Source organism: Bos taurus, chromosome 5, assembly GCF_002263795.3.
Source record: "Bos taurus isolate L1 Dominette 01449 registration number 42190680 breed Hereford chromosome 5, ARS-UCD2.0, whole genome shotgun sequence".
NCBI lineage: Eukaryota > Metazoa > Chordata > Mammalia > Artiodactyla > Bovidae > Bos > Bos taurus.
In genome coordinates, this window is record NC_037332.1 from 88757412 (window position 1) to 89009597 (window position 252186).

General features: G+C 38.1%; 4 protein-coding genes and 1 non-coding gene across 9 annotated transcripts; 2 read left to right on the plus strand and 3 right to left on the minus strand.

Annotated features, from left to right (window-relative positions):
• Window positions 1–20212: 20212 nt before the first annotated feature.
• On the plus strand, window positions 20213–133271 carry SLCO1A2 (solute carrier organic anion transporter family member 1A2). 4 transcript variants are annotated; one of them, XM_024991375.2, is made up of 15 exons: window positions 20213–20412; window positions 80669–80790; window positions 85298–85439; window positions 87437–87569; window positions 95275–95381; window positions 99589–99735; window positions 104215–104313; window positions 105387–105602; window positions 107514–107678; window positions 110087–110282; window positions 114001–114163; window positions 116468–116640; window positions 124520–124584; window positions 125131–125248; window positions 130421–133271. In XM_024991375.2, the coding sequence occupies exons 2-15, from the start codon at window positions 80731–80733 to the stop codon at window positions 130635–130637; spliced, it is 2001 nt and encodes a 666-aa protein (XP_024847143.1). In that variant the 5' UTR covers window positions 20213–20412; window positions 80669–80730; the 3' UTR covers window positions 130638–133271.
• IAPP (islet amyloid polypeptide) lies at window positions 38903–44451 on the minus strand. Its single transcript, NM_001195038.1, is given in 2 exon segments — window positions 38903–39234; window positions 44366–44451. Coding segments are annotated over 2 exon segments (276 nt in total). The 3' UTR covers window positions 38903–39044.
• Window positions 133272–143561: 10290 nt separating the features above from the next.
• On the minus strand, window positions 143562–215753 carry SLCO1B3 (solute carrier organic anion transporter family member 1B3). Of its 2 annotated transcripts, XM_005206931.5 has the most exons (15): window positions 215687–215753; window positions 212805–212953; window positions 184305–184446; window positions 174553–174685; window positions 170107–170228; window positions 168866–169012; window positions 168574–168672; window positions 165417–165662; window positions 161034–161198; window positions 159195–159390; window positions 155154–155319; window positions 152581–152765; window positions 149400–149464; window positions 145568–145685; window positions 143562–144531 (listed from the first exon to the last, which is right to left on the minus strand). In XM_005206931.5, exons 2-15 carry the CDS (start codon window positions 212892–212894, stop codon window positions 144336–144338), a joined length of 2070 nt encoding a protein of 689 aa, XP_005206988.1. In that variant the 5' UTR covers window positions 212895–212953; window positions 215687–215753; the 3' UTR covers window positions 143562–144335.
• On the minus strand, window positions 162783–163808 carry LOC101905711 (heme-binding protein 1). Its single transcript, XM_010805440.4, has one exon. The coding sequence runs from the start codon at window positions 163777–163779 to the stop codon at window positions 163204–163206; it is 576 nt and encodes a 191-aa protein (XP_010803742.1). The 5' UTR covers window positions 163780–163808; the 3' UTR covers window positions 162783–163203.
• Window positions 196863–196965, plus strand: LOC112446909 (U6 spliceosomal RNA). Its single transcript, XR_003034985.1, has one exon. It is a non-coding gene; the product is annotated as a U6 spliceosomal RNA (small nuclear RNA).
• Window positions 215754–252186: the final 36433 nt, after the last annotated feature.

The following is a 252186-nucleotide window of genomic DNA, read 5'->3' on the forward strand; positions in this document are numbered from 1 at the left end:
ACATTGTTATACTATTTACTATTACCTTTGCTGTCTCATATAATACTTCCCTTGGGGGTTGAATTAAATTATAATATTAAGAAGGAACTATTTCTCTAAACAGCTAACTCCCAAACTGGCAATTATCAATCCTCCTTTAACTCATTAAACTCTGGAAATAAACAACGTATATAAAGAGGAAAACCTAATGTGTGTGGTTACAGATATTTACTGGTATCTCTTCTAATTATTGTGCTTTGATTTAATCAAATTGTAGGCAGTTCAGTGATTCTAAGTCCTATTACTAGCTTAGACAACCAAACAAAGCATTTCAAGAAGGAGGAAATTGTACTTTAAACCCTTATAGATCTAATCTAGCTATAGATATAGTCTCTAGTCATTGTTGATTGATGTAGGCAGAAATGCTCTCTGTGTGTGGAATGGGTTAAATTAAGATATAGATAACTTTGGAACATGGATTCCTCAGAGAAAGCAGGAATATGTAGAGGTTGGGGAAGAGGTAACTGCTGAGAAAACTGGTTTAGAAATTAGGGAAGCTTAATGCCAAGGGGTAGGAGAGGAGCGGAGAAGACAGTCAGCTCCTTTTTAACTCTCTTTGGGAAGCTTAGGAGTAAATGGCACACCAATTTGGTGGCTGTTTGGAGGAGAGAAAGAAATACCAGTTTGTTGCTAAATAATACGTGTGCTTAAAGGTAGAAAAGAATAGAGGGCTGTGGAGTAGACAAGGACAGCTTCATAGAGTAGGTAGGATTTATACTGAACCTTAAAGAAACCACTAGAATTTGAACAGGTTGAAAGGGACAATCTGGCAACCTAAGTGGGAAATATCTGAAGTACAAAAAGTTTCAGGGCAGCAGTGAGCATGGGAAATGAAAGAGATGATAAAAAAGGAAAAAAAGTAGCTGGGGAGGTCAAGATTCATCTGAAAATCTGAAGGAAATAAAACACTCTTTATCTTACTACTTTATTAAATTTTCATAAAGGTCATTTCTAACTTTTAAAGCATAGTAAGTGAAAACCTTTATATTTGGGGGCTCCAAAATCACTGCAGATGGTGACTGCAGCCATGAAATTAAAGGACACTTGCTCCCTGGAAGAAAATTTATGACCAACCTAGACAGAATATTAAAAAGCAAAAAAAAAAAAAAAAAAGAATATTAAAAAGCAGAGACATTGCTTTGCCAACAAAGGTCCATCTAGTCAAAGCTATGGTTTTTCCAGTAGTCATGTATGGATGTGAGAGCTGGACTGTGAAGAAAGCTGAGTGCCGAAGAATTGATGCTTTTGAACTGTGGTGTTGGAGAAGACTCTTGAGAGTCCCTTGGACTGCAAAGAGATCCAACCAGTCAATCCTAAAGGAAATCAGTCCTGAATATTCATTGGAAGGACTGATGCTGAAGCTGAAACTCCAATGCTTTGGCCAACTGATGCGAAGAACTGGCTCATTGGAAAAAAACTCTGATGCTGGGAAAGATTGAAGGCAGGAGGAGAAGGGGATGACAGAGGATGAGATGGTTAGATGGCATCACCAACTCTATGGACATGAGTTTGAGTAAATTCCGGGATTTGGTGATGGACAGGGAGGCCTGTCGTGCTGCAGTCCATGGGTCACAAAGAGTTGGACATGACTGAGCAACTGGACTGAATTGAACTGAAGTGAAAACGTAGCTACCCATTCTTCACCACACTAATTAAAAAAAAAAAGTCTAAAATAAGGGATTCCCTGGTGGTTCAAAGGATAAGGAATCTGCCTACAGTGCAGGAGACCTGGGTTCAATCCCTGGGTGGGGAATACTCCCTAGAGAAGGGAATGGCTACCCACTCCAGTATTCTTGCCTGGAGAATTCCATGGACAGAGGAGCCTGGTGGGCTGCAGTCTATGGGGTCACAAAGAGTCAGACATGACTGGGCTTTAGATTAATTTATTGAGCTGACTGAATGTTGGGAAAGAACAAGGAAATTTCATGCTATAGGTAATGATGAGCAGCTTTTGAATCAGAGGACCTGAGATCAAATATGGATCTAGCATTTCCTTAGTTACGGGATCTTAAGTGAGTTACTTTCGAATCTGAGCCTTAGTTTACTTGTTGGCAAAGTGGACATAAGATCTACTTTGTAGAGTTGTTTTAAAGTATAGTTGAGATAACTTATTAAACTTTCTAGCACTGTAGGTACCACAGTAGGATCACTGATTAAGTTCTCTGCTCTTGGGAGGTTGAACAGTCTATATCGCTGATCAAAAAGTTTTCTTGACATTCTTAACTTCATTGAGTTTAAATACTTTTAACTCTCAAATGTCTTTCTATCATATTATTACTCTGAATCGTCAAAACTGAAATCTCTAAAAGCTCTTGGATATCTTCTTGAGGTTCCCCCAGTGTCCTCAAGTCCAGGGTGAGTCTAAACCAGATTCATCTTTCTTTCAGAATCTCTTGTTTTTGTTTTATTGAACAAGCTGAACTTTCAAGAGAACATGCAAAGGAAAAAGTCTTCCCACCACTTTTCCTGTGAACATATTTTCTCATCCTTCAGATTAAATCTTTGTCTGGCCTCAGAGCTTTTCTGATCATTCTTGAGTGTCCAAAGTCCAGTGCTGCTTATTATCAAAACTCTAGCACGTGTGTGCTCAGTCGTGTCGGACTGTTTGGGACCCTATGGGCTGTAGCTTGCTGGGTTCCTCTGTCCATGGGCTTTTCCAGGGAAGAATACTGGAGTGAGCTGCCATTTTCTCCTCCAGGGGATCTTCCCAACCCAGGGATGGGACCTGTATCTCTTGTGTCTCCTGCATTGCAGGCGGATTCTTTACCGCTGAGCCATAGGGGCAGCCCCATCAAAACTCCAGACTCTCATCCAATTAAAGCTTCACCTAGCTGCAGGCAGTCAAAGTGGGTTTATTTTTGATTTCTTGACCCAGCTCTTCTCCCACGTAGTGGGTGGTGTTTAAGCTGCTTTAAAATTGGAAGGTTGGCAAAGAGAAGGGTAGGAAAGACCTTATCTCACTGGAACAGCTATGAATCAGTGGTGTGCTGGGGTCATTGTCCTGTGAGAGCTGCTTGTTAAAAATTCAGGAATTGTGTAAACTGATTGTTAACATAACCGTTGTTAAATACTAAATTATATAAATGTATAATTAAATGAACTATGTGAAAAGAAAGGTAATGAATACTCAAAGCTCATTATTTCCTAATTATCAATATTTTATCATTATCTACTCTTGAGGTTATTTCTATCTATTTTATCCATATGGTGAAGATATCATATAACGTTGTACTCCTGCACACTTTTTCCCAATGACTCGTTCAGTGATATCATGTTGATTTACACCCTGTAAAATGGCAAATGATGCAAAGCAGGCATTGTTTTATTGTATTGCTTGAACTTAAGAAAGTGGTGGAAAAAATATTAATAATGCATTAAGTGAAAATTTTATTAATATTGTTTCTGAGTGATCATTTGTGGCACATTGTGAATAGCACAAAGATAGGAAGAAATATTATTCCAGTGTTCAAAAACTACTATGCAATTTAGCAAAGACATTACTGATGTCATAGATAAACAAGTGAAACTTTGACTTTTTTTTTTGGCTGTGAATCTTGTTCCCTGACCAGGAGTAGAACATCGCCCTCTGCGGTGGACGTGCTATAGAGCCTTAACCATCGGACGGCTAAACACCAAAATAACATTAAAAAAAAATCCAATTAAAAAAATAAAAACATATAAAAATTCTTCCGATTGCCAAAGATGGGCACACTCAACTTCCCTAGCTTGCCTCTCTGTAGGGCAGAAAGGGAAAAGGTAAGGCATGGTTGTCGATAGCTAACTACAGCCCAACATTGAAACTGAGGTCAGGCTCTTTACTAAAAGCCTTTCTCTTTTGATTTCCAACTCTCTGTGATTGGTTTATAAAATTTCCAAGCTCTTCTCAGGCTGTATGATGGAGCTCGTGGTTCAGTTTCAATTTCAATCCTTATCGCTAGAAAACACTCTTAAATTATAAGCACACAAGGCAATTCCAGAGTCAAATATAAATTCCCTCTTATTATCCATATCTTTTTTTCTACTATAGAAAATTGGGAATTCTCTTTAGTCTTTTAAACTTTTTGAGTCATGATTGAAACTTCTAAAAGATGTCTTTCAGAATGTGAAATGGTATTATAACACAATTTGCATATATTTTGCATATACTCTAAATAACAAATATTATTAGGATTCAACCTTATAGCTTTCATGCTGTTTTTAAATAAAATGTTTCTACTTAAGTTCCATATAATTTATTTAATTTCTATGCTTTTCACATATAAAATTACTGGACAGCACTTGAAGGAATTATTACTTAATTATTTTCCATTTTAGCATGCAATGCAACATTTTAACATCAGCTACATTGAAGATAAGAGAAATGCTGATTGTTTTCTCAAAAATAATGACATACATTCCATAGCCAATTATTATATTAAGGGACTAGAAACAAACAATGCTTTGTATTTATACTTGTTTATTGAAATCACTAGTATTCCTCATAAAATAAATGAAGGTATAAAGAAAGTAAAGTATATTTTCCCCTCCAAATGAGAGAAACATATTAAATTATGCTCTCAGGTGAATGACTAATTTACTTCAGTAAATATTAAATACTGAAATTAGAAATAAGGTTGTATCTCTTAATTTTATGTTTTGAAAAGAAAAACAAACCTTTGTTATTTAAATAATACTCCAAATACTGCATTATCCATTCATTAAATGAAGGCAGATTTATATGAAGTTTCAGTACATTTCTCTAGTCTTGAACTTATTTTAAGGTTTTTATGAAACTTTAGAATTTTAGCTGTCGAAATGATCTTTAATAAAATTCATATGTTGTAACCACATTGATTCACATTGAATGTTCTTACCCAAGGCATCAAGCTAAAAGTAAAAAAGAAATTCTCATGTCTAGACTTGGGAGAAGAAAGTTAGCCAATTTTTGCTTTGGTTCAGACCTGGTCTCTTTTGTGGATGACAGTTGAAAGAACAGCTGGGTAAAGCATTTTTATGGGACTTCCCTGGTAGTCCAGTGGTTGAGACTTCACCTTCCAATGCAGGGGATGCAGGTTCCATTCTGGTTGAGGAGCTAAGATCCTACATGCCTTGGAGCCAAAAGACCAAAACATAAAAACAACAGAAACAATATTGTAATGGATTTAACAAAGACTTTAAAAATGACCCACATTAAAAAACAAAAAACAAAAAACCACTTTGTTTTTAGTATAACACCAAAAAATGTTCTCATTGTATCTTGAAAGGTACTCACGGAGGGAAAAGCTTTTCATCAGGAAGATGTGGACGTGTGCTCAATCGCGTCCAACTCTTTGGGACCCCGTGGACGGTAGCCTGCTGGGTTCCTCTATCCATGGGCTTTTCCAGGCATTAATACTGGAGCGGGTTGCCATTTCCTCCTCTAGGGAATCTTCCCAAACCAGGTATTGCACCTGTGTCCCCCGAACTGCAGGCGAGTTCTTTACTGCTGAGCCATCTGGGAAACTCTGGACTCTGGATATAAGATTAGGGGTAGAGAAGCCATTTTGTAACCATGAGATCAAAAGTATGAAGATAAAGATATATTTGCTAATGATATGTAAGGAACAGATGGAAATAGCTTTCACTAAAAGCTTTACTGAGCCACTTTTTAAACTCTGGCTTGCATACTTTCAGCTCTCTTGTTTCTTGAGACAAACAAATCTTTATATGTTTAAGTCACTGTTGGTTTTTCATGCTTATTGCTGAATATAATCCTAAACCTAGCTCTCTGTTATTTAAGTATGTTAGAAGAGAAACACTTGATTCACTCCTGTTACATCCTATCTTGTGGGTTTTTTTTTTTTTTTTTTTGCCACAAGGCATGTGGGATCTTGGTTCCCTAACCAAGGATTAAACTCACACAACCACTGCATTGGAAATGCAGAGTCTCACATCTGCAAAATCAAATAAGTGACTTTTAGTTCAAAGAAGTTCACTGATTTATTGTGACATTTCTCACTGTGATTTATCTCCAAAATTTTGCTGTAGGCATGATGTAATTTATAATTTGGGGGCCTTGCTGACAGCCTGATTTCCATATGCCATTCCTGACCACACTGGTAATCACTCCTGCAAATCCAGTTTAAATAAATCTTTTTGATAAATTTACTTTGTGAGAGGGCGTGACGTATTTTATCAGACATAGATTATGATTTGCTATCCTATTCACACTGAGGCTGGTTAAGAGTGAACAGGAAGTAGGCCACTGAACAGATTAACTTATAATTAATACCTGTATGAGTGCTAAGTTGCTTCAGTTGTGTCGGACTTTGTGCAATCCTATGGTCTGTAGCCTGCCAGATTTCTCTGTCCATGGGATTCTACAGGCAAGAATACTGGAGTGGGTTGCCATGCCCTTCCAGGGAATCTTCCCAACCCAGGGATCAAAACTGAGTCTCCTCTGATTCCTTCATTGCTGGCAGATTCTTTACCACTGAGCCACCTATACAGAAAGCCTAAAACCTGTATATCAATTTCTAGATGTTTATCTGCTTATCTCTATGCCTAGATCTGATTCGGGTAGCTATATAAATATAACTGGTTTCCAAGTGGTGGCTTTGTATTCTTCCCATTATCATGGATTCGATTTAATGATATAATGTGGTCAATTTCTGAATCTGAATATATTTCTTCAGTTTCAGAAGTTTGTATTAATCAAAATTACCCAAATTTACTCTAAAAAACATGTTTACTTTTATAATGAAAAATATAATAAAATGAATTAAGAGAAGTACATTTAGGTTCAGTTCAGTTCAGTCCAGTCACTCAGTCACGTCCGACTCTTTGCCACCCCATTAACTGCAGCACACCAGGCCTCCCTGTCTGTTACCAACTCCCAGAGTTCACTCAGACTCACGTCCATTAAGTCGGTGATGCCATCCAGCCATCTTATTCTCTGTCGTCCCCTTCTCTGTCGTCCACTTCTCCTCCTGCCCCCAATCCCTCCCAGCATCAGGGTCTTTCCCAGTGAGTCAACTCTGCATGAGGTGGCCAAAGTATTGGAGTTTCAGCTTCAGCATCAGTCCTTTCAATGAACACCCAGGACTGATCTCCTTTAGAATGGACTGCTTAGATCTCCTTGCAGTCCAAGGGAGACTCTCAAGAGTCTTCTCCAACACCACAGTTCAAAAGCATCAATTCTTCGGTGCTCAGCTTTCTTCACAGTCCAACTCTCACATCCATACATGACCACAGGAAAAACCATAGCCTTGACTAGACAGACCTTTGTTGGCAAAGTAGTGTTTCTGCTTTTGAATATACTATCTAGGTTGGTCATAACTTTCCTTCCAAGGAATAAACATCTTTTAATTTCATGGCTGCAGTCACCATCTGCAGTGATTTTGGAGCCCAGAAAAATAAAGTCTGACACTTTTTCCCCATCTATTTCCCATGAAGTGATGGGACTGGATGCCATGATCTTAGTTTTCTGAATGTTGAGCTTTAAGCCAACTTTTTCACTCTTCTCTTTCACTTTCATCAAGAGGCTTTTTAGTTCCTCTTCACTTTCTGCCATATGGGTGATGTCATCTGCATATCTGAGGTTATTGATATTTCTCCTGGCAATCTTGATTCCAGCTTGTGCTTCTTCCAGTCCAGCGTTTCTCATGATGTACTCTGCATATAAGTTAAATAAGCAGGGTGACAATATACAGCCTTGACGTACTCCTTTTCCTATTTGGAACCAGTCTGTTGTTCCATGTCCAGTTCTGACTGTTGCTTCCTGACCTGCATACAGATTTCTCAAGAGGCAGGTCAGGTGGTCTGGTATTCCGATCTCTTTCAGAATTTTCCAGTTTGTTGTGATCCACACAGTCAAAGGCTTTGGCATAGTTAATAAAGCAGAAATAGATGTTTTTCTGGAACTCTCTTGCTTTTTCCATGATCCAGCGGATGTTGGCAATTTGATCTCTGTTTCCTCTGTCTTTTTTAGGTTATGCAAATGCAAATCAGTATGGCCATTCTAATGTCATTTGAAAGTTTTTGTTACATTTATTCATTCAACAAATATTTACTGAACACCTCCTTCATGTTAGACAGTATTCCAGTCACTTGGATACATCGGTGAATAAAACAGACAAAAATATCTGCCCTACCTGGATCGGGAAGATCCCCTGGAATAGGAAATGGCGACCCACTCCAGTATTCTTGCCTGAAAAATTCCATGGACAGAAGAGCCTGGTGGCCTGTAGTTCATGCAGTTGCAAGAATTGGCCATGACTGAGCATATGCATGCACGCGCGTGTGTGCACGCACACACACACACAAACAAATTAACTTGGATCATATGGTATGCAATAAAATTGCTGGATCATAGCAATAAGTGAAAACCTTGAGTCCTCTCAAATTACATACAGCCTGAAGCTCTTCATAAAGTTTAGAACAATTAAACACCTACATGGGTACATGCAGGCACACACTCTTCAGAATTATACATACATGCAAAATTGTATAAAAATGAAAGCACGAGAATGATACAAGATTCACAAGGAAAACAAAGACTCAAGTGGGTGGTTACCTTGGGTTGGATAAAACAGGAAATAGGTTGGTGGGGGAAAACCACATGGTTAGATGTACTTTATTCTAGATCTTATGAATAAGCAAAAACAAGACCAGGAGCTGACTGTGGCTCAGACCATGAACTCCTTATTGCCAAATTCAGACTTAAATTGAAGAAAGTAGGGAAAACCACTAGACCATTCAGGTATGACCTAAATCAAATCCCTTATGATTATACAGTGGAAGTGAGAAATAGATTTAAGGGCCTAGATCTGATAGATAGAGTGCTTGATGAACTATGGAATGAGGTTCATGACATTGTACAGGAGACAGGGATCAAGATCATCCCCATGGAAAAGAAATGCAAAAAAGCAAAATGGCTGTCTGGGGAGGCCTTACAAATAGCTGTGAAAAGAACAGAAGGGAAAAGCAAAGGAGAAAAGGAAAGATATGAACATCTGAATGTAGAGTTCCAAAGAATAGCAAGAAGAGATAAGAAAGCCTTCTTCAGCGATCAATGCAAAGAAATAGAGGAAAACAACAGAATGGGAAAGACTAGGGATCTCTTCAAGAAAATCAGAGATACCAAAGGAACATTTCATGCAAAGATGAGCTCGATAAAGGACAGAAATGGTATGGACCTAACAGAAGCAGAAGATATTAAGAAGAGGTGGCAAAAATACACAGAAGAACTGTACGAAAAAGATCTTCACGACCCAGATAATCACGATGGTGTGATCACTGACCTAGAGCCAGACATCCTGGAATGTAAAGTCAAGTGGCCCTTAGGAAGCATCACTATGAATAAAGCTAATGGAGGTTATGGAATTCCAGTTGAGCTATTTCAAATCCTGAAAGATGATGCTGTGAAAGTGCTGCACTCAATATGCCAGCAAATTTGGAAAACTCAGCAGTGTCCACAGGACTGGAAAAGGTCAGTTTTCATTCCAATCCCAAAGAAAGGCAATGTCAAAGAATAGCTCAAACTACCGCACAGTTGCACTCATCTCACACACTAGTAAAGTAATGCTCAAAATTCTCCAAGCCAGGCTTCAGCAATATGTGAACCGTGAAGTTCCTGATGTTCAAGCTGGTTTTAGAAAAGGCAGAGGAACCAGAGATCAAATTGCCAACATCCGCTGGATCATGGAAAAAGCAAGAGAGTTCCAGAAAAACATCTATTTCTGCTTTATCGACTATGTCAAAGCCATTGACTGTGTGGATCACAATAAACTGTGGAAAATTCTTCAAGACATGGGAATATCAGAACACCTGATCTGCCTCTTGAGAAATCTGTATGCAGGTCAGGAAGCAACAGTCAGAATTGGACATGGAATAACAGACTGGTTCCCAGTAGGAAAAGGAGTATGTCAAGGCTGTATATTGTCACCCTGTTTATTTAACTTATATGCAGAGCACATCATGAGAAACGCTGGACTGGAAGAAACACAAGCTGGAATCAAGATTGCCGGGAGAAATATCAATAACCTCAGATATGCAGATGACATCACCCATATGGCAGAAAGTGAAGAGGAACTAAAAAGCCTCTTGATGAAAGTGAAAGTGGAGAGTGAAAAAGTTGGCTTAAAGCTCAACATTCAGAAAACTAAGATCATGGCATCTGGTCCCACCACTTCATGGGAAATAGATGGGGAAACAGTGGAAACAGTGTCAGACTTTATTTTTCTGGGCTCCAAAATCACTGCAGATGGTGACTGCAGCCATGAAATTAAAAGATGTTTATTCCTTGGAAGGAAAGTTATGACCAACCTAGATAGCATATTCAAAAGCAGAGACATTACTTTGCCAACAAAGATTCGTCTAGTCAAGGCTATGGTTTTTCCTGTGGTCATGTATGGATGTGAGAGTTGGACTGTGAAGAAGGCTGAGTGCCAAAGAATTGATGCTTTTCAACTGTGATGTTGGAGAAGACTCTTGAGAGTCCCTTGGACTGCAAGGAGTTCCAACCAGTCCATTCTGAAGGAGATCAGCCCTGGGATTTCTTTGGAAGGAATGATGCTAAAGCTGAAACTCCAGTACTTTGGCCATCTGATTCAAAGAGTTGACTCATTGGAAAAGACTCTGATGCTGGGAGGGATTGGGGGCAGGAGGAGAAAGGGACGACAGAGGATGAGATGGCTGGATGGCATCACTGACTCGATGGACGTGAGTCTGAGTGAACTCCGGGAGTTGGTGATGGACAGGGAGGCCTGGCGTGCTGTGATTCATGGGGTCGCAAAGAGTCGGACACGACTGAGCGATTGATCTGATCTGATCTGATGAATAAGAACATACCACGTGTGGACAATGATGAGAACAAATTGTGAAACAATGAGTGTGATTAATCTAATTCTCTGTTTCTTTTTTTTTTTTATTTATAAATTTAAATCATATGTCATAGACACATCTATGATAATTATTTTTTTATTTTTGATAATTAAGAAATAGCCCAGTGAGTCAGCTTATCTCTGCTGAATGACTGAAATGTTTAAAAACCTGTAAGCTTCATTCACAATTCTGTGTGAATCTACCTTGTCATAAGATTTTTATTTTTATCTGTCTTAAGTTTAGGCTGCAGAGATAATTCTCTGTTTCTGAGGTCCCTAAAATGAAATTTTTTTCCCACATGAAGAAAAAGAAACCCTTTCCCCTAATAGGGTAGTTTTCCACATTAAAAAAAAAATAGAGCACAGAAAACAATTGTGAGGGACCATGTCTTACTCATCATAGCTCACAGTGAGGAAAGAATTTGTGCAATGGCATGAGGAGAACACTTACAGTGTTTGATATTTAAAGAGACATAAGATGCATGTACAGATTCTGAGGGAAGCTTCTGTACCATACAGCTCAAAGACACAACTGTGATCTCAGAATTATTGGCAAAGCCAAGGATGCCAGCCACACATGGATATGATCTCCCATGGCCTTGGCCTGCAATGACTTAGACCTGGGCTTGGGTTCCCACTCAGAGATTGAGGCTGGGTCCTGGAGGTGAGAGCACCAGATCCTAACCTCTAGACCAGTAGTCAGTGACAAGGGCCCTGGCCCTTCGACTTTGCAGAAAAGAATTTCCACAAGGAAGGGAAGTAGTGAAGCAAGTAATTTATTAAGAGGAAACTATAATGGCACCCCACTCAAGTACTCTTGCCTGGAAAATCCCATAGGTGGAGGAGCCTGGTAGGCTGCAGTCCATGGGGTCGCAAAGAGTCTGACACAACTGAGTGACTTCACTTTCACTTTTCACTTTCATACATTGGAGAAGTAAATGGCAACCCACTCCAGTGTTCTTGCCTGGAGAATCCCAGGGACGGTGGAGCCTGTGGGCTGCCATCTCTGGGGTCACACAGAGTCGGACACGACTGAAGTGACTTAGCAGTAGCATGGGTATCTATTAACTATGGGTAAATAGACACATGAGCAGGCTCAGAGAGAGAGAGCCCCTGAATCACATGAGTCACTCTCATGGCAGTTTAAGTCACTTCGTCAGTTTGGTTCGTCACTCATGTGTGTCTGACTCTTTTAGAACCCCATGCACTGCAGCATGCCAGACTTCCCTGTCCATCACCAACTCCCAGAGCTTGCTCAAACTCAAGTTCATTGAGTCGGTGATGGCATCCAACCACGTAATCCTCTGTCGTCCCCTTCTACCTCCTGCCTTCAATCTTCCCCAGCATCAGGGTCTTTTCCAATGAGTCAGTTCTTCACATCAGGTGGCCAAAGTATTGGAGTTTCAGCTTCAGCATCAGTCCTTCCAATGAATACTCAGGACTGATTTCCTTTAGGATGGACTGGTTGGATCTCTTTGCAGTCCAAAGGACTCTTGAGAGTCTTCTCCAACACCACAGTTCAAAAGCATCAATTCTTCGGTGCTCAGCTTTCTTTATAGTCCAACTCTCACATCCATACATGACTACTGGAAAAACCACAGCTTTGACTAGATGGACCTTTGTTGGCAAAGTAATGTCTCTGCTTTTTAATTTGCATCTAGGTTGGTCATAGCTTTTCTTCCAAGGAGCAAGAGTCTAAATTTCAAGGCTGCAGTTGCCATCTTCAGTGATTTTGGAGCCCAAGAAAATAAAGTCTGTTACTGTTTCCATTGTTTCTCCATCTATTTGCCATGGAGTGATGGAACAAGATGCCATGATCTTAGCTTTCTGAGTGTTGAGTTAACTTTTTCATTCTCCTCTTTCACTTTCATCAAGAGGCTCTTTAATTTCTCTTCACTTTCTGCCAAAAGAGTGGTGTCACCTGCATATCTGAGGTTATTGATATTTCTCCTGGCAATCTTTATTCCAGCTTGTGCTTCATCCAGCCTGGCATTTCACATGATGTATTCTGCATATAAGTTAAATAAGCAGGGTAGCAATATACAGGCTTGACATATTCCTTTTCTAGTTTGGAACCAGTCTGTTGTTCCATGTCCAGTTCTAACTGTTGCTTTTTGACCTGCGTACAGATTTCTCAGGAGGCAGGTAAGGTCTTTTGGTATTCCTGTCTCTTGAAGAATTTTCCACAGTTTATTGTGATCCACACAGTCAAAGACTTTGGCGTAATCAATTAAACAGAAGTAGATGTTTTTCTGGAACTCTCTTGCTTTTTCTATGATCCAATGGATGTTTGTAATTTGATCTCTGGTTCTTCTGCCTTTTCTAAAACCAGCTTGAACATCGGGAAGTTCATAGTTCACATACTGTTGACGCCTGGCTTAGAGAATTTTGAGGATTACTTTGCTAGTGTGTGCAATGAGTGCAATCATGTGGTAGTTTGAGCATTCTTTGGCGTTGCCTTTCTTTGGGATTGGAATGAAAACTGACCTTTTCCAGTCCTGTGGCCACTGCTGAGTTTTCCAAATTTGCTGGCATATTGAGTGCAGCACTTTCACAGCATCATCTTTTAGGATTTGAAATAGCTCAACTGGAATTCCATCACCTCCACTAGCTTTGTTTGTAGTGATGCTTCCTAAAACTCACTTGACTTCTCTTTCCAGGATGTCTGGCTCGAGGTGAGTGATCATACCATCATGATTATCTATATCATGAAGATCTTTTTTGTATAGTTCTTTGTATTCTTGCCACCTCTTCTTACTATCTTCTGCTTTTGTTAGGTCCATACCATTTCTGTCCTTTATTGTGCCCCAAACCTCTGAATTTAAGCTCAAGTATTATCTCCTCAAGGGCTTTCCCAGATAAAACCACCAAATATATACCACGCTGTTTGCTTCTCTTCATGACATTTATTTTTAAAGGGCTTCCCAGGTAGCTCTGTGGTAAGGAATCTGCCTCCCAATGCAGGAGATGCAGGAGATGGGGGTTAGATCCCTGGGTGGGAAAGATCCCCTGGAGGAGGGAATGGAAACCCACTCCAGTATTGTTGCCTGGGAAATCCCATGGAGAGGAGTCAGGTGGGTTACAATCCATGGGGCTGCAGAGAGTCAGACGTGATTGAGCATTCATGCACAATGACATTTATGCCTTCTAGAAATTATCTGGTTAAATTATTTCATAAAACCTCTGGATGATCCTGCCAGAAGATGGAGAAATAGGAGATGGGCTAAGGGTTTGGAGAAGGGGATGGTTCAGGCAGGGGAGAGAGGTGTCTTGGGATACTGGTAAATAATGGCAATGGGATTATGTTTTCATAGGATAAAAGTTAAAATGTAAAAACTCATATGTTTTCAGAAGTATGGTTCTCCAAGGCTTTGAACACTCTAAGAGTGTATACATATTGCATCGTAAGAAGGAAACAGAATATACAAATCTCTGCAAAATTATTGTAATGCTCTTTCCCACCTGTTTACTGACTTAATGTCAGCTCTTGAAAGTTAGTGCAGTGTGTGATTCTGAAGCTGAGGTGCTGGAACTCAGCAGCCAGAACTCAGCTTTAAATCCCTCCTCTTCAGTTTCCCAGCCATCTGATCTTGATGACATTAAAGCTTGCCTATGTGTCCCAGCGACCTGATGAATTTGTTGAGAGAACTAAATGAGTTAACACACTTCTGTTCTGGGAATGGCTCATAGCAGAGAAGAAATAGTCGATAAATATTAACTATCATTATCAGACATTAGGAAACAACCCTGCCACTTGGGGCTTCTTAAGAGAAAGGAAAGGCTGGAATTTCCATTTACACTCTGGAAATGGAGGTGACCAGAAGGATCAGAGCACTTCCTGCTCCACCCCCTCTCACTTTCAAAGCAGTTCTCAGATTTTTGTCCATAGAGCTGCAGGTGGGCAGATATTTTTAGGTTCGTCTTTCCTCAAACTACTTAAATAGGTTGGAAACAGTGACAGAAATATCACCTTCTGAGGTTGAGGAGCAGTACAAGAAATATCTGAGAATTACTAAATGGAATTTGGGTAGAAAAAAATGTTGCAATTGATTTGGTTGTTGAGTATTCACACACACACATATACACATCTACCTTTTAAAATGTATTTATTAAATAGGTCTAGTGAAGGGCAAAGAGTCCCTCTTATAGAACTCAAGATCTCTCAACATTCAGATATTTGATCCTTTTGGAGGTACTTAACCGATCTGTGGATTTCTTTTATCATCTGCTCTTTGTGCTCCCAAAAAGCAAATGGGAAATGCAAGGTTGTAGGTGGGGGAAAAAGTTGGGTTTAGAGGTAAAACAAAACAAAAAGCAGGAGAATAAAATCTTGGGGGAAGGCAAGAGTAAGGAGAGCTGGACTGCTATTTTCGAAATGGTAAGTCATTAGGTTTTTGAAGGAAGTAAGGCCAGTTATCAGGCTTTGAAAGAAAGTAAAGCCATGCTCCCATATTCAGGGTCAGGTTGTCTGACTCAGTGGTAAGAGCTTACCTCTGCCTTCTTCCTGAGCCTTTAGTAGAGGATACAGCCTGAGGCGGTCACCGCACAGGATTTTCTTAAATTCCCCTCAACAGTTTGAGAGATGAGTTTTCACCCCAAATCTCACTAAAGCTGTTTGTTTCTGTTCAGTGTCTCTGATTTCCAGAAAGGAGGCGGAGAAGCTAATGATTTGTGTAGGAAGGTTTGCTGAACCTGTGTTGATTTATAACCTCCTGACCTGAGGAGATGGAGTCCTGGCTCACCAGGCTCTGACCACAGCACCCCTGAAATCTCGCTCCTTCTGGGTCAGCCTCAGGGTGATCACTGACCCACCGAAGCTTCTCTTCAGACGTCCAAGAGACCGGACACACTGCTATAACAGGGCTGAGGGAAGTACAAAGTTTTAACACAATGGGAGAAAACGGGACGACAGGACAAGATGGTTCTCTTCAATATTTAAAGAGCTGCTGAAAGAGAGACTAGAGTCGTTTTGCGGCTTTAAAGAGCACAATCAGAGCTGACAGGAGTTACCGATCAACTCAAAATGGTTCAGAGTCGGGGGGAGGGGGAATTGAATGAAGGTGGTTCAAGGTATAAACTTCCAGTTATAAGATAAGTAAGTCCTAGGGATGTAAGGTTAAACATGACTCATCTGATTAACACTGGATGTTATATGAAAGTTGTTGAGAGTAAATCCTAAGTGTTCTCATTACAAGGAATAATTTTTTTCTTTGTCTCAAGAAAAAGTCTCACAGTGAACTGCTTGTTTTTTTTCAAACGGTTTTGGATTGTGAACTCACCTTCAGCGGAGTTTTTCTAAAAATTGCATTTATTATATTTTTTGGCTGCGTTGGGTCTTAGTTGTAGCATGCGGGATCCTCCTTTTGGCACAGGGGCTCCCCGCGGTATGTGGGATCTTAGTTGCCCAACCAGGGATCGAATCCACATCCTTTGCATTGGAAGGTAGATTCTTAACCATAAGACAACCAGAGAAGTCCCAAGAGTCCTTCTTAATCTTACTATGTTGACTTGCTTATTTTCATCCTTCCTTTAACCAGAATTAACAAAGTAGAAATTTAAACTACTTTGCTTATTATTATATCCTTAGTACCTAGAATAGCATTTGGCATAGAATGTGTGCTAAGTTGCTTCAGTTTTGTCTGACTCTTTGCAACACCACGGATGGTAGCCCTCCTGGCTCCTCTGTCCATGGGATTTTCCAGGCAAAATACTGGAGTGGGTTGCTATGCCCTCCTCTAGGGGAGCTTCCTGACCCAGGAATTGAACCCTCGTCTCCTGCATTGCAGGCAGATTCTTTACCGCTGAGCCTCCAGGGAAGCCCTTGGCATAGAATAGGCACTCAACAAGTGTTTGTTGAAAGAAAGAACTATAATCTCAGCAATTCTTTCTGATTAGTGCTATAATTATCCCATAGCATAGATAAAAAACTGAGGCTAATGAACTTGCTCAAGATCACAACTCATCAGTGCTGGAGCTGGGTCCAGCTGGCACTTTTAAGCATCACAATACATTTGTATTATGTTTCCCTGTTTTAACATATCAGTCCAAACTATGCTTCAAACTTCATCTCAAATTCCATTTGGATAAGACCACCTTAGCACCTGACACTGTCCCTAATATTTCGCTCATCCAATTCTGCAAGCAAGTTGTGTGTGTGCTCAGTTGCTCAGTTGTGTCCGATTCTTATGACCTCATGGACTGTAGCCCTCCAGGCTCCTCTGTCCATAGGATTCTCTATGCAAGAATACTGGAGTGGATTGCCATTTCTTTCTCCGGGGGATCTTACGAACTCAGGGATTGAACTCGCCCCTTGCATCTCCTGAGTTGGCAGGTGGATTCTTTACCACTGAGCCACCTGGGAAGCCCAGGTAGAAAGTTATCATGAGAATAATTGGTAAATGGTGGTTTTCTCACCTCAGTCAACTGTTCAAAAATAGTGGTGGCACCCAGTAGAAATGAATGTTCCTGCTTAAAACAACTCTGTTCTTCAAGTTTATTTCTGTTTGTGATATTATCTTTTCTTACATTTTCCAGTCACACAAGAAATTGAATTCATGCTTAGCATATTAGCGTCTTACTTTACTGAATGAGTAAATGAAAGCAAAGTTGCTCGGTTAAGTCTGACTCTTTGTGACCGCATGGACAGTGCATGGAATTGTCCAGGGCAGAATACTGGAGTGGGTAGCCTTTCCCTTCTCCGGGGGATCTTCCCAACCCAGGGATCAAACCCAGGCCTCCCGCATTGAAGGTGGATCCTTTACCAGCTGAGCCACAAGGAAGCCCAAGAATACTGGAGTGGGTAGCCTATCCCTTCTCCAGGGGAACTTCCCAACCCAGGAATCAAACTGGGGTCTCCTGCATTGCAGGCAGATTCTTTACCAACTGAGCTATCAGGGAAGTCCTACTGAATGAGTAAATCAGTAAGTGATTTACAAAAGACTTCTTAAAGCACAAAAGAAAAAACTCAGAAAAGAGGTTCAGCAAGTTAAGTAATGTGAACATTTTAACTGAGTTTTCCTATAGTCTCTGAACACGATGTCATAGTCAGAGCTCTGGCCAGGTAAGGGTTAACTGTTCAGACAAAACAAAACAAAACAAAACAGAAAGGAGGAGCCTCTGGTTCCAGTTGACTAATCTTTTCTCTCACCTGTTTCATGCAGCCTTCAGAGCTAAAGAAATTTTACCAAAGGATTATTACTTAGGTAAACAGAGATTCTTTTATTTCCAGCTCTGATTCTCTGGAGAGCAAGAAGCTCCAGCTTACATGTATTCAGATGTTAATTCATATTGGTTACTCAGTATATAATTGTAAACAGTCTGACTATCTTACAGTATAGAGGCAGCAATGAATGAAGGTGATGGTGAATGCTAAGGTAAAGGAAATTCATTTATTTGGGCTGTTGTGGGTTGCAGTTTATCACTTCTGGTTGCAAAAAATAAAAGGTAGACTTAACGCTGAGAAATGTAAGACTCCTTGGGTTTTCTAATTTGTCTTTAATTTCCTGATAGTGACACCAATTCTATTTAACTCAGGATCCTGTAATAGTAGCACTACTGCTCGTTCACAGACAAGTCTGGAAATACAGATGTTGATTTTCAATCATGAAATATATTGATTTTTTTCAAATACATAGTTACCAGTGGTTTAGAATATTTGAAGTGAGTCTAAATGATCCAGATAATATTTCCTCCCTGCTTTTTTCTATCGTCTGAAAAGCCCCCTTTTGTTTATCCAGTTCCTCCAAGTTCATCCTTCAAGTTTTGATCAAGCCATATGTTTTCCACATACCTGTCTCCCTCCCCTGAAATCCTACAGCGTTAGTGGTCTATACTATACTGTACTACACAGATGTACACACACACACTTTGTTGGAATTTTCTTTCAAAATTCAAAAATGAGAAAGTTAGTTTTTTAAAGCCAAATACCATAAAAAAAGTATAAAAAGACAAAGTCAACTTGGTGAATATCTTTTTACATGTAAAAATATATAGAACAAATATAATTGCATGAATTTATATACATGTGTTCCCCTACTTTTATTCACAGGAATAGGATCATAATTAGATACATGACTTGACTTACTACTGTATTCATTTAAACTGTGTACTCCGGGTATTCCTCTAGGTCAGCACATGTGTCTCAGTCATTCTTGGCCTATTTTTTTTTCTTTGAAATATGTCTGTTTCTATAGAACAGATTTCCAAAACTGAAATTACAGAACAATGTGTGCTGTAATTCACAACTCTCCTGTTTCTATACCCCATTATGTTGAATATTATAATTCTTTAAAATTTTGTTAACTTATTATATGAAAAAGTGAGAGTATTGTGTTGTTTTGAATTGTGTTTCCTTGTCTATTAGTGAGACAGCATCTTTTATAAACTGCTTTTAATACATTTTTCATTTGCATTTCTTCTTTTATGAACCTCAGTCCATACCCATGCTTGTTTTTTTTAATCAATCTGTAGAAGCTCTTTTTTTCACATTAGCGATATAACCTTCTGCTTCTTATATATATTTTAAGCATTTCTTCCATCTCTGTTTTTCTAACATTATTTATGGTAATTTTTTTTTGCCTTTGTTTACTTTGTATTATGATGAATTCAACTTTGAGAACTTTTCCTGTTATGGTTTCTTAAAGTTTCTTTGGTCTTTTTGAAGAAATTTTTTCCAATCGTAGCACTTTTCTACTTAAAAAAAAAAAAAATATATATATATATATATATGTTTTTACATTGAAGTCTTTCATCCTTTGCTCTTTTTATTTTAAACATGGTATCTAGACAGGGCTAGCAGCCTATGGGCTGCCGTCTATGGGGTCGCACAGAGTCGGACACGACTGAAGCGACTTAGGAGCAGCAGCAGCAGCAGTCTATTTTCTTTTCAGATAGAGATTCAATTATGATATCACTATCATTCATTAAATAAGCTCTATTTTTTCCTGATGAACTATTATTAATATATTTATCATATACACATTTTCTGTTTTACTGGATGTTGTGATGGACTCCGTTTTGCACCAGTGACCTGTGTGCTTGTTTTTTGGCTCAGAACGTGCTGTTCTAATCAGACTAATGTTATCAAAGGTTTTAGTATCTCCATGGCAGTTTCCTACCATCCTTTTTGATTTCAGGGCAGGGTGGGGGCAGTCTTTCTCTCAAACTCAAGCCCAGTGAGCATGCATGACTTTAAGAAGTTCGCTGTGAGTGGTTTATCCGTCCTCTGCAATTTGGATGACACAGGGACTGGTGTCCAACTCCTGCTGTAGAAGTTTAAAAGGTTGTGGGAGGATCCACCTACCAGGAGATGGAAAGAAGAGAGGGCTACGTTCAGAAAGGAGCGACGTCCCAGTCAATTGTGGGTCAACCAGAGCTAGTTTGGGGCTGTCTTACATCTGGACTGGATTATATGGAGCAATGCTGAGATCCCAGTAGAAAGAGGCTAAACGTGTATGCTGCTCCTTGAAATCTGAAGGAGAAATTGTGCCTGATCAATTAGCGGAAGTGCATTTACCCTGCCAGGACACTGCAGGTGAGAGACGGTGAATGAGGGGTGGGATCGCCCAAGACCTCTGAAAGTGGCCACCAGAGAGCCATCAATTTCAAATCAATCCTGGCCAAAGGAGGCAAGGATGACATTTCCTACTTCATTAACCAACCCGCCGCCCTGCCCCGCCCCCCCCCCGCACGACCCTCCCCCACCACGCCCCCCGCCCCAGCCCACACCAACTCCTACAAGTTTCAAGTTTCAACTCTGCAGGAGACAAAGGCAGGCTTGTTCTACTGGGGAGGAAGAGAGGGGTGCGTGGGGATGGGGAGAGGCCGGAAGAAGCTGATAGAAAACAGAAGCAACCTGTTTATGATGATATCAGGAATGAGTATAGAATTTTAAATCTTCAAAATAGCCATTTACTTCTCATAAGTCAATAAATAAACAGAATTACATGTCGTGTATTTGAAATGAGGATAGAAAGTAGAAAATGTCTTGCTCATGCCAAGTTGCTTCAGTTGCGTCAGACTCTTTGCAACCCCAGAGAACCCTCCTCTGTCCATGGGGTCCAGGTAAGAATACTGAAGTGGGTTGCCATTTCCTTCTCCAGAGGGTCTTCTGGACCCAGGGATCAAACCCGCATCTCTTGTCTCCTAGATACTTAGAGGCAGGATGTGGACAAGATAAAAATCAAGGTTGACAACTTCACTTTTCAGTTACTTTGTTAGCAATAGAGGCAGCTGAAACATGTCAGGCTCTCAGACTGGCACTTTACATCAATCATCTCCTTTTTTGTTATATGCCAGGTAGAAGTCTAATCTTTTTAGGATCCAGCAAGAGATTTGCATATCTCCTATTTAGTCGATCTAGGAAGCCTAACAAGACTTATCAAAATGTTTTCTTGGCAGTTTCTGACTCTTCAGAGAAATTCAGGTCACTTGGATTTCAGTGTTAGAATTAATTCAAATGCTGAAGCAGCTGCTTCGGTATTCCAAATATACGATGTAAATGACAGTGTAGGACAGGTATGAAAAAACGTAGACTGAATTCTGCATTGGCTTGGTTCACCAGCATTTTTGTTTCACAAATTAGAAACTTTCTGATAGCAACAATCTGTCATTTCGTCTACTTTTATGAGAATATAATATAATGATTTTAGTTAGATGGTATAATTTTTATTTGTATTCTAAAATGGGAAAAGTGAAAGTTGCTCAGTCATGTCCAACTCTTTGCGACTCCATCCATGGAGTCCTCCAAGCCAGAATACTGGAGTGGGTAGCCTTTCCCTTCTCCAGGGGATCTTCCCAACTCAGGGATCAAACCCAGGTCTCCCACATTGCAGGCAGATTGGTTACTAACTGAGCTATCAGGGAAGCCCAACAGCATATGAAATACAACAATTTGTGAAAAGTCCATACAAGGCACTTCATTGTGAAAAAGCTCTGGTTTCTCTTTCTATCCACTTTCTTCCTTTTGTCTCTGTGTTTACCAGCGAGTTTACGTCATTTGTGGTTTCTAAGCTCCTGTTCTTTATGCTGTAAATCTTGTTAAAACCCATGCTAGATGAGGCTAGTTGGTTGAACTACCGATGTGAATTCAGATATTCATTCAGATTAAATTCAGAAATGTCAGAAACATACACAAGTAGTGAACCTGTCTTTGAATCTACTATTTTATCTTTTGTTTATTTATGTGGCAGAATAAGTTGTTTATACGTGAAAGGAAGAGGGCAGAGGGTAAACTCCGTTTGAAGTTCCCATTTTCTGATCAGAGTCCCTACCAGAAAATGGTAGGCGGCTACGGTTAAATTGGACCGTAGCCTAGTAATGTCTCAATGTATCTGGAAATTATGGTCACATTTGTGGACAATTTTAAAGGTAAATTAAGTTTTAAATATATAGTCCTAGGAAAGGCTAGAAAGAAAAGTGTATAGGTGACACTAAGACATAAGCTTTTCTGGGGCAAATTTCTGGATAAAAACATATAATAAAAAGTAACTAATGATTATAACTATTTTCAGACAGGTAAATATTACATCCTATTGCCTTCCTGTATTACAGATGGGAAGACAATTTGCCTCAGATTACTGGTCATAGCCCAAGCCCATTCCTGGTGGTAAAGCAGTGCATTATCCATTTTAGGTGATTTAGCTCCTAAAAAACTCAAAAGTAACAAAAGAACAACATGTACTAGAGACACATAAGATTTAAAAGATTTTAAACAGCCTTGGCACATCCTGTCTTAAGACAGCCACATTTAAGCATATGTTGTGGTTCAGTCGCTAAATTGTGTCCAACTCTTTGGTGACCCCATGGAATGTAGCCCACCAGGCTCCTCTGTGCATCAGATTGTTCTATTATGGTGTTTACAATGATTAAGTACAGAAGGGTCTTTTCTATATTTGAATACACTCTAGAAAATTAATCCTACACTTGCAGATTTTCCCAGTTGTAGCTATTAGACGCTCCTAAAGCCTTGACGTGGGTTTATTTCTTTCTTCTTTTTACTCAGAAGTCTTAGAATCAAAATGGGGCACATGTGGCAGTAGTGAAGTTGTATAGTTTTTTTTTTTTTTAATATCTCATGCTTTGGTTAATGCCATATCCTAGAATTTAATGAATAATAATTACAGGTAATATTTGTTAAATGTGGCTGAGACAGGTGTAATTATATTCTGAGCCTTTTTCATGAATCATCTATCTTCATATCTCTGCCAAGAAGACACACACATACACACATATATATACACAGGCATGTATATGTATTTTCATATATAAATGAGGCAATTGAGGCTAAAAGAAGTTAAGAAACATATATAATGTTTTGAAAAGGAACTAGGATTTTAACAAAGGTCAATCAGCCTGATTTTAAAAACCTTACCCTTCCCATTATACCGGTAGTCTTACCATAGTCATTTTCAGCATCTTGTTGATATTTTACTCTTCCAAAGCACAACTGGGAATTTTTAAAATGCTTAATTGTACTTTTAATATTATAACATTTGAACACATTTAGACAGTCTGTCCTGGTACAGACAGTTATTAATCCTAAACTTAAATTCAAATAAAGCTCCAGAAACTTTCAAGTAAAACTCCAGTTGTCCTGGTACTCAAAGGGTTTGGTTCTGTTTCATAGCCTCTTTTATTTTCCAGTGTCCTTTCTGCAGGAGGGATTCTGGAAGCAGACAGTTCCTAAGGATGCAATCCTGTCTGAGGAAGTCTGAAGAAGGTTCAGAGAAACAAATGATTTCCATTGTCTTGTCCTTTTCTCTTGTCCTGCTAGCCTTTTCTACCTTGTTGGCCCAGGTTAACATTTAGGATTTTCATAACCAGAGTACAACTGGTACTTTCAATATTGTTCAGGAATAGCTGTTTGCAGGGAAATGGTTGCAAATGTATGTAGGCCCCAAAGCCCGAATACAGATATTTTAATTGGTAATCAAGGCTCCTTTATGCCTTTTTCCTCCTTGCTCCTTCTTTTTCTTTTCCTTATAGCTCTCCTCCTTTCTTCCCTAATCATTTTTTTGTGTCTGCAGGAGCGCATTCCATTTTTCTAGGCCTTTGCTCTCAGCTCCTGTTATGTGACTTCAACTAGGGTATTAGTAATACTGATAAAGATTTCCCTGTCAAGAGGGATTTGTCTTTTAATAAGAGACTCTTGAACTAAAAAGTTTTTAAAATGCAAAAGAATGAATTTCAAGTTGCAGGAAGTTTGGGAGATTAATTTGGGACATGAGTTCTTGAAACCTGCTTGTTATTCAGATAATTCCTATTTCAAAAGTGGAGGTATGTGTTCAGTAAAGAAACTGAATTATCACAAGCCAGAACCTACTTTTTTTTGGCTTCTCTGGTGGCTCAGATGGTAAAGAATCTGCCAGGAGACCCAGGTTTGATCCCTGGGTGGGAAGATCCCCTGGAAATGGGAATGGCAACCCACTCCAGTATTCTTGCTTGGAGAATTCCATGGACAGAGAAGCCTAGTGGGCTACAGTCACAGAGTCGGACACGATTGAGAGATTAACACGCACACGCACACACACATACACACACAGAATCTACTATTATCACAGTTATAATTGGGACCACAGCTTCCTAGCCTTCATGTAAGCTGACACTATTCCATCTGCCCCGTATTCACACATTTATACGATAATCAGGGCATTATACCCTTGAAGATGAAGAAGAGATTTTTTTTTTAATGTAAAAATCTCCAAATTTTAATTAAGACAGTTACAGGAATTCCCTGGTGGTCCAGTTGTTAGGACTCCATGCTTTCTCTGCAGAGGACCTGGGTTAAAAACGATTGGGGAAATACGATCCCACAAGCCTCTAAGCACGGCCAAAAAATAAAGATACTGCTTTAAAAAAAAGGGTCATGATAGCTTTTTAAATTGAAGTGTGATTGATTTACAATATTGCATTGGTTTTAGGTGTATGGAAAATATATATTTTGGTAGTTTTTTTAGATAATTTTCCATTATAGGTCATTATAAGATGCTGAATACAGTTCCCTGTACTATACAGTAAATTTTTGTTGCTTAAGAAAGATTTTTAAAAAATTTGTCTACAATGTTTTTGATAAAATTAATTTTCCTTCTTGTAATGCCTATCCATGATTTCAATTTTAAAAGTATTGAATTCATCAATATATGACTTGTTAGGTAGGAGGTAACATTGCCAGTTGCTGAAATTCTATTCCTTTAGACATTTCAGAATTTGCTCTCACTCTTTTAATCTACTTACAAGTCAGGTAATCTCTGCCAGATGTGCTGTTTCTGCATTGTCTTGAGATTTCCTTTATAGGATTTGTGTGACACTTCTTACTGAGCATAACTGTTGTTCTAAATAACAAGGAATGTTCCCACAGGGAAGAAAGAGGGGGTGTTTTCAGAACCTGCATCTTGTGTAGTCCTGTCAAAGTTTTTGTAATTCTAGATGCGATAGTGTGGGACAAATGCCTTTGCATCATTGGTTATTGGAGCAGGAAAGGTATCCTGTGATACAAATCCTGTTTAGGATTTGGACAGATTATTGTCATTATCCTAGTTCTCTTTTTGTTTCTTTAAACATTTTCCCACACTGTTTTGTGCTCACTTTTGTTACCCACCTTCATGCTCCCCCCATTTCTCTCTCTTTTTCAATCCTCTGGTCTGGTTTGTTATTAATAACCAAAGTACCCATGTAATATTATATCATTTGTTGTTTGTGTAGAGTTATCATGGCCAGAATAGTTACCACTGACTGAACACGAGAGACATGCCCCACACTTCGTGTATTTCTTTCCTAATCTTTAATATAACCCTACAATTATTATTCCTATTTTACAAAGAGACTATAAGATGTCATCCTCTATCAGCTTCATCATTGTGTCATATCAGAACTTTACATTGAAGTTCACTCATTCATTTTCTTGTGCTTTATTCATGGAATATATTGATTCAGCCAAAATTGATTGAGTGCCTGTTATGTGCAAAGTTGGGATTCAAAGATTGTGGGGATTACCAAGGTAACTCACACATCCTTGTCCTATATTACAGGCTAGATGAGAAAATAATGCCTATGCATACATAACCAAAAATACAGGGTAAATCTGTAAACTTCTTCAAGATATTCCCTAAACTCTAGCCACTAAAAGAGTATCAAATACCAATGCAAGCTTAATAGACATGTGTTGAGTGAATGTTTCAATCAACTGATATCGGAAGAGTAATACAGATAAAAGTCTATGTAACTTAAGAAGAGAGTTTCCTTGGAGATTGTGGCATTTGAGTAAAATCTGGGTGTAAACTCCAACAGGGTGAAGGGAGGGTATTGCAAGGTGAGCAAACTGTATGGGCCTAGGTGTGGAGGTGAGGGGTGTGAAATGTAGTCTGAAGTTCCATGGGAAGGACCTTCATGGACTGGCTACTGGAAGTGGGCTTATTCACTTGGTAGAATTTTCATTGAGCCATAAAAGAAAATTTTCTTAAAAGTATACAGAACAAAGAAATGAAAGTCTCAATAGAAAAGGCAATATGTTAGGAGGTTGGGATTTACATATACACACTGCTGCTGCTGCTGCTGCTAAGTCGCTTCAGTTGTGTCCGACTCTGTGCGACTCCATAGACGGCAGCCCACTAGGGTCCTCTGTCCCTGGGATTCTCCAGGCAAGAATAGTGGAGTGGGTTGCCATTTCCTTCTTCAATGCATGAAAGTGAAAAGTGAAAGTGAAGTCGCTCAGTCGTGCCCAACTCTTAGTGACCCCATGGATTGCAGCCTACTAGGCTCCTCCATCGATGGGATTTTCCAGGCAGGAGTACTAGAGTGGGGTGCTATTGCCTTCTCCAACATATACACACTACTACATGTAAAACTGGTAACCAACAAGAACCTACTGTATAGCACAAGGAGCTATACTCAATATTTTGTAAAAAAAAACAATCTGAAAAAGAATATATATATATACATATATTTATGTATAACTGAATCACTTTGCTCTATACCTGAAATTAACATGACATTGTACACCAACTATTATTGTTTTAATTGCTCATTCATGTCTGATTCTTTTGCAACCCCATGGACTATGGCCTGCCAGGCTCTTCTGTCCATGGAATTCTCCAGGCAAGAATACTGGAGTGGGTTGCCATTTCCTTTTCCAAGGGATCTTCCTGACCCAGGGATTGAACCTGTTTCCAGCACTGGCAGGTGGATTCTTTACCACTGAGCCACGAGGGAAGCCCACAACTCTACTTTGATATAAAAAAGATCAGTATGAGAATCTCAAGTGGATTTGGGAAGGGGAATAAAGATAAGCCTCTAGCAATCTTTCAGCATTGCAAAATTTTGATAAGTGTACTAGATTTTTCAGACTTTCAGTTGAAACTTTATAAAACAAAATAAAGCAAGAAAAAATGTGATACTGGGTAAAGATTGTTATCTTCAACAGCAAACAAGTTCTTTATATCCTGAACACAGTTTTTGCCCCATTATTCTTTTGCCTGACTTGTTTGTCCAGTTCTAAGACAAACTGATTTGGCAGGGTTCTACATAAAATAAGCTACAGTAGAAGTAAGAAAAAAAAGATTTCTGTTTGGACATAATATGGCAAAATTGCCTGGGCTTCGGAGTCTGATAAACCTCAGTCCCAGTCTTAGAATGACCGTTATTAACTGTGTGATCTTGGACAAATCAGCTCATTTTTCTTTTATAGCTGCTATCCTTTATTTTGACAGATGTGGCTTGTTATGAGAAGGCAAAGAAATCCTTGTCATTCTTATCTATTCTTATTCTTATCTATTCAGAATGAAATTTTTATATCAGCCTGTTTTTTATTCCTTGGTTTATATCAGTTATTAGTGTAACAATACCTGCTTGATGGAGTTTTATGAGGATTAACAATAGAATATATATAAAGTGCATGTAGATGGTACTTAGAAAACAGCGACTTATTTTTCCTCCTAATTCTGTCCTGATTTCTCATTTTCCTCAAAGTGCTGTGAAAGGAAGATGAGAGATTTTTACAAATCCCTGTGATTGAGGAAAGTGTTATAGCATAGTGACTAAGAGTACACTTTTGGTACACACTATCACCCCCTAAAATTAGAAAGTAAATTCCATGAGGACAGAGGATTTTGTCAGTCTAATTTACTGAGGCATCCCCAAAACTTTATAGAGTATCTGGTACATAAGAGGTACTAAGCAAACATATGGAATGATGAAGAATTGGGTTAATATCTTGGCTCCACCGTTGACTTGGTTTGTATTTGGTATAAACTGAGGCAGAATAAGGTGAAATGATTTACCCAAGGTCAGAAAGCCTCAGTTTCTTCATCTGTAAGACAGTGATAATAATAGTATTTTTATTGAACTATCATCAGCATATAACATTAAATTGGTTTCAGGTTTTCACAGTGTAATGATTTGATTTGTGTATATATTGATAAAGATGACCACCATCAGTCTAGTTGACATCCATCACCAAACATGGTTACACATTATTTTCTTGTGATGAGAACTTTTAAAGTCTACCCTCTTATCAACTTTCAAATGTGCAATATATTATTATTCAGTCACTGTGCAGTTCATTACATCATTGCAGCTTATTTTATAATTGGAACTAACTTCATTTTACAGGGTTTTATGAGGAGTAAATGCATATGAATTTGAATGAGTTTAAAACAGCATCTGGCACATAGTGAGACTACCATAAATGAAGCTCTAAATGGGAAGGCACTGGGGCTCAGAAATTAATAGGTACCATTGGAATACTGCCAAGTACAAGCTGAGATAGAAAAATAGAAAGGGGAATTCAAAGGTAGGGTAGAATCTCTATTATTAAAAGAATATATTAACTTCTCCCTCAAACACCTTCCTGAGCTCTGCAGTGGGCAGATACCACCCTCTTCCAAAGTGTGATACAACACCATGTGCTGTGGCAAGGTGACCCTGTGGGAAACATATCACAGGGAAAAAGAGGGACCTTCCTCTACAAGGGGAAAGGGGGAACCAGCATTTATTGTAAGGCAAATTTGCAGCCAAAGTCTTAGCTATTCTCATCACTGACATAATCTCATTTCTTCCTCACTGCCAATCTCTTTGGTGGCTCAGACGGTAAAGAATCCGCCTGCAATGTGGGAGACCTGGGTTCGATCCCTGGGTTGGGAAGATCCCCTTGAGAGAGGCATGGCAACCCACTCCAGTATTCTTGCCTGGAGAATCCCCACGAACAGAGGAGCCTGGTGGGCTAACAGTCCATGGGGTCACAAAGAGTTGGACATGACAGAGAGACTAAAGTAGCAGCAGCAATCTGTGAGTTACTATTCTGTTCATGTCACACAAGAGGAGACAGAAGTCCAGAGTAACTTGATCGTAGTCACCCAAGTCGATGTGACTCCAGGCTACATATACATTTAGGATACACCCTTACTGGCTGTCACTTGGTTTCCCCAAGCCACTTTGCTGTAGAACAAACACAAATCTCTCATCTTCCAAAGCATGGCAACTAACAGCAAAATGGGGTTTCCCTCCTCTGAGAAAGAGAAAGATTTTCTACCCCATCCCAGAAGAAATACAGTATCTTTCCTAAGACATAAAAGGCTTTGGATCAATAATGATACATCAAAACTCAAATCTCTGGTTCATACGGTTTTTTTTTTTTTTTTCGACTTCATAAGCATTTCTACACTGTCATTATGAAGAAATGAAAATGAAAGTGTTAGTCGCTCAGTCGTATCTGATTCTTTGAGATCACACGGACTATAGCCTGCCAGGTTCCTCTGTCCATAGAATTCTCCAGGCAAGAATACTGGAGTGGGTAGCCATTCTCTTCTCCAGGGACTCTTCCCAACAAAGGGATCGAACCTGGGTCTCCTGCATTGCAGGCAGATTCTTTACCATCTGAGCCATTAGGGAAGCCACATGAAGAAATAGCAGATTTAAAATGATCAGGAGTGCTATTGACACCTCTTATACAATAAAGAAGAGGTGAAGAACTTGACTGCAATTTTTGAAGAAGCTACCATTGTTAACTTCATCCCAGCAAAGTTGTATCTCAAACCATTAGAAGATGCCCAGAAGTAGAACAGACCTTGAACGCACAATGAAATTTTCCACTGAATCTTGTTACTCAGTGATTTCTTTAGCAGAAAAAAGTCACTGTATAATAAAGGATTTCTCCCTAAGTATAAAAAGAAAACTATTAATATTAGTTGCTATGTGAATAACTGTCACAGCATAATTTAATTTTCTAAGAAATTATTGAGAGTTTTCCTAATTCCAGATAATATAGAGTGTGACAATCTTTGTAACTTTAAGAATATTAATTGCAAGCCAAATGATAAAGCTATTTTAACTCATTCACAGGTTGTTTCACAGAAAAGCATTTGGTTGTCAATATGTAAACTCTAAGCTTCTGTTTGGCTTCTAAATTGATAAATATACTTATCATGACTGCTTAATCCATTTCTTTCTTGTTTGACCAGAACTTTTAAGTTTAATTATTAAGGCATGTTTGAGTATAACAAATGAATTTCAGGTGTGTTCTGTGTATTTCTCCTGTTGAAAATTTTGCAGAACTATGACTCACTGTGTTTTTTGATATCTTATTGTGCTCTATTAATAGATATTTCAAAGCAGAAACTTTCTCAAAAAGTATAGATTAAAGAACAGCATGTAGATGACTGACCAATGTATATCACTATGTCTTCACAAAAAAAGATCAAAAATTAATTTTCAAAGTTTTGTCAATAGGCAAAGATTGGAATTTTGTTTATAAAATTTGCTCATGAATTAAACTTGCATTGTAAATCAATCAAGGGGAAGGAATGTATGCTAGCATACATTATTTTTCCAATGCAAGAGCACTGTTCTACCAATAAAGTGAGAAACATGACCATTTGCTCCTATCTCATTCCCCCAGAAAACCCTTTATTTATGGAATTTAATTAATCCTACTTATTATGAAAATTTAGAATATTTTTTTTTATAATTATGCTATAGAATTTAAATATTGTATAGTTGTATGGTACAGTATTTAGTTTATTTGGAGATGGTATTCATTTCATAAATGGTTTCATATTTCAAATCAAGAAAACCTGTTAATGAAGATACATTTCACAGCAATTTATCAATTACTTTTAGTTACATGGTAAGACACCACTGGGATATAATGTGTTCTATCATCTTTATGATATGTTTAGAAAGCACAGTTGCTTGATTTGTTGTCAACCAAAAGATGTTGGTGGTAAATCAAGTTATTTTCAGAAGATGGGCTGTTTAGCTGTATGCCAGCACAATATCAAGAACAGAATATGGGAAGTGCTCAAGTAGTCCAAATTTTCCAGATTATGTAGATAGGCTTAACTTCTTGATTGTGAAGTAATTTGAGGAATGGAAAATGACTAAGTTGCAGTCTCTTGTCCTTAGGAACCTAGCAGTATTGAAGAGTACTGTGTCATTCACACAAATAATACAGCAATAATATACAATATTGTATATTGTATACAATAATATACAATACACAATTGTATATACAATATACAGTTGTATACAATATACAAGTATATATTGTATACAATAATATACAATATAATATATAATACAGTGTTTTATGAAAATAAAATATTAATAATATAATACTCTAATATCAAACTTCTTTTTAATATTCACAGTGTGAGGAGAGCTCAGTGAGTGGGGAAATCATATTCAGTAGGGCAATGATGAAAGAGTCTTGACCTTGTTATTGAAGGACTTCAAAAGGTTGCACCACGGGTTAGTTGTTCAATTTGGAGGGAATGGAGGAATGAGCCAGAGCCTGGGAAATAAGAGGAAATGTGATGATATCGGTTAAAGAGAAACAACTAAAGCAACCAGAGAATTTGGTTCAGCGTAGGAATAGGAAATGAAATGATGTGGGGAGAAGCTGGAAAAGAGGATAGGGGTTATTTTGTGAAAGGACTTAAATGTCAGGCAAAAGGACTTGATGTATTTTTGTAGATAATAACAAGGCTTTGAAAAATTTTGTATAGAAAGACTGATTCAGTAAGAAATGTGCATTTGGAACTTGTTCTGTATCAATGTATAGAATAACAGTAAATATTGGAGGTTGGAGAACTATTTTAGCAGCCTGTTGCAGGAGTCCTGGCTTGCAGTAAAGAGGACTGGAGCTATATTACTGGCACTGGGAGAAGAAAGGAGGAACATATCTTAGTAACCGGAAAGTACTTTAGAGTACCTGTGTCTTGATGACTAATTTGAATGTGCGGGACAAGGACTTAGAGCAGTTGGTGATAATTTTAAGATTCAAGGCTGAATTATAGTGGAAGAATGGTTCTGCTACTATTAGACATCGTGGAGTCAGGAGAGAAGTATTAACAGGGTAGTTAGGTATCATGAAGGTTACCTAACTGATTGATTTTGGTTATTGTGTGTGTGTGTTTTGGTAGGCTGTAGATAATGCCACAGAAGTTTATTTCTTGATCGCACTCCATGTCCAAGACAGATGAGAGGGAATCTTTTTCTCCATGAAGCCATTCAGAGTCCCAGCTAGAGGGACACCTCATCAGGAACTGCAGTAGCAAAGGAAAGAGAAAGACTTAAAATTTTCCCATAGATTTTTAAACATATTGTCAGCCTAGATGTGAAACACATCATTTCTGCTAATATTTCGTTGGCCAGAATGAGCCTCATGGCACCACCTGAATATGAGGGAGCTGAGAACTACACGCCCTTGTATGCTCAGGAAGAAGCGGATGTTGGTGAACACTAACAGTATCTATTACACATTCAGTGAGTGTAAAGAAGATGGATTTTTCCATCACTGTGGGTTATGTGTGTGTAAAAGGGAGGATAATGGGTAGAAAAAGAAAACTTTCTCCTGCTTTATATGAAAAGCTCTCCCTGCACTCAGCCAAAGGAGGTTTAGACTCACGGGCATTTCTACTCTTAACACGACTGAGCGACTGAACTGAACTGAGCTGATTCTTTCATTTCAGCATAATATTACCAGGTAATAATATTCAAGATTGACTGGTTTGACCAAACTAATTCCTTTGTCCTAAAGTAAATAAACCTTGAATATTCATTGGAAGGACTGCTGTTAAAGCTAAAGCTCCAATACTTTGGCTACCTGATGCAAAGAACTGACTCATTGGAAAAGAAAGACCCCGATGCTGGGAAATATTGAGGGTAGGAGGAGAAGTGGGTGGGGCAGAGGATGAGATGGTTAGATAGAGTCACTGATTCAATGGACATAATTTCAGCAAACTTCAGGAGATAGTAGAGGACAGAGGAGCCTAGTGTGCTATAGTCCATGGGGTCTCTAAGAGTTGGACATGACTTAGTGACTGAACAGCAATGATATTCAGGCTTCAGAGGAGTAAGAGGCTTATTGCAGAATGTTCTCTCACAATGCTCAAGAGAATTTCTGGAAGTTTTAGAAAATAAATTCTTTGTTCTGGGTCACTATTGCAATAGGAAACATAGGATCATTTGTATTTCTAAATCTTCAATAAAATTTAATTTGTAGCATGTACATAAAAGTATTTGGAAGGCTACTCAATAGCACCTGTGATTTCATGTACCACAGGCACAAGAAGAGTTGGAATAAGCTTAGTCACAAATATTTACTGTTGATATCACCAGTTACATCAATAAAGAAAAACTAATTTTTTTCACAGGGTAATTATGAGAGGCCAGGGTAAGTATTTGTTACGTTCCGTGGCATAAAGCATTCCCAACCTTTATATATTTAGATTTCTATTGGTCTATGAATGCCAAGGAAGGAAAGAATGCTGAATGTGTTCAAATGTTTCACTCTGTTAATAAATATAATGAGTAAACTTTACAATAACATCAACTATTTATATTTATTGTATCAATGTAATAAACTCTTTCCTTCTCAAAAGTCTCCTGGTTGGAGTAAGTGACATAGTAACCCTAACTCTATCCTATTCCTCAGCACCAGAAGTCGTTAGGTTACTATATGTTAATTCTTCTTGTCTTATACCTGGGAATTGTGCACTGCTATATACAATGTCCTTGATTACTATATGAGCTCATTAAAATTTAATTAACTCTTGAAAGATAGATTGAAAGTGAAAGTGAATGTGAAGTCGTATCTGACTCTTTGCGACCCCATGGTCTGTAGCCCACCAGACTTGATTGGGGAGTTGATATAGATGTGACATGCAATGCTGTTATTTAAGGTAGACTATTATGGGACAATTTTTAACTGAGTAAGTTTAAGAGATTAATTTAATTGTACCTTGCATATGTGCTGAGTTGCTTCAGTGGTGTCCAGCTCTTTGAGACCCTATGGACCATAGCCTGCCAAGCTCCTCTGTCCATGGGATTCTCAAAATGTTGAGCTTACATCCACTTTGAAAGGGGGCTAATAGTTGAATATCACAAATAGAATTCAATCACTCATTTATTTCAGAATGTAATTCATGACATAAAATCATTATAACTAACATCTGTTTTCTCTATACCCTCCTCTCTGAGAAAAAACCAACCAACAAAACAACAATAACAAACTCTAAAGATGATAATCTAAGGTAAATTTTATGAGGAGCAATTTTAATGTAGCAATTAACTCAGTGAGCTGGATTGGCGCTGATTGAAATGCTTCTTTTTTTTTTAGTTTTTAAAAATAAAAGCTGAGCCCTGAGCAATGCATAATGCAGCATAATAGCCATTGATATGAGTTAATGATACTTCCAAAATTATGGAACTCACAGTCAGGGAGAATCAGATACCCTGTAGGAATTTGACTTAGAGCAAAATATTTCATTTCATTTCTAGTACTGCAGGTTCCTTCAAAAAAAGGGTGTGGGGGGGGAAACATCACACACGTGGAACCTCTGCCAGAAAAGTCCAATTAATTAAACAAAGACAATAAGTTGCTATATAGTACATAATTTCCAGAAATCTATAGTCTTTTAAATAAAGACAGAATTAATAGGAACACATATTGATTTTGCAGTATTCTGTATAAAAATGTGACTAAGATTTGCTGAAAGCCACTTAAACAGAATAAAGGGCATATACATTTAATACAAGCTCACTGATAATAGTTCAATGAAACTAAGCCATGCCAGTGGGGCAACCCAAGATGGGCGGGTCATGGTGGAGAGATCTGACAGAATGTGGTCCACTGGATAAGGGAATGGCAAACCACTTCAGTATTTTTGCCTTGAGAACCCCATGAACAGTATGAAAAGGCAGAATGATAGGATACTGAAAGAGAAACTCCCCAGGTCAGTAGGTGCCCAATATGCTACTGGAGATCAGTGGACAAATAACTCCAGAAAGAATGAAGGGATGGAGCCAAAGCAAAAACAATACCCAGCTGTGGATGTGACTGGTGATAGAAGCAAATTCCAGTGCTGTAAAGAGCAATATTGCATAGGAACCTGGAATGTCAGGTCCATGAATCAAGGCAAATTGGAAGTGGTCAAATGAGATGGCAAGAGTGAATGTCGACATTCTAGGAATCAGTGAACTGAAATGGACTGGAATGGGTGAATTTAACTCAGATGACCATTATATCTACTACTGTGGGTAGGAATCCCTCAGAAGAAATGGAGTAGCCATCATGGTCAACAAAAGAGTCCAAAATGCAGTACTTGGATGCAGTCTCAAAAACAACAGAATGATCTCTGTTCGTTTCCAAGGCAAACCATTCAATATCACAGTAATCCAAGTCTATGCCCCAACCAGTAATGCTGAAGAAGCTGAAGTTGAACAGTTCTATGAAGACCTATAAGACCTTTTAGAACTAACACCCAAAAAATATGTCCTTTTCATTATAGGGGACTGGAATGCAAAAGTAGGAAGTCAAGAAACACCTGGAGTAACAGGCAAATTTGGCCTTGGAATACGGAATGAAGCAGGGCAGAGTAATAGAGTTTTGCCAAGAAAATGCACTGGTCATAACAAACACCCTCTTCCAACAACACAAGAGAAGACTCTATACATGGACATCACCAGATGGTCAACACCGAAATCAGATTGATTATATTCTTTGCAGCCAAAGATGGAGAAGCTCTATACAGTCAGCAAAAACAAGACCAGGAGCTGACTGTGGCTCAGTCCATGAACTCCTTATTGCCAAATTCAGACTTAAATTGAAGGAAGTAGGGAAAACCACTAGACCATTCAGGTATGACCTACATCAAATCCCTTATGATTATACAGTGGAAGTGAGAAATAGATTTAAGGGACTAGATCTGATACATAGAGTGCCTGATGAGCTATGGATTGAGGTTCATGACATTGTACAGGAGACAGGGATCAAGACCATCCCCATGGAAAAGAAATGCAAAAAAGCAAAATGGCTGTCTGGGGAGGCCTTACAAATAGCTGTGAAAAGATGAGAAGCAAAAAGCAAAGGAGAAAAGGAAAGATATAAACATCTGAATGCAGAGTTCCAAAGAATAGCAAGAAGAGATAAGAAAGCCTTCTTCAGCGATCAATGCAAAGAAATAGAGGAAAACAACAGAATGGGAAAGACTAGAGATCTCTTCAAGAAAATCAGAGATACCAAAGGAACATTTCATGCAAAGATGAGCTCGATAAAGGACAGAAATGGTATGGATCCAACAGAAGCAGAAGATATTAAGAAGAGATGGCATATTACACAGAAGAACTGCACAAGAAAGATCTTCACGACCCACATAATCACGATGGTGTGATCACTGACCTAGAGCCAGACATCCTGGAATGTGAAGTCAAGTGGGCCTTAGAAAGCATCACTACGAACAAAGCTAGTGGAGGTGATGGAATTCCAGTTGAGCTGTTCCAGGTCCTGAAAGATGATGCTGTGAAAGTGCTGCACTCAATATGCCAGCAAATTTGGAAAACTCAGCAGTGGCCACAGGACTGGAAAAGGTCAGTTTTCATTCCAATCTCAAAGAAAGGCAATGCCAAAGAATGCTCAAACTACTGCACAATTGCACTCATCTCACACGCTAGTAAGGTAATGCTTAAAATTCTCCAAGCCAGGCTTCAGCAATATGTGAATCGTGAACTTTCTGATGTTCAAGCTGGTTTTAGAAAAGGCAGAGGAACCAGAGATCAAATTGCCAACATCCGCTGGATCATGGAAAAAGCAGGAGAGTTCCAGAAAAACATCTATTTCTGCTTTATTGACTATGTCAAAACCTTTGACTGTGGGATCACAATAAACTGGAAAATTCTTCAAGAGATGGGAATACCAGACCACCTGATCTGCCTCTTGAGAAATTTGTATTCAGGTCAGGAAGCAACAGTTAGAACTGGACATGGAACAACAGACTGGTTCCAAATAGGAAAAGGAGTTCGTCAAGGCTGTATATTGTCACCCTGTTTATTTAATTTATATGCAGAGTACATCATGAGAAACGCTGGTGGAAGAAACACAAGCTGGAATCAAGATTGCCGGGAGAAATATCAATAACCTCAGATATGCAGATGACACCACCCTTATGGCAGAAAGTGAAGAGGAACTTAAAAGCCTCTTGATGAAAGTAAAAGTGGAGAGTGAAAAAGTTGGCTTAAAGCTCAACATTCAGAAAATGAAGATCATGGCATCCGGTCCCATCACCTCATGGGAAATAGATGGGGAAACAGTGTCAGACTTTATTTTTCTGGGCTCCAAAATCACTGCAGATGGTGACTGCAGCCATGAAATTAAAAGACGCTTACTCCTTGGAAGGAAAGTTATGACCAACCTAGTTAGCATATTCAAAAGCAGAGACTTTACTTTGCCAACAAAGGTTCGTTTAGTCAAGGCTATCGTTTTTCCAGTGGTCATGTATGGATGTGAGAGTTGGACTGTGAAGAAGGCTGAGTGCTGAAGAATTGATGCTTTTGAGCTATGGTGTTGGAGAAGACTCTTGAGAGTCCCTTGGAGTGCAAGGAGATCCAACCAGTCCATTCTAAAGGAGATCAGCCCTGGGATTTCTTTGGAAGCAATGATGCTAAAGCTGAAATTCCAATACTTTGGCCATCTCATGTGAAGAGTTGACTAATTGGAAAAGAATCTGATGCTGGGAGGGATTGGGGGCAAGAGGAGAAGGGGACGACAGAGGATGAGATGGCTGTATGGCATCACTGACTCGATGGACGTGAGTCTGAGTGAACTCTGGGAGTTGGTGATGGGCAGGGAGGCCTGGCGTGCTGCGATTCATGGGGTCGCAAAGATTTGGACACGACTGAGTGACTGATCTGATCTGATAATAGCAGACAATAAAACTCTTAGGGACATTGTTTTTTTTATTTGTCTTATTTATTTATTTTTAAACTTTTAATTTTGTTTTGGGGTATAGCCGATTAACAGTGTTGTGACAGTTTCAGGGGAACAGCGAAGGGACTCAGCCACACATATATATGTATCCGTTTTCCTCCAAACTCCCCTCCCATCCAGGCTACCACATAATACTGAGCAGAGCTCCATGTGCTATACAGTAGGTCCTGTTAGTTATCCATTTTAAATATAGCAGTGTGTACAGAGACATTTTTTAATTTTGAAATAACCTCTTAGTAGCAGCAAGTACAACAAAAAAACAGAATTAAACAAGAGTATTTTGACTGAGTCAGGAGAAGGCTTTAATTTATTTTGTAAGTAAACTCTTCATACCAGCAAATGCAATAAAAAAGAGAGTTAAAAAAAAATATTTTGACTGAGTCAGCAGCAGGCTTTTATTTTTTTAAATAGCATTTTATGTCATTTCAGAAATCTAATGCAAAAAAGGATTGCTTAACAAGGATACTTACAATTGCTAGTTTTCTAGTGTTTATAATCATAACTTTATTTTTAGTGTCTAATAATTTATCGAGTTTATCAAATTTCAATGATCAAGTATCAAGTTTATCAATTTATCAAGTTTCCAACAACCATTTTATCAAACGCAGGTAGGTCATAAAGTTACAGGCAAAAGAAACAACTTTTAAAAAGTATTTTAAAAATAAACACTACGGCAAGAACATTTCATTTTTAAAGACAGTGCCTTTTTATTATGGGATCTTAATCAATTAGTATTAATTTAAGCAATTCTTAAATGGCATTTTATATGCGTTAGCAACAAACATGGGATGCAGAGATTCATATATTCATTCTAGTAACGGAAGAGGTACTGTTAAATAACAAAGGAAATCACTGGAGTAGTTATATAATACATTAAAGCAATAAGAGCTGTAGAGGAGCACTGACCTCTAAATGGGCAAGTAACTCAATGGTTCTCTCTTTAAAATCTCAACTTTTTTCCTCTTGCCATATGTATTGGATCCCATCTTCGTAGGTGAGAAAATGGCGCCAAGTTTGTTGCTGGATGGAGCTAAAAAATTTGCCAGGCATTGAGTCTCACAAGTGGCAGTGCCGCATTTCCGCTTTTCCATCTGATGACTGGTGACAGTGAGCAAATTTGAACGGTTAGAAACTTAGAGTCAGGATTGGATACAACTATCTCTGTGACATCACATATCTCATGTTGATGAAAATGAAAGGAAACATCCTCACGTCAGTAACTCAGTGTTTTGGTTTGCAAAATACTTGGATGATTTGATCGAGTTTCTGGACACCTTGAAGATGCAGCTTAGAAATCATATAGCAAACCCTCTGTTATAGTTAATGTTGAATTTCCCAGTGTAATTTTTTTCTTTGGCAATTCAGAATATATTCCAGATAATTATAATAAAAGTTTTTTTTTTGTCTTATATTCTTTTAAATATTGATTAATCTATTTCCCTCATAGCTCAGTTGGTAAAGAATCTGCCTGCAACACAGGAGACCTGGGTTTGATCCCTGGGTTGGGAAGATCCCCTGGAGATGGAAAGGGCAATCCACTCCAGTACTCTTGCCTGGAGAATCCCATGGAGAGAGGAGTCTGGCAGGCTACAGTCCATGGGGTCTCAAGAGTTGGATAAGACTTAGTGACTAAACCACCACCACCAATCTATGTCCCAAATTTTTCAAAAAGGTCTTGAATTGCAAATTATGTATGTAATCTGGAATATGTGAATTTAAATATATATATATATATATTCATTTCTCATACCTTTCAAACAAGAATTAAGCAGTGTTAGTTAATTTTTGTTAAGTTTCTTGATTTCACTGAATTGACAGTGTTGACAAATGTCAGGTATTATTTCAAGGGAATAAAATTTACCACCTATTCAGGTACTCTAACTACTGTAGTGTAGAAATTCTATTACTATTAGCATAAATACATGAAGATTACTATGTCCCTGCTATGTACTACGTTCCTATATTCTCAACAATTTTAATGATAGGTTAAATGTTAAAACCAAAAGGCTTTTTGTGTCAATGGTATTAATATTCATCATGTTCCTTCAGCCACCTGGAAAAATTGCATGATAATATTATGGATAAGTCATAAATGATAACTGTAAATAATTCATTCGAATCAACTTCTTAGTATTTAGAGAATTTATTTATATCAATCCTATATTTTTGTACCATCTTTTGTTTTAGTGTACTGGAAATAGACACAATGATTGCTTTTTTGCTGATTATTAGGAGTTATAGGGAAATTTCAGCTCCTGTAAAAACCAAAATCTTGGTTAAACTTGATTAAGTGTAAAGTGGGAGGGAGATACTGGCAGGAGGCTAAAAACTCAATATCCAGAAGCCAGTGTATATACATAATTTGAAGCAATATGCAATGGCTTTTACCTCAATGTGTTTATTTTGTATGGGAAGTACTTCATTATCTGCATCTTGGTATAGAGATAGCCTAAGAGTAAATATTTTAAAAACTCATGTGAAACTTTATGGTTTATACTCTCAGATATTCTCCACAGAAAATTTTTCTTACAGAATTACATGAACTGAGTATCTATTGAGCATGAGTGTATGCCGACAAACCAATTACTCAGGCAAGGAAACACACCTAGAAGTTTAATTTGTGTATGTTAGTTGTTCAGTCGTGTCCGACTCTGCAACCCCATGGGTTGTAGCCCACGAGGCTTCTCTGTCCATGGAGTCTCCAGGCAAGCATACTGGAGTGTGTTGCCATTCCCTTCGCCACGGGATATTCCTGACCCAGGGATTGAACCCAGGTCTCTTACATTGCAAGAAGATTCTTTATCGACTGAGCCACGAGGGAAGCCCACAGAAGCCTAATTACCTGGCTTATATATCGGTCTTATTCATATCATCTGTTTAACTCTTTCTTTTTCATATGTGGTAAGCATGGCCAATGTGCATTTTCAAAGAATGGTTTAATGCTCTTATAAAGATTGAACCAGCAATTCACACTGAACATTCAATTCTAAAAGGTGATAGACTTTTCCTGAAAAACAGTAGTAATCAGAATTTGACCCAAACATTTCAAACTAATAAATTTAAAGTAATAAAAGAAACGTGGGTCAAATTGAGAAGGTTGAAAGGGATTTCTTTTCCAGGATATATTTGGTGAATGCCTTGAACAGAATGTGAAATACTCTTTGTGCTTACTGATAATTGGTGAATGTTTGATAATTGGTCTCAAGGTTTGTAATAGGATTTTAAACTATCCTAACTAAAATATTCTCTAATTTGAGTTAGCTAGGAGGGTCATGATTCTACTTTAAAGAAATACAAAGAACTTTTATGTTTTTTGGTTTCATTCTTGTGAAACTGCTTTCCCAAACAGGAATTTTTATGTAAATCTGATAGGATATACCCTAAATTATCATTAAGATGGAGAAAGTTGACTGAGTTGGTTAGTGAAAGGCCTGGCACCCCAACTTTTATGTATTTTCCCTCATTGACTACCAGGCAGACATGACCTACCAGCCTACCCACCTGCTAATAACAAACACTAGTTTAAAGCAATGACCATTCACACACATGGAAATTCTTGGCTTTAAGAGAACTTATTATAGGATATTGAATATAGTTGCCTGTGCTATCCAGTAGGACTTTGTTGTTCATCTATTTCATATATGGTAGTGTGTATCGGCTAATCTCAAACCAGTTTATCCCTCACTCACAATAGAAGATTGTTTTCTATGTCTGAATCTGTTTCTGTTTCATAAATAAGTTTAATATCCTATAACAAACGATAATGGAAAAGGACACAAAAAAGAAAAGAATATATATAGAGAATACATATATACCTATATATGTATATATATAACGGAATCACTTTGCTATACATGAAAAACTAGCACAATTTGTAAATCAACTATACTTCAATAAGAAGAGAATGTAGACAGTGATAATTATAGGCCAGATTGTAACTCTTAAATTGTCTCTCTTTAAAAACATGTCAGTTTCAGGGGCTTTTGAAACAGTTTTTAAATGGGTCTCTTATCCCAGCTCTTAATAGTTGTCTGTGGAGGTGTGTGAGTTCAGTGACTCTAGCTTGAAACTCATGTAATTATACTTTTGGTTGCTCTCTTACTATCTGCCAGGCAGATACCACTGAACCTTATTTACTTCTGAGTCTTAAAAAGTTGGTGGGCAAGTGTGGGATCCTTCTGCCTCACTCATGAGTGTCAAGTAACATAACCATGTTTTGGTACAGTCTGTAAAGTCTGTTACTTCTTAATCCCGTCCCATGCAGGTATAAAAGTTGAAAAAGATCTCAGATGAGATGACTGATTTTTGTGAAAAGACAATATTGAAGAATAAATCTTCATCAGCTTTATTTTTTAAAGGTGTTCAAAGTTTGAGATATTTTCTACATAGGCTTTCTCAGCTTTTTATGAGCTTTATAGAATATTATATGGTTGAATGGCTCAGGATGTTAAATTCTTCCTCTCTCTTCAAAAAACTGACCAAATATACTGATTCCAGGAAATTCAATTTCCTGAAAAGTAATTGATGAATGTTTTATAAATATTTCTAGTAATTCAAAAAGGTTGTGAGACCAGCATGAAAATATAATTGTTAATAAATAACATTATGTGTTATTCTATTTCTCAGTGAAATTCACCTCATAATTAATGAATTTCCTTAAAAACATACTGGGTAAAAATAGTTAGCAGATGAATATATCTAATGAAAGAAAAGATCAAGATATAGACAGAAATACTACATAATATCACTAATTTTTCTGTCATTGTTCAAATGTTCTGCTAGTTTACCAGAAACTTCATGGCAGGTTTAAAGTTGTTTTTATCCAGGAGAAAACCAATTGAACATTACAGTCAGTTCTGAGAAGAATGTCCTGTAAACTAGGTAAGCTTTGAAATGAAAGGAAAAGAAAAATCTATGTGTACTATCTATTACATGTACGTGATTTAGCAACCTTTATGTATCACACCCAGAAGGGAAATAGACAAAATGCTGATAATTCTATGAGAAGAGTTCTAATATGACTTAAAGCAAAGATTTTTCATGAGTAAACTTATTCTCCTTGGTCTTCAAGAGAGTTTAAATTCAGTTTTTTTTTTTTAATTCAGTTTTATAAAACCATATGGAGTCAAAACCAATTTAGACACAAGCAAATCTTCATATTATTTATGACATATGCATGAATTTGGACTTAAGACTTTTTAAATATAGCATTTTAAAATAAATTTATTTTTTACTGGAGGATAATGGCTTTACAGAATTTTGCTGTTTTCTGTCAAACCTCAACATGAATCAGCCTAGAGGGGTGGGATGGGGAGGGAGATGGGAGGGAGTTTCAAAAAGGAGGGGATATATGTATACCTATGGACTTAAGAGTCTTTTAATAAATGGATAATAACATTTTTAAAGGCTTTCCACTTGGAAGTTGTAAATACTGCAAACATTTTCATCCTTCACAGTTTTTAAAATTCCTTAAAATTACCATTCAAATAAAATGACACCTTTCAAAATAAGCTTTTAAAAAAAAATCCTGATGTACATGCTACTTATTGAAAACATTTTCAAGAAATATTATTTTATATTTACAGAATATTGGAAATATATTTACAGAAATATTGGAAATAGTCTCATGAAGAATAGTATTTTAATTATAATTCTGTTTCATTAACAGAGCAGTTAGCAATATAGAAAGATCCCCTATGGACTAATGTCTTTTTAACTGGGTCTTCTAAATTTAACTTCTTACCAGATTTAATTTGCCACTTGATTATTTCCTACTTAGATTTCCAGAAAGAGATGTGAAAGTTCAGGATATTGCCAGAGTTGAGAAAAATGTCTATATAAGCACCCAGCAAAATTCCACCTCATATAAAATATATACTTTGAGTTTCTCCTAGTTTGCTTGAGAATTGGATTAGTATAGTAGAAGTTACTACCTTTTGGGTTTTCTTGCTTCATGTTCTGGTTCTGCTCCTTTAAGTTCCAATAGCATATTTCTTGACAAAGCTGAAACTGTCCATTCCTGTCTGTCAGAAATTTCATCAGAGAGATTTATCAGACTGACTTTATTCTTTAAAGAACAAAGAATTTAAGAAACAGTGGAAAATCTTAATGTACTATTCTTAAATATGACTTAGAAATCTAATGGCACAAGGGCCGTTAATTACATAGCAGTATTTGATTATAATTTTTTCATACTTTCAAAAGAAACTAGGATTTTCAAGTTACTAACCTTTCAGTGGGTTTACCACCACCTTCCAGATGGTTTAACGCAACACAGAGCACAATGAGAACCACCGGCAGCTTCAAAATACCCATTGCTTCTCAAATTTTCTGAAAAGAATAATTCAGCTCTAAAATAAAGAAATCTATTGTAGCTTTGTTTAATGACATATTAAACTAGAGCCTACTTTAAAAAATCTTTTAAAAACATAATTTCCAAGGATCATAATTTTATTGATATGGTTCAGACTGCTCATGCAATTTTCAAATATTTTCAAAATTTTCCTTTACCCAGTTTCCTTCTAAAAACAATCTAGAAAATTGATATCATTATACATTATCTCTTTAGTCTTCCTTTGAAATAAGCCATACATTTAATCCCAAATTTGTTCTAATGCTAAATAAATAATAGTATGCTAGACACAGAAAATTCCTTACCTTTTAATGTCTCAGTGTCAGCAATATCAGAAAATGCCTTTGTTAGGAAGGAAGCTTCATGAAAAACCCCAAGCTTGCATCCACTGGAGCATTTACCCCCCAACCTGCTAGCCAGTAGTCCAGCTCATATATACCCTTCACACCTTTTCCAGCTCTGACATGAGACAGTTCAGAGAGACTCTGTCATTAATTTCCATTCTTACAGAGAGAAAGAGCCTTATAGATAGGAATAGCAGGTGGGTCATTATTATACTAACACATTAGTGAATGTTAACCTAGCAGATACAAAGCATCTTGGTGGAGTTAATGGTAAGTCACACACAGCAGAAGTTTGAATTTGCCATCTTTGTAAAATACCAGAGTGAATTTTCAAGGATTAAAGAGAAGTTTCTAGTAGTGTGTGTGGCATGTTCAGTCGTGTCCGACTCTTTGCAACCCCGTGGACTGTAGCCCAACAGGCTTCTCTTCCATGCAATTTTCCAGGCAAGAATACTGGAATGGGTTGCCATTTCCTTCTCCAGGGGATCTTCCAGACCTAGGGATTGAACCCCCATCTCTTTCTGTCTTCCACATTGGCAAGCAGATACTTTGCCACTGTGCTGCTTGGGAAGCCCAAAATCATTGTGTACACTTTGTAAAATACATTAGTTATCTTCTTACAGGAAATCATTAGTCTTCTAAATCATGTGATTTTTACATTCCCTTTCAGAATTAAAAAAAAAAAAACCCTGAAATTTCAGATTCATTGGTAACTAGAACAAAGATTGGAAAACGGTTTCTCTCCTCCTAAGATCTTCATGCTGCTGCTGCTAAGTTGTGTCAGTCATGTCCGACTCTGTGTGACCCCATAGACAGCAGCCCACCAGGCTCCCCCGTCCCTGGGATTCTCCAGGCAAGAACACTGGAGTGAGTTGCCGTTTCCTTCTCCAATACATGAAAATGAAAAGTGAAAGTAAAGTCGCTCAGTCATGTCCGACTCTTCGCGACCCCATGGACTGTAGCCCACCAGGCTTCTCCTTCCATGGGATTTTCCAGGCAAGAGTGCTGGAGTGGGGTGCCATTGCCTTCTCCGAAGATCTTCATAAACACCCTCAAACTATATTACTCAGTTTTAAAGAAATATATGAAATCCGAGAACTTAAAGTTTATTTGGAGAACTTCCGTCTTTCCTAGATTATACAGACATGCCAATTTTCACTGACAGTCAGAATTTTAGTTGTTATATATGTTCTTAAGTTGTCATAACTTAGAATATTAACTTAAATATGTCTTAGAAATACAGAAAACAGGAACAATTTGGAGAAAATAAAAAATAAATCTTTTAAAGTAATTATTTCTATGTAATAATGAAAAAAGTGAGTGAAAAAACTGCTTGACTAGAGTTGTGAAGTTATCTGTCTCTATTTAAATGCTGACAAATGAATTTGTATATTGGAAATGATTGCTTTTATGCTTCAAACCCTCCTGCTTCATTATAAATGGCTTTCAATTTTCTTCTGTTTTTTTTCTATATACCTTGCCTTTATACCTCAATATACTATTGAATATTCATGGAATTAAGCCCTTGGGGTTATTTGAATTCAAGTAGATGCTTCAATGTCCCTGGCTTCATTTTTTGCAAATAAACATATTTGTTGATATTTTTAATCACCTCTGTTTACCAATTCCTTACTAGAACCTTTGGGAGATTCTCAGATGGAACAGTGGTAGAGTCTACATGCCAATGCAGGAGACTCAGGAGACATGGGTTTGATCCCTGTGTCAGGAAGATCCACTGGAGCAGAACATGGTAACCCACCCTAGTATTCGTGGAAAATTCCATGGACATGGACTGTGGGCTGCAATCGGTGGGGTCACAAAGAGTTGGATGCAACTGAGCACGCATGTATGCACATACAATGATTTAGAAATAATACAGAGGCCCAGGGGTGTCAAATAATATGTCTAATGTCTCACATTTAGTTTGTGTTGAATCCTGGACCAGATCTTTGCTTTTTCTAATTCACATTGTAGTGTTCATTTAAACCAAAATGCTTGTTTTTAACCTACATAGTTATTTGTTTTCCTAATTTTTTTCCCCCTCTGAGATGATAAATGTGCCAAACATACACTCAAAAATTGATTCTCTCTCCCCCTGGGAAATTAATGTTATAAGGAAAATGTTCTACCTAAGAAAGGAACAGGAGCCTAATAAGGACTACCAGGCACAGTTATTTAACTGATATGAGAGACCCACTTCATCTGCTCACCTCTAAGGTGGATATCATTTGCCCTGATTGATAAGTGATGAGACTGAGATTCAGAGAATATAAATTACTTAAGGTTGCACAACTACTCAAGGGCAAAATGAAATTCAAATTCCCATCTGTCTGTCCCATGATATTTATTGCTTTATGAAAAAAGCATCTCTATCCCTATAGACTGAATTACCAATTGCTTCTTGTAAATTTTTTGTTTATTGTAACTCTGAATGATTTTATTATTGCTAGACATTTCTTTATGTTGGTTTTGTGTACTTTTGGGGTAAGGTCAACATTGACACCAATTTCAAACAGTTTCAGGTCTTACAGGTTTCCTGTACCAAGGAAATTCATGATAGTTGTGGTGTTTTAGCAGAGAAGGCAATGGCACCCCACTCCAGTTCTCTTGCCTGGAAAATCCCAAGGACGGAGGAGCCTGGTGGGCTGCAGTCCATGCGGTCGCTAGAGTCGGACACGACTGAGCGACTTCACTTTCACACACTGGAGAAGGAAATGGCAACCCACTCCAGTGTTCTTGCCTGGAGAATCCCAGGGACAGGGGAGCCTGGTGGGCTGCCGTCTATGGGGTCACACTGAGTCAGACACAACTGAAGCGACTTAGCAGCAGCAGTGGTGTTTTAGATCATTTTTCTGAGGCAACTTCTTTACCAAATCATAAGGACAAACACCACCATCACTCATCTTTATAATCCCTCTGACCTTGCTAGTCAAAATATGAATAAGGTACTGGCAGCTTTGACATCACCCAAGAGCTTGTCAGAAACACCGAATCTCAGGCCAGATCCCAGATCTACTCAATCAGAACATGAGTTGAAAAACAGATCTCTTCTGTGGCTATCTGCAAGCTTTTGAGGAAAACTGTCCTTCTGTACATTCCACTCATTCATTGATTCAGTCAGGATTGATCAAGGGCCTGTTCTGTGAAAGGGAATCTTCTAGCAAAGTGAAGGTCCTGGTCTCATGTAGCTTAGAGCCTGGGGAGGAAACAAAGACAAGCAAGTGAATAAGTATATATGCAATTACAAATGATAAGTACTGTGGAGAGAATGGATATGGTGGTGAGAGAAAAATGGCAGCATTTAAGTTGAATCCTAAACCATGAGACAGAACCAAGAAGACAGTGTGGGGAGAAAGAGAAGCAGCATGTGCAAATCCAACGGAAGGATGAGCAAGGGGTGGAAAGATGATGCTGAAGACATAGTAGGAGCTTGAAGATGCAGGGCTCAGAGGCTGAGTTTAAGACTTGGATTTATTCAGAGAGCAATCTGAAGCTATTGAAGGGGTCCAAGCAGGGTTGTGACTTGCTTTGTTCTTCATCTTTAAAACACCAGCCTGACTGCTGTGTATGGAATGGCTCAGATGGTGGCAAGAGTGAAAACAGAACATCTGTGGGGAGACTAGGTGGTATTCCGGATGAGAGATGATGAAGTCTTAGTCTTAAGAAGAGTTAGAGAAATAAACAAATACAAGTCACATTCGCAGTCATGCATGATGTGGAAAGGATCAGGTATGGGGAACAAATGAGGGATAATTGAGCACAAAGATGAATGCCAGGTGAGGATAATATGAATGCATGGGCTTTGTATAACATTTTTAAAAAGTAAAAGATTTTTAAAATGTCTTTAAAAATAATTTCTATTTTGACCAAATTTGTGTGTGCTCACAATTTAAAAAACTTTGACAATCATATATTTTTAATTTTCAAGATGTCTTACTTACTGATTATCTTTCTGATTATAAAAAATTTAAAAGGAATCCAACACTGAAAGATACAAATTAGTGATAAATAAAATAAAAGATACAAAATTGTTCTTATATACAATATTTGCTTATGAAAATAGAACAAAAGTTTCTGTGTTAGAGTACTAGGTTATGACTTACTTTTATCTAAACATTTTTTATGTTGCTATATAGTTTTAAAACTATCTTGTTAACAGATTGCCACACAGAGTGTAAAGATGGTTGTTATTTAGTCGCTCAGTCATGTCCAACTCTTTGCAACCCCATGAATAATAGCGTGGCAGGTTCCTCTGTCCGTGGAATTTCCCAGACAAGAACACTGAAGTAGATTGCCATTTTCTTCTCCAGGAGATCTTTCTGACCCACATATCGAACCCACATCTCCTACATTGCAGGCAGACTCTGTACCACTTCAGCCACCAAACAGTCTCAAATGATACTTATGTTATCCTGCTTGTTGACTAAAAAAGATGCACAACGTGAGAGTTATGAGTTGAGTTATATTTGAGGGCAAAATGAGGACTGCAACCCCGGAAAACAGCACCTCAAATACCTCTGAGAAACTTCTCCAAAGATGTAGTGGGGGAAGGTCAATATATATGACTTTGGTGAAAGGGGAGTTAAACAGAATCACAACGAGGAGCTGATGTCACCGTGAAGGGATTTAGTGCTTTTCTAGTTATAAGGAGATGCAAGGATTAGTCTTGCTCCTTGGAAGAAAAGCAATGACAAACCTAGACAGAGTATTAAAAAGCAGAGACATTACTTTGCCTACAAAGGTTCATATATTCAAAGCTATGGTTTTTTCCAGTAGTCATGTATAAATGTGAGAGCTGGACAGTAAAAAAGGCTGAGCACTGACGAACTGATGCCCTTGAACTGTGGTGCTGGAGAAGACCCTTGAGAGTTCCTTGGACAGCAAGGGGATCAAACCAGTCAATCCTAAGGGAAATTAAACTTGAATATTCATTTGAAGGACTGATACAAAAGCTGAAGCTCCAATACTTTGGCCACCTGATGCAAAGAGCTGACTCACTGGAAAAGACCTTGATATTGGGAAATATTGAGGGCAGGAGGAGAAGCGGGCAGTGGAGGATGAGATGTTGGATGGCATCACCAGCTCAATGGACATGAGACTGAGCAAGCTGTGGGAAATGGTGAAGGACGGGGAAGCCTGGCATGCTGCAGTCCATGGGGTGGCAGAGTTGGACATGGCTGAGCAACTAAACAACAACAAAGGATTCAGTACAGTTCAGTTCAGTCGCTCAGTCATGTTGGACTCTTTGAGACCCCATGGATTGCAGCACGCAAGGTCTCCCTGTCCATCACCAACTCCCAGAGTTTACTCAAACTCATGTCCATTGAGTCTGTGATGCCATCCAACCATCTCATCCTCTGTTGTCCCCTTCTCCTCCTGCCTTCAATCTTTCCCAACTTCAGGGTCTTTTCAAATGAGTCAGCTTTTCACATCAGGTGGCCAAAATATTGAAATTTCAGCTTCAACATCAGTCCTTCCAGTGAACACTCAGGACTGATCTCCTTTAGGATGGACTGGTTGGATCTCCTTGCAGTCCAAGGGACTCTCAGAAGTCTTCTCCAGCACCACAGTTCAAAAGCATCAATTCTTTGGTGCTCAGCTTTCTTTATAGTCAAAATCTCAGGTCCATACATGACTACTGGAAAAACCATAGCCTTGACTAGATGGACCTTTGTTGGCAAAGTAACATCTCTGCTTTTTAATATGCTATCTAGGTTGGTCATAACTTTCCTTCCAAGGAGTAAGCATCTTTTAATTTCATGGTGTAGTCACCATCTGCAATGATTTTGGAGCCTGAAAAAAATAAAGTCTGCCACTGTTTCCACTGTTCCCCCATCTATTTGCCATGAAGTGATGGAACCGGATGCCATGATCTTAGTTTTCTGAATGTTGAACTTTAAGCCAACTTTTTCACTCTCCTTGTTCACTTTCATCAAGTGGCTCTTTAGTTCTTCACTTTCTGCCATAAGGGTGGTGTCATCTGCATATCTGAGGTTATTGATATTTCTCCTGACAATGTTGATTCCAGCTTGTGCTTCATCCAGCCCAGCATTTTGCATGATGTACTGTCCATATAAGTTAAATAAGCAGGGTGATGATATACAGCCTTGATGTACTCCTTTCCCTATTTGGCCCCAGACTGTTGTTCCATGTCCAGTTCTAACTGCTGCTTCCTGACCTGCATATAGGTTTCTCAAGAGACAAGTCAGGTGGTCTGTTATTGCCATCTCTTTCAGAATTTTCCACAGTTTATTGTGATCCACACAGTCAAAGGCTTTGGCATAGTCAATAAAGCAGAAGTAGATATTTTCCTGGAACTCTCTTGCTTTTTTGGTGATCCAACGGATGTTGGCCATTTGATCTCTGGTTCCTCTGCCTTCTCTAAAACCAGCTTGAACATCTGGAAGTTCACTGTTCATGTACTGTTGAAGTCTGGCTTGGAGAATTTTGAGCATTACTTTACTAGCATGTGAGATGAGTGCAATTGTGTGGTAGTCTGAGCATTTTTTGGCATTGCCTTTCTTAGGGATTGGAATGAAAACTGACCTTTTCCAGTCCTGTGGCCACTGCTGAGTTTTCCAAATTTGCTGGCATAATGAGTGCAGTACTTTCACAGCATCATCTTTAGGATTTGGAATGGCTCAACTGGAATTCCATCACCTCTACTAGCTTTGTTCGTAGTGATGCTTCCTAAGGCCCACTTGGAAGCCCATGCTTCCTAAGGCCCATTCACATTCCAGGATGTTTGGCTCTAGGTGAGTGATCACACCATCATGGTTATCTGAGTCATGAAGATCTTTTTTGTATAGATTTTCTGTGTATTCTTGCCACCTCTTCTTTATATCTTCTGCTTCTGTTAAGTCCATATCACTTCTGTCCTTTATTGTGCTCTTCTTTGCATGAAATGTTCCCTTGGTATCTCTAATTTTCTTGAAGAGATCTCTAGTCTTTCCCATTCTATTGTTTTCCTCTATTTCTTTGCAATGATCACTGAGGAAGGCTTTCTTATCTCTCCTTGCTATTTTTTGGAACTCTGCATTCAAATAGGTATATCTTTTCTTTTATCCTTAGCCTTTTGCTTCTCTTCTTTTCACAGCTATTTGTAAGTCATCCTCAGACAACCATTTTGCTTTTCTGCATTTCTTTTTCTTGGGAATGGTCTTGACCCCTGCCTCCTGTATGGTGTCATGAACCCCTGTCCATAGTTCTTCAGGCACTCTATCAGATCTAATTCCTTTAATCTATTTGTCACTTCCACTCTATAATTGTAAAGGCTTTAATTTAGGTCATACCTGAATGGTCTAGTGGTTTTCCCTATTTTCTTCAGTTTAAGTCTGAATTTGGCAATAATGTGTTCATGATCTGATACATAGTCAGCTCCCAGTCTTGTTTTTGCTGACTGTATAGAGCTTCTCCATCTTTGGCTGCAAAGAATAAAATCAATCTGATTTTGGCACAAAGAATAAAATCGATCTGATTTTGGTATTGACCACCTGGTGATGTCCATGTGTAGAGTCTTCTCTTGTTCTGTTGGATGTTCTGATCTGGTGATGTCCATGTGTAGAAGTCTTCTCTTGTTCTGTTGGAAGAGGGTGTTTGCTATCACCAGTGCATTCTCTTGGCAAAACTCTATTAGCCTTTGCCCTGCTTCATTCTATACTCCAAGGCCAAATTTGCCTGTTACTCCAAGTGTTTCTTAACTTCCTACTTTTGTATTCCAGTTCCCTATAATGAAAAGGACATCTTTTTTGGGGGGGTGTTAGTTCTAGAAGGTCTTGTAAGGTCTTCATAGAACCATTCAACTTCAGCTTCTTCAGCGTTACTGGTTGGGGCATAGACTTGGACTACTGTGATATTGAATGATTTGCCTTGGAGACGAACAGAGATCATTGTGTCATTTTTGAGACTGCATCCAAGTACTGCATTTTGGACTCTTTTGTTGACCATGATGGCTACTCCATTTCTTCTGAGGGATTCCTACCCACAGTAGTAGATATAATGGTCATCTGAGTTAAATTCACCCATTCTAGTCCATTTTAGTTTGCTGATTCCTAAAATGTTGACGTTCACTCTTGCCATCTCCTGTTTGACCATTGCCAATTTCCATTGATTCATGGACCTAACATTCCAGGTTCCTATGCAATATTGCTCTTTACAACATTGGACTTTGCTTCTGTCATCAGTTACATCCAAAACTGGATGCTGTTTTTCTTTGGTTCTGTCTCTTTATTCTTTCTGGAGTTATTTGTCCACTGATCTCCAGTAGCATATTGGGCACCTACTGACCTGGGGAGTTTATCTTTCAGTGTCCTATCTTTTTGCCTTTTCATACATTCATGGGGTTCTCAAGACAAGATTACTGAAGTGGTTTGCCATTCCCTTCTCCAACAAAGGATAGGGATTATGAAATCAGTTCCTGACGATATCTCATTATCTAAAGACCTGTTTCACCTATTTCTCTGGAGCACAGAGCCCCTCATTCTTCACCCTGGACTCCTTTCAGGGCATGTCAAAGGTCAACAATGACAGTAGCACAGATTGAATCTCTGCAGAGGCAGATGGCAAATGCTCTTGGCAAGCGGCTGTTAGTAGTTGACACACTCGACTATGAAGACATAAGTGAGTTATTCTCTAGGCAAAAATGTACAAATTAGCAAGTTGGGTGATTTTCTGACACACATACCCTTTTACCGCTTTGTACTGCAGAATCATTTTGCTGGAGAGGAATCATTCTTTCTTGACATCCTTTTTGAAGTCCCTAAGTGAAAAATGACTTTTCCAACATTCTCTTTGTATTTCCCACCAGGGCTTGCATCAGAGAGGCTGGAGCTGGAGGCAGGTACCAGCCAGGGCATGTCCTAGGTTCAATGGCAGTCACTGTCCCATTGCAGGAGGGGCCGGTTCCCTGAGGGACTGATGCTGAATTTTTTAGCTGGCTCTGGGTCTCTGCCTAGGTCAGAGGCAGGATCAGGGCCCAAGGAATTTGAGCCACACTTCTGTCCCGGCTGTAGGCAGAGCTGGTCCTGAGCTGGCTCTGCTTCTTCCCTGGGGTGTGCAGATGCGTCTGCAATGGTGATCCTTGCCTTGTGGGGAGGAGGGTTGGAGCAGAAGGGGCTGGCGCTGGAGCTCAGTGCAGGCTGCAGTGCACACTGGGGTAGTTCTGGCAGGCTGGCTAAAACCCCTGGCAGCTTTCAATCTGCTGCCTCTGTGCTGGGACTCAGAGCAAGTGTGTTTGTGCATGCACTCTTCAAGAATGGAGTTTTGGTTTTCGATAGCCCTCCCTGTACTGCATGTTGCAGTCCATGGGGTTGCAAAGAGTTGGACACGACTTGGTGGCTGAACAACAACAACAACAACACCCCATTGGTTTTCAAACCATCAAAATACTGGTCTTCCCAGTGTCAGTCCCAAGGACTGGGGTTCCTAACATGTAGCTTAAGCCCCCTGCTCCCTGTAATGTCCCTCCCTTCTTCTGGGTCCTCCACTAAGGGTGCAGGCCTGGATCAACTCTTCTCTTTCCCTCCTGCCAAACTCCACATGGTTTATTCTTTACAGCCTTGGCTGTAGAAGCGTGGTTCTGAAGGTAGTTCTCAGCAAGAGTATGTTTTATATTCTCTCCTTTAATTCTGTTTTTTAAAACGTTTTCTCAGTAAAGGAATTTCTTTTATTATTTTGTGGTCAAGCAATGTTTTCTGTGCTACTTATATTTTAGACTTTATTAAATTTTTTTGTGATCTAATACATGATTAGTTTTAATAGAACTTCCGTAAGCACATAGAAAGAGTCATATTTTCAGTTCAGGTATAAAATTCAATATATATCCATACCATCTCCTTTATTGAAAACATTATTTCAGTCTTCTAAATCCTTTCTTAAGCTTTTCATCTTGATCTACCTTGGACTGGGGAGAGACATGAATTCTTATTACTTGAATGCCCTCTACCTGTTTATCTTTGCACCTCCTGCATTTTCTGTTTTATGAAATTGCCTTACTTCCACTGGGTGCATAAAAATGTGTAACACTTGTGTTTTCACTTTAAATTGTTCTCCTTAGTACCTTTAAAGTACCATTCAATGTCTTGTATACTGCACTTAACTCTGAATTTTATCTTGTCAGATACTATGATCATGACTTTTGCTTTTTTTTTTTCTCTCTTTTCTTTTTTTCCATATGTTTAGGAATATCATTGCTCATTCTTTAATTTTACTCTTTGTATTTAGCGTGTCTTTTATACACAGTCTATATTGAGATTTGTTTCATGAATTACCTGGAAAAATATCTTTGCTTTAATAAGCAAGTTAAGCCTATGTATTTCTTGATGTAATAGATATGTTTGGGCTTGGTTCTGTCATATTAATAATGAAATATATTCTTCAGTGCCTAATTTATCAGACATTGTTCCAAGCATTATATATATATTATCTTGTTTAATCCTTACACATATGCCCTCCCTGCCCTGCCCCCCCCCCCCAACCCTCGGCCTCTTTTAGACTAGAGAGGGATTTAGTGATAGAACTGGGATTCAGATTTAGTCTAGTTCCTGAATCTTGTCTTGTATAAAGGAGGTTGTCTAGATACTGTGCTTGAAATTTAGATTGCATGTTCAAATTCACATTTTTGAGAAAATAGAGGCCATTTCCCTCTATCAGAGTCTTAAAAAACACTTGATTCTCAATATGTTAAGATCCATTGATCTATATCAGTAACATTTCAGGACTGTCATTGATCTATATCAGTAACATTTCAGGACTGTCATGCTATCCCATTACTCTATGCCTGTCCAAACCAAGCACTGAGTACACCCCAGTTATAGTCCTTTATATGGATTCCCTTACTGTAGCCTCATGGCAGAGAGGATTCATCATAAAGGGAAGAGAGACAGACTGATAGCTCCAGGAGAGGTCAGGGTTAGGTTAAGATAACATGTAAAAAAATGCCTGGCACTTCCTAACTACATATTCAATGAATGTTTATCAACTTTTCATCAGGAAAGGAGAGTGTGGTGAGACAGGAGAGAGAAAAGGTAATTGTTGGTATCATGTCCCCGAAGAACTGGGAGGCCATGAGGTCATGAGCATAATGGAGAGGTGAGTCCATGGGGAAGAGGGAAGTAGCCACTAGAAATGCGTGTCTTTTAGAAACTGTTTTGAGTCAAGCATCGTGTTCCAACGTGTTTGTCCAATACGTAACTTCATCTTCAGACAGCCCTGTGAAGTAGAGAACGATAGCTTTCACAGATGAGCATTTGAATCTTTAGAGAGAGTGAATAGCTTTTTCAGGTTCACCTTAGAAAGTGGCAAGGGGAAGAGTCTAGCCTCCACTCATCACACAGCAAAGCTGCCACACCTGGGACAGTTATACAGCCGTAAAGGAGTTCATTTGTATAGCTAAGACTGGAATTTGAGAGGAGGGAAATTTGAGTCTCTGTTTTCACTGTCACATTGTTACCAAACGGAGCTTCGGCTGTTTTCAGCTAGGAAGCCAATATTCAAGAGATGAGTGTTGGTCGAAAAAGGAAGTTCAGTTGTGTCTGACTCTTTATGACCCTTGGACTGCAGCACGCCAGCCTTTCCTGTCCTTAACTATCTCCTGGAGCTTGCTCAAACTCATGTCCATTGAGTCAGTGATGCCATCCAGCCATTTTGTCCTCTGTCGTCCCCATCCCCTCCTGCCTCTAATCTTTCCCAGATTCAGGGTCTTTTTCAATGAGTCAGTTCTTCGCATCAGGTGGCCAAAGTATTGGAGCTTCAGCTTCGTCAGCAGTCCTTCCAATGAATATTCAGGACTAATCTCCTTTATGACTGACTGGTTGGATCTCCTTGCAGTCCGTGGGACTCTCAAGAGTCTTCTTCAACACCACAGCTCAAAAGCATGAATTCTTCGGGGCTCAGGATTCTTTATGGTTCAACTCTCATATCCATACATGACTACTGGAAAAACCATAACTTTGACTATATGGACATTTGTCAGTAAAGTAATGTCTCTGCTTTTAAATATGTTTTCTAGGTTTGTCATAGTTTTTCTTCCAAGGAGCAAGCGTCTTTAATTTCATGGCTGGAGTCACTATCTGCAGTGATTTTGGAGCCCCCCCCCCCCGCCCCCAAAACAAAGTCTGTTACTGTTTCCCTATCTATTTGTCATGAAAACGAAAGGTTATTTTACTCAGGAGGCTAGCAACCTGGGGAGAAGGCAAACTTGTGTCCCAGTGCTCATGCTCAATCGTGTCTGACTTTTTGTGACCCGTGGACTGTAGCCTGCCAGGCTCCTCCGTCCATGGGATTCTCCAGGCAAGAATACTGGAGTGAGTTACCATTTCCTTCTCCAGGGAATATTCTTGACCCAGGGAGATAACCCGTGTCTCCTGCATTGCAGGCAGATGCAGTGGCTCTTTACTGCTGAGCGCAGAACCAACTTCAAAGATTCTGCTTGGCCATGAAATTTTTTAAGGGAAAAAAGATTAGATAGTCTTAGTTAATCATTGAAGTAGAAGGTCAGATTCTTCACTATCTCCCACTGTGTGCAGGTTTGTTGACTTGGACTCTTTCTTCAGATGCTATCTTGTTCATGCAGTCAGCTCACAGGGTTACTGAAGGGGAAGCTGGAGAAAAGTTTTAGTCATTCGTGATTTATTCTTCATTCCTACTTCTTCAATCTAAGAAAAAATTCAACAGGTTAGACAAGGCATTGTGTGATCAAAAGACTTGAGAGGAGTGCTTGGGTGGGAGTTTGGTGAAGCATGGAGGCACCCACTGTAAAAGTTAAGTTAAAATATAACTTTACTAAAGCCACAAGATAACGGGCCTTCTGAGAAGAGGTGCTTACAAATGACAGAATGATCCAGTGGGAATGACCATTAGCCTGGCTTACCCCTCTCTACTGACTTTTCAGCACTGTCCCTTTGATTCCTAGAGAGACGTCACATAGTCCTGCAGCCCCTGGGTCCTGCACCCTGCCCTCCTTCAGGTCTGACAGCATGGAAGCTGGGACCGATGCAAACCTCTGGGAAGGAGCCAGGTTGTTTAGAGATTTTCAAGTATGAGCTAAATGGAAAGGGAGCACAAAAAGAACATTATAGATTCATCAGAGCAATCATGTGTTATTTCCTACCAAAGCCACCCAGCTTTGATTTTATTTTTGTTGTTACTTTATTCTTTCCTGAGAAACAATCGGCAAGTACAGAAAGAGGCTGTGGAACCATCCAGATTGTAGAAGCTTTAAGACTAACCTTGTTTCCCTCTGTACAATATTACTGTTCATTTTGGTTCAAGAGATTATTAGCTCTTTGGAGCCTTAGTTACATTTTTTGTTTTATATTTAGGAACACTTTACAAATAATATTACTTTATGTTGCTTGTATTTGAGTTTTATTACAATTCAATCTAATGCTAAGTAACTTCCAAACTAAGTAGATATGTGATAAAAATTAACTGGTTTTAAATAGTCATTTTTGTTGTTGTTCTGGTTGTGAATGCTGCGGCTGGATATAATTACAGTTGTTTAGTTGCTAAGTTGTGGCCCACTCTTTGCTACATCATGGACTGTATGCCAGGCTCCCCTGACCTTCACTAATCTCCCAGAGTTTACTCAAATTCATGTCCATTGAGTTTGTGATGCTATCTAACCATAATTATAGAGATGAGTTTTAAGTGATAATGTGCATAATCATAAGAACTCTGATTTGGATATGATTCTTTAAGTAAATCTTATAATAACCTAACAGGAACACCCTGTGATTAAGTTGTAGTACTGCTCAGAGAAGTAGCATGTGATTAAAGTTGAAATCTAGCTATTTTATATTCACTCCTAAAAAGTTTAATACTGTATGCCAAAAATTCCTTTAAAGATTAGCTGTTTCCCTTTAAGTGTAAATTAATTGGTTGACAAAATCGCCAAGCTCACTGAGATAGTTTTGCCCACATCTACCCATACTCCTCTCATTTCCACTCCCATGGAAACAACCAATGAACCAACCAAACATGTAGAGAAACAGAGAAAGAGCATTTCTATTTTAATGTGTTTCAGCATAAATGGATTGAAGATATTTGTTGCACTATGCTTTTGGCTTTGGGTAGAAGAGCCAACATCTATGTATTCTGAAAGTATATGTTCAGACTCAGAGACCCACCACAACAGAGTGTTAAAGTGTAAACAACAGATGAGGAGACAAAAAGGAGTGTGTACCTGTGGGCAGCCATGAAGGACTCCTTGACAGTGAGTGATGGTTTTGGACACATACACAGCCATAATAACATCCTTAAGAGGAAGACTCAAAATGTTCAATTTAGAGATTGACTCGATCAGATGACCTAATTGCAATCAGATGAAGGGAGAGAAAAAGCATAATGATCCAGTAATTGGGGAAATAGAATAGGCTTAGCTGGGGTTCTACTGACACTATTGCAATGGAGTCACCAGACTAAAGCCCTTCAGGACTTAGAATTTTATCTAATTGCTAACATCCACCCCCTCTTAATTTTTCCTTTCTCTGCATTTCCAGAGATAAATTAACTTTTGGGGATGTAAGTCTGAACTCAATTGCTTGGTGAAGTACAATTCAATCTTTGTAATAAAACAGCAAACCTTCCTCTTAAAGACTGTCTTGAAATACAAAGGAAGGAAAGACCAGGAGGGGTGGCTGGTACTAACTAGGGGTTTGAGTCACTGAAGCCCTGAGGAGTTTTAGCTCCACATGCAATGGAGGAGGTTTGTTGTTGTTTGGTCACTAAGTCATCTCCAACTCTTATTGACCCCATGGACCCAGGTTGCCCTGTCCATGGGATTTCCCAGGCAAGAATACTGGAGAGGGTTGCCATTTCCTTCTCCAGGGTATCTTCCCAGCTCAGAGATTGAATCCTTATCTCCTGCATTGGCAGGTGGATTCTTTACCACTGAGCCACTGGGAAGCCCAAGGAGGAGGTTATGCTACAGGAAATAATCAGCCAGTCACAGAATGACAAATACTGAGTGATTCCACTTATATGAAGTACCTGAAATAATTGAACTTATGGAAACAGAGCCAAATGGTAGTTTTCTGGGGCTGGGAGCAGGGGGAAATGGAGAGCTACTGTTCAACAGGTATAAAGTTCCAGTTACACAAGATGAATAAGTTCTAAAGATCTGCTGTATAACATTGCACTTATGTTAACAATATTGTATTGCATCCATAGACATTTAAGACGGTAAATCTCGTGTTAAGTGTTCTTACAACAATAAAAACAACAACAACAAAAAATATGGAAATAAAATAAAACTAAGATGTGGACAGCTAAAACCAAGACAAAACCAAACCAAACCAGCAAGAGCTTAAGAGGCTGGTGGCAATTTGGAGGCCTGACATTTTCCATAACAATATGGGGATCTGAAGGCATCTCGAATCCTTCTCAATCTATTCTACAGATTTGTCCCAAGATTTTGTTGAGGTCATAAACTTTCTTTGAAATCCAGGAGGAAATGGCCTAAGGCCAATTTCAAATCAGTATAAACTAAGCCTCAAAGACCCAGGGGCTTCCATGCTGTTTGTTGGATTTTAGTTGTTTGGGGACATAATAGCCTGGTGTTGGTACATTTCATATACTCCCTTGATCCATGGTTCCTTTGAGGCTTTTTTTTCTTGCGTGTGTACTCAGTCATGTCCTACTCTTTGCAACCCCATGGACTTTAGCTTGCCAGGCTCCTCTGTCCATGGGATTTCCCATCAAGAATACTGGAATGGGTTGCCATGCCTTCCTCTGGGGATCTTCCTGACTCAGGAATCAAACCTGGGTTTCCTGAATTGAAGGCAGATTCTTTACAGTCTGAGCCACCTCTATCAAAATATGTATCTGCCTGGGAGGAGCATATTAAATTCAAAATTAAAAGGTGGTAATATATCAATATGAATTTATTAACTCAGTTAGTTTCATAGCAACTGGAAAAGAGTAGAACCAGGGCATAAAACACTGTGGACAATGAGTCAGGTGAAGTACTATAATTTATACCTCTGTGAGGCCAAGTGTAGGGTACACTGTGGGCTTGTGGGGTGGTTAAGGGGAAGATGTACTCCTTGTGTCTTCTGTCAGGCTTTCTATAATGCTAAATGGCTCTCTCATGCTAGACGTTCTGAAAGACAGCACATAGAATTGTTTAACCCCTAACATTAATGCTGCTTGCAAACAGTCACTCAATAAATTAGATTTATCTCTTTTTTGTTGAAGATATATAAATTCAGTTACGGAAGCATCAGTTTTCACTGTTTAGCGGTACTTTTTATCAAACTTGCCATCATCAAAAGAAAAAAAGTCTGGCCCATATCATCCTTTTGGTTTTTTCAGTCAATTCTCACACCTTATCTGTATCTTTTTAAAAATTTTACTTATTTTTAATTGAAGGATAATTACTTTACAGAATTTTGTTGTTTTATGTCAAACCTCAACATGTATCAGCGTATACAAATATCTGTATCTTGACTTTGTGTAGACAGAGTTAGTGGCCTTGTAGTGGATGTGATTTAAAAGATAGTGCAATATTTTGTGCTGTTCTATCTATCCCACATTCCTGCCAATGGAAACTTATTCCTTGCATGAGATAACTGAAGTGAAAATTTTTTCCTGTGTTTTACAAACATGCATTTCTTTTTATCTGGGAAAGAGGAAAAGGATAAGCTACTTCCTAATCAGAATGGTGTCTTAGGTGAGTAGGTGTTATATTGGAAAGTAGTAAAATGAAGCAGTCAAGGATCATATCTAAAGAGTTAGGGGAAAGGGAGTCTAGGGGAAAGGCCTGAAAAATATGTTTTCATATTTTTATGAAGTTTAGCCTGACTTTGATTGATTAAAGAGAAAAAAAATGAAAAGGGCAGTTTACTCTCTGGAGATGATGGGTATGGGTCGTGTGGGTGCACATGTGTGTGTGGGTTTTTCACAGGTGCTTTAGCTTATTGGAGGCATGTGGTGCTACTATAAGCTTTGTCAACTGTATCTATTGACCAATATTTCACTATGCGTAAGGCAATCTGATAGTGGCTGATATAAAATTAGCCAATCTACATGTATTTACTGAACCTCTTTTACACACAAAAAGACATTTTTAACAGAGATTTTTCAAGATTTTATCATGAAGGAGTGAAGGAAATTGTAACCTCTTGAGAATGATATTTTGGGATTAGTTTACTTAAAATCCCATCAGGGGACTTCCCTGGCATTCCAGTGGCTAAGACTCGCCACTTCCAATGCAGGGGGTGCACATTTGATCCATGGTCAGGGAGCTAAGACCTCACATTCAGTGCTTCATGGTCAAAAAATAAAAAAAAAAAAATTTTTTTTTAAATGCCATTGTGTAGGCAACCATTTATTCTGGCTCAGTTGAAACTAAACAGTTAACAAGCCACCAACAGATGTTTAATTAACTCTCTCCATATTGGTAGGGCCAGTGATACTTTAAACAAAAAGCATGTTAGTAAATTACACCTATTAGCTGTTCTGCTAACCAAGAACCTATTACCCTTGTATGATGAATTGGAAGACAGGCACATTTCCACAAACTCAGAATTATGGCTTGGTGAGTAATGAAAGTAAATGTTATCTAGTTACAAAAGCCAGTGATTGATAAATCATAATTAATGACCTTTTATGAAAACTTGGGAAAATGAAGTCTTTGTGCTACAACCTACATTGCATTTCTTTCTGTAAGTTGTATTAATCAAAGCCCTTGGTGTAACACAGCTAATTTGCAAGCAACTCAGATGATGAGATAAACTCAAAAGGATTTCATCTATCTTAAATAATAATATCACTAAGGGAGTTGCTTAGAAAGTTGCTTGGCTAACTTTAAATAATACTTTGATCACTGGAGATACTGATGTTCATTTTATGCAGTCCCAAGTAAGGATCAAATTGGCAAGTATCCACTAACTTAAGATGCAGGGAGCTAGTTTGAATATTTCAGAAGTAATTAAAAATTTTTTTTTACTCTGCTGTCTCTAGCATTAAACAGTGGTTTTTGTGCCTGATACAGTTATATCATTTGGGGTGCAGACTAGATTTTTTATCAGCTCTGCTTTCTCCTTTATACACAATAGCATTAGCTACAACTAGGTTACATGAAGGAATTCTTTGTGGTTCTGTTACTCAAAACTAAATAGATAAATAAAATGCACATAGCCGCAGGCTACAGGGCCACTTATTTCTTCTGTTTGGTTCGAAACCAGTCACTCCTTTGGGTTAATATAGAGAAAATGGGGGTTGTTTCCTCTAGGTGTTCACCTTAGGATACAACTGCCTGCAACCAGGTGGAAAATAAGGGGTGTGTGTGTGTGTGTGTGTTGGGGTTTAAAAGGACAGGGTCCGGGAGATGAAAGCACAGGAGAGAGAACTGCTTTGGGAATTAGCAGATGATGGCTCACTCCTGCAAATACCTAAGATGTTACCTTGAGCTAATCTCAGAGTTTTTGGTTTCAGTTTCCCCATCTGAAAAAATATATAATTATTTAATTCATCCCTGTCTTCCTATACAAAGAAAACATCAGAAATAGCAAGGAAATAGCAGAGAAGAATGGTAGACAAGGACCAGAAGAGAAACAATCATCAGACATTTAGTCCTACACCTTAGCAATTTCCCACCTTCTATTTTTGCCTGAGTGCCTGTGATGAAAATGCAGAGGTTCTTGAAAGAGCCCTGCTACTTTTGTGCTGATCTTGTTCTTTTAATCTCCTGTCTAGAATGCCTTCACCCCTCATTTCATCTACCTAAACTCTATCTTTTAAGTTCAACTTAAGAATCACCTAATTCATGAAACCTTTCTTCCTTAATAATAGTAACTAACATTTTTGAGTACTTTCTGTGTTCCGGGCATGATGTTAAGATCTCCACATATATTAATTCACATGATTCTCACAAGAAACCTTGGAGGCAAGTTGTCCTATTGAGTGGATTTTACTGAAGAGAAAACTGAGGTTAGATAATTTTTCCAAGGAAACTTAGGGAGAAAGTTATGTATCGGCATCAAAATCAAGATGATCTGGCTCCATGACCCCTTATTCCTTAGCCTAGGCATTGGCATTACATGACTTTGAATGATAGTTTCTGCTGTAGATATTTTATCAGGTGATAGGTTTCATATAAATAGAAATCATACCTTCTAAAGCTACCTGTCCTACAAGCACCTGTGACACTATTCTGTATGTTTTAGTATATATAATGTGTGTCACTGAGGGCTTCCTGGTCACTCCGTGATAAAGAATCCACCTGCCAATGCAAGAAATGCAACTTCAATCCCTGGGTCAGGAAGATCCCCTGGGGAAGGAAATGGCAATCCACTCCAGTATTCTTGCCCAGGAAATTCCATGGACAGAGGAGCCTGGAGGGCTACAGTCCATAGGGTTGTAAAGGGTCAGACATGACAGCAATTAGACAACAACAAATGTGCTTATTGAACAAATCTGTTCAGGAAGAATGGGGAGAGATATGTGATCAAATAAAAGAAGAATTATTTTCCCCTTATTAAATAAAATGGTAGTGTACCATTGAAACCACATGAGACAAGATGGTGAATTGGACTAGGATGGTGGCAAAAAGAGGAAAAAATAATTGAATCAAAGGTTACTTAGGAGGGAGAATAAAAATGTTAAATGAACAATATGGCTCCAAATACTTAATGATTTCCTCCCTTCCTGGGTGGCAGATCTCTAAATTAAGGTATGTGCCTGGTAAAACCGACGACAGGACTTAGCGACTGAACAACAAAAATGACAACTGATATTTTTATCTACCTCATTTGTCCTGGTATGAGTTTCATGAAGGTGAAATAATAGGCAGAGACAGCTGCCTAAACAGAAAAGATAAGGGATAGCCCATTCCTTAACCTTTATTATGTTTTCTATTTTTAGCTTTGTCAAAGGGAGAAGCAGATGGCCCCAAGATTCAGATGTATGTAGAAAATGTGGGCAGGTAGAGATTAGTCTGGGAGGAGGAGCCAAGATGGTGGGTAGGTGGATGTGGAGTGCCGCTTGCTCCACGAATGCGTTAAGAATACATCTACAGATGCAATAGAACGCCAGCTGAATACTAGCAGGAGTCCTTGACCACCGGAAAGGATTATGCGGATCCACGAATACTGGGTAGGATGAAAGAAAGAAGGGAGAAGGAAGAGGAAAGCGAGCAGGAATGGACCTCCACCCAGGGGTTGGGGAGCTGAAGCAGGGGAGAGACTCTGCATCTGGGGAAAGCGGTTGGAACAGAAGGGAAGCATTTGAGACTGTCGGAGGAGGGTGAAACAGCTCATCTGTGACAGTCTGAATAGAGTGAGAACCACATAGACAATCTGTGCTGTGGCTCTATGTAACCTGGACAGGCAGGGCACACAGATGCTGGGAGCTGGAGCTGTTGTGCCGTAAAGCCAAAATCATTAACTGTGCATACTGTAACCAAGGTATTGTTCTTATGGAATTGTTCATTGTATAAAGAACAGTTTTAAATGTTGCAAACTAATGAGTTGCACCATTTAAAAAATTTCTTTCTCCCCTCCATCTCTTTGTTGGGGAATACAAAAAAATGTATAATACAGGTGACATTATAATGCTTGCTTAATCAAAGAAGAGAGACTAAACAAGGGTAAAAAATTTAACAGTACAGTATTTGGCATCATTTCCTTGTCTTGATTCTGTTTGTGTCCTAAGATACAAAAGAAGTCAGTGGTTTTTAACAGTTTACAAGTAGAATGTGATTGTAAAATGTACAGTTCAGTTGTCTTTGAATTATGAACTTTCTTCAGATATAATAAACCATGGCTTTTAGGCTGCTCAACATTACAAAAATTAGGAGAGTGTTCCCAAGGTGAGGACTGCTGTTGATTGCAGGGAGATGGTGTGAGGAAATGGAAGGGAGGTGAGCCATAAATCCAAAATAGGGAATGCCTTTAGGGGACAATCAGGTGGCCATGGAAGCAGGGTGCTACTGCTGAGCCACATATGGGGGGGGTCACCACTGTAACCTCTCTTTGCCCACATGCCAGTACCGACAGCTGGGCAACAGGACTAGCCAGAGTTGCCCTTTGAATATCTTTTGTCAGAGGCTAGAAAAGACTCCTGTGCTGTGCTGTCCTGTGCTTAGTCACTCAGTCGTGTCTGCCTCTTTGCAACTCCATGGATGGTAGCCCACCAGGCTCCCCTTTCCATGGGGATTCTCTGGGCAAGAATGCTGGAGTGGGTTGCCATGCCCTTCTCCAGGGGATCTTCCCAACCCAGGGTTCAAACTTGGGTCTCCTGCATTGCAGGTGGAGTCTTTACTGTCTGAGCCACCAGGGAAGCCCACAAAAGACTCTTAATAGTGCCATATCTCTTGTGCCCATGGCTGTTGACTTTCCTGCTCACGTGGTGTCTCTGGGGTCTCTGCCTCCATGCAGCCGTGCCCTCTCCTCACCGAGGCAGACCCAAGTCCTCCAGGGCAGCCTTAGGAGCAGACTCCTGTGGATGACCCACAAACAGAAGAGGGGGTAAAACCACAATTGACCTCCAGGGACAGAACAACTAAGGAAGAGTATCAAAAACCTTTCCAGCAGCTGCACAAGCTGCAGATTAAATCCACATGATCAACTAGGTAGACTCTGGAATATATAAAAAGACAATGAGTGCTTCCATAAAAGAAAACTCTCTAGCTCTGGCAGCTGTGGACATTGGAGGCAAACATACAAGGGAGTAGGACCAGATTAGAGTCTGAGCTGTCCTCAAAACAGGGCCAAAGCCCAGCCCTCCACAGTACTGGAGGACCTCCTAGGGTCACTAAGTCCATACGCTCTGCTTGCCACATGACAGGCCAATGAATCTGAGAGATGAGGTGTTGAGTCAAGGAATATGACTTTATTTGGAGAGCTGGCTGACCAAAAGATGGCAGACCAGTGTCTCAAAGTAACCATCTTGTTGGGATCTGGATGCCAGGTTCTTTCATAGAGTGAGAGAAAAAAAATAAGGAACTAAAGTCAAAAGGCAGAGTGGAGAGGAAAAGGCAGTGAGGAAGTAAAGTAAAAAGGGTCTTCAGTCTTGCAAAACATCTCTGGGAAGGGCCAGCCTTTGGAAGGGGTGTGTTAATCTTTTTTGTAGCCGTTCACAGGTAGGCAAGGTCAGATTATCTTTTTATGATCTGAACAAAGCCACTTTAGTGTAACAGGCAGAGGGGCAAGGTCCTTGGAGGCAGGCCATTGTGTATAATTATAATAACAACAACAATGAAAAACAAGTCTGAAAAGAACATCAAAGAAACAGTTTCCAACATGGGGTCAGACTTGGTTCTTCTCCAGAACACTAGGAAGACAGAGACAGGCTGTGGCGCACAGCACAGACAAAGAAATCCTAGGAAAACATTTATTATTACTTTTATGTTTTGATTGGCTTTGTTGTTGGCTCTGGGTTTTTTTTTTTTTTTCTCTTCCTTTTTCTCTGTTGTTGAAGTTGTTGTTATTATTATTTCTATTTAGGCTTTTGGAATTTCTTATCCCAGTTTTTCTTTCTTTTTTTGACTGCACCAGGTCTTGGTTGCAGCATGTGAGATCTAGTTTCTCATATGTGTGTATCTCAGTTTGTGTGTTAGTCACTCGGTCATGTCTGACTCTTTGCGATTCCATGGACTATAGCCCCTTAGGCTCCTCTGTCCATGGAATTCTCCAGGCAAGAATACTGGAGTGGGTAGACAGTCCCTTCTCCAGGGGATCTTCACAACCTAGGGATTGAACCTGGGTCTCCTGCATTGCAGGCAGATTCTTTACAATCTGAGCCACCAAGGGAAGCCCTGATCAGGGATCAAATTCTGGCTGTCTGCATTGGAAGTACAGAGTCTCAGGCCCTAGACCACCAGGGAAATCCCATAGGCTTTTGGTATTTTTTTAATCATATTTTTTATTTCTTTCATATATTTCTACTTGTATGCTTTTTTTTTTTTTTTTGCTGTTCTTTGCTTTGTTTTTGGTTGTTATTGTTTTTCTTATATATACATCCTTTTAATATGTTTCTATTTTAACCTTGCTTTTCTATTTTTTTCAGCATTTTTGACTGCTTGCTTTGTTTTCTTTGCTTTATTCCTCTATTAGACTCTAGCTTTGGTTTTATTTTCTGTTTTAGTTTTGTTTTTAACTGGTTGATTTCATTTTTGTCTTCTTTTGTTCATTGGGTCACTTTCTTTTACTTTGGTTTGTTTGCTGTGCTTTGGTTTCTTTCGTAAGTGTATGGGTGCATTTGTTTGCATATGGGTACAAATGTTCCTTTGTTTTTGTTTTTCTGTTTGTCTAATTGTGCTTTTACCATTTGTCTGGGTTTGTTTTTTTGTTTTTGATTTTTTAAAATTTAGTTTTAATTGGATGACAATCACTTTATAATATTTTGTTTGTTCTGCCATACAACAATGTGAATCAGCAATAAGAATACACATATTCTCTCTCTTGAACTGTTTCTTCTTTTTTTTTCTGATATTGAGCTGCATGCTATACTACCCAAAACAGTCTACAGATTAAGTGCAATCCTTATCAAATTACCAATGGCATTTTTCACAGAACTAGAAGAAAAACTTTTATAATTTGTATGGAAATAAAAAAGATCCAAAATTTGAGAAAGAAAAATGGAGCTGGAGGAATCAACCTTCCTAATTTCAAACTATACAAAGCTACAGTAATTAAGACAGAATTGTATTGGCACAAAAACAGAAATATAGGTCAATGGAACACGACAGAAAGCTTAAAGATAAACCCACACACCTATGGGCGCCTTATCTTTGACAAAGGAGGCAAAATTATACAATGGAGAAAAGACAGCCTCTTCAATCAGTGGTACTGAGAGAACTGGACAGCTACATGTAAAAAAATGAAATTAGAACACTAATTCTGGTGGGCTGTTAACTCACCACACCTTTAATCCATTCACTAAATAAGTGGCCACAATTTGGGAAACTCTAGTGTTGAGGAGGACAACCAGTTAAATATCCTATCTTTCTTCAAAGAAATTATAATGTTACAAATATCCACATATTTATAATGCAAGGGCAGTGATACAATGAAAGGCAACAAATATGAAGGAAGATGAAAACAGGATGGGGAGACTTCAAAGAGTGATCTTGAGGAACAAGTGAAGTTAGATAGCAGAGAAAGCAGCAACATGTTCTAGTGAGATGGACCATCATGCAGGAAGATACAATAGTAGATGAGTCTGAAAGAATGTCTAGCAGGTATGTGTAGCTGGAGCACAGCATGAATAGAGAAGTGAGTATGGGTGTGATAACTTTTCAGAACCTCTGACATTATGGGTGTATATATGTCTCTACACATTGATATTGGCATGGCCATTTGGCATGTTTTGATCAGTGAAATGCACTCAGAATGATATTTCTGAATGAATTGGTTGTTGCTAATTGCAATAGGTAAGGTACTACAAAAAAAGAGGTACTCAGAGAGTGGGTTGTTTGCAAGCAGAATTGGTAGAGATTATGGAGAGCCCCTGGTGGCTCAGATAGTAAAGAGTCTACTTGCATTGCAGGAGACCTGGGTTTGATCCCTGGGTCAGGAAGATCCCCTGAAGAAGGCAATGGCAACCTACTCCAATATTCTTACCTGGAGAATTCCATGGACAGAGGAGTCTGGTGGGCTACATTCCTTGGGGTCGCATACATTTGGATATGACCTGAGCAGCTAACACTTTCACTTTCATGGAGAGCCCAGAAACTTGTGATTGCAAAATAAAATTGTTTCTCATCACATTGATGATATCTTGGTGATTAAGATGTATGTGCGTGAATGCATACTAAGTCACTTCAGTTGTGTCTGACTCTTTGCAACCTCATAGACTGTAGTTGGCCAAGCTCCTCTGTCCATGGAATTTGCCAGGCAAGAACAGTGGAGTGGATTGCCATGCCCTCCTCCAGGGGATCTTCCCAACCCAGGGATCAAACCCATCTCCTGTGTCTCCTGTACTGCAGGCAGATTCTTTACCACTGAGCCTTCAGAGAAGCCCAATTAAGGCATATCCTCAGGATAAAAATCATATCCCAGAACTATTCTCTAGGTACAGCTGCAGAGCAGAGGTATGGTCTATATAAAGACTTCTGAGAGGGTGAAAACCATGCCTACTAGTTTCTTTCATTTAGACAAAATGACTGGTCAGCAGATGTATTAGCATGAAGATAAGTATCTGTTGTTTCAGGCCATTAAGATATTGTGGTTGGTTGTTAGGCAGAATTCTCAAAGCAAAATTGCCCCTGAGTTTGGATACATTTTCACATTAAGCCATTTCTCTCACCACACAAAGTGGAGGATCAAGTGTACTGCCTGAAGGTCTGCTAACCAGGAGGATTGCCTGTCGTCTCTGGGTTTCGGGCCGCTCCCCAGAGGGGCGCTAGTTCAGCAGTGATTCGTTTTCAGTTTACCTCCATGTAGTGAAATCACCCATCTGTAAATCAAACTCAGTCTTCCCCTGCCTTGTCTGTCAGCTGATTTTAAGGAACTTTGCTGATATTATAGGTACAACTTGATGGGGAGATGCAGATGCAACACTGGTGGATGACGTGGAGTCTGATCTACTTGCTCTTGCCCTCTGAACCTGCTTGTGTCTGATGCTGAAGGTATCACTTTGTTCTTAGAACAAAGGTCTTTGTTCAAATGAGGCTCAGCACCTACCTCCTTTTCTGCCTCAGTGAATCCGACAGAAGCCAGCTCATCATGGGCAGCTCTGGCCACATGGTCACTTGATGTGCCCTGGGCAGTCACTGCATCATTTCCAGCACCTGGTAGCTGCAGTCTTGATTTAGAAATCCAGGGGGTTTCTTTTATGATTCTTATACTGAGGTTTGTCATATTCTTCACACTGTCTTTTCCCCTTCTCATGCTCTCTGTAAATGTCTACTCTTTCCTATATGAGTGCTCAGTTGCTCAGACATGTCCTCTCCTTCAGTCAATGGTTTCCAACTTGAAAAGCAGCTCCAGTAGGGTAACTAAATAAGGTATTGTAACATTTTATTAGAGATGGCATCTCTCAGCCTCTGATTATCTACCCTTGTTTTCATTTGTTTATGTAGGTTGAGTTATGTCCTTGTTGGTCATCTACCTATCTTGCACCTAGGGTTGTCATGTTCTATTAACCATTCCTATAACTTTCTGTAGTTCAGATACCGCTGGTTACCACCCCAGCCTTGATGCTCATTGCAAAATTGTACCTGTTTTGCTTCTGATCTTTAAATGCCACCAGCTGACTTCTGTTATTTTGTGATTTTTATCCTCTTTTCCTCTCTGCTCTCAGAGAACTCTGTTCTTTCTCCCTTTTCCTTTTCTTTTCAGCTGCACTTTGCAGCTTGTGGGATCTTAGATCCCTGACCAAGGATCAAGCCTGAGCCCCTGCTGTCGAGTCCTAACCATTGGACCTCCAGGGAATTCTGAGAGCCCTATTCTTTAATAGCATCCTTTAATGTATTCCCAAAAGCAAACCTAGGAATATATCAAATAGTTCACCTCAGAAACTTAAATTTAATGAAAGACTGGGAATATATGAGAGTATATGAGAGACAGAGAGGATGTTTATATGGACATAAAGAAGTGAAGACAGTTACACATAATGCTAACATTACTGCAAAAAGAAAAGGAGCAAAGCGAGTCAAATTTGGAAAAACACCAATTTCAGTTTTCAACATCTGCCAAGAAGTGTAAGAGTTTAAGAAAAGATTTCCAAACTTTTTTGAAACATACACGTTCTCTGAAAGGAAAAGTCGAAAATCTGGAAGGTAATCTAGTCTCTACTGCAAATACTCATTCAGAAAATACTGAACGTAGGCTTCAACTAAACCTACATTCAAGCATGTCTGAACACCTAAAATTTAACAATGAGGGGAAAACCCACAATATAATAAATTTGAGGGATCCATGAGCAGGGGATCATTATTCTTCCCCCAATAGATATTTTCTGTCCATTCCGAGATGTGTAATATTGATGATATGGAAGAGATGTAATCCAACCATCATTGTCAAAACATGTTGTGATATGGTTAATACACAACAACTTTTCATGTGTAGTAAGATGAGTCAGACCTTAAGTAAGAGCTCCAGCTCTAATAATTACAAGAGTATTTATGGTGGACTGAGAAGGTATTCAGGCAATGAAACTGGGTATATGGTTGAAGGAAACTCAAACCTTAAGAAATATCAGGGACCCGAATCTTCAAACAAGGATTCTAAAAGTAATAAATGTAGAAATACCTTTTATCAATTGTCAGGTTTTTCTCTAGATAAGAGTACTTGTACTGGAGAGAGGGTTTGTAGTGAATATGGTAAGGTTTCTAATCAGTCTTCAGAACTTATTCAATAGCAGACTGTTCAGAATCTACAGAAAGAATACAAATGTAAGATATGTGGAAAAGTCTTTAGTAAGTCATCCAATCTAAGTAGACATAGGAAAATTCATACAGGAAGGAAACCTTTCAAATGTACAGAATGTAGCAAAGCCTTTAACCGTTGCTCACATCTTACTCAACATGAGTGAATTCATACTGGAGAGAAACCTTATAAATGTACAGAATGTGGCAAAGCCTTTATTGGTTACTTCCATCTAACCTATCATCAGTGAATTCATACAGGAGAGAGATGTTATAAATGTACAGAATGTAACAAAGCCTTTATCTCTTACTCATATTGAACCGAACATCAGCAAATTCATACTGGAGAGAAGCCTTATAAATGTAAAGAATGTAACAAAGCCTTTATCTATTGCTCAGTTCTTATTCAACATCAGCGAATTCATTCTGGAGAGAGACCTTATCATTGTACAGAGTGTGGCCAAAGCTTTATTTGTCATTCAAAGTTAATTGTACATCAGAGAGTCCATACTGGGGAGAAACCATACAAATGTAAAGAATGTGGCAAAGCCTTTATTTCCAGTTCGGCCCTTACTCATCATCACTGAATTCATACCGGGGATAGACGTTATAAATGTACAGAATGTGGCAAGGCCTTTATTAAGGGTTCTAGTCTTAATGGCACCCCACTCCAGTACCCTTCCCTGGAAAATCCCATGGGCAGAGGAGCCTGGTAGGCTGCAGTCCATGGGGTCGTGAAGAGTCGGACACGACTGAGCGACTTCACTTTCACTTTCCACGTTCATGCATTGGAGAAGGAAATGGCAACCCACTCCAGTGTTCTTGTCTGGACAGTCCCAGGGACGGGGGAGCCTGGTGGGCTGCCGTCTATGGGGTCGCACAGAGTCGGACACGACTAAAGCGGCTTAGCAGCAGCAGCAGCAATGTTAGCACTAGCCTGCAGAGGGCAGCCATCCTTGAGGTTCTCAACAATGCCACCAATGAATTCCATATTGCTGGGGTTTACAGAGTGTCCTTTGGACTCTCCTATGAGATACAGATGACTGGTGGGGGTTTTTGGCCTTATGTGATATGTACACTCTAGCCTGCTCACTTTGATCTTTTTGATCCCTTCTCCCATCATCTACTTCACTTGGTGTGCGCTACCGGTTTTCTAAGTTTCCAAGAGACAGTCTAGAGGAGTGCTTGCCTAACCTTTGACAAATATTAAACCTTGAAGAAACTTTATATGTAAGGGGTATGTCATAAAAAGAAGAGAAAAACAGTTATAGATTGTTTTGAAATGTTGGCTATGGGGATTTTTTTAAACAAGGCAAAAGAACTCATCGTCTTGCCAAATGCTAATTATAAATGTATCAGAAAATTTTCAGAAACAATGTATTTGAAAGCCTTTTGCTTAGTCTGAGAAAATTTCACACTCTTTGGTTGAATTATTCAAACCCTGACCTTACCTTCCGTTACAGTTATTTTCACTTCCAACCTTAGATCAACAACCTACATATTTGGCTGTTCTCTGGCCTAATCCCCTCAAAAACCTACTTTTTATCTGGTATCTTCCACTAGAAAATGCATTTCAATATTTTTTTCTTTAACCAGTAATGTTTTATTTATCTAACTCTCTAACTTTTCAATTAGTCAACTTTTGACCTGTATCATATTATTCATAACACAACATTCCCTGGGGTTTTAATCTGTCACTTCCTTCATTCTTTCTTTCTTCTGTATATTCAAAATAACCTCGTGGTCCATGATTTCAATTCTATACTTACTTGTCTCTTAGATTCGTTTCCTCTCTCAACCCATTGCTGAACCAAAACCAAAACCAAAACCAAAACCAATTCAAAATTCCGAGTGAACACATCGGTCTACGTATCTCCCTCTTTTTTTTTGTCTTTCAAATTGAATATTTCTGGCATAAAAATCACGATGCTGTTGATGATCTGTATATTTCATATGATCCAATCTGACTCAGCCTAGCAAGCAGTGCTATTTACCAATCTTTTTACTCACTTCCATTTGACTTCCTGTTTTAATATCCATGATGACTGTTTTGACTTTTTTCATTCTATTGAGGTCTTCTACCACATCCCCGATGCTCTGCCTTTCTGGTGAGAATGTAGGAGTCATTCTACACATATTCTTTCAACTTCCTCTTACCTCAGAATTTCCTCAGGTTTTAACAACTTTGCTTTCTCTAAGGCACCCTACACATCCTTCCTCATGCCAAGAATATCTACATGAACATATAAAAACTGTACAAATGTGTACTGATCTCAGTAGTAAGTGAGCAAGGGTTAAACAGTACAGCTAGTACTTGCTGTCTCTGGGCAGGGTGTTTAATTGTAGGAGGGAAAATTATAACAGATTCCATGATTCTGCTGCATAGAAAGAGAATGTCTTGGATCCAGTCTAAAATTAGTGTTCTAGCAAAAAGCAAGTAAGAAAATGTAAAAACTTACAAAACAAATGAAAAAATACAAAAACAAACAAAACAACACCACATTGTAAATCAACAACAACCAAAAACAAGTACAGTGTAGATTTCCCATTGCTTGAACACAGAGGCAATTAGCCAGAGGACAAGGGGTGCTCAGGCTTGAGCCAATCACAAGGCAACTGCAGGTAGAGACACTTGTCATCCATGGATAATAATTGAAAATGTGCCAAGTACTTTCTAAAAAACTTTATTTATTATTATTATTATTTATAATTTATGGCTGTGCTGGGTCTTCATTGCTAAACATGAGCTTTCTCTAGTTGCAGCGAATGGGGTCTCCTCTCTGCGGTGCGCGGGCTTCTCATTGCAGCCGCTTCTGTTGTCATGGAGCATGGGTTCTAGGTGCATGTGTTTCAGAGTTGTGGCACATGGGCCCAGGTGCTCTGAGGCATGTGGAATCTTCCTGAACCAGGGATCGAACCTGTATCTGTTGTATTGGCAAGCAGACTCTCAATCACTAGATCACCAGGGAAGTCCTGGCAAGTATATTATGAAGCTTAATTTTACTTTAAATTAATAAACTAAGAAGTAGCATGGTTTTTTTGGATAAAATTTCCAGGTTCTCTTGCATCTGATTTCCAGTTAGGCTGTCGATGGGAGGTACTGGTGTGAGACTGGAGTTGTAGAGGGGAAAAGACACTTCTCCTGCTCCCTGCTCCGTGTGTTAAGTGGTGACTCTGGCAGCATCTGTCTGTCCCTGGCAACATCTGTCTGTCCCTGGCAGCTCAGCCTTTTTCGCTTTCTGATATAGTCTCAGGAGTGAGAGAGACTTGCCATTAACGTCAGTCTCTAGGTTGCCTACTGTCGTCCAAGTTTGGCTTTTTAACTCTTCTGATGCTTATATAACTAATTTCCCATAATTAAATCCTCTATTAAACTACCTGTCATGGGTCCTATTCTTTTGTCTGAACCTTGACTGATAAAAAGATAGAGATTATCTTCATTGTACGGGTGGATTAAGCGACTTGTACAAAATCACACAGCTAGCTTAAAAACAGGCTTTCAAACCAGTTGTGCCTCATTTCAAAGCCCAAGTAAAATGACTATGCTGTATGCAAAGGATATTCAGAATGAATTTTCAAAGAAACAGTTTTCATGCATCGCTTATTTTTATTACTTGGCTCAAATTGTCTGCATGATAGCACTAAGCAACTATTATTAACGTTTAACTGTCTATCTCTCCCTTTAGCTTGTGATACTGCTTGAGAGTAAGCACTTATTGTATTCAACTTTGTACTCTGAGCACCAACTACTGTGCTTGGAATGTAGTAGAGCCTTAATAAATATTTGTGGAATGAATGAATAATAATCACTACTGTTTACAGAGTGATTATTCATTCTAGTAAGTCTGCTAGGGGTCTTACATAAATTTTATAACTCAATCTTCAAAACAATCTTGCAAGGTAGGCATAAATATTCTAGCATCATAGATAAGAGAAAATAAACTCAGAGTTTAAGCAATTCACAACTAAACTAGAATTAAAGTCTGATTATATATGGCTGCTTCCATTAATATGAAGAAACAAATGTATAAATAATTGGGTTGGAAAAAAATCTAAACATATTATTGGATTTACAGTTTTTAGAGGAGCTTCATAAACAGATAAAGTCTTATCTTTATGAGAAAAAGGAGGAGTTTGGTGTTTTCTTGCCATAATTAAATAAAAGAACAGTTTTTGTATCTAAAACTGTCTATAAAGGCAAAAGAAAGAGAAATTGGGGTAAAAATATGAAAAATGAAACAGTTTAAGTTGCTGATTTGAAAAAACATTGGCTACTCCCATAATTATCTAATCATTCTCTAGGGTTACTTGGCATGAGAAGTAACACTGATGATATTCACAACCAGCTCTCCTAAAGACTTAAAAGACAGATTTTAGCTTTACTTTTCCAGGTCTTGGTTTATTATCCAATGTGTGTGCATGCTAAGTCACTTCAGTTGTGTCTGACTCTTTGCAACCCCATGGACTGTAGCCTGCCAGGCTCTTCTGTCCTTGGGATTCTCCAGGCAAGAATACTGGAGTGGGTTGCCATGCCCTCCTCCAGGGGATCTTCCCAACCCAGGGATTTAATCTGCATCTCCGGTGTCTCCTGCTTTGGCATGTGGTTTCTTTACCACTAGCACCACCTGGGAAGCCCGTATTATCTAACACTAGACAGGAAAGTAACTGGGTATCCAAAGTAACTGGGGTAGGTGTGTCTATTGCTGGACTACTGATGATGGTTTGTACTTATATTTCTGAGTGTTCCATTCTTTGCTTTGCATAGTAAAATCATATGTGCAAGTCTATGGCCTGATTAAGTTTTTCCCTTAGTGTTAGTAGAGTGATGCATTCCTGATACCTCCTCTGAGTTTGCACTTAAAATTATGCCTCTATTTGTAAGGCTGATTTGCAGAATCCATTGTCTTTTTCTTTGATTTCTGATGAAAAGGAACTAATAGAAGCAAGATAATTTGGTAGGCATCATACAAAGAGCTGTTGTTGACTCTCCTTGTGCTTGTTTGGCGTGTACTTGCCTGGCTTGGTATTCGCTGATATGATTTCAGCTGGATACCACCAAGAGGCTGCTCTCTTTTTGCAGAGCAAGGAGCCATTTGAAGATTCTGGAAATAAACAAGTTTCGTAAGATTTTTGCTGGCGTGACCCTGTCTTTTTTCCCAGGGAAAGGATGTTCTCCTAAATCTTCTTCATGTATGTACTATTAGTTTTGCCATGATAAAGTAAAGCCTTTATTATGTTAGTTCAATAGTGTAGAATAATATAAAATTAAATGTATGCATTTTCCCAGGTGGTTTGTAACAATAGAAGGTATTGTGTATTTATCATTGGGAAAAGAACACAATAAGACCATTTACTTGTTTTATAAAACACTGTATTCTTTTGTGGCTGAGATGCATCATTATGAGCTGGATACCAAGGGGTGTCAAAAACCCCAGAGTGTTGCTGTTTCATGGGTATAGACTTTCAATCACATAAGATGAAAAATTTCTAGAAATCCACTAACCAAAAACATGATAATTGTTCTGGAGTGAACAATTCTGTAATGTGATTTTACCACAATTAGAAAGAAAACAAAAAGAAGACACAAAAAGCAGAGTTGTGACCAGTAGACATGGAAAAAATTCAACTACGTTCATGCTGCAGAATTACCTGCTTCCATTTGAATGCTCAGAAGGAGTTAGAGAAATAAACTGATTCTCTACTTAATAAAACTGCAGCAAGGCATTTCCATCAGCAGTGATGATTGATGAGGATTGGGTCAGTGATGCTGCAGTCCTAGGAGCAGAAATCACCATGTAAACAGAGCTGTGATGACAAAAGGGAACTCTTCATAAGGCTGGCCCTAGTCTGGTCTTGAGGATATGAAGGAAAAAACATGTGTAGTCTCTGATTTAGGGCCAAAGTGCTCAGCAGTGACGGTGACATTAATTAATTTTGTTAAGTTAGAAGAATAGAATGTATTTATTTATTTATTTCCACTAAAATTTTTCCAAAGTGTCTGAAAAGCTAAAATGTTTTCACTTTTGTATAAGTTGGCAAATTTGGAAAAGTTTAGTGCTAATTGAGGGCTTCTCTGGTGGCTAAGATGGTAAAGAATCTGCCTGGCAATGCAGGAGACATGGGTTTGATCCTTGGGTTGGGAAGATCCCCTGAAGAAGGGAACAGCTACCCACTCCAGTATTCTTGCCTGGAGAATTCCACGGACAGAGGAGCCTGGTGGGCTATAGTCCATGAGATCTCAGAGAGTCGGACACGACTGAGGGTTAACACTAGTGCTAATTGAATCACGTTTAATTCTTTCCAAATCCTTAGCTTTAAACACTGCATTTTGTCCCAGTTAAGACAATTGTTTAAAAACTTCTTTCAAGGCTGGAAACACATTTTGCAACAAATCCTTGAGGCATGCTGATAAAACCTGCACAGTATCACAGTACATATAAGGAAACACAGAATTCCCCAGGGTAGTGATTTTCTCTTACCAACTCCAACTTCTATGCCTCTGTAGCAATATGGGGAAAATGGGCATTTAGAATAGTCATGATTTTAGCCACCAAGATGCATGAGTACAACTTTGATGCCAAGAGGAATAAGTTCTCTCCCTCTTATTGTTTGTTTGGGTGGTTATATTGAACTCTCATACATTGAAATATAAGCAAGCAAGAATGGGGAAAAAAGGGAAAAAAGCATAGGATAGAGGGATTTAAAATGTATGAGAAGGAAAAAATGAGGAAAAAATGAGGTAAGAAGTTTATGATAAAACCAGATAAAGACTGTGTATGCTCAGTCGCTCACTCTGACTCTTTGCAACCCCTTGGACTGTAGCCCGCCAGTCTCCTCTGTCCATGGGATTCTCCAGGCAAGGATACTGGAGTGACTGGGTTGCCATTTCCTTCTCCGGGGAATCTTCCCAGTCCAGGATAGAACCTGAGTCTCTTGCATCTCCTGCATTGCATCCCCATAGATGAAGACCAAAGAAGAGGAGTTCCCAGTCTTCTGATAAATCATCCCTGTCTATGGGTTTATCTAAAACTAATGTCATGTACTTGCACTGTACTTAAGGTGATTTGGAATTTTTTGGGAGGGATTTTAGTGTGAGTTCATTTGTATTGTCATTCAGAATTGCTAAGGGTGATCTCTAAGAGTTTTCACTTATGACCTTTGAATTTGTTCACCACTTACATACCAAACCATTTGTATTTGATCACACACTGTCCAGTTCTATTCCAATATGTTTTATTGAAGAGTTTTACCTTTCCCGATAAATATATAAGTTCCTTGGGATCTGCGTTCAAGTACCTTCCACAGAACCTTATTCTTCTCTAGTGATATATATTTATTGTCTTTAGGGCAACTTATCTGTCCTGTTTACAGCTGGAATCCTATGCTTAGCACAATGACTGGCATAGAGTAGACTTTTGATACATATTTGTTGTGTTCATAAAAGAAGGACTAAAAAGAATTAAATTCATATATAATTTTTCAGTGGCTATTGCCTTAATGTGTGTAGGGAATTAGATTCAGGTTTTTAAAAATAAGGGCCAGTCTGGATATTGTTAAATGGATATGTTTCAGAGGATTTTAATCAATTAATCCTGGGGATACTGTTATGATAGCATCTGACAACTTGAAGTAAATTTACTAGAATAAATATTGTCAGAGTGAAATAGTTTGGTTTTGGTAGAAAATATTGCCCTGGTTTCAAGAAAGGAAATAGGCAAAATCTTTGACAACACATTAGTAGAATTTAAGAGACATGGCCATCTTTTTATTTTACATATAAAAGCGTGTATCTATATATTACATATATATACTTAGACACGCATATATCTGTATTTATTATATATGTATAAATATAGATCGCCACCTTTGTTTGGTCTTCTCCTAGACCTCACTTCTTAACTGGCAGCTGTAGGATTCCTTTCCAGATCAAAGAATTATTTGTTGTTTTTACTTAGGCTATTTCCATGATTAAAATTCCATGTCTCCCCAGGTTTCTGTGAATCAGCAGTGCCCCAGAAAGCATTTCCCTTCTTGAGACTTTAGGGAAATCTTGGAATCCAAAGAACTTGAAGAGGGAGCCTGGCCAAATGAGATTTCTGAGCCTTTGTAGGCTTGCTAAACCAGATACTTAGCACAAACACAAATCAAAGTCCATGTGTTCCTAAAAGCAGCATTTTCATGTAAGTCCAGGAAGCTCATTTTGGTTTTATTTATTTTGGCTGAAGAAGTGAAAAGTTTTGTTTTAACCACGTGGTTATTATTTTGCAAGGAGACCATAACAAATTATTCTAACCTTTAATCTCACTAAAGAGTAACTAAAGTGATTTGATGTAACTTTTTCAATGGAAAACTAACAGCTAAATCTTCTCTAACGTCATTACTTTCTGGATCTGAATCAGAAGCTTCCTAGGTATTTTTGTTACACAATGGATTCTTGATTCTGTTATTCAGATTCAGTGTTTTCTTCAGAAGAATGACCCTTTATGACTTTGTCAGTAATTTAATAGATTTTTGTCTTCTTAAAAGACTAGAATTAAGAAATATCAAGATTTAGAACATAAATATCTTGGACTATTCAGAAGAACAACATGGGAGAAACTGAGGAAAGAATCGAAACTCATAGAATAAGATGTCTTTCCAAGTTGAAGGTATGGACTTGCTTTGTGTGGATATATGTATATGTACTGTATTTTCTTTTTAAACCTAGATCTTGTAAAGTTGTTTATATCTTCATGCAGTGATCTGATAATAACATCATACTACCTGATATATTGATAATTTCTTGCTTTAATGAAATTGGTTTGTAACTGAGAGTGTGTCTAAATAGGATTATTGATTCTAGGAAATTTAATCAGAATAGCTTTAAAGGATTTAAATGGGAGACAGGATCTTAAACATTTTCAAGCACACATAATACAGTACCATTTACTTTCCTGGATCAAAGGCCTATTTAAAGTTCACCCTTCTGGTGAGAGGAGTATGGAGATCTCTCCTGGAAAATGGTACATTGGACAGAAAAGCTTTGTTAATCTGTATTCAGTGATGACTTCACAATGACCCACTAAAACAAATGTTTGCTTCAAGCTTTGGCAGCATACCAGTCATCCTCTGTAAGAAAAATGCCCATTTTGCTAGCTTTGGGTATTCTTAACTACTTCAGAGAAATTCTTTTTGCATAGCCATAAAACCATTTTGCTTTCAAGCAAAATTTGAATTTATTTTAAACCAGAAGATCTGGATACTTGTCCTGATTCTACAGCTACTGCCTACAAGTGGTTATCAAACTATTACACTGCCACCAATTTTCTTCCTATCGAAAGTTTGTTTTCTCTTTATATGTGTGTAGGAAAAATCTACACATGTACAGAAAAGTTGAGAATCATGATGTAGAGTTAGAAAACTACTTTTGCCTGAAATGCTACATTAATTATGTATTAAAAAAATCCCTTTAAATTATTCCTTAATTCTGATGTCCATCTCCTAAAACCGAGGGTTTAAAAATAAAGACTGAGGACCAGGCTTCCTAGATTTGTGCTGAGTTCAACTGCTGGTTTGCTATGTGCCCTTGGATAGGTTGCTTAACCTCTTTGTGGTCCAGTTTTCTCCTCTGAAAGAGATAATGATAATTTACTGTTATCTCATAGAATTTTTTTTCTTTTTACATGCTCCAAACAATGACTGGAATATTGTAAACAGTCAATAAATACTAGTTATTATTAATAGCATTTGTGGATAAAAGTAAAAAATTATATATTAACAATTGGCTTTTAATTTTTTGTAATGTTGGAGTTTGGCAGGATTAGATATTATCTGAATATGACAGCCAAATATTGTAAGCACAAGTTTATCAGGTAAAAGACAGTTGCTTAATAAATCATCTGGGTTTCTCTGATTCTCTGACCTTAGAAATATGCTCATTAAGCAAGCATTTTTAGAAAGTAATAAAGGACTCTCTTCAACAAGTTTGCTTCAAAGGCTGGGGCATTATTAAAAAGCTGATAGGACTAGCTTTATAAATATCAAGGTTATTTTGTACTAGACACGAGTAGGAATAGCCACTAGTTAGACAGCCTACCTAGATGTTTCAGGAAAAGAAAAGTGGGATCATGATTTATCTAGTTTCCTTTCTTAAAATGTTAAATAAAAGAAATTATTCTTTCAAACATGATTTGTACTGTGCTTGGTTGGCTTTGCTTGTTTTTAAATACAAAATCTGAATTATAAAATCATGTGAAAGTTATTTACAGTGTACTCTGCAAAGATTTACAGGAAGATGCCAGACATGGTTTTTATAAATAGGATTTAATATAAAAGGATAAATAGCTAGAGATATAACTATGCTCTCTAGTCAGTCATATGACAATATTCATTTTGACTTATATTGAGCTTGATATTTAAATTTCCCAAGTCTTTCCCACATATATTTATATTCAGATTTCCCCAAATTAATTTGTGCAGGTAACTTTTGGCTTAGATGTAGTTAATCCTATTGAATTTCATCTATAGACAGCTTACTTTCAGATCTGACTACTTTTTCAAGATGTTTTTGAATACCGATTCTGTCATTTATTCAATAAATTGCACTGAGCAACTATTGTTTGTGAGACTGAAGATTTAAAGGTAAATAATATATGGCTCCTCTCATTGAGATGCTCGCAGGATAGTGAAGTAGGAGGTTATAGGCATCCAAACACATAAATAAAGTGTACTGTGGGAAATTCCCTGAAAGTTGAGTGGTTAGGACTCTGGCTTCCATTGCAGGGGCTAAGATCCCATGTGCCATGTGGCATGGCCAATAAAAAAATAATGTCCCTTAAAAAAAATAAAGTGCACTGTGCTGAGGGCTGTAATACAGGCAGGAACACAGCAAAGTGGGAAGATAAGGAGGATACCTGGGAAGTAGAAAGACAAGGAAGACTCCACAATAGAAATAATGGTATAGTGAATTTTAAATATTGAGCATACATTTATCAGATGCACAAAGTGAATAAAACACTACAAGTGGAGGACCACCTGTAAAAGTCACTGAGGTTTAAAGTAGCATGGTGAATTAAAAGAACTATAAATAGAATATTATGCTTGGGGACAAGGGGCAGGAGAAGATAATGAGATATAGATGAGGCTTTGTTTGTCATGTAAAAAGTAAGGGTTTTTGTTAATGGGAAGCCACTGAAAAGCTTCAGGAAGTGGAATCACATACTAATTATGAATTTTATTCATTAATTTGATGAATAGTTATCATGCGCCAAGTTAGTGGTGGTGGCAGGTAGAAGGGAGATTGGAAGTGAGAGAGTAGAAGAGACAAAAAAAATGATTGCAATTGTCTAAGCTGTTCCGAACTGTATCCATTTGAGAGATTTCAGCATCTGGGTGGTAGTTAAAGCTGTAGGAATATGAGATTTACTAGAAAGAAGATATCAGGCGAAAACTAGAGGGTATGAGACAAATGCCTGAGGAAGTTGGCCAGAGAAAAGATGACTGCATACAGAGTCTAGCAGGTAGGCAGAGACATAAATATGCATTGGGAGAGGAAATTTCAGGAAGAAAAGAGAGATTGATGATGCTAAATGACTCTGAGACATCAAGTTAGCTGAGGACCAAGAAGTATCTATTGGATGTGGCAATCAGGAAGTTGTTAATGACCTTTTACAGAGTGGCTTCAGTCGGGGCTAGACTGTAGTAGACTGAACGGTGAGTGGAAGGTTAGTGTAGGCAATGAATCTAGACTGTTCTTCCAAACAGCTTGATAGTAGCTGGAGCAACCACCAGGGCAGAAGGAAGATTTTTAGGACAGAAATATCTTGCATATATTTATAAGTTAGTAGACAGGGAGGTAGTAAAGAGCATGAGGTTGAAATTAGAGGAGGGGGTTAGTAATTGATGAATTAGGACTTCAGTAATGGAAAGAATGGGTTCCAGAACATGGATGGAGAAATTCTCTGATATAGGGGGAGTGATCCATCCTTTTAAAAGAGGGAGGAAACTTAGAGGGGCAGGGAGAGGTAAATTTGAAGGTGAAGATGTTGAGATCATTTTCTGATCAAGAGGAGCACATGGCTGAGTTGGAGCCCTCTCTTGAAGGGAGTGTATAAATTATGGGGTTGGTTCAAGATTGAGAAATTGGAGGGGTAAGGATTTCAGTGTATGAGTGTACTAGCTGGAGAGTGAATTGAATGGTCTTTCAGGATGGAAATGTCATCAGGAAATATTTTTAAGGAGGTCAAGGAAAAAGCCCATGGTATTAGATTGGAGACCACCATTCAGGTTGATATAAATCTATTTATCCATAATTTGTTGATTTTGAAGCAGTAATTAATCTACCTAACTTATGATTACCCAGTATACAATGCTCCTTTTTCAAATGCCTTTCTAAGATCTAAATCTTTTTCCTTCTGATTTAATAAAACTATCAAAATGTTAGCCTTTCCTATTTTAACCATTCTCGTTCCTGCTGATCACAATGATTCTATCTGTTAATTTGTCCTTGATTTTTGTTATGGATTGTGTCAGCCTGACAGCTGTCTAAAGTTATACCAATACATAGGAAACATGATTCAATATGTGGAATATTGTATTCATATTTGTTTATCTTAAAAAGTATCTGTTGAGTTTAGAAATATTTCTGTTATTGTTTATAATTAAAATATTATTTTAAATAAATTAACTGGCAGTAAATAGCAAAATAATGCTGTATACATTGCATATAGCTTTGCATAAAAGAGAACTTAAGCAAATTTGCTACAGATATGATGCCTTTGTGTAATGCTACATTCTTTTTTAAAAATTAACATGCATGTATTCTTTTATTCTATGATAGCTTTATAGTGCTGAAAATCTATTTAAATCATTTGCTATGTCTTATTTAGAATGATAACTTGTTTCTATGTATGTATAAGACATTTCCATAAAATAATGAGGCTACCAATGACCTACAAAATTAAATATCACTAATCAATTAGTTCAACTTTGAATTTTTAAGGTGAGAACATAGCATAGAAAACAAGAAGAGTTCACTTTAAAAGGTTCTTCCAAACATAAGAGTTACTTGAACTGGAAACAATCAGTATTTTGGTAGAAGATATTTCATCAACAAGTGGCAAATATACAATTTAAAAATAAGTTTTTCATGTTTTCTTGTACTTTTTTCCTTCCTAGATGTTTCTGTTGGCAATAACATGTGCATTTGTATCCAAAACACTATCTGGATCTTATATGAATTCCATGATCACACAAATAGAAAGACAATTCAACATCCCAACATCTCTAGTTGGATTTATTAATGGAAGTTTTGAGATTGGTAATGAATTGTTTTTGCATTGCTTCTTTGTATGTATTATCTATCTAGTCTGAATTCTACTTTCCTTATTTTCTGCTTTATGTCATTCACTCTGACTGAATACTTTTTCTAAAATGGCTTAAATAACCTGGCTCACTTTGGAATATGTTTAGAAAGAATTCATTTGAATATTATTCCCAAATAACACTTAAACATTACCATATATCCAATCACAGGACTTTTTATTCTAATGGTTAGATTTTAAAAAATCTAATAGTCTTTTGGTCAGCTAGCATGAGCAGCAGAGTGTTTAGAGTACTAATATTTAATCTATCATTTAATGACTTTTAGGGCTTTATCTTCATGTTTAGAAGATATCAAGGGGAAAAAGGGAACTCATTTTTTTTAAAGCAAATATTTTTCTTCTCCTGTTGTTTCTGAGAGGTTGACAATTCTCTTTTCTAATTGCAGATGGAAGAAGAAACTGTTTTTATGTCTCACTGACTTTATTTTAGAAACAGCCTGTAGGGAAGAATAAAGTCTATTCTTGGGCTCTGATATTTGTGGCTGATTGGGAAGATGTGAGGACAGAGAGAAAGAATGAGGAAGAGAAAGATTTCTCCTGTGAACAAATTGGCATGAAAATACCAATGCTACTCATTTTGTTTTATAGTGGATTTTACTTCCTTTAAGAGGAAAGTTGCCTTTAATACTTTTAATCAGTATCTGACAGAAAAATTAGGATCAGAGAAGGCAAAACTGAAACCAGTGATGCTTGATCTTGTCTCCTAGTCTTCCGTCCTCTCAGACCTCATGTAGCGCCACACGTGTGACAGATCCTGGCCATGGAGCCAGAAGTCACTCCTTCCATAGGTCCTGTGTAAACCCAGCTCACGGTCTAATGAAGGGCATAGATGCAAAATAATTTAATTGAATGCAGTAAGTTTGGTGACACAGGTATATGACAATTCCTATAGGAACATAGAGAAGAGACACAACCTCCCTTAAGGAAGGTAGGCTCTTGAAGGAAAAGTTTTCCAGATGAAGAAACAAGGTTGATAAGTTTGAAGAGAATTCGCTTAGAAGAAGCAGCATAAGGATGAAACAGTATGGTAGCTCATGTGTGGAGCAATGTTAAGGCCGATATTATCAACTGGCCAAGCTTCAGGTGGGAATTACTAGATTATAAGTCTGGAGAAACGGGCAGGAGTGAGAAATAAGCTACTGGAGAGCTTTGTATGCTCACTACAAAACTTATCTTTTATCCTCTAGGTAACAGAGAATCACTAAGAGATTGGCCGGGGTTGTTAATATTTCTGTGTCAAGGACCTCTTTGGCAATCTGATGCCAAATGTTCTCAGAATAACATTTTAATTGCATAAATTAAAAATTATAAGAGTGCAAAGGAAGCCAATTATATTGAAATAAAATATATTATCAAAATATTATCAAAATTATCAAAGTTGTAAATTATCCTTTGTACTTTTTACCAGCACATTAGATAACAATATCTACTCTAGTTTTGAAGTAATCACTGGTGTCAATAATATTTTGAGGCATCTGTATCAACTGTAATGTCATATGCAAGTACCTGTAACTTCTGTTGGTGATAATTGGTGACAAAATTGTACATGCTGCCAATACTACTGTAGTTTGTGTCTGCTTTCATTGTCAAAGGAAATACTAATATTTAGTTAAGTTAGTGAAAATAAAGATGTAATTTTATTTTTCTCACTCAAGTTCATGGAACACCTGATTTCTATTCATGGACTATTTCAGGGTTTATAGATTGCAGGTCAAGAACTTCTGTTGAAACACATTGTGAAACAGAGCCCTCCTTCATGGCAGGAGTTGTGTTTTAATCACTTATTACTTCATGCACCTCTAGCACCAATTCCGGTATTTGATATATTTATTATACAATGAATGCTAGATAGTTAATGATTGGGTGAGGCTGTTAATTCAGGCTTTGTTCATAATTATTGAAATATTCATTTCTCACGTCAATTTTTTTCTAGGAAATCTTTTGTTGATTATATTCGTGAGCTATTTTGGAACAAAACTGCATAGACCAATAATGATTGGTGTTGGATGTGTGGTTATGGGCCTAGGGTGTTTCTTACAATCGCTACCTCACTTCCTCATGGGCCGGTAAGTATTGCAGGTTCCGATAATTTTTTAGGTGCAATTTTCAGCTGCAGGAAATAAGCTTGGATTTCCTTTCTAGGAATAATGCTTCCTAAAGGCACAGAGAACTGTCATAAGAACTGCAAAAAGAACTGTAGGTGCAGATTCTGTCCTTCATGCCTCTTCTATGCTCTTGGCTGTCTGATTTCCATTTAACATGTCAATTTATGAAACAGAGATTTGGGACAGTGCTTTTGTGGATTTGAGTCTAATGAAGATTCTTTTTTTAGTTTTAATTTTTTAAAATTATCAAACTATGATAACACATTTATAGGAGACTTGGAAAATACAGAATGAGGTTACAATATATTACAATTATTTTTTAAGTAGATAAATTGAGATTTTTGTTGGAGTTTCAATATCAAACTCTCAAAAATTAATAGAATGAATATACAGAAAAGTAGAAGGATATAGTAGACCTGAAAAGCCCTGTGAACCAATTCAACATAATTAAATTTATACAGTTTTCACACAATAGTAGGATACAAATTTTATTCAAATTTCCATAGACTGTAAACTGAGAGACACTGGAACATAGCCAGGGACATAAAACAAGGTGCAAAAATTTCATGGCCTAAAATCATACAGAGTCTGTTCTCTTATTGTGAAATTACGTTAGAAATTGATGAAATTTCTTAGGACCTGGAAAAATTTGGGATTACTCCTTTCTAGGGACAATTTTTTTCCCAGTTATTTCTGTTTAATTATAAGGTATTCTGTACAATTATAGTTTTTGTTTAATTGTAGGTCACCAAGAGATAGACTAGTCTTCAGGTTGATTTTTATTTTAACTTTTACCAAATTAATGAGTACAAAGTTGCAAAAAGTAAAATTATTTTGAAAAAGTGTTGTCCTCCACCCTTTCAACATTGCTCATGTTATTGCTCCTCAGAAGTGGCCACTCCCAACTCGTTTTGGTCTTCTGCTCTTTGCTTCCATATTTCTAAGTAAATGTTTATCCTTTTAGTTTTTGATACTTTAGTGTTATATAGTAAACATATTGCCTTCCTACTGTAAAGTCATAGTTACTATTCCATGTGTGACTATGTAAATCTTTTTATATTTCAGCTGAACCATGCTATTTTTCCTTTTTTATATCACTTTTAATTTTTCCTAGATTAAATCATTGCCTCGTTTTATGTATATTAAAAATATTCATTGGTTTACTTTTGGCTGCCTCAGGTCTGAGTTGCAGTGTGTGGGTTCAGTAGTTGTGGCCCACAGGCTTAGCTGCCTTGCTGCATGTGGGATCTTCCCTGACCAGGGACTGAATCTGTATCCCCTGCATTAGAAGGTGGACTCTTCACCACTGGACCAACAGGGAAATCCCCCTCATTTTATATTTGATTCATTTTCATTTCCCACTAATCATCACCAAATTCTCTATCAGTAGGGCAATGTCTTCTGAATATACTCGTACACATCAGACGGTTTCATTTTTGTCTTTGAGCTGCTTCCCCTGTCACCACTGATTCCATCTGCAGTCTGAACTAGGAACTCTCCCTGCCTGCTGCATGGCTGCTTCCTTGAAATTTTTACTCACTGTTCTCCATGGGAACTTATTTTGCTTCTTTCTTCTATTCAGTTACTTACTTCCTGGGTATCGTATCTTCCACTTTCCTTTTCATTCTTACTCTTTTTTGTGGAAAACATTATCTAATAGGTTTCTCAGAAAGTGTGTAAGGGATGTAACAATTTTAAGACCTTGGACACCTGAAAATATTCCTATTCTCCTTCCATACCTGGTTGACCGTTTACCTGGTATAAAATCCTGGTTTGAGGTTTTCACTCTAGGGATGTTGAAAACATCATTTTCAATGTTTTTCTCTAGAATCCTGCAGCATTTTAAACCCTGTGTCCAGTTTCTTCTCTCTGGAGCTACTGGGATTTTCCTTTAAACTCCAAAGTTTGAATTCATGATAATTACCTTGGTATACGTGTTTTTCCTTTATTGTTCTAGGTGCCTTCAATCTGGACATTTATAAAAATTATTTGTATTGTTTCTTGGATAATATCCCTCCCCCCATTTTCATTTCCCTACAGCATGTATGTGTGCTTGGTCATGTCTGACTCTGCGACCCCACGGTCTGCTGCCCACAGGCTCCTCTGTCCATGGGATTTTCCAGGCAAAAACACAAGAGTGGATCCCTATTTCCTTCTCCAGGGGATCTTCCTGACCCAGGGGTCCAACCCGGGTCTCCTGCACTGCAGGCAGATTCTTTACCAACTGAGGAATGGCAACCAACTCCAGTATTCTTGCTATATGACTGAGCACACATGCTCTGTCTGGAACTTTCACTCCTCCACTTCTCTTTATAAAACTTCCATTCATTCCTGAATATTGTTACACTCTGAGTTAACCTATAGTTTTCTCATCTTTTTGCTCCAATTTTCTATCTCTTTGTCTTCTTGTTACTTTCAGGGGAGATTTCTTTATCTTCCAAACCTTTGAATGCATTTCTAACTTTTGCTGCTGCTAAGTCGCTTCAGTTGTGTCTGATTCTGTGCTACCCCAAAGACGGCATCCCACCAGGCTCCGCCATCCCTGGGCTTCTCCAGTCAAGAACACTGCTATCATATTTTAAATTTCAAGGTATTGTTGGTTGTTCTTTGAAGGTATCTTTTTAAGAAACATCTTGCTCTTATTTTAAGAACGCAGTGTTTTTTTTCCATCTACATTTTCTTCATTTGTCTTCTTGTCTCTGTCTCCTTCAAGTGTACAGTTTTTTATTTCTCTCTGTTCTTATGTTATAGGTCTTCATACATCTGGTGGTCCTTGGTTAGCTATTCATACTTAAGAAACAGGGATAACAACAACAAACTAACAGGAAGTTCTGTGTCCATTTGTACGACCTGGTCGTGTTCTTCACAGCACAGGGACTAGATGGTTCAGAGCTGGCTCAGAACTGCCCATAACCTGTCAGTTAATGTAGGCAGGGGTTCTCCAATCTGCTCTCTAGACATGGTGCAACTTGGCTACCAGCCAGGTGGGAGTGGGAGTCTCACTCTTCAGTACATAGATTCTTCTTTTACTTAATATCCCTAGTTTTTAGTGTGGCCTCTTATATGACTTAGGGACTAAATGACAACAACAAGCTATCCTCAAAGTGCCTGTTCTGACTGTCGGCAGTCAAAAGCCATTTTTGTTGGGCTGGTGGACAATGCCTATAAAGGTTTAACTAATCTTTATACACATTTGAAATCAGTCCTCTGATTTTTGGGATCATATCCACTCCCACCTTTATCTAGTATCCTCTCTGAAATTTCCAAGGATGTGTGGCTCATGTTTGGTTGCTCCCCTGCAGGCACTTCCTCAGGCCTGTGTTTCTTATATTTTCTAGTTCAGTGGCCACCCACTTATTGATTTTCCCATTTTCCAAATCTTCTCTTCTTGTCAAAATTTCAAATTCCCTTTCTTCTTGTCAATCTTCCATTCTCTTTACCTTTGTGACATTATATTTCCTTTACCATTTTATAACCCATCAGCTGTCATTTTGCTGAAGTTTTCGGGATGAACGGACTTAGAATGAATTATTTTGATGAGTTTTGTGGATCAGACAAATGAAAATGATATGACATCTCCTCAGGTATTTCTGAAGGGATCAGGAGTTTTCAGGCAAAAAGTTTTTACTATCCTTTTATTTTCTATCCTATCCAAGACAACATCAAGTAATATTCAGCTATTATTTATATTTCTTTCTACCCTCTGCTAAAGGTGCTAGTCTTTTGTCTGAAGCTGGCATGTGTCATGGGATCATGGGTGAGGAGACAGAAGCGTTTGTCCACAGTTCACAGCCGAGCTCTGTGGCCATGACTGGACAATTGTTCTAAGGGGAAGGTATATTGACCCTTTTTATTATGTTCAATAGCAGAGAAACTAGAATTATCAGTGACTTCCTAGTATAACATTCTTTAGCTCATATGGAACTCAGAAGGGTAAGTTTATTTATTTATTTATTTTGGCTTTCTCTTATCTAGTAGAAATATAGAAACTAGTCCAGCATAATTTCTAACAAAGAGAGATTTAGCTGGAGATATTTTCTTCCATTATCGCAGCTTATAACTCACTTTCAGAGAAAGGGCATGGGGATCTTGACGTATATACACTATGATATTTAAAATAGATAACTATAAGAACTTGCTGTATAGCAAGGGAAATCTACTCAATGCTCCATAAGGACTGAAAAGGGAAAAGAATCTAGAAAAGAGTGGATATATGTATCAGTCTCAGTTCAGTCGCTCAGTCATGTCCGACTCTCTGCGATCCCATGAACTGCAGCATGCCAGGCCTCCCTGTCCATCACCAACTCCCAGAGTCCATCCAAACACATGTCCATTGAGTTGGTGATGCCATCCAACCATCTCATCCTCTGTCGTCCCCTTCTCCTCCTGCCCTCAATCTTTCCCAGCATCAGAGTCTCTTCAAATGAGTCAGCTCTTTGCATCAGGTGGCCAAAGTATTGGAGTTTCAGCTTCAACATCAGTCCTTCTAATGAACACCCAGGACTGATCTTTAGGATGGACTGGTTGGATCTCTTTGCAGTCCAAGAGACTCTCAGGTGTCTTCTCCAACACCAGAGTTCAAAAGCATCAATTCTTCGGCGCTCAGCTTTCTGTATAGTCCAACTCTCACATCCATAGATGACCACTGGAAAAACCATAGTCTTGAGGAGATGGACCTTTGTTGACAAAGTAATGTCTCTGCTTTTTAATATGCTGTGTAGGTTGGTCATACCTTTCCTTCTAAGGAGTAAACGTCTTCTAATTTCATGGCTGCAATCACCATCTGCAGTGATTTTGGAGCCCAGAAAAATAAAGTTAGCCACTGTTTCCACTGTTTCTCCATCTATTTGCCATGAAGTGATGGGACCAGATGCCATGATCTTTGTTTTCTGAATGTTGAACTTTAAGCCAACTTTTTCACTCTCCTCTTTCACTTTCTTCAAGAGGCTTTTTAGTTCCTCTTCACTTTATGCCATAAGGGTGGTGTCGTCTGCATATCTGAGGTTATTGATATTTCTCCCAGAAATGTTGATTCCAGCTTGTGCTTCCTCCAGCCCAGCATTTCACATGATGTACTCTGCATATAAGTTAAATTAACAGCATGACGATATACAGCCTTGACGTACTCCTTTCTCTATTTGGAACCAGTCTGTTGTACCATGTCCAGTTCTAACTGTTGCTTCCTGACCTGCATACAGGTTTCTCAAGAGGCAGGTTAGGGAGTCTGGTATTCCCATCTCTTTCAGAATTTTCCACAGTTTATTGTGATCCACACAGTCAAAGGCTTTGGCATAGTCAATAAAGCAGAAATAGATGTTTTTCTGGAACTCTCTTGCTTTTTCCATGATCCAGCGGATGTTGGCAATTCAATCTCTGGTTCCTCTGCCTTTTCTAAAACCAGCTTGAACATCAGGAAGTTCACGGTTCACATATTGCTGAAGCCTGCCTTGGAGAATTTTGAGCATTACTTTACTAGCATGTGAGATGAGTGCAATTGTGTGGTAGTTTGAGCATTCTTTGGCATTGCCTTTCTTTGGGATTGGAATGAAAACTGACCTTTTCCAGTCATGTGACCACTGCTGAGTTTTCCAAATTTGCTGGCATATTGAGTGCAGCACTTTCACAGCATCATCTTTAAGAATTTGATAGCTCGACTGGAATTCCATCACCTCCATTAGCTTTGTTCATAGTGACGCTTCCTAAGTCCCACTTGACTTCATATTCCAGAATGTCTGGCTTTAGGTGAGTGATCACACCATCATGATTATCTCCGTCGTGAAGATCTTTTTGTATAGTTCTTCTGTGTTTTCTTGCCACAGAAGTTTTCTTTTCTTCTTAATATCTTCTGCTTCTGTTAGGTCCATACCATTTCTGTCCTTTATTGAGCCCATCTTTGCATGAAATGTTCCCTTGGTATCTCTAATTTTCTTGAAGAGATCTCTAGTCTTTCCCATTGTGTTGTTTCCTCTATTTCTTTGCGTTGATCACTGAGGAAAACTTTCTTATCTCTCCTTGCTATTCTTTGGAACTCTGCATTCAGATGCTTATATCTTTCCTTTTCTCCTTTGCTTTTTACTTCCCTTCTTTTCACAGCTATTTGTAAGGCCTCCACAGACAGTCATTATGCTTTTTTGCATTTCTTTTTCCTGGGGATGGTCTTGATCCCTGTCTCCGGTACAATATCACGAACCTCCGTCCATCAGGCACTCTGTCTGTCAGATCTAGGCCCTTAAATCTATTTCTCATTTCCACTGAATAATCATAAGGGATTTGATTTAGGTCATACCTGAATGGTCTAGTGGTTTTCTCCACTTTCTTCAATTTAAGTCTGAATTTGGCAATAAAGAGTTCATGATCTGAACCATAGTTGGCTCCTGGTCTTACTTTTGCTGGTGGTATAGAGCTTCTCCATGTTTGGCTACAAAGAATATAATCAATCTGATTTTAGTGTCGACCCTCTAGTGATGTCCATGTGTAGAGTCTTCTCTTGTATTGTTGGAAGAGGGTGTTTGCTATGACCAGTGCGTTCTCTTGGCAGAACTCTCTCAGCCTTTGCCCTGCTTCATTTTATACTCCAAGGCCAAATTTCCTGTTACTCCAGGTGTTTCTTGACTTCCTACTTTTGTATTCAGTCCCCTATAATGAAAAGGATATCTTTTTTGGGTGTTAGTTCTAGAAGGTCTTGTAGGTCTTCATAGAACTGTTCAACTTCAGCTTCTTCATTGTTACTGGTCGGGGCATAGACTTGGATTACTGTGATATTGAATGGTTTGCCTTGGAAACGAACAGAGATCATTCTGTCATTTTTGAGATTGCATCCAAGTACTGCATTTCGGACTCTTTTGTTGACCATGATGGCCACTCCATTTCTTCTAAGGGATTCTTGCACACAGTAGCAGATGTATGTATATGTACAACTGATTCACTTTGCTGTACAACAGAAACTAACGTAACATTATGAATCAACTATACTCCAACAAAAATTAATTAAAAAATAATTTAATTTTTGGAAAGGGCCTAATGTTCTTGTGATAATTTGCCTATGGTATATAAGATATACATTCATAATTATTAACCATTTTGTTCTTATGAGAAGAGAAAACATCATTATACTGCACTGTCACAGTGTTTGAATATTCAAAGGTCTCTCATTATGATGGGCAAATGTTTTGTTTGTCTTGGAGATTGGTGAATGCATGAAAAGATTATTGTCTGAATTCTCATAAAGTGGGAATATGTATCTTATGAGCCAACCTTAGAGAAAATAAAGTGGGAGACTTGTTGCATTATGTTGTTCCTCTCACCCCACAATCCTTTATTTTCCTAATTATACTTTGTAGAGTCTATTATTTTTCTTAGTTTTTGTTCCTTATCCCACAGTAATATTTCCAGGAAATGACCACCTAAAAATCACAAAAGGTTGATGTTAGGTAATCTAAAGTGTAGATATGCAGATAATCAAAAGCTAACTGTGAGTGAATCGCACATTTACATGAGTGGCAAGTTCTTTTTGACATCAATCCAGGATGATTGGGTGGCAAAGATAAAAGGATATCTCATTTCCTGGGTTTGGATGTTGTATCTTAAATGAAGCATGAACATCTTCACAATGCTCACGTTGTCCTCATCGACTCCATAACACAAGCGTGTTTTTGTGTTCATACAGATATGAATATGAATCTACAGTTTCAGTTTCCGGCAATTTGTCCTCAAACAGTTTCTTGTGTATGGAAAATGGAACCCAGATTTTCAAACCAACGAAAGACCCATCAGGTTATAAATTTCATTACTTTAGTTAATTTGTAACTGAACACTTTCTATGGAGGGGCTTTGAATGAGTTATTGGGTTTGGTTAAGTAAGGTAAATGAACAAAAAGATATTCCAACCCCCACCCCGCCTCCAGGATTTTTGAGAGGATCACAGAGAATAGGAATGGAAAACAGAGAATGTTAGTCCTCTTATATTTGCATATACTTACTAAGACTGCCTTGTCTAGTCTTTAAAATGGTTATTTAAAAAAAGTCAGGGACTTCTCTGGTAATCTAGTGGCTAAGACTGCATTCCCAATGCAGGGGGCCTGATGAGGGAGCTAGATCCAATATGCCACAACTAAGAGTTCACATGCCGCAACTAAAAAGATCCCACCTGCCCTAGCTAAGAACTGTTGCAGCCAAATAAATAAACAGATATAAAAAAAAAATAAGTCAAATACATCCTCCCAAGGCCACTGTAGAGTTAATTCCATTGTGGAAAGCATTTTAGAAGGATGGGTTTTACTGACAATTTGGTCTATACAATTATCTAAATAGGAAACAGAGGTAGAAAGAAAATTCTTAAGAGTTGTGTTGTATTATTGGCCACCTGATGCAAAGAACTGACTCACTGGAAAGGACCCTGATGCTGGGAAAGATTGAAGGAAGAAGGAGAAGAGGATGATAGAGGATGAGATGGTTGGATGGCATCACTGACTCAATGGACATGAGTTTGAGCAAACTCCAGGAGATAGTGAAGGGAAAGGAAAGCCTTGTGTGCTGCAGTCTATGGGGTCACAAAGAGTCAGACATGACTGAGTGACTGAATAGCAAACAACTGATATTCTATAGCAAAGAGGTGACCCTACTGACTTGCCTCAGACCAGAACTTCTTTTCCTGTGATGGGGACATTTTCATGCTGGATTCATATTAGTGAAAGTTATGGTGGTCCCCTAGGTTGGAAATGTCACTACCAGCATGGAATAAGAGGGAAGCAAAATAGTTTATTTTTCTTTAAATTTTCATTGATGTATAGTTGATTTAAAATGTTGTGTTCGTTTCAGGTGTACAGCAGAGTGAATGTTATACATATATCCATTCTTTTTTAGATTCTTTTCTCATATAGGCCATTATTAAGTATTGAGTAGAGTTTCCTGTGCTATTGTATAGTGGGTCCTTATTCTAAATAGTTCAAAGGAGTTTAAGAATAGCTGTCTGAGAAACTCTGAGCTAAAGGAACCCCCTGGGGAAACAAAGGGAAACAGTGACATCAGTAGTAGCCTGTGTTCTCCTTGAGCTGGTTTTTACCAAAGAATGATTCAGGTCCTATTTCCTATTTCCTATTTTTCTTAATGTGCTTTGTAGTAGATAAATATGGTTGCCTTCCCAATATGGTGTGCCTCCAGGAGAGTGTGTCGATTCCTTGATTCCTTGGTATATTCATTTTTGCCTTAGAGAAAACCTAGAATTTGCTTAATATCTATAGACATAAATCTTTATGCTCATCAAAGATAAAATATGAATACCAAGAAATGGTGATTATGATTTTCTGGACTGGACATGACTGACAGATAGCCTCACAAGAAATTTCAAGACCCAGCTGTGTTCAGGACCCTCACTTCTGCAGGTGGCACAGTTTACTACTCGTTGGGAAAATGCAAATCAAAAACCACAATGAGATACCATCTTACACCTGCCAGAATAGCTGTCCTCAAAAAGATGACAAGTAACAAATGTTGGCGATGATATGGAGAAAAGGGAACTCTTGTAGGCCCCCATGGGAATGTAAATTTGTATAGCCACTGTGAAAAACAGTATGGAAGCCCCCAAAAGATTAAAAATAGAGCTAACATATTGCTGTTCAGTTGCTATGTCATGTTTGACTCTTTGTGACCCCATGGACTACAGCCTGCCAGGCTCTTCTGTCAATGGGATTTCCCAGGCAAGAATACTGGGAAAAAAAATGGGTAGCCATTTCCTTCAGTTCAGTTCAGTTCAATTGCTCAGTCATGTCCGACTCTTTGCGACCCCATGAATCACAGCATGCCAAGCCTCCCTGTCCATCACCAACTCCTGGAGTTCACTCAAACTCACATACATTGAGTCAGTGATGCCATCCAGCCATCTCATTCTCTGTCATCCCCTTCTCCTCCTGCCCCCAATCCCTCCCAGCATCAGGGTCTTTTCCAATGAGTCAACTCTTCACCAAAGTACTGGAGTTTCAGCTTTAGCATCTGTCCTTCCAGTGAACACCCAGGACTGATCTCCTTTAGGATGGACTGGTTGGACCTCCTTGCAGTCCAAGGGACTCTCAAGAGTCTTCTCCAACACCACAGTTCAAAAGCATCAATTCTTCAGCGCTCAGCTTTATTCACAGTCCAACTCTCACATCCATACATGACCACTGGAAGAACCATACCTTTGACTAGTGGGCCTTTGTTGGCAAAGTAATGTCTCTGCTTTTTAATATTTCCTTAGGATTCAGCAATTCTACTCCTGTATGTATATTATATATATATATATAAACAAAAATGTTAATTCATAGAGATACATGCATCTCAATGTTCACAGTTGCATTATTTACAATAGCCAAGATATGGAAGCAAGCTAAGTATCCATCAACAGATGAATGAATAAAGAAGATGTGGTATATACACAATGGAATATGTTAGCCACGAAGAAGAATGAAATTTTGCCATTTACAACAACATGGAGGGTATTAAGCTTGGCGAAATAAGTCAGAAAAAGAGAAACACTGTATGTTTTGATCTATATGTGAAATCTAAAAAATGAAACAAATGAATGAATATATCAAATCCAAAACAGACTCATAAGTACAGAGAACAAACTAGTGATTACCAGTGGGGAGAAGGATAGGAGAGGGGAGAACAGGAGAAGGGAATTAAGAGATACAAACTACTAGGTAAAATAAATTAGACAAAAGGATATATTGTACAACACAGGGAATATAGCCAATATTTTATAATAGCCTTATATAGAGTATAATTTATAAAGATATTGAATTACTATGTTGTACACCTGAAACTGATATAGTATTGTAAGTCACTGTACTTCAATTTTAGAAAAAGTTATTTGGTGGTCAAGTACATAGTGGACTCTATATTACTACCCAGTTAAATATTTTTAGTTTCTAGAAAATAATTATAACTGCAGAGAACTTAAACTCTTGAATCTTATAAATATAGTAACAATTCTAGAAAGAGATATTTGTGTTTTTTCCTCTCCCCAAAGTTAGTATATAAATTGGGTAGCAGTTATAGCAGTTAACTAAGTTTAGTAGTTGCTAGTAAATTAAGTCTCTGGAGGGGAAAAAAAGCTATGATTTTTAGTGTTGGTAAATTTCTGTGGTGTAAATACTCTCACGAAACTACTGCTAAATACTGAATCGGGAAGACATGTGTATACTCATCTCTCCTAACCCAGTAGGAACTGGCTCCAGGATACCACTTATTGTTGGCCATACCTAACTATTAGAAAATGCAAAAAAGATGGCCTGATGAGTCTTTGTTGGCATAGTAAAATTTTTTCACTTTATGCAATATTGCTTTGAATTAAATATTTTTTTTTTATAACTTTTTCTTTTATATTGGATTCAGAGAGATCTCCTGGAGAAGGAAATGGCAACCCGCTCCAGTATTCTTGCCTAGGAAATTCCATGGACAGAGGAGCCTGGTGGGCTACAGTCCATGGGGTCTCAGAGGATGGAACACAACATAGCAACTAAATAGCAACAACGAAAGAGTTGATTAATCGGCTTCCCTGGGGTGGCTCAGTGCTAAAGAATCTGCCTGAAATGCAAGAGACCTGGGTTTGATCCCTGGGTTGGGATGATCCCCTGGAGAAGGAAATGGCAACCCACTCCAGTATTCATGCCTGGAGAATTCCATGGACAGAGAAGCCTGGCTGGCTACAGTCCCTGGGGTCACAAAGAATCAGACATGATGTAGCAATGAAATGACAACAACAAAATAGCTGATTAACAATGTTGAGATACTTTCAGGTGGACAGCAAAGGGACTCAGCCATACATATACATGTGTTCATTTCCCCCAACCTCCCCTCCCATCCAGACTCTGGCATAGTAAATTGTTGACAAGTGCTGAGGTCACATAAGAACTGTGACATGCTTACCAAAAACTCAGAGTTAAATATTGCTAATATTTCACTACTCAAACACTAATGCAATGTTTTTTTTCTTCTAATGCAGAATGTGTGAAAGAAGTTAAATCATTAATGTGGGTGTATGTACTAGTTGGAAATATTATACGTGGAATTGGTGAAACTCCCATCATGCCTTTGGGTATTTCCTACATAGAAGATTTTGCCAAATTTGAAAACTCTCCTTTGTATATTGGTGAGTTGGAGAATCTACCTTAGCTTCTTTTCAGTAATTTCCTTGAGCATGGATATGAGTTATTTATTTAGATACTTAGGCATTTCCAGAATGTTGAACAGAGGGCTTTGGCGCAATTGGCCATCAATTAAAGTTTGTTGAACAGAGCAATTATAGGCTATCTCCAAGTAAGCCACTTCGCTAAAATTGCTTTTTACTATTGAAAATACTGATAATCTAGTTCCCCTGGAGTTCTATTTGCCTTCTCCGGTTTCTTGGCACCAATATATACCCAATCTATGAAGAAATTTAGCAGTGTTTTCTCTAAAATGTCATTTATTCAAAATCTTTCTATTTTCATTACTTCTATTTTTGTTCAGGTCTTTGTTAGCTTTGATATTGGTCATTTGATCTGTAGTATTTAAAATCAATTTCTTATAAAAATTTTTGCAGTATAATTTTTCTCAAATATATTAAATGTCCTCTCTCATGTTGATGAAGCATGCTGACTATTAAATATGAGCCCTCCACTTATTCCTAGCTCTGCCCTCAATTTATCTATTTAGTTTCCTATATAGTTTCTCTTTATCACAATCTCTCTATGATATCACAACCTCTCTACAACATTTTCTATAAATATCTGTCTTCAGACCTTTGGTTATGTTTCCTGAAATTTCCTTTCCTAAAATCTATCAGTACCTCCCACAATAGGCAACTTAACATCCACCTTTGTATGTTGCCTTACAATCTCCTAAAAAGTCTTAATTTATTGTACATAATTTGTTCATATTCCTTAGTTATTCCATCTGTTGTTAATTGTAAAATCATAACTTTGAATACTGGGACATTTTGCTGTTAATGTTGAAATAGCTTTTTAAAACCAGAAAAATCAAAGAGGGTGAGAGAAGGTAGGAACAGAGCTACACACAATGAGGAGTTAAAATATTTAGGAACCATTATTTGAAGCAACTTTGGGAGATTTTTTGATGACATTGATTTTGCAATAATCTTTTTCAGTGTCTTTCTATTCAACGCTTTCAAATCCCTCTACATACTTATATTGAAAGAATACAAAATGCTCACCTGCAATAAATTAACGAATGCCTTATTAAAATATGTATTTCTTTCTTCAACAAATATTAGAGTATATAATACATAGAAAGAACTGATAATCTCTAGATGTATTAAGATGAGTAAGACATTGTCCATATAAAATTTAGTATATAAATAACTACATGTGCTCAGTTGCTAAGTTGTGTCTAACTCTTTGTGACCGTCTGGACTGTAGCCTACTGGTCTCCTCTGTCCAAAAGATTTTCCAGGCAAGAATACTGGAGTGGGTTGCCATGCCCTCCTCAAGGGAATCTTCCTGACCCAGGGATTGAACCCTCATCTGCAGTTAGATTCTTTATCACTGAGCCACCTGGGAAACCAAATAACTACATAATTATAAATAAATAAAATTTGATAAATATGTATATAATTAAATTTCAAGAGTTACATTAAACTTAGGGGAAAGTGAAATAAATATGGCCAGGTATAATTTAACTAGCTATATACCAAGAAAAAATTTCCGTGTATGTCTCTAGAGTTTAGGAGAGAATACAAAAGCTAGACATAAAATTTGAGAATCATCTATACAGAGAAAAAAATAAAATCAAGAGGGAGAAATAAGATTGTGATAGGATGACTTATGCTATATAGTGAAAGGTCCCAGGATAATATACTAAGCAACAATTCTTATTTGTAGAATAGAAGGAAGTAAGGGAGGAAGTAGAAGGAAGGAAGGAAGTAGAAGGAAGAAAATTTAAAAAAGGGGTAGTCATAAGGGAAAAAGTAGAACAATAGATGAATGTGTAGATTTCTGAGTCTTAAGAAGAAGAGCGTCAAAAGAAAGTTGGCCAGATAAGAAGACGAAGACCATAAAAAGGACACTAGATAAGTGGCTGAGCAACTAACAGATAAGTGGCAAAGAGATCACTGAGAGTTTTTTGAGTAGAAAGTGATAGCATTTGAGTAGAGTCACGGCAGCCCACCAGGCTCCCTCATCCCTGGGATTCTCCAGTGTTCTTGCTTGGAGAATCCCAGGGATGGGGGAGCCTGGTGGGCTGCCGTCTATGGGGTCGCACAGAGTCGGACACGACTGAAGCGACTTAGCAGAAGCAGCAGCAGCAGTAGAGTGAGTGGTGAGGAAGTAGATGCAGAGTGTAATGGCAGGAAAGAAATCAGTGTGAATTTGATATATTGCAGAAATCAGTGGATGAGGGAGATTGAACAGATACACAAGAGAGAGTGTTTGGTTGAACAAGACATTAGAGAAGAAAGAAAGGGTTAGCATCAAGAAGTCAGGTGTGTACAGGGTGGACTAACCCATAGAACTATGGAGAAGGCATAGGAAATAAATGAAGATCTATCCTGAAGTAAAGAGGAAGAAAGTTGAAGAAGCTCATGCCTTGATTTTTAATGGAAGCAGGGAAGGATCACTATACACTCAGAATTATAGACAAGTCATGAGATAGCTGATGATAACAATCCAGACGAGTAAAAAGTCAAGTAAGGATGAAGAGGGGGATGTGGAGGATAAGAAAGGATATGACAGTAAGATGGAAGAGAAGTATCATAAAAGTGAGGATAGAACCAGAAAAAGTTCAAGTATTCTAACTTGAGAGTATTCCCCAAATTGATCTACATATTCAGTGCAATGCCTAGGAAAATTATAGTACCACTTGCTTTTACTTATGGAGAAATGGACAAGCTGATCTTAAAATGCAAATGGAAATGCAAGGGACACTGGGTAGCCAAAACATCCTTAAAAATAAGAACAATGGACTTCCCTGGTGGTCTAGTGGTTGGGAATTCATCTGCCAATACAGGGGACACAGATTTGATCTCTGGTCCAGGAAGATCCCACATGCCTGTGGCAACTAAATCCATGTACCACAGCTACTGAGCCTGTGTGCCCTAGAGCCTCAGCTCTGCAGTGAGAGTAGCCTCCATTCACCACAACTAGAGAAAAGCCCATGTAGTAATGAAGACCCAGCACAGTCAAAAATAAATGAATAAATAAAATTAAAAAAAAAAAAAACAGACCCACACTTCTGATTTCAAGATTTACTACAAAATTATAATAATAACATTGTGATTCTGCCGCAAGGGTAGATATATAGATCAATAGAATAGAAGTGCTAGTCTAGAAATAAACCCATACCTCTATGGTTAATTGACTTTAAGATAGATGTTAAGACCATTCAATGAGAAAAGATTATTTTCAGCAAATGGTTAAAGGGCAGCTGGCTATCCAGGTGCCAAAGTATGAACTTGGATTCCTACCTGGTACCATATACAAAAATTCCTACCTGGTACCATATATAAAAAGATTATTTTCAGCAAATGGTTAAAGGGCAGCTGGCTATCCAGGTGCCAAAGTATGAACTTGGATTCCTACCTGGTACCATATACAAAAATTTAACTCAAGATGGATAAAAGACCCAAATATAAGAGGTAAACTATGAAACTCTTAGACGGAAACACAGGTGTAAATCTTCATGACTTTGAATTAGACAACAGTTTTTAAATATGAAACCAAAAGCACAAGCAACAAGAGGAAAAAAATAGATACTTAGATTTTATCAAAATTTAGAAGTTTGTACATTTAAGGACATTATCAAGTTGTTGATTTGGGAATGAAATTTTTCTGAAAATATGCCCCAAGAAATTTATCATAACCTGATATTGCTTTAAAATTCATTCAGAAATATAACTGTGGAAAAAATCAAAAGGATTTTGCTCCATAATGTGACTTTTTCAATAGCAAGATCTCAGCTGTAATCAAAATATCCACCCATGATACAGTATTGAAAATTCTATTCCAATATGGGACACAGTAATGGTTTACTCACAAAACACAACAGAATTTGCCATAAAAGGCCATCACTCTAACCAACCTATAATACCACAAGAGAAAATGGTTTTGAATCATAATATGGACAGTCTATTAATCTAATCTTTGTCTTATCAATTTACCAGGTCAATTTGAGATTGTGGAATATGATGCCATAGAATTTAAAGATTCGCATTTCCTTAGATTCATTTCAAAATCATTATTAAGGAATGGAGTCATACAAACATTCTGATCATTTTAAGTTAGTCTTTCATAAGTAAAAAGGGATATTTTCATCTTGGAGAAGGAAGTTTGCATACAATATCCTCATCCTGCTGCAGCTAATCTCTTCTAATCACAAGCCTTTACTTGTAACCTGGCGTGAAAGAGAATTTGGAGGCCTAGAGAAAGTGGCGTCAAATTATGAGATTCCTTTTTCAACATTTAAAGAAACAACCGTGTTACTTATTGTAAACCAAGTTAAGTTTCCAACAGATTGAGTACATAAGGCAAAAATATCTAGGGTAAAAACGATTTGATCCTCAGACTCTTCATGGGATTAGAACTCTTTATGTGGGTGTAGTACTTTACCATAACTTTATGTTTACCTTCATTTTTAGGGTTAATCAAAACAGGAGGTATCATTGGTCCCTTGATTGGTCTTTCATTAGCGTCATTCTGTGCAAATGTTTATGTTGACACTGAATCGGTGAACACAGGTAATTCCATAAAATCTATACAATGTCTATAGTACACAAAGCATCATCAAGTATGTCATCACGTTTAAATTTTGCTTACTTGACCCTCAGATAGAATCTCCACTTTTCAGGTGACCAAGTTGAGGTTGAGGAGTTTAAATAATTTTTCAAGTATTTCAAACCAGTGAACAGGAGAGCATGATAAAATGCTGGTGTTCTAACACAGAATCCAATACTCATTCTATCGCATGAATCGTATTTTTTTTTCAGGAGATTTAAGCACATAGGTTTGAATTTTTTAAAATCAAGCAATCATTTGTGGATAACAAGTAGAAAGTGAAAGTGAAAGTCGCTCAGTTGTGACTGACTCTTTGTGACCCCATGGAATTCTCCAGGCCAGAATACCGGAGTGGGTAGCCTTTCTCTTCCCCAGGGGATCTTCCCAAACCAGCGATCAAACCCAGGTCTTCCGCATTGCAGGCGGATTCTTTACCAGCTGAGCCACAAGGGAAGCCCAGGTATACTGGAATGGGTAATCTATCCCTTCTCCAGTGGATCTTTCTGACCCAGGAATCAAACCAGATTGCAGGCAGATTCTTTACCAACTGAGCTATAAGGGAAGTCCCCTTATAGCTAATTAATATGTACCTATTTATATATTTTTTGTGTGTGCTCAGTTGTGTCTGATTCTCTGTAAACCCATGGACTGTAGCCCACCAGTCTTCTGTCCATGGGATTTCTCAGGTAGGAATATTGGAGTGGGTTGCCATTTCCTACTCCAGGGAATTTTCCTGATCCAGGGATCAAACCCGACTCTCTGGCATGTCCTGCATTGGCAGGGGGTTCTTTACCACCTCAGAAGCCCTTGTACCTACTTATTAATTCCTTACCTGGTAGGACAGATAGTCAAACTAGTTTACCACTAGGCAATATTGTAATACCATATGTTTTCAGACAAGTTTTATCAATGTCTGAATTTTATGCAAATTCTATACTTGGCTAGAACTTGACAGTTGTAATGGTAATAATTTTCTATAGCTTGTACAGGAAATAGTGACTTTAGCTAATAAAAAAATGTATATATCTCTTTGCAGATGATCTGACCATAACTCCCTCTGATACTCGTTGGGTTGGTGCATGGTGGATTGGCTTTTTGATTTGTGCAGGAGTGAATGTGCTCACTGCCATTCCTTTTTTCTTTTTGCCCAAAACGCTTCCAAAGGAAGGACTAGAGGATAATGCTGAGATCATTAAAAATGACAAAGAGAAACAAGAAGACATCAAGAAGAAAAGGGATGCAATCACTAAAGGCAAATATAAACATTTCAAGTCTATATAATTTACTTTATATTTTCTATAATTGTGTCTGTATTTTAGTCTAACATTACAGTGTGCTAGGCTACATGAAGACAAGTTGATATTAGTAGACAGCAGTCAATTTCTAGCTAGTCTGATTCTTCACATGCTATTATATGAAAATAAGCGATATTATTTAGAAGCTGAATTATCTCAGATCAGCATTTATATAAAATTTTATGTCAACCTGGGCATTCAAATAAGTAAGTAAATAAATTTGTCCCAATTTTCTTTAAAAAACTATTTTATATAGAGCATGCTGCTGCTGCTAAGTCACTTCAGTCGTGTCTGACTTTGTGCGACCCCATAGATGGCAGCCCACCAGGCTCCCCTGTCCCTGGGATTCTCCAGGCAAGAACACTGGAGTGGGTTGCCATTTCCTTCTCCAATGCATGAAAGTGAAAAGTGAAAGTGAAGTCGCTCAGTCGTGCCCGACTCTTAGCAACCCCATGGACTGCAGCCTACCAGGCTCCTCTGTCCATGAGATTTTCCAGGCAAGAGTATTGGAGTGGGTTACCATTGCCTTCTCCAATAGAGAGCATAGATCTAATTAAAAAAGAAATTCGTACCAAGAAAAAAAAGAGGAACGATACGTGCTAATCAAAATAAGTACCATATAGTTCTGAAACAAAAATACTAGTTTATCTGTGAGCTTCTTGGAAGCTAAGGCAGAAAAAGAAAAGTGACAGGTCATGTAATTCTCTATATTTGATAGAGGAAAGGATATCAAGGGCTTAACTCAGTGTAAGAAATCTAGAAAATAAATAGAAACTACTGAGACTCATCTATTAGAACAGAATGTCAACAAACATGGGTAACTTAAGAAGCTTCAAAGAGCTCTGACATAAGTTTCTCCCTGGCCAGGACTTTATTCATAAATATGAATCCTACAACTAGATTCATTTCTTTCCTTCTCTTCCAGTTTATTTATTGATCCTTTGTTCTAGAATGGTTATTAGGCAGTTTATGAAGCAAACTAAGATAGTATATGATAAGTAAGGAAATCAAGATGAAGAACGTGAAGATAGGAGAAATAAAAAGAAACCGTAAGTGACACTTTGACCCTAAATGCAGGCAGCATGACCCAGAATCTTTGCCAGAGCTAGGTCACAAATTTGACTCTGAGCTTCTTAGTCCATACAAACAGGAAAATGTTTTGGGTTAAAGCATTTACACAGTATGTACCATGTACCTTTTGTATATACCAAATGATTTGCATGGTATATTCTTAGTATATACCAAATGAATCAGGATCTCAGGCATGAGACCTATTTTAAGAGATTATGTGTGAACCATAAGCAGAACCACCAAAATTGTACTGCAGAAGCAGAGAACGTGGTACTTGAGAAAATTTTTATGCTGTGAATTTCCACATGTATCTTCATTTTAAATGCTCAGGAATGATAATATCAATTTTGATACCTCTCTATCAAATTAATTTCCTTCCTGACTTCAGAGAACAGAAAAAGAGAGCAAGTATCTCTCATGCTAGATGATATCTAGAGAAGAGAGGATAGTAGTAGAGGAAAAAAGGATAAAAAAGGAAATGGTGTGAACTCGAACAATATTTTACTCATATGCTTTTTCCTGAAGGCATGATAGTAACTTAGTGAAGGTAAATGATTGTGTTCTGAACCCTGTCCAGTCAGCAGCTTCACTGACTCGCAGAAGCTACCAAAACAATGATACAACTTTACCTTTCAAAGGGTAAAAAGAATCAAAATCCTTTTGTAATGCACATTTTGTAAATGTGCATTACAAAACAGGAAAACAGAATTTAGAGGGGAGGTTGGTATTTCAGAAAAAGTCAGTCATAAAATGCAAAGCCTAGTTAGTTTGACACCTTTGTCATTCTTTCCTTTCAGATTTTTTACCCTTCATGAAAAGTCTTTTGTGCAACCCAATTTACATGCTTTTCATACTGATAAGTGTGCTGCAGTTCAACGCATTTGTCAGTATGGTTTCCTTCATGCCTAAATATATGGAACAGCACTATGGAAAATCAGCTTCAGAGGCAATCTTTCTCCTTGGTATGTTTCTTCTTGTCTGTATTGTAGCCCACTTTTTTCCCCAATGAAATGCTAAACAGTGTGACGATGAATCTAGGAAACTCCTCAATTGAAATCTGTTAGGATATTTTTGCCTCTGCTACTCTCCCCCTTCTGCTTCCAGGGAAATCGTGAGAGGGTAGGGAAGGGAAGAAGGCATAGAATCCTGTTTTCTTTTTCTCTTTGGGTCTTTCTCTGGGCTTCCCTGGTGGCTCAGAAGGTAAAGAATCTGCCCACAATGCAGGAGCCCCAGGTTCAATCTCTGGGTTGAGAAGATCCCCTGGAAAAGGAAATAGCAACCCACTCCAGTATTCTTGCCTGGACAATTCTATGGACAGTGGAGCCTGGTGGGCTACAGTCCATGAGATCGCAGGGTTGGACATAACTGAGTGACTAACACACTTGGGTCATTCCCTAGTCAGAACGCAAATTTGAAATGTTTGTAGAAATCTTGGGGAATGCACGTGTGATAAAAGTTTCACATTGGTAATTTGTTCATCAGGAGTTGTATTTCACTCCCAGATTTTGCTTTTCTGGCTCCAATCCATTAATTCCATGGTTTCTAACTTAGCTCCTCAGCTCCTCTGATTTTATTTATTTATTTATGCATTTTTGGCTGTGCTGGATCCTTGTGTCTATGTCCTAGCTTTTCCTAGTTGTGGTGAGTAGGGGCTACTTTCTAGTTGAGGAGCAGGGGCTCTAGAGTGTGTGGGTTTCATTTAGTTGAAAAGCACGTGGGCTCAGTAGTTGCAGCTCCCATGCTCTAGAGCACAGGCTCAGTATTTGTGGCACCAGGGTTTAGTTGTCCCATGGCGTGTGGGATCCTCCAGGATATAACCCATGTCTCCTGCATCAGCAGGCAGATTCTTTACCACTGAGCCACCAGGGAAGACCCTCTTCTGGAATTTTGAGATATCTCTGCAGTGCATATATTCTGATTTTCCTGCTACCACACTAATCTCTGTGGACTTAAAAAATATTCACTACCTAAAAGCTGAGAGTTATGGTTTATTCAGGAGAAATTTTTAGGACTCTTAGCCTGGGAAATAGCATCTCAAGTAACCCCCTGAGAGAACTGCTCCTAAGAGGTAAGGGGGTGAGGAGCTAGGTTATAAACTTTTACAACAAAGGGCAGGTAGTCAGAACATCAAAAGATGATTGCTAATTAAAGGAAACCAGATATGGCAAGTTGAGGAATTTAGCACTTTCCTATGTGTGGAAAGATACAAGAGTCTGGGCTCACTGAAATCATTCCTTTGAAATGCATCTCAGCTATCTGGGGCCAGTTTTGGGTGTTTTAACCTGCTGAGTTTCACATCCTCAGGGCTCACCATAGGGAGTGGCTGCAGTCTGATAGGGAGTGGCTGCAGCCTGATGGCTGCTAGATATCACCTGTTCTTTCTTTCCTGAGTTCCTTCCGGGCTTACCTGCTCGCCGTCTGTGGTGGCTGCAATTGCTGATGACTGTGCTGTCCTTTATTTACTGACTTATTTACTTATTTACTGCAGGAAGCAGTCTATTTCTTAACTCCATAGTTCTACTCCACCTTGAGTTTTTCCTGAGATTTTTTTTTACTGTTTTGAAAGGAAAATTTCCAGATTACATGTATCCACATCACTTAGAGTGTTAAAAGTCCATATACCTAGGACCCATCTCAATCGTACTAAATTGGACTCTCTGGTACGGGACTCAAGAATGGATATTAAGCTCTTCCAAGAATGTGATTCAGTAGACAGACCCTGGTATTATAAGGATGCAACCTAGGGCTGTCTTTCCCCCCTTTTTTCTTTCCTTTATTAGGGGATTAGGGGAGGGAGAGTGCTAGTCAGTAGCAGTAAGGCATGGAATGTAAAGACACTTGACAATTACAAGCTCAGCAAAATACCTTTAAAATACCTTGAGCTGAGTCAAATTCTTAAGAATCAGAGTGGGAATAAACAGCTGTAAAATCATACAAATCATACTATTTATGATTTACTATTACTATTCATGATTTAACAATATACATTACATACAAATCATTATATATATAATCCCACCCAAAGAACAGAAAGTAACAAATGGCTGGTTGACTTTGATTTGTCATTTCTACCTGCATCCTAAGAAAAGAGACATAGAACATAACCCTTTCAGACAAGAAATTTACACACTTCTGCTATTAATTAAATGCATGATAATGATAACAGTCTTCCAAAATTACTTTGATGTTGTGAGGCATTTAAAAATCTCTCTGTATATAATATGTAACTAAGTGGGGATAAGTTTAAATTAAACTTCTTCACTATGAGTTGGACCTAAATGATTTTTTACGTAAGACATAGTAGATCAATATGTTATATTTGTTCCTTTGCTATGTCACTTTGTATATCATATTCTAATTGCATTTATAGGTATTTATAACTTCCCTCCAATATGTATTGGATATATAGTTGGTGGTTTATTTATGAAGAAGTTCAAGATTACTGCCGTACAAGCTGCCCACATAGGATGTTGGTTATCTTTTACCGAGTATCTTCTCCATTTTTTGTGTTTTTTCATGATCTGTGATAGTTCTTCAGTTGCTGGCCTAACCACGTCTTATGAAGGGTATGTTATTTTCTAATGAATATTATACTCTTTCAACTGTTAATATTTTCCACAATGATTATCCATGACCAGATTAGTTGCCTATTGGAGTTAATTTGTGGTCTTTCTCCATCTTATTTAAAAAGGTTGGGAATATATCACAGAGTTAGTGAGTCTATGATTGTGTTTGTGTGTCTTTGTGATATCCTGCTACTGCTACTGCTACTGCTAAGTCACTTCAGTCTTGTCCGACTCTATGTGACCCATAGACGGCAGCCCACCAAGCTCCCCCGTCCCTCGGATTCTCCAGGCAAGAACACTGGAGTGTGATATCCTAGTAGATAGTAAAATGAAGAAACTACCTATGGTTTTAGGTTGCATTAGGATGTGTTATGCATACATTTTATACAACCACAAATAGGTAAAATTAAGAGTTGATTCTATATATATATATATATAGTCTCAATCACCTTTATATCTTTCCTCGATGGGCTTAAATTTAGCTTAACTGAATCCTAACACATGTATAGCAATACTTTTATAAATTTATATATTTTATTTTAATATATATAACTATATCATTGAATGGTTTTAGATTCACATTTTGAGGGTTACATGGGTTCACAGGAAGATTTTGCATATTGATGTGAATTTTAAAAATTCATTTGTAGGACATATCTAGGATAAAGGAGTAATTAGTTAAGATGAAATTAAGAGCATCATAAAATGGCTCCTTTAAAATTATCAAGGACTATATGATTAGAATCATATAAAATACATAATATGAGTATTTATCAGATTACATTGTGCAAATGTAATCAGAGTATATCATGCGAAATGCCAGGGTGGATGAAGCACAGCTGGAATCAAGATTGCAGGGAGAAATATCAATAACCTCAGATACACAGATGACACCACCCTTATGGCATAAAGTGAAAAAGAACTAAAGAGACTTCTGATGAATGTGAAAAAGGAGAGTGAAAATTGGCTTAAAACTCAAAATTAAAAAAACTAAGATCATGGCATCTGGTCCTATCACTTCATGGCAAATAGATGGGGAAACAATGGACACAGTGACAGACTTTATTTTTTGGGGCTCCAAAATCACTGCAGATGGTGGGTGACTGCAGCCATGAAATTGAAAGATGCTTGTTCCTTGGAAGAAAAGCTATGACCAACTTAGACAGCATATTGAAAAGCAGAGACATTACTTTGTCAACAAAGGTCTGTATAGTCAAAGCTATGGTTTTTCCAGTAGTCATGTATAGAAGTGAGAGTTGGACTATAAAGAAAGCTGAGTGCCAAAGAATTGATGCTTTTGAACTGTGGTGTTGGAGAAGACTCTTGAGAGTCCCTTGGACAGTAAGGAGATCCAACCAGTCCATTCTAAAGGAAATCAGTCCTGAATATTCATTGGAAGGACTGGTGCCACCTGATGTGAAGAACTGACTCATTTGAAAAGACCCTGATGCTAGGAAAGATTGAAGGCAGGAGGAGAAGGGATGACAGAGGATGAGATGGTTAGATGGCATCACCAACTCAATGGACACGAGCTTGAGTAAACTCTGGGAGTTGGTGTTGGACAGAGAGGCCTGATGTGCTGCAGTCCATGCGGTCACAGAGAGTTGGACACTACTGAGCAACTGAACTTAACTGAACTGAAAATCTTAAAGATTACCTCCATGTCCAATTATCCTGATTCCCAGAGCAAATGTATAAAAAGGCACACTCTAGTCATAAGCCAGGACTTTAATTCAGTTTCTAGACTCCCATGCTAGGGTTCTTTTTATCATTTTATGTTAAGCACAAGAAAACTATTGTAATTAGACTTTTAGATCTGTTTTTAAATTGAAAGAAAGTGCAGGTTGTTCAGTCGGGTCCAACTCTTTGTGACCACATGGACTATAAAGTCCATGGAATTCTCCAGGCCAGAATACTGAAGTGGGTAGTTGTTTCCTTCTCTAGGGGGTCTTCACAATCGAGAGATTGAACCGAGGTCTCCCACATTGCAGATAGGTTCTTTACCAGCTGAGTCACCAGGGAAGCTCAAGAATACTGGAGTGGGTAGCCTACCCTTCTCCAGTTGATCTTCCTGACCCAAGAATTGAACTGGGTTCTCCTGCACTGCAGGCAGATTCTTTACTAACTGAGCTACCAGGGAAGCCCTCTTTTTAAATGGAAATATAGTTGATGTACAATGGGTTAATTTCAGGTGTACAGCAAAGTGATTCAGTTACACACACACACACACACACACATATATTTTTCAGATTCTTTTCCATTATAAGTTATTACAAGATATTGAATATATATAGTAGGTTCTTATTTATTTTACATAAACTATTTTTTATATAATTCCATTTATTTTCATAGTATATATCAGTTAATCCCAAACTTCTAATTTTATCCCTCCTCTCCTTCCACTTTGGTAACCATAAATTTGTTTCCTATGTCTGTGAGTCTGTTTCTGTTTTTATAAATAAGTTCATTTGTATCATTTTTTTTAGATTCCACATATAACTTATATCATATAATATTTGTCTTTCTCTGTGTTATGCCCCTTTCCCCCTGATTTTATTAAGACATAAATGACAAAAACCATCAGGTATAATCTGATGATTTGATCCATTATATATTCTCAGGGTCAGACTCTGCAGATTCCCCCAGTGATCCCTCAGTGGGCCTCCTGGGAAGCTTTCCACAATCTGGGGGCACTGGGCTCTCTTTTTGCACTAGAGAAACCATAAGCGGAGGGGAGCTCTCTTGACGTGGTGTTGTGCTAACCTGGGGGAGGAGCCATCCAGTCAGAGTTTTATTGCTCCTGTTATCCTTCTGAGGTCATCATTCTTGGTCTCTGTGGTTCAGAGGGTGTTTTGGTCTCACTGCTGGGTTCTGGGATTTTCACAGTAGTGTCTGTTTAAGGGTAGCTGTGAGTTGGTCTTCTTGATGATCAGTGAACAGCTTTTTTTTTTACTAGAACTGTATTTGTTTACTCAAATAGTTACATTTCTGGAGCTAAATATATTATCTGCATTATAAATTACACTTATAGATTTTGAGCCCTTGAGATCGCTTTTATAAAGCAATAATCTCTCTTGTTGGCAACCCACTCCAGTGTTCTTGCCTGGAGAATCCCAGGGACGGGGGAGCCTGGTGGGCTGCCGTCTATGGGGTTGCACAGAGTTGGACACTACTGAAGCGACTTAGCAGCAGCAGCATGGAGGTGGCTCCAGTGGTAAAGAACCCACCTGCCAATGTAGGAGATGTTAGAGACATGGGTTTGATCCCTGGAGGAGGGCATGGCAACCCACTCCAGTATTCCTGCCTGGAGAATCCCACGGACAGAGAGGAGCCTTGTGAGCTACAGTCCATAGAGTCAAACAGATTCAAACATGACTGAAGCAACTTAGCATGCATGCATGGACCAAACACAGGGATTTATCTTCATTTTTGAGTTCTGATTAATACCTGGAAAAATATTTTCTGTATAGTAAGTTTTCAGTTAATGCTTGTTTACTGGCTTTTATTTACTTGAAAGAAATCAGTGAAAAAGTGGCTATGGTCACCAAAGCAAGGTATCTGTTAGGCCAGAGTTATGATATACAGGCCATATATTGACAGTTGAAAATTTTCTGTTTTTATTTTGGGGAGCAGAAGAAATATACTTGTGAATTGAGATAAAAAGAAAAAGCTCTAATATTCTTTCAAAAATATATGGCATTATTTTAAATCATTTCAGAATACATCAAAATTTACATGTGAAAAATTTCCTTGCTAACTGCAACATGGATTGTAACTGTCCGACTAAAGTATGGGACCCTGTGTGTGGAAACAATGGCTTGTCATACACGTCAGCTTGTCTTGCTGGTTGTGAGATATCCTCTGGCACAGGAAGAAAAATGGTAAAATATCCTATTGGCCTTTTTTTTTTTTTTTTAAACAGAACTTTTGTCTTATGCACTGCATTGGTACATTCCAGCTATGAACTCGGTCCATATTTGACAAAAGTAAAATTAAAGTCTTTCCTCAAAACCAAATTAAAAACTATTGTGAAAAAAATGTTACTTTCTATAGTAAATCTGCTACATACAAATGCATTCCATTCTGAGAGCATGTTTGTAAATCCAGTTTGTTTGTAAATCAAACAAATTTAGCCTAGATACCCAACTAACACAATCGGCTCTGTAATACTGTATGGCAATAGGTTTATAACACATTCACACAAATAATACAAAAAAAAAAACACACAAAATAAACATTTTTAATCTTACAGTACGTTACCTTGAAAAGTACAGTAGTACAGTACAAGAGCTGGCATTCAGGGGCTGGCATTGAATGAACAATCAAGAAGAGTTACTGATGGGAGCGGGGAGAGGAGGTGGGAGATGGTAGACTGAAGGATCATCAGCAGTAGGAGATGGAGGGCAAGCTGCGACTTCACTCACACCTGATGTTGATGGCACAGGTCCTTGTTTCTTGCTGGATTCAATGTAATCTACCCTCTTGAAAAACTGATGCAGTGACTTCTGGATAGTAGCGCTTTGGATAGTAGCACTTTGGATGGTAGCACTAAAGATCACTAGATCCAGAAGTGGATCACTAAAGATCCTGACTTCTGGATAGTAGCACTTTGTTTCTCATCGCAGATGACGCAGTAGCACTAGATCGTGCACTGCTCTACGTTTGTGTTCCGTGCCTCAAAAACTAACAGTGCCTCCTCAAATCAAGAAAACGCCCTTGCCCGGTCCTGTGTTGTGAATCGTTTCCGTTCCTCAGTTACTTCTTCCTCAGTTACTTCTTCCTCTTGTCTCTGTCCTTCCTCTGGGCCTCCAGTTCTATCAGGTCTTGATTAGTAAGCTCCTTGTGTTGCACAGCAAGGAGTTCAGTGTTATAAGAACAAGTGACTTCTACCATCTTTAAACCTCACTCCACTCTCTTAATTATTTTCACTTTTGTTTCCATCGTTATTGCTTGGTGCTTCTTAGCAGTACAAGCTACATCATCGCTGCTCTTACGCTTGCTTCCAGACATCCTGTGCTCGAAATAAACATACTGCACTATTGCACTCTGTTCTGTACTGTATTGTATTGGGCTTCCCTTGTGGCTCAGCTGGTAAAGAATCCGCCCGCAATGCAGGAGACATGGGTTCGATTCCTGGGTTGGGAAGATCTCCTGGAGAAGGGAAAGGCTACCCACTCCAGTATTCTGGCCTGGAGAATTCCATGGAGTTGCCAAGAGCCGGACACAATTGAGAGACTTTCACTTTCACAGTAAAGTGCACAGAAGCACAACCACTTCTAGATGATACACACACCTGACAGTGTATGCCAGACACATGAGCTAACTTACATGATCGGGTATGTGAACGCATACTGACATCTTTGAAAGTTCAAAACTTGAAGGTTTGCGTGTAGGGGACTTACTGTGTATGCTCACTTGGTTTACATTTTACATCCTAGATCTTATTTGAATGCTTAAAGCATTCCTGAGCATTGATCTTTAGCTTCATAGCAATTGACATGATTACTTAACTTCATTTAAAACTATCTAGACTGAAAAATAATACTATCGACTGAGATAAAGCTGGCAGTTTTGATCTCAATTATCCAGTCAATTGTTTTGCTATTTTTTTATTTCTTTCTGTGCATATGCTCCTGTGCTTTCGGTGTTTTTTACATCCTGACAGCTTTTTAAGAAGATGGAATGGGGCATGTTTTATTGCTTACAAAATGTCACTTAAAATCTTGGTTGGTGATCAAAATAGAATATAAATTTTGATTCTTATTAAAACCTGGGAATGTAAGAATTCAAAAAGGCTTGACTTTATTCTGTTTGTGAAATAAGCTTTATTTTAAACAAAGCTTTGTTTATTGGTAAGTATCTAAATATTTCAATTGGGCATTCTGAAGCAAATTTTATTTGTCATATTTAGTGTCTGTTAAAATAGTGTGTGTTTGTAAAAAGCATGATTTTAGGACAGCTGAGTTATTGCGAATTTATTTAATAAATTTAGAAAGAAGTACCATTTTTAGGAAACCACCCTTCTATGTTTTGTCACACGCTATAATCCTGAGAGAGATCATAAAGGATATGAGAATAAAGGGAGTAAACAACGTCTCTCTTGATCTAACTGGGAAAAGAAAATATTTAAGATTTGTGTTCAAGAGTTTCCTTCCTTACATAAGGTAATACATTATTTTTGGCAGGTGTTCCAAAATTGTAGCTGCATTCAAACACCAGGAAATTCATCTGCAGTTCTTGGGCTGTGTGACAAAGGAAAAGACTGTTCCATGATGCTACAGTACTTTTTAATCTTGTCCGTGTTCAGTAGTTTCATATTTTCCTTATCTGCCATCCCTGGATATATGGTTCTCCTGAGGTACAAGAATTATTTTCTTTATTTGGATTTATTTCTGGTTATTTAGTATGGAAGCTTTTTCTAAGAAAGTCACATGAAGCTCATAGTATCTAAGAACTTGGTGCTCTAATATATCATACCATTTATTAAGATTTTCCAAATAAGCATTGTTGAATTTTACAAAAATTTTTAAGTTAGCAAATTTAAATGTTCATCTGCTGGTACTTCCCTCCCTATCTTTCCTACCTTATTACTTAGAGTTAAATTAGCAAACGCTCATGGTTTAACACAAGAAGAGACACATTTATATTTTAGGGTAAACCATATGAAATGGTTATTTTCCTAGGTAAGAGTGGTTGCCTATAGTTCATTTCCTGTAGTTTGATGTATTAGGACAGTGGAATTAAAAGCTGTTGGAAGTCCCAGTTTCACCAGTTATTATCAATAGGGCAAAGGCGGGTGAATTGATCTTTCTGAGCTCTTTTTTTTGTTTAATAAAAAAATGGATATAGTAATGAATGCTCAACTGTCTTAAGAGGCTCTTGTGAAACACAAATGTTGAAGGGCTTACTAAAACTAGGAAATTGGAGAGCTAGATTGTAAACTTAGGTTTATCACACAAGCTTTTTCAATGACAGCATCTTCGTGCCTCATAAGCAATTTTAAACATAGCTAGTAAACAAAGTCCATAGGTTTTTCCATCTTGAAGAAGAGTTAAATTGATTGTAATTCTCAGTTCATAGTTCATTCTAGGTGGGGTGAGGTTTTTCTCTTATTTTATTTTACTTTATTTTTATTTTTTTCATTCCATTTCCCACTTCCTATCACCATAGGCATCCACATTAATATGATAGACATACAGTCTTAAATACATGCTTTCCTTTGTCAAATACTGTTTGTTGTGTATTTTTTTTTTTTTAATGATTTTATTTATGGTTGTGCACGGTCTTCATGCTGCGTGGGCTTTTCTCTAGCTGTGGCTCCTCTTGTTGCGGAGCATGGGCTCTGGTGCCCACAGACCTCAGTTCTGCGGCTCCCGGGCTCGAGAGCCCCAGCCCAGTGGCTGTGATGCATGGGCTCAGCTGCTCTGCCACGTGTGGTCTTCCCAGACCAGGGGTGGAACTCGCGTCCCCTGCTTTGGCAGGGGGGCGATTCTTTACCACTGAGCCAACAGGAAAACCCTCAGGCGTATTTTAGACTAGTTTTCCACGCTCCTATCTGGTGAGAGAGGCCTGGGAGCCGGGAGTCCTCAGCCACAGTGCTGGCTCTGCCATCAAAAGCGTTGGGGCCTCTAGCGAACGCCTGCCCCTCCCTCAGTGTCTGACTCTTTGCCCACCAGGTTCCTCTGTCCATGGGATTTCCCAGGCCAGATTACTGGAGTGGGTTGCCATTTCCTTCTCCGTGTTTGTTGTGTATTGTGTTTTATATGCACAGAAACAATACTGTGCTACAAATTTGTTTTGGTTCAAAATGCACATGCAAACATAAATTCACCAAATACTGCTTTTATTTATGAGTTATTCTCATACCATCAATTCATGCCTCTTCATTGGGTTTTCCTCAGAGCTCAGTTGGTAAATAATCCGCCTGCGATGCAGGAGATCTCGCTTCAATTTCTGGGTCGGGAAGATCCCCTGGAGAACGGATAGGCTACCCACTCCAGTATTCTTGAGCTTCCCTTATGGCCCAGCTGGTAAACAATCCGCCCGCAATGTGGGAGACTTGGGTTCGATCCCTTGGTTGGGAAGGTCCCTCAGAGAAGGGAAAGGCTACCCACTCCAGTATTCTGGTCTGGAGAATTCCATGAACTAGAGTCTCAAAGAGTTGGACATAACTGAGCGACTTCCATTTTCACTTTCATAGCCTCACTAATATTTAGAATTATTGAACTTTCTGACTTTTACTATTCCAATGGGTATTAGATGGTAGCTCACTGATGTTTTAATACGTGATTTCCTAAATCAATGAGTTTAAGAATTTCCTTAAACTTTTTTCTAGCTACTAGTACTTTTACTTCAAGATGCTTATTCATTATTTTTGTCCACTTTCATGATAATTCCTATAGTTTTCTGGTGAATTATAGATGTTAATCTAATATTATTTACTTGATACAATTATCTTCTCCTGATCTCTCATCTTTTCTTCATAATTTTTCATAGTTTTTTTTTTTTTTTTGTGAAATTCAGTCCTAACTTTTGTTGTACTGAAATCTGACAATTTACTTGCCTTAGGGTTTATGTATTGGGGAGTCCCATTTCAAAGGGTTTTTATATTACTAATTTATAAAAATATCCCCTAAATTTTATCTTACCAGCTATATAGCTTTTACCTAGTTCTTTAAATCATCATAAGTTTATCTTTATGTGTGGTGACAGGGAGAGAGAGATTCAATGTTATTTTTATCCAAACAATTGTTTTCCCAACATCATAGCACAAATAAGAAGTCCTGTTTCCATTGATTCATGGTGCCATCTTTATCATATTTAAAGTTTTTATGTAACACAGGATGTTTTCACGCATCCAGAGTTTTATTTGTCTGTTTTCAAAGTAGGGACACTGCATATGTTCATGTCTCATACGGTAGCTCTTCTTCACCCACTCGTCACTTTCACCTTCACTCTTCCCTTTTCCCCCCCAAACTGATTTAGCTATTGATGCATGAAACTTTATACTTACATATAAATTTTGACTGTATGGATTATATATATTAAAGAAACTCTGACATCAAATATTTGTGACCATGAAATACTTTTCCATTTATTTAAAATTTCCTGTATAGACATACACACATATATTATATATATATACATATATATATATACACACACACAGAAAATGGTACCATGTACAATTATATATGTACCCATTTATATCCAAACATGCATATATATGTATACATATCCATATATATATATGGATATGGGCTTATTTGTAATTTAATATGGTACTATTTTCTCATATTTTCTAGTTGGTTATTGTTGGTTTAGAGAAATGCTGTTGATTTTTTAACATTTACTATTTATCCAGCAACTTTTCTTATTTGTTCTGATAACTTGCTGACTTTGTTACATGTTCTTTATAGAAATATGTGCACGCAAGGAGAGTTTTATCTCTTTGCTTCTAAAGCTTATACATCTTAGATTTAAAAAATTTTCTTATAGCATCAACTTGGACCTCCAAAATTGTGTTAAACTGTAATGGTGATAATGAGTATTCTTGTTCTTTTGTATTTTTAATGGAAACCATATAAAATTTTTCCATTAAATATGATGCTTGCTATAGATTTTTAGTATATATATTTTCATCTAGTTTCTGAGTTTTTAATCATAGAATCAGCATCAAACTACTATTTTTCCTCTTCTAGGAAAAATTTTACATATAATCTTCCAATTCAGTACTTTTAGTGTAGTGAAAAAAGTGATAGATTTTTCTATGTTGAGCTCTTTGGACATCTAAGAAAAACCATAGTTAGTCACATTTAAATAATAATTTATTTAAAATTATTGCATCTATGTTGATTGGTAAAACATAAATGTTATTTTCTATTCTTTTTGTTTGTTTGTTTTGGAATCATTCTAGACCCACAAAATGAATTGATAAATTTTCTATTTTTCAATTTCTGGAACTATTTACATTAAATATCTATCTGTTGAAAGTTTTATGAACTCACTCATAAAACTACTTGTACTTTGGGCTTACTTGGTCAGTGATACTTGGTTATTATTTTCATTATTTTCATAAATGTTTCATTATAACATTTCAATTTAATGTTAGTGTCTATTTACATTTTCCATTTATGCTTATACTAGATGTTACTGCATAACAGTTTATAATATTCTTTGATCATTTGGATATTCTCTGATATATCTGAAGGATTTTCCATTTTTTCTTTATTTTGTTTATTGCATTTTTATTTCTTGATCATTGTTGCCAGAGGTTGCTTTTAATTTCTTTTTTAAAGAAGCAATTTTTAGTTTTGTTGCTCTTTATTTCATCTATTTCTGCTTTTTATTTTATTTATTAAAAATTTTTTTTTGGTATTTTTTGGTTGTTCTATATCTAACTATTTGAGCTTAACACTTACATAATTTGTTCATTTTGATTAATATATATAAAATGATGAATTTTCTTCCAAGTATTGCTTTAGCTATACCTCAGCTAATATTTTCTATGAAGTTTTATTTCTAACTGTTTTGTAACTTCTTAGCTATAAGGATTTCATGCTTTTGTGAGATCATAAGGTGGTATGTTAGAGGTAGAGGAGAAAGAAAAATTCTTCAGTAAAATTTAAATACCATATTTTCTATATTAAATGGCAACCATGGGAGCAAGAGGGTCATGTGAGGTCTCCTGATTTTATTACTTCCTTCTGAGTAAAATCATTGATGTTGCCTAAACAATCTGTGTTAGTGAACTGGTCAACTGTATCTCACTCTATTTGCTGAAGAGTTTTTCAAAGTAGTAAAAAACTTATGCCAAGAAAATGCCCATCAGTTCAGTTCAGTTCAGTCACTCAGTCGTGTCCAACTCTTTGTGACCCCATGGACTGCAGCATGCCAGGCCTCCCTGTCCAGTACCAACTCCTGGAGTTTACTCAAACTCATGTGCATTGAGTCAGTGCTGCCATCCAACCATCTAATCCTCTGACGTCACCTTCTCCTCCTGCCTTCAATCTATCCCAGCATCAGAGTCTTTTCCAATGAGTCAGCTCTTTGCCTCAGCTACCAAAGTATTGGAGTTTCAACTTCAGCATCAGTCCTTCCAATGAACACTCAGGACTGATCTCCTTTAGAATGGACTGGTTGGATCTCCTTGCTATTTAAGGGACTCTCAAGAGTCTTCTCCAACACCACAATTCAAAAACATCAATTCTTTGGTGCTCAGCTTTATAGTCCAACTCTCACGTCCATACACGACTACTGGAAAAACCATTGCCTTGACTAGATGGACCTTTGTTGGCAAAGTAACGTCTCTGCTTTTGAATATGTTGTCTAGGTTGGTCATAGCTTTTCTTCCAAGGAGTAAGCGTCTTTGATTTCATGGCTACAGTCATCATCTGCAGTGATTTTGGAGCCCAAGAAAATAAAGTTTGCCACTGCACCACTGTTTCCCCATCTATTTGCCATGAAGTGATGGGATTGGATGCCATGATCTTAGTTTTCTGAATGTTGAGTTTTAAGCCAACTTTTTCACTCTCCTCTTTCACTTTCATCAAGAGGCTCTTTAGTTCTTCACTTTCTGCCATAAGGGTGGTGTCATCTGCATATCTGAGGTTATTGATATTTCTTCCTGCAGTCTTGATTCCAGCTTGTGCTTCTTCCAGCCCAGCGTTTCTCATGATGTACTCTGCATATAAGTTAAATAAACAGGGTGACAGTGTACAGCCTTGACGTACTCCTTTCCCTATTTGGAACCAGTCTGTTGTCCCATGTCCAGTTCTAACTGTTGTTTCCCGACCTGCATACAGATTTTTCAAGAGGTAGGTCAGGTGATCTGGTATTCCCATCTCTTTCAGAATTTTCCACAGTTTGTTGTGATCCACACATTCAAAGGCTTTGGCATAGTCAATAAAACAGAGATAAGGTAGAGATACAGAGTTTTTCTGTAACTCTCTTCCGTATTTTGATGATCCAGCTGATTTTGGCAATTTGAGCTCTGGTTCCTCTGCCTTTTCTAAAACCAGCTTGAACATCTGGAAGTTCACGGTTCACATTGTTGAAGTCTGACTTGGAGATTTTTCAGCATTACTTTACTAGCGTGTGAGATGAGTGCAATTGTGTGGTAGTTTGAGCATTCTTTGGCATTGCCTTTCTTTGGGATTGGAATGAAAACTGACCTTTTCCAGTCCTGTGGCCGCTGCTGAGTTTTCCAAATTTGCTGACATATTGACTGCAGCATTTTCACAGCATCATCTTTCAGGATTTGAAATAGCTCAACTGAAATTCCATCACTTCCACTAGCTTTGTTTGTACTGATGTACTGATGCTTCCTAAGGCCCACTTGACTTCGCATTCCAGGATGTCTGGCTCTAGGGGAGTGATCACACCATTGTGATTATCTGGGTCATGAAGAGCTTTTTTGTACAGTTCTTCTGTGCATTCTTGCCACCTCTTCTCAATATCTTCTGCTTGTGTTAGGTCCATACCATCTCTGTCCTTTATTGAACCCATCTTTGTATGAAATGTTCCCTTGGTATCTCTAATTTTCTTGAAGAGATCTCTAGTCTTTCCCATTCTGTTGTTTTCCTCTATTTCTTTGCATTGATCGCTGAGGAAGGCTTTCTTGTCTCTCCTTGCTTTTCTTTGGAACTCTGCATTCAGATGCTTATATCTTTCCTTTTCTCCTTTGCTTTTCGCTTCTCTTCTTTTCACAGCTATTTGTAAGGCCTCCTCAGACAGCCGTTTTGCTTTTTTGCATTTCTTTTCCATGGGGATGGTCTTGATCCCTGTCTCCTGTACGATGTCACGAATCTCCGTCCATAGTTCATCAGACACTCTGTCTATCAGATCTAGTCCCTTAAATCTATTTCTCACTTCCACTGTACAATCATAAGGGATTTGATTTAGGTCATACCTGAATGGTCTGGTGGTTTTCCCCACTTTCTTCAATTTAAGTCTGAATTTGGCAATAAGGAGTTCATGATCTGAGCCACAGTCAGCTCAGATCATGAACTATACATCATCTCTACTTAGAAAGCAAATTTTAAAAATTACTATCTTAACCTATTCTGCCAGCTGGTGGAATCATATATCTTGCATGCCCCTGACTCACCACAGTTCAAAGTTCCCTACTGTAAACATGTGGTGTCCACTAAAGCTCCAAAATATTTAGGTGAAGGAATTCCAGCTACAATTAAAAGGGACAAAGAAGAATCCATTAGCAAGTTAAGAAGATAATATGATAATTGGTTAGATAATTGGTAAGAACCGATAATATGATGTTTTTGCTAAAAATGTATTGTGTCCTTTTGTTTAAAAATTTGCTTTCATTTTCTCAGCTTTGGTTAGTCAAAGAAGGGAAGGGAATACAGAGGAAATCTCTAAGTGAATTCATTGAGCAGATAGCCATGCTAATGCTAAAGTGAGTGGAGCATAGAAAATGCCACGGGAAATGATAGTCTTTATTTCTACATGTAAGGGCTTCCCAGGTGGCACAGTGGTAAAGAATCTGCCTGCAATGCAGGAGACCTGGATTTGATCCCTGAGTTGGTATTCTTGCCTGGCAAATTCCATGGACAGAGAAGCCTGGCAGGCTACAGTCCAAGGGGTTCCAAAGAGTTGAACATGACTGAGCGACTTATACACACACAGACACACACACACATTTCTATGTAAGGAATTTCAGGCAATGGTGAAAAGGTGGGGGAATTTTTGGAAAGAATGGATGAATCTGTGCAGCTTTTAAATAGATACCAAATCACTTAAAATATGTTTGCTTTGGATTTTTTTTTAAATCACTTTCCTTGGAAAACTTTTATTTTTGTTTTCTTTTCTCTTTACATTTACTTATGTAAATCCTTGGCTTTTCTGTATTTTGTTAATATGAATAATTTAAATACACCTAGGGTTGCATTCTTCTTTGGTTTGAGGCTAAAGGTATAACCATTAGAATCACAGACTGCTTTGAGAAGAGGATACTGAGGTAGAAATCAATTGATATGAAATGTTTTCTTCTTTGATAACTTTATGATAGAAATGAGTGAGCAAAAATTGATGGATAAAATGCCAAAGACCAGAGGTGGGGCTTCTGTGAAACTTATGAACTGAATAATTAGGCCTTGAATAGCCAAGACTTGAGTATGCAAGAAAATTTGCTAATGCTCAATGTGTTACTAGCATACAAATAGTTGTTTTAAGAAACTATGGTAGTTTTTAAATTTTTGAATTCATTAATTTTTTAGGTGTGTCAAGCCTGAAGAGAAGTCTCTTGGTGTGGGATTACATGCATTTTGTACACGAGTATTAGGTAAAAATAATTACGTTTCCCAATATCACATCAGACCACTATTAAATACTAAGTAAATGAAGTCACTCCCTCAGAGTAACAATTTAGCAAATATCCCTTCTGCTTGTAAATAGCACTTTGTAATTAGTATGAGAATAAAGAACAAGAAGAAATGAAAAACTTCTTCCTTTTACTTGAAAAAGACCTAGCTGACATTCTACTTTTCATCAATAAACTTGAAAAGCAAAGAGGCAATGCTTTGTTAAAATAAAATGTGCTTGTGGTTCACCCAAAATATTGCAGAAAAAAGTATAAATAATCATTAATTCAATGCTTTTCTCTACTGATAATTTTTAATTTTGCCTTTATCCATCTAATTACTTACCTTTTTAAATCTAGAAACTTAACTCTAAAAGTAACTTCTAGTTTCTAAAAGTAAAATTTAAAGCTGTAGATTTATATTCTGTTAAACTGTTCTACAAATAGAGAAACTTTTAATACTTTCAAACAAAACAACGTATCTTCTTACCTTGCTAATGGATTCTTCTTTCTCCCTTTTAATTGTAGCTGGAATTCCTGCACCTATATATTTTGGAGCTTTAGTGGACTCCACATGTTTACACTGGGGAACTTTGAAGTGTGGTGAGTCAGGGGCATGCAGGATATACGATTCCAACAGCTTCAGGTAAAGATAGTAATTTAAAATTTGCTTTCTAAGCAGAGATAATGTATAAAATGGTACATGGTACCATAGTACATGTCTAACACTTTTTTTGTCAAGTGACTAGACTACTTTGGTTTTATTTACAAAATAGGTACTGATACTATATCGCCATTTCTTATTTACATATTCATTTTATTTCCTCAATATTTTCAAAGCACTTGATAAATATAAGCACAGGTGGCTTTCAAAAGGTTGTTCCTTAAATTGGTTGCAATCAGTATATTATTGAAGGCCATGTCTGTGGAGTAACTACCTATCTAAATTATATTACTCTCAAGTATCCCTGTTTAATCCTACATCATTCCAGCATTTTACTAGCTTAAATCCTTACTTCCTTTGGCCATCCACTTCTGATCTTTAAAATATTTTTCTCCCTTAGTAAATTTCACTGACACAGTATTCTTCGTGTTTCTTCAAGTTTTATTTTTTGTAAATATAGATCTGATTTTGAACAAACTTCATCTGATACCAACCTGTTTTTGAACAAAACTCTTCCATTTTTCTCTTTATTTTCAGATTATTTTCCATTTGGAGACCTGAATTCTGTTTAGATTTGTCTTAATTGCTCACTATGGGCAGTAAGACAACTCTTTTAATAACTAAAAAATGATTTGGTATTGTTTAAAAGAGGCTAAGGTCTTCTCTTGATCAGTAAAAGGATATATATGTCAAGAACTGTGAAGAAAGCAGACAATGAGATTCATGTTTTCATCAGTTCCCTTTTCCTCGGTTATACTGACTATAAGACAAAACAGAATTTAAAGTAAGAAAAAATTATAGAGTTAAAAAAGGGTATTATGTAATAATAAAAGAAATACTTTACCAAAAATATATAACAATCATGAATCCATATAAATCTATCACTATAACTTCAAATATATAAAACAAAAATTCACAAAATTACAAGCAGCAGTCTACAGAGTAGAAAATTGAAACACAAACTTTTACAACAAGTGAATATAAAATACAGGTGAAAAATTCATGAGGATATAGTAGATTTGAACCATCTGACTATGCAAGTATTATCTAATATAGTGATTTTTTTTAACCCAACTATCAGCAACCATAGGAAAAAAATAGAAATCTCATTGTAAAATAGATTTTAAAAAATATTTTGCATATTATTGCTGTGATACTAAGGAGGGAATAAGATACAGATACACCCAAGAACTAGATCAAATGATCTGCTCCCTCTGTGATTATTTATAGTATCACTATGAAAAAAACTAGGAAAGACCTAAGAACCCAGGGAAGTTGGAAAAGCAAAGGGAAAATGAGCAGATTTGGAGGAGTAAATACTGAGAAACAAAGCAAGCAAAGGAAACCAAAATAAACAAACAACAAAATACTCAAAAAGAGCTTGTAAACTAAAACATTAAAATACATGAATAAATCCAATAGTAAAAATGACAAGCACATAAATTACCAGTTGAAAGGTGACTTCATTCCAGATTAAATTTACTCTAATGTAAGAGTCTGACAAACTTTAAGATGTTTAACCAGCTCAATAGGATTAAAAATAATAAATTGATAGCATAATACCCATTAAAATGAATAAGAAATAACAAAAAAAATTCTAGGAGAAATAAGAATATGAATAAGAACTCTTGGAAATATTAGAGATTAAATGGTAGCATTGAAATAAAAGGAATTCTAAATAGATAATAAATTTCAAGTCCACATAAGTTAAAATGAGAATTGGTGACCTGAAAGTGGGTATTATAGAAATTATCTGGAATGAAAATTAATGATTTGATCTCATAAACACAAAAGAACCACCTTAATAATTTTAAAGATCAATTAGAAATTAAAAGATATATCTCAGAAATTTTCAAAACAGAGAGCAGAAGAAATAGCAGAAATAAACGAATGAATTAATGGCTTAGAATTTCCTAGAATTTAATAAAGACATACATTTTCAGATCACAAGTGCTCTTTAAATGCCTAGTAGGATGAATTAAATAGACATATCAAAGTGAAATTACAAATGTTCAAATTAAGAAAAAAACATAAGCACAACCCAGAGAAATAAACATATGGCTTATAAAGAAATATGATTCAACCAATAGGGATAGATTATCAACAACCATAGATCCTAATATCTTTATGATCCTTATTGCCTTGGGTTTGGGTTGAAACAAAAACACAAACTAGAGAACAAGAAATGGGCAAATGTGACTGACTGCATATAAAACTAAAAACTTGTTTGTAATTAAAGACACTATAGACAATGAAGAATGAGAGAACATAAACGTGAGCATCAGGAACTCTCATACACTGCTGGTGGTGAATCAAAACTACTGAAAAAACTTTTGGGAAATATTTACTAAGTTGCAGGCATCAAAATGTACCTACTTCCCTTGTGGCTCGGACAGTAAAACATCTGTCTACAATGAGGGTAGACCTGGGTTCGATCCCAGGTTTGGGAAGATTCCCTAGAGAAGGAAATGGCAACCCACTGCAGTACTCTTGCCTAGAAAATCCCATGGATGGAGGAGCCTGGTGCAGGCTACTGTCCATGGGCTCACAAAGAGTCGGACACAAAAGAAAGTGAGCGACTTCACTTTCTTTCTTTTCTTTCTTTCTACTAAGTTGCATCCTCTAAAATCCTTAGACATATTTTAGAGAAACTCTTGCTCACATGCACAAGGAGACATGTCAACCAAGGTTTATTGCAGTTTTATTAATATTAGAAAAAATCTTAACAAAAGTGTCCAGTAGGAAAATGGATAATAAGCTGTGGAGTGTTTATTACCGAACGCAGGTTTGGTTCGGAGAAGGCAGTGGCAACCCACTCCAGTGTTCTTGCCTGGAAAATCCCATGGGCGGAGGAGCCTAGTAGGCTGCAGTCCATGGGGTCGCGAAGAGTCGGACACGACTGAGTGACTTCACTTTGACTTTTCACTTTCATGAGTTGGAGAAGGAAATGGCAACCCACTCCAGTGTTCTTGCCTGGAGAATCCCAGGGACGGGGGAGCCTGGTGGGCTGCCGTCTATGGGGTCACACAGAGTCGGACACGACTGAAGCGACTTCGCAGCAGCAGCAGCAGCAGCAGGTTTGGTTGCGAGAGGCAGTATGGTAGAGAGGAAATGCGCTTGAGTCAGAAAAGCTGCCCATCTTGGGAGAAGGTGAACTCATGTCCAGAGACCAACTCCAAGGATTCTGCTCAGTCATGACTGTTTTTAAAGGAAAAATATTGTGGGGGAAGGATCTCAGTGAATCATCGAGGCAGGAGAGTTGGTTCTGTTTTCTTCTCCTTTGAGTGCAGACTGGCTGACTCTTCAGGTGTTAACTTGCCTGAATGATCTTCCTGCAGGATTGCTAAAAGGGCTGTTGGAGGGCAGAGAGCTTATCATTTTTTAACTATTTAATTCTTCATTCTTACTTCTTTTTATCTAGGAAAAGAATCAACAGGTTAGGCAACACATGGTGTACATTCAAGAAAGCATAAATCAGGAATTAGTTTCAATTGTTTAGTGATTTCTTTACTATAATTAGGTTTTTAAAGTTACAGGGGACAGAAATGGGTAAACAGAAAAGGGGCAAACCAATCGCTTTTATGTTCATATGTTGCAATATAGTTCAAAAGTTAAAAATAAACAATATAGAACTACACGTATGTCTAGTTTTAAAATGGTGGACTGATAGAAAAAAAATTTCAGAATAAAAACATAATATTATGCCAATTATTTAAAATGTAAAAATATATGCAATAATTGTATAAAGTATGAGTGGATACATGTGTAATTTGTAAAGCTATAGAAATAAAGTAGGAACAAAATCCATAAAATTCAACATAGTGTTACATCTGGAGTGGGTTAGAATATAATTGGATCATAGGAATACACAGAGGAATTAAATGTATTAATATCTTTTAAATTGGTCTGAAACAAAAATGGCAAAATTTAATCATTTAAAAACCTGGGTGATGAGTATAAATATGTTTAACTCTTTTTTTCCTTAATTCTTGATATGTTTCCTAATAAGAGAAAATTTTAGAACTAGGAAAATGAATACAAGAAGCAGAAATTCATAAATAGACTATAGACCATTGAGGTAACAAAAAAGCTGTGCTTTTGAAAAGATTAAAATATAATAACAACAATCTGGAAAGGCAAATAAAGAGAAGAGGTGCAAATAAGCACTATTAAAAATGGAAAAAATATAAATACAGATACTTAGGAATTTTAAACATTGTAATTTGGAAGCATATTAAGTAGAAGTTTTTTAGATAAATATGTATTACCAAATTTTACTATAAATATATAGTACTGTATTTTCATAGTCATTAAAAAATGTGAATGAGTCACAAATTCTCATCTTCCAAAGGCATCAAGTCCAGAAGCTTTGAAGGCAAGTTTTACAAATCTTCAATGAACTGATGATCCCTGCATTATACAAGTTATTCTTGTATAATGGAAAAAGAGGGAAAATTTCCCTGTTCATTTTATAAAGCTACTGCAATCTTGATATTGACATTGGACAAGTTCAGTACAAGGCAAAAAATACAAGCTGATTTTAGTCATACATGCAAAAAGTTAACAAATTGAATCTATTAATGTGTAAAACCTAACAGAGTTTGTTCTGAATAATAATACTAGTCTTGGCTATTCTGCTAACTACATACAGAAAAATGATTTGGTGATATTTTACAAATTCAAAACTAAAACTTTGAGCAAACTCAGAAGCAAAAGCAATTTCCTTAACCTGATGAAGATCATGTAAGGAAACACAGGAGTAAATATTACAATTAGTGGTGATTCTTTGGAAGCATTCTTGCTAATTCTGAAAAAAACTGCTATCACTGTCAGTATTAAATTTAAGTTAGTATATTTAATGTAAAAAGATAAAATAAAAACAGTAACACAAGATTAAAAAAAGGAAAATAAATTTTGATTTTCCTGGATAAAAAATTCCCCAAATCATTTTAACAAAAGTTAGAATTCATCAGCTAATGAATGAAAGTTCATTAGGTTCATTCCTAAGATTCACGGGATTCATTCCTAAGGCTGACATGCAAAACAATTAGCTGCTGTTGTCCTTGTGGGGTAAAATATTAATAATTAAAAATATGCAAAACTAGTTGTATCTTTGTAAGTTTTAATATATTTTAACTTTTTTTTTTTAAATAGATACATCTATCTTGGAATACCGGCAGCACTAAGAGGATCAAGCTATATTCCAGCCTTTTTGATCCTCTTTATTTTGAGGAAGTATCGACTACCTGGGGAAAATGCCTCTTCAGAAACTATGCTTGTGGCAAAGTTTACAGGGAAGGAAAATGAGGGCAAAGAAATGGATCAAAATGCCAAAGTTTTGAATGACGATGAATTGAAAACAAAGCTGTAATACTCTTTTATATTATGCTTTCCAGAATTGGAAAACACAATACAACTTAATCATTTTTAAAATCAATAGAGGTATGGCAGATAACTTTTCCTTATTTTTAAGAACCTTAACATTTTTTTTTTTAACTCAAGAAGAAAAAATATTCATGATAGTATTTCTGAGGCAACAATGGCATTTGAGATTTTCCTCAGAGAGACATTTATAAACAAAACAGGATATTAGAACCAGCTTTATTTTCATGTTAAATTGTTAAAACAACAATTTTTCTTTTAACTCATGCAAAATATTTCCCACATCTCTTCCAAATGATTTTTGAAAATTTCCTATTATGAAAATCTATTTAATTCTATTGAAATCCTGCTTTGATATCATGATTATTAGGAGACTGAAATTCTTTTCTTCGTATGTGAATATTTAAGGATTTTGCTCAAATTTAAGTGAACAAAGTGAAAGAGGTGAACAAAGTCAAAGACTTTAAGTGAAAGAAGCCTAAATATTTTTTAATTCTATTTTGGAATTTTTCTTTAACTCTTCCTATTCATTCCAGAAATGATTCTTTTAAAATAGATTATGAAATTCTGTCCTTTATAAAATAAAGGACAGAAATGGTATGGACCTAACTGAAGCAGAAGATATTGAGAAGAGGTGGCAAGAATACATAGAAGAACTATACAAAAAAGATCTTCATGACCCAGATAATCATGATGGTGTGATCACCAACCTAGAGCCATTTTGGAATGCGAAGTCAAGTGGGCCTTAGGAAACATCAGTATAAACAAACCTAGTGGAAGTGGAGGAATTTCAGTTGAGTTATTACAAATCCTAAAAGATGGTGCTGTGAAAATGCTGCACTCAATATGTCAGCAAATTTGGAAAACTCAGCAGTGGCCACAGGACTGGAAAAGGTCAGTTTTCATTCCAATCCCAAAGAAAGGCAATACCAAAGAATGCTCAAACTACCACACAATTGCACTCATCTCACACGCTAGTAAAGTAATGCTCAAAATTCTCCAAGCCAGGTTTCAACAGTATGTGAACCGTGAACTTCCAGATGTTCAAGCTGGTTTTAGAAAAGGCAGAGCTACAGGGTGGGAAGATTTGGGAGAATGACATTGAAACATGTAAAATATCATGTAAGAAACGAGTTGCCAGTCCAGGTTCGATGCACAATACTGGATGCTTGGGGCTAGTGCACTGGGATGACCCAGAGGGATGGTATGGGGAGGGAGGAGGGAGGAGGGTTCAGGATGGGGAACACATGTATACCTGTGGCGGATTCATTTTGATATTTGGCAAAACTAATACAATTATGTAAAGTTTAAAAATAAAATAAATTAAAAAAAAAAAAAGAAAAGGCAGAGGAACGAGAGATCAAATTGCCAACATCTGTTGGATTATTGAAAAAGCAAGAGAGTTCCAGAAAAATATCTAGTCCTGCTTTATTGACTATGCCAAAGCCTTTGATTGTATGGGCCACAACAAACTCTGGAAAATTTGGAGGAGATGGAAATACTGGACAACCTGACCTGCCTCTTAAGAAATCTGTATGCAGGTCAGGAAGCAACAGTTAGAACTAGCATGGAACAACAGACTGGTTCCAAATAGGGAAAGGAGTACGTCAAGGCTGTGTATTGTCACCCTGGTTATTTAACTTACATGCAGAGTACATCATGAGAAACGCTGGACTGGAAGAAGCACAAGCTGGAATCAAGTCTGCAGGGAGAAATATCAATAACCTCAGATATGCAGATGATACCACCCTTATGGCAGAAAGCAAAGAACTAAAGAGCCTCTTGATGAAAGTGAAAGAGGAGAGTGAAAAAGTTGGCTTAAAGCTCAACATTCAGAAGACGAAGATCATGGCATCTGGTCCCATCACTTCATGGCAAATAGGCAAACAGTGTCAGACTTTATTTTTTTGGGCTCCAAAATTACTGCAGATGGTGATGGCAGCCATGAAATTAAAAGATGCTTGCTCCTTGGAAGAAAAGTTGTGACCAACCTAGACAGCATATTAGAAAGCAGAGACATTACTTTGCCAACAAAGGTCCATCTAGTCAGGCTATACTTTTTCCAGTAGTCATGTATGGATGTGAGAGTTGGACTATAAAGAAAGCTGAGTGCCGAAGAATTGATGCTTTTGAACTGTGGTGTTGGAGAAGACTCTTGAGAGTCCCTTGGACTGCAATGAGATCCAACCAGTCTGTCTTAAAGGAGATCAGTCCTGAATGTTCATTGGAAGGACTAATGCTGAAGCTGAAACTCCAGTACTTTGGCTACCTGATGCAAAGAAATAACTCATTGGAAAAGACCCTGATGCTGGGAAAGATTGAAGGGGGGAGGAGAAGGGGACTACAGCAGATAAGATGGTTGGATGGCATCACTGACTCAATGGACATGAGTTTGAGTAAACTCCAGGAGTTGGTGATGGACAGGGAAGCCTGGCGTGCTGCAGTCCATGGGGTTGCAAAAAGTTGGACACAACTGAGTGACTGAACTGAACTGAACTGACTCACTAATATGCTATCACTTGCTTTCTGTTCATTCCTTCCTTTGTGATTCATATCATATATTTCTCATTTTTCCAGAGTACTGACAAACTTAAGCAAGTAATTAAAAATCATGTAGCAAAGATTGTTGGTTTTTTTTTTCTTCAGCTATTCAAACTTAGCAACTAAACTCTGCAGACCAATATGATCCCCTGAAAATTGGTTGCATCATTTAAGAAGAAAGCAACAGAGAGGACTGAGTAGAACAGGTTTGGGTGGAGGATTAAAAGTTAAATTCTGTGCTTGTGAAATTTGAGATTTCATCTCTGACTGTATTAAAAAGAACCATGATTCAAGACAGGAAGAGTGTTGACACTGGAGAATGGAGCTAAAATCATCGCAACTGAGGAGTTCCAACTCAGGAGAGGTGTGCCAACTGTGATGAGGGACCATTGGGTATTGGGGTGAAATGAAACTTGGATCTGCTGTATTTGGGAAGGGAGGAAATGGGACAGTGGTCTGGAAGGTAAAAGAGGAGCGAGGACTCACCTTGTATCCAGAGAGTTGTGAGAAAAACAGCTACCATATGAGAAGCTTTTGGGGGAAGCAGAGTCCTCAGGAGAAACCCAGATTTTGGTGAGGCTGAAGCTGTGAAAAAGAATGCTGGTTTATGAGTTTTAGAATATGAACAGTTTTGGAGATGAGGGACTCAGAATTCCAGAGGATGCACTGAAAGTGGGAAGATTTCAAAATTTGAGTCTGAGAGAAAAAGTTGATAATTGGAAGTATGGAAATTAGACAATGAAAACTAGAAGGGGATGAGAGGTCATCTGGAATTCTGGGAATTTTTAGGTAACTGACACAGAGAGATGAGTCCTGATGGATTTCAGGGCAGATGGTGTTGGCAAGACCATGAGTGTCAAAATCAGGTGGTGTCATGACTGGGTTCCCTCATGACTCCTTGTCACGGAAGCAAACTGAAAAAGCAGAGTCTTGCTTGAGTACCTGTGGCTTTTTCTTGACTACTATTGATGGGTTTAAAGTGACCAGGGAAAGCTGAGTCTTAACTCTATGCACGGTTCACCCACTTGAATACCCTAAATGGAGCAAAGTAGGTCAAGAGAGATATGATTTTGGACCCAGTGTCTTGGGCTCACCCTTATTCCTTGCTGGGAAAGATGACATTTTACTGTAGGGTTCTATTTTGATGGTTCTTGAGTGTTGGAATGCTTTGTGACCACTCCTGACCTCTGTTGTTCAAGTTCATGAAGCCTGGGAAAGTCAATTATTTTTCTGGGCATTTGGCCTCTCTCAGGATAGGGTAAAAGTAAAAGTATAGCAGATGAAAGTAGAGGAGAGAAACAGCAGGAAACAGGTAATGGGAAGCCTAGAGTCATTCATGGTCTTATTTAATATTGCGAGGAGCCTAAGTTCTTAGAATAAGAAATGATTTAATATATTATTTATAATTGTAAATATAACTAATATTTATGGGAACTTTACAAATAAGTACTTAGAAAAACCATGAAAATTGGGGAAAAGCATAAAGGGAAGGAGAGAAATGTTTCATATTTTATAGCACAGAGTTAAATGTGTTTTAATCATGATAAATTCAGATAAAATTGGCAAACACATCTTATCAGAACCACAGAGAAGTGGTTGCCTCTGCTGCATCAGACCCAGGAAGAGATGCAAAGAGCAATGCATTTTCGTCTCTTTTGTATTCTGATTTCTTTTCCCTGCGATTCGCTTCCCTGGTGGCTCAGATGCGGGAGACCTGGGTTTGATCCCTGGGTCAGGAAGGATTCCCTGGAGAAGGAAATGGCAACCCGCTCCAGTACTCTTGCCTAGAAAATCCCATGGATGGAGGAGCCTGGTGCAGGCTACTGTCCATGGGGTTGCAATGAGTTGGACATGACTGAGCGACTTCACTTTCCCTGTGCATGTAAAATACAACGAAAAAGTAATGTTTCACAGAGAACACATCAGCAAAAACAATAAAAAAAGAAGTAGGGCATTTTACAGTCAGGGAAGAAACTGAATCCTCCAATTGTGAGAGCTTCAAAGGTTCTCCAGTGGGTGTTTATTGAACAATTTATTTTCTATGCTTGGTTCTAGAGGAAATGCGTGTTGTTGCATGTATGTAAGGACATGGTAATAAACTAAGTTGTAGGCTGTAAAATTCAAGTTGGTGCCATCTTATTAGGTGAATACATATACATAGAAAACAATGACAGAACGACAAACAGCACAAAGTAATTTCAAACCCTATGGACATAAGATGAATCACTAAGTAATCAGAGTTTTTTTTCTTTTTTTTTTTTCCCAAAAGCTTCTCATCCAGTCTTTAGGGTAATGATGACTCTGGGTTGATAAAAGAAAGATTAACACTGTGTCTTGATTTACAGAAGGGTAGAAACAAATGTAAGAACATCTCTTTTGCTGCTGGCTACAGTTACAGAGACTACAAGCTTTGATCAATGAGATACTGGCAGAGGCATAGATGGGAAGGGATTTCTTTCCAAAATAAGAAGACAAAGCTTTCTGGGAAGACATTTTGCCCTTTTTCCTTCTTCCTTTGGGAAGTGAGGATGCTAGACTCAAGGAGTGACAAGAAGCACTGGGATGAAAGATGATGAAACATGGTGTGGCAGGGAGACAGGAAGAGCCTGGTCACTAGCAGAGGCAGGGCTGAGTTTTATGGATTTTTAAGCTTACCAAATTTGAGAGAGAGGCCTATAAAAAAATTCAAAATGGGGACTTCCCTGTGACCCAGTGGCTAAGACTCCATGCTATCAATGCAGGGGGCTCAGGTTTTATCCCTGGTCAGGAAACTAGATCCTGCAGTTAAGACCTGGTACAGCCAAATAAATAAATAAATAAATATTTTTACTAAATTCAAGATGATGAATACAAAATAAAGTTAAAAGTGAATATTTATTTAGAATAAGAATCAAAAAAAGTCATAACAAATTCCATGCACTATACTTCAAGAGGATCATGATTTTTTTTTTTAATCCCAATGCAAACATTAGAGTTAAATGGGAAATTTAATTTTAATAAAGGTTTCCTGCTGAGTCCCTTGGGCAGCAAGGAGATCAAACCAATCAATGCTAAAGGAAATCAACCCTGAATATTCATTGGAAGGACTGATGCTGAAGCTCCAATATTTTGGCCACCTGATGTGAAGAGTTGACTCATTGGAAAAGACCCTGATGCTGGGAAAGATTGAAAGCAGGAGGAGAAGGGGATGACAGAGGATAAGATGGTTGGATGGCATCACTGACTCAATGGACATGAGTTTCCTCAAACTCCCGGAGATGGTGAAGAACAGGGAAGTCTGGTGTGCTGCAGTCCATGGGATCACAAAGAGTCAGACACCACTGAGCAACTGAACAACAACAACTTCTAAGGAAGAGAAGCTTTTCCACGAGGACGGGCAACAAAAACTGTAGCTTGAGGTGTTGGTGAAAACTCCTGTGGCTGGGAAGGGCAGCAGGAAGAAAAGCTCCACCACCCAGGGAAGGACAGGTCACCCCCAAGACCCTGGTTCACCAAACCTTCCTGTCTCCATAGCCATGTCCACATGAGACAAGAGATAGGCTCCAGGCTAAGAAGGTGGAATTGGTGCCCTCCAAAACAGCAGGAGTGAGAGAGGAGCTGAGTTCTGCTCATATAAGAGATCAAAGACCTCATATTCCTCATTCTCAAAGTCAAAGAGACCTTCTTGACTACAAACATACAGAAAGGCTCCTTGGAAGTCAAAGGAGAGGGGGCATCACCTCATAGTGATATCAACCTACTCATAGGCCTCTTCACTAGAATTCATCTTGGCTAAGAGATGCACGTGCACACATGGAGGATCCTATTGTTGTTGACTTTAGGATTGACTAGTTTGATCTCCTTGGTGTCCAAGGGACTCTCAAAAGTCTTCTCCAGCACCACAGTTCAAACATCGTTTCTTTGGTGCTCAGCTTTCTTTACAGTCCAACTCTCACTTTCATATATGACTACTGGAAAACCATAGCTTTGACTCTATCGACCCTGAGATCAGCCAAATAGAGATTCAGAACCAAGCAAAGCAAGATGATTTGCTGAAGAAAAAACCAGAAGAAATGGCCCATAAAAGGGATTCAAACTACCATGAGGGCTTGACTCTCTCTGAGCCTGCCTATGTGCCTGCTATCCACATGGACTCTTTTTCCTCCTAATAAACAAACACTTAACTTGTTTTATTACTTTCCATCTCTATGTGGAAATTCATTTCTGTGCAGTTGGTGGGCCAGGGCCTTGTCTCTGGTCACTGGTCCCTGATGTTCTAGTGGTTGGGATCCAGTGCTCTCACTGACTTGGCCTGACCTCCGTCTCGGGCTGGGAACCAAAACCTTGCTTCAAGCTGCTGCAGACTGAGGCCACCCAAGATCACACCCATGGTAACAAGGATCCAGTAAAAAGAAGAGTGGGATATATTTGGGTGAGTGGCAAGAGACAGATTTTTCATGGGTAGCATGGCAAAGGGAGAACCAAATCCACAAAGGTAAAGATCCCAAATAAAGTTTTCCCAGAGGAATTTGAAGCTCTTGGTGCACTGAGGGTAACCATGCGTGTGTGCACGCATGCTCAGTCACTCTGTGGTGTCCGACTCTTTTGCGACTCCATGCATTCTAGCCTGCCAGGCTCCTCTGTCTATGGAGTTTTCCAGGCAAGAATACTGGAGTGGGTTTACATTTTCTACTCCACGGGAATCTTCGTGATCCAGGGATCGAACCTTTGTCTCCTGCATTGGCAGGTGGATTCTTTACCACTGAGCCACCTGGGAAGTTCCTGAGGGTAACCAGTGCAACAACACACCTCAAACCCAGCTTCACTCTTGATACAGAGCCCACACTAAAGGTCTAGCAGAAGGAAAGATGTGCTCATCTCCAAGTTTGAAAAATACTTACCTCCATGTCAACTGTCGGCTACTACATGTATGCTGCTAAGTCGCTTCAGTCGTGTCCAGCTCTGTGCAACCCCATAGACGGCAGCCCACCAGGCTCCCCCATCCCTGGGATTCTCCAGGCAAGAACACTGGAGTGGGTTGCCATTTCCTTCTCCAATGCATGAAAGTGCCTTCAACAAAGAATTACAAGACATAAAAAGGTAATAAAAAATACAGAATAGACAATCATCAACCCCAAACCCAGATATAAAACAGATTCGTCAAATTATTAGAATTATTAAAAAAATAACTTAAAAAAAGTGAATGTGACTCAAAAGGACAATTTTACAGAGGGTTTAAATGTATAGAATCATTATGGGAGGATCAGTCTTAAACATAATGGTGAATAGACAAAAGCTGTTTAGTGCTTATGATCTCACTTTTATGTTACTTTTGCTCTTGCTTTCTGAATATCTTCATGTTTTCTACTTCCACTCCTTTCAAAAATATATTGCTTAAAAATGATTTAAATTTCATGCCCACTGTGATTGGAATCTCACTCTGGATAAATATATGATCTCTTCCAACCGAACTAGAGATGAAGTCTTAATTCAAAGGCATAATGTTCTAAGGATATAAGTTGAAACAGCCTCAAGTTTAACAGTGGAGATTGGTTGAGACTCAGAAGTGTATCTGTGGGGTTTTTTTTAGTGATAATTTTAAAATTTTATTGTTGACTTAAGAATGCACAATGTGGGAGTTGTAAGTTAAGTTTTATTGGGGGCAAAATGAGGACTATCACCCAGGAGACAGATTTCGGATAGCTCTGAGAAACTACGTCTAGGAGGCAGAGGGCAAGGTCAGTATGTATGTGGTTTTGGTGAAGGGAGAATACATGCAATCAAGCCCATATTTTTTGCAGAAGATTTCTGCTAGTCATGAGGAGTAGTCATCACCATGAAGGATTTTAGAACTTTTCTAGAGATGAAGAGGTACAGGAACAAGAACTGGCTCCTGAAAATATCTGACTATCTGAAGCTCTATTCTGCCATTTTTCCCAGAGCACAGAGTACCTCATTTCTGCCCTCCACCGTGAACTCCTCTTAGAGGGTGTTGAAAGTCAGCAGCTGCAGCAGCATATGATTTAATCCTTGTAGAGATAGATGGCAAGTGCCAATGTGTAGTTGACACCACTTTTCATCTACTTCTGAGGACATTCCCTTTACAAAACCTTGTAGTCTTATAAACTACAGGTGTAGAGTTGATGTTGCTGAAACCACACTGCTTATCTAATCATCTCATTACGTTGGTTCCTGGTTTCCATGTGGTGAGCAAGCCTATATAGGGTTTCCCAGGTGGTGCTAATGGTAAGGAACCTGCCTGCCAATGAAGAGACATGGGTTCGACCCTTGGGTCGGGAAGATCCCCTGGAGGAGAGTATGGCAATCCATTCCAGTATTCTTGCCTAGAGAATCCCATAGACAGGGGAGCCTGGTGGTCTACAGTCCACAGGGTTGCAAAGAGTCAGACACGACTGAAGCAACTTAGCACAGTGCACAAGGGCACCTTAATGAAGGTGCACAAGAGGAAAGTGACAATGACCACTGCCAAATTGGTTGTGATTCATTCTCAATACTTTTTTCAGGGGCTACAGTCTCCACAAAGATGAATATTAAAATTGAGACAAGGCTAGCATGGTCCCTATGAATGAGATACATGAACATTTTAATTCTAATATTTATTACATTGTATATTATCATACATTTGTATTTTTAAGTCTTTAATAAATTTGCTAGAATACTGCTTCTGCTTTGTGTTTTGTTTTTTTAGCCAGAAGTCATGTGGGATCTTAGCTCCCCAATCAGGGATTGAACTCACACCTCCCACTCTCTAGTTTGGAAGTTGAAGTCTTAGCCACTTGACCACAAGAGAATATATTATCATGCATTTGTGTGCCTATTCTTCACCTCATTTGTGGGTTTCCAAAGGGCCAAGATTCTGTTTCATAAATGTTTTAACTCTCTTGTGCTTAGTGTCAGATGGCAGTCATTTGTGTGCCTATTCTTCACCTCATTTGTGGGTTTCCAAAGGGCCAAGATTCTGTTTCATAAATGTTTTAACTCTCTTGTGCTTAGCGTCAGATGGCAGTCAAAAAATACTTTTTTCACATTAAAAAATTTACCTTTTCATTTAAAAATATTAAAGAAAATCTTCAAAATATCATAAACCATCATTATTTATCCAATGACTTAATGCAGCTATTTTTGCATGCTGTTTTTAGTTCTTTTTATAACATTCATATTTCATGTGACTGGCACTTCTGGAGTTCATTCACTCATTCATTCTTTCAAGAATAATTGATAAAACACCTATTTGTCAGACACTGACTAGATATTGGGGGCTTCCCTAGTGGCTCAGATGGTAAAGAGACCTGGGTTCGATCCCTGGGTGGTGAAGATCCCTTGCAGAAGGAAATGGCAACCCACTCTTGTGTGGGGTCACAAAGAATTGGACATGACTGAGCAGAGACATTACTTTGCCAACAAAGGTCCATCTAGTCAAGGCTATGGTTTTTCCAGTAGTCATGTATGGATGTGAGAGTTGGACTGTGAAGAAAGCTGAGCGCAGAAGAATTGATGCTTTTGAACTGTGGTGTTGGAGAAGACTCTTGAGAGTCCCTTGGACTGCAAGGAGATCCAACCAGTCCATTCTAAAGGAGATCAGTCCTAGGTGTTCATTGGAAGGACTGATGCTAAAGCTGAAACTCCAGTACTTTGGCCACCCCATGCGAAGAGTTGACTCATTGGAAAAGATTCTGATGCTGGGAGGGATTGGGGGCAGGAGGAGAAGGGGACGACAGAGGATGAGATGGCTGGATGGCATCACTGACTTGATGGACGTAAGTTTGAGTGAACTCCAGGAGTTGGTGATGGACAGTGGGGCCTGGCGTGCTGCAGTTCATGGGGTTGCAAAGAGTCGGACAAGACTGAGTGACTGAATTGAACTGAACTGAACTGAGCGACTTTCACTTTCAACTAGATAGAAGGAATAAAATAAGCAGGTAAAATGAGTTCAGTTTCTACCCTCCTAGAGCTTGTGACTAGTGGGGTACACAGACAGTTATCAAATAACCATAATAAGTATAAAATTACCATTTTGATAAATGCTATACTGCTACAAATATATTGGAAGTTTTTTGTTTTTTTTTAACAAATGAGGAAGTCAGAGACATTGAAGGAATAGTGACTGAACTTAGATTTGAAGGCTGAGAAGCAGTTACATGGAAAAAAGAGCATTTCAGGAAAAAACATCATAACCAAAGACCCCATTTCGTGAAGGTTAAAGAGACTGTGAAGACACAGTGTAAATAAGGAGACCTCAGTCTGGATACTCAAGTCTTTCTTCAGAGCAGGAAGTCATTCTACCACTAAATTTCTGATTAATATTTCTTTTCCAAATCCATTTCTTCCTCAAAAATAGATTCCTTAGGTTGGTGCTTTGTTTGTCCTCTAAATAACTTACCTTTATTTCACAAATTGCTTCTTTATCTTTTTATTCTACATTTTCACTGATTTTTAAAATATCTACTCTTCTTTAGATTCTATTCCCACATGAAGTGAAGTCGTTCAGTCATGTCCGACCCTTTGCGACCCCATGGACTGTAGCCTAGCATGCTCCTCCGTCCATGGGACTTTCCAGGTCAGAGTACTGGAGTGGGTTGCCATTTATAGGTCATTACAAATATTGAGAAGAGTTCCCTGTACTATACAATAGGTTCTTATTAGTTACCTATTTTATATAAAGTAGGTGTGTATTTGTCAATCCCAGTCTTCCAGTTCATCCCTCACCCTCCCATCCCCCTTTCCCCCTTGGTAACCATAAGTTTGTTTTCTATGTCTATGACTCTATTTCTGTCTTATAAAAAGGCTCATTTGTACTTTTTTTTTTTTTAAAGATTCCACATATAAGTGGTATCATACGATATTTGTCTTTCTCTGTCTGATTCACTCCACTCAGTATGATAATCTCTAGGTCCATCCATATTGTTACAAGTGGGATTATTTGTTTTTTTCCAAATGTATCTTCTTCATCATGGATTTAGGTTTTGGGCCATTGACTTCTTTCAATTTTATCCAATGTATGGTTTAACTAGAGTCTTGCATTATTTTGGTTCCTCAAAGACTTTTCTTATCATATTCTTATCTCTGTTGGTTTTTTCCCCTAGAATCTATATTTACGTTTTATAAATGCAATTGAATTAAAGATTAATATTTATTCTGGATTCTTGGATTCTGAAGTAGACCAAATAATCTGTTCCTTTCCTTCACTGTACATGTCACATATAAATATAAAATTATCTTTTAATTTATATAATTTTATAAAATTGTATAATTTAATCTTGTTAATGTTCTTCTTCCCCTTTAAAGGGTAACCTCCATGAAGTAGGGTCCTTCTTTGTTTATTTTACAGTTATATTTCATTTTACCTATCAGTTTCTTGACATTCAATAATTGTTGAAGAACTAAATATTGAAGATACTGCCTTTATTTTCATGCAATGTTTTAAAAAACAGCTCTGTAATTTTCTCTCTTTATTTTTTAATGAGACAAGATCCCATTAGACCTGTCATATAGTAACGTTGCCTGTGGGTGATTTTTCCAAATTTCTGCTTTTTTGATTAATGAATCCTTCTTAGGTCTACAGTTTGACAACAGGTTAATATCTATAACTTCCAATGTAATTCTCAGATTCCAGCAAGCATTTGTGGGGTGTGTCTTTGGTATACTCAGGGATATTGTCTCCTATCATATGGATTGGTTTTTTGTGTCTCTTTATCAAGAGTTCTATGTAAATTTTTAAAAATAATTTTGTTTATTTATTTTTGGTTGTGCTGGGTCTCCATCGCTGCATAGGCTTTTCTCTGGCTGTGGAGTGTGGGGGCTGTTCTCTAGGTGCGGTGTGCAGGTTTCTCATCGCAGTGGCTTCTCTTGTTATGGAGCGTGGGTTCTAGGCTGCACGGGCGTCAGTAGCTGTGGCACGTGGGCTCAGTAGTCGCAGCTCCCGGGCTCTAGAGCACAGGCTCAGCTAGTTGTGGCTCGGGGGCTTTGTTGCTCCACTGCACGTGAGATCTTCCTGGATCGGGGTAGAACCTGTGTCTCCTGCATTAGCAGGCAGATTCTTTACCACTGAGCCACCAGGGGAGCCCTATGGGGACTTTTTTAAAGGGGAGATCCAGGCTTGTACCACAAATGTTTAGAACCAGAATCTTGGGTGGGTGTATGATTGTGATTTCTTTAAAAACATGTTTCACAGGTGATTTTAATGACCTCTAACTTTTCATCTTTTAGCCTGAGAATAAAACTACAGTTTTTAGCTTTCGTTATAAAAAGCTGTCATCACTAGCAAATGCAATGTTCAGATATTTGTTCTCATACACTCCACTTCTTGTCCAACTTGTGGAGGTGTGAAAGATGTCTCTTTATGCACTAAACACAAACACACAAAGCCAGGCAGTTTTGAGACAATTGGTAAATGATTCAGTGCAGACTCCATTTCTTATAGAGAGCAGACAAAGTGAAGACACACCTTTAAACGGGCTTTGCTTTCTCAAGTTAATGTCAGTGTTTCTTAATCCACTTCCACGGACCTGAAGAAAACTTAATGCAGCCTGTAATATGCTGACAATGGCAACTTGCAAATTTTCGATTAGCTCTATTTCTTCAGTAGTATTTTAATAAGAGGTTGGAAGAATATGCATCAAGGGTTGTGTGACAGTCAAACACAATTTCAAATTATAAAATAATAAGGTCTGAGAAGTATATAACTTAATTCACAAATGACAGATGTCATGATAGCATAAGCCCTCCGTTATAATAGACTTTAGGTTTGAATAACATGGTCCAAACTGGTTTATTTGTAAGGTATCGGGCTTTTCTCCATATTTAGACTATTAATTTCTGTCTTCCTTTTTCGCCTATACCTATTTTCTAGTCACTGGTTTTATTGTACTACAATCATCTGAACAAATATTTTTTTTCTGTTACATATTAATTATAACTTTCACCTTAAATTTGTATGGATCATGCATTCTAATCTTAACCACAAATGCAGAGTCATATGTTAACAATGAGTACTCCCATTTTTTTTCCCTTTGGTTTTGGCTCCATCATTAGTATAGAATGTGGAAATTGTCAGTGAAAAGACCAGGAACTACTCAAAAATAACATCCTACTCAATTAATACAATGTCAGTTGAAAACACAGCAGCAGAAAAAGAATTTTTTCTTCCCTAAATATGTGTTTCATGGTCCACTTTGGCATCATTAATTAATGGTCCTGAATTTGCTTCATTCACGGCTTTTGTTTCATTTTCTGATGCCTTGATATCTTTCCCTTGGTATTTTTTCTTCATAGCAAAAATCAATACAACGAATAAAACAAGGGCTGGGAATTTTAAGCCTGTAGTCAAGCCAAAGAAAGTATGTCTGCGAAAAGAAAAAAAAGAATACATGTATAAAACACTTTACATTGCTGCTCTCCAGTATGCAGAAGACCTTAAAAAATGATGCTTGAAATCTTATGTAGAAATACTGAAGTAGCGATTCCAGTGATTCTTTTGATAGGAGCAGAAGCAGCCTGTGATTATTTTTAAAGGAATGTTAACCACAGAAGCCAAGATTGGTTCAAGATCTGCCCAAGTGCTATCCATAAAGTAAGGTGTGTTTGGAATGTTTAACTTTCTCAAAGACTGATTAGTTCATGTGTAATGAGAACAGATTATAAAGGAAATGAAGTGACTGTGAGATAATCGAATCCATTTAGATTGAACCAGAAGCCTATGTTTACCTTATGGGCTTATGGCCCACAAGATCCTTGTAGTCTACTGAAAATTTTTTTACAACAACTACATAAAATTACCTAGCGTGCACGATCTATTCCTGTGATTTTCAACTGGTTGAACATTAGAATCACCTGAGGAGATTTTAAAACCCTCATTCCCCGGGCCATACCCCCCAGACCAATTAAATCAAAATTGCTGAAGATAGGACACATATATTAGCATTTTGAGGGGATTCCCTGGTGGTCCAGTGGTTGGGATTCTGTACTTTCACTGCTGAGGGTGTGGGTTCAATCCCTGTTTGGGGAGCTAAGATCCTAGCAAGCTGTGTGGTACAGCCAAAAAAAGAAAAAAAAAAGAAATTAGTACTTTTAAAAGCTCCTCAGGTGATTATAATGAGCAAGAAAAATTGATGACCACTGACCTTGTAGGTTAGGAAGCTCTTGTCTCATAATGTTGTTAACTAAATGTTGACAAACTTTATGCAAAAGATACTTTGAATAGTTATTGGGTTTAACTGAAGGTGAATGGAATCAATTCTATAACTTTGAGCTATTTATAACTTTATTAAATGGTGGCTATAATTATTAATACTGTTACTACACTGAAAATGATATCTCATTCTTTAGGAATTAACAGAGTCAAAGGAAAAAAATAAATGAAGTATGTTTATGACAACTTACCCATATAACAAGGAATTATATAACCTGCAAGAGCCTTGCTTCCCATAGTTGTTGATGGACCACTTCATACAAGCTCTATCAATCAGAGCTCCAAAATATATAGGAGCTGGAATTCCTCCTGTAACATCAGATGAGAAGATGTCAATGGAGGAGAATGTTTCAAAGGAAACAGTGACATTCCACACTGATACATTTTGGATTATGTAGAAGTTGAAAATTTTGGAGGACTCATCCATTGATTTGGTCTAACTCTACTTAAGAATCAAGATTACTGGGACTTTCCTCGTGCTCCAGTGGTTAGGACTTCACCTTGCAATGCAAGGTGTGAGGGTTTGATCCCTAATCAGGGAGCTAAGATTTCATATGCATTGTGGTCAAAAACTAAAACATAAAGTAGGAGAGATATTGTAACAAATTCAATAAAGCCTTACAAAAAAGCATAGTTATTTTTTTAAAAAGATTCAAAATTATTAGGAATCTCCAAAGCTCAAATCACATACAATAGCAAAGGCATCTTTTATCTACCTTTACCATGCCAACACACATAGGGAAAAAATGAGATTACATGTCTTTACATTGTTCTTCTTGTAATACTAATTAACTTAAGCCTGGTTGGTAAAAAGCAGAAAACTGTCAGTAAAACACAGAAGTTATGTTGGTCATATGTAATTTTTTTCTTAGGCAAGGACAGCTGAAATAGAAGGAGTAGAGATATAACTTCACAGGGAAAGTAAAAAGCTCTTTGCTCAAATGCAAATACAGAAGCTGCAAAGACAGAAGATTTTTCAACTCGATTTTTAAGCAAAATTTAAGGTGAATGCCAGGTTTTACTGGTGGATCAGTGGTAAAGAATGCACCTGCCAATGCAGGAGATGCAGTTTCAATCCCTGGGTCTAGAAGATCTCCTGGAGGAGGACATGGCAACCCACTCCAGTATTCTTGCCAGGGAAATCCCATGGACAGAGGTGCCTGGCAAGCTACAGTCCAATGGGGTCACAAAAGAGTTGGATATGACTTAGCAACTAAATAGCAAACAACAACAAGGCTCCTGGTTGTGCTTATTTCTTGCCTTAGGGCTCCACTCTCATCATCTTGGAGTCATTAGAGCCCACAATCATGCATTTTTCCCTCTATTGATTGTGTTCATTTTTAATACCTCTTGAAACAGCCTGGGCTGTCCAAATTACAGACTCTGGTGCTAAATTTTGTTTCTGTTAATGTCCTGATCATAATGATGTCAAGGTCTTCAGTGGTCTGTTACCTAACCTACTTTTTACTTGTAGTGTATGGTCTTGCAGTTTTTGAGGCTTTACAGGAGCACGCTTGTTGTCTTACAGCAAAGTGCCCATCTGCTCTTGTTATTGTTTAGTCACTAAGTCATGTCTGACTCTTTTGCAACCCCATGGACTGTAGCCTGCCAGGCTCCTCTGCCCAGGGATTTCCCAGGCAAGAATACTGGAGTGGGTTGCCATTTCCTTCTCCAGGGGATCTTCCCAACCCAGGGACCGAATCCATGTCTCCTGCTTGGCAGGCAGATTCTTTACCACTGAGCCACTTGTGAAGTCCATCTACTCTTACTGCTATTTTAATAAACTCTGAGATTTACCCTAGTTCTATGCATTGGTAATGTGACCAAAATTTTAGAGATATGCTGATTTTCAACTTCTATATTATTAGATAAAAATGATAGTGATTCATAGTTTACACTTTTGTGAAGTGAAGTCAATGTCAGTAAGTCGTATCTGACTCTCTGTGACCCCTTGGACTATAGATTCCATGGAATTTTCCAGGCCAGAATACTGGAGTGGGGAGCCTCTCCCTTCTCCAGGGGATCTTCCCAACCCAGGGATCGAACCCAGGTCTCCCACATTGCAGGCAGATTCTTTACCAGCTGAGCCACAAGGGAAGCACATTTACTTATAGTCAGTCTCAATTTGAGACTTCGAATGAGAAACCTCAGAATGTCAAGGAACTGGTGTCTGAGACAAATATACCTGATGAAAATTGGTACTGAGAAACCAGGATTAGGAATTCTCAGGTTTCACAAATCAAAGCCACCCTTTGTAAAATTAAAAATCAATTCAGTTCAGTCGCTCAGTCATGTCCGACTCTTCGTGATCCTATGGACTGTAGCACGCCAGGCCTGCCTGTCCATCACCAGCTCCTAGAGTTTACTCAAACTAATGTCCATTGAGTCAGTGATTCCATCTAATCATCTCATCCTCTGTCGTCCCCTTCTCCTCCTGCCTTCAATCTTTCCCAACATCAGGGTCTTTTCCAATGAGTCAATTCTTCACATCAGGTGGCCAAAGTATTGGAATTTCAGCTTCAACATCAGTCCTTCCAATGAATATTCAGGACTGATTTCCTTTAGGATGGACTGGTTGGATCTCCTTGCTGTCCAAGGGACTCTCAAGAGGCTTCTCCAACATCACAGTTCAAAAGCATCAATTCTTCAGCTTTCTTTATAGTCCAACTCTCACATCCATACATGACTACTGGAAAAACCATAGCCTTGGCTGATGGAACTTTGTTTGCAAAGTAATGTCTCTGCTTTTAAACATGCTGTCTAGGTTGGTCATAACTTTTCTTCCAAGGAGTAAGCATCTTTTAATTTCATGGCTGCAGTCACCATCTGCAGTAATTTTGGAGCCCCAGAAAATAAAGTCTGACACTGTTTCCACTGTTTTCCCATCTATTTGCCATGAAGTGATGGGACCAGATGCCATAATCTTTGTTTTCTGAATGTTGAGTTTTAAGCCAACTTTTTCACTCTCCTCTTTGCTTTTCATCAAGAGGCTCTTTAGTTCTTCTTCGCTTTCTGCCATAAGGGTGGTGTCATCAGCATATCTGAGGTTATTGATATTTCTCCTGGCAATCTTGATTCCAGCTTGTGTTTCATCCAGCCCAGCGTTTCTCATGATGTACTCTGCATAGAAGTTAAATAAGCAGGATGACAATATACAGCCTTGATATACTCCTTTCACTATTTGGAACCAGTCTGCTGTTGCATGTCCAGTTCTAACTGTTGCTTCCTGACCTGCATACAGGTTTCTCAAGAGGCAGGAAAGGTGGTCTGATATTCCCATCTCTTTAAGAAAAATATATGCCAACAATTTATTTTCCCGATTTAATAAAATCACAGAATCTTTCAGTGTCTGATGTACACCCTGGAGTTGTTTTGCAGATATCGTAACTGCTCCCAAAGGGAAAAGCAGAATCTTAGAGTTGGTTCTGGGACATGAGTCTGCCTTCTCCCCAGATTGCTGGCTTTTTTGATTAAAGCAACTTTCCTTTCTATCAACACTTGCCTCTGGAATTTTGACTGGAGTATTGACTTTTGAGCAGGCAGCAGCCAAACCTGAGTTCAGTTAACATCCATTCCCTTTTCCTTCTGCTTTACAGAACTAGTCAGTGGGACTGTGAAAGTCTGCATTTGTTGTTTGGCACGATCTGTGGGCCTTTGGAGCTGTTTTGAGCATTAAGCCCCTCAATGAATAAGGACAGCCCTCCACTCTGCATATGGGAAGAAATATCCCTACATCTTAAGTTAAAAATCTTTGGAGACCACTGATTCTTGTTTTAGAAAGGATATAATACGAGTGCAATGATGCCTTATTCTTACAGATTGATTTTACATAGAATTGACAATCAGATTTTCTTTTAGGTCATTTAGTTTTCCTTTATCTCATTATTTTTCATTTACCACAAAGATACAAATAATTTTTACTTATACCTTTAAAAAACTTTCTTACAATTAGAAATCAATTACATTTTAGTCTTTGACATGAAAAATTATATCTGGAATTTATCATCTACATATTTATCATACCTAGCGTTCGAATAGTTAGTGAATGGAAACCCATGGCAAGTGATTTCAGTTCAGGTTCAACATTTCTGAAATAAGATAAAGGCAAAGAAACATTAAACATTCCTAAAATACCAACTGAGTTAATATTAAAGCATTTTTCAGTGTTATTCTTTATGATTGAATAAAAACCCTCAAGCGAAGGCAAACGTCTGAATGACATTAATAGTTATTATTCCTTTACTTATTCACTGTTACAAGTTCAAGACAGTTTTACAAACATTTTCATGTTTTATCTTTAGGAAATCCTGAGATAGTGGTTGAAATAGAATTATGATATCTATGAAGACAATAATTTCATGTAATCTATTTAGTTTACATAGGCCATATGAGAAGGCAAATATGTTTATGCAGGTTTTAGACTGAGTAGAACTCTTTTTTGTACCTTCTTTCTATCATTGCTGTTAACAGAAAAGTTAACTAATATGTTTCATGTCAACAAAATATAACCAGGAAGATCAAAAAGTTATCTATATTCTAGTGTCTAGTGTATTTAAATGTCATTTTAAAGGTAGTAAGTACATGTTAATCCTTTCTTAAAAATTAACTCAGTCTTGCATTTAGAAAGTTCTTTCCACAATTCCATTTTTCTATGTTCAGTTAGCTAATGACATGACCATCTCTGATACGGTGAGGGATTAAGGCTCAAAAATTCTGTTTTTACCAAAATATTGATTTAACTGATACAAAGGCTTATTTTTTCTTGGTTTGAATGACTGTATTTATTCAGAGATAAACTTTGTCATTCAACAAACCTTTGCCAAGTGCCTCCTACGAGACTCTATACTAGTCTTTGTTCTTGATAATAAAGAGATAAATCATTTTTCATAGTAAATAGATACCTTTGTTATTGTTTAGTCAATAAGTCATGTCTGACACTTTGCAACTCCATTGACTGTAGCCCACCAGACTTCTCTGACATGAGATTTCCCAGGCAAGAATACTGGAGTGGATTACCATTTCCTTCACCAGGGGTTTTCCAGACCCAGGGATTGAACCCATATCTCCTGCATTGACAGGTAGGTTCTTTACCACTGAGCCACCAGTGAAGTCTAACTAGATGCCTTTGGGAAGTCATTTAGCCTCTCTTAGCCCTAGTTTCGGAGAAGGCAATGGCAACCCACTCCAGTACTCTTGCCTGGAAAATCCCATGGACAGAGGAGCCTGGAAGGCTGCAGTCCCTGGGGTCGCTAAGAGTCGGGTATGACTGAGCGACTTCACTTTGACTTTCCACTTTCATGCATTGGAGAAGGAAATGGCAACCCACTCCAGTGTTCTTGCCTGGAGAATCCCAGGGACGGGGGAGCCTGGTGGGCTGCCGTCTATGGGGTCGCACAGAATTGGACATGACTAAAGCAACCTAGCAGCAGCAGTAGCAGCAGCAGCCCTAGGTTCCTTATTTTCTTAGTAGATTTATCTTGTCTGTTATGAGGATCCAATATAGCGAGCTAGCCCTCCAATCCTCCATTTTCTTTACACAAAATTGTCTGTTAAGTCTTTTAGGAGTGCTACTGTTGAGTGAGATTCTCAAAAATATCCAAGAAAGCTTATAAAAATAAACAATATAAAAATTAAATTAAGCATAGCATAATAAAAATTAAACACAGCAGAATTATTTATTAAAAGAGAAAATGAATTGAAAGGGGTTTTTGTCTGTTTTTTCAAAAGACAGGGACACTTCCAACTAGCTGAACTGAGGACTCACAACAATATATTTGAGGGCAGTGAAGCCATGCTAGCACGCAGAGGATGTCATGTTATTCAAGGAGGTGGTTTCTTTGCTGAGGACGTAGTCATGAGGGAACCAGCAGTGACAGTTAACTAGTGCATTTAGCTATCTCTCTTGAATATCAGAATTTTTAAAAAGGGCTTTTGGAAAGAGAGAGAATTCAGTTTGTTCTTGGTTGAACTCTCTGTAACAAGTGCCTGAAATGTTACTTTTCATTGCTGTTGATTTCTTAAAGGGTGCTTTTGGCATGCATGCCAGATGCAGTAGAGGCAAAATTGAGATATTTGTTATCAACTTGTATTTTTACTCAAGGAGTGGGATGGTGGGCAGGAGAATTGAGGGGACTTGGAGATTGAGATAGTATCTTCCGGCAAGGGGGCTTGAAATCTTAGACAGCCCTGAGGAAATGATAGATTTATGTGTTATAGTGACACACACACACACACACACACACATATACAGTAATGATCACAGACACTCCTACATTCACATGCACACACACTCACAGACCCCCATGCTCATACTTACATGCATGATCTCATGCATAAACACATCATTATCATGTAAAATATTGTTCACTGCAGTGTGAGTCCTACATCAATCTGTATGGGAACAGGTACTTTATGTATTTTATTCACAATGGATTATTCCTCACCAAATGTGGTTTAAGTATTTGCCTAATCAATGAAGAAAGGAATAAATTCTGCTCATATATGTTTCTTTTCTCTATGAGGGTATTTCTTTTCTCTATGAGGGTAGGTCAAAAGCCATTCTTTTGGCTAGGATTAAAAACTGGAATATCAGAGACTGTTTATATTAGTTTGTCTGTCTGGTTCCCAAATTTTAAAAAATGAAATAAATAGGTGATTCACTCTGATAAGCATCTTAAAATTAGAAGTTCTTTTAGAATCACAACAGGATTCTTCCACATTGAGGCAGTTGTCAATCAGTCTCTGTCTTAAAATTCTTATTAAGAGAAGAAATTTTGTAGTGGAGATCAAATTTTGTAGATTTTGTAGTGGAAGAATCCAAGGCAAAATTATTAATAATTATGGCAGTGAAGTAGCACACTAATTCTAAGAAAATACACTCATAAAATTTAAACATTACAAAATCTGAATTTGGTTTCCAAATATAATGGGAAATATGTACATTATTAGGTATGTTTATCAGCTAATATACATAAGTGAAGTCGCTCAGTCATCTCCGACTCTTTGTGACCCCGTGGACTGTAGCCCACCAGGCTCTTCTGTCCGTGGGATTCTCCAGGCAAGAATACTGGAATGGGTTGCCATTTTCTTCTCCAGGGGATCTTCCCAACCCAGGGATCGAACCCGGGTCTCCTGTACTGCAGGCAGATGCTTTACCCTCTGAGCCACCAGGGAAGCCAAACCCCTTTTAAGAAGTCATACTCACTTAAAAATCAGCATGATATTTGAGGTGCTTCCTAATGCAGCAGAAAAAAGGGTAAGTATTTGCACTACTATGTAAATATAAAATTTTCTTTTACAGTCATCACTTTTCGGGCATTCACCCAACTTCATTGAGTTATTTTTGCTCTGGAAACCATTTTCTTCCACACAGCTACAGTTATGAAACACCTAAAAAATAGTTTTTGAAATATTACAGAATATATTTGCAAAATATGACTGGGCTATGAATATATTCCATTATATTTAAAGACATCTCACTCATTTAAGCTAAAATATTTACAGTTTTAAAGAAAATATTCTAACAATGTTAAGTATTGAAAGGCATAATAGTTTTCTGGATTCCTTTCTAGATAAAAAAATATTTTTAATAAAATATTAAAAGTTAATACTTTTCAGTTATCCCTAAATTAAAAATTAGGAAAGAGTATAAAAAAGTAATGTCTAGAACTCTGTAAATAATTTTCTCATTAATATGAAAGTTTAGAATATTTCTCTACTACTCACTTTTATTTTCTATAGCACACTTACTTACTCTCTTTAGCAATTTCTATGATGTGGGACGATCCCTGGGTAGGAATTGTCTAGTGAATCCAGAAAATATGGTAGTTTGGGAGGGGCCAAACCCAGGACTAAGTCCACCCACCAGACCATAGCAGAGGTCAAGGCAAAAGGAACCAGGCAGAGATGCTAGAATTATGCTTTGGCCAGCAAACACACCATTCGATTGCATAGTGACAGATTATAGGATAAATAATGCCATTACCCAAGAGGTTCAGCACAGCAAAATACCCTAAAAGTTAGGGCTCAGCAGGAGAAAATTTAGGAACAAATGATTTTAGAGACTTACTTCAGCAGGCAATTTATGGGGCTAGATGGCTTTAATAAATTCTTTTCTGAGTCTAAGCTAAACCAATGTTTAAGGGAAGTTTGAACCCGTTAATGCCAAAGACAAAATACTGAGGGAGGAACTGAGGAAGAATTTGAATTCATACTTATTTGATGACCGAGTTTTACCTTTTCACTAAGTGTAGTATGGAGAAGCTCTTTATATAGCAAGTCCAATGGTCAATAAAACCAAACTTAGGTACAAAGAACATTATTTTGAGTGATTAAGAAGGGATGACATATTACTAAGAATTTGGTAAAAGACACTCCCCGGTGGTCCCCAAATGATAAAATCATTGCTAGTTTTAAGATGTTTTCATAGTAGACAGAGCTCTCTTTAGGATTCTAACATCATGTCGCTTCCAGCCCTTCACGCATGGACATGGTGGAACAATGTATTAAAAGGGCAGTCTTAGTGAAAGGCACTAACTATAGCCATAAATATGAGATGTGTTTTTTTTTACGTATAGTCTTTGGGGAATTTTAGTGCAAATTTATGTTTCAGCTTCAAAGAACCTAGGTTCTTCAAAGTCCTTGGTACCATTCATTTATGCAATTAACATGACTATGAGCAAGAAAAACGATGGAAAAAATTTGAAAAGCAAAGACAAAAGGATGTGGTAGAGAGCAATGATCATATTGGATGATATTGCTAACACTGGTGATAGGAAAATGGCCCAGGAAATGAGATATTCAGTGGATTGGAAGTGGAATGGATAACACCATGGATGATGCCCAGCTGTTGGAAGTTACCGAGGGAAGAACTCATAATTTGCATGGAAGGGGATATTTTTAGTGAAGAAGGCAATGGCATTCCTATGGGAGATGTTAGCAATAGGTAAGCAGAATATTGTTACCTTGGATAGGAGAAGTGCCAGTTTTGAAAAAAAAGTCAAAATTAGAAGTCAAAAATTGGACAGTCAAGTGAGTTGCTGCTGCTGCTAAGTCGCCTCAGTCATATCCGACTCTGTGCGACCCCATAGACGGCAGCCCACCAGGCTCCCCTGTCCCTGAGATTCTCCAGGCAAGAACACTGGAGTGGGTTGCCATTTCCTTCTCCAGTGCATGAAAGTGAAAAGTGAAAGTGAAGTCGCTCTGTCGTTCTTCATGACCCCTTGGACGGCAGCCTAACAGGCTCCTCCACCCATAGGATTTTCAAGTGAGGAGGAAGCCTTAATCAATTTCTTGGGAAGTCGAAGGATATTGAGCTTAGAGATAAGATCTCTAGAATCTATGTGCAAGACAGCACATAAATGGCTGTTCATCTACCTTGACAAGGGATTGGCTCAAGACTTCCGCTTAGCATTTGAAGGGTTGAGTACCTCCAACCGAATGGAAATCATATCCTTTACTCAAATGAAGTGCTTTCTAAAGATCTAAGTGTTCTTAAATTTCAAAAGGCCATAGTCTTATAAACACAAGAAGAAAAAGTGGGAGTATTCTGAGAATTCAAGCCAAGAAAAACCTATTGTGTCTCAGGCAGGATTTTATGTGGGGCTTTGTTTACATATTACAGCCATCACAATGACAAGCAATAAGGGGAATCTTTTTCTATCTCTTTGCTGGGGACCTTAGTTGTAAAAATATCTGACACATCATTATCAAAGTTTAATAAGTTACATTAAATCTGCAACTTTGATTAAGGAGAAGAAAGTAAAAACTAATACTCACAATAGACTTTTTGCTGCCACTTGAAGATGTACATCCTGCTAAACAAGGTGACATGTAAGTTATTCCATTGCTCCCACAGAGTGGTTCCCATTGAGTTGGGTCACAATTGCAGTCTGAGTTGCAATAAGAAAGTGGTACATTTACATGCGATGCCACTGGAGTATTTCTGGAAATATATGATAGACATGTATCAGAGAGAGAAGAGAGAAAGAAGGGGAAAGAGGAAAAAAAGATGAGGAGGAGAAAAAGAGAAGGAAAGGGAAAGGATGAGAGAGGAAGAGGAGAGGAGGAATAATGGAAAGTGTTATCTTTAAATTAGAGAAATTTTGCTTTTCCAAAATGACAAAGTTTATTTTTGGTGCTTATTAATTTTCTCACCTTTTATCACTATCCGGACACTATTTATTATGTAGAAAAATTAAAACATAAAGAAGAGACCAAAGAGGGTAGGTCTTTATGAGGCTATTAAAAAAATCACTTCATTTTTCTGAAAATGATTCTGTTCAGTAGGGTCATGGCATTAGCTAAGGTTCTTCCCAGCTCACTGTAAAGTCCCATGAATCTGTGAATGTTACTCAACTAGTTTGAATTTTAAAATCTATACTTTAACTACAGAAGAAAATAATTCAACATGGACAAAGGAGAATACTTAAGGATCATTTTTTTAAATCAAGAGCAATATAATCAATTGAGAGAGACTAGAAAAGCTTCATAAGAAACTACAACAAATTTTATAATAATTTACTGTAGAACATAGTTGTGCTTATGAAATATAATCTTATGGCTATATTTATAAAACAAACTATTTGCACAGTTAATTTTCTGACTACAGATTAAAAAAATTCTTGTTTTTGGTAAAAATCTTGATAAATTATCTTTGAATGAGAAAATAACTTTCACAAAGAAAGAAAAAGGTAGACTCAGAAATTCTGTAATCAATAATTTTACTAAAAGCATCTAATGTCTAATCCCGCTTGGAGACATATAACAGATGGGGAGTACTTTAGCATAATGATTAATAACCCAGTCCAGATGTTTCAATTAGACAGTCCTGGGCTCCCATTAGGTCTGCCACCTCGTCACAATGTGGCTTCACTTTCTAAAATCAGTTTTGCCATTTGTAAGTCATAAATCCTCATCAAAATTTGTTTTGGAAAAGTATTAGTTTAGCTGTTCTCAAACTTTCTGTTTTCAGCAGCGTTTTCACTCTTGAAAAGTATTGAGGATCCTAAAGATTTTTTCTTCAAGTGGGTTCTATTTAGTGATATATATATATATATATATACACATATATATATATACACACACACACTAGAGATTAATAGCAGTAAAAAATTAATACATGAGAATGCACAAGTGCACACATCCTTAGCCATCAGACTGATATTATTGTCACATATCTTGTAGCCTTAGAAAATATCACTATAGAAGCGCTGGAAACTCTGTTCATCACCCTGTAATATCCTAAATGGGAAAAGAATTTTGAAAAGAATAAACACATGTATATGTATAACTGAATCACTTTGCTGTACACCTGAAACTAACACAACATTGTTAATCAAGTATACTCCAATATAAGATTAAAAAAAAAGAAAATATCACTAGATACTCATGAGAAAATGAAAAAGGAAAACACTGTATGCGAGACAGCAAAAGAGACACAGATGTATAGAACAGTCTTTTGGACTCTGTGGGAGAGGGAGGGTGGGGGATGATTTGGGAGAATGGCATTGAAACATGTATAATATCATGTAAGAAATGAATCGCCAGTCCAGGTTTGATGCAGGATACAGGATGCTTGGGGCTGGTGCACTGGGATGACCCAGAAGGATGGTATGGGGAGGGAGGTGGGAGTGGGGTTCAAGATTGGGAAGACGTGAACACCCGTGGCGGATTCATGTTGATGTATGGCAAAACCAATACAATACTGTAAAGTAATTAGCCTCTAATTAAAATAAATAAATTAAAAAAGGAAAACACTATCTTGTATTAGTATAAAAATAGTTTAGAATTTGTTGGCCCTCTGATAAAGTCTATAGGTTCTCAGACCACATTCTGAGAACCTCTGCACTAAGTCATACTTTAAAAATTTACCCCAGTGACTAGCATTTCATAAATGCTGCATATATACATTCTGTTAATAGTCATCACTAGAGGATGAGTTTCATGAGGGCACTGATATAGCCTGTAAACCTTGATCTTTAAGGAGGCACTTAGTGCAATTTTACTGAATTAAAAGTCACATAGAAGTCTAGCTGCCTTCTTTGACTAGACAGCACTGTTATTGTACTGTTTTCAGGGGCCTGACTTTAGGTTAAAACCTATATACTTGTGATATGTGAAGTAGCATCATTCTGGAGTCACTGATTGTTTTCAAACAAGTCAAAGTTTCTCCAGGTCTCAACTAGAAAAGGAAGAGGATATAAGAGGGTTGGGTTGTTTAATCTCCAGGGTTCTTTCCCCCCTAAAGTTCAATGTTCTAGGTACTCTGTATTTTGATTAACCAGAGTGAGTGATAGTTGATAGGAATATTCAACAACAAAGAGGACGAGGACAGAGTGGGGAGATAATTCAAGATTAAGTTGGCGAGCCTCTGAGAATAAGATGATGTTAAGTGAATGTGGGAAGATTCAACAGGTTCAAATGGACACCTTATAAGATCCAGAGTTTAAAAGCTCAAAGCCAACAATAAGCAGTGCTAAGAACCATGGTTACTAAACTATGATCCAGGGATCTTTGCTTGTTACTTGATGTGAACTTTCCTAAACCAAAATTGTTGGTTATATTCAGGAGATGACAATAAATCTTCATAGAATTAGAAAGTACATTAGTAGGGGCCAGAGGTTTGGGGTGGAGAGCATGGGGAGAGGCAATGGGGAAGTAGTGTTTAATGGGGACAGCGTTTCAGTTTAGGAAGGTTAAAAATTCAGGAGATGGATTTTGGTGAGATTTGTATAGAAATATGAATGTACTTAGTAGGCACTGAACTGTACAGCTAAATATGGTTAAAATAGTGTGTTTTACGCTATGTGATGTTTACCACAATAAACAAACAAAGAAAGCTGCACAGGAAGCTTGCCCTTGATTTGGGGTAGAGACCACAGTTCCTGGTGGCTCAAATGGTAAAGAATCTACCTTCAAGTCGGGAGACCCAGGTTTGATCCCTGGGTTGGGAAGAGCCCTTGGAGAATGGAATGGCAATCCACTCCAGTATTCTTGCCTGGAAAATTCCATGGACAGAGGAACCTGGTGGGCTAGGGTTTATGGGGTCACAAAGAGTTGGACACAACTAACATTTTCACTTTTCACTGTAGTACTAGCTCTACTGCACAATGCGTGATAATAATGAAAAGTAGAAGTTTTCTAGGCTTAATATGCTATTATATGTATAGAATATCAATTCTAGTGCTAATAAAGATAATACCAGAAAACATAATAGGTTTGCATAAGAGGAGAACTCGGCACAATATAAGAGTTTTCTTATAAAGATAATTGTTAAACATCAAAATTAACTGCAGATAAAGATTTTTCAGTCACTTTTGGAAAATGTCATTTATGTTTCTCTCATGAGTCATCCAAGACTGTAGTAGTTAGGACTAAGAGTTTTGGAGTCAAAACCTTCAGATTTGAGTCAGAATCATATAATCTGTGACTCTCTCTAAGTTTTGCTCTTCTTATCTATAAAATAGTGACAAAAGCACCTATCATTCATTGTAAACACCCCATAAGTAATAACTATTACTATTACAGACTATGTAGATTTTCTTTTATGTGTCTATTTTTTTTTAAAGAATTTTATTTTATATTGGAGTACAGTTGATTAACAATGATTTGTTAGTTATAACTTTTCTTTAAGGAGGGAAAAAACGGATTTTAAGAAATGAATCTTTTGAGATCTTAAGAAATGTTATAAGAATTTATAAATTGACAGTCCTCTCAGCTTAAAGTTTAGTAAAGATTGGTATCTGCCTTGCTTTTCTTACATTCTCTTACATTAAATAGCGTACATATTGCGCAACTGATATATTGATATATACAAACCCATCATAGGTCAGGGTTAGTCCGGCGACTGATTTGTTTTCACAGATTAGTGCAAAATTTATTAGATGAAATAGGAAGGACGTCATATGGGCACAAAGTGAAAATTTGGCAATTCCAACCAAGGTAAACTTGAACTTTTTAACAATAAATCCTCCTGTAAACATTCCAGCTGCCAAAGATGGTATGGATATGAATCCTAGAAGAGAAAAAAAACGTAATTATGTAATTATATTAATATGGTTATCCCGAATGTCTTTATGTGTGAAATGCTATCTATCAACCAAATTAACCCAATCTTGTTATTTCTTAAACAGAAGACTCACAGTGTAGGATGAAGGTAGGGGACTAGGGTACCATGTGGAAGAGACAAAAATAATTTCTCCCTGCCAATGCTAAAGGTTTAGCTTCCCAGTAGCAAAAGTCAGTGACTGAGAATATTTGTATATCTAACATATTGTTTCTATAACGTACTTTTTGTTCTCTTCCTGGAAAACTACAACAAAGTATCTTCTTCCTGACTCTGAGACTTTTTATCCTATCACCTAAATCCTATATATTTCTTTAAAATGAGGATTTCCTATCCTTAAAAACTTACTATAAATTTTCCCACTACTTTAGATTTGAATACTTAAATTAATATCTCTTCTTTATTAATCTAAACACACATATGCCCTGAGGTGATAAACAGGCCTGTATGTGGTGTCACGAATAACTGATTCCCCTTATAACTTTCATTTCATAGTCCTGCAAGATTTGTTAAAGATGAAGACTCTTTTAACAAAAAAATTAGGCTGAGAACCTTATTAGGAGTTAAATTTATAGTTTTCAGTTCTCCAGAATCACTGTAGATGGTGATTGCAGCCATGAAATTAAAAGACACTTACTCCTTGGAAGGAAAGTTATGACCAACCTAGATAGCATATTCAAAAGCAGAGACATTACTTTGCCAACAAAGGTCCGTCTAGTCAAGGCTATGGTTTTTCCTGTGGTCATGTATGGATGTGAGAGTTGGACTGTGAAGAAGGCTGAGTGCCGAAGAATTGATGCTTTTGAACTGTGGTGTTGGAGAAGACTCTTGAGAGTCCCTTGGACTGCAAGGAGATCCAACCAGTCCATTCTAAAGGAGATCAGCCCTGGGTGTTCTTTGGAAGGAATGATGCTAAAGCTGAAACTCCAATACTTTGGCCACCTCATGCGAAGAGTTGACTCATTGGAAAAGACTCTGATGCTGGGAGGGATTGGGGGCAGGAGGAGAAGGGGACGACAGAGGATGAGATGGCTGGATGGCATCACCGACTCAATGGACGTGAGTGTGAGTGAACTCCGGGAGTTGGTGTTGGACAGGGAGGCCTGGCGTGCTGCTATTCATGGGGTCGCAAAGAGTCGGACATGACTGAGCGACTGAATTGAACTGACCGCACAATAATTGAGCCTGTGCTCTGGAGCCCAGGAACCACAGCTACTGAGCCTGTGTGCTGCAACTACTGGAGCCTGCACTCCACAGAGCCGGTGCTCCACATCAAGAGAAGTCACCACAATGAGAAGCCCGCACACTGCCATGAAGAGTAGCCCCTGCTCACCACAACTAGAGAAGGTCCTTGCAACAATGACCCAGCACAGCCAATAAATAAAGGAATAATATTATAAAAAATAACATGACATGCAACTTCAAAGGCAGAACAATGGTAATATCACAAGATGGATGGAGCCGATAAAATTTGAAAAAAAGAAAACTATGTTTAATAAAACAGGAAATTGCCTTCACAACAAAATATCACTTGGAACTCATTTACTCAGTAGTTTATCATTTATAAAGCAAACATAAACAATGGGTCTTACCAAGCAAAATGCTCGTCTCAGATGCTGAATTGCCATACTGCTGCTCTACGTATTTGAACACATAAGTAATAGAACCAATATGGCTGCTGGCTTGTAGCAGTGTCAAAAATAATGTTAAAACATACAAGGGATTGGTAAGGATGCTTTTCAAGGACTGGAGGAAACCTATAAAAACATCAAAAGAAAGAAAATATAATGCAGCTTAAATATACATTAATATCTTAATCTGGTAAATATAATTAATTTGACTTAAAATTCCATAAGTATGTAGCACAAAAAGTCAGAGTAATCTGCAATTCTACTGCCAGCAGTTTTCTTAAAATATATTACTTCCATTCTTTCCATATGTACATTCATATTTTTATGAATAAACTAAATAAAATGAACTATTTATTTTGTTCATTTTATTCCAAAATGGGATCAAGCATTCATGCTGTTTGTTATAGCAACTTGCTTATTCACCTCATATTTGACTAATAGCACTCTACCATACCTGCATCCATATTAGTTCATTTATTCATTTATTTAACAAATATTTGGGTTTTGATTGGGTACCATGTAATATGCTAGGCACTGAAGGAACAAAAGCTAATGAAATGTCTCTTATTTATTAGCATTTAATAGTATAATGATTATATTAATAATATAATTATTAAGTAGAAATTTACCTTAAAAATAGTATGAACCCAAAGCTCACAAAAATAGAATACTAAGGTTCAAAAATCATAAAGGTTAATTTAGTACCAGGACTCAAAACTCTTTTTCTGGTATATAGTTTCTACCATAAAATACTGCCTCAATAATTCTGGCAGTAATAGCAATCACCTTTATTAAAGAGATATTGTGTCTCAAATGACATTATGACAACAGTAGGCAAAAAGCCGTGCCTACAGACAGGAGTGCAACAAATCCATAATTTCTGTACCTAGCAAGAATTATGTGATTTCAGTCTATGATCACCAGGTTAACCAGCTGCAATGGGAGTTAAAGTGAAAAGAACTACTTAGAAAAACAGTGGAAAAGTATCAAAGTTTAGCAAGACCGAACCAGATATCATTCTTGAGAAATGGATGGTATGGACTTTGAAAGATCTTGTGCTGTACAACTCTAAAGGTTTCCATCAAACATGGTCAGAATCAAACCTTCTATTCAATGGTAATTAAGAAATAGCTTCATCTGCTTATAATAATAAGAAAAAAGATTAGGGCAAAGGACATAGAAGAGGAAAGAAGAAGATGTATGGAAATTTATAGCAGGGATAAATAATATTTAAAATTATTAGGTCAAAATGCTAAACTGTGCTCCATGAGACTCCCCAATCAGGAAGAACCATTGGCTTGTGAGGCATTCTATGTGAGTTGTGATATTTGATCAAAAGAAATAAGACATATAGGTTCACCAAATCCTTGAATTTTTGAGGTGACTGAGAACTTGGACATCATTTGTACTTCTACATAATCATGATCCATTATGTAACCTCAATAACTGGATCAATAAACAACTCAAGTGACATTAAGCTGATTATTTCAGAAAGAAATTGCTCCATTTTTGGTCGATTCTCCATGTTTACAAATTGTTTCTTTAATGAACTGAAAGCTTTATTTCTTTCTAATCAATTAGTCTTATTTCTGTTCAAATTAGATGCATATTTTTTCTGACTAAAACTTCTTAGTTATTTCACCTGTTCCTAGTAGCACATATGAAGGACCTCTTTGCTATCTTTTTTTTTGTTTTGTTTTGTTTCAGCTGTTTAAAGTCAAAGATCTTTATTTTGGGCTTCTTTTTAAAGAAAGCTCTTCTAAGAATTACATATGAAAGATCACGCGTAAATCACACTTCTTCGTGGATTAATAAAAATACAGTTTTCATGATTTGTAAAAATCTGTTTTTAGGGGATCCAGAGAGCTGGAAAAATGCTGCTGGGTTTTTCTGGCCTACCACTGAATTGTCTATAAGTCAATTAGAAGGACGCATGTGTATCGTGGGTACATTATTTCCCACCAAGAGAAACAGAGCCTCAGCATCTGGACCGTGCTTATCTCAGGAAATTGGCAGTGACTGGCTCTGAAGGGAAGCTGGTTCTGCTGGAGCGGCAAGGGGGCGTTGCTTCCTCCCAGGGGAAGTGGGCACAGATGCAGACCCCCGCGGAGCTTGGGGCACAGCCGGTGACTCATTCACTGCTCTTCACCAGCCAGACCTCGTTGCGACGTCCGTAGGGCTTCATGGGAGGGTCATACCCGGTGCAGAAGTAGAAGTCAGTCTGGTACTTGGCTGTGCTCTCCAGGGCTGACCGCAGCTGGGCGGCTTGGGCAGCGTAATCAGCTGCCTTAGCATAACCACCAAACTGCATGGAATAGACAGTGATGCCTTCCCTGTCTTCGATCTTAATGCTGTCATCTCTGGGAGCTGGCGGGTCGCTTTGAAACTTGTTTGGAATCCGGAACCAGACTTTTAATTTCTTCTGTAGGTCCCCATCGTCACTGGGGAACACAGCAAAGGAAATAGGAACTGTCATCCCCATTCCGAGTCCCTTATCATTGGAGCCTCCCACATACTTCATGACTTTGGGCATTGCCTCCCTCAGAGCCTCATCCACAGGCTTATCTGTCACTTCCACTGTGGCAAACTTCCCGCCTTCACAGGCCCTCTCCTCATAGAAGACATCTCCCTTGCTCCCTTTGCTCAGGACCTGCCAAGGCCAAGTCTCTACGCTCCCGAACAGCGAGTTCTTGATCATGCCCAACATGGTGTCGCCCGGGTGCTCAGGACGCGCGGGTCAACACGGGGTAGGGGATAAGGGCTGGCGCAGCCGGCCGGAGCAGGGATCCAGGGCGAGTGCGGGAGCTCTTTGCTATCTTATATTGGTCACTATCTTGCAAACACAGTTGATAATATAGATGATATTAAGAATTGTTCTAATTTTGTATTTTCATTATCCTCCCCATTCTTTCTGGGCTTACAGTCAACCATGTTCCTTACAGGTTTAAATAATCAACTACTTTTAATGGATTTAATTTGCTGCAGTATGAAAATAGCATAAATTGGATGAAAATTCAATGCGACGCTATTTTTATTGTGCATATTAATTTCAAAAAGCTCTTCAGTGATGTGCTGGTAAATGTTTAACAACTGATTCTTGGGAGCACAATGCCTGATTTGAGTATTTCCCAATTTTGGTAGTAAGTGGTGGTAACTTCTCCCATTTGGCCAATTTCAAGTCACCAATGTAGTCGAAAAATTAAATCTCTCATGAGCCCATACAAGTAACACCACTGCTTTCAGATTAGGGCGATGGAGAGGAGAAAGTAACAATAAAAGGAGTAGATGGAAGAGCTAACCAGAGGGAGAGCTTGGGCTACACTAACAATCTCTAATGTCACTTCAGCGTTAACTTGAAAGGTTGCCAAGGGTTCAGGTGTTGCTCTGCTTTGACTCTTACTGCTCCACTATGGCTGTGTGATCTGAAAACTGCACTGTTAACATCTCATTGTTTCAACCATCTTGCTCTGACTGCTGCTGGATCAATCACAGATTAGTGCTCCTAAGTTGTTCTCTATTAGTCTTTGGCAGTTTATGTTGGAAAGGAAAATCACTATCCTGTGCTATGGAGGATTCTTATTCATATGACTGACTCCAATACTCTTTGCTACTACTCTTGTTTCTACTTCATTTTTGAATATTTAGGTATGCAATATTTTCTATATAAGTACCAAGAAGACAATCTTACTCTAATTATCTAGAAAGAAACTTGATCTGATTTCCTTCTGCATACTCCATGTCTCCACCTAAGTATAAAGTTGCCCAATTTATAGGCACTCAGAATTCCTTATATAGGCACTATATGGCTGTTGTCTATATTCTTCTTGTTACAACCTCACTTTACTTAAATACTTGAAAAGCAGAGGCAATACTCTATTATCAGGGCATAATATGATTCCTGGTACCATTTGTGAAGCAAAAGAAAGGAAGGGAGGGAGGGAAATAAAGAAGGGAAAGAAGGAAAAGAGAGAAAGGAAGGAAGGAAGCGAGAGAGAAAGCAAGAAAGGAAAAGAGAGAGAGTCCTTTTAACTCATAATTTGCACTATATAATTTGGAAATGACTATATACTCTTTGGTTTATTAATAATAGATAGTTTTTTAACCTTTAACTGGTTTCTCCCTGCTAAAGACCACAAGCGAATCCTCTTCTCTACAGAGCTGATATGTGTTCAGAAAATATTATGAAGTTTTTTAGTAGGAATCTTAGAAGACTAATCCAGCCAAATTTAGTACAGAAGAACACTCACTTTAGATGACTTGAGTATGACGTTATTTTGGAATATTTCTCTCTCTCTTTCACTGGGATTAACAACTCCAAACTGACTATAAATGTGAAATACTTACCAGTTACAGTGTCAGTAACATTTTGTCCAGTCTTGGTCAAACTAGCCATTTGACTCTTTTCTTCATTTTTCATAGGCAAAGATACTGAGGATGCTGAAGCTTTTTTTTCTTTATTTGGTTTATTCAAAGTTTTGGGCAAGAAAAAGAATGGTATAGAAGAAATAATGGCTATTAGTCCAGCCGCAAGGAAACCAAGCCACCAAGCACCAACCCAACGAGAGTCCTTAGGAGTTATTCTGATAGTGCCTAGAATAAAGAATTAGAAGAAGCCAGTCAAAAATCATTTTGAAGTGCAATAATTTTGGGGAAATATTGGTAATAATTGCTGTACTTCATAGATGAAGAAAGTAAATGATGTTTCATCCACTCTGAGACAATGTTTTCTTTTTCTCACACATTTTCATTTTTGAAATAAGGGTAAGTCTAACGTTTAAAGACATCTTACGATTGCTCTTGTCTAGGAATCAGTCACGACACTGTTGTCATTGATGGAGTCTATGTGAACTTGATGGCTTTTGTGTTGACATGACTGAACAGCTGTCCTTGTGGAACAATTAAAGCCTGCAAACTATTTAAGGGCCAACTTTGGAATTCCTTGGTGGCTCAGTGGAAAGAATCCAACTGCCAGTGCAGGAGACACAAGAGATGGCAGGTTCTATTCCTGGGTTGGGAAGCTCCCATGGAGTAGAAAATGGCAACCCACTCCAGTATTCCTACCTAGAAAATTTCATGGACACAGGAACTTGGCCGACTGAAGTCTATGGGATCACAGAGTTGGACATGACTGAGCATTACAACGATGGCAATATGGAAGGCATGACTCCTCACTGTCTGAAAACTTATATTGGCATCATCTTCTGAGGTCAAGAAATCACCAGCAATGAAACTTATAGCAGTCTGCTAGAAATTCTCAGAGCTAATAGTAAGGTTCTCCCACCTCCCCACTAGAACCTGCATTTCCAACTCTTTGACAGCACAGGGGATGATAATGGTGAAGATATATACATACTGAAACTCCGAGTTCAAAATCTGAACTCAAAATTTTAGGGAAAATTTAATCATTTTATTTCAATAATATTTTCCCTTAAAGTATGTGCTATATTTGTGTGTGTCAGTCACTCAGTTGTGTCCGACTCTTTGCAATCCCATGGACTATAGCCTGCCAGGCTGCTCTGTCCATGGAATTTTTCAGGCAACAATATTGGAGTGGGTTGCCTTCTCCAGGGGATCTTCCTGACCCAAGGATCGAGCTGGGTCTCTTGCATTGCAGGCAGATTCTTTACCTTCTGAGTACCAGGGAAGTCCATGTGCTATATCTAAACAGGTATAAATGAGCTGTTTCAGTGAGTATAAAGTAAACATTCTAATAAGGAAGTACCACACACACAAACACACCCTAGAAATTTGAAGAACAAGAATCGTATTGTTACTCTTTGATCTATAAGAAAAACTCCTTAACATGAGAAAACATTGAATTGATATAAAGAAGTAAATTATTCATTCTGTTTACTGAAGTGGTTTTAAACTATGCATAGATCTGAGTTTAAAATTGATTTGCATGTTCATATTATTTCATAATCAGCAACTCTAGTAGACTTTAGAAATGATTGGTAAAATCAGAGACTCCATGTATATGCCAAGTACTTATTCATCATCTGTCAGAAATGTCACCTTGGTAACATTTTTTTGTGTGCTCTATCCCTGGTCTACACAAAAGAACGAGAGATCATAACCTGTCTAGACACAGCCTTCTGAAGTGTTGCTTCACACACCATCATAAAAATTGGAAGATTCTAATGGAAATCTGGATTTCTAGATTTTCTTAAAAACCAATCAGTAGATTTTGTCAATGCTGGATCCTGATTTCTGCATGAAAAGGATAGGTTGAGCCTGAGTAATAAATTCATTTTCAAGTGTGTTCAGAGGGTAGTTCACCACCACCAGTTCTTACAAGTTTAACCATCATACTTAACACTCTTTATTCACTTGTTATCTTGTTGGTTCCTTTGGCACTGGAGCTTGCCATATTATGTTTACATCACACCCATGACTGACTAAGAGAAGATGTAATTAAGTCTTGACTTTCAGTGGTAGAAATGGGATTACCATGTATCTAAAACACTATGAGTAGTAATTTCTGACTGTAGAAAAGAGGTTACAAAACTATCATTCCAAAGATTTTAATAACCATTTACTTCTAGGTTCCTGGTGGTAAAAACAATGATGAACCTGGAAGTGAATGAATAGAAACATAGAATATGATTCACACATCCAAAATAGAAGACATAATGTATTCCATCAGGCCCACATTTTAGTTTTATATTAAAATACTTGCAAGATTGTGGTTATCATTGGACTACTGTGAGGTCTACTCTATGTAGCCCTGGTGCAAATCTGATTTGAAAATCTGATTTGCTTATTTCCAAATGCTAATTACTTTATAACAATATAGTGAGATGGCATATCAGTGTACAAATATTTGTGGCTCATTGTGATAAAGACTACAGTAAAGACCTGCTCTTGGTGATCAACAGGGGTGTTTATCTTTCAGTGCCAGTAGAAGATGGTGAAGTAAGGCTTCTCTGAAGAGGAGTCAAATTTTAGAAGAGACTTTAAACTATGTAGATAGAGAGGGTTTTCTAAGAAATGCAGGTAAGTGACATCAGAGGGCCTACTGAGAGACCTGCAATTAATTTGCAATTATTTTGGATGAAGTCATCTTAAGTTTCTTAAATTTTCTTATTTTGTGCTTAGCTGTGAAAGCTTGATTTAGCTAGCTATGTGTGTGCTCAATTGTGTCAGACTCTGTGACCCCATGGACTGTAGGTCCCCAGGCTCCTCTGTCTATGGAGTTTTCCAGGCAAGAATACTGGAATGGGTTGCCATTTCTTACTCCAAGGGATCTTCCTGACCCAAGGACTGAACTAGCATCTCTTGCATCTCCCACACCGGCAGGCAGATTCCTTACCACTAGCACCACTTGATGTTGACAGGAGATGTATTTTATTTTTATTATACATATTAACACATTTCCTGTTTGTAACTTTTGATGATTAGTCTGCAAAAAGCCACTGAAAGAATGAATTCACTTATTTGGAAGAATGCTGTCATGTACTTCAAAAGCATTATCATGTTACCTTGTTCTGAGAGTACTTACTCAGATCCACGTATCCAATATCCACATACATTTTAGAAAACTGAGATACCAGTATAAAGCCAATGATTGGACCAATCATTGTTACTGCAAGCAAATTACCTAGAAACATTATAAAACATTTTTATCAAATGCCAATAATACATGGTTCTTATTAAATTTTTAAAAGTAATACTACTTAATATATTTCTCCAAATAACTTTTCATTAAATAAAAGACTGAGTTGAGGAGCAGTGTTATTTCAAGTTACACCCAGGGAAAGTAACCATAAAATCTACTCTTTTCTGTACATTACCTAAATACAAAGAAGAATGTCCTTCTTCAGCAAAATCATCGATGTAAGAAATCCCCAAGGGCCCAATAGGGGTTTCCCCAATTCCACGAAGCATATTACCCATGAGAACATATATCCACATATATGACCCAGAATCCTTTTCCAAACCTACATGGACAAGAGAATGCTTTATTTTAAACATTAATCTTAGCATTCCTATTAAAAACTCAACTAATGCAACTCTTTTATCATTCCATTTAAAGTGTTTTGTTCTTTTCTAATTGTAAGAATGATTTATAGTCACATTACAGAATTTGACAATGTAGAGAAACACAAAGCAAACAAGTAAAATGATCTGTAATCCCACCACACAGAGAGCCACTTCTGATGTTTGCTTATATCTTTCACATTTTTAGTGAACACAAAAATATGCCTAATATTCTTTATGTTCTTGTAGCAGGATTTTAATGACTGCATCATAGTGTGCTGAATAAGTTTCATCATTTCTTTAATCAGTCTCTTTCCTTGTTTGTTGTTTTTAGCTGCTGAGTCATGTCTGAGTCTTTTGCAACCCCCTGGACTGTAGCCCACTAGGCTTTACTGTCATGGGATTTCCCAGGCAAGAGTAGTGGAGTGCCATGGGATGCCATGATTATAATGATAAATAAATCCTTCTGTATATTCCTGATTATTTCCTTTAAGATAAAGCAATAAAAGTACAATTGCTGATTTAAGCAGATATGCATATTTTTGTCCTTTACCATCTTAAAAATTAACCTCCAAAAGAGAAATTTATACACTCTCTATAATACATAAAATGTGGCTTTTCCCTCTACCTCATTTCTTTTTATTTTTAATCTTTTCCTATCTAATAGGTAGCAAAATCTATAACTAGCACTATAATAAAAGCGATTTGTGTTTTAGTAGGTAAACAATCTTTAATTTGTGTAATAATTTGCATTTTTCATAATGAGTAAAATTACATTTAAATATATTCATGCCACATCCTCTTCTTTTACATTAGTTGCATATTTTCTTTGCCAATTTCATATCAAAATATTTCTTTTTTCTTAATGCTTCTAGAAGCTGTTTATATATTAACAATGAATTTTGTCTTACATACATGAAAATGTTTTCTTATTGTTTTTAAATAAACTTTACTAATAGATAATATAATAGTTTTTATAGATGTAATATAATTGTTAAATTTTAGAATATTTATTTGTGACAGTAATATTCAATAGTGTGAGTTCAATTCTTACCTTTTCCCACTACCTCCAATGACGTTCTATTGGGTAACAAATTTTGGTTAATCGAACAAGTTGGTAAATTTGATGTTGAATTCTCTGATGGATTAAAAGTGGTGTCTTTAGAATACCTGTAACTGTAAGAACATCACTATATTTACTGAATAGTTTTACTTTTCCCAGAAATGCAGAGGAATTTTCCCCTTTAACTGTACCATTCTCTTCTCCAAATTATCAGGATACTCTTTATCAGTTTCCCAGCCTATATGTTAGGAGAAATGATAGGTCAAAGTAAAATAGAAGTGTTTGCTAAGAAATATCATGCAGTACTCCCCAGGCAAGGTGGATTATCACATTACTGTCATCCTAAGAATTCTTATATTCTGGTCAATGTATGAAATATCTTGGTTTCAAGTTTTTAAAAAATTGCTAAGTGCATTTATTCATCCCTTTGAATTATCTTCAAAGATGGTTACAATCTAAACTTTCAAATTTAATTTACAGTCATACTGATTCACCTGCATTTTCCATCAATAATTTACTTGAATTTCTTTCATGGACACACACACACACACACAGAGTCATATGCTTGACTCCTCAAAACTTAGTTTAAAAAGTTCTAGTCTACTTCAATTTGATAAGGAAGAACTTAATTAGAACAACAGAGATGGACCTAGAATAGGTACAAATGTTGTTATTTAAAAATACATGAATGGATGTAAAGGTATTGTGCTTAGTAAAATAAGTCAGGCAGAGAAAGACAAAGATTGTATGTTTTCACTTATATGTGGAACCTAAAAAAATAAAAAGAACATATATAACAAAACAGAAACAGACTCACAGATACAGAGAACAGATGAATGGTTACCAGTGGGAAGAGGATTGGGGGAAGAGAGAGTAAATAGGTTAAAGGGATTAGAGGTACAAACAACTAGGTACAAAAGGAATAAGATACTAAGATGTGATGTACAGCACAGGGAATAGAGCCAGCATTTTATAACTGTAAATGGAGTATAATCTATACAAATAATGAATCTCTATGTTATGCACCTGTTACTATTATAATTCATCCACTACACTTCAATAAACAATATAAATTAAAAATACTGAGGTACGCTGTGAGTTCCAAGGGCAACCTACTGTATGCCAGGCATTATGTGCAACTCCAAATCACTAGAAATAAAACACACAGCTTTTGTTATCAAAGTATCTTATATCCTCTAAGATAAACGTATATGATGAAAGATACAAAAATGTTAATATGTCAGGTCCTGAGTTGTTGTAAAGGAAAGCAAGATGATCAACTTTGCTTGGATATTGAGAAGGGTGTGGATTAGAGGAAACTTCACAGTGAGGATTCCATAAGAAATGAATTTTGAAGATAGAAAGGAGTTTAACAGGTAGGCAAAGAAGGAAAAATACTCAAAGCTGTAGAAACACTATGAACAAAGTATGACCTATTATGGCACATTTGGAAAACTCTAGACCTATAGTGTGGTCCTCAACCACGGGAAGCCGTGTAAAATGAAACTGGGAAGATAGTCAAAGCCAAATCAATGAGTTATCTATATATGCAAATAAACCTAGATATTAATTTGTAGGCAAGAGACTTTCAATCCTTTGACTATACCAACAGTGAGAAATATATTTTGCATCACAATCACAATACATACATATCCACACACACACACACAAATTTATAAAACCAAAAAGAAAGTTTCACGGAATAACTGTGTTTTCTTCTATTCTGTTCTATTCTATTCTATCCTATCATATTAAAAAATTGTTAGTCTCAATAATCTGAATTGATTTATTGATCAACAAGTTTTTCAGGATCTGAATTTTGAAAAATACTGCTCTAGGATATTGGGAGTTTTAAGTAGGAGTAAAATAATAAGATTTTTGTTTTTAAAATGAACACTATAGGACTTCATTGCTGGTCCAGTGGTTAAGACTCCAAGCTCTCAATACAAGGGGCCTGGGTTTGATCCCTGGTCAAGGAACTGGATTTCACATACTGCAACTAAAGATTCTGCATACTGCGATGAGTATTAAAGATCTCATGTGGTGCAATAAGACCATTGCAGCCAAATAAATAATTTTTTAAAATAAAAATTACAAAAAGTAAAATGAATACTGTAGTATAGAATGTGAGTTACAATGAAGTTGGGATGGGATGCAGAAAGTCCAGGCCAGAGATGATGAGAAAGAAAAAAGGGACAACTTTGACATATAGGAGGCGGTAAAAGCAAGATTTGCTGACCACTGGTCATGTATACTGAAGCAAAGAATAAGTCTAAGATGAGATCCTTGACTTTGGTTTGAATCTCTCTGTGGATAAGTGAATCACTGCTGAAAGAGTGAATGTGAAAAATTTGAGCTGGTTTTGGCACAGAGATAAATTCAGTTCTGGATATATGGGTGGAAAATGTTTGTAGGATGTTAGACTGGAGATACCCATGAGGTGGTTGATTACATAAATCTTGAGTATAAGATAAACTCACTGTACAGTGATAGTTACATTTAATGCATGTACTTGACAGAAATCTTGTAGAGTGTAAAGTGAAGAAGATTGGTAAGGGAACTTAGGCAAGACTGACCGTATGGCGTCAGAAGCAGAAGGAAAGGGTGGGTATGATGGAGAAGCCAAAAGGAGGAAATAAATCAAGAGGGAGTAAGATGATGGAAATAAGAAGGAACAGTACCAGGAAGAAGAAAGACCTTATGAAAATCAAATATAGTAATCAACATAGTAACAAAAAAGCATGGCTGTTGGCATTGATAATGAGTAAGTAATTTATGGAGAAGGCAATGGCCACCCACTCCAGTACTCTTGCCTGGAAAATCCCATGGACAGAGGAGCTTGGTGGGCTGCAGTCCATGGGGTCGCAGAGTTGGACACAACTGAGCGACTTCACTTTCACTTTTCCCTTTCATGCGTTGGAGAAGGAAATGGCAACCCACTCCAGTCTTCTTGCCTAGAGAATCCCAGGGACGGCGGAGCCTGGTGGGCTGCCATCTATGGGGTCGCACAGAGTCGGACACGACTGAAGTGACTTAGCAGCAAGTAATTTATATCTTTAGCAGAAACTGCTCATTGGCTCTCGGTATCCATTATTCTCCCCTTTCTATGGTAACAGAATCTAGGATCTTTAGCTGGGAAATGTATGCCTGAAATAAAGTCTATTTTTCCCCAAGAACTTTGTATCTAGATGTGAGGTATAACAAAGTTCTGGCTAGCTTGAAGCCAGTAGAAGTGTTATGCTTCTGAAGATGTTCCTTAAGCCTCAGCCTGTGTGAGTTCTGTTTCTTCTTCTTCTTCCCTTCTTCTGTCCTGTTGTAAGGAACAACATTGCCACAACTTACACCATGAAGTCAAGGCCAGTCAAGGCCTAGGTTGGCTACATTAACTTTTTATGTAAAAAATGAGCTCCTATCTTATTTAAGCCATCACTATTTTTGGTTTTCTGTCATCAGTATCTGACTTTAATTAAACTACACAGAGACAGGTAGAAGACTCAGATGGTAGTGGGAAAATCCATACTGCAGTGAGTTGAGTGGGGAAGTTGTGAGAAGCTTTTGGCAGGAAAGAGGTCTCTGCAGGAGGTCCCTTTGTCTCTTCACTTTAGCAAAACTACATTGTAACTAACTTTTAAATCAGGCACCCCATGTGCTACTCAATCTCCAGCCAAAGTACACCTTTCAAATGTTTTGATCACACGATATCTTACCTAACTTGTCTATTCCTTCCACAGATCAAAGAAGTAAAAATGAAGATGTAATCAATCAATCAATTAATCATCTATTAAGTAATTAACAGATGACCAGATCTCTTTCCTAGCTTTCTCTTCAGTGAACAAACTGTATGAACAAGGTAACCTCTAAAGAAAGATCACAAGAAGTTGACAAGCCTGACCACTGTGGGGGATGGTAACGACTTTGACACTCTTTCTCAATCTCAAAGATCCCTCCTCTTTTCCCTTCAAAAACTTTTATGGCTAAACAGAATCATGGGAATTGATTTTGGAGGGATAGGAGTCCATCTTCTCCCCAGATTGTTGACTGACATTCTGATTAAAAGCAAAGTTTCCTTTCTACCGACAATTGCCTCTCAGGTATTGATTTTTGAGTGGTGATCAGTTGGACCTGGGGTCAGTAAATAAGGTCTTATTAAATAGTACCAAAATCTTGTAGGCAAAGACATAAAATATATGTTATAGTAAAAAGTCACAAAAAGCTTTTCTACAAAACTGCATCTGATTTATTGCTATTCCTATTTCAATATCAATGAGAGCCACGGTAGATAAAACAATGAGTTAATTATTACATAGAAAGTATAATCCATTTCTATACATGCTTAGTGGACATTCTTCTTAAGGGGAATACTTATTTAAAAATAAAAAATAAAATTGTATGATTAATTTACAAGGAAATGATAATTGATAGCATAGAGCCACTTACTATCCCATGAAGAAATGTGGTAAAGCAGTCAAAATACTTCCAGTTCCCATGATAATGCAACCAATTCCAATTAGCTTTGGTCTGTGTAATTTGGCTCCAAAGTAACTCACAAATACAATCACAAGCAAATTTCCTACAAAGAGAACAAAATTATTTTTAAATGATTCATTATAGCAAACAGTAACTGAGTCCACATTTGTGTCCAAGAGAATAGAAAGCCCAGGATGGATACAAATAAAGCATAAGACATAGTATGTGCATGCTAAGTTGCTTCTGTCATGTAGGTCTGTTTGTGATCCTATGAACTGTAGTCCACCAGGCTCCTGTCTCAATGGGATTCTCCAGGCAAGAATATTGGAGTGGGTTGCCATGCCCTCTTCCAGAGATCAAACCTGCATTTCTTAGGTCTCCTACATTGCCAGGTGAATTCTTTACTACTAGCACCACCTGGGAAGCCCATAAGATGTGGTCAGTTCAGTTCAGTTCAGTCACTCAGTCGTGTCCGACTCTTTGAGACCCCATGAATCGCAGCACGCCAGGCTTCCCTGTCCATCACCAACTCCTGGAGTTCACTCAGACTCATGTCCATCGAGTCAGTGATGCCATCCAGCCATCTCATCCTCTGTCATCCCCTTCTCCTCCTGCCCCCTATCCCTCCCAGCATCAGGGTCTTTTCCAATGAGTCAACTCTTCACATGACATGGCCAAAGTACTGGAGTTTCAGCTTTAGCATCATTCCTTCCAAAGAAATCCCAGGGCTGATCTCCTTCAGAATGGACTGGTTGGATCTCCTTGCAGTCCAAGGGACTCTCAAGAGTCTTCTCCAACACCACAGTTCAAAAGCATCAATTCTTCGGCGCTCAGCCTTCTTCACAGTCCAACTCTCACATCCATACATGACCACAGGAAAAACCATAGCCTTGACTAGACGGACCTTTGTTGGCAAAGTAATGTCTCTGCTTTTGAATATGCTATTTAGGTTGGTCATAACTTTCCTTCCAAGGAGTAAGTGTCTTTTAATTTCATGGCTGCAGTCACCATCTGCAGTGATTTTGGAGCCCCCAAAAATAAAGTCTGACACTGTTTCCACTGTTTCCCCATCTATTTCCCATGAAGTGATGGGACCGGATGCTGTGATCTTCATTTTCTGAATGTTGAGTTTTAAGCCAACTTTTTCACTCTCCTCTTTCACTTTCATCAAGCTTTCCTCAAAGATCTGGTAATCTAATTAGGATAAAACTCACTTACCTTAGGCTGCTCACTATACAGTTGTATGGTATTAATAATAAATAGACTTGACTTTAGATAAGAGTGAAAGGACTCGAATTACTTGGTGATATCAGTGAAGCAAAATTTTATGAAGAATTTGGAGTTGAGTCGGTTGTATTGGAATGGAGAAAAATGGACAAACTTACTTGAGGAAAGATATTTACTCAATGCATTTTTCATTCACTTTTAGCATTCTTTAAATTCTTATTAAGTACCTTCCATGGTCCTAGAAGCCAGAAGTATAAGAAAAGAATAAACACTGTATGGTATCTGCTCTAAAAGAACGTACATACCGCTGACAAGAGTAGATAAATAAACAGAGGGTTCAATCCCTGGTTGAGGAATTGGGATCCCACATAGATCATGGCATGGCCAAAGGTAAAAAGCATACTTGTAAAAAATGTATGTAATCTATACAACAGACATAAATTTTGAGTCCTTTCAAATCATTAAAAAGTGGGGAAAAAAGGAAAATGGGCAGAGGCGTTAAGCAACCAGTTCATAAAATAAGAGAAATAATTCAATTTCTCAATAATTCAATTGCTCAATAATTATATAAAATCTCACGAGTATTGGAGAAATCCAAATCAAAATGAATACAACAAAGCAATATACTCAATGTTCTTAAAAAAAAAAAATTAACCCCCAGTTCTATACCCTGTTAAACAGTCTGCCCATTTTCCTCTTCCCCCACTTTTTAATGGTTTGAAGAGACTCAAAATTTATGTCTGACTTATAGATTACATATTTTTTTTACAAGTATGCTCTTTTTCTTTGGCCATGCCATGCTCTGTCAGGGGACGTTCAACTTTAAGGGATCCAATATATTGTTTTCTTCCTTTGTGAGCTGTTTCTCAAGGACTCTCTGTTCCTTATCAGTTCCTGGATAACAGGAACGAGCAGAGCTGCACGCAGGTCTCAGGCCTGAGATCATGGGAAAGAGCACCTGCTTGCATTTCCTTCAGTGACTCCCTCAATGACCTTTTAGGACTATCCATTTTGTTGCAACTGGTGGAATTTCATTCTTTTTAATGGCTGAGTAATCATTTTATTGAAGATATATAAGCATGCGTTTCTGCAAATAAAGTACCCTTGTTTCACTCGAGACTTGGGTCCCCTGCGTAACTTCTTCTCGTCGACTCCAGTCCCCAGGTCCTGGTCCACAAAGACCGTGACAATTGGCGCCTGAACAGGGACCTGGTGAATGCCCTTGCCAAGTGGACGGAATGACTGTTAGGACCTATGGAGGTTGGTAATTGAGGGGCTATGGGACAAACGGCTGGAAAGCCCCACCACTTTTCTACTTTACTTCATCATTTATTTAAGGTTCAAGGACTTTTGGTTTCACGTCAACAGATAGAGGCTTGTCTCCAAACAGTGGTTGTATATAGTCCTTGCTTCCTTGATGAAGACAGTTTCGATTTAAAAATTTGGAACTAGGTTAAAAAAAAAAATGTTGAACGAGCCACAAGACTGGGAGAAAATATTCCAATAGATTTCTAGCCCTTGTGGGCCCTCATTAAAAGCCATGATCTTGCCATTTCAAGACAATTCTAGCCCCCCTGATATTCGTCAACAAGCAGAATGCTCATTATATGAATATAAATTAGATGATGAGACTTTACAAAAGGCCCAATTAGAACAACATAAAATGTTTCAGAACCTTCCCACCATCCCTGCTCTGGTTGTCCCAAACACTCCTCCTCTTGTAACGGGCATGAAACAAAAGGTCCCCTCAATTCGAGGACAAGATGAATCTGATGATGATTCTTCTGATGCTCTCTTGACCCTAAAATCAACAATACTTTTTTTGATGACAATGATAGGCCCCTAACACAACACTCATATTTATGAAAACAGATGATCCACTCATTCTCCTTCATGAAAAAGACTTTCTGATTTACTGGCTTTGCAATCTTGAGTCTATGAGGCTGATGATCTTTTTGCCTTTCCTGTGTTAAAAAATGTTAATGCTCAAAGACAACTAATACCTCAATACGAAGACATTGATTTTTCTCACATGCAACAAATGAAAAAGGCTGTAACTATATACGGTCCTCATTCGCTTTTTACTAAAAACCTTCTAAATGCTATGACATCTTCTATGATTGACAAATTTTGATAAAAGCTTTTCTTAAACCAAAAAAATATCTTCAATAGATAATGTGGTTTCATGATGTTGTCTGAGATGGTGCCAATTCTAATGCTCGAGCTGGCACTCCCTCAAACCAAATTACTTTAAAAATGTTAACCAGTATGGGACAATTTGATTCGGTGGAAGCTCAGATACTATGCCCTCCTTTGTTACATGAACAATTGAAAGAAGTTGCCCTTAAAGCTTGAGATCAAATTACTCCTCAAAGAGAACCTAAAGATAGCTACACAAAGATATTACAAGGGCCTAATGAAGCCTATGCTGATTTTTTAGCTGGACTGAGAGTTGCTATCTCCCATAGTGTTGTCGAAGAGGAAGCCAAAGTGCAAATAGAAAAGCTGCTTACATATGAAAATGTGAATCAGAAATGTCAGAGAGCCATCACTCCAATTCATGAGACCAGAAATGTTATTGATTATTTAAAGGCTTATTCCAACTTAGGATCAAAAACTCAAAAAATGCAAATGTTAGCTTAAACAATGACTGCTACCTTTAAAAAGAAAAATGAAAGATGTTTTGCTTGTGGGGATAAGAACCATTAAAAAAAGGATTGCCCTAAAACATACACACACACAAAATTAAAACTATTAAAAAACCTCCAGGAGTCTGCCCTCATTGTCGTAAGGAGGTACATTGGGCTAAAAAATGTTGATCTAAATACGATATTGAGAAAAACCCTATTTCAAAAAACTCAAAGATGGGGACTCCCTGGGTCCCCATCAACAAAAACCAGGGATAAACTCCATCTTTTCCCTCAAATCCCCAACATCTGACAGTGCTACCATCAATATACCAGCCCTAAACGATTTTCTTCTTTTTCCTCAAGCAGTCCCTTCAGGATACCCACCGGACTTTATGGACCCCTACCCCCACAAACCTTCAGCCTTATATGGGGCCAATCTAGTCTGACTTCTAAAGAAATTACTGTTCACCCTGAAATAATTGATTCAGATTATAAGGAAAAAATTCAAATTATGATGTCATCTCAGATACTGTGACAATTCAAAAAGGGGGACAAAATTGCCCAATTACTTCTTTTACCTTACATTTCTATTAACTCCTCTAATGATATATGGACAGATGGATTTGGTAATACAGATCAAAAGCAATCCTTATGGACATCAATAGTATCTAAATACGCATGACCAAATATAAATATCAAAATTAATGACAAAAGATTTTCTGGTCTTCTTGATACTGGGTCTGATATTACCAGTATTTCCAAATATTTACGGCCCAAATCTTGGCCTATATAGAGAATTTCTTGCCAAATTGCAGGAGTTTCTCAAACCAAAATACAAGAGGTTTATCAAAGTGTCCAAATATATCCATGTGAGGGACCAGAAGGCCAGCCTAAACATTACAACCTTATGTGATAGATGCACCCCTTAATTTAATAGAAAAAGATTTACTTATACAATGACAAACTCAAATATATATTTCACATTTTCCCTAGGGGCCACTGCTAATTTAACAAACAATACAATTATTAAAATAACTTAGAAAAATGACGAGCCTATTTAGACAGAGCAATGGCCCCTTACAAAAGAGAAATTAGAGGCTACTAAGAAACTTATAAATACACAATTGAAGTAAAAACATATTGAGAAATCTTGTTCCCCTTGGAATTCTCCCACCATGTGTCAATATTATGTAACCAAAGCCCTTAAACCTATGAGAAAACAATTTCCTAACTTTCTTGTTATTCATTATATAGATGATATATTGTTTTCAGCTCCATCTGTTTTAGAAACTCAACAGATGTTTGACATAACTCAACAATGCTTAAAAGCTTCTGAATTAATCATTGTCCCTAAAAAGATTAAAACATCTGCACCTTACTATTACTTAAGATTTGTTGTTAATAGATAATGTATTGCTACTGCTAAGTCATTTCAGTCATGTCCGACTCTGTGTGACCCCATAGACGGCAGCCCACCAGGCTCCCCCGTCCCTGGGATTCTCCAGGCAAGAACACTGGAGTGGGTTGCCATTTCCTTCTCCAATGCATGAAAGTGAAAAGTCAAAGTGAAGTCGCTCAGTCGTGTCCGACTCTTAGCGACCCCATGGACTACAGCCTACCAGGCTCCTCCATCCATGGGATTTTCCAGGCAAGAGTACTGGAGTGGGGTGCCATTGCCTGCTCCGAGATAATGTATTACTCCCCAACTAACACAGATTCATGTTAATAAATTATCAATCTTGAATGATTTTCAAAAACTTTTAGGTGATATAAATTGAATTAGACCCTCTTTAGACATTGCAAATTATCAACCGACTAATTTATTTAACACTTTAAAAAGAGATCCCAATTTAAATAGCCCTCATTCACTTTCACAAGAGATACAAGAAGAACTCTATTTATATAAAATAAATTGCAAAAGCAATTTCTTAACTCATATTAGACTTGATTTACCTCTAGAGTTATTTATACTCCCCTCTCTCCATTCTCCCACAGGACTTCTTACCCAATAAAAATACCCAATAGAATGGATTTATACCCTTTTTAGGGGGACAAGGTCACTTACACCCTATCTTGATTTGAACACTCTAATCATTATCAGTGAAAAAAATAGAGCTAGGACTCTAATTGGCTCAGATCCTCATAAAATTGTAGTACCTATTAATAAATCTCAAACAGAGAACACATTACAAACTTCTACCAATTTACAAATAGCCTTTCTGAAATATTTTGGAAAATTTTCATTTCATTATCCGTCTAACAAACTTTAAAATTTCTTCAGAAATACTGAATTTATTATCTCTCACATTATCACATCACAACCTATATCTCAAACTGATGTTTTCTATATAAATGGGACTAAAAACACCAAAGCCTCATTCTGGTCTCTCAAAAATATAAAGTCTTTTATACTAAATTTCACTCTGCTCAACAAAATGAATTATATGTTCTCATTCATGTTAGTCACCTACATTCTTATCCTATTAATATAGTTTCTGACTCCTTATATTCAGTTTTTGTATTAAAAAATATAAAAACTTCTACCATAAATTCTAATCAATTATCCAACAACTTTTTCTTAATCTCCAATCTATTGTTAAAAACCATACTTCCCCCATTTATATTACCCATATTTGAACACATTCTTGTCTTCCTGGCCCTATGGCTCATGACAATAAATAAGCTAAGCTTGTGTCTTTTGCTACTTCTGAAGAGCAACATGCTCTATTACACAATAATGCTGGCTCATTACATAAAATTTGGACAATTCCATACCGATATGCTAAAAAAATCATTAATAATTGCTCTACTTGTAGGCCCCTACATCTTTGACCCATTACACAAGATATCAGTCCTTGAGGATTACAACCCAATAAACTATGACAAATGGATGTAACTCATTGCCCTGAACTTTCTCCCTCTTCCTTCTTATATGTCTCACTCGATACAAATTCTTCTTTTACATGGGCCACACCTCTCCGAGGTGAAACTACACGACATGTTATAACTCACCTGTTAGCTTGCTTTACAGTAATGAGAACACCTAGTTCTATAAAAACAGACAATGGCCCTGCCTATATTTTTAGACAATTCAAACAATGTTTACATTCATTCTCTATTCAACATATTACAGACATTTCCTTATAATTCACAAACACAGGACATAATTGAATGAGCACATCATACACTGAAACTACAGATAAAAAAATTTAAAAAGGGGGAATACACAGGAACACTTCTATCTTCCTTATCCAGAGCAGACTTTACTAGATTCCAATGCAATATATTGTTTAATCCTATAACTATTGTTAGTACAGCTTTATTTGTTTTTAAATTTTAAACTTACTGCAAGGAGATATTTTGACAAAAGCAGAAAAACATTTCGAGGCATTGAAGGATACCTCCCTTCCTCTGCTCATTTGGTATCAAGACAGGTTGACTAAGCAATGAAAATCTGGAAAATTAATATCACAGGGGAAAGGGTATGCTTGTATTTCTCCAGATGGATCCAACGAAATCAGTTGGCTCCCTCTTCGGAAGATCTGCACAGGGGAGCCACCGGCGTTCAAGATAGAGAAGAAATGGCAAAATCCCCAGGAGGAGGAGATTTCAGTACAAGCCATGGTGGCTTTAAAAATTTTCCAAGAAACGCTGCACTCAACGTCATCAACCTTATGATCTCCCTACTTGGGGACAGATAAAAACCCTTTCTAATCAAGCTGAAAATCTGGTTTCTCAGCAGGGAATGCCTTGGAATCCTGAAAATATTTTTGTTGCTATGCTTGCTTTGCTTGCTTTTGCTTCCCCTGCTCAGGCTGACTTGATTAATCACACTTATTGGGCTTATATACCTAACCCCCCTTTATTACAGGTTGTAAAATGGGCAGATATAGGATCGATCATATCCACTAATGACTCAGTACATATGCCTCCTCCTTGGAGCTTGGAGGGGCCCTCTCATCCTGAGGAAGAAGGAAGACTAATTAACATTTCTCTAGGCTATGAAATCCTTCCTTATGCACGGGCCCAGTAAAATTATGTATTAATGTTAATCGACAAACGTGGCTTTTCCTCCTGCCTCCAAAAAAGAACTTCCGCACATTGCTTGGACTGTTTACTGCCCTGTCCTTTTATGAGAACCATGTCAATACTATCAAAACTCTAGGAAAAGGACAAAAATAGGAATGTAAGGGCTTTACTTCTAAGGACTTTAAATATACTCCTGTTTATTGGGATAGATGTCAAGCTAAATCAGGGAAATTAATGTTTATGGCCAATTACACCATTGATGAAAGTGAAAGTGGAGAGTGAAAAAGTTGGCTTAAAGCTCAACATTCAGAAAACGAAGAGCACGGCATCCGGTCCCATCACTTCATGGGAAATAGATGGGGAAACAGTGGAAACAGTGTCAGACTTTATTTTTTGGGGTTCCAAAATCACTGCAGATGGTGACTGCAGCCATGAAATTAAAAGATGCTTACTCCTTGGAAGGAAAGTTATGACCAACCTAGATAGCATATTGAAAAGCAGAGACATTACTTTGCCAACAAAGGTTCGTCTAGTCAAGGCTATGGTTCTTCCTGTGGTCATGTATGGATGTGAGAGTTGGACTGTGAAGAAGGCTGAGTGTGGAAGAATTGATGCTTTTGAACTGTGGTGTTGGAGAAGACTCTTGAGAGTCCCTTGGACTGCAAGGAGATCCAACCAGTCCATTCTGAAGGAGATCAGCCCTGGGTGTTCTTTGGAAGGAATGATGCTAAAGCTGAAACTCCAGTACTTTGGCCACCTCATGTGAAGAGTTGACTCATTGGAAAAGACTCTGATGCTGGGAGGGATAGGGGGCAGGAGGAGAAGGGGATGACAGAGGATGAGATGGCTGGATGGCATCACTGACTCGATGGACGTGAGTCTGAGTGAACTCCAGGAGTTGGCGATGGACAGGGAGGCCTGGTGTGCTGTGATTCATGGGGTCGCAAAGAGTCGGACACAACTAAGGGACTGAACTGAACTGAACTGAAAGGTGAATGAAAAATGCATTGAGTAAATATCTTTCCTCAAGTATTTTTGTCCTACAGCTATTTCCTAAGGCTGTAGGAAAAACAGCCAAAGATGTCAACATTCACAGATAGTACGTTGTGTCCTAGGAACGCATTTAAACTTTGAAAGTGCAGGGCAACGTGTATTTGTGAACCTGGAATTGGGGTATGATGGCTCAGATAGTGAAGAATCTGCCTGCAATGCAAGACACCTGGGTTTGATCCCTGGGTTGCAAAGATCCCCCTAGAGAAGGCAATGACTACCCACTCCAGTAATCTTGGAGAATTCCAGGGACAGAGGCGCCTAGTGGGCTACAGTCCATGGAGTCACAAAGAGTCAGACACAACTAACACTTTTGCTTTTTTCAAACAGTAGAACCTAACAAACATTGCTTCAAAACTGTTCCTCCCTCCCTAAAATATCAGAATCATAGTCTTTTCTCCAACCTTTTTTTGCACTACTGCATCTTGAGAAAAGGAATGTTAAAACCCTGCAAAATATTAGTTCACAGACAGCGAGCTTGTATAAATCAGAGCTGTTTAACCTCTATACTTTTGACATTTTGGGCTAGGTAATTCTTTGTTTTGGAGCTGCCTTGGGCATTGTGGGATGTTTTGAGGCATCTCTGGCCTCCGCCACTAGATGCCAGTACCATTCCCTAATCCTCGGTGATGACAACCAAATTGTCTCCAGATACTACCAAATTGCCACAGCAGGGGTGTGGGGATCCTTACCTCTGGTTAAGGATCAGTGGTGGAGAGCATATACGAACAGTTTTCACCTCTGCAACTCTGATTACTAAATAATAAAAATGCATGTAAAACTTACCAATTTCAAAGCTTCCGTCAATTAAGCCAACAGTAGAAGATGATATGTCAAATCTCCTTTCTATTTGAGTGATGGAACTTTTCATAATGACTGCACCCAGTGCCTTAGAAATAAAGCTGAGTGACAGGGCTGCCAAAAACATCTAAGGAAAAACAGGAAAGGGAAAAATGATTAATCATAAGATCCCATAGTGCTTATATATATATATATACACACACACACAAAGAATTTGAAAAGCTTTCTTCTTTACTTAGTATTGAATGTGTGTGCATGTGTGTATTAAAAGAATACTCACTTTCTCCTACTTCAATTGGTACTTCTTAGTCCTTTTAACATTAACATAACTATATCCATAAAGCATCATTTTCTAACTTGATTACAGCATCAGATTATTAGACTAGGACAAAGTTGAATTTTTCTTTAAGTTAATGTCATTAGTTGATTTCTCAGTTCAGTTCAGTTGCTCAGTCGTGTCCGACTCTTTGCGACCCATGAACTGCAGCATGCCAGGCCTCCCTGTCCATCACCAACTGCCAGAGTCTACCCAAACCCATGTCCATTGAGTCGGTGAAGCCATCCAACCATCTCATCCTCTGTCATCCCCTTCTCCTCCTGCCCTCAATCTTTCCCAGTATCAGGATCTTTTCAAGTGAGTCAGCTCTTCGTATCAGGTGGCCAAAGTATTAGAGTTTCATATTAAACATTAGTCCTTCCAATGAATATTCAGGACTGATTTCCTTTAGGATAGATTGTTTGGATCACCTTGCAGTCCAAAGGACTCTCAAGAGTCTTCTCCAACACCACAGTTCAAAAGCATCAGTTCTTTGGTGCTCAGCTTTCTTTATAGTCCAACTCTCACATCCACACATGACTACTGGAAAAACCATAGCCTTGAGTAGACGGACCTTTGTTGACAAAGTAATGTCTCTGCTTTTAAACATGCTGTCTAGGTTGGTCATAACTTTCCTTCCAAGGAGTAAGAATCTTTTAATTTCATGGCTGCAGTCACCATCTGCAGTGATTTTGGAGCCCCCAAAAATAAAGTCAGCCACTATTTCTCCATCTATTTGCCTTGAAGTGATGGGACTGGATGCCGTGATCTTAGTTTTCTGAATGTTCAACTTTAAGCCAACTTTTTCACTCTCCTCTTCCATTTTCATCAAGAGGTTCTTTAGTTTTTACTCACTTTCTGCCATAATGGTGGTGTCATCTGCATATCTGAGGTTATTGATATTTCTCCTGGCAATCCTGATTCCAGCTTGTGCTTCTTCCAGCCCAGCATTTCTCATGATGTACTCTGCATAGAAGTTAAATAAGCAGGGTGACAATATACAGCCTTGTATTCCTTTTCCTATTTGGAACCAGTCTGTTGTTCCATGTCCAGTTCTAACTGTTGCTTCCTGACCTGCATACAGGTTTCTCAAGAGGCAGGTCAGGTGGTCTGGTATTCCCATCTCTTTCAGAATTTTCCACAGTTTATTGTGATCCTCACAGTCAAAGGCTTTGGCATAGTCAATAAAGCAGAAATAGATGTTTTTCTGAAACTCTCTTGCTTTTTAGATGATCCAGTGGGTGTTGGCAATTTGATCTCTGGTTCCTCTGCCTTTTCTAAAACCAGCTTGAACATCTGGAAGTTCACAGTTCAAGTATTGCTGAAGCCTGGCTTGGAGAATTTTGAGCATTACTTTGCTAGCTTGTGAGATGAGTGCATTTGTGTGGTAGTTTGAGCATTCTTTGGCATTGCCTTTCTTTGGGACTGGAATGAAAACTGACCTTTTCCAGTTCTGTGGCCACTGCTGAGTTTTCCAAATTTGCTGGCATATTGACTGCAGCATTTTCACAGCATCATTTTTTAGGATTTGAAATAGCTCAACTGAAATTTCATCACCTCTACTAACTTTGTTCGTAGTAATGCTTCTTAAGGCCCACTTGACTTCACATTCCAGGATGTCTGGCTCTAGGTGAGTGTGAGAGATCATACCATTATGATTATCTGGGTCATGAAGATCTTTTTTGTACAGTACTTCTGTGTATTCTTGCCACTCTTCTTAATATCTTTGCTTCTGTTAGGTCCCTACGATTTCCGTCTTTTATTGAGCCCATGTTTTCAGGAAATGTTCCCTTGGTATCTCTAATTTTCTTGCAGAGATCTCTAGTCTTTCCCATTCTGTTGTTTTCCTCTATTTCTTTGCATTGATCGCTGAAAAAGGCTTTCTTATCTCTCCTTGCTATTCTTTGGAACTCTGCATTCAAATGGGTATATCTTTCCTTTTCTCCTTTGCTTTTTGCTTCTCTTCTTTTCACAGCTATTTGTAAGGCCTAAGAAGCTAGATAATGGTATGAGATGGCCATGATTACAAACTGTTCTTTAGCCCCAAGTAAATAGCAAAGGTCAACAGTCAGGGGAGTAACTAGACATTTTCAAAAGTCATTTCTAGGAAGCCAGCTGAAAATATTTTTCATTTATAAAACCTCACTAATATTGGAGCAAACCAAATTAACATGAAGACAACAAAGCAATATAGTCACTGTTTTTAGAAAAAAAGACTTTTAACCCCACTGGTTATCGATGTTTTATTCTCAATTTGATTTAAAAAAAATTATGGATTCATCTTTCTTACGGTCCTCATTTACATCCATTAGCAAATTCCTCTTACATCTAGTATCAAAATATCATCCTGTTATGAACTGCATGTTAGTATCTCTACAAAATCCATATGTTGAGACTCTAATCCCCAGAGTGATGATATTTCAAGATGGGGTGTTGGGGTGATACAAGTTTTCCCCACTAGTCAAAAGCAGAGCATTCCTCTGAAATTTTAATAAGCCAAAATGGAAAGAATCTATTTCCTTAGGATACATCTTGCTAACAAATGCACAAAACAAATCTAGATAAAGCACAGATGCTTGCAAACACAGTTCAAACACATGGCAGCTTCACGGTGAAATGCAAAGTGTAGTTTTCAGGGAAGGATATTAGAGATGCTGCTGCCATTATTCAAGGTGACCAAGGCTAAATGCTATTTTTGCTTTTCACCATTTCTTGTGAAAGCAAAAGTACTTTTTGAATTTCTTTCAGTTAGCAAAAACAGGTACTAATGAAGGTCTTTCATAAACATAAATGATGTAAAGTGAAGTTTTGAAAAGTGGTATACCTATAATTGGGCCATGAGAGTGGAGTCCTTGCAATAGGATATGTCTCTCTCTCTGCCATGTGAGGACACAGCAAGAAGATAGTCATCTGAAAACACGGAAGATGGTTTCCGACAGAACCCAACCATGCTGGTACCCTCTTCACAGATGTCTAGCCTCTAGAACTGTGAGAAATAAAATTTCTGCTTTTTAAAACATCTAGTCTATGGTATTCTCTTATAGCAGCCCAAGCTGATAAGACAGCTCCTTCTCATTGCCTCCTACTCTGCAAAGTGGTGGGCAACATCATGTCTAGAATGGAGCGCTGCATTAGCCTCCTAGAAGACCTTTCTGCTTCTTTTTTTTCCCATTTCATTTATTTTTTAATTGGAGTATGTTAGTTGCTCAATTGTGTCTAACTCTTTGTGACTCCATGGACTGTAGCACACCAGGTTCTTCTGTCTATTACCTTCTCCAGTGGATCTTCGTGACCCAGAAATTGAACCTGGGTCCCCTGTGTTGCAGACAGATTCCTTATAGTCAGAGCCACTAGACTATAATTTCTTTATAAAGTTGCATTGGTTTCTGCTATACAATGATGTTAATCAGCTATATATATATATACTTTATATATATATATATAAAATATATATAAAACCTCCTTCTTGAGTATCCCTTCCCTCTTCCATTGCACGCTTTTAGGTCATCACAGAGCACAGTGCTGAGCTCCCTGTGCTATATACAGCAGCTTCCCACTAGCTATTTGTTTTACACATGGTAGTGTATATATGTCAGTGCTACTCTCTTAATTCATCTCACCCTCTTCCTCCCCTGCTGTGTCCGCAAGTCCGATCTCTATGCCTACGTTTCCATTCCTGCCCTGCATATAGCTTCATCAGTACCATTTTTCTAGATTCCATGTATATGCATTAATATACAATATTTGTTTTTCTGACTTACTTCACTTAGTGTAACAGGCTCTAGGTTCATCCACATCACTACATGACCCAATTTCACTCATTTTTATGGTTGAGTAATATTCCAGTGTATATAGGTACCTCATCTTTATCCGTGTAGACCTTTCTGCTTCTGCTCTTGTTTGCCTACTATTTCTTCTCAACACATTAGGTAGGAAGATTATTTCAAAATGAAAAGTTGATCAGGCCAGCATTCTCTGTTTTTCCATCTTGCTCATAGTAATATCTCATCTTCGCAACGTCCTCCAAGGTTTGAAATAATCTCTCCTCTCCCCTGCTCTCTTTTACTTTCAGATCTCATCTTCTGTAACTTCAGCCATTGCTCTACAGAAACCCTAGCCTTTTTGGTGTTCTTGGTGTCTGTACCTCAAGCCTTCCATGTTTATTATATTGTCTCAGGTTCTTTGTTTTTGCTTTTCTTTCTGCAGGGAAAGCTTTCATGTTGAATCATAGAATGATCATATGATACAGCAATCTCACTTCTGGGTATACAGCCAAAAGATTTAAAAGAAGAATCTTGAAGAGGTATTTGTGCATCCATGTTTATCACAGCATTATTCAAAATATCCAGGAATTAGAAAGAATGCAAATATGCATCAACAGATAAAGGAATGAGGAAAATGTGGCATATACATGTAATGGAATATTATGCAGCCTTCAGCTCAGTTCAGTTCAGTTGCTCAGTCATGTCCAACAACTCTTTGTGACCCCATGGACTGCAGCACACCAGGCCTCCCTGTCCATCACTAACTCCCAGAGTTAACTCAGACTCATGTCCATCGAGTCAGTAACGCCATCCAACCATCTCATCCTCTGTCATCCCCTTCTCCTCCTGCCCTCAATCTTTCCCAACATTAGGGTCTTTTCCAATGAGTCAGCTCTTCACATTAGGTGGCCAAAGTATTGGAGTTTCAGCTTCAGCATCAGTTCTTCCAATGAACACCCAGGACTGATCTCCTTTATGATGGACTGGTTGGATCTCTTTGCAGTTCAAGGGACTCTCAAGAGTCTTCTCCAACACCATAGTTCAAAAACATCAATTCTTCATTGCTCAGCTTTCTTTATAGTCCAACTATCATATCCATACATGACTACTGGAAAAACCATAGTCTTGACGAGATGGACATTTGTTGGCAAAGTAATGTCTCTGCTTTTGAATATGCTATCTAGGTTGGTCATAACTTTCCTCCAAGGAGTAAGCATCTTTTAATTTCATGGCTGCAATCACCATCTGCAGTGATTTTGGAGCCCCAAAAGTAAAGTCTGATACTGTTTCCACTGTTTCCACATCTATTTGCCTTGAAGTGATGGGACCAGATGCCATGATCTTAGTTTTCTGAATGTTGAACTCGAAGCCAACTTTTTCACTCTCTTCTTTCACTTTCATCAAGAGGTTCTTTAGTTTTTACTCACTTTCTGCCATTAAGGGTGGTATCATCTGCATATCTGAGGTTACTGATATTTCTCCCAGCACTCTTGATTCCAGCTTGTGCTTCCCCCAGCCCAACGTTTCTCATGATGTACTCTGCATATAAGTTAAATAAGCAGGGTGACAATATACAGCCTTGATGTACTCCTTTTCCTATTTGGAACCAGTCTGTTGTTCCATGCCCAGTTCTAACTGTTGCTTCCTGACCTGCATATAGGTTTCTCAAGAGGCAGATCAGGTGGTCTGGTATTCCCATCTCTTTCAGAGTTTTCCACAGTTTATTGTGATCCACACAGTCAAAGGCTTTGGCATAGTCAATAAAGCAGAAATAGATATTTTTCTGAAACTCTCTTGCTTTTTCCATGATTCAGCAGATGTTGGCAATTTGATCCCTGGTTCCTCTGCCTTTTCTAAAACCAGCTTGAACATTTGGAAGTTCACGGTTCACGTATTGCTGAAGACTGGCTTGGAGAATTTTGAGCATTACTTTGCTAGCATGTGGGATGAGTGCATTTGTGTGGTAGTTTGAGCATTCTTTGGCATTGCCTTTCTTTAGGATTGGAATGAAAACTGACCTTTTCCAGTCCTGTGGCCACCACTGAGGTTTTCCAAATTTGCTGGCATATTGAGTGCAACATTTTCACAGCATCATCTTTTAGGATTTGAAATAGCTCAACTGGAATTTCATCACCTCCACTAGCTTCGTTTGTAGTGATGCTTCCTAAGGCCCACTTGACTTCACATTCCAGGATTCTGGCTCTAGGTGAGTGATCACACCACTGTGATTATCTGGGTCATGAAGATCTTTTTTGTACAGTACTTCTGTGTATTCTTGCCACCTCTTCTTAATATCTTCTGCTTCTGTTAGGTCCCTACGATTTCTGTCTTTTATTGAGCCCATCTCTGCATGAAATATTCCTTTGGTATCTCTAATTTTCTTGGATAGATCTCTAGTCTTTCTCATTGTATTATTTTCCTCTATTTCTTTGCATTAATCACTGAGGAAGGCTTTCTTATCTCTCTTTGCTATTCTTTGGAACTCCACATTCATATGGGTATATCTTTCCTTTTCTCATTTGCTTTTCACTTCTCTTCTTTTCACAGCTACAAGGAAGGAAATCCTATCCCATGCTACAACATGGCTGAGCCTCAAAGACATGCTAAGCAAAGTAAGCCAGTCATAAAAGGACAAATACTGTATGATTCCACTCGTGTGAAGTATTAAATTAGCCAAAATCATAAAAGCAGAAAGTAAAAATGTGGGTCCCCAAAACCAGGTGAAGACAACAGAGAATATTAGTGTTTAGTATTTCAGTGTTGCAAGATGAAAGAGTCTAGAGATTCGTGTAAACAACATGAAGATACTTAGCACCACTGAGCTGTTCCTTTAAAAATTGGTTAAGACAATAAATTTAACATCATATGTTTTTAAAATTATAAAAAATGTATTTTCCCATTTAAAAAATGTGGGTAGCTTTCTGCTGAGAGAAGTAACATGTCCTACTGGATATGTTCAAACTGTCACTGTGGCTGACAGATAGAGGCATGTTACTACATAGGTTCATTTTTTTTTTTCCCCTGTAACTTCTCTTCACTTTTGTCATCCCCTGATATATGAAATTTGATACAGATGTAGAACTTCCTGGTGAGCATTTCCTCCTCCATTTCTCTCCCCTACCCTTTACTAATTTTAGAGTTCTATTCTTTTTATAAATATATATAACTATAAGTAAATAAATCTTATAGATATGTATATATACATATACACACTTATGTGTGTGTGTGTGCCTGTGTGTGTGTGTGTGTGTGTGTGTACAGCCATGGGTGAATTTTTTAATTATTGAGTTTGTTGCCTCTTTTCAAGAGTGGTGAAGTAAATAAAATATCTGGTGATTCTTGCCTCCCTGCTTTCCTTTACATGTGGAAGCTCCCTTTCCTTGCTTTGAATATTCAGTCTTTGTGAAGCCTTTCTGGGATGGAGAGGCAGCAGTCTTTGGCAGCAGGGTGGCTCAGTGGTAAAGAATCAGTCTGTAAATGCAGGAGACACAGGTTTGATTTCTGGGTCAAAAAGATCTCCCAGAGAAAGAAATGGCAACCTGTTCCAGCATTGAATGGACAGAGAAGCCTGGCGGACTACAGTCCACAGGGTCGCAAAAGAGTCCGGCATGTTGTAGTGACTAAAACAACAAGTCAGTAGTTTATCTGCATGTGGGCCCTTCACTTCTCCATGGGTGTCACCAGCCACTAGAGACACTGTTCAGCTCCTATGCCCAGGCATCCACCCACACTCACCTTTCCTGCCCAGGATAGATGCCTCTGCAGCTTGCTGGGGTGGGAGGGTAATTTGACAATCAGGTGAAATGTTAAGCAGGAAAGAGGCATGTTTTCTCTGACTGAATGAGTGCAACACACTATACCGATGCCTGCTGCTTGTCTCTGGGACCTGTCTTGATCCCATGGTCACTGGCTTTGCCTTTGAAGCACCCTTGGAGCCACGTCCATGTTTTTTCAGCTTTCTTCTCCTGCACTTGTATTAGACTGTGATTTCTTTCTTTAGCCTAATTCTTTTTCCTTCTTAGTTTTTCAAAAACTCTTATAGTTTCTGATTTACACAATGTATCTCTTCTTGTTTTATAGCACATCCACAAGTTACTTTTAATATCTTTTACATTTTTATTAAAATTGGAGGGGGGAGGACATGGCCTCAGCCTTATTATTTACAGTGTGCTGTACTGAACTGAAAGTCAAGTTCTACCTTTCTTTCTCTAATAAATAGAAAAAAAATGTTATCAGGCTTTTTATCAAACTCAGATGCCTGACACATTATGAGTATGTACTCCATAAATGGTTTTTGGTTGTTGAATAAATTGTTGTTCCCCAGTTATAAATATGGTATACAGTTTACAGGCAGTGAAACCTCTCATATTTTAGATTTTCAGCTTTTAGATGAAGATAATTACAATAAAATTATTATGAAGATTAATTAAAGTAATATACATAAAATTTTTTGGCATGTAATAAGCATTGATAAATGTCTGATTTTATTATCACTGTGAGCTATCATCACTCAGCTTTTGGCTGTAAATTCATTCAGTTAAAAATAGAACTCTGATCACTTAGCCAAACACATTTTTTGTCAGGCACTATTTGAGTTGCTGCAGAATCAGTAATGAGCACACTGACAAATGATTTATTGATTATTAAAGAAATACTGAGTCAAACTTTTATCTAAGTCCTGATCATCAAAGCTCTACTTGGTACAATCAAAGAGGAGTGGCTTTTAGAAAGTAAGAGGACATTATCTCATTAAAGCAGATACAAGTGTGACCAGAAGTAAAACTTGTCCTAAATAAGAGCAGCTTTCTAAAAGTTCTGAAAAAGGTTTTGCAATGTCCATATTTTCAATCTTAAAAGGAAGATTAGCTCAAAACAAGAGATTCAATAAAATCAAAATTCGCATGGTACAATTCTAAATTGGTTTTACAAAGAAGAAAAAGAGTAACAGGTGCAAACACAAGGGCTACAATAGGATTCTTCATAAACTGGGATTTTAGGAGGATGTGGATTGAGTTTCTGTAGATAGATTTCTAAATGTGCTTTCTTTTATTCTAACTGTAACCTGAGCTGTGAGCATTTTAGCCATGTTCCTAATATGGGGCTGAAGTTCAGAGAAAGAATGGTATGGTGACTTTCTTATAACATAAATAATTAAATAATAAAAAAACTAATTTCTTCAATGAAAAATATTAAAAGACTGATGCCATGAGATAGAGAATTTAAGATTGAGAGATTTCAGAACAGAGATACAAATATTCACAATTATCAAATACATTTTAAAATATCACAGGCAGAAAGACACAACTAGTACTGAGATAAAAGGTAAAGTCGATATTTACTTGCAATAAAGAATGTTCAAACTACCACACAAGTGCACTCATCTCACACGCTAGTAAAGTAAGGCTCAAAATTCTCCAAGCCAGGCTTCAGCAATATGTGAACCATGAACTTCCACATGTTCAAGCTGATTTTAGAAAAGGCAGAAGAACCAGAGATTAAATGGCCAACATCCTCTGGATCATGGAAAAAGCAAGAGAGTTCCAGAAAAACATCTATTTCTGCTTTATTGACTATGCCAAAGCCTTTGACTGTGTGGATCACAATAAACTGTGGACAATTCTTCAAGAGATGGGAATACCAGACCACCTGACCTGCCTCTTGAGAAACCTGTATGCAGGTCAGGAAGCAACAGTTAGAACTGGACATGGAACAACAGACTGGTTCCAAATAGGAAAAGGAGTACATCAAGACTGTATATTGTCACCCTGCTTATTTAATTTATATGCAGAGTACATCATGAGAAATGCTGGGCTGGAAGAAGCACAAGCTGGAATCAGGATCGCCGGGAGAAATATCAATAATCTCAGATATGCAGATGATACCACCCTCATGGCAGAAAATGAAGAGGAACTAAAAAGCCTCTTGATGAAAGTGAAAGAGGAGAGTGAAAAAGTTGGCTTAAAGCTCAACATTCAGAAAACTAAGATCATGGCATCTGGTCCCATCACTTCAAGGCAAATTGATGCAGAAACAGTGGAAACAGTGTCAGACTTTTTGGGGGGAGGGCTCCAAAATCACTGCAGATGGTGATTGCAGCCATGAAATTAAAAGATGCTTATCTCTTGGAAGGAAAGTTATGACCAACCCTAGATAGCATATTGAAAAGCAGAGACATTACTTTGCCAACAAAGGTCCATCTAGTCAAGGCTATGGTTTTTCCAGTGGTCATGTATGGATGTGAGAGTTGGACTGTGAAGAAAGCAGAGCACCGAAGAATTGATGCTTTTGAACTGTGGTATTGGAGAAGACTCTTTTTTTTTAATTTATTATTTTTATTTATTTACTTTTTAATATAAATTTATTTTAATTGGAGGCTTATTACTTTACAATATTGTATTGGTTTTGCCATACATCAACATGAATCTTGAGAGTCCCTTGGACTGCAAGGAGATCCAACCAGTCCATTCTAAAGGAGATCAGCCCTGGGTGTTCTTTGGAAGGACTGATGCTAAAGCTGAAACTCCAATACTTTGGCCACCTCATGTGGAGAGTTGACTCATTGGAAAAGACTATGATGCTGGGAGGGATTGGGCGCAGGAAGAGAAGGGGACGACAGAGGATGAGATGGCTGGATGGCATCACCGACTCGATGGACATGAGTTTGGGTGAACTCCGGGAGTTGGTGATGGACAGGGAAGCCTGGTGTGCTGCAATTCATGGGGTCGCAAAGAGTCAGACACGACTGAGTGACTGAACTGAACTGAAGTGGCAGGTCAGTCCTTTGTTTATTATGGCAAGAGCTCTAGAATTAAGGTCAGAGGCAGTTCCAAGTTTCCACATTGCCACGTGTACAGCCATAATCAACAACATAAACATTTGAGGTTCAACATTTGAACCTCAATTCATTTACTCAGCAAACATTTGTTGAGCAACTACAGTATGGCAATTAACTCCACTAAGCCTTGGAGTTGGAAAAAGACACAGCGTAAGAAGAGAAGTAAAAACAACTAAGACGTAATAAATGCCTCCAAAGAATTAATGTTTTCCTAGCCCAATAAACAAATAATGCCAGTATAATAATGTAAGGAGTACCGCAATTGCTATACATTTATAAATTTATGAGTACACAGGACAGTGGTTAATTCTGTCTGCAAAGGTCAAAGTTCCTATAGATATGGTAACATTTGAAAGAAGTCTTTAGGGAGTAAAAGAAGCTTAGAAACTGAAAAAGAAATAAACATTTTAAACAAAGTCAGAAACTGTGGAAACAGTGTCAGACTTTTTTTGGGGAGGGCTCCAAAATCACTGCAGATGGTGATTGCAGCCATGAAATTAAAAGATGCTTACCTCTTGGAAGGAAAGTTATGACCAACCTAGATAGCATATTGAAAAGCAGAGACATTACTTTGTCTCTGAGTAGTGGAAGAACACAGAAAGCCCAGAGTAGTGTAAGAACACAGATCATTTGCAAAACAAAAATAATATCTGTGGGTGAAATATAAGGATAGAAATATGTCAACTGCTGGGAGATCAATCTGCATTTTTAAATGTGACCTAAGGAAATTAAATTTTAGGGGGCTAGTTCTGTAGTCATGAGGAAGATGAATTTATGGCAAAGAAATTAGTTAGGAAGCTGATTTCAGAGAGAAAAATGAACAGAGATGGAAAGAGGGGAACAGAAAGTTATAGACATGCTTGGGAGAAGTTTAAGAGGAGAACCAATAAAATTTGGAAATAACAGAATATGAGTATTCTAATTTTGTTTTATAGTTTGCTTCATTTTATGTAGTAATACTATTATTTGGGATGAGAAAAAGAGAAGTCTTAGGGAAGACAATGAAACCATCTCTTCACAAATCAAATTTGAGATGTCTAAAAATAAACTTCTACCTGATAGACCCACAGGTAAGGCAGGTTTGGTGCTCAAGAGAGAGTTTTGTATGGAAGCAGTTTTGAGATTTACCAGTGGATAACTGTACAGTTAACCCATATTCAGGCTTGTTACATTAACAGCTTATTCTTGCCCCACTGCATCCTAACTTTTCCATAAGTCTCTCTCTTTTTTTTTTCCTCAATAAAACCAAGATTTGTTTATATTTCCATGAATCAAATCTTATTTTTTGCATTATTCTTCTTAAGTACCCTCAGCAGGCTGAGGGTGATTTTTAAACATTTAGTTCTCCAATGTAGCTGAATAAGTTCCCACTGGGCTGATCCTGTAAAGTCTTAGGGGAAAACAAAAAACACCCCAAAACGTGGGAGAACAAAAAAAGCTGTCAAATTCTGGAGGGGAGTTAACACTTAAAAGGAGACATCTAAGGTTAGTTTCTTTTTCTTATGGCTTTAAGGTGAGGCCACAGTTAGCATTATTCGGAAAAGTTAAAATTCTTTAAAAAAACTCACAGTACTTTTGACCTGAAGAATGAGAAAAAAGAGTTTAGATTAAAATTTAGGGGAGAGTGTTTGCTTTGGCAGCAGATATGCTAAATTTGGAACAATACAGAGAAGATAAGTATGGTCCCTGTGCAAGGATGACATGCAGGTGTGTGAAGTGTTCATATTTTTTATGATACTTCTTAAAGTCTACGAAATATATTAAAGTGTGGATAGACAAGAGGAAATTAACATTTTGCCTGCAATTTAAAAAAAGCCTGTAGGTCGTCAGTGTAATGTTCTGATCAAAATGTATATGTAGGGGCTTCCCTGGTGGCTCAGTGGTAAAAGAATCTGACTGCCAATGCAGGAGACACAGATTTGATCCTCTGTCTCGGAGGGTCCCACATGCTTTACAACAATGAAGTCCATGTGCCGTAACTACTGAGCTCGTGATTTAGAGCTTAGGAGCCACAACTACTGAGCCCAAGTGCAGCAACTACTGAAGCCCGTGTGCCCCAGAGCCCGTGCTACGCAACAAGAGAAGCCACTGTAATGAGAAGCCCACAAACACAAGTAGAGAGAAGCCTCCATTCACTGCAATTGGAGGAAAACCCATGCAGCAATGAAGACCCAGCATACAAACATAAATTTTAGAAATGTATATGTATACACATATGATTGGAATTGTATTATCTTAAACTCTCAATTTTTTATCTAAATATACCCTTGCATCAGAGGAGTCAAAGCAGTTGAATCAGAAAACCTGCTTGTATTTTTGCAATAAATATTGGTCTAATCTGAAAAATAAATTCAGGGGAGAATCGCATAAAGGAGAGATCCAGAGAATGGGGGCCTTAAATTCTGTATGTAAACTCTCCAAAAATTTGACCTCTGAACAATTTAAGCTAGTCAGCTAAGGATAAAGTAATTGAACTGAGATTTGAACTATTTCCTAAGAGATAGACATTGCAATTTCAGGTCAACAAACTTAATTGCCTTGTAACACAAACAAAAAATATCAACAGCCTTTGGAAGAATATAACAATGTCCGAAATTACCAACACATGAAGAGCCAGGAAAATGTAGCCAAGTCTCAAGAAAATTAACAATCAACCAAGTCCAACCCTTAGATTATGTTAGTAACTAACACATAGGTTAGTATTGCTGGACAGGAATTTTAAAGCAACTAATCTAACTGGGCCCTCTGATGTAGAGGAAAGTATCTCAAAATGAAAGAAAAGAAACAGAACATTTCACACACACAAAAAACTGAAAAGAAGCTATAAAAATGAGAAAAATGCACTATCCAAATAATATGCATAATAAAGATGCTAATTTATACCACATCTTCTAAATAGATGTATATGTACTCTGTAATCCGTGCTTTCTTATGACATAGATATTAGTATACATCGAAATTTTCTTAAACAGAAACTGTAGAGTCAATATATCCTTTGAAAAATGTTTAATAGCAGAGATAAAGATGAAGGTTTGCATCTGATACCCTACAGAAAACTTAGTTTCTCCTCATTCACTAGATATTTCTTTTCCAATTAATGCAGGAAGGACATGAAAACAATTTATGTTATTATCTGGAAGCTAATATTTGCTAGGATGTGTTCCATGTATTCTACAAGTATTATTTTTAATGCTCACAAAATCCTTGCCTGTCATGCATTTCTGTCTTCAGAATAAGAATAATAAAGTTTAAAGATGCAAAATTATTGAACCAGAGGAGTAAAGCTAAAAATGTAGGAGAGCTGTAATTGAAATGCAAGTATTTCACACATGAAAAGCAAAACAGTTCTTGGATCAGATAAACTCACACACTTTTCCTTCATCTCTTTATCATCCTAAATCACATCCTTGTTATCTCTCACTTGGCTTATTTTGTTTTTTTCTCTTAATGATATAGATTCTGACAGGTGTAAGGTGATATCTCATTATGGTTTTGATTTGCATTGCCCAAATAATTAATGATATTGAACATCTTTCAATGTACCTTTCTGTATCTATGTGTATATGGCCTTTCAAAGGCCATCATATGTCTTCTTTGGAAAAATGCATTTTAGCTTCTCTGCCTATTGTTTTTTTAAATGAGGTTGGTTTTGTTGTTGTTGTTAAGCTCTGTGAGTTTTTAAATAAATTTTGGATATTAACCCCTTATTTGACGTATGATTTGCAAATATCTTCTCTCATTCAGTAGGTTGCCTTTTCTTTTCTTTCTTCCTTTTTTTTTTTGATGGTGTCCTTTACTGTGCAGAAGATCTTTTGTTTGTTTATTTTTGCTTTTGCTTCCCTTGCCTGAGGAGACACATCCAGAAAGTATCGCTAAGACCAACGCCAAAGAGTGTATTGCCTATCTTTTCTTCTAGTTTTATGATTTCAGTTCTTACATTTCATTCTGATCCATTTTGAGTTGCTTTTTAAAGCTGTCTGCTCCTGGATGTCTGTTTTTGGGATTTTCTTGATTACTATTTTAATCTCTTCAATAATGATCAGTCTGTTCACAATTTATATTTCTCCACAATTCAGTCATGGAAGGTTGTATGATTCTAAGAATTTATCCATTTCTTTTCTAGATTGTCCAATTTGTTGGCAAATAGCTGTTCATAACATTCTCTTATAATTCTTTTTATTTCTGGGGTGTCTGCTATTATTCCTCCTCTTCAGTTCTGAGTTTATGTCTTCCCTCTTTTTTTCATAGTGAGTTGAGCCAATTTGTTTATCTTTTCAAAAAACAAGCATTTAGATTCATTGATCTCTTCTATTGTCTTTCTAGTCTGATTCATTTATTTCAGCTCTGATAATTATTATTTCAGTCCTTCTACTGACTTTGGGCTTCATTTGTTCTTCATTTTCTAGTTCCTTTAGATGTGAGATTATATATATATATATATATATATATATATATATAAATCTTATTTGTTAAAATAGACCGCTATTGCTAAAAACGTCTCTCTTAATACAGCTTTTGTTGCATCTCATAAAGTTTAGTATGCTATATTTTTATTTTCATCTGCCTGAAGTATTCATTGAAGTTGTTCAGTAGCATATTGTTTACTCTCCAATATTTGTGATTTATCTAGCTTTGATTTATAGTTTCATGCTATTGTAATTGGGAAAAAAAAGTTTGATATGATTGCAGTCTTCTTAAATTTAGTGTTTTGTATCCCAACATGTGGTTCATCCTTGAGACTGTTCCATGTGCTCTTGATAAGAATGTGTATTCTGCTTCATTTTGATGGAATGTTCTAAACAAATCTGTCAAATTCTCTGGCCTAATGTTCCATTTAAGACTGCTGTTTCTTTGTTGGTATTTTGTCTGGATGATGAATCCATTGATGTAAGCAGGGTGTTAAAGTCTCATTATTATTGTGTTGCTCTCAAATTCTCTTTAAGTCTTTTTATAATTGCTTTATATATTTTGTTGCTCCTATTGTAGGTGCATATGTATTCATCACTATTATGTCTCCTTTATTAGTTGTCTCCTTTATCATTGTATAATGCCTATCTTAGTGTCTTGTTATTTTATTTAGCTTGAAATTCATGTTGTCTGATATGTATATGGCTACACTTGGTTTTTCTATCTGCTATTTGCTTAAAGTATCATCTTTTATCCATTCACTATAAGCCCATGTTTGTATTTAGAGCTGAGATGAGTCTTCTGGAGGGAGCATATAGTTGTGATTTATTTTTAAATCCATCCAGACTGCCTTAGACTACTGCCTCCTGAGAAATCTGTATGCAGGTCAAGAAGCAACAGTTAAAACTGGACATGGAACAACATACTGGTTCCAAATAGGAAAAGGAGTGCATCAAGGCTGTATATTATCACCCTGCTTATTTAACTTACATGCAAAATACATCATGCAAAATATTGGGCTGGATGAACCACAAGCTGGAATCAAGATTGCCGGGAGAAATATCAATAACCTCAGATATGCAGATGACACCACCCTTATGGCAGAAAGTGAAGAGAAACTAAAGAACCTCTTGATGAAAGTGAAAGAGGAGAGTGAAAAAGCCGGCTTAAAACTCAACATTCAAAAAACTAAGATCATGGTATCTGGTACCATCACTTCATGGCAAATAGATGTGGAAACAATGAAAACAGTGACAGCCTATTTTCTTAGGCTCCAAAATCACTACAGATGGTGACTGTAGCCATGAAATTAAAAGACGCTTGCTGCTTGGAAGAAAAGCTATGACCAACATAGTCAGCATATTCAAAAGCAGAGACATTACTTTGCCAACAAAGGTCCGTCTAGTCAAGGCTGTGGTTTTTCCTGTGGTCATGTATGGATGTGAGAGTTGGACTGTGAAGAAGGCTGAGCACTGAAGAATTGATGCTTTTGAACTGTGGTGTTGGAGAAGACTCTTGAGAGTCCCTTGGACTGCCAGGAGATCCAACCAGTCAATCCTAAAGGAAATCAATCTTGAATATTCATTGGAAGGACTGATGATGAAGCTCCAATACTTTGGCCACCTGATGTGAAGACCAGACTCATTTGAAAAGACCCTGATGCTGGGAAAGATTGAAGGCAGGAGGAGAAGTGGATGACAGAGGATGAGATGACTGGATGGCATCACTGACTCAATGGACATGAGTTTGAGCAAGCTTCTGGTGTTGGTAATGGACAGGGAAGCCTGGGGTGCTGCAATCCATGGGGTCACAGAGTCAGATGCAACTGTGCGACTGAACTGAATTGAAGTGACCTGAAGTATTATTGATTAAAAATGCTACTTCCAAACAAGATTGGAATACAATTTATTGGTATGTTACAGAAAAACTAAGTTCTTGATATACTGTATCTCTTTTTTTAACCCTGACTTTATTTTGTATATGGACTTTATATCTCATAATTCCCTCTTCTTTCTTCTAATATCCTCTACCCACTATTTTGTTTCCTTCTTAGCAAAGATAGAAAATTATTCATGGATTACCTGGTACGCATGTGGTGAAAGAAAAAAGAATGTATTTTGCAATCAGAAGATCTAGATCCAGTTGTCTTGTTTTTAATTTCCTAACCAAACAAAGATGAAAAAATTACACAGTTCACTGAACTTCAGTTTCCTAACCCATTAAAAGGTAATACAAAATAGTTAGCTTATTTATTTTATAGGGTCATTGCACGGTTCAAAGGAGATTATGTTCATGAGGTCATGGATGTGTTTGTGAATGTTTGTCAATGCACCAAATATATGTAATTTGAAAGGCCATTATAGATTTATCCTCTTTTTTCTTTTTATTAATATGACTTGTTTTTAAAACTTTGCTCCATTCACACTCTGCAAATATATATTTTTTTCTTTGCACTAGTGGAAGAAGAGTGTTAAATGCCAAAGCCATTCCTACCACCTCTGTAAGACATATCATAACCAAGTTAGAATCATGTATATTATAGAGTGAAAAATATTACAAAGTGCTTATCTTATACCTGGGCTTCCCTCATAGCTCAGTTGGTAAAGAATCTGCCTGCAATACAGGAGACCCCAGTTCAATTTCTGGGTCAGGCAGATCTCCTGGAGAAGAGACAGGCTACCCACTCCAGTATTCTTGGGCTTCCCTTGTGGCTCAGCTGGTAAAGAATCTGCCTGCAATGTGGGAGACCTGGGTTGGGAAGATCCCCTGGAGAAGTGAAAGGCCAGTATTCTGGCCTGCAGAATTCCGTGGACTGTATAGTCCATGGGGTCACAAAGAGTCAGACACAACTGAGTGACTTTCACTTCACTATCTAATACCTAGCCCAAAGATTTAATTTTTATTAAATATTATGCTTATGTTTTAATAACCATTATATTTTGATGTCTTTCTAATGTGTTTGATGTTTTCAATTTTGATCTCTTTGATTGAATTTTACTTTATGTAATTTTAAAAATTGTGAAAATCACTTAAAAATTTTTTGATATTTGATATATTTCTTCTCTTTTCTATTATGTACTAATTAAGCAATTGTATTGCCTTAAAATTCACTTTGTAAAACTATCTTGTGGTTAATTCCTTTCTATTTTTTTAAACAGATTTTATCACTGTAAATTTCTTTTTTATCCATGCATTTTGATTTGATTAATTTCAGCCAAATTCTATGTGTTCACTGTCATAATCCAGAGTTTTTGGTAATATGCTGGTTGTTGCCTAAGTGATTAGTTTTAGTGCTTACCAATGTTAAAGAGCTTTATGAAAATTTGAACTTCTTTTGGCATAAGCTATTTCCTTAATTATTTAAATACATACGAATGCTGGGAGGAAAAAATGATAAATAAATAATTTAAGAATATCTATGTAATGTGCCACACTAAGGCACTGTATGAAAAATTATGGATGGATGTTCATGACATCGTACAGGAGGCAGTCAGTGATCAAGATCATCCCCAAGGAAAAAAATATACAAAAAGGCAAAATAGTTGTCTGAGGAGGCCTTACAAATAGCTGAGAAAAGAAGAGAAGCAAGAGGCAAAGGAGAAAAGAAAAGATATACTCATTTGAACACAGGGTTCCAAAGAATAGCAAAGAGAGATAGGAAAGCCTTCCTCAGTGATCAACACAAAGAAATAGAGGAAAACAATAGAAGGGGAAAGACTAGAGATCACTTCAAGAAAAAGAGATACCAAGGGAACATTTCATAAAAAGATGGGCTCAATAAAGGACAGAAATGTTATGGACCTAAGAGAAGCAGAAGATATTAAGAAGAGGTGGAAAGAATACACAGAAGAACTATACAAAAAAGATCTTTATGACCCATATAACCATGATGGTGTGATCACTCACCTAGAGCCAGACATCCTGGAATGTGAAGTTAAGTGGGCCTTAGGAAGAATCACTATGAACAAAGCAAGAGGAGGTGATGGAATTCCAGTTGAGCTATTACAAATCCTAAAAGATGATGCTGTGAAAGTGCTGCACTCAATATGCCAGCAAATTTGGAAAACTCAGTGGTAGCCACAGGACTAGGAAAGCTCAGTTTTCATTCCATTCCCAAAAAAGGCAATGCCAAAGAATGCTCAAACTACAACACAATTGCATTCATCTCACACTCTAGCAAAATAATGCTCAAAATTCTCCAAGCCAGGCTTCAGCAGTATGTGAACCATGCACTTCCAGATGTTCAAGCTGGTTTTAGAAAAGGCAGAGGAACCAGAGATCAAATTGCCAACATCCGCTGGATCATTGAAAAAGCAAGAGAGTTCCAGAAAAAACATCTATTTCTGCTTTATTAACTATGCCAAAGCCTTTGACTGTGTGGATCACAATAAACTGTGGAAAATTCTTCAAGAGATGGGAATACCAGACCATGTGATCTGCCTCCTGAGACATCTGTATGCAAGTCAGGAAGCAACAGTTAGAACTGGACATGGAACAACAGGCTGGTTCCAAATAGGGAAAAGAGTACATCAAGGCTGTATATTGTCACCCTGACTAACTTATATGCCAAGTATATCATGCAAAATGCCAGGCTGGATTAAGCACAAGCTGGAATCAAGATTGCAGGGAGAAATATCAATAACCTCAGATATGCAGATGACATCACTCTTATGGCAGAAAGTGAAGAAGAACTAAAGAGCCTCTTGATGAAAGTGAAAGAGGAGAGTGAAAAAATTGGCTTAAAACTCAATATTCAGAAAACTAAGATCATGGCATCTGGTCCTGTCACTTCATGGCAAATAGATGGGGAAACAATAGAAACAATGACAGACTTTACTTTCTTGGGCTCCAAAATCACTACAGATGGTTACTGCAGCCATGAAATTAAAAGACACTGGCTCCTTGGAAGAAAATCTATGACCAAACTAGACGGTATATTAAAAGGAAAAGACATTACCCTGCTGACAAAGGTCGTGTAGTCAAGGCTATGGTTTATCCGGTAGTCATGTATGGATGTGAGAATTGGACTATAAAGAAAGCTGAGCACCAAAGAGCTGATGCTTTTTAACTGTGGTGTTGGAGAAAACTCTTGAGAGTCCCTTGTACTGTCAGGAGATCCAACCAGTCAATCCTCAAGGAAATTAGTCCTGAATATTCATTGGAAGGACTGATGCTGAAGCTGAAACTCCAGTACTTTGGCCACCTGATGTGAAGAATTGACACCTTGGAAAAGACTCTGATGCTGGGAAAGAATGAAGGCAGAAGGAGAAGGGTACGCCAGAGGATGAGATGATTGGATGGCATCACTGACTCAAAGGATATGAGTTTGAGCAAGCTTTGGGAGTTGGTAATGGACAGGGAAGCCTGGTGTGCTGCAGTCCATGGGGTCACGAAGAGTTGGACACGACTGAGAGACTGAACTGAACTGAAGGCAAAGTATAATTACAATAAAAAGAAAGACAGAGAACTTTTAGAATCAAGAGGAGAGAAACTTGTCATAGAAAGAGAACCCCCACAAGACTAAGAGCAAGTTTTTCATCATAAACCTTATAGGTCAGGAGAAATGGAATAATATGTTAAAAGAACTCAGAAAAAAGCAAAAACAAACCATATCATCCAAGAATACTACACTGAGCAAAAGAAACCTTCCAAATGAAAGAGAGGTAAAGACTCTCCCAGACAAACCAAAGCTGAAGGAGATCATCAATACCAGACTTCCCTTATAAGAGACACTAAAGGGAGTTCTTTAAGTTGAAATAAAAGACTACTAGACAGCAACATGATAGCAGAAGAAAGCACAAAACTTGTTAGTAAGGTAGACATAGAGACAAATACAAAATACTGTATTACTATAATATAGTGGGCAAATCAGTTTTGATTCTAGTACAAAAGATTAATGATAACAATATTTAAAAATAATTATTAAAATATTCTAAAAGTTAGACAGTATATGTAGATGTAAAATGTGACAATAATAATGTAAAGTATACAAAAGGGGAGAATGTAATATGTAGAGCTTTTCTGTTATCAAATTTGTTATTATCAGCTTTATAACTGTTATAATTATAGATATGGAACCATAAAAGACCCTGATTTGCCAAAGCAGCCTTGAGGAAAAAAGATCAAAGCTGAATGTGTCACTCTCCCAGATTTTAGACAACTGTACAAAGATACAGTAACCAAAACAACCTGGTATACCACAAAAAACAGATATACACATCAGCAGAACAGATAGAGAGCCTAGGGAAAAACCTCACATACCTATGGTCAATTAATCTACAGTGAAGGATGTAAGAATATACAATGGAAAAAAGACAAATCTCTCAATAAGTGGTGTTGGAAAAAATGAACAGTTACATGTAAGACAATGAAATGAGTACATTTCCTTACACTAAATGTGTGTGTGTGTGTGTGTGTGTGTGTGTGTATATATATATATATATATATATATATAAAACTCAATATGGATATCTATACACACAACTCAATATGAAATAAAGAGGTGAATAAAGACCTGAAACCATGAGACATCTAGCAGAGAACATAGGCAGAACACTGTTTAACATAAATTGCAACAATAATTTTTTTGGATCTGTCTCCTAAGCTAAAAAAATTCAAGCAAAAATAAACAAATGAGATCTAATTAAATCTAAAAGTCTTTGCACATCAAAGGAAACCATGGATAAAAAAGAAAAGGTGGTCTATAGGATTCGAAAATAATATGACTGGCAAGGTGTTAATACCCAAAATACATAAATAGCCCATACAGCTCAATATTTAAAAAAAAATTAAATAATTGGCAGAAGATCTGAATTGTCCAAAGAAGACATACAAATGGCTAACAGACACATGAACAGATACTCATCATCACTAACACATAAATGCACATCAAAACAAGTGTAAGATATAACCTCACACTTGTCAGAATGGCTATCATCAAAACAACTACAAATAATAAGTGTTGGTGATGATGTAGAGAAAAGAGAGCACTTGTACGCTGTTGATGGGAATGTAAATTGGTGCAGACACTTACAGTATGGAGGTTCCTAAAAAAACTAAAAATAGAACTAATATATGATCTAGCAATTCCACTCCTGAGTATATATCTGGAAAAATCAAAGACACTAATTAAAAAAGATATATGTACCCCAATGTTTATAGTAGGACTATTACTCAACCATAAAAAGAATGAAAATCTCCCATTTATAGTGATGTGAATGGACCTAGAAAATATGATTTGATAAAAACAAATATTGTATGATATCACTTACATGTGGGATCTAAAAATTAATACAAACAAAGGCTTTTTCTGTATAGCAAAACAGAAAAAGACACAGATATAGAAAGAGAACTAGTGGTTTCCAGTGGTGAAGGGGAAACGAGGAAGGACACAATTAGGCATATGAAATTAAGAGATACAAACTGTTAAAATAGATAAGCACCAAGTCTTCCCTGATGGCTCAGATGATACAGAATCTGCCTGCAATGTAGGAGACCTGGTTTCAATCCCTGGGTTGGGAAGATCCCCTGGAGAAGGGAATGGCTACCCACTTGAGTATTCTTGCCTGGAGAATTCCATGGACAGAGGAGCCTGGTGGGCTACAGTCCATGGGATTGCAAAAAGTCAGACATGACTGAGTGACTAAACACTTTCACTTTCAAGGATATAAGATATAGCACAGGGAATTATATCCATTATCTTGTAATAAGTTCTAGTGTAGTATAGTCTATCAAAATACTGACTTTCTATTGCTATACATCGGAAACTAACATAATATTGTGAGTCAACTACACTTCAATTAAAAAACTAAAAATTAAAAAGAAGCAAGACTTAACTATTTCCTGTGTATAAGACTCTCAGTTTCTCACTTTAGAACTAAAGACACACAAAGACTGAAAGTGAAGTGATAGGAAAAGATATTTCACGAAGTAGGTAACCAAAAGTGGCTGTAGTTACTTCAGACAAAATAGATTTTAAGTAAAAATGTCACAAGAGACAAAAGAAGACATTAATATAAAAACTGAGAGAGTCAATTGACCAGGAAGATTTAATAAACATCTCTATCTTTCTATCCCCAACATCAGAGTACCTAAATATATAAACACTGAATGGAGAAATAAACAGCAATACAATAATAGTAGAAATTTGAATACATCATTTTAAATAGTAAATAGAAATAATAAAGAAATAGATAACTTGAAGAACATTATAGACCAAATTGACCTAAAAGACATACACAAAACATCCCACCCAACACTAGCAAAATACATATTACTTTCAAGTGTACACATATCTTTGCATGTTTCACCACAAAATAAATTTTAACAAATCTAAGAAGATTGATCTCATCCCAAGTATCTTTTCTATCCACAATGGAATGAAACTAGAAATCAATAGCAGGGTAAAAACTGGAGAATTCACAAATATATGACAATTTACAACACCCTTTTGAACAACAGTAGATCAAAGAATGCTAAAAAGAATTTATAAAATGCCTCAAGACAAGCAAAACTGAAATCACAACATACCAAAACATATGGGATGTACATATACAGTACTAAGAAGGAATGTCATAGTGATTAGTGTCTATATATAAAAGGAAGAAAGATCTCAAATCAGCTACCCAGCTTTACATTTCAGTGTGCTGGGGGGACAGTGGTTTTGCTCTCACAAGCACGACAAGGTGTGATGACAACCTGGCCAAAGCACGTACGATTGCCTGCATGGTGTGATGCAGCGTATTTGGAGAGGAGTTTTGAGTTAGCAAGATGGCCTTGTGTATAAAGCATGTTAATTGCTGTCCAATAACAAAGCTCAGAGAAGCAATAAAAACAATGGTAGCTAGCTACTAATAGTACTATACACCAGAGGTTGTTCTACTGCTGAACTTCCATTAGTGGATTTATTTCTTAGCATAATTCTGTCACTCAGATGCTAACATTTCCCTTTCACAGATGAAAAATCTTAGATACAGAGAGAATAAATGACTTCCTCTAAGGAAAAAATTATATTTACAGGTTTTGGAGATTAGGACCTGCGCATCTTTGCATGACATTACTCTGTCTAACTATGAATATATTAGGTAACATGGTAAGGGGATATTAAGTTTGCAAATGGAGTTAAGGTTGCTAATCAGATGACCTTGAAGAGATTGTCCTATGTTGTCTTTGTTAACTCAGTGTAATCCCAATCTCATCTTTAAGCATGGATGAGAGAGAAGAAAATTCAACAACAATGTCATGCAATGTAACAAATATTTGATTGACCATCACTAGCTTTGAATGTGGAAGAGAGTTATTAGTCAAGAACTTTGGACAGTTTCTAGAAACTGGAAAAGACAAGGAAATTAACTTTTCTCTAGAGTCTCCAGAAAAGAACACAACCCTACCAAAACCTTGGTTTTAGCCCAGTGAGACCTATTTCAGACTTCTCGACTTCAGAATTGTATGATTATTACAAAAATTTGTGTTGTTTTATTCCATTAAGGACATAGATATGCACACACACCTATACATATGTGTACATTTGCATGTCAGTGTCAAGTGGTGATAAATGCTATGAAAAAAATCAATTTGGTTGAAGAGTTATGGACAGGAAATGCTATCCATATATATAGGTGATATATGGTGTAGTGGTCAGGGATGAGGTAATGTTTAAACAGAGATTTGAGTGAGATGAAAGTGCAAGATCTGGGAGAAGAATATTTCAGATGAGGAAACAGTAAGTACAAGTTTCTCCAAGTCAGAATTGCACTTTGCATCTTGAGAAATAGCAATAGGACAGAGGCAATGAGCCAGAGGAAAACTGTGGGATTGTGATTCTGTTGGTGGATAAAAATGGGATAGTTATCCTAATGATTTCTGGAAAAGGAATAGGAATGAAGGTGGACTGAGACAACTTTTACTTTTCCCTGTTATTTATATTTTTTTGATGATGATGCATTACTTTTATGTTTTTAAAGAATTTTCATTATAACACAGCAGTACAAGAAATCTGAAGCACAGAAACAAGTATAAAGATGAGCAGTGTACTGGCAGGGTTTTCATAACTTACTTGATTCTGCTCAAAAATTGAAGGAAAGGGGTAAGAAAGAATCATACCATGCTGTTGTTATTCAAGATTATTTGCTATCTATTTGCACTTTTACACACTCTACATGCTGAGTCTATATACACTCCTCAGAAACAACATGTGCATTTGTATGTGTGTGGGCACATATGTTTGCTTGAAGCTGAATTATTTGGTATGAAGGGGAATATTTGGAAGTATAGAATGACAAGGATTATTTAAAAATCCATTTATAAATCCATGCTTACCAGAACATCTTGAAGATAGCAATATTATGGAAACTCACAGATACTTTAGCAATATGGAGTACCATTGAGATCATGGGATTTCAGGCTGCCTGAGTTCAGACCTTGGATCCACCACTTACCACTTAGGGACCTAGAGAAAGTCATTCAACCTCTTAAAGTTTTTTTTCTCCATCTGAAAAAGGAGATAATAGCACATGGCTGACTGAATTGTGATAATTAATACACCCACTAGTAGTACTAAAACAGGCTTCCCTAGTGGCTCCATGAAAACAAATCCACCTGCAATGCAGGAGATGCTGGTTCAATCTCTGGGTTGGGAAGATCCCCTGGAGGAGGACATGGCAACCCACTCCAGTATTCTTGCCTGAAGAGTTCCATGGACAGAGGAACCTGGCAGTCTACAGTCACAAAGAGTCTAGGGTCACAAAGAGTCAGATACAATTGAAGCAACTGAGTACACACGCATGCAGAACTGAAACACTAGGACAGGACTTCCCTGGTGGTACAGTGGATGAGAATCCTGCCAGTGCAGGGCACACAGGTTCAGTCCCTGGTCTGGGAATGTTCCACATGCCATGGAGCAACTAAGCCCATGCACCACAATAACTGAAGCCCATACACCTAGAGCTCTGCAACAAGGGAAGCCACCACATTGAGAAGCTCCATCTGCCATAACTAGAGAAAGCCTGCACAGCCAGTGCCCAGTTCAGTTCAGTCGCTCAGTTGTGTCTGACTCTTTGCACTCCCAAGGACTGCAGTGCACCAGGCCTCCCTATCCATCACCAACTACCGGGGTTTACTCAAACTCATGTCCATTGAGTTGGTGATGCTATCCAACCATCCCATCCTCTGTCGTCCCCTTTTCCCACCATCATTCTTTCCCAGCATAAGGGTCTTTTCCAATGAGTCAGTTCTTTGCATCAGGTGGCCAAAATATTGGAGCTTCAGCTTCAGCATCAGTCCTCCCAATGAATATTCAGACTGATTTCCTTTAGGATGGACTGGTTGGATTATTACACATCCAGTGTAACCAAAATGAAAACAAAAAATAAAACACTGGTATAGTGTCTTGCATAACAGTAAGTGCTCAATATACTATTATTGTGATTGTTTCTCTGGTCTTTATTATTGGACTGCAATTAACATACTTTATATGCACTGATGACTTGCTAACTTGAAGCTTTTCTATAAATATGCTTCAAGAGACTGCACAGGCAACTTTATTTGCTTTAGCTAGTTTGTCGTCATCTTGGATACACATGCAAATGAAATCACTACAACTGCCGATGTTTAAAAGCAAAATAATCCAGCACATCATGCTACCCCTAGACAATAGAATTGGTCCAAATGCATTAGCCAGTAGCTTCTCCTGGTGACTGCTTCTTGGCTTAAATATTACTTAAATATTTCATCAGAATAGACTTTACCAGTAATCTCTGAAAAACAAACAGACCTTATGTTCCCTGGACAAAGTTAAAAAAGACCTTATATAACACGATTGCAATTGAGTTTAATCTCTGGTCTTTATTCAACTAGATAAAACTATAAATTTGAGGAAAACATTTTAAATAATGATCAACGTGAGCCCTGGTTGAGTTTTTGATTTCTTCTAGTCTTCTCTGCATGTGTGAGTGCTCAGTCATGTCTGACTCTGTGACACTTGGACCATAGCCTAACTAGGCTCCTCTCTCATGTGATTCTCCAGACAGGAATACTGGAGTGGGTTGCCATGCTCTCCTCCAGGGGATCTTCCTGACCCAGGGATCAAATCCGCATCTCTTATGTCTCCTACATTGGCAGGCAGGTTCTGTATTACCACTAGCGTCACCTGGGAAGCCCTATGAGGGTTTAAAGGCTTTATTACCATATGTAAAATAGATAGCCAACGGGAATTTGCTGTATGGCTCAGGAAACTCAAAGAGGGCCTCTGTATCAACTTAGAGGGGTGGGATGGGGAGGGAGGTGGGAGGGAATTCAAAAGGGAGGGAATATGTATACCTATGGCTGATTCATTTTGAAGTTTGACAGAAAACAACAAAATTCTGTAAAGCAATTATTCTTCATTAAAAAAATAAATTTATGAAAAGGCTTTGATCCAAGAGTTTTCCATTTACAATCTAGATGGCTTCATGCAAACTTCCCAATTTCCGTTAGTCTTGATTTCCTTAATACTGTGCTCAAGGATTGCTTTTCCCTGTCTGTGAAAATCCCAATACAGTCTATATCATTCAGTGCTTCATGGTTTTATGACAAAAGCAAGAGACAGGATTATCACTTTTACCCATTGCATACGGAAAAATTAACTGACCATCCCAAGTCATCAACTAGGCTTTTGGGCCAGGTCTTTTAGAGTTATAACAGATCTCTTTTCCATCAGACTATATTATTTAAATTAATAGAATAAAAATGCTATTTTCTTTTTAAAAAATTAAATAGATCAAGACCACAAAGTGATTCACAAGACTGATAAATCTTCTCTGTCAATAGGTCAAATATAAGATTTTTTTAAAAAACATATTATCCATTATACAAAGACTACTTTTATTTGAATCATATTTTTTGTAAGTACCTTTTGTTCCATCAAGAATGAAGAGAGGATTCCAAAATCTTTCTAAATTTTCAACATTAATAAATTCTAAGCCAGAAATGTCACTAAAGAAATACTTTTTCTGATTTAAAGACTGATGTATACCAAGATAAGTATCATTCTGTATTTTAATGTATGCTTCTTTCAAAAACTCTAATTTGAAATATAAATGTTCTTTTAAAAAGACTGGCTGCCTTTTCTTGAAATAGAAATTCCCCCTTTTACTTATTTTAGTTTGAAAATACAAAACTCATTCCACCTTGAATCCATTGCAGCAGTTTCTAGTTGTCTTTTTCTCGGAAGGTTGTGCCTCTTCTGTCTTATCCGAATGATGATTTTGGTCCATCATTGAACTGCATATATCATGTGAATGTTTCCAGTTGTTGATGTTTAGTTCAAAGTGATCACCTTTTGAGAGAGAAAAAGTGTTTTATTTCACGTTAACAATTCAGAAATGAGAAAAACCTCAAGGTCAACATCCATCGATCAATAATTCCACAAATATTCATGTAGGATTTATTATGTCCTGATGAGGCAGAAATGCTAGACAGTCTAAGACTCTGAGACCTCAGTTCTTTTTAATTTCATTGTTTTTTCTCTTCCCAAGTAAGCATCTCACTCTTTGTTCCAATTACCACGCATCAGAGGAATACCTCCCTGGTCTGGAGGGCCATAAAACATTCAGACCAAGGATAAGACAATCATTACTTGCTGTCCAGTTTATCAAGGGGAAAACAAAACAAAACACCAAACTCTAAGAAGATCATTAACTCTTAAACATACCTTTGGTTCCTAAATAATGGTCTGGGGTCTTAAGAGGGGGTTGAGGGATGGCATCACAACGTCTAGAGAAACTGAGAAATGGGGGATCCAAAAAAGCCATAAAAATGACAATCTGGACTTTGCGATACTCAAACTGATTGGTCAAAAATGATGTATATTAAAGTCACCAGCCAACCAAAGATATACAGTTTGATACTAGTAAAGATATAAAACTGCTGCAACCCCCGCCTTCTGGGGGCTCTTCACCCCCTCTCAGTGTCTAGGCTGTGAGCTTTGTATCTCTATCATTTAAGATAAACTTTGCCTGTGTGAGTGTTTGCAAGTTTGCAGATTTCATTCTTCGGCTCCATGAACAGAGCTCGGGTTTCACATTTCACTGAGTACTGAAACACAAAATGAAGGGGAAACACACACACACACACACACACACAAATTTCTAGTTTCAGTGAGATTATAATTTAGGAAGATAAATTTATAGAGGGAAACTTGAATTAACAAATAAGGTAGCATAGAGTCACACACTAGATTAGATTAAATAAATTATTAGCAATTATCTATTAGAAATAAAATTTGGGGATTTTCCTGATGGTACAGTGGATAGGAATCTGCCTGCCAATGCAGAGGACATGGGATCGATCCCTGGTCCAGGAAGAGTCCACATACCACAGAGGAACTAAGCCCACACCGCAACTGTTGAGCCTGTGTTCTAGAGCCCTCGAGCTGCAACTACTGAGCCCCTAGGAAGAATAGTCCCTACTTACCACAACTAGAGAAAATCTGTTCACAGCACAACCAAATAAATAAAAAAATTTTTTTTAAAAGATAATTTTGTTACATTTTCTGCATATCTACGTGACAAGATCTAGGAAGACAAACATGCTTAATTCATCTTTGCGTACTCAGTTGTGTCTGACTCTTCACAACCCTATAGACTGTAGCCCACCAGGCTCCTCTGTCCATGGAATTGTCTGTGAAGAATACTGGAGTGAGTTGCCATTTCCTTCTCCAGGGGATCTTCCCAATCTGGGTATCAAACCCACATCTCTTGCCTCTCCTGCACTGTCAGGCAGATTCTTTACCACTGAGCCACCTGAGAAGCCCTGAATTCATCTTTATGTCTTTACAAAGTGTCAAATGCTGCCTTCCACATAGTAGATAGTCAAAATGAGCAGAAAAAACAATGTAATGAATTATAATTAGAATGGCCTAAAACGGTTTCATAGAGAAAATACCTCTGGAACAAGGCTGAAAAAGCAGGTAGAGTTTGGACTTATTAAAAAGAGCTTAGTGTACTCTAAGCACCTTTCAGAGAGACTATGGTCATGCCTGACCTCACCATAACCACAACTCCACTTTATTTTAATTAATTAAACAGAATCATTCCTTTTCTTTGTATTTCTACTACTTTCCCAGACAGACTACTTATCTCTCTCCTACATATTGGGAAAAATATCCAGATAAAAAATTGGAAACGTAGGCACTTTTACCTTATTTCTGGAAAAAGATTAAATTGTAATAAATCACTACAAATTAATTAAAAGAGTGGAATATCAATTCAGAGTTGACTCTAAACATCATGACATTTTAGTCTGACCTATACTGGTGGTACTGAGAGGGGGGAAGAAAGGGAAAACAGCATTCACTAACTTCTTAGATCTTTTACAAGTCTGTAAATAACTTAATAATTTTTAATTAAATAACCTTAACAATAATTATTAGGCTAGCCATCTTCCTGAATTGGAGAAGGGAACTGATATTTTTGAGTCCATAATTTGTGCCAGGAACTGGGCTGAGCAGAACTTTTTCTCATTGAATCAGAGACAAAATAATCTTGGAGACCTATTTCCTCCCCCTGAGTCAAACTTGATTTGAAACAAGTAACATCGAGGTGGGTAAGTAGCTTTGAGACACATCCCATTTCTCAATGCTTGCCAGCTAACACTTCAACCCACATTATCCAGTTGGAATCAAAGAAATCAAGAGCGAGTTTAATAATTTTATATAGTCAGTGATAATAATTGCCTTGGAGCATGTTTTGAGAAGATAACTGGAGGTTCATTTTTTCAGACTTGAAGTTCCACTTGGATAGAAAGTAATAGGAATGGGATTTCAGACTTTATTGTTAAATTATCAATGTCTGATTTTCTGTCTTTTATTTTCAAAAACACAAGCCTGAGGCTCAGCTACCTCTAGAAGATAGGTTTTAAGGGCTTAGAATACAAGCATATGGAAGACACACAGCATAAAATGTGTAATATTTATCATGTCCATAAAAACAATTTTTATCCTTGAAAGTTGTGGAAGTTTCTCACATAAGAGAAACACTGAAGTTTGAGAATTTCAAAGGTTCTTTCTTACCTGGACTTAGGATCCCACAGCAACAACCACAGGTCTATCCCTTTATCTGCTGTCAGAGTCTCTTGCTAAATAGTTAGCTGGGTTATTTCTTTTTTCAGTCCAATGATGATTAACTATCTTATTAGGTCATTGTCCTAGGCAAATAGAAGAAAATTGACCACTTATTATAAGAATCTCCACTGCACACTTATATTTTAAAAATTGTGTTAATAATGTCTCAGAACTTACCAAATATTTGTATATAAAAGTTCAAAAATTAAGCTTTATTTCTGAGAATAATTTATATTTGCTTACTCAGTTTGCATATTTTTCTTTAAAAATACAAATACAACAGATTATCTAAAGTATTAAAACTCTTCCATATAAAGAAGACTACAAGGCAATTTTTTAAAACTTGTCTACAGAGTGCTTTAATATTCAAAGGATCAAATACACTAATTTTGTTTGATTCTTTTTGTTGTGAAAGGTGCTCAGTTGTGTTCCACTATCTGCAACCTCATGGACTGTAACCCTCCAGGCTCCTCTGTTCATAGAATTCTCCAGGCAAGACTACTGGAGTGGGTTGCCATTCCCTTCTCCAGCGTATGTTCCTGATCCATGTATCAAACTCAGGTTTCCTGCATTGCAGGTAGATTCTTTACCAACTGAGCCTCCAGGAAGCTCCCTTTTGTTTGGTACTTGGTGCAATTCTAACATGATGTCTCTGGATACCAGATGTCCCATATGGAATAGTAAAAGTGCCAATTTATTACAAGATAGATTTTCTAAATGACAAAATTTTTTAAAGATGATGGAAGTCAAGACTACTTTGCATGATAGATTTCTTATATCAATGTTTGCAGAAAGATAGATCATGATTTCTATTAACCTGATTTTTAGAGAAGGGGAGAGCTTGATCCAGTTGCAAGTTGTCTTGAGGAGGTATGATGTTTCACGGTCTCATTATTTCATTCACTCACTCGAACACTTTTGAATCCCTATTATACCTCTTTACCCCCGTCATTGGACTCTGTTCTGGAGGTGTACAGAAGTTAAGTCAAAGTGAAAGTGTTAGTCACTCAGTTGTGTCCAACTCTTTGAGACCTCATGGACTGTAGCCTGCCGGGCTCCTCTGTCCATGGAATTTCCCAGGCAAGAATACTGAAGTTGGTAGCCATTCCCTTCTCCAGGGGATCTTCCTAATCCAGGGATCAGACCCAGGTCTCCTTCACACATAATGATGTAAGTGTCAACTTAAAAAATTGTCACAGTCCAGAAGTTGAGTGTTATGCTTTATTTGGTGGGAATTTTTAGGACTTCAAACATGAGATGGTGACTGTAGCCATGGAATTAAAAGACACTTGCACCTTGGAAGAAAAGCAGTGACAAACCTAGACAGCGTATTCAAAAGCAGAAAATCACTTTGCCGACAAAGGTTCCATTTAGTCAAAGCTATTATTTTTCCAGTAGTCATGTACGAATGTGAGAGCTGTACCATAAAGAAGGTTGAGTGCCGAAGAACTGATGCTTCCAAACTGTGGTGCTGGAGAAGACTCTTGAGAGTTCCTTGGATAGCAAGAAGATCAAACTTGTCAACCCTGAATATTCATGGGAAGGACTGATGCTGAAGCTGAAGGTCCAGTACTTTGGCCACCTGATACAGTTAGCAGATTCATTGGAAAAGGCCCGATGCTGGGAAAGACTGAGGGCAAGAGAAGGGGAGACAGAGGATGAGATGGTTGGATGGCTTCACTGACTCAATAGACATGAGTTTGAGCAAACTCTGGGAGACAGTGAAGGTCAGAGAAGCCTGGAGTGCTACAGTTCATGGTGTCACAGAGAATCGGGCATGACTTAGCTTCTGAACAACAACAACAAGCCCAGGAGACAGCATCTCATGTAACCTTGAGAGAATTGCTCTGAGGAGGCAGGGGGAGGAGTCAGGTTATAGAGAGGTTTGCAAGAAAGGACAGGTAGTCTGAACATCAAAAGATTATTGTTAATAAAGGAAAAGCAGATATCTCAAGGAATTTAGTGCTTTTCTGTATGTGGGAAGATACAAGAGTTTGGGCTCACTGAAATCATTCCTTTCATATGCATCTCAGCTATCTGGGGCCAGTATTTGGTGTTTTCCACCCCTTCCCCTAGCTCCTCAGTGCTCACCTTAGGGAGTGACTAATGGCTGCTTGATAGCAGGTATTGTTCTTCCTGGGCATCCTTGGGGCTCAGAAATTCACACTGAAGTGCCAGATTCATAGATGGCTGTGAAATCCTTATTTGTTGATATGACAGAAATACTCTATTTCTTATAAGTAAGATTTGTACTTTTCTTCTATCACATGAATAAATAATGTATATTATATATGTTTTATGCATGTATGTTATTTATTTATTATGCAGCATACTTAATATATGTATAGAGATATGTGCATGTATATATATATATATTATATAGAGATAGCAACGTGAATGTATATGTATGTACATAGATATGCACATACACATGTGAATATATATATGCACATACTTATGTTGTAATGTGAAGATGCATACGTAAAAATAATGTTATCCCTTATCACTTCTGCAGGATAATCTTTGATACTGCTGCAACAATATTTATTTAAGCCCTGTATCTCAGTTATTTGATCGATTAGTTCTATCCAAGCTTATTCTTGGAACTCTTGGAACCACGGAAAGAACAAGAAAGTGCAGAGGGGAAAGGTTTAGGAAATCTCTGTTTTCTCAATTAAAGGTAACTGAACTGAACTGAACTGAGGAAAGAAGATCTGGGGCTGAGAAGATTAGGGTTCAGCCTCCCAAATATTCCTCAGCAGAGTCAGCATCTATAGCAGTCAGGTCCCCACACCCAGGAGATTCTGATTCAGTTGACCAAAGATTACTATTTCTTAATAAGCACTCAAGTGACCTTTGGCGTGACACCCGATTTTGAGAACCACTGTAGCAGAGCTGGAGGAATTGATTTTGTGTGCTTCCCTTTCATTCAGAGTCGGGGTACAATTCAGGTGTTCCTATGCTAATGATTTTCTCTCTAAATTTCTATTCTACTCTAGTCGCACCACCTTGTTTTGAGACAACCGTACAAAGATTGAAGGTAAAACAGTACAAGTTAACTAGACCCTTTCTAATCTAATCCAATCTCTGGTGAAATTCTGGAGTGTTTCCAGAGATCAAAGAACATTTGCTCTTTTTCTTGTGTGACTGTTTAAGCCCTTAGACCGTTTTCTTTGCATGACTTGTGGAAGAACAAAAGTGGTCAGAGGAAAGACATTGCAACAGTTCTTTCGAGATCAATACTATGCTAACCTCCATAGGTCAATAGAATTGCAAAATTTCCTAAAAATAACCTTATTGATATTTACTGCAGACTTAATCACCCCAGTTCTGATGATATATTATGGTCTTTGAAATCTGATAGACTTTGATGCCAATGTGTCTCTGCCACTTGCTAGCAGTATGAACTCAAGTAGGTTATCTAAACTTTTCTGAGCAATAATATCTGCATCTATAAAGTAGGAAGACAATACTTGGATTAAGGGTTAAATAATATACATAAAGTGCTTTGCACAGTACTTGACAAATTATTGATTCAATACTTAAGATTCATTGTACTACGTTAATGTATTATAAATATTTAAAGCAATTGCTTCATATGAAATGAATAAAAATTAAATCTCTAAGACACACCCCCAGCAGTTTTTCTTTTTTTTTTCCCAAGAAGCTTTTTATTTCCAAAGTGCTCAGATGTGTCCACAGGCATTATTGAGTGGGGAGACTTCAGGCTCAAAGCCAACCTGCAGTAGCCTACTCCAAACTTCTCTTGGCAATGGTCAAGAGGTTGTTCTGTAACACAATATTATAAATCAATTATACTCCAATAAAAGTTAATTTTAAAAAAGAAGTTGGGACTTCCTTGGCAGTCCAGTGGCTAAGGCTCTGTTCTCCCAGTGCAGGGGGCATCAGTTTGATCCCTTGTCAGGGAACTAAGATTGTGCATGCTGCCCCAAATTCTGAAGGCTTTTCAGCATGACCAAAAAAAGAAAGGAAAATAGTGGAAAAAATATTTTAGAAAAAAGTGGGAAGCACTAGGAGGCTGCAGACTCCTGGAAAGAACTCCCATCTTTCTACCCCCGAAAGCCCTGGCATCATCGTGATTGATCTTACTGTGGCCATCATCTCTCTTATGTTGATCACCACCATGAGAAGCAAGGGATTCCCTGATCATGCTTGTCAGCACCATTGTAATTCCCATATGGCTGTGCACTCTCCTGTATTGCCCCTCATCCCCTATCTCTCTCTCAGTCCTGAAATGAGATCATTCTCTTGAGATTTTTTTTTGAACTCATGAGTAACCGCAAGTATAATTCCCTTTACTTTCAGCCTCTTTCCTGACACATTTTGCCTCACATTCTTGCTCTCACTTAAACTTGGTCTTTCCCTGAATACACTGCCTCTCTGGCTGCTGCGATCAATGCTAGATGCATTGTTCTCTATTTTATACCACATCGGAAGCACCAGTTTCCAATTTGCCTTACTTTGCTGCTGCTGCTTCTTCTTTTTTTTTTTTAAAGGACTTTTTGGATGTGGACTATTTTAAAATTCTTTATTGGATTTGTTACAATGTTGCCTTTGTTTTATGTTTTCATTTTTTGGTGGGGCTGCGAGGCATGTGGGATCTTAGCTCCCCAATGAGGGATTGAACCTACACCCGCTGTATTGGAAGGTGAAGTCTTGACCCACTGGACTTCGAGGGAAGGCCCTCCTTTCTGTTATTAAACCTTCTCCTTTCTGAACCCATCGTTATGAATCTCATATTTAAAGACCATCACTTCTTCATGGTGGAATCATCCACCGGTCCTTGAGTCGCTCCTACCTCTTCCATGAGTTTCAGCTCTTGGTTCAAAGCCAATCTCTCAAAGTATCCCTGCTGTCATAATTATTGGTAATGTCAATGGTTGTCAGGGAATGTTTAACAGTTGGATTCCTGTGTGCTGTTTCCTCTCTCTCTTGAGCCCTCTGTTCCTTATCAGTTCCTGATAGAAGCAAGCAGAGTGGCAAGCCACTCCCAGGATTGAGATTAAAAAAATGGGATTCTTGCATAGGATTTCCTTCATTAGCTTTTCCATATGGTGAAAGGGATTATTTATGACCCTCTTGATATGGATTGCCTTTTGGCCTTATGGCCTCTATTGCTCCTTGTTTCCTTGGTAACTTGTAAAGTCTGGTCTTTTGATCTTTATCTGAAGAAGCTACCTTGTAATATGGTATATATTACTCACACAGAATTCAATAAAGCACCCCTGTTCCACCAGAGACTTGGCTCCTGGTGTCCTTCCTTCTCTCTCTCTCTCTCTATTTTTCTTTCTTTCTTTCACTTTCTTATCGTCGACTCTGGACCACCAGGTTCCGGTCCATTAAAGGATCCCAACAAATGTTCGTAAAGAGAATCCTTCTAATCCTTCCACTCCATAGTTTTTCAACTTTCTCTTCTCTAATGGTCTTTCTTCTATCCACTCCAATGGACATATCCTAGGCTCTGTCACATCAAAACTGCAACTTCTCCCTACTGCCAGCTACAAGGATTGGATCTCCACTATCTATGTTGCCAGCTCACAAATTGTAGTACTCTGGATGCAACAGTACTTTCTAATGACCAGGACCTATCTGACTACTGATGGATTCTACCAGAGATTTCACTGTGCCTTATTTCATGTCGCCATTTCCCTCTGTATCTGGGTTAAATTTAATGATCACGGTAATCACTTTCATCCATATATCTTCAAGTTATTTATGACCTTGTTATCATTTTAATTGCTTGACAAAACTATAACCTGGATTAAATACAACTCTCAGACAACTCTGTCCATTCATCCATGTTACTGAACATGACTAAACAAAAATTCTCAACCATGTTGGCTTTAAATTTATGATCATGAAATTCAAGGGGCGTCTTTCTTGGGCTTAGGTATCATGCTGCATTTTCCCAATCCACATCTTGCCTTCTCAGTAACTATTTTGTGCTTTCATCTCTCTTCAAAACTCTAATACATCCTTTCCTATCTCCACCTTCAAATGATGATGATTTCACTAACAAAAATGAAGAACAACTTGGGAGTTGGTGATGGACAGGGAAGCCTGGCGTGCTGCAGTCCAGGGGGTTGCAAAGAGTTGGACACAACTGATTGACTGAACTGATTGAATGAAGAACAAAATTTCCCAAATCTCCTTTCAATGCATATATTAACCTGTAGCATCAGTACCACATATTCTGTCTTGATGAACTGTCTATGCTCTAGCTAAGACCAAGCTCCACTTGTCCACTTGTACTTCCTCTGGTGTTTTCAAGAATACCAATTTTTCCTTTCTAAAGAATTTTTCCCTTCAGCATATATACATGCCATCACTTTTCCATCTTCAAAAATCTCTCTTTCGATCCCATTCCCCTTCCAGGTATCACTTTATTTTTACATTTAAAAAAACTTCTCAAAAGCTTATCTATAATCACTGTCTTCTATTCCTTCCCTCACATTCTCCCTTGAGTACACTTCCATCAAGTTTTTACCCCCAACTCTTCACTCAATTATTCTTGCCTAAGTTATAAATTACCTAAATGCTACATGTAATGGTCTTCAGCTGACTAGACCTATTAGCAGCATTTTTTCCAGAGTTGATTATTTCCTTCTCCTGAAAATACTTTTCAGGATACTATCTTCTGTGATTTCCCTCTCAATGTACTAGCTACTCCAATTCCACATTATTTACTGACTCCTTTATATACTTTGGCTTCTTAAAGTCTTTCAGGGGACCTCCCTGGTAATCAAGTGGTGAAGACTTTGCCTTCCAATGTGGTGGGGAGCAAGTTCAATTACTGGTCAGAGATCGAAGATTCCACATGCTTTGGGGGCAAAAAACCAAAACATAAAAAAAGCAGTATTGTACTAAATTCAAAAAAGACCTTAATTGTCCACATCAAAAAATCTTTAAAAAAACAATTGAAGTGCCTCAGGATTTAACTGCTCTATTTCAGTGCTCTCATTTTTCTCATGTCTTTAATGCTATCTCAGTTTTGTTCAGTCACTCAGTCATGTCTGACTCTTTGCGATCCCTTGGACTGTAGCCCCTCAGGCTCCTCTGTCCATGAAATTTTCCAGGCAAAAATACTGGAATCTGTTGCTGTTTCTTTCCCCAGGGGATCTTCCAATCCCAGGATCGAACCTGAGTCTGTTTTGTCTCCTGCATTGGCAGGTGGCTTCTTTATGATTGCGCCACCCGGGAAGCCCACATAGTACACTATACATTTGCAAATATAATTTAATATTTTGACATATGTTTTCAATGATGAGACCAAAATAATGAACATAAAGTCACTCCCAGAAATTTTCTTCTACCTTCTCTAGTATTCCCCAACCTAGACCAAGCCACTGATGCTCTTCCAGCTCTATGGATTAATTTATATTTTATAGAATTTTATACTAATATAGTCAAATTGTATGTAGTACTTTTTGACTGACTTCTTTCATTCAGCATAATTATTGTGAAATTCAACTATGTTATGTATATCAATAGTCTCATTCCTTTCAATGCTAATTAGTAGTCTAATATATGGGTATGTCACAATTTATCTACTCATCTGGTTATAAAAATTTGAGTTGTTTTCAGTTTTTGCCTAGTACAAATAAAAGTCTTATGAATATTCATTTACATGTATTTTTGTGTACATATGCTTTCATTTCTCCTAAAAAATACCTAGCTGTGGAATGCCTGGCTCATATGGGAGATTTGTGCTTAAGTTTTTAAGAAATTGTTAAACTGCTTTCTAATACAGTTGTATCATTTTACACTCCCATCAGCAGTGTATAAGAGTTTCAGTTCCTCCATATCCTCACTCATGTTGGTATGAACAGTCTTTTTAATTTTAGTCCTTTTAGTAGATGTGTAGTGGTATCTAATAGTGGTTTTAATTTACATTTCCTTAATATTAAATGACGCTGAACATCTTATGTATTTACTTCCTGTCCATCTCCCTAAATATATTTTCGCTTTTTCTTTCACTTTTGCCTTGTGAAATGTCTGCTCAAATCTTTCTCCCAGTTTTGACTGGAGTCTTTGTCCTCTTATTATTGAATTGTAAGAGTTCTTTACATGTTTTCAAAGAAGGCCTTTCTTGGATAATTGTTTGCAAAGACTTTCAAGAGCAAACATTTAAAATTTGATAGAGTCCAATTTATTTTTTCTATTCAGTTTGTGCTTTTGTGTTCTATATGAGAAATCTTTATGAAAATCAAGGCCAATGAAATTGTCTCTTTCTGTTCTAGATATTTTATATTTTTAGTATTATATTTATGTCTGCATTCCATTTTGCATTAATTTTAGTATAAGGTGTGAGGCAAGGGTGAAGATTAATTAATTTGTCTATTATTATCTAATTATTTAGCATTGTTTGTTAAAAAGGTTATTTTTCTCCTGTTGACTTAGAATGTTTGTAAAATATCAGTTGAATATACATGTGTTGGTCTAGATCCAGACTCTTTATTCTATTCCACTAATTAATATGTCTATTTACACAGCAATAACATAGTATCTTATTTACTATAGCTTCATAATAAGTCCTGAAATGAAATAGTTTAAGTCTTCCCACTTTATTCTTTTTCAACAATGTTGTGGCTATTCTAGGTCCTTGGCATTTCCATATAAAATTTTTAATCTGCTTGTCAATTTCTGAAAAAAAATCTCTGCTGGAATTTTGGGATTGCAGTCATGCTACAGATAAGTTTTGGTATAAATGGTATCTTAGCAATATTGAGTCATACAATTCATGAACATGGTACACTCTCCTTTGTTTAAATCTTGTTTAATTTCAGCTCAGATGGTAGTTTTCAGTGTATTGGTCTGTCACATTTTGTCCAAATTGTTAAGCATTTCATGATTTATACTATTATTGTTTTATTTTAATTTCAATTTCTGACTCTTCAGTACCATTATATAGAAATAAAATTGATTTCTATATATTGGACTTGTATCCAGAAACCCTACACAACTCATTTTTTAGTTCTAGTGGATTTTAAAAAAAATATGTTTCTTAGGATTTTAAATATAGGTTACCATGGTCTGTGCAAATAAAGACACTCGTACTTCTTTTTTCCTTTCCAATTTGGATCCTTTTCCTCCTCTTCCTTAGTGTACTGACTAGGACTTCCAGTCCCCTCTCTAGGCTAATCTATCACAAAATAAAAGTGGTGAGAGCAAGCATCCTTGCTTTGTTCCCGACATTATGAGATAGTGTTTTTCACAATTAAGTATGATTCTAGCTGTAGGTCTTTTTCAGTTCAGTTCAGTCGCTCAGTCGTGTCTGACTCTTTCCGACCCCATGAATTGCAGCACGCCAGGCCTCCCTGTCTATCATCAACTCCCAGAGTTCACTCAGACTCATGTCCGTCGAGTCAGTGATGCCATCCAGCCATCTCATCCTCTGTTGTCCCCTTCTCCTCCTGCCCCCAATCCCTCCCAGCATCAGAGTCTTTTCCAATGAGTCAACTCTTCGCATGAGGTGGCCAAAGTACTGGAGTTTCAACTTTAGCATCATTCCTTCCAAAGAAATCCAGATGTTGGTTAAGAAAAGTTTTCTGTTATTTCTATTTTTTTCTGAATTAAATCATTAATAAATGGTTTAACATTCAAAGTCATTCAAGGTAACTCACTGCATCAGTAGGCTAAAGAGAAAAAAAAATCTCTTAAACATACATTATTTCAAAAGATGCAGAAAAAGCATTTGATGAATTCTTCATTCCTTTATGATAAAAAATCTTAGCAAACCATGACTAGAATTTTCTTAAGATAACATAGAGCATCTACCAGAGTACCTATCTACTTCGTTACTTTTTTATTGGTACTGATGGATAGGGAGAAAATAGAGGATCCAACAAATTGGAAGTCCAATGAGTTAGGAGAAAAGATACCTGAGAGAATTTGAGGGAATGAGATGAAGGTAAAATGTGGAAATCTAAATATATTATTTTAGAGCATTTCCAGATGATGACAAATACCAGAAAATGGCTACAGGATGGGTTTACTGAAGTGGAATAGAGGTGTGCATTTTCTCACTGATCAAAAAGGCATAGAAATTCTACTCAAAACAACATAGATATCATTTTTACCTATTATATTGGCAAAAATCTGAAAGATTGAATGCAACCCATATTGATGAAGATCTGGGAAAACAGGCATTTGCCCACATTCCAGCTGAAGTGCAAATCATATACAGCCCTTTTGTAAAGTGAACTGTCAGTATTTATTAAAATTTTAAATATTTTTTAAAAAATAAATTCTACTCAAGGCTGTGTTGTGCCTTCAAGGCAGCACTGAACAAATTTCCTTCTGTAATGATGAAAATGTTCATAAGTGGATTCTCAAAAGCAGCAGCATTAGCTACACATGGCTATTTAGCACTTCAAAGATGACTTGTGAGAACAAGAAACTGAGTTTTTAATTTTATTTAATTCAGATTTAAATTGCCACATATATCTAGTAGCTACTTTATTAGATAGCATAATTTCAGGGTATAAATCTGTACCTTTTTGGAGCAGAGGAAGAATGACCTTTTCCTGAGAATATCACAAAATCTCACTTAAAACATTACCTTAACTTAATTCTTTCCAAGGATTGAACTGCCAAATCATAAGGCTATCAAGAAACAGAGAAGGTAGGCAATACTCTATTACTTCTATTTTCATGTATGATTTACCTCTTTCTCCTCTTTTCTCTCCTTTTCATATCCTGCTATCTCAAGATTAAGGATCAAGCACAATATCAGATATTGTAATCATTCAATACATGACAGCTATTATGATAGTCTTTTTCTATTTATAAACAATACTATAATGAACATCTTTAATGAAAATATTTGAATATGTCTATGATTATTTCTACAGGGTACAATCTTAGTACCAAAATTACTGATTCAGAGAGTGTAAGCTTTTAAAAACTCACTTTTCAAATTGCTTTCCAGATAGATTCTATCAATAGTGGACCCTCCATATACATTGCACCTCTCATTTCATATCCATCAATCATATATGGTTTCAGTCTTAGAGTATAGATGCAAAATGGAAACTCACTGTTTTTTCATTTTGCATTTTTTGATCATGAACCATATTTATGCTAATTCCATAGGATCTTATGATCAAGTCCTCTAACATTTTATATGACACAGATATTACTTCCTTTGTCTCTTTTTAGTTTACTTTGGCTTAAACTCAGAAAAATATTTTTTCATTCTCAAATGGCAAAAAAGTGTTCTCTTGAACTCCACTGGTATAGCATTTCGCTCACTGTAATAGGAATCCTAGTCATAAAATAAACATTTTTTTAATCTGGAAATTCTAATTTTTCTAGATAATTCTCAGTTTGTTTGCTCTCCTGCGATATATTATAAAAAATACCAGTCACAGTTCCCAACAGTGTCTCTGCAACAACAGGATTCTCCTATTCTCAACTCCTGCTAATCTTGAAATTCCAGTTATGACTTGACTTCCTTGAATCATCTTGTCCATTTCCCTCAGGCCTCTCTATGTATGTCGTGTTCCATGGACTTCCTTGTGGCTTTCAACGTCCTCTTAGATATCTGTAGCCATCTAACAATATTCATAACACAACACACTGAATTATTTAATCAATCACTCCAGAAGCTAATACTAGAGACAGCTGGTAGGTTTTGGAGTAAGAAGCACTAGGTAGATAGGAGCTGACATGGCTACAAGTCAGAAGCAAATACAAAGATCCAATTGGAAATTACCTGTGCAGTACTGATGTTTGTGAAATTCTCCCGCCAGTAGGTGGAAGCAGACTCCTGTCTGTAAAAAGCGATCCTATGAACAACTCTCATATCTGAGCCATTGTTTACCACTTTGCAGTAAAAGCAGCTTTTCTTCTCCAAGAATCTGCCCTTTCTTGGGTCATATTTATGCAGTCAGTAATCCTTATTAAAAGCAGATTAGGGGCCTTCATGAATTTAACCCATGCCTAGTGTATTAAAATATTTTTCCATGCAAGTTCAGGTTAGGCAAAGCAAACATAACAAAAGAGTAAAATCTCATCTGTTGTTTAGCTGCTCAGTCGTGTCTGACTGTTTAGCAACCCCACGGATCTCTGTTCATGGGATTTCCCAGACAATAACACTGGAGTGGGTTGCCATTTCCATCTCCAGGGGATCTTCCTGACCCAGGGGTCCTGCACTGGCAGGCGAATTCTTTATCACTGAGCCACCTGGGAAGCCCCACACATCATCTGAGTAGGTTTTTAATGCTAATAAATTGATCATGGGACATCCTAAATAAATTCTGTTCTTACCTCATTCTCCTAAGAAGACAGTGCTACTTGGCTTAGGCTCAGGAAGGGAGGATTGGACTCAAAAGGGCAAATCCACAAAGAAGGAAGTAAGTGGGAGGGCAAACATGATTTAATAGTGGGGATAATGTGACTCGAGCTCCATGAGGGCAAGGATATATCTACCATGTCGGCTTCAAAGGCTAACAAGTTCCAAGTACCTAGTGGATACACATGAAATATTTGTTAGTAAAGTGCTGAATGACTATAGAGAAGTTTGTATGGTGTCTCTTCTTAGGATTTGTTATCCCAGCAGAATCCCTTGTTAAATGTATGTAATGCATGAAAGAACATTGAAGGCCATTGGAGAAGGATGATGGGTGAGGCTGAAGAATAGTCCTGAAAGATGTCTACACCCTAATCCCTCGCCACTGGGAGTATTAATTTACATGACAAAAGATGTTTTATTAGTGTAATTAAGGATCTTAACATGAGGAAGGCATCCTGGATAATCCAGATGGGTCCTGTGAAAGTGAAGTGCTCAGTGTGTCTGACTCTTTGCAACCCCATGGACTGTAGCCTACCAGGCTCCTCCATCCATGGGATTTTCCAAGCAAGAGTACTGAAGTGGTTGCCATTTCCTTCTCCAGATGGGTCCTAAATGTAGTCAAGAGGCAGATAGGGCTTCCCTGGTGCTCAGGTGGTTAAGAATCCACCTGCCAATGCAGGGCACAGGGGTTTGAGCCCTAGTCCAGGAAGATTCCACATGCCATGGGTAACTAAGCCTGTGCACCACAACTACTGAAGCCCACAGGCCCGACGCACATGGTCTGTAATAAGAGAAGCCACCACAATGAGAAAGCCCATGCATCACAACTAGAGAGCAGCCCCTGCTTGCCACAAGTAGAGAAAGCCCTTTCACAGCAATGAAGGCCCCATCAGGCAAAAATAAATCAATCAATAAAAGAAGTAAAGAAAAAATAAGAGGCAGGTAGAGGAAATTTGAGCATGGAGGAAGAGGCCGTGTGTCAAGGAATCCAAGAGGCTCTATCCTCTCAGAGATTCCAGAAGAAAGCAGCCCAACTGACACTTTGACATCAGCACAGTGAAACTGGTTTCAGACTTGTGACTCCAGAGCTGTAGGGGAAAATGTTTGAGTGTGTTAAGGCACTAAGTTTGTGACACTTTGTATTGTAATAATGGGAAATAATACAGGTGGTAACTGCCTTATTCACCCCTCATTTCTCCTTCTCTGTGGGCCTCCAAGTTGCATATAACCAATAGAATATGAAGTTAAAGCCATCTAGTTGACATTATCTATCCTAGGAGGAAAGAGTTAGGCACTGGGATAGGCCATGGGACTCTGACATTGGAGTCCCAGCCAGGCCAGTCTTGGGGTAGAGGAATACAGTCCTTCAACACAGAACTAAATTTTAGAACATCATTACAAATATATTAGTGATTCAAAGTCTGGGGAAAGTCAATTTCATTTCCATATTATGAGAAATGTAGGCTTGAGCTGATCTCTATTTGTGTCATCTATATATCTTAGGAACTTTTCATCAGTCTTAGGATTATGGAAATTTGCTGAACACTGGAGACTGAGTACAACACACTAGTGCTGAAGACTCAACTCATTCAATTGACACAAGTGTATTGAGTGATACTAACATGCTGAGAGGTGGGCATCTACATAAACAAATATGTTCACATCCTCAAGAAGCTCCAGACTGATTGTAAATAAAATGAATGACCTTAGGGTGTGCTGCTCCCTAAGTAATATGCTACTTCACCTATGGTCAAACTATCAAATCCTTAAATTTCTTTGAATAAGTTCAAGAATCAGTAAAATGTTCAAACTAAATATTAGGAGATTAATAAAAGTAGGGGCTGGGGTTGGTTTTATGGTAATAGCTTATTGATAATTATTTTCTTTTCAAAAATTTTTTATTTTATATTGGAGTATAGCCAACTAACAATATTGAGATAGTTTCCAGTGGACAGCAAAGGGGCTCAGCCATTCATACACATGCATCCATTTTCCCCTGAACTCCCATCCACGTGCCACATAACATGGAGTAGAGTTCCCTGTGTTATACAGTAGGTCCCTGTTGGTTATCCATTCTAAATATGATCATTAGTTTCTGTTCCTCTAAATTAATGGTGGGAAAATTACACACTGAGGACCAAAAATAACCCCTTGATGGTTTTCTCAGAAAAAAAATGCTTCATTGAAGCATAGCCGTGCTCATTCACTTATGTATTGTCTTCAGCTGCATTCATGAGCAGTTCAGTTCAGTTCAGTCGCTCAGTCCTCATGGACTGCAGCATGCCAGGCCTCCATGTCCATCACCAACTCCTGGAGTTTACTCAAACTCATGCCCATTGAGTCGGTGATGCCATCCAGCCATCTCATCCTCTGTTGTCCCCTTCTCCTCCTGCCCTCAGTCTTTCCCAGCATCAGGGTCTTTTCAAATGAGTCAGCATTTGCATCAGGTGGCCAAAGTATTGGAGTTTTGGCTTCAATTCATGCTACAATGGCAGAGTTAAGGGCAGAATTAAGTGGTTGTAACAGAGATCATATGGCTTACCATGAATGTATAGTCTGTCTCCTTTTGGGAAAAGTTTGTTAATCTCTGCCTTTGTAAATTTTATCCCTTTCTAGCTATTAGTCTTACTGTCTATGTTGGGTTTCATATCAAAACCTATGATGAACAAAGACCTATAATATCAATTATTTGATGACTAGAATCAGAGTGGAGCCTGAATCTTCTCTCTCACTGGCCTATATTCCACTTTCTTAGTTAATTTTTCTACAGACTCCCTCTTTCCCAGGTTAATAACACTAACATCTATCTTATTCTTCCATGACCCCATATAATAACAAGCACATAAGTCTTTTCCATATGCTGCTGCTGCTGCTAAGTTGCTTCAGTCATGTCTGACTCTGTGCAACCCCATAGATGGTAGCCCACCAGGCTCCCCCGTCCCTGGGATTCTCAAGGCAAGAACACTGGAGTGGGTTGCCATTTCCTTCTCCAATGCATGAAAGTGAAAAGTGAAAGTGAAGTCACTCAGTTGTGTCTGACTGTTAGTGACCCCATGGACTGTAACCCATCAGGCTCCTCCATCCATGGGATTTTCCAGGCAAGAGTACTGGAGTGGGATGCCAGTAGGTCTTCCCAAACTTGCAAAAACCACACATACACTGGTAACATCGGGGTAATTTCCTCACAGGCAAATTAAGTTTCAGATATCTGTGATTAATTAGAAATGTGTCCAACAGACAGCTCTAGATTAGAAATGTCACTTTTAGGAGACAAGGTAGAAAAAAAATTTTAAATATAAAAGAAATCACTTAGGGGAGGGTGGAAGCATGAATCTAAAAAACAAAAACTCAGAAGAAATAGAAATGAAGGAGGGAGCTTCCCTGGTGGTCCAGTGGTTAAGATTTCACCTCCAATGCAGGAAATATGGGTTTGCTGTTCAGGGAACTAAGAAGCTTCCCAAGTGGCACAGTGGTAAAGAATCTGCATGCCAATGCAGGAGATGCAAGCGAGGTGGTTTCAATCCCTGCATCAGGAAGATCCCCTGGAGGAGGAAATTGCAACCCATTCCAGTATTCGTGCCTGGAAAATTCCATGGACAGAGGAGCCTGGTGGGCTACAGTCCATGGGGTCTCGAAGAGTTGGACACAACTGAGTGACTGAACAATAGCAAAGTACAGATATGGTACTTGGTCAACTCCCAGGTCATCTCGACCCAGATTTAGAATGGCAAAAATGCTATTTCAGAATGACAGTAAACTATATACTTTCAAAATGGCCAGGGTTCTGGTAGGCTTTTTTTTAAAATATGTGTTTCTTAATAAGGCAAAAACAGATGCATTTGTTCACCTCCTGAATGCTTTTCTGTCTTGGAATTGGAATCTTTCACTACTTTGGATTTTACTTATGAAGCATGGAGTATGTTCCAATCACATTGGCCTTAGGCATGAAATAAATCAATGCCTGGATTTTTCAAAATATGGGTTTAATCCAAGCCAGACCTGGCCTAAAGCACTGTATAACCTAGATTTGGTTGTACTGATGTTGGAAACTGAATGTTAGAAAATGCATCTATTAAAGGGTCTTTTGTGTAGATGCACCTAAGTAACCTCAGTTGTAAAGTCTAGCTAATTGTAAATGATACCCTAATAAAGCCTTTCTGTAAAGAGTAACTCCTGGAAAACTTTGGGTAAAAAGTTTGTTAGCTTCCAGTATGTGACATCTATTTACAAACTTTTCATGGGCAAATTCATTATTTTTTAATGGAGAAGACGTCTTCTACATCTCTAGATTTTTCTCTTTTGTCCTTCCTATTTATTTCAAATCTGGGATGTTTTATTCATTCAGTCACTGGGTGCTCTGTTCTATGTTCTTTATAGTGGAGAATAACAACTATTCTTTGACACTTTATGGAGCTTGAAGACAATAAATAAATGAGCAAGAGGATCTATATTAAGGAATGATAACCACTGTAAGGAGAAATAAGTAAGGTTAAGAGTATACAGACGGCCCCAAGAATACTGGAGTATTTAGCTTATCCCTTCTCCAGATGACCTTCTGGATCCAGGAATTGAACCAGGGTCTCCTGCATTGTAGGCAGATTCTTTACCATCTGAGCTATCAGGGAAGCCCAGAGAGGGCCGGCACATGCTATTTTTGAGAAGGTGGTCAGGAAAGACCTTCAAAAAGCTAATATACTGGAAGAAAGGAGGGAGGGATCAAGTCCTAGGGGGCACTTCCCTGGAGTCCAATGGTTAAGAATCTGTCTGCCAATGCAGGGGACATGGGGTAAATCCCTGGTCCAAGAAGATTTCACAGGCTTCAGGACAACAAAGCCCATGCACCACAACTACTAAGCCCATGTTCTGCAGCAAGAGAAGCCACTGCAGTGAGAAATCCATGTACTGCAACTAGAGACTAGCCCTTGCTCATTGTAACTAGAGAAACCCTGTGGGCAAGCCACAAAGACACAGTGCAGCCAGTATTTATTCATTTATTCATTTATTTATATTTTGAAGTCTTACAGGGCAAAATGTTGCAGGCAGAGAACTCAGGACTGTTGCAGGAAGTACAAAGACCCATGACTTAGCAGCTGCTTGATTTTTGGTGCAACAGAGAGGGCAACTGAGTGGAAAAGAGTGTGGATAGAATGAGAGGAAATGATGTTAGCTGATGGAAAGCCATGAAAACATTAAATATATCTAATCAACAATTATATGTTATATTGGGTTTCCCAGGTGGCTCAGTTAAGAATTTGCCAGAGACCCGGGTTTGATCTCTGAATTGGGAAGTTCCCTTGGAGAAGGGCATGGCAACCCACTCCAGTATTCTTGTCTGGAGAATCCCATAGACAGAGGAGCCTGGAGGGTTACAACCCATGGAGTCACAAAGAGTTGGACACGACTGAGTGATTAACACACATACACACGATATATTAGTGTGAGTGCTTTATATACAAAGTTATCTGAGTTTCTGAGTTTTTAATTCCAGGCTTGTCTACCTCAAATTTCAAAGTCTTTGATTTTCAACTCAGATTGATTAATAGCAGGTCTGGGTGAGAGATCACAGGATGTCAGGCATCCAGTCAGCAAGCTCAGCACAGCCAGTAAGTAACTGGATGTGTTTGGACTATGAGACCTTTCACTGGGGACTCTGACTTTCCTGTCTGTTCACTGAACAATTATGCTGATATTCGGTTTGCCATGGTTGTAGGTTCTCTGTGTTTATTAGCAGCCCTACTGCTGTTATAGGGTTCTTTGCAGGGTGTGTGCTAGTCGCTTAGTTGTGTCTGATCTTTTCCACCCCATGGACTGTAGCCCACCAGGTTTTTCTGTCCATGGGATTTTCCAGGCAAGAATGCTGGAGTGGATTGCCATTTCCTCCTCCAGGGGATCTTCTTGACACAGGGATCAGACCTACATCCCCTGCATCTACTGCACTGCAGGCAGATTCTTTACTCCTGAGCCACTGGGGAAGCCCTATTCTAGACTAGTCTTAATTCATTCTTGCCAAATTCTTCCTGCAGTGAATTCAATAAAAATATGGAAATTTTATGAAGAATTGGAGAAGGCAATGGCACCCTACTCCAGTACTCTTGCCTGGAAACTCCCATGGATGGAGGAGCCTGGTAGGCTGCAGTCTATGGGGTCACTCAGAGTCGGACACGACTGAGCAACTTCACTTTCACTTTTCACTTTCATGCATTGGAGAAGGAAATGGCAACCCACTCCAGTGTTCTTGCCTGGAGAATCCCAGGGACAGGGGAGCCTGGTGGGCTGCCATCTCAGGGATCGCACAGAGTTGGACACGACTGAAGCAACTTAGCAGCAGCAGCAGCAGGTAAGGTGTGATTTTATTAAGTCTTTTCTCAATTCCTAAAGGAAGTTTATTTTTCCTATATCACCAGTTCATTCATTTATTCAACATTTAGTTTGTAGCAGGTATCTGGTAATGTACAAGATTCTACCACTAGTCCGACTGGGCCACTGTCAGGTACTTCGGTGGTGCTGTGAGGCTCAGGTCCAGGGAAAGCTGACTAGAGGGGACTGAACTAAACCTCACTGAGGAGGAATTTGCCAGGTCCTTGCTAAGGACATGATGCTGCTGGTCTGTGGGGCTGGTTAGAATTATAGAATCTCAGGCCTCACCCCAGAACTATTGAATCATCTGCAATTCAAACAAGATCTCCAGATGATTCACAGACACATAATAAAGTTTGAGGAGCCCTGAGGTGGGTGAAAAGGTAAAAAAAGATAAAGTGTTTTTTAGGCAAAGAAAGTAGTAGGTCTGAACAGCACATTTAGGAAACTTTATTTGGTACAGTGGGCCAGGGGATCTAGTGAAGAATTTGATTCAGGGGTTTTGTGGGATATGGAGTGAGGAGGTCATCAGGGATCAGAACCTGAAAGGTCATGTTTTACCAGGATGATTGATGTTTCCCAAAAATGCTGGAAAGCTACTGGTTGATTTTGAATACCAGATTAAAATCATAAACAAATTTAAATTTTAGATGTATGACATATATAAATATCACTGGGTTTCCCATCAGACAAGAAAAAAATGACAAGAAGTATCAGCTTTGAAAAGGAGTCAAAATAACAGTCTTTGCTAGATTCTTTGATCACCTCCCAAGATATACCAAGAGAATCAATTGAGCAAACTAAACTAGTAATGGACTTTGGTACAGAATACCAGTTACAAAATTAACATGATGCTCCTAATAGCTTTGCTAAATCTGGTACATATAAAATATAATAAAAGATCTTAAGTAATCTGGAGTGGCAGCTGCATGGTGCTGGAGCGACTGTGAGGAGATAACCCATGTCCAAGGGCAAAGCAGAAGCCCTAGCAAGATGGTAGGAGGGATGAAGTCAGGTTTAGAATCAAACCCCATACACACCAGAGATGCTCAGCAGGCTCAAAATAACCTTGTGCACACCCAGGACCCAGAGCCCCACAGAGACTGAGACAGACCTGTGTCTGAGTGTCTCCTGTGGAGGTACGGGTCAGCAGTGGCCTGCCGCAGGGGCAGGGGCTCTGGGCGCAGCAGACTTGGGTATGGCATAAGTCCTCTAGGAGGAGGTTGCCATTAACCTCACCATAGAGCCACCAGAACTTACACTGGACTGAGAAACCGACACTTGGAGGGCACAAACAGAACCTTGTGTGCACCAGGACCCAGGAGAAAGGAGTAGTGACCCCACAAGAGACTGACCCAGACTTGCCTGTGAGTGTCCAGGAGTCTTTGGCAGAGGCGTAGGTTGGCGGTGGCCTGCTGCAGGGTTGGGGGCACTGAGTGTAGCAGTGCTTTCATGGGACCTTTTGAAGGAAGTCGCCACTATCTTCATTACCTCCACCATAGTTTGGCCCCAGGTAAATAACAGGGAGGGAACACAACCCCAGCCATCAACAGAAAATTGGATTAAAGATTTACTGAGCATGGCCCCGCCCATCAGAACAAGACCCAATTTCCACCTCAGTCAGTCTCTCCCATCAGAAAGCTTCCGTAAATCTCTTATCCTTCTCCATCAGAGGGCAGACAGACTGAAAACCACAATCACAGAAAGCTAACAATCTGATCACATGGACCACAGCCTCGTCTAACTCAATGAAACCATGAGCCATGCTGTGTAGGGCCACCCAAGATGGACAGGTCACGGTGGAGAGTTCTGACAAAACAAGGTCCACTGGAGAAGGGAATGACAAACCACTTCAGTAGTCTTGCCTTGAGAACCCCATGAACAGTATGAAAAGGCAAAAAGATAGAACACTGAAAGATGAACCCCCCAGGTTGGTAGGTGCCCAATATGCTACTGGAGATCAGTGGAGAAATAACTCCATAAAGAATGAAGAGACAGAGCCATGCAAAAACAACTCAGTTGTGGATGTGAATGGTGTTGGAAGTAAAGTCCAATGCTGTAAAGAGCAATATTGCATAGGAACCTGGAATGTCAGGTCCATGAATCAAAGCAAATTGGAAGTGGTCAAACAAGAGATGGCAAGAATGAACGTCGATATTTTAGGAATCACCAAACTAAAATGGACTGGAATGGGTGTATGTAACTCAGATGACCATTATATCTACTACTGTGGGCAAGAATACCTTAGAAGAAATGGAGTAGCCATCATAGTCAACAAAAGAGTCCAAAATGCAGTACATGAATGCAATCTCAAAAACAACAGAATGATCTCTGTTCATTTCCAAGGCAAACCATTCAGTATCACAGTAATCCAAGTCTATGCCCTGACCAGTAATGCTGAAGAAGCTGAAGTTGAATGGTTCTATGAAGACCTACAAGACCTTCTAGAACTAACACCCAAACAAGATGTCCTTTTCATTTTGGGGACTTGAGTGGAAAAGTAGAAAGTCAAGAAACACCTGGAGTAACAGGCAAATTTGGCCTTGGAGTACAGAATGAAGCAGGGCAAAGGCTAATAGAGTTTTGCCAAGAGAACATACTGGTCATAGCAGACACCCTCTTCCAAAAACAAAAGAGAAGACTCTACACATGGACATCACCAAATGGTCAATACTGAAATCAGATTGATTATATTCTTTGCAGTCAAAGATGGAGAAGCTCTATATAGTCAGCAAAAACAAGACCGGGAACTGACTGTGGCTCAGATCATGAACTGCTTATTGCGAAATTCAGAATTAAATTGAAGAAAGTAGGGAAAGCCACTATACCATTCAGGTATGACCTAAATCAAATCCCTTACGACTATACAGTGGAAGTGAGAAATAGATTCAAGGGATTAGATAAGAAAGACAGAGTGCCTGAAGAACTATGGATGGAGGTTCATGACATTGTACAGGAGGCAGGGGTCAAGACCATCCTCAAGAAAAAGAAATGCAAAAAGGTCAAATGGTTGTCTGAGGAGGTCTTACAGATAGTTGTGAAAAGAAGAGAAGCAAAAGACAAAGGAGAAAAGGAAAGATACACCGATTTGAATGCAGAGTTCCAAAGAACAGCATGGAGAGAAAAGAAAGCCTTCCTCAGTGATCAGTGCAAAGAAATAGTGGAAAACAACAGAAATGGAAAGACTAGAGATCTCTTCAAGAAAATTAGAGATATCAAGGGAACATTTCATGCAAAGATGGGCAAAATAAGGGACAGAAATAATAGGGACCGAACAAAAAGAAGATATTAAGAAGAGGTGGCAAGAATACACAGAAGAACTATACAAAAAAGATGTTCATAACACAGAAAATCACAGTGGTGTGATCACTCATCTAGAGCAAGACATCCTGGAATGAGAAATCAAGTGGGCCTTAGGAAGCATCACTTTGAACAAACCTAGTGAAGGTGATGGAATTCCAGTTGAGCTATTTTGAATCCTAAGGGTGATGCTGTGAAAGTGTTGCACTCAATATGCCAGCAAATTTGGAAAACTCAGCAGTGGCCATAGAACTGGAAAAGATCAGTTTTCATTCTAATCCGAAAGAAAGACAATGCCAAAGAATACTCAAACTACCACACAATTGCACTCATCTCACACGTTATCAAAATAATGCTCAAAATTCTCCAAGCCAGGCTTCAACAATACATGAACTGTGAACTTCCAGATGTTCAAGCTGGTTTTAGAAAAGGCAGAGGAACCAGAGATCAAATTGCCAACATCATCTGGATCATCAAGAAAACATGAGAGTTCAAGAAAAACATCTACTTCTGCTTTCTTGACTATGCCAAAGCCTTTGACTGTTTAGATACAAGCAAACTGTGGAAAATTCTGAAAGAGATGGGAATACCACCAGACCACCTGATCTGCCTCTTGAAAAATCTGTATGCAGGTCAAGAAGCAGCAGCTAGAACTTAACATGGAACAACACACCTGTTCTAAATCGGGAAAGGAGTACTTCAAGGCTGTATATTGTCACCCTGCCTATTTAACTTATATGCAGAGTACATCATGAGAAACGCTGGGCTGTATGAAGCACAAGCTGGAATCAAGATTTCTGGGAAAAATATCAATAATCTCAAATATGCAGATCAGTTCAGTTTCAGTTCAGTTGCCCAGTCACGTCCAACTCTTTGCGACCCCATGAATCGCAGCACGCCAGGCCTCCCTGTCCATCACCAACTCCCGGAGTTCACTCAGACTCACGTCCATCGAGTCAGTGATGCCATCCAGCCATCTCATCCTCTGTCGTCCCCTTCTCCTTCTGCCCCCAAGCCCTCCCAGCATCAGAGTCTTTTCCAATGAGTCAACTCTTCGCATGAGGTGGCCAAAGTACTGGAGTTTCAGCTTTAGCATCATTCCTTCCAAAGAAATCCCAGGGCTGATCTCCTTCAGAATGGACTGGTTGGATCTCCTTGCAGTCCAAGAGACTCTCAAGAGTCTTCTCCAACACCACAGTTCAAAAGCATCACTTCTTCAGTGCTCAGCCTTCTTCACAGTCCAACTCTCACATCCATACATGACCACAGGAAAAACCATAGCCTTGACTAGACGGACCTTTGTTGGCAAAGTAATGTCTCTGCTTTTGAATATGCTATCTAGGTTGGTCATAACTTTCCTTCCAAGGAGTAAGCGCCTTTTAATTTCATGGCTGCAGTCACCATCTGCAGTGATTTTGAAGCCCCAAAAAATAAAGTCTGACACTGTTTTCACTGTTTCCCCATCTATTTCCCATGAAGTGATGGGACTGGATGCATGATCTTCATTTTCTGAATGTTGAGCTTTACGCCAACTTTTTCACTCTCCACTTTGACTTTCATCAAGAGGCTCTTTAGTTCCTCTTCACTTTCTGTCATAAGGGTGGTGTCATCTGCATATCTGAGGTTATTGATATTTCTCCCGGCAATCTTGATTCCAGCTTGTGTTTCTTCCAGTCCAACGTTTCTCATGATGTACTCTGCATATAAGTTAAATAAACAGGGTGACAATATACAGCTTTGACGTACTCTTTTTCCTATTTTGAACCAGTCTGTTGTTCCATGTCCAAGTCTAACTGTTGCTTCCTGACCTGCATACAAATTTCTCAAGAGGCAGGTTAGGTGGCCTGGTATTCCCATCTCTTTCAGAATTTTGCACAGTTTATTGTGATCCACACAGTCAAAGGCTTTGGCATAGTCAATAAAGCAGAAATAGATGTTTTTTTGGAACTCTCCTGCTTTTTCCATTATCCAGTGGATATTGGCAATTTGATCTCTGGTTCCTCTGCCTTTTCTAAAACCAGCTTGAACATCAGGAAGTTCACGGTTCACATATTGCTGAAGCCTGCCTTGGAGAATTGAGCATTACTTTACTAGCGTGTGAGATGAGTGCAATTTGTGCAGTAGTTTGAGCATTCTTTGGCATTGCCTTTCTTTGGGATTGGAATGAAAACTGACCTTTTCCAGTCCGGTGGCCACTGCTAAGTTTTCCAAATTTGCTGGCATATTGAGTGCAGCACTTTCACAGCATCATCTTTCAGGATTTGAAATAGCTCAACTGGAATTCCATCACCTCCACTAGCTTTGTTCGTAGTGATGCTTTCTAAGGCCCACTTGACTTCACATTCCAGGGTGTCTGGCTCTAGGTCAGTGATCACACCATCGTGATTATCTGGGTCATGAAGATCTTTTTTGTACAGTTCTTCTGTGTATTCTTGCCACCTCTTCTTAATATCTTCTGCTTCTGTTAGGTCCATACTATTTCTGTCCTTTATCGAGCTCATCTTTGCATGAAATGTTCCTTTGGTATCTCTGATTTTCTTGAAGAGATCCCTAGTCTTTCCCATTCTGTTGTTTTCCTCTATTTCTTTGCATTGATCGCTGAAGAAGGCTTTTTTATCTCTTCTTGCTATTCTTTGGAACTCTGCATTCAGATGTTTATATCTTTCCTTTTCTCCTTTGCTTTTCACTTCTCTTCTTTTCACAGCTATTTGTAAGGCCTCCCCAGACAGCCATTTTGCTTTTTTGCATTTCTTTTCCATGGGGAATGGTCTTGATCCCTGTCTCCTGCACAATGTCACGAACCTCATTCCATAGTTCATCAGGCACTCTATCTATCAGATCTAGTCCCTTAAATCTATTTCTCACTTCCACTGTATAATCATAAGGGATTTGATTTAGATCATACCTGAATGGTTTAGTGGTTCTCCCTACTTTCTTCAATTTCAGTCTGAATTTGGCAATAAGGGGTTCATGATCTGAGCCACAGTCAGCTCCTGGTCTTGTTTTTGCTGACTGTATAGAGCTTCTCCATCTTTGGCTGCAAAGAATATAATCAATCTGATTTTAGTGTTGACCATCTGGGGATGTCCATGTGCAGAGTCTTCTCTTGTGTTGTTGGAAGAGGGTATTTGCTATGACCAGTGGATTTTCTTGGCAAAACTCTATTAGTCTTTGCCCTGCTTCATTCCGAATTCCAAGGCCAAATTTGCCTGTTACTCCAGATGTTTCTTGACTTCCTACTTTTGCATTCCAGTCTCCTATAATGAAAAGGACATCTTTTTTGGGTGTTAGTTCTAAAAGGTCTTGTAGGTCTTAATAGAACCGTTCAACTTCAGCTTCTTCAGCACTACTGGTTGGGGCATAGACTTGGATTACTGTGATATTGAATGGTTTGCCTTGGAAACGAACAGAGATCATTCTGTCATTTTTGAGATTACATCCAAGTACTGCATTTCAGACTCTTTGTTGACCATGATGGCTACTCCATTTCTTTTGAGGGATTCCTGCCCGCAGTAGTAGATATAATGGTCATCTGAGTTACATGCACCCATTCCAGTCCATTTTAGTTCGCTGATTCCTAGAATGTCGACATTCACTCTTGCCATCTCTTGTTTGACCACTTCCAATTTGCCTTGATTCATGGACCTGACATTCCAGGTTCCTATGTAATATTGCTCTTACAGCATCAGACCTTGCTTCTATCACCAGTCACATCCAGAGCTGGGTATTGTTTTTGCTTTGGTTCTATCTCTTCATTCTTTCTGGAGTTATTTCTCCACTGATCTCCAGTAGTATATTGGGCACCTACTGACCTGGGGAGTTCCTCTTTCAGTATCCTATCATTTTGCCTTTTCATACTGTTCATGGGGTTCACTAGGCAAGAATACTGAAGTGGTTGCCATTCCCTTCTCCAGTGGACCACGTTCTGTCAGATCTCTCCACCATGACCCGCCTGTCTTGGGTTGCCCCAGGGGCATGGCTTAATTTCATGGAGTTAGACAAGGCTGTGGTCCTAGTGTGGTTAGATTGACTAGTTTCCCGTGAGTATGGTTTCAGTGTGTCTGCCCTCTGATGCCCTCTTGTAACACCTACCATCTTATGGGTTTCTCTTCCCTTGGGCGTGGGGTATCTCTTCACGGCTTTTCCAGCAAAGCACAGCCGCTGCTCCTTACCTTGGACGAGGGGTATCTCCTCACCGCTGCCCTCCTGACCTTCAACGTGGGATAGCTCCTCTAGGCCCTCCTACGCCCGCACAGCCACCGCTCCTTGGACGTGGGGTTGGTCCTCCCGGCTGCCGCCCCTGGCCTCGGGCGTGAGGGCGTGGGGTAGCTCCTCCTGGCCGCCGCCCCTGACCTCGGACGCGGGGTAGCTCCTCTTGGATGCCTCCGCTGACCTTCGGCGTGGGGTAGCTCCTCCCGGCCGCTGCCCCTGACCTCGGACTTGGGTAGCTTTTCTCGGCAGTTCCTGCGCCCTCACAGCCTGGCACTCTCGGCTGCTGCCCCTGACCTCAGACGTGGGGTAACTTCTCTTGGCCGTCGCCCTTCGGGTCCTCCCGGCTTCTGCCCCTGACCTTGGACGTGGGGTAGCTCCTCTCAGCCACACTTAGTGCGCTGGTCGCACCACCCTTATGACAGAAAGTGAAGAGGAACTAAAGAGCCTCTCGATGAAAGTGAAAGAGGGGAGTGAAAAAGTTGGCTTAAAACTCAACATTCAGAAAACTAAGATCATGGCATCTGGTCCCATCACTTCATGGTAAATAAATCGAGAAACAGTGGAAATAGTGACAGACTTTATTTTTTTGGCTCCAAAATCACTGCAGATGGTGACTGAAGCCATGAAATTAAAAGACACTTGCTCCTTGGAAGAAAAGCTATGACCAACACAGACAGCCTATTAAAATGCAGAGACACAAATGTCCGTCTAGTCAAGGCTATGGTTTTTCCAGTAGACATGTATGTATGTGAGAGTTGGACTATAAAGAAAGCTGAGTGCCGAAGAACTGATGCTTTTGAAATGTGGTGTTGGAGAAGACTCTCGAGAATCCCTTGGACTGTAAGGAGATTCAACCAGTCCATCCTAAAGGAAACCAGTCCTGAATATTCATTGGAAGGACTGATGCTGAAGCTGAAACTCCAGTACTTTGGCTACCTGATGTGAAGAGCTGACTCATTTGAAAAGACCCTGATGCTGGGAAAGGTTGAGGGCAGGAGGAGAAGGGGATGACAGAGGATGAGATGGTTGGATGGCATCACCGACTCAATGGACATGGGTTTGGGTGGACTCTGGGAGTTGGTGATGGACAGGGAGGCCTGGCGTGCTGTGGTTCATGGTGTCGCCAAGAGTTGGACATGACTGAGATACTGAACTGCACTGAACAAGTTGAATTGTGTTCCTTCCAAATTCATATTTTAAAGACCTACTAACACCCAGTACCTCAGAATATGAGTGTATTTTATTTTAAATATGTAATTAAGTTAAAATGAGGCCACTCAATGGCCCTGAACCCAATTTCTCTGGTTCTTATAACCAGAGGAGATTATGACATAAAAAGAGACATCAAGGATACATCTGTACAGAGAAAATACCACGTGAGCATGTTGAGAAGGCAGCCATCTGCAAGCCAAGATGAAAGTCCTCAAAAGAAACAAAACCTGCCATACCTTGACTTTCGACTTGTAGCCTCTAGACTGAGAAAATGTATTTGTGTTGTTTGAGCTTTACCCAGAGTGGTGTTTTATTGTGGTAACTCTAGAAGACTAATACAGCTCCCAAATTAGAAAATAATTGTTATAAGTGGGACACAGTAATAGTTAATATATTAATAAGATAACTACCACAATAAACATATAAGCAAAGCTAAGAACACAATCTATAAGCTAAGAGATATGACCAATACACATAAAATTTTTAATTCACTAGCAAAGACATGAAAATAAAAACAATGAGATGCTATTTTTATTTATAAAATTGATAAATTAGAAAAGTTTAAGGAAAGGTAATTCCCAGTTTGCCTCAGTGGTAAAGAATCCCCCTGCCAATCCAGGAGACCCAGGAGACTCAGGTTCATTATCTCTGGGTCGGGAAGATCCCCTGAAGGAGGAAATGGCAACCCACTCCAGTATTCTTGCATGGGAAATTCTATGGACAGAGGAACCTGGCAGGCTCTAGTCCATGAGGTCAAAAAGAGTTGGATATGACTGAGTGACTAAACACACACACATATTTGTTTGAAGTATAAAATATTATTGTGAAACATAAACCATGTTCCTGATGGGAAGACTCAAGATTATAAAAATCAGTTACTAAGATTGGTACTAGGAGATTACACGATATTGTGAAACTGTGATTTATAATGAGAATAGAGCTCCTAAGACCACTGGAATTTTCTAAGTGATAAGGTTGAAAAGAGCATCTTTGTTCTTTCTAACAAGCCCCTTTCAACCACCTGAGTTTATGTTTATGCAGTAATTTTAGGAAAATCTCTAAGGAGGTGGGAGCTGATCACCAGGGAAACCAACTACTTGAACCATTGCAACTTTCAGCCCCCTTTCCCACCACCTCCAGGGGTGAGAGAGAGGCTGGAGGTTGAGCTAATCACTAAGGGTCAATGACTTAATATTGACTACTTAATGAAACCTCCATTTCATTAAAAAACAAACAAACAAAACCATAAAGGGATGTGGTTTCAGCAAACTTCAAGTTTGGTAAATACTTGCAAAAATTGGCAGGATGATGTACCTGGAGAGGATGTGAAGGCTTCCTACTCTTCCACATACCTTGCCCCATGCATTTCTTCCATCTGCCTATTCCTGTTGTACCTTATCATAATAAATCAGTAATCTAGTAAGTCTTCCTGAGTTCTGAGAGCTGTCTAGGGCACACCTTGTTTTATTGTGTGTGGTCAGGCTCACTGTGGCTGTCTTCTTGCTCTCTGTACATCCCCTGACCGACCAGTGAGCACTTGCTTCACCTACACCGCTCATTTACCTGACCTTCTTACATACTTGCCCCAGACCCCAGCCACTGATTACTCTTATTGAAGGCTGGTGAGGGATGTTGTCCCTCTACTAGTTTCCCTGGGTGGAGAAGGCGATGGCACCCCACTCCAGTACTCTTGCCTGGAAAATCGCATGGGCGGAGGAGCCTGGTGGGCTGCAGTCCGTGGGGGCGCTAAGAGTCAGACACGACTGAGCAACTTCACTTTCACTTTTCACTTTCATGCATTGGAGATGGAAATGGCAACCCACTCCAGTGTTCTTGCCTGGAGAATCCCAGGGACGGGGGAGCCTGGTGGGCTGCCGTCTATGGGGTTGCACAGAGTCAGACACGACTGAAGTGACTTAGCAGCAACAGCAGCAGCAGCAGTTTCCCTGGGAACTGATAAACCAATCTGAGGTCAATTCCCCCTAAAAACGGCAGTCTTCTCCTCCCCACTCCACCCTGGAAGCAAGACTGCCACCATGTCCTGCTCATCATCTGCCTTACACAGTGTGGTATCACTCCAGGACCTTGCTTCACAGAGATAACATCCCCTTATCTGTCAGACCAGCAGTCCTTAACCTCTTAGGCACCAGGGACTGGTTTTTTGGAAGATAATTATCCCACAGACAAGGCTGGGGTCAGCGGGGTGGTGGTGTTGGTTTCAATTTCTCCTGCAGCTCCTCTCCTGCTGTGTGGCCTGGTTTCTAAGAGGCCATGGACAGGCACTGGGGTTTGGGGACCCCTGCATTTAAACCATTATTGTCTCTGTTGCTGATTCCCGGCCTTTCTTTGGTCTTAAAGCTGGTCAAGTACAGGTCTCCTAGGACTGTGGGGTGCAGTTGAACTTGTGCTTCACAGATAATCTAGTTTTTATTTATTTATTTTAATATAAATTTATTTATTTTAATTGGAGGCTAATTACTTTACAATATTATATTGGTTTTGCCATACATCAACATGAATCCACCACGGGTGTACACATGTTCCTCATCCTGAACCCCCCTCCCACCTCTCTCCCCATATCATCCCTCTGGGTCATCCCAGTGCACCAGCCCCAAGCATCCTGTATCCTGCATGGAACCTGGACTGGTGATTTGTTTCATATATGATATTATACATGTTTCAATAGTTTGTAGTTTTAATTGATGGTTTGTGGCCACCCTGTATCAAGCAAGTCTGTTGGCTCGGTTTTTCCATTAGTATTTTCTCATTTTATGTATTTTTGTTACATTTTGATAATTCTCAGAATGTTTCAAATGTTTTCATTGTTTGTTATGGTGAACTGTGACCAGTGATCTATAATGTTACTACCATGTATGATTTGCTAAAGGCTGAAATGATGGTTAGCACTTTTTTTTTAGCAATATAAAGTATTATTGAATTAAGGTAAGTACACGGTTTTATGAAACATAATGTTGGGAATTCCTTGTGTCTGGTGGCTTAGGACTCTGAGGTCTCATTGTGGAGGGCCTAGGTTCAATCCTAGCCAAATGCTGGGGAGCTAAGGTTGCACACGTGGCATGGCAGCCATGTGGCATGGGTGAAAAAAAAATATATGTATATAATGCTATTGCACACTTAATTGATTGTATTTCACTTCATTGCAGTGGTCTGGAACAGAACCTGCAGAATTTCTGAGCTTTGCCTGTATTGAACCTGAAGAGGTCGTTGTGGTCACCTTTAACTTATAGCCAGATGGTCAGAAGCCCAGGTGATAATCTGCACTTGTGATTGGCTCTGAAGGGGACGGCCAGTCCTGTGGGATAAGCACTTAATCTGTGGCATCTGACAATTACTCTAAATAGAATTGAGTTTAATTGTAGGACACCCAGCTGGGGTTGGCAAAACGTTTGGTGTGGGGGAAGAATAAACTCTGCTTGAGAAAAATGGCGATTTTCTCTTTCTTTAAATGTTACATATGATACAGATAGCAAGCAGATAGGGGTTTTTTTTGTTTTTTTTGTCTTTTAAATTAAGAGTCTCAGTTGGATACTTTTGGAACTTGACGTGATAATCCTAAAGTTATTCAGGAAAAATAAAGTGAGCATATTTAAGAAAAATTGTTTTCAATATTCATTTATTTTTTGGCTGCTCTGGTCTTTGCTGTTTTGCCTAGGCTTCCTTTAGTTGTGGGGAGTGGGGGCTACTCTCCAGTTGCAGTGTACGGGCTTGTCATTGTGGTAGGTCCCCTTGTTGTGGCTCAAAGGCCCTAGGGGTACTGGCTCAGTAGTTGTGGTACAGGGGCTTAGTTCCCAACATTCATGTGAAATCTTCCTGGACCAGCGATTAAACCCATGTTCCCTGCCTTGGCAGGTGGATTATTAACCGCTGGATCACCAGGGAAGTCCAAGAAATTTTGAAAATGAATCTTATGAAGGAAGACGTGAATTTTTAGAAATTAAAATGTATTTTTACATTTTATAGATATAATTCTTATATAGAGTGACCCTAGGCAGAAATAGGCATATTAATGAGATTAGAAAGTCCCCAGACACCCATAATTTAATAAGTTTTAAAGGTACAGAATCAGGACTTAAAAAAAAACTTTTTGTATTGGGGTATATTAATTTAACAATGTTGTGATAGTTTCGGGTGAACAGCGAAGGGACTCAACCATACATATACATGTATCCATTCTCCCCCAACTCCACTCCCGTCCAGGCTGCCACATAACACTGAGCAGAGTTCCATGCGCTCTACTGTAAGTCCTTGTTGGTTATCCATTTTAAACAGCAATGTGTACCTGTCTGTAATAAGTATTATTAAATTAATAGCATTGGGACAAGTGTCTACAATTTGTCAAACCAATGAGGCTGTTTGTCTCAAAATTTTACATCAAAAGAGATATTTTAAATATCTTTAGAAATTAAATTATAAATACAGATAAATATAGGTAATTGTATCATCTTAAGGTAAATTATTTTAAGCACATTGAAAATATAAAATCTATAGAGAAAGGAGATATTTGATTGTATAAATTTTCAAAAAATCTTCAACTTTAAAAATCAGGTACAAAAATTTAAAATTTAGTCCCTGTTACAAGTTGAATTATGTTCCCCCCAAATTCATATTTTAAAGCCCTAACAGCCAGAACCTCAGAATATGAGTGCATTTGGTGATAGGGCTTTAAATATGTAATTAAGCTAAGATGACCATTGAAATGGCCCTAACCCAATAGAGTTTTAGGATTGGTTCTTAAAACAAGAGATCAGGACAGAAAAAGAGACCCCAAGAATACATACACAGAGACAAAAGACCATGTAAGCACAGTGAGAAGACAGCCATCTGCAAGCCAAGATGAGAGTCCTCAAAAGGAAAAAAAAAACTTGCCAAACGTTAACCTTGGACTTCTAGCCTCTAGACTGTGAGAAAATACATTTCTGTTGTTTGAACTTTACCCAGGGTGGTATTTTGTTGTGACATCTCTAGCAAACTAATACAGCTCCCAAATTAGAAAAATAATTATTATATTGGGACACAATAATGGTTAACATTATCAATAAGACAACTACCACAATAAACATCTAAGCAAGGCTATGAACACAATCTATAAAATGAAAGATATGACCAATACACATATAAAATTTTAACACACTAGCAAAGACTTGAAATTCAAAACTTTAAGATGCCATTTTTAATTTATAAAATTGATAAATTAGTGAAGTTTGAGGAGAGCTAATTCCCAAGTGGCTCAGTGCTAAAAGAATCTGCCTGCCAATGTAGGAGACATAGGAGACTCAGATTTGATCCCTGAGTAAGGAAGATCCCCTAGAGGAGGAAATGGCAACACACTTCAGTATTCTTACCTGGAAAATTGCTGGGACAGAGGAGCCTGGTGGGCTATAGTCCTTGGGGTCCCCAAAAGTCAAACACAACTGAGTGTAAGTATACACACATATTTGTTTAAAGTAAAAAAATATATATATATTATGAAACATAATGATGGGAAGACTCAAGATTATGAAATTATCAGTTACTCAGGTTGGTACTGGGCTTCTCAGATGGCACTGCTGCTGCTGCTGCTGCTGCTGCTGCTAAGTCGCTTCAGTCGTGTCCGACCCTGTGTGACCCCATAGACAGCAGCACACCAGGCTCCCCCATCCCTGGGATTCTCCAGGCAAGAACACTGGAGTGGGTTGCCATTTCCTTCTCCAATGCATGAAACTGAAAAGTGAAAGTGAAGTCGCTGTCGTGTGTGACTCTTTGTGACCCCTGGACGGCAGCCTACCAGGCTCCTCCGTCCATGGGATTTTCATGGCAAGAGTACCGGAGTGGGTTGCCATTGTCTTCCTGTCAATGCAGGAGACAGAAAAGACGTGGGTTTGATCCCTGGGTCAGGAAAATCCCCTGGGGGAGGAAATGGCAACCCACTCCAGTATTCTTGCCTGGAGAATCCCATGGACAGAGGAGTCTGGCAGGCTACAGTCCATGGGGTTGCAAATAATCAGACACAACTGAAGCAACTTAGCACGCAAGGTTGATTTTAGTAGATTACATGATATTGTGAAACTATGATTTATAATAAGAACAGAGCTCCTAAAACCACTGGAATTCTCTAAGTGATAAAGTTGAAAAGAGCATCTTTGTTCTTTCTAACAAGCCCCTTTCAACCACCTGAGTTTATGTATAAGCAGTAATTTTAGGAAAGTCCCAAAGGAGGTGGGGCTGGTTGCCAGGGAAACCAACTGTTTGAACCACTGCAACTTTCAGCCCCCTTCCTTACCACCTCCAGGGATGGGAGACAGGCTGGAGGTTGATTTAATCACTAATGGTCAATGACTTAATATTGCTTATCCATTAAAACCTCCATTAAAAAAAAACAAACATAATGGGATGTGTGGTTTCAGACAACTTCCAGGTTGGTAAACAAGTGCAGGAGTTAGGAGGGTGATGCACCTGGAGAGGATGTGAAAACTTCCTACTCTCCTACACACCTTGCCCCATGCATTTCTTCCATCTGCCTATTCCTGAGTTGTACCTTGTCACAGTAAATCAGGAGTCTAATAAGCCTTCCTGAGTTCTATGAGCTGTCTGGGGATTACCTTCTTTTATTGTGTGTGTAGTCAGGCCACACCTGGTGGCTGTTCTGTTCTCTGTATATCCCCTTCCCAACCAGTGAGAGCCTGCTTCACCTACACCCTACTCACTTACCTGGCCTTCTTACATACTTGCCCCAGACCCCAGCCACTGATTGCTCTTATTAAAGGGCAGTGAGGGGGCGGTTCCCTGGGAACAGATAAATCAACCTGAATTCAATTCCTCCTATAACTGGCAATATACCCCTCCCCCTGGAAGCCAGACTGTGGCCCTATCCTGTTTACCATCTGCCTCACAAGGTGGAGTGTTGCTCCAGGACCTTGCTTCAGAGTGGTAAGCTGCCTTCATCCATTAGACCAGCAGTCCCTAACCTCTTAGGCAGCAGGCACTGGTTTGGTGGAAGACAGTCTTTCTGTGAACAAGGCTGGGGGTGGTGGGGTGGTGATGGTGGTTTCAGTCTCTCCCCCATCTCCTCTCCTGCTGTGTGACCTGGTTTCTAAGAGGTCATGGATGGGCACAAGGGTTTGCAGACCCCTGCCTTAAACCATTGTCTCTGTCGCTGACTCCTGTCCTTTCTTCTTGTCTTAAATTTGGACAAGTACAGGTCTCCTAAGACTGCAGGATGCAGCCCAACTCATGCTTCACAGATAATTGCGGGTTTTGTTTTTTTTTCTGATTGATGGTTTGTGACCACCCTGTGTCAGGCAAGTCTGTTGGCTCTGTTTTTCCAATAGTATCTGCTCACCCTTGTGTCTGTGTCACATTTTAGTAATTTTCAGAATATTTCAAATGTTTTCATTATTATAGTGAACTGTAATCAATGGTCTATAAGGTTACTACTGTGTATGAATTGGTAAAGGCTGAGATGATGGTTAGCATTTTTTAATAATATAAAGTATTATTTAAGGTATGTACATTGTTTTATTAGATATAATGCTGGGAATTTCCTGTTGATCCAGTGGTAAGGACTCTGAGCTCTCATTGCTGAGGGTCTGGGTTCAATCCCTTCTAAGGGCCCAGGGAACTAAGATCCCACAAGTGGCATGTCAGTTGTCTCGTGAAAGCAAAAAAAAAAAAAAAAAGATATAATGCTATTCACACTTAATTGATTCTATTCACTTTATTGAGGTGGCCTGAAAGTGAACCAGCAGTATTTCTGAGGTTTGCCTGTTATGAACCTGAGCTTGTGGTCATCTTTTATTTATAGCCAGATGGTCAGAAGCCCAGGTGATAACCTGTACTTGTGATTGGCCTCTGAAGGGGATGCCCAGTCCTGTGGGATGAGCACTTAATCTGTGGCATCTGACAATTACTCTAATTAGATAGAATTGAGTTAAAGTTTAGGACACTTAAGGGCTTCCCTGGTAGAACAGCTGGTAAAGAATCCACCTGCATAGTGGAAGACCTGGGTTTGATCCCTGGATTAGGAATTCCCTGGAGAAGGGAACGGCTACCCATTCCAGTATTCTGGTCTGGAGAATTCCATGGACTGTATAGTCCATGGGGTTGTAAAGCGTTGGACATAACTGAGCGACTTTTATTTTCACTTTAGGACACCCAGCTGGGGTTGGTGAAATGGTTGGTGGTGGGTGTGGGGAGACACCCTGCTTGAGAAAGTGGGAATTTTCTTTTACTTAAATGTCATATATAGTACGGAGAGGAAGCAGGTAGGTTTTTTTTTTTTTTCCCTCTTTTAGATTAATAGTTTCAATTGGGTATTTTTGGAACTTGACATAATAATCCTGAATTTATTCAGGGGGAAAAAGAGTGAGCATATTTAAGAATTTTTTCAGTATTTGTTTTTGGCTGTGCTGGTCTTCGTTGTTGCTTGGCTTTCTCTTGTTGTGGTGAGTAGGGGCTGCTCTCTAGTTGCGGCGCTTAGCCTCTCACTGAGGTGGCTTCTGTTGTTGTAGAGCCTGGGCTTTAGGGCACCCTGGCTTCAGTACTTGTGGCACGTGGCTCAGGAGTTGCAACCAGGAGCTTAGTTGCTCCATGACTCATGGAATCTTTCAGGGCCAGGGATGTAACTCATGTCCTGCATTGGCAGATAGATTCTTAACCACTGGGCCACGAGGGAAGTCCAAGAACTTTTGAAAATGAATCATATGAAGGAAGACATCAATTGTTAGAAACTGAAATGTGCTTTTACATTTTACAGTTATAATTTGTATATAGAGTGATCCTAGACAGAAATAGGTATATTAATTAAACTAGAAAGTCCCCAAACACCCATAATGTAAGAAGTTTTAAAGGTGGAGAATAAGGATTATTAAATTAACAGTATTGGGTTATGTCTAACCATTTGTCAAAATAATGGGATTCCTTATCTCAAAATACTACATCAAAATAAACTGAGATATTTTAAATATCTTAGCTTTAGAAATTAAATTATAAAACAGGTAGATGTAAGTAATCATCATCTTAAGGTAAGAAAATTCTTTTAAGCACATATGCAAAT

Excerpts from the sequence above, each read along its gene's own strand:
- SLCO1A2 (XM_024991375.2), top strand. The coding sequence starts at position 80,731 with ATGGGAGAAACTGAGGAAAGAATCGAAACTCATAGAATAAGATGTCTT. Across the intron at positions 95,382-99,588 it reads ACCAACGAAAGACCCATCAG|AATGTGTGAAAGAAGTTAAA; the intron begins GTTATAAATTTC and ends CTTCTAATGCAG. Across the intron at positions 104,314-105,386 it reads CACTGAATCGGTGAACACAG|ATGATCTGACCATAACTCCC; the intron begins GTAATTCCATAA and ends ATCTCTTTGCAG.
- LOC101905711 (XM_010805440.4), bottom strand. The coding sequence starts at position 163,779 with ATGTTGGGCATGATCAAGAACTCGCTGTTCGGGAGCGTAGAGACTTGG.
- SLCO1B3 (XM_005206931.5), bottom strand. The coding sequence starts at position 212,894 with ATGATGGACCAAAATCATCATTCGGATAAGACAGAAGAGGCACAACCT. Across the intron at positions 168,673-168,865 it reads ACATTCTTCTTTGTATTTAG|GTAATTTGCTTGCAGTAACA; the intron begins GTAATGTACAGA and ends TAATGTTTCTAG. Across the intron at positions 161,199-165,416 it reads TGTTACTGACACTGTAACTG|GTTTCCTCCAGTCCTTGAAA; the intron begins GTAAGTATTTCA and ends ATGTTTTTATAG.